The following is a 288,358-nucleotide window of genomic DNA, read 5'->3' as shown; positions in this document are numbered from 1 at the left end:
TCACACATTATGGTCAACGGTGGAGCTTCAGAAATTACTTAAATGTGTGTTTCACTTTCCAGCAGGAGATGCAGAATAAACAGAGGGTCTCACCAGTGATTTCAAGACTTTTCCTCACCTCAACAGCCTCCCATGAGGTGCATGCATGCAAGTTTAGATTTCCGCCTGAGGTGAGATGTGCCCTGCACTCTGTAGCTAAAATGTGAAAGTTCCTGCGAATTGCTCGCAAATCTCCTGTGGCGCTTTTTGCAGATGGTCTGGAGAATGTTTATGGAATCTGATCGCAATCGTGGCCTGTCCCTTTGAAGCCATTGCTCGAGTGCTGTTCAGTGTGCTAACCGTCTCCTTAAACCACTTCTGGTCTGCCTCCTCCAGTCCCTCCTTCAAACATCAGCGGTGGAATTCACCGACAAGAAACTAAGGACTGACGGCGGGGCTGAATCGGTGGTGTTCTATGACAGCAAAATTGGCGGCGTTCCCAGATCAATCCACTGACTGTTAAGGGGCTAGCGCTGGCGCCACGTGGAACACAGCCGATTCCAATAAAAACCGGTGTCTGAGTCACCAGATTCAGGATTGGCACTCGAGAGGTTGACAAGCTGCAGCCACATATACACACTCCACTCCTCACACACACCATCCCAGCCAACAAGATGCAAGCAAGATGAACGGCAACCCGATTCACCGATGCTGAACTGGAGATGCAGTGGAGGAGTGATGGGGCACCCTGTACCCCGGGGTGGGGAAGCGGTTGCCACCCGCCGCCTTGCACCAGGCCTGGGCACAGGTGGGGGAGGTTGTGAGTGCCATGGGCAACATCGCTAGGACCGGCCAGCCCCGCCTAACTCCGCCCCCTGAGGAGAAGGCGGTGCAGGACCACCGGGAGAGGGAGGAAACCATAGGGGGCCTCCCGTCCCTCACCGCAGCAGAGCAGCTGGCACTGGATCTGATCGGCGGGCCCAGGCTGCGGGCAGTTGCTGAGGCAGAGGTCGGCACCGGGCGAGCAAGTAAGGACCCCCTGATTTGCGGTTCCCCATGGCATGTGTGTCACCACCCCCACCACCACCCACCGCCCTCCACACTGCCCCCTCCACCACAACCCGCCACCCAGACCCACGGTACAATCATGCGTCATTTCTTGCCGGATGATGCCGCAGGCCCTTCTGGTATCCCCCGACCCGAGCCACAATCCCAAACCCAGGAGGAGAGCAGCGAGGAGGAGGACACAGACACGTGCCCTCGAGCAACACCCCGGAGCAACAATACGGGGACAACATTGACTTTCCGTCACAGCTGTCTCCAACACCCTCCATCATCCCAGAGACTCTCATCTCAGTTGGGAAAATTAATGAAGAGTCTCCTGGGGCACTATCTGGTGCACACCGCACACATGTCACGGTACAGCAGGCGGAGGTAGGAACCCCCGAGGGGGCAGACGATCGGAGGGTGCCCGACCCCAGGGACGAATTGCCGCCCGAGCAGATTTCGGGCTTCTGGAAAGGGCAGACCTATCTATTGTGGAGATGCAATTTCAGAGCCAAGGACTACATGAGGGGGTGTCAGCAACCATCCAGCGCCTACAGGTGCCATTGCAGGGGTCCAACCGCCTGCAGGAGATCGTGCCGACCATGCTTGCCACTCAGGCCAACACCGCACGGGTGGCATCCGTGATGGAGGCCCTGGGGCAAAGGTTTCGGCCGTGGGCCAAGGTGTCTAAGGCCTGGGGCATTCTGTGCAAGAAGTGGCCATGACCCAGGACAGGACTGCCCTCTCACAGGCAGCCATGTGCCAGAGCCACCTGGACATTGCAGCGGCGCTCTTGAGTGTGTCCCAGTCACAGTGGGCCAGCGGTGAGGGCATTGCCAGGAACTGGGCAACATGACACTGATCCTAAGGGAGGTGGCACAGTCACTGGCTGATGTGGCACAGACCCAGAAGGTGGTGGCACCGTCGCAGAGTAATGTGGAGCATTCCCAGAAGTAGATGATCCACTCGCTGTATTCCATCGAGCATCGAGACCCAAGTCGGGGCGGGCATGGGCCTCCAGGACTGGTAGCGCCAGGTGGCAGGGAAGCCTCAGGGAATAGCTCAGCTCGCATGGAGTAGCCCGGGGGGCACGGGCACTACGAAGGAGGAGGCGATGGCGCCTGTGCCAATGACTCCCTCAGCTGAGGTGCCAGAACACCGGAGCGCCTCAAACTCCTCCCCCCCCCCCTGTCACTGGCACATCTGGTGGGCAGCAGGCTTAACAGGGCAACACCATGCCATCTGGGACACCCGAGCAGCAGCCGGGCCCACCCAGGCCTGGTTGCCCCAGAAGACGTCCGCCAACGGGGACCCAGGTCACAGGCCGGAAATCGCAGCAGGCCGCCTCCACTCCTGATGTACTGCCCGGGGATCCACCTATATGTAGTGTTAGGGCCTGGAAGGCCAGGAAAGTTGACACCAGTTAAGCTGGCACGTGTGCAGGGCACAGTATAGCGTTGGGAGCTAGGGCACAGGCATGTATATATTTGTTCACATTAAACACTTGTGTGCAATGTTATAACCTGTCTCGGCACTCTGTCAGAAGGGTGTGAGGGGTGGGCTGGCTGCAGAGGGGGTGCAGGGGGGCAGGGGGCGAGGGATGCATGGGCGGATATTGTGGGTGGGCTTGGCCCAGGGACTGCAGTTCAGCCAGGGCTCACCGCTCCGTTGTCCCACCCCCATCCCACTCCTCCCCGCACTGTCCCCACCTCCGCCACCCCAGGGATTTGATGGGACCGTGTGATGGGATGGCCATCTCGCACGCAGGGATCACCCAGGTGGACGGAGGAAGGTGCGACCGTGGGCAGGGGTCAGACATTGTCGATGGATGTGGAGCGCCAAAGCTGATTGCAAAGTGGGTTGCAATCATTCTCCATCCCATGGGCTAGACCCGCTGTTGCGGTCAACCCAGGGTCCACAGCCTGTAGGGGTAACACGGAGGGGGTTGCAAGGGGAGGTTGAGGATGGTAGCTGTGCAGGGAGGGTGGTCACAGAGGGGGGTGGCTGGCCAGGGCGGCTGGAGGATGGGATGTCCGTGCTGCTGACCAGTCCCCCTGGTCGCTGAACCTGGAGGCGATTAGACCGTCCTGTGCGCATTGGTCGTGGCGCACACATTGTGCAACCTCCCGTTCCAGCTCTGGCCCCATATCCTGCCATCCCCCACATCCCCCTCATCGGACGAGGACTGGTGCTCATCTCCCTCCTCCAGCACGTTGCCCCTCTGCTGCGCGATGTTGTGGTGGATGCAGCAGGCCACCACGATGTGGGAGACTGTGCTAGAGTGATACTGGAGGGCCCCTCCAGAGTGGTCCAGGTGCTTACACCCGGCTGTTCCCCTTAGGCACACTGCCCACTACACCCTTGGCCTCTTTGGTGCCTGGCACTGTGGAGGCCTCTGGCCCTGGCACCCGTCCCTGCTGCAAGGAGTACCAATGGCTGGCACTACCAATGCCAGCGGTACGCTCCATGGCCCCTGTCTGGCACCCTCCTGCAGGGACTTCTGTGGCCACTGCCCTTGAGGAGGCCGTGTGCTGCCCCGCCGGTGGGTGACGGCCGGTTGGGGTTCCGGCGTTGGTCGAGATAAAGGGGTGTCTGGAGTCCCGGGGGTGGTCAGGTGGCGGCACCGATATGACTGGTGTCACTCTGCACAACCAGGGGCCGTGGTGGGCGGTCAGTGGGGTGTGCAGCAAGGTGGCTGCCTTGCAGGCCGCGGCAATGGCTGTCCGTGACTGGACACCCGGTCCAGTGGGGATCATCAACCTCCAATTCCCCCCCCCCCCCCAATCCCGCCAGCACTGCCAGCCTCTGCATGTCCTCCCTCCTCACCCTCGTTCGCCAACCGCTGCTCCTGAGTTTTAAAAGCAAAAGTGACATTCGCCATTGGGAACTGCGCCGGCGCTGGCGGAGCATTGCGGAGGCCCCGGAGAATATCGGGTCAGGCCCGCTAATGATATGCAAACGACGTTTTCTCTACATCTGGGGCGGGATTCTCCGACCCCCCGCCGGGTCGGAGAATCGGCGGGTGGGTGCGTGAATCCCGCCCCCGCCGCCTGCCGAATTCTCCGGTGCCGGGATTTGGCAGGGGCGGTAATCGCGCCCGGCGGCGGCGGCCCCCCTGGTGATTCTCCGGCCCGCGATGGGCCGAGTGGCCTCCCGTTTTCGGCCAGTTCCGCCGGCGTATATTACACCAGGCATTTGCCGGCGGGACCTGGCTGCGTGAGCGGCCTCCGGGGCTCTCGGGGGGGCGCGGGGGATCTGGACTTGGGGGGTGCCCCCACTGTGGCCTGGCCCGCGATCGGGGCCCGCCGATCCACGGGCGGGCCTCTGCCGTGGGGGGCAACTTATTGTTCCACGTCGGCCTCTGTGGTTCTCCGCGATGGCCGATGCAGAGATGAACTCCCCCTGCGCATGCGCTGGGATGACGCCAGCACACGCTGGCGCTCCCGCAGCTGTGCCAACTTGCGCCGGCCAGCGGAGGACCTTCGGCGCCGGTTGGCATGGCACCAAGCCCCTTCCCCGCCGGCCAGCGTGGCACAAACCACTCCAGGGCCGGCCTAGCCCCTGAAGGTGCGGAGGATTGCACACCTTTGGGGTGGTCTGACACTGGAGTGGTCCACGCCACTCCTTGGCACCGGGGCCCCCCCGCCCGCCAGGTAGGGGAGAATCCTGCCCGTGGAGTAGAACACATTGACACCGCTGTCAAGGCGCCGGAAAATTGGTGTGCAACCGGCCTCCGCCAAGGCCATTCTCCGCCCAATAGCCTTTCCCGATTTCGGCGTCGGCCTACAGAGAATCCCGACCCAGGGCTGAGGAACTCATCGGATACTTTGCCGCCAAGGTAAGGACAGATCACGCTACCTACATTCACATGCATTGATTTTAACTCAAGGTGGATTTGGATTTTGGGGAATGGCAATCCATGTCCTTTTCCTTGCGAAAAACGAGTCCGGAAGGTTTTTACTCCCAACCCTCATTACCAACTGCGTCTCCACATCTCTGTCCTCACTGAAGACAAAAGATTCAACCCCTTGACCAAACCTTTAGTCAGCCAGTTCTTAGACCTTCTTCTACTTGTGCTGACCTTTGTTCAATATTTTCTGGTCGGTACTTCAACATATTTGTTCGACAGGTGTTGAAGTAACTATCAGCGAATGTTTGCCTGAGAATAATATCAAAGTAAAAAGTAAAACATTTTTTGCCAGATTGGAATTTGGAAAATGAGACGAAAGGTGATTAAAACTCACTGAGAATCCTGGCTGCCAAGTAACAATACGGGAGTGAGCAATGGATTACCTGTATGCTTAGAGGTCTCAAATTAGTAGCGTGAAGGGCAGCACGGTAGCACAGTGATTAGCACTGTGGCTTCACAGCGCCAGGGTCCCAGGTTCAATTCCCCGCTAGGTCACTGTCTGTGCGGAGTCTGCACGTTCTCCCCGTGTCTGCGTGGGTTTCCGCCGGGTGCTCTGGTTTCCTCCCTCAAGTCCCAAAAGACGTGCTATTAGGTGAATTGGACATTCTGATTTCTCTCTCCATGTACCCGAACAGACGCCGGAATGTGGCGACTAGGGGCTTTTCACAGTAACTTCATTGCAATGTAAGCCTACTTGTGACAATCAAGATTATTATTATGGATGTTTGTAAATCTGAGGTATACTGTGAGCTGCAAATAATCAGAACAGGACAGCACAGTGGCACAGGTTACTGCTGCCTCACAAGCGCCAGGGACCAGGGTTCGATTCCGGCTTTGGGTGACAGTGCGGAATTCTCCCCGTGTCTGTGTGGATTTCCTCCGGGTGCTCCAGTTTCCTCCCACAGGCCAAAGATGTGCAGGTTAGGTGGACTGGCCATGAACAATGAACGGGGTTGGGGGATAGACTGGGGGTGGGTTAGGCTGGGCTGGGACTAGGTACAGTGCTCTTTCAGAGGGTCGGTGCAGGCTCGGTGGGCCGAATGGCCTCCTTCTGCACTGTAAGGGTTCTCTGGATTCTATGGAACCCCAGTAAAATTTACTTTTAGGAGACTGTGGGTGTTTCAGCATTAAATGTAAGCAGTACTGAAGTGAGCTGAAGAAATGCCCGATTAAGACTTTAACTTGATTTGTGCTGGATTGTAGCTGCAGCGCCCCAACTTCTCTAGGTTGCCTCATGTGGTACAATTACTGCTGAGTCAGGGATGTTGTGGATTCTAGTCCGACTCTCGGGGCTGAGCACAAAATCTAGGCCGGATGTCCTATCCTCTGGCAGGAAATGTTAAGCTGAGGCTCTCTTAATGTAAAAAATCCTTTGGCACATTTTGAAGGAAAGCAAGCAATTCTCCTCGTGTCCTGGCCAAAATGTATCCTTTAACCAACACCTGAAACAGATTATCTACTCATTTACTACATTGCAATTTGAAGAAACTTGGGGCGAAATTCTCAGTAGCCCGACGCCAAAATCGGGAACGGCAAATGGGCGGAGAATGGCTTCCGACGCCGGAATTGGCAGCAACGAGCCGTGCGCAGCCGCAACACCGTTATTGCGTCATCAGCCGGCCCACCCGGGATGCTGCGCTTCCGATGGGCACAATTCCCGACGACGCAGGCCACGTGCGGTCCCGGCGGTCGCGGCCCTGGCGTGCTGGCTGCAGACAGCGTCCAGCGCCGCCCCACTCGGCTGAGATCCGTTCAGCTGCCCAGGGGGCTTCTGCGAGGGTTGTGGGGTTGGGGTGGGCGGGTACGTGGCCCAGCATGGCCGTCGCCAAGTTTCCCGGCGCGATGGTGGGGGTATAGGCATGCACGGCTGCAGCTTGTCAGCCCCTGCGCATGTGCGGCCCGGGATCCGGCTGGGACTAGGTACGGTCCTGTCGTTCTCCGCATGTTCCACGGGTGTTTCACGCGGCGCTGGTGGTAGTCCCTCACCGGTACCATAATCGGTGAGGGGAACTCGCCCATTTCCCCATCGTGAAACACCACGGGTCCTCCGTTGGCGCGGCACTTAGCTGCCGGAAGGGAGAATCCAGCACCTGCTGTTCACAAGTGGGCTGCTGTCTTACCTACATTGTTATCGCAGTGACTATGTTTTAGAATTATTTCATTGACTGCAAAGTGCTTTCATGTAGAGATATTCATGTAGAGATACTGGGCTGGATCCTCCGGACCCCCAGCTGCCTGTTTCTCGGCAGCGCGCCGTTCGCTGGCGGCGGGATTCTCAACTCCCGCTACTTGTCAATGGAATTTCCCATTGAAACCACACCACACCGGGAAACCCGCGGGCTGGGGTGCACTGCCAGTAGGAAAAGTGAATCGCAATGGCTAGAGAATTCCGGCCATTGTGAAAGGCTCTATTGAAATTCAAGTTCTGCTGAAGAGCCAATTTAACCCAATGTAATTAATTTAACCGAGATGTACTGCAGTGGTGCCAATGTGAATGTAGCATTATAATTAAATGCAAAGACTTGGACTACTCATGGAGTAATGAAAGTAAACAACAACACTTATATGGTACCTGTAATGTGGTAAAATTGTCCCAAAGGCGCTTTACAGGAGCGTTATTGGGAAAAGCTTGACACTGCGCTCTGTAGGGAAGATATTAGGATATGTGAGAAATTATGGTTTTAGTGGCAATGTCCCTGAGGTAGTAATCCAAGCAGCTCAGGTTAATGCTCAGGGGACACCAGTTCACATCACACCAGGGCATGGCGGGTTTTGAATACAGTTAATAAATTCTGGAATTGACAAAGCCTATCAGTAATGGAGGCCATGACGACTATCATTTTTGTTGTTGTTTAAAATGCACCTTGTTCACTTGTCCTTTAGGGGACGAAATCAGCCATCCTTCCCTGGTCTGGCCTATATGTGACACTTAACTGCTCAATAAAGCCGCACAGTTCACGGACAATCAGCGATGGGCAACAAACTGCTGGTCTTGTCACATTCCATAAAAGAATTAAGAAAGGGTGACCAAAGGCTGGGTGAAAGAAGTAAGTCTTCAGGAGCGTCACAATGGAGGAGAGAGAGATGGTGTGACAGGGAGAGCTGATACCTGCAACTAACAGCTATTATTAGACAACCCATAATGCTCAAGTGATGCACTCCACCATACTCCTATCCGCCCACTCAAGCTGTAAGTTACCCTCAGTGAGCATTAACACCCACCTTACCCTATCTAATTTGTGTTTATAATAATAACTTTAGGACCCTTTTTTTAAAACAAGGTAGCTTCTCACCATGAAATACATTGGATTAAATGAATGCTGTGAATGGCAATCCAGTCTGCTTTTCATTTCATGGTTGAGGAAGTCAATTGACAGATGCTGGGCAAGCTTGCCAGTCCAGCACCAAGAACCCCTTATTTCTGTGAGAGCTGGGAGTCTATTTTAAGTAGCATTCATCTGCCTGAAGTTGGCTAATGTCACTGCACTTCATGGGGTAGACCAGCTCAATGCAAGGCAGCTGCGCTCTGGTTACAATCAAGATGCTGACTTCAAAGCTTCAAAGTTGGAAAGCTGTCAATGGTTCAAGACTCAAAACACTACGTAATAACGTCTGGGAATATCGAATGACGCCTATAGGAAACAGTTTACATAAAACTCATGCCTAGAACTTTATATATATCAGAATAGGGAAGGCTGAGTGGGTGACATGACAGAAATCTTTAAGATAATGAAAGGGTTTGATTGAGTAGATATAGAGAAGATGTTTCCACTTGCAGATGATACCAAATGAGGATATGAGATATCCACGTAAGAATCCAAATGCAGGAGAAAGTGACAAGGATAGGGAGAACATGGAAGGGTTTGAAGACAAAGTTAAGTGCTGGACTGGGTGCCAGTGTAGGTCAATGAGCAGAGAGGTGATGACATGACTTGGTGCCAGTTAGGATACAGGCAGCAGAGTTTTGCATGAGCTCAGGTTTATAGAGGTTGGACCACGGTGGCACAATGGTTAGCACTGCTTCCTCACAGTGCCAGAGACCCAGGTCCGATTCCAACCTCGAGTGACTGTCTGTGTGGACTTTGCACATTCTCCCCGTGTCAGCGTGGGTTTCTTCCGGGTGCTCCGGTTTCCTCCCATAGTCAAAATATGTACAGGTTAGGTGGATTGGCCATGTTAAATTGCCCCTAAGTGGGGTTGCAGGAATAGAGTGCAGGGTTGGACCTAGGTAGGGTGCTCTTTCAGAAGGTTGATGCAGACTCGATGGGCCAAATGGCCTCCTTCTGTACTGGAAGGATTTTATGAAGATGGGAAACAGGCCAATAGAGCACAGGAATAAATAACAACAGAGTGGTCGAGGATTTCAAGCGCGATCAAGCAATGTGAAAATATGAATCTGAATGGGGCAGAGGAGTGAAGGGATTTAAGGGGCAAATACTAAGAGTAACTAGTTGCTCAGGTAATAGCGAGAACATGGAATGCTTTGCCACAAGAAGTAAATGAAGTAAAGACCATTGCATCTTTTAAGGGAAAATTGGAGCTCTTTGGATTCCTCCAACACAGACACTAGGGCAGGATTTTTCACCCTCCCACTGTGGCGCATTTTGTGGTGATGGAAGGAGCCCGCCATTAGGATCTTCCAGTCCCGCTGCTGTCAAAGGGTTTCCCTGTGGTTCGCACCCTCTGCCGCCGAGTAACCCGCAGCAGGTGGTCACAACGGATGAACGGACATCGCGCGACAAATCGCCAGGGGTGAATGTTCCCTTCCAGTCAGGGAACACTTCAGCAATCAAGGGCATTCAGCCTCTGATCTTCGGGTAAGCGTTCTCCAAGGCGGCCTTCAGGACGCACAACAATGCAGAATCACCGAGCAGAAACTTATAGCCAAGTTCTGCACGCATGACTACGGCCTCAACCGGGACCTTGGATTCATGTCGCATTACATTCACCCCCCACCATCTGGCCTGGCCTTGCGAAATCCTACCAACTATCCTGGCTTGAGTCAATTCACACCTCTTTAACCTGTGATTATCCCTCTCTCCAGTTGCTCCGTTTGGACCTGTAAAGACTTAATTACATTCAAAGTATCGTCTTTCATCTTTGACTTTGTCTACATATATGTTTCTGGAACCTAGCTCTTCACTCACCTGAGGAAGGAGCAGTGCTCCAAAAGCTAGTGATTCGAAACAAACCTGTTGGACTTTAACCTGGTGTTGTAAGACTTCTACTTGTGAGAATATAAGAGGTTATTGTAAACATTCATGCATTCTTTCTTTCTTTCCATTTCTGGCCAATAATTAACAGCAATCATCCAACAGGCTGAGTTGTCAGCTAGGGCTCATCTCCCCAGCAGAAGGTTTTCGGCTCAAATCCCACTCTTGGTCTTAAGCACAAAACTTAGTGCGGACACACTGTTGCAGTGCTTCGGGAGTTTCTTTTTAATTCATTCATGTGATGTGGTCATCATTGGCTATGCCAGCATTTATTGACCATCTCTAATTGCTCCTAAAAACATAGTAGTGAGCTCCCTTCTTGAGCCACTGCTGTCCATGTGGTGTAGGTACACCCACAGTGCTGTTAGGGAGGTAGTTCCAGGATTTTGCTCCAGCAACAGTGAAGTAACGGCGATATATTTCCAAGTCAGGGCGGTGAGTGACTTGGAGGGGAACCTCCAGGTGGTGGGGTTCCCAGGTATCTGCTGCTCTTGTCCATCTAGATGGTAGCAGTCGTGGATTTGGAAGGTGCTGCTTCAGGAGTCTTGCAGTGCATCTTGTAGATGGTACACACGGCTGCCACAGGGCGCTGTGGCGGAGGCAGTGAATGTTAGTGGAAGGGGTGCCAGTCAAGTGGGCTGCTTTGTCCTGAATGGTGTCGAGCTTCTTGAGTGTTGTTGGAGCTGCACTCATCCAGGCAAGTGGAGAGTATTCCATCACACTCCTGACTTGGGCCATGTAGATGATGGGTAGGCTTTGGGGGAGTCAGGAGAGGAGTTAACAATGGTCATCTTCAACAAAAGAGAATCTAACCAGGGCTTTTACATTCAGTGGCATTATCATCACTGAATCCCCCACTATCAACACCCTGGGGGTTTCAACTGATCACAAACAGAACTCGACCAAGTATATAAATGCTGGTGAGAGGCTGGGAATTCTGCGGCGAGTAACTCACCTCCTGATTCCCCAAAGCCAGTCCGCCATCCACAAGGCACAAGTCAGGGGTGTGATGGAATGCTCTCCACTTGCCTGGGTGAGTGCATTTCCAACAACCCTCAGGCAGCTTGACACCATCCAGGACAAAGGAGCCCACTCAATTGGCACGTGTGGTACCGCAGTCCCATTAAGGGGGTGGGCCTGGCAGACCACGTGACCGGTTCGGGGCCAATCGCATGGGTGGCATGCGAACCCTGGCCAATTGCGAGTTTGCGCAAGTTCGGGGAGCAGGAGTCCTGGCAGTATGGACACCGAAGTGAAAGAAGCAAGGCCCAACCTTCTGTGCCTGCATTTGGATACCAGCCACATTGTTGCTATGTTACTTTTGGAAGCTTCCAGAGTGTTTCTCGAGCCCCCACAGCACCTCATCCACAAACATGCACTCCCTACACCACCAATACACAGTATGAGCATTGCATACCATCTACAAGATGCACTGCAGGAGCCCACCAGGACTCCATAGACAGCACCTTCCAAACCTAGAACCACGACCATCTAGAAGGACAAGGGCAGCAGATACCTGGGAACACCCCCACCTGGAAGTTGTCCTTCAATTCACTCACCATCCTGACTTGGAACTATATCGCCGTTCCTTCACTGTCAATGGCTCAAAATCCATGAACTTCCTCCCTAACAGCACTGTGGGTGTACCTACACTTCAGGGGTTGCAGTGGTTCAAGAAGGTAATCTTCTGAAGGAATGTGCCATAAGTGCCGGCCTAGCTAGCGACACTAATACCCTGCAAATGAATAAAAAAAGAAAAATAAGGGCCCAACAGCTCAGTAGCATCGTAGGAGCTGACTGCAGCTAAGGCTAAGCCATTGAGCATTGTTAAAAGATGTCCATCCCTCCCCAAGCCCCATTCCCCGAGAAGCCGCTGGGAAGCTACCTCAATATATGTGGAGATCTCAGCTCTCGGTGGGGGCTTGTTCAGATGCTGGTAAACTGCTAGCAGTGTCGAAAAATGGACGTCCGGTCTACAAACGGCTGGGCAGCTGCTGATTTCGCCGTTTGAAATATCCCACTATGGTGGAAAGACATCATGATTCCCAACCCCAAGCTGTTCACCACCATTTTACCACCCTTCCTGTGTCTGGAGAGCTGGTTAAAAACCCAACTAGGTTATCCAGGTCTTATTACATTACTATCTGTGGGAGTTTGCTGTGGAGATATTGGCTTTGTGATCGCGTTTGCTACTTCACTACAGTGACTATATTTTGTTACAACACCCTGGCCAGTGTGCAGTTCAATTCCAGCTCCACTTGACCCGGAGTTGTAACACGGTTGAAATTATCTTTCATTTTAAAATACCCGAGGTCTTCGAGTGCCCAATAACTACAGTCACCTGGGGCGGGATTCTCCGATATCGGCGCGATGTCCGCCGACCGGCGCCAAAAACGGCGTGAATCAGTCCGGCATCGCGCCGCCCTAAAGGTGCGGAAGTCTCCGCATCTTGGGCGGCCGAGCCCTCACCTTGAGGGGCTAGGCCCGCGCCGGACTGATTTCCGCCGTGCCAGCTGGTGGGAAAGGCCTTTGGTGCCCCGCCAGCTGGCGCAAAACTGACTTTGCTGGGCAGCACATGCGCGGGAGTGTCAGCGGCCGCTCACGGCATCCCCGCGCATGCGCAGTGGAGGGGGTCTCTTCCGCCTCCACCATGGTGGAGACCATGGCGAAGGCGGAAGGAAAAGAGTGCCCCCATGGCACAGGCCCGCCCGCGGATCGGTGGGCCCCGATCGCGGGCCAGGCCACCGTGGGGGCACCCCCCGGGGCCAGATCGCCCCGTGCCCCCCCCCCAGGACCTCGGAGCCCGCCCGCGCCGCCGTGCTCCGCCATCCCAAAGGTGGTTCAATCCACGCCGGCTGGCGTGGGTTGACAGCGGCGGGACTTCGGCCCATCGCGGGCCGGAGAATCGCCGGGGGGGGGGCCCGCCAAGCGGCGCGGCGCAATTCCCGCCCCCACCGAATATCCGGTGCCAGAGAATTTGGCAACCAGTGGGGGCGGGATCCACGCCAGCCCCCGGTGATTCTCCGACCCGGCGGGGGGTCGGAGAATCCCGCCCCAGGTTTTTAAATTTAAACACAATTACCTTTTTATTATTAACAGTAACTAAAATTAAATAGGAAACAAATGCAACTGGTTAACTACTACCTCATCTCTATCTTCCCCTTCCCTTGTAATTCGCCCATCCCCTTACACGCAAACACAGACAAACAAACACAGAGGGGAAAGAGGGGTGAAAAATAATGATGAACGTGAAAGGATGAAAGTCTTTGTTCAGATGGGCACCTCCCAATTAGTTTCTTCTTCACTCCAGGGTTTCAAATGGATGTTATGTTTTCTTTCAGCTTGTAATGGTTTTCACTGTATACTCGCAGAAATAGCAGGTAACCAGCATTCGAGAGAGAGCTTCGTCTTTCAGGGTCTAGAAGCTTCTGGCTTCAGACAGAGGGAGCACAACAGAGAGAGAGAGTTGCTTCCATCTTGAGCGTCCAGTGGCTTCTCCTGAGTTCTTTCTAAAATCCCCCACTCACTGGAACCAATCGCAATCGGTTGCCGTCTGGACACTGTCCCTGGCCAATTGATTGGCCACTAGCCGACCAATCAAAACAAATCCTTCCAATTTCTTGGGTGCCATAAAATCTGGGTTCTTCTGACCAAAATACAAAACTTATGACACAGCGTATTATTTTGACACTTCTAGTTCCTTACTTCCTCTGCTCACCTCAAAGGTATGTCTCCAGTAATGGTCCAAAGTAAAATAAATAGGAACTAAGGGAATCAACAGGGAAGGACTCTTACAATTTAAAAAGCACTTCTTTGTCTGTAGCATGCTTTGAGATGTCTGGTTGTTGTGAAAGGCGCTATATAAATGCACTAATCTAGGGTAAAATGCAAATATCTAAAACATCTGCGATTATGTTGCTATTTAGATTACTGTTCAATAATGCCAACTGTAACTCAGGCCTGGATTTAACTGAGGAATCCCCCCCACCACCTGCAGTTAAGAATTCACCTGAGCATTCCCCACCCAACCCACACCCCCTGCAGCCATTAACCAGTTGATTTTCCATTCATTGATTTCGGGTGGGACTTATGCCTCACAGAAACTGGACGTCTTCCCGCTGAGAAATGCCAGCATATCAGAGGGCATCGCTCTTCAGGAACGGCACTGTGAGCGGTGGCCACTTCCAGTACTGCAGCAGGCCGAGAGAGGCCTGCATTGGGAATGACAGGTAAGTGTGGGCTCTCAGGAGGGCCAAGCTGCCAGGCCCTGACGAGTGGAGCGAGAGGGTGGCGTAAAAGGCTAGGATGGGAGGGGAATGGAGGGGTGGCTGGAGTTATACTTTCCAATGGGCCTAGGAAGCCCATTAAGAAGTGATTTCTCCATGCCCACCACAAGCCCTGTTAAGAATTGGGGAAAATTAAGATTAAAAAATGCAATTGTGATAAAATAAAGAGAGGGATTGATAAGGGTAGCTGCCTGAAGGAGTGTTTTAAAATGCAAATTAGCATAACAGTGAGAAAAGCAACTATTTACATATGTGACTGTAGGGTATAGAAAAGGTAACTTCAAAGTGGAGAGATAAGGGAATTGGCACTTGTATGCTAAAAGCTGGGTCCACAGGATGGGTAACCTCAAAGGGAAGGAATGGTATATCCAAAGCACAATAACTGAGAAAGTAGAGGCAGCTACCACCATAGCCACACCGAGCTGCAGAAAACAGTCCCCCTGAAAACACGTTACTGCTGAAGGGGCAGCCAGTCAAAATCCCAAACTCAAACCGAGAAGATTATGCTTCGCTGAAACCGAATGCGGTTTTCCCGAATGTGGACAAATAACCTGTGCGTGGTAATTATTTGCTGGATTTAACTCGGTTGTATAATATTGGATGTTGTTTGGGAAAAGCGGGCGATTCAGATTCAGGAAACGTAGGTAGTTGGGAACAAAAGGGTAACTTCATGTAATATTGTGTGTGTACAGCCATCAGTGTAGTACTGTCCTCATACTGGCTGAGGTTATTCATGGCCTTCTCAACCTTGTTCCTCGCCTGAGGTGTGGTGACCCTCAGGTTAAGTCACCACCAGTCAGCTCTCCCCCTCAAAGGGGAAAGCAGCTTATGACCCTCGGGGACTTTCATTTAATTTAATTCACTCAGTGTAACTGTTGTACAGTCCTTCTTGTTGTGTCCCATTCTTTTAAGTTAATAAGTATTCTTCCTTAATCGATCAGAAAATGACTGGATTATTCCTCCCTGGTTGACATATCCTTCCCCGCTGTGTACCAAACTGAAAAAATGCACCACTCAGAGCCGATGTTCCAAATTACCCTCTTGCGATACTCTCGCATTTAACATCAGAGGGTTTCCTAACAGCCTGCTCTGGGAAACCAATTAAAACTTTATGGCGGCGAGATGAGATCCTCAAGTGGGAATTAATTGCACATGTGAGGGCTTCAATTGTTCTGCTTGCAGGTGGGTGGCTCGATGCGCCCCCCGCCCCACCCCCGACATAATTGCGGTGAGGCAGGGTCAGGCAGCTTGGCGACAGACAAGCCGCTTGGAGGACCTGTCAGGCCCTCTGCATTCAAACCCGCCAGTGGGGTAGCCCTCCGGTATCAGTGTATGCTTTGCCATGCATCTTGTGTGCCACCTCTAAACACGTTTAGATAGAGACCCAAGGACTAACGACAATAGTCAACCCATCCTCACAAACAATTTTGCCTCTGACTTTATTCAAACCACGTTTACAGCCAGCATTCTGTTCTTCCAATCAGCTGTTAAAGGCCCAGCCCACTTCCCACATCTGTGGAGAATGACTGAGGTATTCACTTTCACCTGGGGAAGTTTTTTTTGCATCTGTCTTGCACTTTGGGGCCTCTTCTTGGCTGCTATTTTCTACTTGTTTCTCTTGAATGAATCATGGAGAGAATTCTTAAAACAGTCATCCCAGGTGCACTTGACCTGGGAGACTTTGATAATCGTGCAAGCGATTTCCTCCACGTATCCTTTGCTCTTTTATTCTTTACTGCACTTTTTAATTTGAGATAACATCGGAACCTCATCGTTCCAATCCTCACTCTTGCCCTGTCTCTCAGTCTTCTCGCTGGCTCCCGCTGCCATGGTAATTGTTTCCATTCAGCAAAATATGTGGTGCAGATGTTTCTAGAAGGTGACCCAGCTATCAGCAACATTTGTATTCATTTGTAGTATGCGTGTAAGTTAATTTGCTTCATAAAAATTGTTTTACTAAAAGTTGCACCGCATCAAAGATAAGAAGGATTAACTCTTAGATAGCCAACTGGGACATGAATAGTATTTGAACCCAACACAGCTCCTTCTGCTGCTGCACCTTCACTGATAAAAGACGTCCAATTTTGTCCATTTTTGGCCCTAAAGTAGTTGGCAGGCGCACCTCAACGGGGAGGGCCAAAGCCAATTCAAAGCAGGGCCTCAGGTCTCAGAAATGGCAATGTCATTTGGGCAGCACGGCGGCACAGTGGTTAGCACTGCTGCCTCACAGCTCCAGGGACCCGGGTTCAATTCCGGCCTCGGGTCACTGTCTGTGCGGAGTCTGCACATTCTCTCCCTGTCTTTGTCGGTTTCCCTCCGGGTGCTCCGGTTTCCCCCCACAGTCCAAAGATGTGCAGGTTAGGTGGATTGGCCACCCTAAGTTGTCCCTTGGCGTCCAAAAGGCTAGCTGTGGTTACTGGGTTACAGGGATAGGGCGGAGGCATGGGCTTAAGTAGGGTGCTCTTTCCCAGGGCTAGTGCAGACAGGATGGGTTGAATGGCCTCATTCTGCACTGTAGGGATTCTATGAATCTAGGATCCAGGACAAAGCAGTCCGCTTGATCAGGACCTCAGCCACCAACTCCCTCCAGCACCAATGCACAGCGACAGCACCGTCTGCAACAACAGCCCCTTCCAAATCTGCGGCCTCTTCCTCCTCAGAGGATAAGGGAAGCAGGCACTGGACACCGTCATCTGCAAGTTGCCCTTCCAGCCACGCACAATCCTCCCTTTGAACTGTATCACCGTTCCTTCACTGGCACTGGGTCAAAATGCAGAAACACCTCCAACAATCTACACTACAGGGACTGCAGCAATTCATGAAGGCAGCTCATCACCACCTTCTCAAAGCCAATTGTACATTAAATGCTGACCTAGCCAGTATTGTCCACATCCTGTAAAAATGTAAATAAGCTTCTTATAACTCACAGTGAGTCATCATCATCCTCTGCCCTGTGGACAAGACCTGCTGATACTGTCAACCCAGGGCCAATACACTGCGATGATGCTGATAGGGCCGTCGGAGGTGGGAAGGGGAGCTAGGGTGGTGGGATGAAGTGAAGGCAAGTGGGACAGGGAAGGTGAAGTGAAGGGTTGAAAGAGCTGAACATTTAGGTTACATACGCTGTAAAGGGTTAACCGCTTGGTGAGCTATATCGCAATGGCATACATATGGATATATCACATCCGTAAACGAAATGGTACCGTGAGATATCAGGAATAAACATATTAACAACTGAGTGTGAAATTCTTATGTATACTATTTTAATGTGGGTGTAAATCCTTTTAAAATAAACGGATTAACACCTTTTGCATATTGTGGGCAAAGGAATTTAATGCACATTTGTTCTTAATACTGCAACCATTGAGGATTTACAATCACTTAAATAATGGTAGAGAGGGCAGCATGGTGGCGCAGTGTGTAGCACTGCTGTCTTATTGCGCCAAGGTCCCAGGTTCGATCCCGGCCCTGGGTCACTGTCCGTGTGGAGTTTGCACATTCCCCCCGTGTTTGCGTGGGTTTCGCCCCCACAATCCAAAGATGTGCAGGCTAGGTGGATTGGCCTTGCTAAATCGCCCCTTAATTGGAAAAAACGAATTGGGTACACTAAATTTATTTTAAAAATAATGGTAGAGGCAACTTTGGAGCCCTTATTCGATCATTGGGTTGGAACTTGTTCAGTCACTTCAATTCAAGGTAAACGGGACCTTCAATTACAGCTCCTTATTAAAACAAAGCACCATAATGTTTGGGCAATTAGTCGATAAGGCAGGATTTTTTTTCAGTCATGACCTTGTTTGGAACTAGAAAGGTTTGAATTTTTTTATCCCGTGTGTGGTCTGGTGTTCTCAGATTGGCCCTGCCCTTTTCCATCTTGTCCATTGTTTATACACCATTTGTTCATGTTCTACTCTGTTTACACAACAATAATGTGGCTTTGTGGAAGCTGAGAGGTTCATTGACTGTCAATGCGAACAACTTGAAAACTAGAGGCGGCCACTTCAAAAACGGAGAGTTTGATTGATTTACGGGGGAAAGGATAAACCTGAGGAATTATAAAGTGACCGCTGTCTTGGGAAATGATCAGACTGACAGCTGTTTTTTTTTAACCAGCGTTAAAACTTTGAGTTTTTCGGCTGGAATTCCGCATCCGTTCCCGCCAGCGGGATTCTCCAGACCCGCTGCAGTGAATGGAGGCCGGAATTCTCCGGCTGTTGGGATTCTCTTTTCCCAACCCCATTGACAAGCCGCGGGAGTAGAGAATCCCGTCGCCAGCGAGTGGCACGCCGCCGAGAAACACGCGGCTGGGGGAAGCGGAGATTCCCGCCCGGAGTTTTGGCAGAGCGCCAAATTCTAATAATAATAATAATCTTTTATTGTCACAAGTGTGAAGTTACTGTGAAAAGCCCCTAGTCGCCTGTTCGGGTAAGCTGGTACAGGAATTGAACCCGCGTTGCTGGCCTTGTTCTGCATTACAAACCTTCTGTCTAGCCCACTGAGCTAATCCAGCTCTTCTCTGTTCTCACTGGCAACGGAGGCGGGGCGAACCCAGATCAGAGAATCTGGTTCATCGTGGCCAGCTTCATAGATAATCATAGAATTTACAGTGCAGAAGGAGGCCATTCGGTCCATCGAGTCTGCACCGGCTCTTGGAAAGAGCACCCTGCCCAAGGTCAACACCTCCACCCTATCCCCATAACCCAGTAACCCCACCCAACATTAAGGGCAATTTTAGACACTAAGGGCAATTTATCATGGCCAATCCACCTAACCTGCACATCTTTGGATTGTGGGAGGAAACCGGAGAACCCGGAGGAAACCCACGCACACACAGGGAGGATGTGCAGACTCCGCACAGACAGTGACCCAAGCCGGAGTCGAACCTGGGACCCTGGAGCTGTGAAGCAATTGTGCTATCCACAATGCTACCGTGCTGCCCAAGAGGCTTATTTACAAGAGGAGATTTACTAGTTTAATCCCAGAGCTGAAGAGGATTACGACGAGAGGTTGAACAGACTGGGACTGTACTCGTTGGAATTTAGAAGGATGCTTATAGAAACATATAAAATTATGAAGGGAATAGATAGGGTAGATGCAGGCAGGTTGTTTACACTGGCGGATGAAAGCAGAACTAGGGGGCATAGTCTCAAAATAAGGGGAAGTAGATTTAGGACTGAGTTTAGGAGGAACTTCTTCACAGGGGCTGGTTTAGCACAGGGCTAAATCGCTGGCTTTGAAAGCAGACCAAGGCAGGCCAGCAGCACGGTTCAATTCCCGTACCAGCCTCCCCGAACAGGCACCAGAATGTGGCGACTAGGGGCTTTTCACAGTAACTTCATTTGAAGCCTACTTGTGACAATAAGCGATATTCATTTCATTTCACCCAAAGGGTTGTGAATCTATGGAATTCCTTGCTCAGTGAAGCAGTTGAGGCTCCTTCATTAAATGTTTTAAAGATAGATAGTTTTTTGAAGAATAAAGGGATTAAGGGTTATGGTGTTCGGGCCGGAAAGTGAAGCTGATTCCACAAAAGATCAGCCATGATCTCATTGAATGGCGGAGCAGGCTCGAGGGGCCAGATGGCCTATTCCTGCTCCTAGTTCTTATGTTCTTATGTTCTTATGAGGTTGAGGGTTATTTATCAATTGAAGATGTTACACTGGATCAGTAAAGAAATTCTCTTTCTTTTACTGGACAAGACCAGAAACTGACATCAGTCTTGACATTTCCAGGGAGGATTTGCCTAGCATCGCACATCGGCAATTAGGGAGGGCAGAAGGAACGTTTCACCCATCTCTAGTGCCAGATGTTATAATAATTGCACATGCATCGTCAAGTCTAAGGAGAAGGTGCCAATGGCATTGACTCATTATACCTGTAGCCCCTGCCCTACTCTGCGGGCAAGTCAGCACTTCTGTCACCATTGTGGAACTGTAATTAGCAAGGGAATTAGATGACTGGCTCTCATTTCACCTCCGGGACCTCAATCTGCACCAATGCTAGACAAATGGGTTCCAAAGAAAAATCATTGGCAAAGTAATACCAGCAATTATGTTGAAATGGAATGTTTTATGCACAATGCCTTTTCGCACCGGACTTGCCCTATATAAGTCAACTTGCATTTTTTGATCACGCTGGTATGCCTTCAGATCAAGTCACTTAATTTGATTTTTAATTGCAAATGATTCAGCTTCTCATGTGGAAGCAAATCAGTGGGAGTTTAGCTATTTTCACCGATACACACATTCAAGTTTTATTAAGTTTGCTTCCCTCCTTGCCAACCCCCTTTCGTCCTCTTAAGTCCCTTCTCAACAACATTCTGATATCAGTGAACCATGTTCAACCTAAAATGCCACAAGCGACAGTGAACCAGCGTGTGCATGATGGGCTACGTTGACTCTTACTGTGCGATAAAATGCTACGATGAGATAAACCGTACAACACTTCAGGTGAACGCAGTTACATAATACTTAAAGAACCCGATTCAGGCTAGACTGATCTCTACCCAGCATTTGGGTTTCGTGAGATTGAACAATTATACACTATAAATATATTGCTATAAGTTTAAAAGAGATAATACTGCTTTGAAATTTCAGCTGTTGTAACATAATGGAGGTTTTCATAGACAAAGGGTGAAAATAGTGAGTAAATGGGTGCTGTGAGAATCAAATTAGTTATTTTAGAAGTCTGAATCTTGCACAGAACTTTGGGGGTGGCCCGGTGGCACAGTGGTTAGCACTGCGGCCTTACAGCGCCAAGGACCCGGGTTCAATTCCGGCCTTGAGTCACTGTCTGGGCGAAGTTTGTATGTTCTCCCCGTGTCTGCGTGGGTTCCGTATGATTCCTCCGGGTGCTCCGGTTTCCTCTCACATTCCAAAAATGTGCAGGTTAGGTGGATTGGCGATGCTAAAATTGCCCCTTAGTGTCCAAGGATGTGCAGGTTAGGAGGGGTTACGGGGATAGGGCAGGGATAGGGTGCTCTTTCAGAGGGTTGGTGCATAGTCGATGGGCCGAATGGCCTCCTACTGCACTGTTGGAATTCTATGGTCCTATCTGTTGATTGCCATTCCTTGAACTTGCCTGGAGATGTTTGGAGTCACATCCTTGTATGTTTAACACTCGGAATCTGATTAGGCACAGTTTTTGTGGAGCAATGTATGTTTGCTCCTCGCGCATTCTTCCACCAAAAATGTGGAGTGTTTTAGCTGGCACACAGTGGCGGATTGCAGGATGGCGCAGGGATCAATGAAGTGGGCACACATATTCTCAGCTGCTGCAATAGAACTCCTGGTCAAGCAGATCGAGGGGAGGAGGGATATCTTGTACCTCTGCCTGTCCGTCCTGCAGCAGCTGTTGATGCTTTACCTGGCCTGGTGTCCTCATAATCTTTCCTCTTGACCAAGTGTGAGTTCCAGTAAGGTATCCATGACCAAGCACTCCCTTCCCCCTGGTGACTCCTATGTACCCATAAGGTGGATTTGCACCGTGCTCACTCTTTTTATGTGAAGTTCTCAGATATTTTCCAGAGGTAATTCAGGCGACGTCTTAACACAATAGTCCCAGGCAGTTTCCCCATATGTTTCAGAGGGTCTCTTCACAGCCACAGTAGCAATCAGCATCAAATGGTGAGTACCATTTTTAGTGATGAACATTTCTTTATGTATTGCTTGAAATGAATGTGTTTACTCATAGCAAATTGGTTGATGTTCGGTGGGAGCTTAAGAAACAGGCAACAGAGTAGACGATATGCCCCCTCGAGCCCATTCCCTACTCAGTACAATCCCGGTTGATCTTCTGCCTCAACTCCACTTTCCCACCCTCTCCTCATGTTCCTTGATAGCTTGAGAGACCGTCTTTCTCAGCCTTGAATACGCTCAGCAATGGAGCCTTCACAACCCTCTGGTGTGGGGAATTCCAAAGATCCACAGCCCACTGAGTGAAGAAATTTCTCCTCCCCTCTGTCCTAAGTGATCACCCCCTTTTCCAAAGACTGTCTCCTCATGTTAGGGGCAGCACGGTGGTTAGCACTGTTGCTTCACAGCTCCAGGGCCCCAGTTTTGATTCCCGGCTGGATCACTGTCTGTGCGGAGTCTGCACGTTCTCGCCATGTCTGCGTGGGTTTCCTCCGGGTGCTCTGGTTCCTCCCACAGTCCAAAGACGTGCAGGTTAGGTGGATTGGCCATGCTAAATTGCCCTTAGTGTCCAAAAAAAAAAGGTTAGCTGGGGTTACTGGTTATGGGGATAGGCTGGAGGTATGGGCTTAAGTAGGTCGCTCTTTACAAGAGCTGGGGCAGACTCGATGGGCCGAATGGCCTCCTTCTGCACTGTAAATTCTATGATTCTATATTCAATATTCCCCAGCTGGAGGGAACAATCTGTGTGTCTGCCACTCAAGCCCCTTCTGAATCTTGCACGTTCACTGACAGCGGAATTCTCTGTTCCCATCACTGCCAATGGGAATTCCCATTGAAGCCACTCCACATCGCCAGGAAACCCATGGTTACTGGCAGAACCACAGAGACCCACTACCAGAAAATGTCTGGAGAATTCTGGCCCAACGCTCATTCATCTAAACTCCACAGAGAATATAGGCCCAAATTACTCAGCCACCAAAATGTAGCGCTGCTACTTCAATGAGCATGGGCAAACATTTTAATCGACAAGCCTCCAAGTGACCACTGCTAGTGATGGCTTCAACTCCTTTACCAAGATGGCGGCCTGGGCTAAAAGCTGGTTAAATCGGTGCTTCAAATTAAGACACAACATCTTGATCAACATTTTAGCGCCCACGGGATTTGGTGAAAATTACTCCCATTTGTTTTGCATTTTACCCTTTCATTTTAAAATTGAAAATACTCGTTCAGTGGTCAGATTTGAGCACATTGCGATATTTGTTATTTCGCGAATATTGCCCATTACAAAGCACAAGCCAGTTGTTACATATCATAGATTTGGCAGCCACTATTTCTCGAATATAACTATTCCAGCTGAATCAACTTCATCCAATGATAAATGCAAATTGATATGATTTGTAAGATCACCTGGTGATATCAAAATACGTAATGCCAAACCCCGCTCCATTAATTTAGGTATTTGGAAAGCTGGTGGGACGCCAGAAAGTGTTTTAAGAAGTCTTTTGAAAAGATAAATTGATTGATAAAGAAAGCAAAGCATAACAGGTGGAAATGTGCATTGGGGTTTAGCTTCAATCCACGCAATAAGAAGACAGCTGAAAAAACAGTAAAAATCATGAAAGGTGACTCATGGCAAACGTACCCCCAGAGGTGGGACCAGCGCCATGCGAGAGAGACCAATTTGTTCTTGGAGCATTGAACATGATACTGGAGGGAATAGGTGGTATATTTGTGTAATAGCGCCACCCAAGTGATAGGGTTAACACTGAAAGATTAATCGAGAATGTGAAACGTACGCTTTCCAAATTCATACTTCAATATCGTACCCGGAACATTTGTGCTTTTATACTATTATTCAAGCAAACTTGGTGAATGTTGTAATATTGTTTAATTTAAATGCCAGGAACAAATCCCTTTTGCTCCATCACTGCAACCCGAACTCTAACATCATGTAAGCAGTTCATAGATTGAGACCGCTTGTATGGCGCCTGTGCTGTTATTGTGTTACTTTCTCTTTGCAACTGTTGAGATTCCCCAAAGCACCCATCTTACTTCTAATCCACCGTCAGTCCACAGTTTCTCTAACATCCCTTTTTTCTTTGGGCTTATTTCTTTCTTGCATGAGACCGACCCTCCGCTCCAAACTTCCATTCACTGTCAACTCAATGATCTCTTCTGGTTCCCACACCTACAGGCATTGCAAATGGTGGTCTTTGCTCAGATACTGTCCAATTCTCCCTCTTTATTTTCAAATTAGCAGTATTCTCCGTCCTCAAGAAGTTTAATCTCAACTCATTCATCCTCTCCAGCGATTGAAATTTGGCAGCACAGGGGCAGTACGGTGGCACAGTGGTTAGCACTGCTGCCTCACAGCGGCAGGGACCCAGGTTCAATTCCGGCCTATTGGGACTGTGTGGAGTTTGCACTTTCTCCCCGTGTCTGCGTGGGTTTCCTCCCACAGTCCAAAGATGTGCAGATTAGGTGGATTGGCCATGCTAAATTGCCCCTTAGTGTCCAAAGAGGTGCAGGTTAAGTGGGGTTATGGGGTTACGGGAATAGGGCGGGGGAGTGGGCCGAGATAGGGTGCTCTTTCAAAGGCTTGGTGCCGACTCGATGGGCCAAATAGCCACCTTCTGCACTGTAGGGATTCTATGATTCTATGTTTCTAATGTCTCCATTGACTGAATTCTTGATGCTCCAGCCTTTCCAATGACTGAATCTCAGTCCACCCATTAATGAAGCTCAGCCCATATATTCCCAACTAAACCTGGACTAATCCAGCCTCTCCACCAATTGCCTCATCTCTAACCTACCTGGTGTGTTATCCCTCTATCCTTCAACATACCCAGCAGAGCATTCCATCGCCATCCTCTTCCCTGTTTTCCTCTATCGGTTCGCTCCTTGAGACTACACCTCCGTCTAACTTTCCAAATTCACCAATAGTGCAGCTATGCCTTCTCTTCCGACTCCAGTACCATCACATTTGGAGACCGCTTGTCTATCACCCCCCCCCCGCCCCCCCCCCCACCCCCCCCCCCCCGCCCCCCCCCCCCCCACCCCCCCCCCCCCCCCCCCCCGCCATCACCTTCTATATGTGGCTTCTCTGTGGACATTGTTCACAAACGGCGGAATTCTCCCATCCTGTCCGTCCCTGGCGGGTTTGTCGGGGTGGGAATGGACAATCCAACGGGAGCCAAAAAGGCGGAAACCCGTAAAAATATCTTGCCGTTCTCCCAACGCCGTTTTAGTGATGGGTTGGTTCTCCCACTGGCTTCTGCCGTGAACACGATTTGCATTTATTTTCAGCTCACAAATGAGCATTAAAACAGCCGATCGCTAAATTCTCATTGGGCTTGCGCCAGCGAAAATCATGTCAACATTAAACCAGCTTGAAAAGGTGTGACGGGCACAGGGCAGACCGCAGTTCATTCATTTCTAGGTGAGTTCAATATAGCCCGCCTGCCAGAGCGTTGCATCACTCCTGTTGCGCTGAACACTACATTGCGGTTTGACCGGGGGTGGAATGCAAAGTTAGGAGGGTGAGGAGACGGGGTGGGGTGGGGGGGGGGGGGTGGGGGGGGGGTTGAGGAAGACATGTGGGGGGCAAAATAGAAAGAGAGCTCTGTGAGGGAGGGTGGGCGGAAGGGCGAGAGGACATGATGGCAGGCAGGGGTGCAAAGAGGTGGATCAGGATGTTGGTCAATGGAAGGCAGGGGGAAGACAGAGGGAAAGCAGAGGGAAGGCCAAGGGAAGACAGAAGGAAGGCAGGGGAAGGCCAAGGGAAGACAGAGGGAAGGCAGGGGAAGGCCGTGGGAAGGCAGAGGGAAGGCAGGGGAAGGCTAAGTGAAGGCAGAGGGAAGGTCAAGGGAAGGCAGAGGGAAGGCAGGGGAAGACAGAGGGAAGGCAGAGGGAAGGCCAAGGGAAGGCAGAGGGAAGGCAGGGGAAGGAAGGGGAAGGCCAAGTGAAGGCAGAGGGAAGGCAGGGGAAGACAGAGGGAGGGCAGAGGGAAGGTCAAGGGAAGGCAGAGGGAAGGCCAAGGGATGACAGAGGGAATGTCAAGGGAAGGCAGAGGGAAGGCAGAGGGAAGGCAGGGGAAGGCTAAGGGAAGGCAGAGGGAAGGCAGAGGGAAGGTCAAGGGAAGGAGGAGGGAAGGCAGAGGGAAGGTCAAGGGAATGACCCTATGTCATTTAGCACTAAATGACATAGGGTCAGATGATGTGGAGTCTGTGTGGGTAGAGTTGAGGAACCACAAAGGCAAAAAAACCATAATGGGTGTTATGTACAGGCCTCCTAACAGTGGTCAGGACCGGGGGCACAAAATGCACCATGAAATAGAAAGTGCATGTCAGAAAGGCAAGGTCACAGTGATCATGGGGGCCTTCAATATGCAGGTGGACTGGGTAAATAATGCTGCCAGTGGACCCAAGGAAAGGGAATTCATTGAATGTTTACAGGAGGGCTTTTTGGAACAGCTTGTGATGGAGCCCACGAGGGAAAAGGCCATTCTGGACTTAGTGTTATGTAATGAGCCAGACTTGATTAAAGATCTTAAAGTAAGGGAGCACTTAGGAGGCAGTGATCATAATATGGTAGAATTCAATCTCCAATTTGAAAGAAAGAAGGTAGAATCAGATGTAAAGGTGTTACAGTTAATAAAGGTAACTACAGGGGCATGAGGGAGGAACTGACGAAAATCGACTGGGAGCAGAGCCTAGTGGGAAAGACAGTAGAACAGCAATGGCAGGAGTTTCTGGGAGTAATTGAGGACACAGTACAGAGGTTCATCCCAAAGAAAAGAAAGGTTATCAGAGGGGGGATTAGGTAGCCATGGCTGACAAAGGGAGTTAGGGAATGCATCAAAGCAAAAGAGAAAGCCTATAATGTGGCAAAGAGTAGTGGGAAGTCAGAAGATTGGGAAGGCTACAAAAACAAACAGAGGATAACAAAGAGAGAAATAAGGAAAGAGAGGATCAAATATGAAGGTAGGCTAGCCAGTAACATTAGGAATGATAGGAAAAGTTTCTTTAAATACATTAAAAACAAACGGGAGGCAAAAGTTGACATTGGGCCGCTCCAAAATGACGCTGGTAATTTTGTGATGGGAGACAAGGAAATAGCTGAGGAACTAAATAAGTACTTTGCGTCAGTCTTCACAGTAGAAGACATGAGTAATATCCCAACAATTCCGGAGAGTCAGGGGGCAGAGTTGAATATGGTAGCCATCACAAAGGAGAAAGTGCTAGAGAAACTAAGAGGTCTAAAAATTGATAAATCTCCGGGCCCAGATGGACTACATCCTAGAGTTCTAAAGGAGATAGCTGAAGAAATAGTGGAGGCGTTAGTTATGATCTTTCAAAAGTCACTGGAGTCCGGGAAAGTCCCAGAGGATTGGAAAATCGCTGTTGTAACCCCCCTGTTCAAGAAGGGAACAAGGAAAAAGATGGAAAATTATAGGCCAATTAGCCTAACCTCGGTTGTTGGCAAGATTCTAGAATCCATCGTTAAGGATGAGATTTCTAAATTCTTGAAAGTGCAGTGTCGGATTAGGACAAGTCAGCATGGATTTAGTAAGGGGAGGTCGTGCCTGACAAACCTGTTAGAGTTCTTTGAAGAGATAACAAATAGGTTAGACCAAGGAGAGCCAATGGATGTTATCTATCTTGACTTCCAAAAGGCCTTTGATAAGGTGCCTCACGGGAGACTGCTGAGTAAAATAAGGGCCCATGGTATTCGAGGCAAGGTACTAACATGGATTGACGATTGGCTGTCAGGCAGAAGGCAGAGAGTTGGGATAAAAGGTTCTTTTTCGGAATGGCAACCGGTGACGAGTGGTGTCCCGCAGGGTTCAGTGTTGGGGCCACAGCTGTTCTCTTTATATATTAACGATCTAGATGACGGGACTGGGGGCATTCTGGCTAAGTTTGCCGATGATACAAAGATAGGTGGAGGGGCAGGTAGTATGGAGGAGGTGGGGAGGCTGCAGAAAGATTTAGACAGTTTAGGAGAGTGGTCCAAGAAATGGCTGATGAAATTCAACGTGGGCAAGTGTGAGGTCTTGCACTTTGGAAAAAAGAATAGAGGCATGGACTATTTTCTAAACGGTGACAAAATTCATAATGCTGAAGTGCAAAGGGACTTGGGAGTCTTAGTCCAGGATTCTCTAAAGGTAAACTTGCAGGTTGAGTCCGTAATTAAGAAAGCAAATGCAATGTTGTCATTCATCTCAAGAGGCTTGGAATATAAAAGCAGGGATGTACTTCTGAAGCTTTATAAAGCATTAGATAGGCCCCATTTAGAATACTGTGAGCAATTTTGGGCCCCACACCTCAGGAAGGACATACTGGCACTGGAGCGGGTCCAGTGGAGATTCACACGGATGATCCCAGGAATGGTAGGCCTAACATACGATGAACGTCTGAGGATCCTGGGATTATATTCATTGGAGTTTAGGAGGTTGAGGGGAGATCTAATAGAAACTTACAAGATAATGAATGGCTTAGATAGGGTGGATATAGGGAAGTTGTTTCCATTAGCAGGGGAGACTAGGACCCGGGGGCACAGCCTTAGAATAAAAGGGAGTCACTTTAGAACAGAGATGAGGAGAAATTTCTTCAGCCAGAGAGTGGTGGGTCTGTGGAATTCATTGCCACAGGGGGCGTTGAGTGTCTTTAAGACAGAAGTTGATAAATTCTTGATTTCTCGAGGAATTAAGGGCTATGGAGAGAGAGAGCGGGTAAATGGAGTTGAAATCAGCCATGATTGAATGGTGGAGTGGACTCGATGGGCCGAATGGCCTTACTTCCGCTCCTATGTCTTATGGTCTTATGGAAGTCAGAGGGAAGGAAGAGGTAAGGCCAAGGGAAGGAACGCTTGACCCCAGGAAAGTAGAATGAAAAGCTCACAAACGAGGAGGTCAAAGGGATACCACATTGTTTACTGCCAGAGGATGGGTGAAGACTCCAGGAGCAATGGGCAGAGGTCCAGGTGTGACATGGGCAGGTGATGGGTTCAGGAGGTCCAGGTGTGACATGGGCAGGTGATGGGTTCAGGAGAGGGTGGTTGAATCGAGGTGCAGGCTTCTTGTTGAGGCAGCTAGCTTTTTTTCTCTGGGTTCCAGGCATCTTGCGTCATCCCCTGAGGAGGACAGATGAGCTGGCGAGAGTGTTATGAGTGTGCTGGACTGACGTTTGCATTTGACGCCTGCACCCTCAAACCTGACAGCGGGTGGGTGAATCAGCTGCCGGCCTGTCAGGTGGTTTAGAGGGAGCTCACCTGTGTATATTTAGAATCTGGCGCAGGGTCTGGCCATTCTGGTTGGCGGGAAAGGCACCACCGGATCCGCCCACCACCGCGGATGTGGCAATACTGCCCATGACGTTAACTTCCATGCGTAAGCTGCTGACACTGACTCTAACTTTATATTAACTCTCTCAACCCCATGGTTCTGAGGGTAGGGAATTTCCTGGTCCTGGAATATTATGATGGAAGGCCAAGGGGTGTTTGGGTGGTGGAGAGAAACCAGTAGGGAGCTTCCCAAGGCATTTCTGGCGTCAGACTGAACAGTATGCCGGCCTGGTCAATAGAGGCAGGCAGATAAGTCTATCCCCAGTTAGGGGTGACTTTTTAAAAAAAATCAATGTGCAGTTAGGTGGATTGCCATGCTAAATTGCCCCTAGATAAGGTTATGGGGATAGAATGGAGGATTGGACTTAGGTGGGGTGCTCTTTCAGTACAGGCTCGAGGGTCCAAATGGCCTCCTTCTGCACTGTAGGGATTCTAGGATCATGGGATGTGAGTGTCGCTGGCTGGGCCTGCATTTATTGCCCAACCCCGAGGGTATTTAAGAGTCAACCACATTGCTGTGGATCTGGAGTCATATGTAGGCCAGACCAGGTAAAGATGGCAGATTTCTTTCCCTAAAGGGACATTAGTGAGCCAGGTGGATTTTTACGACAATCGACAATGCATTCATGGTCATCATCAGACTTTAAATTCCAGATTTTTATTGAACTCAAATTTCACCATCTACCATGGAGGGATTTGAACCCAGATCCCCAGAGCATTACAACACCACTACGCCCTGCCTCCCCTGTCCAGGCTTGATGACCTTCCAGAATTTCTGGCTGCAACCCCCTCCTCCAACTCAGGATGATGAGTGACTTGGAGGGGAACCTCCAGATGGTGGGGTTCCCAGGTATCTGCTGCTCTTGTCCTTCTAGATGGCAGCGGTGGTGGGTTTGGAAGGTGCTGCCTAAGAAAACGCGGTGAGTTACTGCGGTGAATTTTGTAGATGGTACACACGGCTGTCACTGTTCGCCGGTGGTGGAGGGAGTGAATGTTTGTGGAAGGCGGAGCAATCAAGTGGGCTGCTTTGTCCTGGATGGTGTCGAGCTTCTTGAGTGTTGTTGGAGCTGCACTCATCCGGGCAAGTGGAGAGTTTTCCATTACACTCCTGACTTGTGCCTTGTAGATGGAGGACAGGGTTTGAGGAGTCAGGAGGTGAATTACTCGCCGCAGAATTCCTAGCCTTTGACCAGCCCTGGTAGCCACAGTATTAATGCTGCCTTGATGTCAAGGGCAGTCACTCTCACCTCACCTCTGGAGTTTAGCTCTTTTGTCCATATTTAAACCAAGGCTGTAATGAGGTCAGGAGATAAGTGACCCTGGCGGAACCCAAACTGAGCGACTGTGAGCAGGTAATTGCCGAGTAAGTGCCGCTTGATAGCATTATTGCTGACCCTTTACATCACTTTATTGACTATTGAGGGTAGACTGATGGGCAGGTAAGTGGCTGGGTTGGATTTGTCCTGTTTCTTGCGTACAGGACACACCTGGACAATTTTGCACATTGCCGGGTTGATGCCAGCGTTGTAGCTGCACTGGAACACCTTGGCGAGGGGCATGGCAAATTCTGGAACAAAAGTCTTCAGGATTATAGCTGGAATATTGACAGGGCCCATAGCCTTTTGAAATATCAAGCATATTCAGCCATTTCTTTTTTTTTAAATTTAGAGTACCCGATTCATTTTGTCCAATTACGGGGCAATTTAGTGTGGCCAATCCACCTACCCTTCACGGGCAGCACGGTAGCATTGTGGATAGCACAATTGCTTCACAGCTCCAGGGTCCCAGGTTCGATTCCCGGCTTGGGTCACTGTCTGTGCGGAGTCTGCACATCCTCCCCGTGTGTGCGTGGGTTTCCTCCGGGTGCTCCGGTTTCCTCCCACAGTCCAAAGATGTGCAGGTTAGGTGGATTGGCCATAATAAATTGCCCTTAGTGTCCAAAATTGCCCTTAGTGTTGGGTGGGGTTACTGGGTTATGGGGATAGGGCGGAGGTGTTAACCGTGGGTAGGGTGCTCTTTCCAAGAGCCGGTGCAGACTCGATGGGCCGAATGGCCTCCTTCTGCACTGTAAATTCTATGATACTCAACTATGATCTTTAGGTTGTGGGGGCGAAACCCACGCAAACACGGGAAGCATGTATTCAGCCATTTCTTGATATCCTGTGGTGGTGTCAACTTGGCTGAAGACTGGCATCTGAGATCTTGGGGATCTCCAGAGGATCATCTACCCGCGACTTCGGGCTGAAGATTGTTGCGAATCCTTCAGCCTTGTCTTTTGTACAAGGGGCTGGGCTCCTCCATCATTGAGGATGGGGGTATTTGTGAAGCCTCCTCCTCCAGTGAGTTGTTTAATTGTCCACCACCGTTCATGGCTGGATGTGGCAGGACTGCAGAGCTTAGATCTGTTCAGTTGGTTGTGGAATCGCTTAGCTTTGTCTATTACTTGCTGCTTATGCTGTTTGGCCCACAAGTGGTCCTGTGTTGTCGCTTCACCAGGTTGACACCTCATTTTTCGGTATGCCTGATGTTGCTCCCGGCATGCTCTCCTGCACTCTTCATTGAACCAGGGTTGATCCTGAGCCTGTGCCGACCATGCTGCCTGTCGAACCTGAAACCTTCTACACTTCAGGCTCCATATCCCTCTATTTCCATCCTATTCATGAATTTGTCAAGGCGCCCCTTAAATGTCACTATCGTATCTGTTTCGACCACTTCCTCCGGCAGCAAGTTCCAGGCACCCACTGTGTAAAAAACTTATCTTGCACATCTCCTCTAAGCTTCGTACCTTAAACCTATGTCCCCTGGTAAGTGACTCTTGCGCTCTGGGAAAAAAACTTCTGACTATCCACTCTGTCCTTGCCTTTCATAAAGTTGAAGGGTTTTCTATTTGGGCTGAGATTGCTGTGGGGAGATCTCTACCATCTGAGGCAGGATTGCGAGTAATCAGACAGCAGTAATCCTGTAAAGATACTGCGAATGCAGGGCGAGTTGCATTGCACTTCAAGTGGGTTTAAAGAGAAAGCTTTAAATCCCCTCTCTTATTGAAGAACAATAAAGCTACAAACTTTAATCTGCACACTTGTCCACTCCTGCCTCCTTCCTGCTAAATGTCACTGGGCCTTTACATCAGACATCAGAAGGTTGCTCCGAAGTGCCTGTCCTTTGAGTTGCTGCCAAAAGGAATCCAAGAGTCCATTCTGAATTGATATCAGAGCTAATGGAGAACAATAGATCAAAGACCTGAGTACTTCTGAAATTTGGTATGAGTCCAAACTCTTGCATTCTGTTTTAAATATATCTATGGCAGATGGAGAATCCAGAGGGTTTTTTTCATCATAGCAAATCATCCTGAGTTATTTTATTATGGAAGTATAACCCCATAAACAAGCCAAAGCAATAGAAGCCATTGCTCATGGGTGCATGTTCATTGACTCACTTCCTGATGTTACATTTTAGGCACAAGACAAATATATTATGGATAGCCAAATTTCGATCATTTGCAGGGCACTCCAATAATGAAAGAACTTTGGCCGGGATTCTCCGACCCCACGCTGGGGATTGGAGAATCCCGGTGTTTGTGTTTACTATATTTATTAAATTATTTAGACGTTCCTTGATAGTAGAGAACTTGAACGTTGCTGGAAAGTGGGTCATGTTGCCGAAACGTTTCATCTTGCGCTCACCAGGACAAATGCAAGAATGCCAAATTTCAAATGATCACAACAATTTTTACTACAGGAGAAAAGGGCGCTGATTGGTTGGCAAGTCATAGGGTCATAGAATCATACAGCACAGAAAAAGACCCTTCAGCCCATTGCATCTGTACTGGTCAAAAACAACCACCTAACCATTCCAACTCCATTTTCCAGCCCATAGCTTTGTATGTCCTGGGATCGCAGGTGCACATTTAATACTTCTTAGATGTTATGAGGGTCTCTGCCTCCACCGCCAATTCAGGCAGTGAATTCCAAACTCCAACCGCCACCTAGCTAAAAATGTTTTTCCTCATACCCCTTCTAAACCTCCTGCTCCTTATCCTAAATCTATGCCCTCTGGTCATTGATCCCTCCACCAAGGGGAAAGGATTCTTCCTGTCCACTCTATCTATGCCCCTCATAATTTTATACATCTCAATCATGTCCCCCTCAGTTCCTGTGCTCCAAGGAAAACATTCCAAGTCTATCCATAGCTAAAACTCTCCAGCCCAGGCAATATCCTGGTAAATCTCCTCAGCACCCTTTCCAGTGTTATCACACCCCTCCTATAATGTGGATTCCTGAACTGCACACAATACTCCAGCTGTGGCCTTACTAACGTTTTATGCAGTTTCAGCATAACCTCCCTGCTGTTAAACTCTGTGTCTCGGCTGATAAAGGCACCCAATCAATCCGGGGGTGGGGGACTGCTGTGTGGTGCTGGTGGGGGGGGAGGTTCTGGGCCAATTTATGGTGATCGGGACCTCGCGATCATGCTGTCCGCTCAAGATGTAGGCCTGATGCCGGGATTCTCTGAGAATCCCTCGCATTCCACGCCATGCATCAATTTGCAGGGTGTGGAACACTGAACTTCTTGCAGGTTTGCGCTCCGGGGGGGATCGTAGACGATTTGGATTCTGGATTCTACATTTCGGCCGGCACTTATCGGCGGCGTTTCAGCCGGCACTTATCGGCGATGAACCCTCGCCGATTGCGGGAATGGAGAGGTGTTAACAGCGGCGCCCTTCGAAACTCCCAGCTCCCGCACCAAAAATGAGCAGAGAATGGACGGGTCCCTGGCATGGCGACGATTTGCAGCGGTCGCGCCGTATAACATGGTACCAGCAGTGCAGGACCGGCCCGTCAAATGCGACTCCACAGGCCAACCCCTGGCCATCTCTTGGCCACCCCTGACCAGACCCCAAAGCACTCGTGGTCAGAGCATTGGGGGAGGTTTTCAGATGGCGCACCAACGCCTTTTCAACGGTGTGCAGTGCGTGACGTGATGAAGCCATTTCAGAGGGGGCGGAGACTCGGACACAGGCGTCAAACCGACACCGCCCCTGATTTGGCCGTCGGAAGGGATTCTCCGCCCGATCGACGATTACAATATCAGCGTCGGCCGATCGTGAATCCCGCCCATAGTCTCCCAAACGGAGAATCCAGCCTTTAAATTCTAAGGGATGGTAACTGACCCAGTGTCAATCATCTGTCCAAACACTTTTGACCAATGAGTATAGGTACAGGACAGGTACCCAAGATGTCAGAGCAATCGCCTCACAAACCCCCCCCCCCCCCCCCACCCTTTGGTTGATGTCACTGGGTTACGTAGAGCACCAGCAGGATTTCTGCTATTGATTCAGGATTGATTTTACAACCTCGGGACCTCAGTCTGGGGGGGGGGGGGGGGGGGGGGGTGGAATCTTTGTGACCTTTATTTCTACCTTGCCTTGATCGCTCACTCCTTCAAAATCTTTATAGAACATAGAACATAGAACAATACAGCGCAGTACAGGCCCTTCGGCCCACGATGTTGCACCGAAACAAAAGCCATCTAACCTACACTATGCCATTATCATCCATATTTTTATCCAATAAACTTTTAAATGCCCTCAATGTTGGCGAGTTCACTACTGTAGCAGGTAGGGCATTCCACGGCCTCACTACTCTTTGCGTAAAGAACCTACCTCTGACCTCTGTCCTATATCTATTACCCCTCAGTTTAAAGTTATGTCCCCTCGTGCCAGCCATATCCATCCGCGGGAGAAGGCTCTCACTGTCCACCCTATCCAACCCCCTGATCATTTTGTATGCCTCTATTAAGTCTCCTCTTAACCTTCTTCTCTCCAATGAAAACAACCTCAAGTCCATCAGCCTTTCCTCATAAGATTTTCCCTCCATACCAGGCAACATCCTGGTAAATCTCCTCTGCACCCGCTCCAAAGCCTCCACGTCCTTCCTATAATGCGGTGACCAGAACTGTACGCAATACTCCAAATGCGGCCGTACCAGAGTTCTGTACAGCTCCAACATGACCTCCCGACTCCGGAACTCAATCCCTCTACCAATAAAGGCCAACACTCCATAGGCCTTCTTCACAACCCTATCAACCTGGATGGCAACTTTCAGGGATCTATGTACATGGACACCTAGATCCCTCTGCTCATCCACACTTTCAAGAACTTTACCATTAGCCAAATATTCCGCATTCCTGTTATTCCTTCCAAAGTGAATCACCTCACACTTCTCTACATTAAACTCCATTTGCCACCTCTCAGCCCAGCTCTGCAGCTTATCTATATCCCTCTGTAACCTGCTACATCCTTCCACACTATCGACAACACCACCGACTTTAGTATCAAATGACAAACAGCAACGGCCCCAGAACAGATCCTTGTGGTACTCCACTTGTGACTGTACTCCATTCTGAACATATCCCATCAACCACCACCCTCTGTCTTCTTTCAGCTAGCCAATTTCTGATCCACATCTCTAAATCACCCTCAATCCCCAGCCTCCGTATTTTTTGCAATAGCCTACCGTGGGGAACCTTGTCAAACGCTTTGCTGAAATCCATATACACCACATCAACTGCTCTACCCTCGTCTACCTGTTCAGTCACCTTCTCAAAGAAAAGGTGTTTTCTTTGTTCTCTTTCAGAGAGAGAAAAATAAATGCTGTGTCGTGGTGTTGGGACCCTTACTGTTTGTGTTAAATATTAACGATTTGGATGTGAGCGTGGGGAGCATGATTAGGACATTTGCAGATGACACAAAGATTGGTCGAGCGGTGGACAGTGTAGAGGATAGCTACAACCTTTAAAATGATATAGATAGAATGGTGGAGTGGGCGATAAAATGGCAAATAGGGCAGCACGGTAGCGCAGTGGTTAGCACTGTTGCTTCACAGCGCCAGGGACCCCGGTTCGATTCCCCGCTGGGTCACTGTCTGTGCGGAGTCTGCACGTTCTCCCCGCGTCTGCATGGGTTTCCTCCGGGTGCTCCGGTTTCCTCCCACAAGTCCCGAAAGACGGGCTTGTTAGGGGAATTGGATATTCTGTATTCTCCCTCTGTGTACCCGAACAGGCGCCGGAATGTGGCGACTAGGGGATTTTCACAGTAACTTCATTGCAGTGTTAATGTAAGCCTACTTGTGACACTGATAAAGGTTATTATTATAGTTTCATGAGAGTTCTATAAAATACTAAAAAAAAACAATGGCACGATTCCACAGAACCATAGACTTTCTACAGTGCAGAAAGAGGCAATTCGGCCCATTGGGTCTGCACTGACCGTCTGAAAAAGCACCCTACCTAGGCCCACTCCCCCACCCTAACCCCGTAACCCCATAACCACACCTAACTTGCACATCTATGGACCGTGGGAGGAAACCGGAGCACCCGGGGGAAACCCACGCCGACACGGGGAGAAAGTACAAACTCCACAAGGCCGGTCACCAATGGCGGAATTGAACCCAGGATCCCTGGTGCTGTGAGGCAGCAGTGCTAACCACTGTGCCAGCATGCGCCCCATTTCAGTGGTCCCAAGTTAAAATCTGCTGAACAGTGGGATGTTCCTAAGCGCCTCCAGCGCTGAGAAAGAACCCGGCTATTCAACGGCACTTTGCCGTATTATTCAGCCTTGGTGAGGAATACCCCCTTGAGGTCACTCTTTAAGTCTCTTCCTACACTTGGCCAGCTCAATGGATCGGGGTGCCACTTTTAAAAGCAACTGTGATCTTTCGACCCCCGCACCCCCACCTTGGCCTCCATACCCCCACATCACCCAGCTTATCTCTTCTGGGGTCCTCGAGCCCCCCTCACCCCACCTCTTATGGGCAAGGCCCCCCCCTCACCCCAGGCTCTACCCCTGGCATGGGCGGTCTGGCATTGGGAACCTTGGCATTGCCAGCCTGACACCCTGGCAGTTCCCCTGCCAACCTGCCGGTGCCACCCAGGCATCCAGCCAGGGTGACAGTGTCAAGGTTCCATGCAGCAAGTGCCAGTAATCATGACAGGCTTTATAGAGCCAAGGTGCCCAGGTGCCATGGGCAGTGCTAGGCGTGACCACCCGGGGGCCTCACCTCCCCAGCGGCACTCCCCGAAATGCCATCACGACTGGTTCATGATTTTGCGAACCAATAATAAATAGCACCCGGTTAAGGCCTCGCTGCCGAGGCCGGTGAATTCCGGGACCCAGATGAATTGGGTGAGGACATATTTAAATGATCCTAATCGATCATTTAAATATGTGCGCCTAGATCTCACCCAGTGAGATCCAGATTGTGACGCACAGCAAGATTCCATTGAATCTTGTGAGATGCTTCGAGTTTCACAAATCACAATGAAGGCCTGTCGCAAGGCCGCTGAATTGGGCCCTATTTCTTATTTCTCACAACAAGAGAAGAGAGCAGTAGAGCGGAGCTGCTGATTGGCTGTTGTGGGGAAAATGTGCATCAGTGCATTGCGGACACTGCATCCAGAAAGTGTACCTGAGCAAGACACCCTAGGTGTTCAAGTGAAGGCAAGAATCCAGCAGAGGGCAGTAGAGCAGAGCTGCTGATTGGCTGTTGTGGGGATAATTTGCATCAGTGCATTGCAGTCACAGTATCTTGAAGGTGGTTTGTGGAGGAGCTGTTGTCAAGTGAAAGTTAAACCAGAAACACTTCTTCAGTGTTTCCCTCCCTACCTCCTCCTCTAACCAAAAAAAAAGACAATCACTGTAAGGATCCCAGCCGAGTAAAGATCAAGAGGGAGACTCGAGGGCAGGTAGAAGTAGAAAGAAGTTGAACCGTGATGTCACAGCCTGCAGGTAAGTGATTGGCTGGTGACTGGTAAGTAATTTTACTTTACCCTGAGGTGTTATCGTACGGGGTGCAGTGGTTGCTGAGTGAGTGCTTGCTGAGAAGAGGAGTAAATTTTTTTTAAACTTACTGTTGGAAGTTTCCAGCTGAATCCGGTCGGAGTGAGGACAGAGTGACTGCTGGGTAAGTAGTAAAGATTTAAATTGTTTGCGCGGGCCCATAACAGCTGATTGCTGTTCTCCTGTGGGGCACAGTGTTTGCTGGTTAAGTGTTTTATTTTTACCTGTATTTAAGTTGGGCAGTTTCTAAACCCTAGGCACTACACTTGTAGTGTCCCCCACCCTTCTTTTTCTTTTTTTATCTAGAGGGGATGGCAGGGAAGGCAGTGCAATGTTCCTCCTGCAGAATGTTTGAGGTGAGGGAAGTCAGTGTCCCTGCTGATTTCACCTGTGGGAAGTGCACACATTTTCAGCTCCTCAGAAACCGCATTAGGGAACGGGAGCTGGAGCTGGATGAACTTCGGATCATTCGGGAGGCAGAGGTAGTCATAGATAGTAACTTCAGGGATCTAGTTACTCCGAAGAATCAAGCTAGATGGGTGATGGTGAGAGGGGCTGGGAGGAAGCAGTCAGTGCAGGGATCCTCTCTGGTCGTTCCCCTCAGAAAGAAGTATACTGTTTTGGATACTGTTGAGGGGGACGACCGACCAGGGGTAAGCCACGGTGAATGGATCACCAGCACTGAGTACGTCCCTGTGGCTCAGAAGGGAAGGAGGAAGAGCAGGAGAGCAATAGTTATTGGGGACTCGATAGTTAGAGGGACAGATAGACGGTTCTGTGGCAGCGAAAGAGACTCACAGATGGTATGTTGCCTCCCGGGTGCCAGGGTCCGTGATGTCTCGGACCGTGTTTTCAGAATCCTTAAAGGGGAGGGGGAGCATCACAAGTCATGGTACACAGTGGTACCAACGACATAGGTAAGAAAAGGGATGGGGATTTAAAACAGGAATTTAGGGAGCTAGGGTGGAAGCTGAGAAGCAGGACAAACATTATTGTCATCTCTGGTTTGTTGCCGTGCCAAGTGCTAGTGAGGTGAGGAACAGGGAGAGAGTGCAGATAAACACGTGGCTGCAGGGATGGTGTAGGAGGGAGGGTTTCAGGTACGTGGATAATTGGAGCACATTCTGGGGAAAGTGGGACCTGTACAGACAGGACGGTTTGCACCTGAACCAGAGGGGCACCAATATCCTGGGAGGGAAATTTGCTACGGCACTTCGGGGGAGTTTAAACTAATTTGTCAGGGGGCTGGGAAAACGAGCTGTCGTCAAGAAGCCAGTGTTGAGAGTAGTGAGGTACTGAGGAGGGTATCAAGGTCGCAGGAGTGAACCAGCAGACAGAAAGGTGGGTTGAAGTGTGTCGACTTCAATGCAAGGAGCATCCGGAATAAGATAGGTGAACTTGGAGCGTGTATTGGTACTTGGGGCTACGATGTTGTGGCCATTACGGAGACATGGTTAGAACAGGGACAGGAATGGTTGTTGGAAGTTTCGGGGTATAGATGTTTCAGTAAGAGTAGGGAAGGTGGTAAAAGAGGTGGAGGAGTAGCATTGTTAATCAAGGATAGTTTAACGGCTGCAGAAAGGCAGTTTGTAGGGGATCTGCCTACTGAGGTAATATGGGCCGAAGTTAGAAATAGGAAAGGAGCGGTCACATTGTTAGGAGTTTTCTATAGGCCCCCAAATAGTAATAGAGATGTGGAGGAAGAAATTGCAAAACAGATTATGGATAGGTGAGTGTCGTGGAAATCACAATAAAGACAAATTCCTCGAGGTTCGATTTAAGGAAATTTATTTACACAAATATACTTGTGGAGAGAAAGTGTTTCAGCTGCAAAGCCAAGGCACTGCACTCTGAGTTATGCAGTCAAAAACCATTATATTTATAGTGTGAAATAAACAATTTTGAAGAGATAAAGCTTGGGAACAAACACAAGAGGAAATATGAATGTTTTGCCCTTGGTTTAAAAACAATTCGAGTACACATTTTGTTGCGCTTCGGAAGAACAACCTATTATCATAATACGGCCGAGTACAACATACTAAGCAGTATTTAGATTACATTACTTGACATACTTATCTTCGCTCAAAAGTAGTGTTAAAATATAGTCAATATTCCCAGCATGCTTCTAAATTGGTAACTCATTAACTTCCCTTCCACAATTCCCTCCTTGTTGATCTTTTGATCAACACCTTTTAGTAAATTATCGTGTCCTCCGTAGAGAAGGGTGGTTTATAATGTAAGGGGAACGGACGTATGACAGTTCCCTGCGTGTTATGAGCTGGTAGCGAGGAGGCAAGGCGGCTAGGGCTGTTCTCCCGTGTTAGTACAATAAAAATATCTTGCGCAATATTAAAACAGTAACCATACGACAATCAAGATTACAATGGCGATTATAATCCAGAACACAATCCTCTGTCCTGACGATCCTACCACCCAAAGCCAAAGTCCCATCCCTCATTTTCGTGTAATCTTGTCACCTCTCTACGAATGTGATCCGCCAGATTATCAATTTTCTCTGAGTTATCAGGGATGTATGTGCAACAGTCACTTCCAATCAGGGCACAAGTGCCTCCCTTTTCAGCTAACAAGAAATCAAGAGTCATTCTATTCTGCAGGGCAACCGCTCTTATAGCAACTATCTCAGTTTCTATCTGGTTAACAGCTTCTGCAGTGACATTAGCTACCTGCTCAAGGATGTCTTGCAGTTCGCGTAGTTTGTATGCATTAGTGACTATTCCTAATGGTGGTATCATTATTCCCATCATTATTGCCCATGTCATAATACTTTGTGTATATTGATTGGAACCTCTATAGGTCGAACAGTTTGGGGCAGTTTTTGTACAGAGTGTGCAGGAGGGTTTCCTGACACAATATATGGATAGGCCGACAAGAGGTGGGGCCACATTGGATTTGGTACTGGGTAATGAACCAGGCCAAGTGTTAGATTTGTGGTGGGAGAGCACTTGGAGATAGTGACCACAATTCGGTGTCTTTCACTATTGCAATCGAGAGGGATAGGGCCATACGGCAGGGCAAGGTTTATAATTGGGGGAGGGGTAATTATGATGCGATTAGGCAAGAATTAGGGAGCATAAGATGGGAACAAAAACTGTCAGGGAAAGGCACAAATGAAAAGTGGAGCTTGTTCAAGGAACAAATACTACGTGTCCTTGATAGGCATGTCCCTGTCAGGCAGGGAGGAAATGGCCGTGTGAGGGAACCATGGTTCACAAAAGAGGTTGAATGTCTTGTCAAGAGAAAAAAGGAAGAGTATGTAAGGATGAGAAAACAAGGTTCAGTAGGGTCGCTTGAGGGTTACAAGGTAGCAAGGAATGAGCTGAAAAAAGGGCTTAGGAGAGCTCGGAGGGGGCATGAGAAGTCCTTGGCGGGTCGGATCAAGGACTGGAGAGTGGCGAATGTTGTTCCTCTGTTCAAGAAAGGGAATAGGAATGACCCTGATAATTATAGGCCAGTTAGTCTTACTTCGGTGGTCGGTAAGATAATGGAAAAGGTCCTGAAGGATAGGATTTATGACCATTTGGAAAGATGCAGCTTAATCCGGGATAGTCAACACGGATTTGTGAAGGGTAGGTCTTGCCTCACAAATTTGATTGAATTCTTTGAGGAGGTAACTAAGTGTGTAGATGAAGGTAGAGCAGTTGATGTCGTATACATGGATTTTAGTAAGGCGTTTGATAAGGTTCCCCATGGTCGGCTCATGAAGAAAGTAAGGAGGTGTGGGATAGAGAGAAACTTGGCCAATTGGATAAGTAACTGGTTGTCACATAGAAGACAGAGGGTGGTGGTGGATGGAAAATTTTCAGACTGGAGACCAGTTACCAGCGGTGTACCACAGGGATCAGTGCTGGGTCCTCTGCTATTTGTGATTTTTATCAATGACTTGGAGGAGGGGGCTGAAGGGTGGGTTAGTAAATTTGCTGATGACACCAAGATTGGTGGAGTAGTGGATGAGGTGGAGGGCTGTTGTAGGCTGCAAAGAGACATCGATAGGATGCAGAGCTGGGCTGAAAAATGGCAGATGGAGTTTAACCCTGATAAGTGCGAGGTGATTCATTTTGGTAGAAAAAATTTGAATGCGGATTACAGGGTCAACGGCAGGGTTCTGAGGAATGTGGAGGAATAGAGAGATCTTGGGGTTCATGTCCACAGATCTCTGAAGGTTGACACTCAAGTGGATAGAGCCGTGAAGAAGGCTTATAGTGTGTTAGCGTTTATTAACAGGGGGCTTGAGTTTAAGAGCCGTGGGGTTATGCTGCAACTGTACATGACCCCGGTGAGACCACATTTGGAGTATTGTGTGCAGTTCTGGTCACCTCACTACAGGAAGGATGTGGAAGCATTGGAAAGGGTGCAGAGGAGATTTACCAGGATGCTGCCTGGTTTGCAGGATAGGTCTTATGAGGAAAGGTTGAGGGAGCCAGGGCTTTCCTCTCTGGAGCGGAGGAGGATGAGAGGCGACTTAATAGAGGTTTATAAGATATTGAGGGGGATAGGTAGAGTGGACGTTCAGAGACTATTTCCTCGGGTGGATGTAGCTGTTACAAGGGGGCATAACTATAAGGTTCGGGGGGTGAGATATAGGAGGGATGTCCGAGGTAGGTTCTTTACTCAGAGAGTGGTTAGGGTGTGGAATGGACTGCCTGCTGTCATAGTGGAGTCGGACACTTTAGGAACTTTCAAGCGGTTATTGGATAGGCACATGGAGCACACCAGAATGACAGGGAGTGGGATAGCTTGACCTTGGTTTCGGACAATGTTCGGCACAACATCGACTGCTGAAGGGTCTGTTCTGTGCTGTACTGTTCTATGTTCTATGTTATACTATGTGTAGCACAGCAGCACGGTGGCATTGTGGATAGCACAATTGCTTCACAGCTCCAGGGTCCCAGGTTCGATTCCGGCTTGGGGCACTGTCTGTGCGCAGTCTGCACATCCTCCCCGTGTGTGCGTGGGTTTCCTCCGGGTGCTCCGGTTTCCTCCCACAGTCCAAAGATGTGCAGGTTAGGTGGATTGGCTATGATAAATTGCCCTTAGTGTCCAAAATTGCCCTTAGTGTTGGGTGGGGTTACTGGGTTATGGGGATAGGGTGGAGGTGTTGACCTTGGGTAGGATGCTCTTTCCAAGAGCCGGTGCAGACTCGATGGGCCGAATGGCCTCCTTCTGCACTGTAAATTCTATGATAATCTATGATAATTGTGTGGAACAGGCTGGATTAACCAGAGCTTTGACCAGAGTCACCCAGACTCGAGACGTTCGCCCCCTTCTCTCTCCACAGATGCTGTCAGACCTGCTGAAATAGTCCAGTATTTTCTATTTTTATGACCTTGGTTTTCATTGCTAACATGAAAGCCAAGAAACACCAGATAAAACAAGCTGTCAAGAAACTGTGTGATATCGACATGGCTAAAGTCAACACTCTGATCAAGCCCGACGGTGATAAGAAAGCCTAGGTTCGTCTGGTTCCAGATGATGCTAATAAGATTGGCATCATCCAAACTAGTTTCAAGGATTATAAATTCTGTTTGTTTAACACTGGAACCAAATGCATAATTAAAACATTTGAGATATATTTTCAGATTTGAGATGTGCATTTTTATCTCCCCGTTTTTATTTTCAGAGGAGGCAGAGCATCACGGAGGCCCTGGAGAATGCCGGGTCAGGCGCACTAATGCTGTGCGAACTGTACGTACGGACTGGAGTGCACTGACGCCGCTGTCGGAGCATGGCATTCTGTCGGGCACCTGGCGTCCGCCACGATTTTGGTGTCATGACCGATTCTCTGCCCAGTGGTGGTTCGCAATTCCATTGTCGGCCGATGGAGAATCGCGCCCATATTTCTTTGGTTGTAAAGCACTCTGGGAACTCCAGTAATCATGACAGGCGTAATACAAATGCAAGTCTTATCCTCTCACTGATGTTATGTTGAAACAACGCAGTTTTGATTCCCGCCCTTCTAAACACTGTTTCCTCATGGGAGCACTACCCACAGCCACGGTCACACGTGGCCATTATTCAGAAGTACTGCGGTATTCTCCGTCGCCAGGATAAGACCAGAAGACATAGGAGCAGAATTAGGCCATTCGGCCCATCACGTCTGCTCTGCCATTCAATCATGGCTGATATTTTCTCGTCCCCATTCTACTGCCTTCTCCCCATAACCCCTGATCCCCTTATTAATCATGAACCTATCTATCTCTGTCTTAAAGACACTCAGTGATTTGGCCTCCACAACCTTCTGCGGCAAAGAGTTCCACAGATTCACCACCCTCTGGCTGAAGAAATTCCTCCTCATCTCTGTTTTAAAGGATCGTCCCTTTAGTCTGAGATGGTGTCCTCTGCTTCTAGTCTTTCCTACAAGTGGAAACATCCTCTCCATGTCCACTCTATCCAGGCCTCGCAGTATCCTGTAAGTTTCAATAAGATCCCATCTCATCCTTCTAAACTCCAATGAGTACAGACCCAGAGTCCTCAACCATTCCTCATACGACAAGTTCTTCATTCCAGGGATCATTCTTGTGAACCTCCTCTGGACCCTTTCCAAGCCAGCACATCCTTCCTTAGATACGGGGCCCAAAACTGCTCACAATACTCCAAATGGGGTCTGACCAGAGCCTTATACAGCCTCAGAAGTACAACCCTGGTCTTGTATCCCTGGATCCTCCGCCCCGATCGGCAGCGCACCCATGCCCGGTTTCTCGTCGACGTGGGGTGGCCCACAATGGGAAACCCCATTGGCCGGCTGCGCGAACAGAGAATCACGCTGTCAGCAGGAGTGCGCCATGCTATAAACTGGGACTGACGGGATGGAAAATCCAGCCCATAAGCTTTGACAGGAGGTGTTACTAGTATGTAAGCTGGGTGGCACACAGGGTGGGGGGATGGGGGCAGACAGGTGAACATCACAGTTAAGGCTAATCAGGCCTTCACCCACTGTACTGCAGCAGCCAGGGAACTGGGATTAAGAAGATGGCTAATTGTCCCTTCATCTGGGCAGCTGAAATCAATTCTTGCATCTCTGTTGCCATCTTGCTGGAGATCCGCTAATTCAGCGCAGACTAGGGATCAACTCAAAGGCCGCCTGCCCTGGAGGAGTTAGTTACTCATCACAAGAATAATCAATTATTTAATTTTGATATCTATTGTCCTTGATTTGAGAGACTTAAACATACAAATTGTTTATAATTTAGGGCAAGCATTTATTTGGTTCTGATGGCAACTTTAAAAAAATTAATTTATGGGATGTGAGTGTCACTTGCTGGGTCAGAATTTAGTATTACCCTTGAGCTGAATGGCTTGCTAGGCCATTTCTGAGGACATTTAAGATTCATAGAATCCCTACGGTGCAGAAGGAGGCCATTTGGCCTATTGAGTCCGCACCGACCCCCTTGAGAGAGTACCCTACCTAGGCCCACTCCCCCACCCTATCCCCGTAACCCCACCTAACCTGCACACCTTTGGAACGCTGGAGGAAACCAGAGGAAACCCACAGTGACACGGGGAGAACTTGCAAATTCCACACAGTCACCCAAGGCCGGAATTGTACTGGGGCGCTATGAGGCAGCGGTGATCACCACTGTGCCACCCCTCCACATTGCTGAAGATCTGGTAACATGTAGACCAGGCCATGGGAGGATGGGCAGATTTTGTTCCCTAAAGGGTATTAGTGAACCAGATGGGTTTTTACAACAATCAGCTTTTAGTGGATTCCTATTTCACTATCTGCTGTGGTGGGATTTGAACTCGTGTTTCCAGAGTATTGCCCCATTATACCAAAGCCTCTCTTTCTTTTTATTCATGGGATGTGGGCTAGCATTCATTGCCCATCCCTGAGGGCGTTTAAGAGCCAATCCCCATCTCCCATGGGGGGATTTGAACCCACGCCCCCAGAGCATCACCTGCACTCTCTGGATTACTAGTCCAGCGACAGTACCACTGTGACACCACCTTCCCCAAGGGGGCTTCATTGTTCACATAGAATCACAGACTGATACAGCACAAAGGGCTGGTCTTTGAAAGAGTTACCCAATTTGTCACATTCCCATACTCTTTGCCCAGAGATCGAGTCAATATTTCTTTTTCAAGTATTTCTCCAATCATCCTTGGAGAGTTACCGCTAAGTTTGCTCCACTTTCCTCCAAGACAATGCATTTTAGATCATAACAAGTCATCTCACTCCTGGCTTATTTTAAAGAAAACTTTATCTTAAATCTGTGCATACTGATTACCGACCCTCCTGACAATGGAAAAGGGTTTCTCCTCATTTCCCCAACCAAAACCCCTATCTATCAAAAAGAAGCTGAATGAAACAGGACATCAAACCCAGGGAAAGAAAAGCACACAGTCTCTTATCAATCGCCCAGTGCCGGAGTTGAACAATAGAAAAATGCATGAAAAAGGGTAAACAGATTAATGCCAGATGTTTGTCTAGTAATCAGAGATACATCGCTAGTGAAGAGGGTCAATGCCACCATAGCCTGGAGGAAAAGGACACTGACCTTTCTTGTTCCGAATCTTTGGAATGTGACGTCGGGCCTGGTAATCATTACATTCCCAGATGATACAGCTTATCCATTCTGTTTCCATGTTTTGGTCTGAGGCGATCAGCTGTGCTTAGATTCAGCAACAACTGGAGAACCATCCGAGAGAGAACAGTGGGTGGTGGAAATGTGTCAATGCCTGACTGATGAAACTGCCAAACAGTGAGCAGAAACCAGACCCTCCGGACAGGCTGATACGAGCTGCCAACTGCACAAGGCTTCATCCACAACTTTCCGAAAGTCCAAACAACGGACAACATGTGTGTGACAATCAGTTCGACAGATCTGTTAAAGAGATATAACGCACATCGTAGGTTCATGTCAGATTTAAAAAACGGAAACATCGATAGTCCTTCCCAAAGCCATCATTTCCGGGACTGATTACTTTATCGATGAGTGTATTTTTAATATTTGATCTGTATGAGAGAAAGGAAGACTGACAGTCACACTTTGTCACAAATTCCTCTCACAGTTTTAGGATGAAATGAAATGAAATGAAATGAAAATCGCTTATTGTCACAAGTAGGCTTCAAATAAAGTTACTGTGAAAAGCCCCCAGTCGCCACATTCCAGCGCCTGTTCGGGAAGGCCGGTACGGGAATTGAACCGTGCTGCTGGCGTGCCTTGGTCTGCTTTAAACGCCAGCCCAGAAGCTAATGAAGGGGAAAGCCAATTATTCCCTGACAAATAATGGCAGGGGGCAGCACGGTGGCGCAGTGGTTTGCACTGCGGCCTCACGGCGCTGAGGACCCAGGTTCGATCCTGGTCCCGGGTCACTGTCAGTGTGGAGTTTGAACATTCTCCCCATGTCTGCATGCCTCTCACCCACACAACCCAAAGTTGAGCAGGGTAGGTGGGGTGGCCACGCTAAATTACCACTTAATTGGAAAAACAGAATTGGGTACTCTAAATTCTTAAAAGAAAAAAAAATAATGGCCAGAATTCTCCGCTGGTTTGGGATTTTCTTTTCCTGCTGACAGCGCACCCCACCTGTAGGTTTTCCGGCAGCATGGGGTGGCTTTGATGGGAAATCCCAGAATCCCGCCACCAGCGAATGGTGTGCCACCGAGCAACACGCGGCTGGAGGACTGCCAAATCCTGTCCAATATCTCTTAATTGGTGGTAAGATGCCCCTAAGGGGAACTAGCCTGTAACTGACATCATGGGCTGGCACAGTGTCACAGTGGTTAGCATTGCTGCCTCACAGTTCCAGGGTTCGATTCCGGCTTCGGATGACTGTCTGTGTGGTGTTTGCACGTTCTCCCCGTGTCTGCGCGGGTTTCCTCCGGGTGCTCCGGTTTCCTCCCATAGTCCAAAAATATGCAAGTTAGGCGGATTAACCGTGATAAATTGCCCCTCAGTGTCCAAAGATGTGTAGCTTAATTGGGGTTACGGGGATAGGGCAGGCTGGTGGGTCTAGATAGGGTGTTCTCTCTGAGGGTTGGTGCTGACTCGATGGGCCTCCTTCTTCACTGTCGGAATTCTATTCTGTTGGATTATATCCATTTATCCTGGCGATCTTAGAGATATTAGGTCAGTTACTTACTGTTGCCACTTTGTATCAGGATAATATATTGTGCATCACATGGTAGGTACAATGTTCAACTCCTTATAAACCCACATATTCGCTAACGTGAGCAACATCATTAAGGATTCATTCATTCATCAGCTTTTGTGGGTCACCCTTGTTAAAATAGTGTTACCATCTCAGTGTCATGCCACGCGGCATGGGTGACCAGACTTTCCGATCACAGCAACAGTGGATGACCTCATTGGAGTTCTGATTATATTAGTCTTGAATGTTGTCTAACTGCTTCCATTTGCCGTCGGCCCCTTGTTCTTCTTCTATCCATTTTTCCAGTGGCGATCAGGCACTTCAACGCTTCTGCACGGACATGCCTGAAAAGGTCCATCTTGTTTTCTTTTGTAATTGCCAATGCGTTCTCTTCTTCTTCCGGCCTCAGTCAGCACTCCTTCGTTAAGCTCTTTTCTCCATCCAGCTTACCCTTGAGATCCTTCCTGGGCACCACATTTCAAAGCTGTTGATTTTGTTTTCTTCCCCTGTCCCAATGCTTCAAACTTCACATCCATAATTCATTACTGACCAGACATAACATTTTTGCCCATGGATCCTTGGCTTCAAGACTCAAGCTGATATGTCTCAGAATGTTGCTTAATTTTGTAAAAACACTTTTGACTCATTGCTTTTTCGGATTTCAGTACTGTTTCTGACATTTAGTGTGTTTCTGTAAACATAGGAATATAAGATGTAAGAGCAGGAGTAGGCCCCTCGAGCCTGCTCCGTTATTCATTAAGATTGTCGCTGATCTGATTGTGGCTTTAATTTAATTTTCCTGCCTTCCCCCTGACGCTCTTGTCAATCAAAACCCTTTCTAACTCAGCCAAGAATATATTCAATGGCCCAGCCTCCAGACCTCATTGAGGGTGGGAATTCTAAACACTATTGTCCTTCTGAGAGTAGAAATCTGCTGAGCTTCCTAGATTAGTTGAATTGATTGCCGTGTTCTAATTTTCTTCCATTTAAATGTTGCATGCTGAAATGTTCTTTTTCTTTGTCATTACCACGGTTAATGTTGCGTATAAGTCTGTATCTATCAATTTCCTTTCGGACCGTATTAATTCATTTTTGAAAATTTTCTTCACTTGTTTCTTTAAGCATAGAGTTGTTGGCCTAGCGGCTGTTGTTTGTGAAGAAAATATCATTTTAAAATATTTCTGGAGTCTACTGTGATATTCTGTGAATCAGGATCGTGTGGACTGAGTGTCCGCAAAGTTGCGACCACCAACAGTGCTACGTGTAAAAGGTAGGCATTTGAAGTGAATAGGGCCAAGTCAGATGTTGTACAAGCAAGCAAAGGTAGCATGCAATTTGCATTAGGAGATAAGTGAGGATTTGGGCTTTTAGCTGTTGAATTTCAAAGACAGGGAGGAAGGAGTTTACAGCTGGAAAAGACCATAAACAAGTAAGGCAAAGCTATTACAGTTTATGTTATCTGAATGTGGTGGCCATAAGGAGAATCCTTATCCTTATCTTTCTCATAGCCTGAGAAAGGCAAATTTCAAAAAAGGAGAAGGACAACTGGGAAAAGATGATAGAGAGAAAACATATTTAAGGAGAGGTTGTGCTAGGTGTGGCTCTGTAAGATCCCCTGAAAAGAGTGCTCTGCACTGAGTCAGAACTATGAATAAGTGAGGTGAGCAGCCTTCAGCCACCCCAGAGAAATGTCTGCTTTTTCGAGAAATCAGGGTTCTTGTTAAGACTCTTATATTTCAACAGCTAATTGGGAGAGAGAAGCCTTGGGAAATACTTCCCCTACAGCAACAGTACGTTTTGCCTTGCGGTAATTTTATTAGAATTGCATAGATTAAATATCTACAAGAGCTGTTGCCTAAAGGGGTATTTATTTGTGAGTCTAGACATGTAAGAATCTTTTGCGGAAATGTTGTGTAGGACTAATTTTAACTCTGTAAATGTAATCTTGTGTGTTTAAGTTTTCTTTTCCATTCTGACTCAGTGTTTTGTTTAATATTTAAAATCTCGACAAGTGTTACTGGAATTTGGGGCTGCTGACTTCAGTGCTTATTTTCCATGTTCCTCACATTCAACTGTGCCATGTTTCTTTGGCCAAGTGATATATGGACAATAAGGGAATAGTATAGATGGGCTTTAGAGTGGTTTCACAGGTCGGCGCAACATCGAGGGCCGAAGGGCCTGTACTGCGCTGTAATGTTAATGTTCTATGTTCTATGATATAAACAGACTTAATAATAATAATAATTTTAATAATAATAATCTTTATTGTCACAAGTAGGCTTACATTAACACTGCAATGAAGTTACTGTTAAAATCCCCTCGTCGCCACACTCTGGCACCTGTTTGGGTACACAGAAGGAGAATTCAGAATGCCCAATTCACCTAATAGGCGGGACTTGTGGGAGGTAACCGGAGCACCTGGAGGAACCCCACGCAGACACAAGGAGAATGTACAGACAGTGACCCAAGCAGGATTCGAAGCGAGGACCCCGGTGCTGTGAAGCAACAGTGCTAACACTGTGCTACAGTGCCGGCTTAATTAGATCTTCAGGGGTGATGCCATTGTTACAGATATTGTCGGTGAAAGTAGTCTGTTTTTCAGCTCCTGGCTCTCCGGTTGCTTCAATGCTGTATTTTACTATTTAATTTTCTCCCCTTGCTTTCCCATTGAACGTCTTCTCCAGTGCAACTTCCTATTCTCCAGCAACTTCCAAGGCTTCCTGCTCATGAGGCACGGTCACCCTCAGCTTGGTCACTCTTCTGGCCTTGACTCTCTCCCTGCATGAGCAATTGGAGAATTATCAGCATGTCAAGAGATACCTAACTAATTTGCCCCCATGCCACATATTCACCACACAATCTAACTGGCTTTATTATGGACGACTGTCAGGTGGTCTGGTCTCTTTTGTCATGTGACACACATTGCCCAGCCTGGCCACTTCCGGCCCCTTAGTTGGACGTCCTCATGAGATTCCCTTTTGATGTGACATCACAATGCCACTTAACTTGGTCGACCAGAGGTGGTCATTCATCCAGTTGCAGCATTTGACCCAGGATCTTCGATGGAACCAATGGCTGCTCACCTTTGCTGCAATCTCTATCCAGGTGGGAGGGTGTCTTGTTCTCATCTCTGGGAAAGAGCAGCACCCCCACCCGCCCACCATTTTTCTGGACAGCCTGGAGGGGAACCTACAGGAAAGTGGGGGGCATGATGGGTGTCCAAGAACACAAATTGACAGGCGAAATGGGGTAGTAATGGGGGGTTGGGTCAACTAATGGAGGGTGTCCAGGAGGGGAGGCTCTGCAAGTGGGAGTTGAATCCTCCCAATCAGCACCAGAAACTGACCAGGACCAGCCATGTAAATACTGTGGTTATGCGAAGCGGTCACAAGCTGAAAATTCTGCGGAGAGTAGCTCACCTCCAAACTCCCCAAAGCCTGCCCACCATCTACAAGGCACAAGTCAGGAGTGTGATGGAACACTCCCCACTTGCTTGGATGAGCACACCTCTGACACTGTTCCAGGAGCTCAACACCATCCAGGACAAAGCAGCCCGCTTGATTGGCACCCCATCCACAACCTTAAACATTCATTCCCTCCATCACTGGCGCACAGTAGCAGCAGTGTGTACCATTTGCAAAATGCACTGCAACAACTCATGAAAACTCCATAACAGAACCTTCCAAACCTGTCACCTTGATCACCTCGAAGGACAAGGGCAGCAGACGCATGGGAACAGCACCAATGCACATTCTGTTCCAAGAATACTGTGGAACTCTTTGACGTAGAAGGCTGTGGAGGCCAAGTCACTGAGTGTCTTTAAGACAGAGATAGATAGGTTCTTGATTAATAAGAGGATCAGGGGTTATGGGAAGAAGGCAGGAGAATGGGGATGAGAAACATATCAGCCATGATTGAATGTGGAGCAGACTCGATGGGCCGAATGGCTTAAGTCTGCTCCAATGTTTTATGGTCTTATGGTAAGGCACTCACCATCCTGACTTGGAGATATATCGCCGTTCCTCCACTGTTGCTGGGACAAAATCCTGGAACCCCCTTCCTAACAGCACTGTGGGTTTACCTACACCACACGGACTGTAGTGATTCAAGAAGGCAGCAGCTCACCATCACCTTCTCAAAGGCAATTGCCGATGGGCAATAAATGCTGGCCTTGCCAGCGACACTGACATCCCATCAAATATTCTTTTAAAACATGTCAGGCGGGATTCTGCGGGAATCGGTGGGGCGGGCAACTCCGGCGGGACGGAGTGGCGTGAACCACTCCGGTGTCAGGCCGCCCCAAAGGTGCGGAATCCTCCGCACCTTCGGGGGCTAGGCCGGCGCCGGAGTGGTTTGCGCTGTGCCGGCCGGCGTGGAAGGGGCTTGGCGCCACGCCAATTGGCGCCGAAGGGCCTCCGCCGGCCGGCGCGAGTTGGCGGATGCGCGGGAGCGCCAGCGTGTGCTGGCGTCATCCCAGCGCATGCGCAGTGGGGGTTCATCTCCGCGCCGGCCATCGCGGACTGGTACACCGGCCGGCGCGGAGGAATAGGCTCGCCCGTGGATTGGTGGGCTCCGATCGCGGTCCACGCCACCATGGAGGCACCCCCGGGGCCAGATCACCCCCCCCCCCTCCCCCCGAGGACTCCGGAGGCCACTCAGGGGGCCAGGTTCCGCTGGTAAGTACCTGTCGTAACATACGCCGGCGGGACCCGCCGAAAACAGGCGGCCACTCAGCCCATCACGGGCCGGAGAATCGCCAGGGGGCCACTGCCAACGGTCCCCGGCCGGCGCGACGTGATTCCCGCCTCGTCCTGACCTGGAAGTGAGTCAGCTGATGGAGGGAGGGGACACTCTTGCTCAGCCTCGTCATGTGATCGCAAGTGAGATGCGTACCCACTGCACACACTTGCAATTTGCCTTGTAATTGTGTGCGCATATGTGTGCGCGTATGTGTGCACGTGTGTGTGCACGTGTGTGTGCGTGTGTGTGCGCGTGTGTGTGCGTATGTGTGTGTGTGTGTGCATGTGTGCGTGAGTGTGTGTATGTGTGTGCGTGAGTGTGTGTATGTGTGTGCGTGTGTGTTTGTGTGCTTTGTGTGTGTGTGTGTGGGGGGGGGGGATGTGGTCGGTTGCCAATAAGTGAGTGGAGGTGCTGCCCACTTCTCATGCAGATGTTGGGAGCCGCGCTCTTCTGGAATTCCGTCCCGAGGTTCAGTGAGACTTTGCCTCAAGTAGAAAGATTTAAATAAAATTGCAGTCATTCAATGCAAGAACCTGATGATTATCAAATGGCAAAATCTTCAGTGAGCTTGATACAAATTGTGGCCACCGGCAATCTAGCTGCAGTCATTAAAGTTGTGTTTACTTAATAATTCCCCTTGGGAGCTATGCATAGATTAGAATGCCCCCTGAGGATAACCCCAGCTCCAGAACTCTTCCAATGCCTACTGTTACAGCTGTGGAGGGGAAGCTCTTCGAAATAATATCCTGATTTCAGAAACAATGAACAGGAACCAAAGGTGGAAAAGGTTCAAGTAAGAGAAGCTGAATTTCAATTAGGAGCAGTCATTTGCATAGAACACACACAAACTGGGAAAAGAGTTTCAGGCAAAGCTGAAATGATGGCAACGATCGCAAGCATAAAAACAAAACTTATAGCAAGACTCATCGCAATCGCTTGGTCGTTTGAACGGCATTAATTGTCGAATCCCACAAGAAACACTGATAAAGGGGCAGCACGGTGGCGCAGTGGTTAGCACTGGGAGTACGGCGCTGACGACCCGGGTTCGAATCCTGGCCCTGGGTCACTGTCCGTGTGGAGTTTGCACATTCTCTCCGTGTCTGCGTGGGTTTCACCCCCACAACCCAAAGATGTGCTGGTTAGGTGGATTAGCCACACTAAATTGCCCCTTAATTGAAAAAAAAATAATTGGACTCTAAATTTATTTTAAAAAAGAAATGCTGATAAAGCTAACCAAAGCTTGCAGTTCGAATATGTAGTCGGGGGACTTAGAGTTTAGAACTTGCTACCACATGGCTTAACTGGGGCAAGTAGCATTGAGACATTTCAGGAGTAGTTAGTTAAACACACGAGAGAGAAAGGAGCCCCGGTTTCCTTCCGCAGTGCAAAGATGTGCAGGTTAGGTAGATTGGCCATGATAAATTGCCCTTTAGTGTCCAAAGGTTAGGTGGAGTTACGGGGATTGGCAGGGGGAGTGGGCCGAGGCGGGGTGCCCTTTCGGAGGATGGGTGCAGACACGATGGGCCGAATGGCCTCCTTCTGCGCTGTAGGGATTCTATGATTCCAAAATAAATCACAAGCAGCGTCTGTGGAGCGAGAAATAGGCCATTGAGCTGAAATATTGGGTGTAACTTTAATGCCTCACCACACCCTGCCCCCTCTCGGGAACAAACTAGGAGATTTGGGGGGAGGGGTGGCATTTAATGGGGCTGAAAAGTGTGGGCTGGTGAGCTCATCAGCTACCTGACTCTGCCCAAGTAATTCTGGGTGGAAAGGGTCGAGGACACCCTTCCCGCTTCGAGACCAATTAAGGCCCTTAAGTGGCAAAACGAGAGCCTCAGCCCATCCAAAAGGCTACAGGACTTAGGGGCAGAAGTAGGCCAATCGGCCCATCGAGCCTCCTCTGAAATTCAATTAGATCATGATTAATCTGATAATCCTCAACTCCACTTATCCACCCTATTCCTGTTGCTTCCCTCACTAATTAAATATCTGTCTATCTCAGCCTAGAGTAAAGTTGATGACCCACCCTCTGCAGCCCTCTACCAGTGATCGGAATGGAGCTGGGACACACCATGTGGTCAGGCCTCCAGGTATACCCTGCAGCCTTGGTGGGGGTTCCCTCCTGTTCGGGCACGCTGTGTTCACTGGAGGCCCCCGCTAGCGTGACCTCGCCCAGGCCTATAAATGGACCCCTTTTCTTCCCCCCACCCATCCCCCCCATTCACTGGGACTGGCTCCACTGAGGCCCCTTGGCCCAACATATATGGTTGCTTGTCCTCCCTGGTCTCCTGTAGTACCGGGAGTGGCCACTGCTCCTGGTGGCGCTGCCTGTGCTGAACAGCTACCTGCCTTTGGTTAGCTCTTGGAGGTGGAACATCCATTGTTTAGGCCTGGACACCCTGCACATTATGGTGTCCAGGAAAAACCCTGGCAGGGTTTCCACTGGCTGGAATGACCCCACCGCTATGGCCATTAAATTCAACCCATTAACTCTGTTTCTCTCTCTGAAATTCATTAATCTCAGTTTTATAATTCTCAATTGACATAGCCTGAACAGAATTTTTGCAGAGACTGTTCCAGATTGCCATTTTGTGTGAAGACCTGTTTCCTGTCTTCAGCTCTAGATATAGGGGGGGGTTCTCCATTGCCCCACACCAGTATCGGGATTTCTCATTGGCAGGAGAATGGCGAGTCGCCCGAAAAACGGGATCAGCGTTGAGTGCCAGAGCCGTTGCGATGCTCCACCGCCAGCCTCAGCGAATTACCTGGCCTGGTGACACCATACAAATGCGTAATCTGATTAAAGGGCTGGAAGCCCGAACCTGAAACCCGCCCGTAATGCCAGGCGTCATGCAGGCGAGATTTGGTGCAAGTTTACGCAAGCAGTGGTCAGACTCCACGGCCGTCGAGGAGGAGCGAGGAGGGAAGCAAACCGTTGAAACTTAACATGCTTGCTGGGGGGGGTGCATGTCTGGACCTCAGCGAGTAGCGGGGAACGACTGGTGGCAAGTGCGTGGACTCAGGGTCCCCCCCCCCTCGGGATCGGGGTACACTGGCTGAGACCCCCATTGCCACGTAGATTTATTGAAACCAACCCCTTAGCTGCAACTCACAGGCTCCTGGCTATTCCTGCATTGAGGGTGTCCAGCGAAGGTTCACCTGACTAATACCCGGGATGGCAGGACTGACATATGGAGAAAGCCTGAATCGACTGGGCTTGTACTCACTGGAGTTTAGAAGAATGAGAGGAGAATCCTGATGGGACTGGACAGGCTAGATGTGGGAAGAATGTTCCCGGTGTTGAGGACGTCCAGAACTAGGGGGTCACAGCCTAAGAATAAGGGGTAAGCCATTCAGGACTGAGAAGAGGAGGAACTTCTTCCCTCAGAGAGTTGTGAACTTGTGGAATTCTCTCCCACAGAAAGCTGTTGGGGTCAGTTCATTGGATATATTCAAGAGGGAGCTGGACATGGCCCTTGCGGCTAAAGGGATCAAGGGGCATGGACAGAAAGCGGGAGTGGGATACTGAATTTGCATGATCAGCCACGATCATATTGAATGGTGGTGCAGGCTCGAAGGGCCGAATGGCCTACGCCTGCACCTATTTTCTATGTTTTTATGTTTCAATAAGACTGCTGACAGTTTCCTGAAAATGCTCTGAGGGCTTCTGGTCATGTGGAAACTCACCCTGCCCGCCCCTCTGGAAACCCTCATATCCCAGCAGTATCACCAAGGGGATGGGCATGGCCATGCTCAGTCGCCGGCCCAACCAGGTGTTGGCACTCCTCAGTGCACTCCTCAGAAGTGCAGCTGCACTGCAGAGGAAGCAGGGGATTAGCAGAGCTCACCCCAAACAAAGGGCACGTGAACCGTTGCTGCTGGAACTCTCCCCGTCACACACAGCCCCTCTCAGAGAATACTTCTCACCAGAGACAGTATCAGCTAGCCCATCCCTGAGGATCAAGAGATGTCTCCAAGCCTGCCTGTGTACGGCGCCCCGATCCCATCCATCCCACCACCCCCGGCCAAGAAACGTGACCAGCTCGCAGTCATAATCTATGCGTAAAACCCAGACTCCGCATAACACAGCAGCTAAAGTCCCAGAAAATGCGCATATACCTCACTCGCCCGCATCTGCAGGACTTGCCAGCACACCAAGCTCTTTGCATAGAGGTGAATGGCTGCACAGTCACAACCAAACAACCAGTTGCCATGTTCCTGGTGGGAGATGTAGCCATCTGAGATGGCCACCTGCAAAGGACCATGGGAATTATGGCAAACCCAGGACTCAGACACACTCAGAGCTTGCAACTCAGATAGCTCGACGCGATCGAAACCCCCGCTCGTTTGCATTCTAATGGCCCATTTCCCCAGAACAAAAGGACTGTACTCAGGTAACCGACACAGATGCAGACTAACTGGCGCCACTCCCTTTGCTAAGAAAGCCCAAATAGCCAAGGTCAATGACCGCTCAGGAGACGCCCAGCCATCAAGGCACCCGCCCCTTTATTGGCCAAAATCGAAGGCAGTGATCGAAGCCTGTCGAATTATTGGGTCCAAAGCTAAGGACTGCCCCAAAGAGCGCGAAATCCCAGAGGGATAAAAAGAGACACAGCCATGTGTTCGGTCTCTCTTGGCCCCGGCCTATGCCTAAAACCAAGTGTAGCATCACAACCAGAAGACAAGTTCAAGACCAACGATCGCTACCAGGCGGTTGAGCCCAGCAGAAACGAAGTCACCTCTCCAGACCCAGCCACGTAAGATCCGAACAAAGGCCTTGTTCCTCTGCATAAAGCTGGGTGCCTGAAGTTAAGTACAGGTTGTTGTAGTGTTAGGTGTAATTTAGCTTGTAGTGTTTTATGTTGCATGTCAAAGTAATTCTTGTGTGTAAATAAACTATCATTGAACGTGAACTAACTAACTTGTTTGGTCTTTGATCGATATCCGGTAAAACCTTGTGGTGGTATCAAATGATACCTGGCGACTCTGAAAAGCAATATCATCATTCATCACTGTCATATCAGTATCCAGTTAAAAAGAGCAACAGAGAGCACAAGGCTCACCCAGTGAGGACACCCACAGTAGACCCCACTGGGAAAAACAGGACAGGGTCCACAGAGGCTATCGCTGCCAGGGGTTGCAGCTGCCACCGGTACCTCTGTTGGCAAGGACGACTGGTAAGAATAGAATCAGAGAATAGAATCCATACAATACAGAAGGAGGCCATTTTGGCTCATCAAGTCTGCACTGGCCCTTGGAAAGAGCACTCTACTCAAGCCCATACCTCCAGCCTATCCCCATGACCCCACCTACCCTTTTGGACAATTTAGGGGCAATTTAGCATGGCAAACCCACCTAACCTGCACATCTTTGGACTTTGGAGGAAACCGGAGCACCCGGAGGAAACCCATGACACGGGGAGAAAGTGCAAACTCCACACAGACAGTAAGCCGAGGCCGGAATTGAACCTGGGTCCCTGGAGCTGTGAGGTAGCAGTGCTAACCACTGTGCCACCATGCCGTCCCCCATATCATACCCTGGGTGTCACTGACGGGAACAAGGATTCAACACCGATTACATCATCTTGAAAGGACTGGCGGAGGGGGCACATGTCGAGGTTGGCACAACTCCGGATGGCCTTGGAACCTGGTGGAATTGGATGGTCAAGGAAATCTTCATCTTGCTGACCCTCTCTACTTCTCTCCCATCCACCCATAGAGACATGGATTTTGGACAACAGCCAGCTATGCTCGCTATCTACCTGGTCGCTGCTCCCGTTGCGGATCACGGTGGCAAGAGTGCCAGGGTCAGCCCAGAGAGCGCCTTGCACAGGCAGAGTCTGCCCTGGAAAAGCAGGGGCCAGCTGGTGAGGTTCAAGTGCTGGCTGTTCAGCAGGCCGAGGAGGAGATGCAAAGGAGGCACCGATGAGGCCACGTGTATACAGTCTGCGCCTGACCTTTATGGATCTGCTGGACCGCGTGTGCAGCCGACGACCTCGGCTCATCAGGGAGAACATTCACCACCAATGCCAGGAGGGGAGGACACCCAATCCTGGTGGCCGACAAGGTGACAGTTGCCCTGAACCTTTATACCTCTGCTTTACTCCAGGGTTCAAGCGGGGACTTGTGTGGGATTTCGCAAGTCCCTCGCGCAGGTGATGCGCGCTGTTACGGATTCCCTATGCACCCAAGCATCAGCCTACATCACCTTCTATCTGGACTAGGCCCAACAAGGTGGCATGGCAGCACAGTAGTTAGCAATGTTGCTCCGCAACGCCAGGGACCCGGGTTCGATTCCCGGCTTCGGTCACTGTCTGTGCGGAGTCTGCACGTTCTCCCCGTGTCTGCGCGGGTTTCCTCCGGGTGCCCTGGTTTCCTGCCACCAGTTTCCGAAAGATGAGCTTATTTGCTGAATTGGACATTCCGAATTCTACCTCAGTGTAACCGAACAGGCGCCGGAATGAGGCAACTAGGGGCTTTTCACAGTAACTTAGTTGCAGTGTTAATGTAAGCCTGCTTGTGACAATAATAAACATTATTATTATTATTGCAAGATGCCCGGGTCGCAGGATTGGCCAGCATTACAGGTATGACCCAGGTCCAGGGGGCGATCGATGGCATGCATGTCACCCTCAGAGCACCGATTGACGCTTCATCAATAGGAAGGACTTCCACACCCTGAATGTGTATTTGGTGTGTGACTATCAGCTGCACATCATGCGCCTGATATCTAGGCAGTGGGCATAATACATACAACCTGCTGCATTAGGCGGTCCCTGGGACCTTTAAGGGGCTCCCTTAGGGGAGGGGTTGGCTAGTGGGTGGCAAGGGTTACCCGCTGAGATCTTGGCTAATGATGCCTGCCTGTGCGGAGGGCCCAGGCCGAGGCAGAGAACCATTATAACGACGCACACAGCAATCAGGAGCACCATCAAGCGATTCACCGGCGTGCTCAAGATGTGCTTCCAATGCCTGCACCCCTCTGGTGGGACACTCCAAAAAGCCCCCACAGGGTCTTGAGCACCAAGGTTGCCTGCTGCATCCTTCATAACATTGCACAGCAGTGGAACGACATGCTGATGAGGAGGAGGAGGAGGATTTCCTGGAAGCTGGCAGGGCAGGTCACCCAACGTGTGATCCAGGGTCACTGCACTTAGGACAACCTCATTATCTCCTGGTTTACCAACTCGGAGACCTTGTCACCGGCAGCTCCGGTGCCCTGTCCCACCTCTTTCCCCCACCCTACATCAAATCACCGCTCCCCCCCCCCAATCCAAAATCCATCCTCCCCTGAGCCTCTGAACACTTCCCTCTCCCTTATCCATCCGTCCCATCCCCTTCCCTTTGGCCATCCACCCTTCCCCTCTCCCTGAGTCCTTCTCTCCTCTTTCCCTCTCGCTTTCCATTCCTTTCCATTATCACAGCTCCCCCTGCCACCTCCGAAGGTCACACCTGTATCAAGATAGGATCATGTCCCTGGCTTTGCAGTGCCAGTGGGTCTTGTCCGGGGAACGGAGGATGATGACGACAGCTCTGCTGCTCCTCATTGCCTGGCAAAGTATGACTCTTGTCTTTATGATAACATACCACTGTCCGCCCGGATGATCCCTGTGTGTGTGCTGGCGGTTCCTTCTCACTGGGCCCAAAACTGTTGGGGGCTGGGGAGAGTGGGTTTGGTGGTAGATGGTGAATGGTTAGCTCACACTGCTGCCCCATGCCCTCCCACTTCTCGGTGAGGATGTAACCATGAGGGACACTCACGTTCTGCCAGCACACAGCCTCTGCCACCTCATCCCAGGCCTCATTCAGTAAAGCGGGCTTCAGTCTCCACCCATCCTGGGGAAGAATGTGCCCCTATTCTCCCCGATGGTGCTCAGCATGCATTCAATGACAGCATCCAGGAACCTTGGTGCTGGTCTTCGTGCAGCCTTCTTCTTGTCTGGAATGACAGCCTGTGCTGAGTGGAGCGTGTGAAAGCTGCTGTAGCTTGTCAGGTTCTGAATGCGAATCCCGACCACAGCAAATGAGCCGCCTGTAGGACCGGGACTCGGACAGGCTGCACGTGGGACCCAATCTGGCCCATTTTGCATGACGGGAATCGCTCCTCGCAGGCGCTCTTCGTGGCAGCACGTAGTTACCATGATTCTCCACCGGCGGCAGCACTTAGTCACCAGAGTTTTAAACTTGTGCCCCTTTCTGAGAATTCCCCATCGCAATATTGATTGCTTTTATTGCCTTCACCACCTCAATTAGATCACTTCTTAATTTTGTTATGGGCGAGGCGTTTTCAGAACCCCAAAATGTATCATGGAGTTCAACCAACCTCTCCCTTTAATGGTTTTGTTGCTTTTCCGAGCACACGGCTTTTTCCCTACGTGTGGGATTACAATTATGGACACTTGGGTTTTTTAACACAAAACACTGTTTATTCCATGAACTCAACTTAACATCTTAAATAAAAATTGGATCTCTTAACACCCCTTACTTCAAAGATAACTCAGAAAATATTGCAACAGTAAATAACTCCTTAAAATGTTCCTTCAAACTTCCAAGAGACTTAACACCTTTAAACAGTATCACATCAGGTTAAAGGATATATATATTTCCTGTAGAATGGCAGAGATATATTAGCTTGGTTGATTTCAGTTCCAGCACCTTGCTTTCTTCTTGCAGCTCTCTGGACACAAACAGACACCCACCCACTGCTTTTTAAACTGAAACTAAACCTGCAGCACTCTGGAAACACACAGACACACACCAGCTCTTTTTCCTGCAAACTGCAAAACTAAACTGCAAAATGGCTGAACTGAGCTGAGCCCCACCCACTCACTGACATCACTGTTTTCTTAAAGGTACATTGCTTAAACATCCAGTTCTTAAAGGCACTCCCTCATGACACCTCCCCCCAAGAAAAAAAAATAAACCATCAACTTCAAGATGGTTTCATTTTTCACTTTTGCACCACCAATTAAGAAATGCACACAGTAAATATACACTTTCATTTAAAGAAAACAACACACTCAAACAGGTATAATAATATAGTCCATTTTTCTTTGTTCTTCTTCAACCATTTGATCAAAAATTGTTTCTGATAATTGCGTTTCAACTTCATCTTCACTCTTTGATTTCTCCTCTTGTCTTAACCTGTGACTTTGTGACCTTGTTACTACACAATCCGGAAAAATCCCAGGATATTCGTCCTTCAACACTTCAGTTGACTGATTTTCCAATGGCTTATCAACCACAGTAGTCATCACTCCCACCTGTGATCCAGCAATATCATTACCCAAGATAAACTGTATTCCTACACAAGATAGTTTATCTATTACTCCTACTACCACTTCACCACTCTTCACTGGACTTTCCAACCTTACCTTATATAATGGAACGCTACACCTCTCACCCTGAATTCCACATATCACCACCTTTTCTGGCAACATTCTTTCCAAACTACAGAATTCCTCATCTCTTACCATTAAAGATTGACTAGCCCCTGTATCTCTTAAGATTGAGACTTCTTTACCTGCTCCTCCTGATACACATGAATAAATTTTACCCAAACAAGTAAATTCTTTAAAGATATCTGGCACCTTCTTAACAATTACTTCTTGAACAGGCTGTACAATCGTTTGCACCTCCTTCGCTTCCCTTGGGCTTTCCTTTCCCACTTTCACAAACCCCACTGTCTTTTCCTGTTTTTCCATATCAGCCTTCCCAGTGCTTTTCTTCAACCACCAACACTGTAACTTTACATGGCCTAGTTTATTACAGTGAAAACATTTGAAACTTTTCATTTCTTTTCCACCCTTCTGGATTTCTTTTTTAATCTGAAGTACACTCTCCTTATTATCTCCCATCAGATCACCTTTACCTTTACCACTTGAGTATTTCTCATGTCCCCAGTTTCTATCCCTCACCGGCTGAAACTGATGTCGGAAACCAATCTTTGATTTATGAACTAATTCATAATCATCTGTCATTTCCGCTGCTAATCTCACAGTTTTAACCCTCTGTTCTTCCACATGAGTTCTCATTACATCCGGAATTGAATTTTTAAACTCCTCCAAAAGTATAATTTCTCTGAGAGCTTCATACGTTTGTTCTATTTTCAAAGCCCATATCCACCTCTCAAAATTACTCTGTTTGAGCCTTTCAAACTCCATGTATGTTTGACCAAATTCTTTCCTTACATTTTTCAACTTTTGTCTGTAAGCTTCAGGCACTAGCTCATCTGCACTTAAGGTGGATTTCTTCACCTCCTCATATGTTCCAGATACCTCCTCCGGTAGTGATGCAAACACTTCACGAGCTCTACGTACCAGCTTTGTTTGAATCAGTAACACCCACATGTCCTGTGGCCATTTCATTTGTTCAGCTACCTTCTCAAATGAAATGAAAAAGGCTTCCACTTCCTTCTCGTCAAACCTTGGCAGTCCTTGGACATATTTAAATAGATTCCCACTGTGGTAGTATCAGGTATTGCAGTACCCGAGAGGCTGTAGACCATTGGGTAAGCCTAGGAGTTTACCATTGGCTGTTTGGTATGTGGCTCCGCCCTGACAGGCGGGGTATAAGAACAGGTGCCGTCCCAGCAGCCCTCATTCTGTACCCAAGCTGCTGGGGAACAGATCTAGTCTATTAAAGCCTTCAGTTATGCTACAACCTCGTCTTTGAGTTTAATTGATCGTGCATCAATTTAATAGACTACTCTTAAGCTGAAAGAATGGATCTCTGAATCAAGCCGGAGTGTCTACAACTCAACCCCCACGCGGAGAACTCGGCGGCGATATTTAAGCACTGGCTGGCGTGTTATAAAGGCTACCTCGAGACGGCCCGGAGGCACCCCCTCAGGAGAACAGAAACTGCATCTCCTGCACTCGAGAGTAAGCCCTGGAATCTTCTCCCTCATCGAGGAGGCGGAGGACTATGATGATGCGATCGAACTGTTAAAGGGGCATTATATACACCCTGTAAACCAGGTCTACACACGTCACCTGCTTGCAACTAGATGTCAAAGCCCCGGGGAATCGCTGGAGGACTTCTACCGTGCGCTACTGGTGCTGGGCAGAAACTGTGGCTGCCACCAAGTTTCGGGCAGCGAGAACACGGAACTTCTAATCTGGGATGCCTTCGTAGCAGGTATGAGCTCCTCAGAGATCCGCCAAAGACTTAGAAAAGGACACCCTGGGACTGAGAGAAGAACGGGACCTGGCAGGGTCCATGGATGTGGCCTCCAGAAACGCGCAGTCCTATGCGCCCGACCGCGCAGTGGCCCCCTGGGCTGCGTGGCATCCCGCAGCGGCAGCCCTACTGACCTCCCCCGTGTCCCCACAGGTCTGCGCTGTAAGATGGCCCGCTAACTCCGTTGTGCCCCACTGTTTCTTCTGCGGGCAGGCGAAGCATCCCCGCACGTGCTGCCCGGCTACGCCTCCACCTGCAAAGGGTGCAGCAAGAAGGGCCATTTTGTGGGGATCTGCAAAGCACGAGCTGTGGCTGCAGTCTCCAACGACTCCGGACCGCCGCGGCAACCTTCCCTTCGGGCCCCAGGCGGCCAGCACTCACCGCCACCCACCTATCCTAGGGCCACGTCCGACCCACGGGTGCAGCCATCTTGCCCCTCGGACACCACGCTGGACGGATGGGCGCCGCCATTTTCTCCATCCCCACCGCCATTTTGTCCATCCCCGACCACCATGTGCGATCCATGGGAGACGCCATCTTGGATGGGGCCCCAGGCCCCCATCACGGCCGACTACAAGCTGCCCGATCACAACCCACAACTGCTCCATCTGGCCTCGGTGACGCTGGACCAAAATCGACCTCGGACACTCGCAACAGCAACGACGACGGTGTTCATCAACGGCCACGAGACGTTTTGCCTGATCGACTCTGGGAGCACGGAGAGCTTTATACACCCCAACACGGTAAAGCGCTGTTCACTTGTTACCCACCCTGTAAACCAACAAATCTCCCTGGCCTCCGAGTCACACCCGGTGGAGATAAAGGGGTTCTGCCTAGCAGACCTCACTGTCCAAGGCAGGAAATTCAACAATTTCCGCCTGTATGTCCTGCCGCACCTCTGCGCGGCTACACTCCTGGGATTGGACTTCCAATGTAATTTGAAAAGCCTGACCTGTAAATTCGGCGGCCCTATACCCCCCCTTACTGTCTGCGGCCTCGCGACCCTTAAGGTCGACCCGCCTTCCCTGTTTGCGAGCCACACCCCGGATTGCAAACCCGTCGCCACCAGGAGCAGGCGGTACAGTGCCCAGGACCGGACCTTCATCAGGTCAGAGGTCCAAAGGCTACTGAGGGAAGGGGTCATTGAAGCTAGCAACAGTCCCTAGAGAGCTCAAGTAGTGGCGGTAAAGACCGGGGAGAAGCATAGAATGGTCATCGACTACAGTCAGACCATCAACAGGTTTACACAGCTGGATGCGTACCCTCTCCCCTGCATATCCGACCTGGTGAACAGGATCGCGCAATACAAGGTCTTCTCCACGGTGGATCTCAAGTCCGCCTACCATCAGCTACCCCTCCGCACTAGTGACCGCAAGTACACTGCTTTCGAAGCAGATGGGCGGCTCTACCAATTTTTAAGGGTTCCCTTTGGTGTCACTAATGGGGTCTCGGTCTTCCAACGCGAGATGGACCGAGTGGTTGACCGGTACGGCTTACGCGCAACGTTCCCGTATCTTGATAACGTCACCATCTGCGGCCATGACCAGCAGGACCACGACACCAACCTCCGGAAATTTCTCCAGACCGCAGAAATCCTTAACTTAACGTACAATAAGAATAAATGTGTATTTAGCACCGACCGCCTAGCCATTCTCAGCTATGTAGTGCGAAATGGAGTTATAGGCCCCGGCCCTGAACGCAAGCGCCCCCTTATGGAGTACCCCCTCCTCACTGCCTCAAGGCCCTGAAGCGCTGCCTCGGGTTTTTCAGTTATTACGCACAGTGGGTCCCCAACTACGCAGACAAAGCCCGACCCCTAATCCAGTCCACAACCTTCCCTCTGTCAACGGAGGCCTGCCAGGCCTTCTGCCGCATCAAAGCAGACATTGCAAAGGCCACGATGTGCGCCATCGACGAGTCCCTCCCCTTCCAGGTCGAGAGCGATGTGTCCGACGTAGCTCTGGCCGCCACCCCCAACCAAGCAGGCAGACCCGTGGCCTTCTTCTCCTGTACTCTCCATGCTTCAGAAATTCGCCATTCCTCGGTCGAAATAGAGGTACAAGCCATAGTAGAAGCTGTGCGACACTGGAGGCATTACCTGGCCGGCAGGAGATTCACTCTCCTCACTGACCAATGGTCAGTGGCGTTCATGTTTGATAATGCACAGCGGGGCAAGATAAAGAACGACAAGATCTTACGGTGGAGGATAGAACTCTCCACCTACAACTATAAGATCTTGTACCGTCCTGGAAAGCTAAACGAGCCTTCCAATGCCCTGTCCCGCAGCACATGTGCCACCGCACAAGTGGACCGCCTCCGAGCCCTCCACTAGGACCTCTGCCACCCAGGGGTCACTCGTTTTTTCCACTTCATTAAGGCCCCCAACCTGCCCTACTCCATCGAGGAGGTCAGGACAGTCACCAGGGACTGCCAAATCTGCGCAGAGTACAAACCGCATTTCTACCGGCCAGAGAGGGTGCACCTGATAAATGCTTCCCGTCCCTTTGAACGCCTCAGCATGGACTTCAAACGCCCCCTCCCCTCCACCGACCCCAACACGTATTTCCTGAACATGATTGACAAGTACTCCCGGTTCCCATTCGCTATCCCCTGCCCCGACATGACCGCAACCACCGTCATCAAGGCCCTCCAGGGTATCTTTACACTGTTCGGGTTCCCTGCGTACATACACAGTGATAGGGGGTCCTCCTTTATGAGCGACGAACTGCGTCAATTCCTGCTCAGCAAGGGCATCGCCTCAAGCAGGACGACCAGTTACAACCCCCGGGGAAACGGGCAGGTGGAGAGGGAGAATGGAACAATGTGGAAGACTGTTCTACTGGCCCTACGGTCCTGGACTCACCCCGTCTCCCGCTGGCAGGAAGTCCTCCCGGAGGCCCTCCACGCCATCCGGTCGCTTCTCTGTACAACTACCAATCAGACACCTCATGAACGTCTCCTTGTCTTCCCCAGGAAGTCCTCCTCCGGGACCTCGCTCCCAACCTGGCTAGCGACACCCGGACCCATCCTGCTTCGGAAGCGTGTGCGGGCGCATAAGCCGAACCCGTTGGTCAAGAGGGTCCACCTGCTGCACGCTAACCCCCAGTACGCCTATGTGGCGTTCCCTGACAACTCTCGAATGACAATTTGCTATACTCAAAGCAAATATAAGCTGCGGGGATTCTCTGTCGGTGGGATCCTCCGCTTCGCCGGCAGCGTATCCACGCCCGTGGATGCCCTGACGATGTTGGGTGGGCACAATGGGATACCCCATTGACCAGCTGCGGGAAGGGAGAATCCCGCTGCCGATGGAGGGGCGCCGCCCCGGAAAACAGAGACAGAGAATCCCGCCCAAGGACTATATACTCCTTGAGACCTGTCCTCGTAATTCAACCCTTCTTAGCCCTGGCATCATTCTGATGGATCTGTGCTGCGCCATCTAAAAAGACTACACACTGTGTTGCTTAAATTACATGAGTACTGTTTCAAACTGAATACAAGGAGCGGGGGAGTTGTATGTGGTAAATACCCAGCTGGAACACACTGCACAAGTGTCAAGGTTGATCAAATAAACACGCTCGTGGTATATTGCCTCCTCATGCCGCTGGTAAAGTGAAGACAGAAAACGAAGAAGGCCAGTCATTTCGAAAATTGGAGCCCGATCTTAAGACGACTTTTCAGACATGAAATCTGAAGTTGATGCCCTTGGGATTTCCCTTCAAAGCGAAAATGTTCCTGTGCCTTCCAACCTGAGGAGGTTTGAGTTGCCAAGAATATACTTCTGGCACTGAGGAACAGAAAAATGTAAAAGATTAGCAAGAGGTAGCTTGTACGGCCCTGATGTGTTGGCATAAATTGCAGATGTGGTTAGCTGATGTTCAACAAGGAAAGGTATAGAAATAATGTATGCAAAAAGCCAGTAGAAGCACATAACATTCTGAACAGATTCAGACAGACATTTCTGGCTGATATTGATGACTTTCATTAGGCTCAGTACTTAATAATGATAAATAACTTTCTCCTTGCTAATCTCTGTGTATTTCAAAGCACAGCTCTCTTGATCCAGCATGTAATCAGACCGCCTGTGTTTTCCTGTGTCCATTCCCATGCACGCTTTAGTTGCTGTTTCAAACTCGTGTTCATCGCTTCTTTTATTTCCTCTCCTCTACTTATCCATGCCTCCTTTCTTTTCTCTTCCCTCTTTACTGCTCTTCTCCCACAGTCCCGAAGTCCTGACTTCCTCTTAAATAATCCCACAGTTTCCCTCTTGGTCTCACTTGACACTCTGTAAAAGGCGCACTGAGGCACTCACTGCTGCCCCCTAGTGAGAAGCAATCCCGGTTGTCCCAACCGACTCTCTCCCCACTCTTCCCACTGTGCACGTCTGCGAGGGGCTAATCTTGTGAACCTCTTTCCTGTTCCTCAGCTCTGTTATCAAATTGGCTGTCATTTCTCTTGTCCCCCATCTCTATCCAGAATTCTCTACCATGAGTAGAGGGAGAGTTTTTTCTTTCCTTGATGGACACGGAAGGTAACAGGGTTGGGAGGGAAAGGGGGAACATGGAGAGAGAGTGGCTTAAACAAATGAGTTTATTGTGGATGATCACATTAACACCATGGCCTTGATGGAGATATGGCTATTTCAAAATCATGTTTACTCCCGAAATCACTGGAAGATTCTCAGCATTTGACATCTGACTTTACTCCACCCTCCATAGTTCTTCTTCAAAATCCTTATTCCATGCTGCACACCCAAATATCACTTCACAAGTAACTCAGTGAGATATTGGGCTGGATTCTGCGATTGCCATTGGAAAAATCGCATTCGGCGATTGGCCAGAGAATCCGATTTTACGCCAAAATCAGGCGTGGCGTCTGTTTTCGGATGCTCTGCCCCCTCCAAAACATCATCATCAGTGAGTACGCCGCATGCCATCGGGACGGCCTCAGGACATCACCTGAAGGCCTTCCCCCAAGGCTCCGCACCCGATGGGCCAACTTCCCGATGGCGTGGATGACTTATGCTCTGAGGTTTCCTCAACCTCGCATGGCGGCTGCGGACTGTGTCCAGCGCCGCCACAGTCAGGGGGGGGGGGGCGTTCCGCTGGTTGTGGGGGGCTTCGGCAGGGGCTGGAGGGACTGGTGGGGTTGGGGAGTTACACGGGGGCACTATCTGGCCGGTTGGGTCCGCGCGCGGCCAGCGCCATGTTGTACAGCGGGACTGCCGCAGGTCACCGTCATGCGCATGCGCGTCCACGGACCCGGCAATTCCCCCTCCGAATCTGCAGGGAAAGCTGGGGGTTTAACGTGGTGCGGCTGCTAGTCCCCCACCAGGTGGAGCATTGGTGTGGGGGCGCCGCCTAATTTTTGGCCGTAATACTAGACACATGCTCCGGACATTGCCTCAAAATCGGAGAATCCAGCCCATCTTCCCTGATTTCCTCTCCTCTTCCTTTACCTTCCCATCCTCAGTGATTCAACCTCCGTTTCTACTCCCTCCTGAGTTTATTGCCCTCCTTTCTTCCCCAAATCTCTCGCTCGAACTAAACTCTCCTACGCACATACATGGCCATCCTCTCAATCTTACCATCTCACGTGAGCCTCGTTACTCCCATCATTATTATTGCTGGTTAGGCAATTTCTAATCATTTGTTTAAGCCACTCTCTACCCATGTTCCCCCTTTCCCTCCCAACCCTGTTACCTTCCGTGTCCATCGAGGAAAGAAAAAACTTTCCCTCAATGTCTTCAAACCCCTTTCTCTCTAGCCTCTGGTCTACAATTTGCCTTGACGTTTCTGTAGCTACCGAGTGGCTAAATCCTATCATCTCCACCATCTTTAGTGCCCTTGCCCCTGTTAGAACTACGACTCTCTCTCACCCTAATCATTCCCCCAGTGTACCATTATCTTCTCTCCCTTAAGTCCAGGGGGTACAGATTTGAACGTCTTTGGTGAACAATTTGTTCAACCATCCATTGCTAGGTCAGGCTTGATTACTTAAAGCAGTATCATTATCAGGTTTACCCTCTTCATCACTAAAACTGCTCATGTTTCAAAGATCACCCAGGAAAGCAAAGATAATCCCAGGCTTCTCTTCTCCATCACACTTTTTCTTCCTAATCCAACCATCCCTGCTTCCTCTACCCTCACAATGATAATAGGTGCAAAGGAGTTCATGGGCATTTTTTGTCATAAGGATCATGAACATCTGCGTCTGCTCCTTACCTCCTTTCCTCTAATCCTTTGCGACTACCTTGCCCACATTTCCCACTGCTCTGGGCCTGAACTCACACCTTCCATTCCATCTCCCACAAGGATCTCCCTGAGCTCATCTTGTTCATGGGGCTCGCCTCCTACTCCCTCGATCTGAGTGCAGCCAAAATGTTGCCACTCGCCTTTCTCTCCTTGGCCCCAAATTAACTGATATTGTTAATGATTTGCTCTCTTCAGGCACTGATCCCCTCTCCTTCCAATCTATTTTCGTTGTGCATTCCTCAAAACACAAACCATTGTCATAGTCATAGAGCTTTACAGCCCAGAAGGAGGCCATTTGGCCCATCATTGTCCTGGCACTCCATTTATAATCTCCCTTTGCTTTCCCAAGTCTTTGAATGTGTTGCCGCTTCACGAGTCCCTGTTTATCTTTCCTGCAATTATTTTAATCCTGCCAATCAGATTTGTGACCCAACGACCAAAATTGTCATTATAAATGTGAGAAGCGAGGAGAAAGTTCTCAATGGTTGGAGTGGAGAGTAATTTGCCACACGGAATAGCTAAGGCAGAGATCATTCCATCTTTTAAAAGAGGAGTAGAGTAACATTTGATGCACATGAAGAGGTGTGGGGTAGCGGAGGCGGGGCGTGGAGGGGGCAGATCTAACAACGAGAGAATGGACTTCTTCTGCGCTGCAACCGATGTTCTTTTGCTTATTTCCTGAAGAGTTGTCTTTCGCCATCCGGACCGATCAGCGGTGCAGAAAGAAGATGCATGACCTCCTCAGACCGGCCAGGGTGAGTTCCCCCCCATCCCCCCCACCAGGAGGGTGGCAGAACCCCCACACTGCACCACATGCCAGCATCCATACAGGCCACCTGGGCGCCGCTGAAATGTCCAGGTGGCTCTAGTATTTGGCTGCCTGTGAGAGGGCAGCCCTGTCCTGGGCCTTGGCCACCTTCTGCACAGGATGTGTGTGGGGATTGTAATGTGTATATGTGGCTGCAGCTTGTCAGCCTCGTGAGTGTCAATTGTGAATCCAGCACCGTTTCTAATTGGAATCGATTGTGTTCCACGTGGCGCCGGTGGCAGCCCCTCGGCGGTTCTTGAGTCAGTCCAGGTGCGGCGCCAGTTTTGCTGTCATAGAATTCTGCGAATCCTGCCCCGGCATTAACACTTAATCTCAGAAATGGAGAATTACACCGAATGATTCTCTTAATTGTGACAACTTTTGATTCAGAAGCAGTACAGTTAGTCCTTTCGGGAAGGACTTAAGATTGCATCAATTATAAAGGCATCGATTAGTTTGGATAATAAGAAATACTGATCCCTGTCACCTGGACGCTGTACCACAAGGAAGGACGCTAAGAAATGAGCCATATGGTTGGCAGACACAAAGGTAAGCTGCAGACACAAAGGAGAGCTGCAGACACAAAGAAGGCTGCAGAGACAAAGGAGAGCTACAGACATAAAAGAGAGCTGCAAACACAAAGGAGAGCTGCAGACACAAAGAAGGCTGCAAGGGACAAAGGAGAGCTGTAGACACAAAGGAGAGCTGCAGACACAAAGAAGGCTGCAAGGGACAAAGGAGAGCTGCAGACACAAAGGAGAGCTGCAAATACAAAGGAGAGCTGCAGACACAAAGGAGAGCTGTAGAGACGAAGGATAGCTGCAGAGACGAAGGAGAGCTGTGGACACAAAGGAGAGCTGTGGACACAAAGGGAGCTGCAGAGACAAAGGTGAGCTGCAGACACAAAGAGAGCTGCAGAGACGAAGGAGAGCTGTGGACACAAAGGAGAGCTGTGGACACAAAGAAGGCTGCAGAGACAAAGGAGAGCTACAGACATAAAAGAGAGCTGCAAACACAAAGGAGAGCTGCAGACACAAAGAAGGCTGCAAGGGACAAAGGAGAGCTGCAGACACAAAGGAGAGCTGCAAATACAAAGGAGAGCTGCAGACACAAAGGAGAGCTGTAGAGACGAAGGATAGCTGCAGAGACGAAGGAGAGCTGTGGACACAAAGGAGAGCTGTGGACACAAAGGGAGCTGCAGAGACAAAGGTGAGCTGCAGACACAAAGAGAGCTGCAGAGACGAAGGTGAGCTGTGGACACAAAGGAGAGCTGCGGACACAAAGAGAGCTGCAGAGACAAAGGTGAGCTGCAGACACAAAGGAGATCTGCGGACACAGAAAGCTGCAGAGACAAAGGAGAGCTGCAGAGACGAAGGAGAGCTGCAGAGATGAAGGAAAGCTATGGACACAAAGGAGAGCTGCGGGCACAAAGAGAGCTGCAGAGACAAAGGTGAGCTGCAGACACAAAGAAGAGCTGCGGACACAAAGAGAGCTGCAGAGACAAAGGAGAGCTGCAGAGACGAAGGAGAGCTGCAGAGACGAAGGAAAGCTATGGACACAAAGGAGAGCTGCGGGCACAAAGAGAGCTGCAGAGACAAAGGTGAGCTGCAGACACAAAGGAGAGCTGCGGACACAAAGAGAGCTGCAGAGACAAAGGAGAGCTGCAGAGACGAAGGAGAGCTGCAGAGATGAAGGAGAGTTGCAGCCACAAAGGAGAGCTGCAGAGACAAAGGAGAACTGCAGACACAAAGGAAAGCTGTGGACACAAAGGAGAGCTGCAGTACAACGGAGATCTGCAGACACAAAGGAAAGCTGCAGACACAACGGAGATCTGCAGACACAAAAGAGAGCTGCGGACACAACGGAGATCTGCTGATACAAAAGAGAGCTGCAGACACAACGGAGATCTGCAGACACAAAAGAGAGCTGCAGACACAACGTAGATCTGCTGACACAAAGGAAAGCTGCAGACTCAAAGGAGATCTGTGGAGATAAAGGAGATCTGCGGAGATAAAGGAGAGCTGCAGACACAAGAAGAGAGCTGCAGACACAAAAGAGAGCTGCAACCACAAAGGAGAGCTGTGGACATAAAGGAGAGCTGCAGCTACGAAGGAGAGATGCAATTATGAGTGTTGGATGGTGACAACAATCAGCACACAGGTACAGACATAAAGGGAAAGCAGAGACAGAGAGAGGAGTACAGAATTCAGGTGTGGGAAGTCAGCAAAGCTCTCTATGAAAAGGCCAGTTTTCTGTTTGGCATTAAGAGGAAAAATAGAATTCCAGAAGCTCTTGGGGAAGAGCTATCGGAGTGAGGTAAAGGGGATGGGACTGAATCCCAAAAAGTGTTTTGAGTCACTCAGGCACAAAGAGCGAAGAGTCTGTCTCAGAGGATTGCTGTTGATTGGTCAGTTGAACAAGAATTCTCTGGAAAGTTTAGTCATCAAAACCGAAGTGACCCGGGGGCAGCACGGTGGCGCAGTGGTTAGCATTGTTGCCTCACGGCGCCGAGGTCCCAGGTTCGATCCCGGCCCTGGGTCACTGTCCGTGTGGAGTTTGCACATTCTCCCCGTGTCTGCGTGGGTCTCACCCCCACAAACCAAAGACGTGCAGGGTAGGTGGATTGGCCACGCTAAATTGCCCCTTAATCGGAAAAAAAAATTGGGTATTCTACATTTATTTTAAAAATTGACGTGGCCCGAGGAAGAGAGGGTTGGTAGACGTGTGTTCTGTTGGTGCTAACCATCTCCGGGGACCTCAGGTGAAATATTTGCCGGTCAATGAAACTCAATGGCCAAAACAATGGAGTGTGAAGACTGTGAGTTTTCACTTGGTGTCTTCATTGGGGTCAGAAATGGTGTGGGTACTTGAGGTTGTGTAAGATGTATCTCTGTTGTCCCGACTATTCAAAGTGAAATTGATCTTTTTATTTGAAGTACCTCTTGCCTATTATTTCATGTTTTATTTGCTTTGTTTCTGATTTGTGTTGAACTGAAAGTTGCAAAAAGTGAATGCTTATCAGAAATTCTTTCATTTGCGGGTTGACTGGCAACTTTGGTTAGTTTGGTTGTCGGTTCCCCCTCGCGGGTTGTAACATCTTTGTTCTGGCCCAGCTGATTCCACCTTTGTCGTAAAATTATCCACCCTATCTGTTCACATTCTTGCCTCAGTGACTGATATCTGTGGCCCAACATCTTCTCTATCTCCTTTGACCCATTGTAATGCCACTACTGCCTTAACTCCCTGTCACTTCACAGGCTCACCAGCCCCGATTTCTGCATCGCTGGGTTACCAGGTTTTAAGACCACTTAGAAATGCACACATCTACTTCAGCAAAGAAAAAAAATCAAAAATGAATAATATATCAGCCATTGGAAATCTCAAACAAAATCAGGCGCAGGAATGTCAATGTAAATATTAAGTAGGATTAAATGAGTTTTCAGACACACACCAGGGAGACTTTAGTTTTGATATCCCCTGCCTGTGCCTGGGGTACAAGCCGAATAATGAGAAGTTCCCTCTGTGCCTGTCTCTCAACAATGGTTTTATTCAAACTTGTTTTGATTCCCCGACATTATTCAATTCATCATAGTCTTGCTCCATCTTGAGATTTAGTGGTTTAAATTAGACACCTTCAGGATGCCATATATTAAACATTAACCTCTGAGAAATAAAGTTCTAAACTGGCAGAGAGTTGGACACCCCCCCAACCCAAAGGTTCATGAGTTCAATCGCCAGACTCCAATAGCATTCAAGCCCATCGTCCTTCACTTAAAGTATAGAAACCTCAAGACAGATGACTGCCGTAAATTGAAATATTACATCCCAGAGGCAGAATTAAAATCTCTTTCTGTCAAACCTCTCTCCCCAAATATGTGCATACTCTTTTAGGCTACCCTTTATAACAGCCACAGAGACATTTATTATCCGTTTATTAACACTATCATCACCTCGTAAGGAGAATGAGAGATTTGACTGGAACACAGATAGGAGAGAAAGAGAGAGAGGAAATACATGAACTAAATCTAACTAGCAAAGGAAATTGATGGAAGTCATTTTAGCAAGGAAGGAAAAAAAGGTTTGAAAAGCCATAAGCAGGAAAATTAATTACAAGTGATAAATTTTGACACTGCAAAAAAATAACATATCAGAAAAGTACCATGCAAGTCGGAGACAGGTTCAGCAAATGATGAGACTGTGCAAACTCCACACAGTCACACAAAGTTGGAATTGAACCCGGGTCCCTGGCGCTGGGAGGCAGCAGGGCTAACGACTGTGCCACTGTGCTGCACCAAGAAAGAATTCAGTTTTGAGTCCAATATCCAAAGAAGAGTTATATTGGACTGGAAACATTAACTTTTTTTTCTCCCTCCACATATGATGCCAGACCTGCTGAATATTTCCAGCACTTTCTGTTTTTATATGTGTGGATCACCCTTTAGGCCACAGCCAGAGTCACTGCATTGAAGGGAGGATGAGGTCCCACTTGAGGTGATTTATGAGGATGTTGCCAAAAATGGTGAATTTTTGCTACAAGGAACATTATATAGGGTGTAGTTGTTTTCTCTGGGACAGAGGAAACTGAGGGGAGTCTTAAGTGAGGTGTCTGAAACGAAGAGAGGCCTAGGTAAAGTGGATAGGAAAAAATTACTTTCCAAAGCAGAGAAGTCAATAATCAGTGGGCATGGATTTAAAGTAATTGGTAGTATCAGAGGGACATTGAGGAGAAACTTCTTCACCCAGGGGGTTGTGGGATTCAGGGACTCCGTGTGAGTGGGATTTTCCACCCTCCCCACGGCATGTTTTACAACCGCGGAGCTGGCTCGACATTGGCTGCTGGCACGGTCTTCCAGTCCCACCGATGTCTACGCCATTTAGTGTAGACGTGTGTGCCCTACGTACAAAAGCAATCCCCCACAGTGGGTTCTCCGGCGGTGGGAGGGGCGAGCCCTTGTATCCTGATGGTTCTCTTTGTGGGTAATTTCTGGCATGCAACCCTCTGTTCGGTTGTACCCACATTCGCAGCGGCACGGTAGCACAGTGGTGAGCACTGTTGCTTCACAGCGCCAGGGTCCCAGTTTTGATTCCCGGCTTGGGTCACTGTCTGTGCAGAGTCTGCACGTTCTCCCTATATCTGCGTGGGTTTCCTCCGGGAGCTCCAGTTTCCTCCCACAAGTCCTGAAAGTTGTGCTGTTAGGTAATTTGGACATTCTGAACTCTCCCTCCGTGTACCCGAACAGGCGCCGGAATGTGGCGACTAGGGGCTTTTCACAGTAACTTCATTGCAGTGTTAATGTAAGCCTACTTTTGACACTAAAGATTATTATTGTTATGCAGAATACTCACATGTACAGATTCACAGAATACTCACATGTATAGACTCACACAGAGTGCTAACATGTACAGACTCACATAGAATGCTCACATGTATAGACTCACACAGAATACTCACATGTACAAACTCACACAGCATGCTCACATGTATACACACACATAGTACACGCATATACATACTCACACAGAATGATCACATGTATACACATATAGTACAGACATGTACAGAGTCACAGAGAATGCTCACATGTATAGACTCACACAGAATACTCACATGTACAGACACACAATAGTTTCAACTGTACAGACTCACACAGAATACTCACATGTACAGACCCACACAGAATGCTCACATGTACAAACTCACACAGCATGCTCACATGTATACACACACATAGTACACGCATGTACATACTCACACAGAATGATCACATGTATACACATATAGTCCAGACATGTACAGAGTCACAGAGAATGCTCACATGTATACACACACAGTACACACATCTGCAGACTCACACAGAATGCTCACATATATACACACACAGAGTACACATGTACAGACTCACAGATAATGCTCACATGTTCAGACCCACACAAAACGCTGACATGTATAGACTTACACAGAATGCTCACATGTGCAGACTCACACAGAATGTTCACATGTATACACACATACAGTATACACATGTACAGACTCACACAGAATGCTCACATATATACACACATAGTACACACATGTGCAGACTCACAGAATGCTCACATGTATACACACACGCAGTATACACATGTACAGACTCACACAGAATGCTCACATGTACAGACCCACACACAGTACACACATGTGCAGACTCACACAGAATGCTCACATGTACAGACCCACACACAGTACACACATGTGCAGACTCACACAGAATGCTCACATGTACAGACCCACACACAGTACACACATGTGCAGACTCACACAGAATGCTCACATGTATTCATACACAGTACACACATGTGCAGACTCTCACAGACTGCTCACGTGTAGTGATAGTGGAGTCGGACACTTTAGGAACTTTCAAGCAGTTATTGGTTAGGCACATGGAGCACACCAGAATGACAGGGAGTGGGATAGCTTGATCTTGGTTTCGGACAAAGCTCGGCACAACATCGAGGGCCAAAGGGCCTGTTCTGTGCTGTACTGTTCTATGTCTATGTTTACACCCCGAGCTGGAGGCAAACGAAGCTAAAATGCTGCAGATGCCGGAAATGTGTAATAAAAGCAGAACATTCGCAGCTGGAGAGGGGGTCACTCCCTCGCTCCTGCCCTCCACCCTGTCACAGGTTGCTCCTGTCTAACACCCTCCACCCAGCCTTCCCTCTGCCTTGCCTCGTTTAAATGCTGCTCCAGCCTCTTCCAGCTTCCCAAACTGCAACCCCCCACCCCCCGCCCATTCTGAGTGAGCTGATGTGATGGAGCGGTGTGCGGCTGGCCCCAGCGTATGAAACACCCACCCAGAGGGGTTGCTGCCTCCCCCCTCGGAGCAGACTGTCTGCAGCTACCTCGGTGCTTACTCCAACCCATCTCCAACTCAGCACCTTAAATCCAGCCATTCACCTCTCCTGCACAAACTCCCGCTTCACCTTCACCAAATCCTGGGAGTTACCAAAAAGAAAATCCAGCTGGAAAAACTAACTTCTGCTGTCCTGGGAGGCAGACGTACTCCCAGAGAGTCCCATTGCAACAAGGAAGCTGAACCAGTCTTCTTGGCATTTAAAAAAAACACTATTTGTGTTTGCAAACTGTTTCACTGAGCCTGCAGGTTAAGATTTCCAACTCCTGCACTTTCCACGCGGTCTGCTGAAGTTTCTGATGCACTTTGAGAGCAGTGTTACTCTATAGGTGGATTGTTCCTGCCTTTTTGCCTGTCGTTTGACTCTGTAACGGGACGGCGCTGTGCTGTGTGGACTGGGAATCTCTCACACACAAACACACTCCGATCCAATGGGGGGGATGCAACTATTAGCAGAGAGCTCAGACGAGATCCACTCTGAAGGCATGTAGACCACTGCCTCTCAGCACCCAGCTCTGTGAACCAGGAGGCTGTCCCATCCACAACGTGGACTGCGAGGAAGGAATAGGTAAATTATCACACTTATATACAATATATACACATTGTGATGCCTTTGTTCTGCAGTCTGCGGGATTCTGCCGTTTATATAAGCGATTGGTTCCTTACTATGAATGCTAAGTATTATTTTTTTAAATAACTCAGTCGTTGAGTTTATTGTGGCTGTAAATATAGAGCCTCTCCCACTCTCCCATTCTCTCTATTTTTCTTGCACTCTCTCTCCCACATTCTCCCACTCTCACTCTCTCCCACTCGCTCTCACATTCTCTCTCCCCTATTCTCTCTATTTCTCTTCCACTCTCCCTCAGTCTCCCACTCTCTCTCCCACTCTCCCATTCTCTCTATTTCTCTTGCACTCTCTCTCCCACATCCTCCCACTCTCACTCTCTCCCGCTCGCTCTCACATTTTCTCTCTCCCATTCTCTATTTCTCTCCCACTCTCGCTCCCACATTCTCTCACTCTCTCCCACTCGCTCTCACATTCTCTCTCTCCCATTCTCTCCCACTCTCTCTCACACATTCTCCCACTCTCTCTCCCACTCTCCCATTCTATTTCTCTTGCACTCTCTCTCCCACATTCTCCCACTCTCACTCTCTCCCACTCGCTCTCACGTTCTCTCTCTCTCACTCTCTCCCACTCGCTCTCACATTCTCTCTCTCTCATTCTCTCCCACTCTCTCTCCCATTCTCTCTATTTCTCTTGCACTCTCCCACTCTCACTCTCTCCCGCTCGCTCCCACATTCTCTCTCTCCCATTCTCTCTATTTCTCTCCCACAGTCTCCCACTCTCACCCACTCTCTCTGGACCTAAGCTGTAACCTCAAATGGTCCATATTAACCATATTTCAGCAGGGCTCCCTGTGAATGGGGATTAAACCTAACCAAGAATAATTTCGACAAGCGAGACACAAATATCTCCGGGTGAGAGGTAGAGCAGGGCAGCAGTCAATCTGGACCTGTTGACAAGGGAGTGATATTATTTTCAGAAAAGGAGTCTGAAAATACCATGCGTTACCCAACAGCTGGCGCTCCGGGCTGTCAGAGAATGCCTCATTTCTATATGTGTGTGTTCAGATATAATCGGAATCATCTGTAATTTAAAAGCGAGCGAGAGACGGCGTGTCTGTGCTGACAGATTGAAAGAAACATTGTTGGATTTCTTTTCGGTTTAGGGTCAGTTACTGTCCCCTCACTTCCTCTCTAATCGGAGAGGAACCACAGGCATTCTCCAACTCACTCTCCCCCCCCCCCCCCCCCCCCACACACACACTCTATTTCTCTCCCACTCTCTCTCTCCTACTCTCTTTCCCACTCTCTCTCTCTATATATTTCTCTCCCTCTCGCTGTCTCCCTCTCACTCGCTCCCACTCTCACTCACATTCTCTCTCTCCCATTCTGTCCACTTCTCTCCCACTCCCTCTCCCACTATCCCATTCTCTCTATTTCTCTTGCACTCTCCCTCCCACATTCTCCCACTCTCTCTCCCCTTCTCTCTATTCTCTCCCACTCTCTCTCACACTCACTCTCTCTCTATCTCTCTCTCCCTTCTAGCTTTTCCTCTGACACTTTTCAGGAACGACACTGCCTTGAGTTTCTCATCAGCTTGTACAGGGTTGAGAGGAAGTCCTTTCGATTCCGCCCCCAAAACGTTGTTTTTTTTACCAGAATTTGACGGGTTCAGGTGTAGAAAGTTCGTTTGAAAGTGTTCGGGAAAGCCAACGCATGGATTTAGTTTGGAAAAGTTCACAGGGAAAACAGGCGAATGGGCAAGAGGGTGGCTGGAGGGCGAGGCAGTGTCCATCTGGTTAAATAACTCTTGTATTCCCCTCCCTGAATGAAGCCACTTGGTACAAGAGCGGCTGAGGCAGTAGCTGCCTCGGGTTGTACAGCTCCTGGATCTGGGAGTCTGCATTCTGTGTTCAACCCGCCTCACGCACAGGGCAGCCTGGCCACTGGTCAGTGAATGAATGGGCCTGTGGTGGGCGGGGTCCTCCCAAAGACAACTGACCCCCCCGCCCCCCATGCGTGTACTATGTGTGTGTATACATGTGAGCACTCTGTGTGAGTCTGTACATGTGAGCATTCTGTGTGGGTCTGTACATGTGAGTATTCTGTGTGAGTCTGTACATGTTAGCACTCTGTGTGAGTCTATACATGTGAGTATTCTGTGTGAGTGTGCATGTGAGTATTCTGTGTGAGTCTGTACAGTTGAAACTTCTGTGTGCCTGTACATGTGAGTATTCTGTGTGAGTGTGCATGTGAGTATTCTGTGTGAGTCTGTACAGTTGAAACTTCTGTGTGCCTGTACATGTGAGTATTCTGTGTGAGTCTATACATGTGAGCATTCTATGTGAGTCTGTACATGTTAGCACTCTGTGTGAGTCTATACATGTGAGTATTCTGTGTGAGTGTGCATGTGAGTATTCTGTGTGAGTCTGTACAGTTGAAACTTCTGTGTGCCTGTACATGTGAGTATTCTGTGTGAGTCTATACATGTGAGCATTCTATGTGAGTCTGTACATGTTAGCACTCTGTGTGAGTCTATACATGTGAGTATTCTGTGAATCTGGACATGTGAGTATTCTGCATAACAATAATAATCTTTAGTGTCACAAGTAGGCTTACATTAACACTGCAATGAAGTTACTGTGAAAATCCCCTAGTCGCCACACTCCGGCGCCTGTTCGGGTACACAGAGGGAGAATTCAGAATGTCCAATTCACCTAACAAGCACGTCTTTCGGGACTTGGGGAGGAAACCGGAGCACCCGGAGGAAACCCACGCAGACATGGGGAGAACGTGCAGACTCCGCACAGACAGTGACCCAAGCCGGGAATCGAACCTGAGACCCTGGCGCTGTGAAGCAACAGTGCTAACCACTGTGCTACCATGCCGCCCTTTTCTATTTATTCCTTCACAGGATGTGCGTGTCACTGGCTAGGCCAGCATTTGTTGCCCATCCTTAATTGCCTCTGTAGCCACTTCAGAGGCCATTCAATTTGCGATGGGTCTTGAATCATCTGACATGAGGGAGATCAAATTTAATTCTCTAAAGGACATTAGTGAAACAGATGTTCTTATGATTCATGGGCACTATGACAGAGATGTGGGGCAGGATTCTCTGCCCAGCTGCACACGTTTTCTAGTCTGGCACGTCGCCGCCGGCAGCGGGCTCCTCCATCCTGGCAGCCAGCCAAGGGGGTATCCCATTGTGGGCACTACCGCATCCACACGCAGTCCCCCACATCCACACGCACTCCCCCACATCCACACACACTGCCCCACATCCACACGCACAGTCCCCCACATCCACACGCACTCCTCCACAACCACACACACTGCCCCACATCCACACGCACACTGCCCCACATCCACACGCACAGTCCCCCACATCCACACACACTGCCCCACATCCACACGCACAGTCCCCCACATCCACACACACTCCCCCACATCCACACGCACACCCCACATCCACACGCACACTGCCCCACATCCACATGCACAGTCCCCCACATCCACACGCACTCCCCCAGATCCACACACACACTGCCCCACATCCACACGCACAGTCCCCCACATCCACACACACTCCCCCACATCCACACGCACACCCAACATCCACACGCACACTCCCCCACATCCACACGCACACCCAACATCCACACGCACACTCCCACACATCCACACGCACACTCCCCCACATCCACACACACTCCCCCACATCCACACGCACACCCAACATCCACACGCACACTGCCCCACATCCACACGCACAGTCCCCCACATCCACACGCACACTCCCCCACATCCACACGCACACTGCCCCACATCCACACGCACAGTCCCCCACATCCACACGCACACTGCCCCACATCCACACGCACAGTCCCCCACATCCACACGCACACCCCACATCCACATGCACACTGCCCCACATCCACACGCACTCCCCCACATCCACACGCACACTGCCCCACATCCACACGCACTCCCCCACATCCCCACGCACACTGCCCCACATCCACACGCACACTGCCCCACATTAACAACCCCCCCCCCACATCCTCACGCACACTCCCCCACAAACACACGCCCACTCCCCCACATCCACACACACCCCCCCACATCCACACTCCCACTCCCCCGCACGGACACTCCCCCACATCCATACGCACACATTCCCACATCCACATACACTCTCCCACACCCACATACACACGCCCCCACATCCACACACACTCCCCCACATCCACACGCACACTGCCCCACATCCACACACACAGTCCCTCACATCCACACACACAGTCCCTCACATCCACACGCACACTCCCCCACATCCACACGCTCACTCCCCCACATCGACACGCACCCCCCCACATCCACACGCACACTGCCCCACATCCACACGCACACTGCCCCACATCCACACGCACACTCCCCCACATCCACACGCACACCCAACATCCACACGCACACTCCCCCACATCCACACGCACACCCAACATCCACACGCACACTGCCCAACATCCACACGCACAGTCCCCCACATCCACACGCACACTCCCCCACATCCACACGCACACTGCCCCACATCCACACGCACACTGCCCCACATCCACACGCACACTCCCCCACATCCACACGCACACCCAACATCCACACGCACACTCCCCCACATCCACACGTACACCCAACATCCACACGCACACTGCCCAACATCCACACGCACAGTCCCCCACATCCACACGCACACTCCCCCACATCCACACGCACACTGCCCCACATCCACACGCACAGTCCCCCACATCCACACACACACTCCCCCACATCCACATGCACACTCCCCCACATCCACACGCACAGTCCCCCACATCCACACGCACAGTCCCCCACATCCACACGCACACTGCCCCACATCCACACGCACTCCCCCACATCCACACGCACACTGCCCCACATCCACACGCACTCCCCCACATCCCCACGCACACTGCCCCACATCCACACGCACACTGCCCCACATTAACAACCCCCCCCCCCACATCCTCACGCACACTCCCCCACAAACACACGCCCACTCCCCCACATCCACACACACCCCCCCACATCCACACTCCCACTCCCCCGCACGGACACTCCCCCACATCCACACGCACACATTCCCACATCCACATACACTCTCCCACACCCACATACACACGCCCCCACATCCACACACACTCCCCCACATCCACACGCACACTGCCCCACATCCACACACACAGTCCCTCACATCCACACACACAGTCCCTCACATCCACACGCACACTCCCCACATCCACACGCTCACTCCCCCACATCGACACGCACCCCCCCACATCCACACGCACACTGCCCCACATCCACACGCACACTGCCCCACATCCACACGCACACTGCCCCACATCAACACACATAGTCCCTCACATCCACACGCACACTGCCTCACATCCACACGCACACTGCCCCACATCCACACGCACACTGCCCAACATCCACACGCACACTGCCCCGCATCCACACGCACACTGCCCCGCATCCACACGCACACTCCCCCACATCCTCACGCACACTCCCCCACATCCACACACACTGCCCCACATCCACATGCACACTGCCCCACATCCAGACGCACACTGCCCCACATCCACACTCACACTGCCCCACATCCACACGCACACTCCCCCACATCCACACGCACACTCCCCCACATCCACACACACTGCCCCACATCCACATGCACACTGCCCCACATCCAGACGCACACTGCCCCACATCCACACTCACACTGCCCCACATCCACACGCACACTCCCCCACATCCTCACGCACACTCCCCCACATCCACACACACTGCCCCACATCCACACGCACACTCCCCCACATCCTCACGCACACTGCCCCACATCCACATGCACACTGCCCCACATCCAGACGCACACTGCCCCACATCCACACTCACACTGCCCCACATCCTCACGCACACTCCCCCACATCCACACGCACTCCCCCACATCCTCACGCACACTCCCCCACATCCACACACACTGCCCCACATCCACATGCACACTCCCCCACATCCACACGCACTCCCCCACATCCTCACGCACACTCCCCCACATCCACACACACTGCCCCACATCCACACGCACACTGCCCCACATCCAGACGCACACTGCCCCACATCCACACGCACACTCCCCCACATCCACACGCACTCCCCCACATCCACACGCGCACTGCCCCACATCCACAAGCACACTCCCCCACATCCACACGCACACTCCCCCACATCCACACGCACTCCCCCACATACACACACACTGCCCCACATCCACACGCACACTGCCCCACATCCACACTCACACTGCCCCACATCCACACGCACACTCCCCCACATCCACACGCACTCCCCCACATCCACACGCACACCCCCACATCCACACGCGCACTGCCCCACATCCACAAGCACACTCCCCCACATCCACACACACTCCCCCACATCCACACGCACTCCCCCACATACACACGCACACTCCCCCACATCCACACACACACTGCCCCACATTCACACACACAGTCCCTCACATCCACACGCACACTGCCCCACATCCACACGCACACTCCCCCACATTCACACACACAGTCCCCCACATCCACACACACACTGCCCCACATCCACACGCACACTGCCCCACATCCACACGCTTACTCCCCCACATTCACCCCCACACTGCCCCACATCCACACGCACTCCCCCACATCCACACGCACACTGCCCGACATTCACCCCCACACTGCCCCACATCCACACGCACTCCCCCACATCCACACGCACACTGCCCCACATCCACACGCACTCCCCCACATCCACACGCACACTGCCCCACATTCACACATACACAGTCCCTCACATCCACAGGCACAGTCCCTCACATCTACACGCACACTGCCCCACGTCCACATGCACACTGCCCCACATCCAGACGCACACTGCCCCACATCCAGACGCACACTGCCCCACATCGACACGCACACACTCCCACATCCACACACACTCTCCCATACCCACACACACACTCCCCCACATCCACACGCATACTCCCCCACATCCAGACGCACACTGCCCCACGTCCACACACACAGTCCCCCACATCCACACGCACACTCCCCCGCATGGACACTCCCCCACATCCACACACACACTGCCCCACATCCACACGCACAATCCCCCGCATTCACACACACAGTCCCTCACATGCACACGCACACTGCCCCACATCCACACACACACTGCCCCACATCCACACGCACACTGCCCCACACCCACACGCACTCCCCCACATCCACACGCACACTGCCCGACATTCACCCCCACACTGCCCCACATCCACACGCACTCCCCACATCCACACGTACACTGCCCCACATCCACACGCACTCCCCCACATCCACACGCACACTGCCCCACATTCACACACACAGTCCCTCACATCCACACGCAGTCCCTCACATCCACATGCACACTGCCCCACATCCACATGCACACTGCCCCACATCCAGACGCAGACTGCCCCACATCCACACACACTCTCCCATACCCACACACACACTCACCCACATCCACACGCATACTCCCCCACATCCACACGCACACTGCCCCACATCCTCACGCACACTCCCCCACATCCACACGCACTCCCCCACATCCTCACGCACACTCCCCCACATCCACACACACTGCCCCACATCCACACGCACACTGCCCCACATCCAGGCGCACACTGCCCCACATCAACACTCACACTGCCCCACATCCACACGCACACTCCCCCACATCCACACGCACTCCCCCACATCCACACGCACACCCCCACATCCACACGCACACTGCCCCACATCCACTAGCACACTCCCCCACATCCACACGCACTCCCCCAGATCCACACTCATACCCCCACATCCAGACGCACACTGCCCCACATCCACTAGCACACTCCCCCACATCCACACACACTACCCACATCCACACGCACCCCCCCAAATCCACACGCACACTGCCCCACATCCACACGCACTCCCCCTCATCCAGAAACACACTGCCCCACATCCACACACACTCCCCCACATCCACACGCACTCCCCCACATCAACACGCACACTCCCCCACATCCACACACACTCCCCCACATCCACACGCACTCCCCCACATCCACACGCACCCGCCCCACATCCACACACACTGCCCCACATTCACACACACAGTCCCTCACATCCACACGCACACTGCCCCACATACACACGCACATTCCCCCACATTCACAGATACAGTCCCCCACATCCTCACACACACTGACCCCCCTCCACACACACAGTCCCTCACATCCACACACACACTGCCCCACATCCACACGCACACACCCCCGCATGGGCACTCCCCCACATCCACCCACACACTGCCCCACATCCACACGCACACTCCCCCACATTCACACACACAGTCCCTCACATCCACACGCACACTGCCCCTCATCCACACACACACTGCCCCACATCCACACGCACACTGCCCCACATCCACACGCTTACTTCCCCACATTCACCCCCACACTGCCCCACATCCACACGCACTCCCCCACATCCACACGCACACTGCCTGACATTCACCCCCACACTGCCCCACATCCACACGCACATTCCCCCACATCCACACGCACACTCCCCCACATCCACACGCACGCCCCCACATCCACACGCACAATGCCCGACATCCACACACACACTGCCCCACATCCACACGCACACTGCCCCATATCCACACACCCACTCCCCCACATCCACACGCACACTCCCCCCATCCAGAGGCACACTGCCCCACATCCACATGCACACTCCCCCACATCCACACACACACCCCCACATCCACACTCCCACTTCCCCGCACGCACACTCCCCCACATCCACACGCACACACTCTCCCACATCCACACACACATTCCCCCACATCCACACGCACACTCCCCCACATCTACACACACACTCTCCCACATCCACATGCACACTGCACCACATTCACCCCCACACTGCCCCACATCCACACGCCCTCTCCCGCACATCCACACGCACACTGCCCCACATCCACACGCACACTGCCCCAGATCCACACTGCCCCACATTCACCCCCACACTCCCCCACACCCACACGCGCACTCCCCCACATCCACACGCACACTGCCCCACATCCACACGCACACTCCCCCACATTCACACGCCCACTGCCCCACATCCACACGCACACTGCCCCACATCCACACACCCACTCCCCCACATCCACACGCGCGCTCCCCCACATCCACACGCGCACTCCCTCACATCCACACACACTCCCCCACATCCACACGCATACTCCCCCACATCCACACGCACACTGCCCCACATCCACACACACAGTCCATCACATCCACACGCACACTGCCCCACATCCACACGCATACTCCCCCACATCCAGACGCACACTGCCCCACATCCACACACACAGTGCCTCACATCCACACGCACACTGCCCCACATCCACAGCACACTCCCCCACATTCACCCCCACACTGCCCCACATCCACATGCACACTGCCCCACAACCACACGCACACTGCCCCACATCACACACACATCCCCACATCCACAATTCCACTCCCCCGCACGCACACTCCCCCACACCCATACGCACACACTCCCACATCCACACACACTCTCCCACACCCACACACACACTCCCCCACATCCACACACACATCCACACACACTCCCCCACATCCACACACACTCTTCCACACCCACACACACACTCCCTCACATCCATTCGCACACTGCCCCACATCCACACACACAGTCCCTCACATCCACACACACAGTCCCTCACATCCACACGCACATTCCCCCACATCCACACACACACTGCCCCACATCCACACGCACACTGCCCCACATCCACACGCTCACTCCTCCACATCCACACACACTCTCCGACATCCACACACACATTCCCCCACATCCACACGCACACTCCCCCACATCTACACACACACTCCCACATCCACATGCACACTGCACCACATTCACCCCCACACTGCCCCACATCCACATGCCCACTCCCCCACATTCACCCCCACACTACCCCACACCCACACGCCCTCTCCCGCATCCACACGCACACTGCTCCACATCCACACGCACACTGCCCCACATCCACACTGCCCCACATTCACCCCCGCACTCCCCCACACCCACACGTGCACTCCCCCACATCCACACACACTCCCCCACATACACACACACTCTTTCACACCCACACATACCCTCCCCCACATCCATACGCACTCCCCCACATCCACACGCACACTCCCCCACATCCACACACACTCCCCCACATCCACACACAGTCTTCCACACCCACACACACACTCCCCCACATCCATACGCACTCCCCCACATCCACACGCACACTGCCCCACATCCACACACACAGTCCCTCACATCAACACACACTGTCTCTCACATCCACACGCACATTCCCCCACATCCACACGCACACTCCCCCACATCCACACGCACGCCCCCACATCCACACGCACAATGCCCCACATCCACACACACACTGCCCCACATCCACACGCACACTGCCCCACATCCACATGCACACTCCCCCACATCCACACACACCCCCCCACATCCACACTCCCACTCCCCCGCACGCACACTCCCCCACATCCACATGCACACACTCTCCCACATCCACACACACATTCCCACACATCCACACGCACACTCCCCCACATCTACACACAAACTCTCCCACATCCACATGCACACTGCACCACATTCACCCCCACACTGCCCCACATCCACATGACCACTCCCCCACATTCACCCCCACACTACCCCACATCCACACGCCCTCTCCCGCACATCCACACGCACACTGCCCCACATCCACACGCACACTGCCCCACATCCACACTGCCCCACATTCACCCCCACAATCTCCCACCCCCACACGCGCACTCCCCCACATCCACACGCACACTGCCCCACATCCACACACCCACTCCCCCACATCCACACGCGCACTCCCCCACATCCTCACGCACACTCCCCCACATTCACACGCCCACGCCCCCACATCCACACGCGCACTCCCCCACATCCACACGTGCACTCCCCGACATCCTCACGCACACTACCCCACATCCACACGCCCACTCCCCCACATCCACACGCGCACTCCCCCACATCCACACGCCCACTCCCCCACATCCACACGCGCACTCCCCCACATCCACACGCGCACTCCCCCACATCCTCACGCACACTCCCCCACATCCTCACGCTCACTCCCCCACATCCTCACGCACACTCCCTCACATCCACACGCACACACCCCACATCCACATGCACACTCCCCCACATCCACACGCACAGTCCCCCAGACCCACACGCACACACCTCCACATCCACACGCCAACTTCACCACACCCACAAGCAACCTCCCCCACATCCACACGCACACTGCCCCACATCCACACGCCCACTGACCCACATCTACACGCGCACTCCCCCCACATCCTCACGCACACTCCCCCACATCCACGCGCACACTCCCCCACTTCCACACGCGCACTCCCCCACATCCTCACGCACACTCCCCCACATCCACACGCACACTCCCCCATATCCTCACGCACACTCCCCCACATCCTCACGCACACTCACCCACATTTACACGCACATTCCCCCACATCCTCACGCACAGTGCCTCACATCCACACGCACACTGCCCCACATCCACACACACACTGCCTCACATCCACACGCACACTGCCCCACATCCACACGCTTACTTCCCCACATTCACCCCCACACTGCCCCACATCCACACGCACTCCCCCACATCCACACGCACACTCCCCCACATCCACACGCACGCCCCCACATCCACACGCACAATGCCCGACATCCACACACACACTGCCCCACATCCACACGCACACTGCCCCATATCCACACACCCACTCCCCCACATCCACACGCACACTCCCCCCATCCAGAGGCACACTGCCCCACATCCACATGCACACTCCCCCACATCCACACACACACCCCCACATCCACACTCCCACTTCCCCGCACGCACACTCCCCCACATCCACACGCACACACTCTCCCACATCCACACACACATTCCCCCACATCCACACGCACACTCCCCCACATCTACACACACACTCTCCCACATCCACATGCACACTGCACCACATTCACCTCCACACTACCCCACATCCACACGCCCTCTCACGCACATCCACACGCACACTGCCCCACATCCACACACCCACTCCCCCACATCCACACGCGCACTCCCCCACATCCTCACGCACACTCCCCCACATTCACACGCCCACTGCCCCACATCCACACGCACACTGCCCCACATCCACACACCCACTCCCCCACATCCACACGCGCGCTCCCCCACATCCACACGCGCACTCCCCCACATCCACACGTGCACTCCCCGACATCCTCACGCACACTACCCCACATCCACACGCCCACTCCCCCACATCCTCACACACACTCCCCCACATCCTCACGCTCACTCCCCCCACATCCTCACGCACACTCCCTCACATCCACACACACTCCCCCACATCCACACGCATACTCCCCCACATCCACACGCACACTGCCCCACATCCACACACACAGTCCATCACATCCACACGCACACTGCCCCACATCCACACGCATACTCCCCCACATCCAGACGCACACTGCCCCACATCCACACACACAGTGCCTCACATCCACACGCACACTGCCCCACATCCACACGCACACTCCCCCACATTCACCCCCACACTGCCCCACATCCACATGCACACTGCCCCACAACCACACGCACACTGCCCCACATCACACACACATCCCCACATCCACAATTCCACTCCCCCGCACGCACACTCCCCCACACCCATACGCACACACTCCCACATCCACACACACTCTCCCACACCCACACACACACTCACCCACATCCACACACACTCACCCACATCCACACACACTCCCCCACATCCACACACACTCTTCCACACCCACACACACACTCCCTCACATCCATACGCACACTGCCCCACATCCACACACACAGTCCCTCACATCCACACGCACATTCCCCCACATCCACACACACACTGCCCCACATCCACACGCACACTGCCCCACATCCACACGCTCACTCCTCCACATCCACACACACTCTCCGACATCCACACACACATTCCCCCACATCCACACGCACACTCCCCCACATCTACACACACACTCCCACATCCACATGCACACTGCACCACATTCACCCCCACACTGCCCCACATCCACATGCCCACTCCCCCACATTCACCCCCACACTACCCCACACCCACACGCCCTCTCCCGCATCCACACGCACACTGCCCCACATCCACACGCACACTGCCCCACATCCACACTGCCCCACATTCACCCCCGCACTCCCCCACACCCACACGCGCACTCCCCCACATCCACACACACTCCCCCACATACACACACACTCTTTCACACCCACACATACCCTCCCCCACATCCATACGCACTCCCCCACATCCACACGCACACTCCCCCACATCCACACACACTCCCCCACATCCACACTCAGTCTTCCACACCCACACACACACTCCCCCACATCCATACGCACTCCCCCACATCCACACACACAGTCCCTCACATCAACACACACTGTCTCTCACATCCACACGCACATTCCCCCACATCCACACGCACACTCCCCCACATCCACTCGCACGCCCCCACATCCACACGCACAATGCCCCACATCCACACACACACTGCCCCACATCCACACGCACACTGCCCCATATCCACACACCCACTCCCCCACATCCACACGCACACTCTCCCCCATGCACACGCACACTGCCCCACAACCACATGCACACTCCCCCACATCCACACACACAACCCCACATCCACACTCCCACTCCCCCGCACGCACACTCCCCCACATCCACACGCACACACTCTCCCACATCTACACACAAACTCTCCCATATCCACATGCACACTGCACCACATTCACCCCCACACTGCCCCACATCCACATGACCACTCCCCCACATTCACCCCCACACTACCCCACATCCACACGCCCTCTCCCGCACATCCACACGCACACTGCCCCACATCCACACGCACACTGCCCCACATCCACACTGCCCCACATTCACCCCCACACTCTCCCACTCCCACACGCGCACTCCCCCACATCCACACGCACACTGCCCCACATCCACACACCCACTCCCCCACATCCACACGTGCACTCCCCCACATTCACACGCCCACGCCCCCACATCCACACGCACACTACCCCACATCCACACGCCCACTCCCCCACATCCACACGCGCACTCCCCCACATCCACACGCGCACTCCCCCACATCCTCACGCACACTCCCCCACATCCTCACGCTCACTCCCCCACATCCTCACGCACACTCCCTCACATCCACACGCACACACCCCACATCCACATGCACACTCCCCCACATCCACACGCACAGTCCCCCAGACCCACACGCACACACCTCCACATCCACACGCCAACTTCACCACACCCACAAGCATCCTCCCCCACATCCACACGCACACTGCCCCACATCCACACGCCCACTGACCCACATCCACACGCGCACTCCCCCCACATCCTCACGCACACTCCCCCACATCCACGCGCACACTCCCCCACTTCCACACGCGCACTCCCCCACATCCTCACGCACACTCCCCCACATCCACACGCACACTCCCCCATATCCTCACGCACACTCCCCCACATCCTCACGCACACTCACCCACATTTACACGCACATTCCCCCACATCCTCACGCACAGTGCCTCACATCCACACGCACACTGCCCCACATCCACACACACACTGCCTCACATCCACACGCACACTGCCCCACATCCACACGCTTACTTCCCCACATTCACCCCCACACTGCCCCACATCCACACGCACTCCCCCACATCCACACGCACACTGCCTGACATTCACCCCCACACTGCCCCACATCCACACGCACATTCCCCCACATCCACACGCACACTCCCCCACATCCACACGCACGCCCCCACATCCACACGCACAATGCCCGACATCCACACACACACTGCCCCACATCCACACGCACACTGCCCCATATCCACACACCCACTCCCCCACATCCACACGCACACTCCCCCCATCCAGAGGCACACTGCCCCACATCCACATGCACACTCCCCCACATCCACACACACACCCCCACATCCACACTCCCACTTCCCCGCACGCACACTCCCCCACATCCACACGCACACACTCTCCCACATCCACACACACATTCCCCCACATCCACACGCACACTCCCCCACATCTACACACACACTCTCCCACATCCACATGCACACTGCACCACATTCACCCCCACACTGCCCCACATCCACACGCCCTCTCCCGCACATCCACACGCACACTGCCTCACATCCACACGCACACTGCCCCAGATCCACACTGCCCCACATTCACCCCCACACTCCCCCACACCCACACGCGCACTCCCCCACATCCACACGCACACTGCCCCACATCCACACACCCACTCCCCCACATCCACACGCGCACTCCCCCACATCCTCACGCACACTCCCCCACATTCACACGCCCACTGCCCCACATCCACACGCACACTGCCCCACATCCACACACCCACTCCCCCACATCCACATGCGCGCTCCCCCACATCCACACGCGCACTCCCCCACATCCACACGTGCACTCCCCGACATCCTCACGCACACTACCCCACATCCACACGTCCACTCCCCCACATCCACACGCGCACTCCCCCACATCCACACGCCCACTCCCCCACATCCACACGCGCACTCCCCCACATCCACACGCGCACTCCCCCACATCCTCACACACACTCCCCCACATCCTCACGCTCACTCCCCCCACATCCTCACGCACACTCCCTCACATCCACACACACTCCCCCACATCCACACGCATACTCCCCCACATCCACACGCACACTGCCCCACATCCACACACACAGTCCATCACATCCACACGCACACTGCCCCACATCCACACGCACACACTCTCCCACATCCACACACACATTCCCACACATCCACACGCACACTCCCCCACATCTACACACAAACTCTCCCATATCCACATGCACACTGCACCACATTCACCCCCACACTACCCCACATCCACACGCCCTCTCCCGCACATCCACACGCACACTGCCCCACATCCACACGCACACTGCCCCACATCCACACTGCCCCACATTCACCCCCACACTCTCCCACTCCCACACGCGCACTCCCCCACATCCACACGCACACTGCCCCACATCCAAACACCCACTCCCCCACATCCACACGCGCACTCCCCCACATCCACACGTGCACTCCCCGACATCCTCACGCACACTACCCCACATCCACACGCCCACTCCCCCACATCCACACGCCCACTCCCCCACATCCACACGCGCACTCCCCCACATCCACACGCGCACTCCCCCACATCCTCACGCACACTCCCCCACATCCTCACGCTCACTCCCCCACATCCTCACGCACACTCCCTCACATCCACACGCACACACCCCACATCCACATGCACACTCCCCCACATCCACACGCACAGTCCCCCAGACCCACACGCACACACCTCCACATCCACACGCCAACTTCACCACACCCACAAGCAACCTCCCCCACATCCACACGCACACTGCCCCACATCCACACGCCCACTGACCCACATCCACACGCGCACTCCCCCCACATCCTCACGCACACTCCCCCACATCCACGCGCACACTCCCCCACTTCCACACGCGCACTCCCCCACATCCTCACGCACACTCCCCCACATCCACACGCACACTCCCCCATATCCTCACGCACACTCCCCCACATCCTCACGCACACTCACCCACATTTACACGCACATTCCCCCACATCCTCACGCACAGTGCCTCACATCCACACGCACACTGCCCCACATCCACACACACACTGCCTCACATCCACACGCACACTGCCCCACATCCACACGCTTACTTCCCCACATTCACCCCCACACTGCCCCACATCCACACGCACTCCCCCACATCCACACGCACACTGCCTGACATTCACCCCCACACTGCCCCACATCCACACGCACATTCCCCCACATCCACACGCACACTCCCCCACATCCACACGCACGCCCCCACATCCACACGCACAATGCCCGACATCCACACACACACTGCCCCACATCCACACGCACACTGCCCCATATCCACACACCCACTCCCCCACATCCACACGCACACTCCCCCCATCCAGAGGCACACTGCCCCACATCCACATGCACACTCCCCCACATCCACACACACACCCCCACATCCACACTCCCACTTCCCCGCACGCACACTCCCCCACATCCACACGCACACACTCTCCCACATCCACACACACATTCCCCCACATCCACACGCACACTCCCCCACATCTACACACACACTCTCCCACATCCACATGCACACTGCACCACATTCACCCCCACACTGCCCCACATCCACACGCCCTCTCCCGCACATCCACACGCACACTGCCCCACATCCACACGCACACTGCCCCAGATCCACACTGCCCCACATTCACCCCCACACTCCCCCACACCCACACGCGCACTCCCCCACATCCACACGCACACTGCCCCACATCCACACACCCACTCCCCCACATCCACACGCGCACTCCCCCACATCCTCACGCACACTCCCCCACATTCACACGCCCACTGCCCCACATCCACACGCACACTGCCCCACATCCACACACCCACTCCCCCACATCCACACGCGCGCTCCCCCACATCCACACGCGCACTCCCCCACATCCACACGTGCACTCCCCGACATCCTCACGCACACTACCCCACATCCACACGTCCACTCCCCCACATCCACACGCGCACTCCCCCACATCCACACGCCCACTCCCCCACATCCACACGCGCACTCCCCCACATCCACACGCGCACTCCCCCACATCCTCACACACACTCCCCCACATCCTCACGCTCACTCCCCCCACATCCTCACGCACACTCCCTCACATCCACACACACTCCCCCACATCCACACGCATACTCCCCCACATCTACACGCACACTGCCCCACATCCACACACACAGTCCATCACATCCACACGCACACTGCCCCACATCCACACGCATACTCCCCCACATCCAGACGCACACTGCCCCACATCACACACACAGTGCCTCACATCCACACGCACACTGCCCCACATCCACACGCACACTCCCCCACATTCACCCCCACACTGCCCCACATCCACATGCACACTGCCCCACAACCACACGCACACTGCCCCACATCACACACACATCCCCACATCCACAATTCCACTCCCCCGCACGCACACTCCCCCACACCCATACGCACACACTCCCACATCCACACACACTCTCCCACACCCACACACACACTCCCCCACATCCACACACACTCACCCACATCCACACACACTCCCCCACATCCACACACACTCTTCCACACCCACACACACACTCCCTCACATCCATACGCACACTGCCCCACATCCACACACACAGTCCCTCACATCCACACACACTCCCCCACATCCACACGCATACTCCCCCACATCCACACGCACACTGCCCCACATCCACACACACAGTCCATCACATCCACACGCACACTGCCCCACATCCACACGCACACACTCTCCCACATCCACACACACATTCCCACACATCCACACGCACACTCCCCCACATCTACACACAAACTCTCCCATATCCACATGCACACTGCACCACATTCACCCCACACTCCCCCACATCCACATGACCACTCCCCCACATTCACCCCCACACTACCCCACATCCACACGCACACTCCCCCACATCCACACGTACACCCAACATCCACACGCACACTGCCCAACATCCACACGCACAGTCCCCCACATCCACACGCACACTCCCCCACATCCACACGCACACTGCCCCACATCCACACGCACAGTCCCCCACATCCACACACACACTCCCCCACATCCACATGCACACTCCCCCACATCCACACGCACAGTCCCCCACATCCACACGCACAGTCCCCCACATCCACACGCACACTGCCCCACATCCACACGCACTCCCCCACATCCACACGCACACTGCCCCACATCCACACGCACTCCCCCACATCCCCACGCACACTGCCCCACATCCACACGCACACTGCCCCACATTAACAACCCCCCCCCCCACATCCTCACGCACACTCCCCCACAAACACACGCCCACTCCCCCACATCCACACACACCCCCCCACATCCACACTCCCACTCCCCCGCACGGACACTCCCCCACATCCACACGCACACATTCCCACATCCACATACACTCTCCCACACCCACATACACACGCCCCCACATCCACACACACTCCCCCACATCCACACGCACACTGCCCCACATCCACACACACAGTCCCTCACATCCACACACACAGTCCCTCACATCCACACGCACACTCCCCACATCCACACGCTCACTCCCCCACATCGACACGCACCCCCCCACATCCACACGCACACTGCCCCACATCCACACGCACACTGCCCCACATCCACACGCACACTGCCCCACATCAACACACATAGTCCCTCACATCCACACGCACACTGCCTCACATCCACACGCACACTGCCCCACATCCACACGCACACTGCCCAACATCCACACGCACACTGCCCCGCATCCACACGCACACTGCCCCGCATCCACACGCACACTCCCCCACATCCTCACGCACACTCCCCCACATCCACACACACTGCCCCACATCCACATGCACACTGCCCCACATCCAGACGCACACTGCCCCACATCCACACTCACACTGCCCCACATCCACACGCACACTCCCCCACATCCACACGCACACTCCCCCACATCCACACACACTGCCCCACATCCACATGCACACTGCCCCACATCCAGACGCACACTGCCCCACATCCACACTCACACTGCCCCACATCCACACGCACACTCCCCCACATCCTCACGCACACTCCCCCACATCCACACACACTGCCCCACATCCACACGCACACTCCCCCACATCCTCACGCACACTGCCCCACATCCACATGCACACTGCCCCACATCCAGACGCACACTGCCCCACATCCACACTCACACTGCCCCACATCCTCACGCACACTCCCCCACATCCACACGCACTCCCCCACATCCTCACGCACACTCCCCCACATCCACACACACTGCCCCACATCCACATGCACACTCCCCCACATCCACACGCACTCCCCCACATCCTCACGCACACTCCCCCACATCCACACACACTGCCCCACATCCACACGCACACTGCCCCACATCCAGACGCACACTGCCCCACAGCCACACGCACACTCCCCCACATCCACACGCACTCCCCCACATCCACACGCGCACTGCCCCACATCCACAAGCACACTCCCCCACATCCACACGCACACTCCCCCACATCCACACGCACTCCCCCACATACACACACACTGCCCCACATCCACACGCACACTGCCCCACATCCACACTCACACTGCCCCACATCCACACGCACACTCCCCCACATCCACACGCACTCCCCCACATCCACACGCACACCCCCACATCCACACGCGCACTGCCCCACATCCACAAGCACACTCCCCCACATCCACACACACTCCCCCACATCCACACGCACTCCCCCACATACACACGCACACTCCCCCACATCCACACACACACTGCCCCACATTCACACACACAGTCCCTCACATCCACACGCACACTGCCCCACATCCACACGCACACTCCCCCACATTCACACACACAGTCCCCCACATCCACACACACACTGCCCCACATCCACACGCACACTGCCCCACATCCACACGCTTACTCCCCCACATTCACCCCCACACTGCCCCACATCCACACGCACTCCCCCACATCCACACGCACACTGCCCGACATTCACCCCCACACTGCCCCACATCCACACGCACTCCCCCACATCCACACGCACACTGCCCCACATCCACACGCACTCCCCCACATCCACACGCACACTGCCCCACATTCACACATACACAGTCCCTCACATCCACAGGCACAGTCCCTCACATCTACACGCACACTGCCCCACGTCCACATGCACACTGCCCCACATCCAGACGCACACTGCCCCACATCCAGACGCACACTGCCCCACATCGACACGCACACACTCCCACATCCACACACACTCTCCCATACCCACACACACACTCCCCCACATCCACACGCATACTCCCCCACATCCAGACGCACACTGCCCCACGTCCACACACACAGTCCCCCACATCCACACGCACACTCCCCCGCATGGACACTCCCCCACATCCACACACACACTGCCCCACATCCACACGCACAATCCCCCGCATTCACACACACAGTCCCTCACATGCACACGCACACTGCCCCACATCCACACACACACTGCCCCACATCCACACGCACACTGCCCCACACCCACACGCACTCCCCCACATCCACACGCACACTGCCCGACATTCACCCCCACACTGCCCCACATCCACACGCACTCCCCACATCCACACGTACACTGCCCCACATCCACACGCACTCCCCCACATCCACACGCACACTGCCCCACATTCACACACACAGTCCCTCACATCCACACGCAGTCCCTCACATCCACATGCACACTGCCCCACATCCACATGCACACTGCCCCACATCCAGACGCAGACTGCCCCACATCCACACACACTCTCCCATACCCACACACACACTCACCCACATCCACACGCATACTCCCCCACATCCACACGCACACTGCCCCACATCCTCACGCACACTCCCCCACATCCACACGCACTCCCCCACATCCTCACGCACACTCCCCCACATCCACACACACTGCCCCACATCCACACGCACACTGCCCCACATCCAGGCGCACACTGCCCCACATCAACACTCACACTGCCCCACATCCACACGCACACTGCCCCACATCCACACGCACTCCCCCACATCCACACGCACACCCCCACATCCACACGCACACTGCCCCACATCCACTAGCACACTCCCCCACATCCACACGCACTCCCCCAGATCCACACTCATACCCCCACATCCAGACGCACACTGCCCCACATCCACTAGCACACTCCCCCACATCCACACACACTACCCACATCCACACGCACCCCCCCAAATCCACACGCACACTGCCCCACATCCACACGCACTCCCCCTCATCCAGAAACACACTGCCCCACATCCACACACACTCCCCCACATCCACACGCACTCCCCCACATCAACACGCACACTCCCCCACATCCACACACACACTCCCCCACATCCACACGCACTCCCCCACATCCACACGCACCCGCCCCACATCCACACACACTGCCCCACATTCACACACACAGTCCCTCACATCCACACGCACACTGCCCCACATACACACGCACATTCCCCCACATTCACAGATACAGTCCCCCACATCCTCACACACACTGACCCCCCTCCACACACACAGTCCCTCACATCCACACGCACACTGCCCCACATCCACACGCACACACCCCCGCATGGACACTCCCCCACATCCACCCACACACTGCCCCACATCCACACGCACACTCCCCCACATTCACACACACAGTCCCTCACATCCACACGCACACTGCCCCTCATCCACACACACACTGCCCCACATCCACACGCACACTGCCCCACATCCACACGCTTACTTCCCCACATTCACCCCCACACTGCCCCACATCCACACGCACTCCCCCACATCCACACGCACACTGCCTGACATTCACCCCCACACTGCCCCACATCCACACGCACATTCCCCCACATCCACACGCACACTCCCCCACATCCACACGCACGCCCCCACATCCACACGCACAATGCCCGACATCCACACACACACTGCCCCACATCCACACGCACACTGCCCCATATCCACACACCCACTCCCCCACATCCACACGCACACTCCCCCCATCCAGAGGCACACTGCCCCACATCCACATGCACACTCCCCCACATCCACACACACACCCCCACATCCACACTCCCACTTCCCCGCACGCACACTCCCCCACATCCACACGCACACACTCTCCCACATCCACACACACATTCCCCCACATCCACACGCACACTCCCCCACATCTACACACACACTCTCCCACATCCACATGCACACTGCACCACATTCACCCCCACACTGCCCCACATCCACACGCCCTCTCCCGCACATCCACACGCACACTGCCCCACATCCACACGCACACTGCCCCAGATCCACACTGCCCCACATTCACCCCCACACTCCCCCACACCCACACGCGCACTCCCCCACATCCACACGCACACTGCCCCACATCCACACGCACACTCCCCCACATTCACACGCCCACTGCCCCACATCCACACGCACACTGCCCCACATCCACACACCCACTCCCCCACATCCACACGCGCGCTCCCCCACATCCACACGCGCACTCCCTCACATCCACACACACTCCCCCACATCCACACGCATACTCCCCCACATCCACACGCACACTGCCCCACATCCACACACACAGTCCATCACATCCACACGCACACTGCCCCACATCCACACGCATACTCCCCCACATCCAGACGCACACTGCCCCACATCCACACACACAGTGCCTCACATCCACACGCACACTGCCCCACATCCACAGCACACTCCCCCACATTCACCCCCACACTGCCCCACATCCACATGCACACTGCCCCACAACCACACGCACACTGCCCCACATCACACACACATCCCCACATCCACAATTCCACTCCCCCGCACGCACACTCCCCCACACCCATACGCACACACTCCCACATCCACACACACTCTCCCACACCCACACACACACTCCCCCACATCCACACACACATCCACACACACTCCCCCACATCCACACACACTCTTCCACACCCACACACACACTCCCTCACATCCATTCGCACACTGCCCCACATCCACACACACAGTCCCTCACATCCACACACACAGTCCCTCACATCCACACGCACATTCCCCCACATCCACACACACACTGCCCCACATCCACACGCACACTGCCCCACATCCACACGCTCACTCCTCCACATCCACACACACTCTCCGACATCCACACACACATTCCCCCACATCCACACGCACACTCCCCCACATCTACACACACACTCCCACATCCACATGCACACTGCACCACATTCACCCCCACACTGCCCCACATCCACATGCCCACTCCCCCACATTCACCCCCACACTACCCCACACCCACACGCCCTCTCCCGCATCCACACGCACACTGCTCCACATCCACACGCACACTGCCCCACATCCACACTGCCCCACATTCACCCCCGCACTCCCCCACACCCACACGTGCACTCCCCCACATCCACACACACTCCCCCACATACACACACACTCTTTCACACCCACACATACCCTCCCCCACATCCATACGCACTCCCCCACATCCACACGCACACTCCCCCACATCCACACACACTCCCCCACATCCACACACAGTCTTCCACACCCACACACACACTCCCCCACATCCATACGCACTCCCCCACATCCACACGCACACTGCCCCACATCCACACACACAGTCCCTCACATCAACACACACTGTCTCTCACATCCACACGCACATTCCCCCACATCCACACGCACACTCCCCCACATCCACACGCACGCCCCCACATCCACACGCACAATGCCCCACATCCACACACACACTGCCCCACATCCACACGCACACTGCCCCACATCCACATGCACACTCCCCCACATCCACACACACCCCCCCACATCCACACTCCCACTCCCCCGCACGCACACTCCCCCACATCCACATGCACACACTCTCCCACATCCACACACACATTCCCACACATCCACACGCACACTCCCCCACATCTACACACAAACTCTCCCACATCCACATGCACACTGCACCACATTCACCCCCACACTGCCCCACATCCACATGACCACTCCCCCACATTCACCCCCACACTACCCCACATCCACACGCCCTCTCCCGCACATCCACACGCACACTGCCCCACATCCACACGCACACTGCCCCACATCCACACTGCCCCACATTCACCCCCACAATCTCCCACTCCCACACGCGCACTCCCCCACATCCACACGCACACTGCCCCACATCCACACACCCACTCCCCCACATCCACACGCGCACTCCCCCACATCCTCACGCACACTCCCCCACATTCACACGCCCACGCCCCCACATCCACACGCGCACTCCCCCACATCCACACGTGCACTCCCCGACATCCTCACGCACACTACCCCACATCCACACGCCCACTCCCCCACATCCACACGCGCACTCCCCCACATCCACACGCCCACTCCCCCACATCCACACGCGCACTCCCCCACATCCACACGCGCACTCCCCCACATCCTCACGCACACTCCCCCACATCCTCACGCTCACTCCCCCACATCCTCACGCACACTCCCTCACATCCACACGCACACACCCCACATCCACATGCACACTCCCCCACATCCACACGCACAGTCCCCCAGACCCACACGCACACACCTCCACATCCACACGCCAACTTCACCACACCCACAAGCAACCTCCCCCACATCCACACGCACACTGCCCCACCTCCACACGCCCACTGACCCACATCTACACGCGCACTCCCCCCACATCCTCACGCACACTCCCCCACATCCACGCGCACACTCCCCCACTTCCACACGCGCACTCCCCCACATCCTCACGCACACTCCCGAACATCCACACGCACACTCCCCCATATCCTCACGCACACTCCCCCACATCCTCACGCACACTCACCCACATTTACACGCACATTCCCCCACATCCTCACGCACAGTGCCTCACATCCACACGCACACTGCCCCACATCCACACACACACTGCCTCACATCCACACGCACACTGCCCCACATCCACACGCTTACTTCCCCACATTCACCCCCACACTGCCCCACATCCACACGCACTCCCCCACATCCACACGCACACTCCCCCACATCCACACGCACGCCCCCACATCCACACGCACAATGCCCGACATCCACACACACACTGCCCCACATCCACACGCACACTGCCCCATATCCACACACCCACTCCCCCACATCCACACGCACACTCCCCCCATCCAGAGGCACACTGCCCCACATCCACATGCACACTCCCCCACATCCACACACACACCCCCACATCCACACTCCCACTTCCCCGCACGCACACTCCCCCACATCCACACGCACACACTCTCCCACATCCACACACACATTCCCCCACATCCACACGCACACTCCCCCACATCTACACACACACTCTCCCACATCCACATGCACACTGCACCACATTCACCTCCACACTACCCCACATCCACACGCCCTCTCACGCACATCCACACGCACACTGCCCCACATCCACACACCCACTCCCCCACATCCACACGCGCACTCCCCCACATCCTCACGCACACTCCCCCACATTCACACGCCCACTGCCCCACATCCACACGCACACTGCCCCACATCCACACACCCACTCCCCCACATCCACACGCGCGCTCCCCCACATCCACACGCGCACTCCCCCACATCCACACGTGCACTCCCCGACATCCTCACGCACACTACCCCACATCCACACGCCCACTCCCCCACATCCTCACACACACTCCCCCACATCCTCACGCTCACTCCCCCCACATCCTCACGCACACTCCCTCACATCCACACACACTCCCCCACATCCACACGCATACTCCCCCACATCCACACGCACACTGCCCCACATCCACACACACAGTCCATCACATCCACACGCACACTGCCCCACATCCACACGCATACTCCCCCACATCCAGACGCACACTGCCCCACATCCACACACACAGTGCCTCACATCCACACGCACACTGCCCCACATCCACACGCACACTCCCCCACATTCACCCCCACACTGCCCCACATCCACATGCACACTGCCCCACAACCACACGCACACTGCCCCACATCACACACACATCCCCACATCCACAATTCCACTCCCCCGCACGCACACTCCCCCACACCCATACGCACACACTCCCACATCCACACACACTCTCCCACACCCACACACACACTCACCCACATCCACACACACTCACCCACATCCACACACACTCCCCCACATCCACACACACTCTTCCACACCCACACACACACTCCCTCACATCCATACGCACACTGCCCCACATCCACACACACAGTCCCTCACATCCACACGCACATTCCCCCACATCCACACACACACTGCCCCACATCCACACGCACACTGCCCCACATCCACACGCTCACTCCTCCACATCCACACACACTCTCCGACATCCACACACACATTCCCCCACATCCACACGCACACTCCCCCACATCTACACACACACTCCCACATCCACATGCACACTGCACCACATTCACCCCCACACTGCCCCACATCCACATGCCCACTCCCCCACATTCACCCCCACACTACCCCACACCCACACGCCCTCTCCCGCATCCACACGCACACTGCCCCACATCCACACGCACACTGCCCCACATCCACACTGCCCCACATTCACCCCCGCACTCCCCCACACCCACACGCGCACTCCCCCACATCCACACACACTCCCCCACATACACACACACTCTTTCACACCCACACATACCCTCCCCCACATCCATACGCACTCCCCCACATCCACACGCACACTCCCCCACATCCACACACACTCCCCCACATCCACACTCAGTCTTCCACACCCACACACACACTCCCCCACATCCATACGCACTCCCCCACATCCACACACACAGTCCCTCACATCAACACACACTGTCTCTCACATCCACACGCACATTCCCCCACATCCACACGCACACTCCCCCACATCCACTCGCACGCCCCCACATCCACACGCACAATGCCCCACATCCACACACACACTGCCCCACATCCACACGCACACTGCCCCATATCCACACACCCACTCCCCCACATCCACACGCACACTCTCCCCCATGCACACGCACACTGCCCCACAACCACATGCACACTCCCCCACATCCACACACACAACCCCACATCCACACTCCCACTCCCCCGCACGCACACTCCCCCACATCCACACGCACACACTCTCCCACATCTACACACAAACTCTCCCATATCCACATGCACACTGCACCACATTCACCCCCACACTGCCCCACATCCACATGACCACTCCCCCACATTCACCCCCACACTACCCCACATCCACACGCCCTCTCCCGCACATCCACACGCACACTGCCCCACATCCACACGCACACTGCCCCACATCCACACTGCCCCACATTCACCCCCACACTCTCCCACTCCCACACGCGCACTCCCCCACATCCACACGCACACTGCCCCACATCCACACACCCACTCCCCCACATCCACACGTGCACTCCCCCACATTCACACGCCCACGCCCCCACATCCACACGCACACTACCCCACATCCACACGCCCACTCCCCCACATCCACACGCGCACTCCCCCACATCCACACGCGCACTCCCCCACATCCTCACGCACACTCCCCCACATCCTCACGCTCACTCCCCCACATCCTCACGCACACTCCCTCACATCCACACGCACACACCCCACATCCACATGCACACTCCCCCACATCCACACGCACAGTCCCCCAGACCCACACGCACACACCTCCACATCCACACGCCAACTTCACCACACCCACAAGCATCCTCCCCCACATCCACACGCACACTGCCCCACATCCACACGCCCACTGACCCACATCCACACGCGCACTCCCCCCACATCCTCACGCACACTCCCCCACATCCACGCGCACACTCCCCCACTTCCACACGCGCACTCCCCCACATCCTCACGCACACTCCCCCACATCCACACGCACACTCCCCCATATCCTCACGCACACTCCCCCACATCCTCACGCACACTCACCCACATTTACACGCACATTCCCCCACATCCTCACGCACAGTGCCTCACATCCACACGCACACTGCCCCACATCCACACACACACTGCCTCACATCCACACGCACACTGCCCCACATCCACACGCTTACTTCCCCACATTCACCCCCACACTGCCCCACATCCACACGCACTCCCCCACATCCACACGCACACTGCCTGACATTCACCCCCACACTGCCCCACATCCACACGCACATTCCCCCACATCCACACGCACACTCCCCCACATCCACACGCACGCCCCCACATCCACACGCACAATGCCCGACATCCACACACACACTGCCCCACATCCACACGCACACTGCCCCATATCCACACACCCACTCCCCCACATCCACACGCACACTCCCCCCATCCAGAGGCACACTGCCCCACATCCACATGCACACTCCCCCACATCCACACACACACCCCCACATCCACACTCCCACTTCCCCGCACGCACACTCCCCCACATCCACACGCACACACTCTCCCACATCCACACACACATTCCCCCACATCCACACGCACACTCCCCCACATCTACACACACACTCTCCCACATCCACATGCACACTGCACCACATTCACCCCCACACTGCCCCACATCCACACGCCCTCTCCCGCACATCCACACGCACACTGCCTCACATCCACACGCACACTGCCCCAGATCCACACTGCCCCACATTCACCCCCACACTCCCCCACACCCACACGCGCACTCCCCCACATCCACACGCACACTGCCCCACATCCACACACCCACTCCCCCACATCCACACGCGCACTCCCCCACATCCTCACGCACACTCCCCCACATTCACACGCCCACTGCCCCACATCCACACGCACACTGCCCCACATCCACACACCCACTCCCCCACATCCACATGCGCGCTCCCCCACATCCACACGCGCACTCCCCCACATCCACACGTGCACTCCCCGACATCCTCACGCACACTACCCCACATCCACACGTCCACTCCCCCACATCCACACGCGCACTCCCCCACATCCACACGCCCACTCCCCCACATCCACACGCGCACTCCCCCACATCCACACGCGCACTCCCCCACATCCTCACACACACTCCCCCACATCCTCACGCTCACTCCCCCCACATCCTCACGCACACTCCCTCACATCCACACACACTCCCCCACATCCACACGCATACTCCCCCACATCCACACGCACACTGCCCCACATCCACACACACAGTCCATCACATCCACACGCACACTGCCCCACATCCACACGCACACACTCTCCCACATCCACACACACATTCCCACACATCCACACGCACACTCCCCCACATCTACACACAAACTCTCCCATATCCACATGCACACTGCACCACATTCACCCCCACACTACCCCACATCCACACGCCCTCTCCCGCACATCCACACGCACACTGCCCCACATCCACACGCACACTGCCCCACATCCACACTGCCCCACATTCACCCCCACACTCTCCCACTCCCACACGCGCACTCCCCCACATCCACACGCACACTGCCCCACATCCAAACACCCACTCCCCCACATCCACACGCGCACTCCCCCACATCCACACGTGCACTCCCCGACATCCTCACGCACACTACCCCACATCCACACGCCCACTCCCCCACATCCACACGCCCACTCCCCCACATCCACACGCGCACTCCCCCACATCCACACGCGCACTCCCCCACATCCTCACGCACACTCCCCCACATCCTCACGCTCACTCCCCCACATCCTCACGCACACTCCCTCACATCCACACGCACACACCCCACATCCACATGCACACTCCCCCACATCCACACGCACAGTCCCCCAGACCCACACGCACACACCTCCACATCCACACGCCAACTTCACCACACCCACAAGCAACCTCCCCCACATCCACACGCACACTGCCCCACATCCACACGCCCACTGACCCACATCCACACGCGCACTCCCCCCACATCCTCACGCACACTCCCCCACATCCACGCGCACACTCCCCCACTTCCACACGCGCACTCCCCCACATCCTCACGCACACTCCCCCACATCCACACGCACACTCCCCCATATCCTCACGCACACTCCCCCACATCCTCACGCACACTCACCCACATTTACACGCACATTCCCCCACATCCTCACGCACAGTGCCTCACATCCACACGCACACTGCCCCACATCCACACACACACTGCCTCACATCCACACGCACACTGTCCCACATCCACACGCTTACTTCCCCACATTCACCCCCACACTGCCCCACATCCACACGCACTCCCCCACATCCACACGCACACTGCCTGACATTCACCCCCACACTGCCCCACATCCACACGCACATTCCCCCACATCCACACGCACACTCCCCCACATCCACACGCACGCCCCCACATCCACACGCACAATGCCCGACATCCACACACACACTGCCCCACATCCACACGCACACTGCCCCATATCCACACACCCACTCCCCCACATCCACACGCACACTCCCCCCATCCAGAGGCACACTGCCCCACATCCACATGCACACTCCCCCACATCCACACACACACCCCCACATCCACACTCCCACTTCCCCGCACGCACACTCCCCCACATCCACACGCACACACTCTCCCACATCCACACACACATTCCCCCACATCCACACGCACACTCCCCCACATCTACACACACACTCTCCCACATCCACATGCACACTGCACCACATTCACCCCCACACTGCCCCACATCCACACGCCCTCTCCCGCACATCCACACGCACACTGCCCCACATCCACACGCACACTGCCCCAGATCCACACTGCCCCACATTCACCCCCACACTCCCCCACACCCACACGCGCACTCCCCCACATCCACACGCACACTGCCCCACATCCACACACCCACTCCCCCACATCCACACGCGCACTCCCCCACATCCTCACGCACACTCCCCCACATTCACACGCCCACTGCCCCACATCCACACGCACACTGCCCCACATCCACACACCCACTCCCCCACATCCACACGCGCGCTCCCCCACATCCACACGCGCACTCCCCCACATCCACACGTGCACTCCCCCCATCCAGAGGCACACTGCCCCACATCCACATGCACACTCCCCCACATCCACACACACACCCCCACATCCACACTCCCACTTCCCCGCACGCACACTCCCCCACATCCACACGCACACACTCTCCCACATCCACACACACATTCCCCCACATCCACACGCACACTCCCCCACATCTACACACACACTCTCCCACATCCACATGCACACTGCACCACATTCACCCCCACACTGCCCCACATCCACACGCCCTCTCCCGCACATCCACACGCACACTGCCCCACATCCACACGCACACTGCCCCAGATCCACACTGCCCCACATTCACCCCCACACTCCCCCACACCCACACGCGCACTCCCCCACATCCACACGCACACTGCCCCACATCCACACACCCACTCCCCCACATCCACACGCGCACTCCCCCACATCCTCACGCACACTCCCCCACATTCACACGCCCACTGCCCCACATCCACACGCACACTGCCCCACATCCACACACCCACTCCCCCACATCCACACGCGCGCTCCCCCACATCCACACGCGCACTCCCCCACATCCACACGTGCACTCCCCGACATCCTCACGCACACTACCCCACATCCACACGTCCACTCCCCCACATCCACACGCGCACTCCCCCACATCCACACGCCCACTCCCCCACATCCACACGCGCACTCCCCCACATCCACACGCGCACTCCCCCACATCCTCACACACACTCCCCCACATCCTCACGCTCACTCCCCCCACATCCTCACGCACACTCCCTCACATCCACACACACTCCCCCACATCCACACGCATACTCCCCCACATCTACACGCACACTGCCCCACATCCACACACACAGTCCATCACATCCACACGCACACTGCCCCACATCCACACGCATACTCCCCCACATCCAGACGCACACTGCCCCACATCACACACACAGTGCCTCACATCCACACGCACACTGCCCCACATCCACACGCACACTCCCCCACATTCACCCCCACACTGCCCCACATCCACATGCACACTGCCCCACAACCACACGCACACTGCCCCACATCACACACACATCCCCACATCCACAATTCCACTCCCCCGCACGCACACTCCCCCACACCCATACGCACACACTCCCACATCCACACACACTCTCCCACACCCACACACACACTCCCCCACATCCACACACACTCACCCACATCCACACACACTCCCCCACATCCACACACACTCTTCCACACCCACACACACACTCCCTCACATACATACGCACACTGCCCCACATCCACACACACAGTCCCTCACATCCACACACACTCCCCCACATCCACACGCATACTCCCCCACATCCACACGCACACTGCCCCACATCCACACACACAGTCCATCACATCCACACGCACACTGCCCCACATCCACACGCACACACTCTCCCACATCCACACACACATTCCCACACATCCACACGCACACTCCCCCACATCTACACACAAACTCTCCCATATCCACATGCACACTGCACCACATTCACCCCACACTGCCCCACATCCACATGACCACTCCCCCACATTCACCCCCACACTACCCCACATCCACACGCCCTCTCCCGCACATCCACACGCACACTGCCCCACATCCACACGCACACTGCCCCACATCCACACTGCCCCACATTCACCCCCACACTCTCCCACTCCCACACGCGCACTCCCCCACATCCACACGCACACTGCCCCACATCCACACACCCACTCCCCCACATCCACACGTGCACTCCCCCACATCCTCACGCACACTCCCCCACATTCACACGCCCACACCCCCACATCCACACGCGCACTCCCCCACATCCACACGTGCACTCCCCGACATCCTCACGCACACTACCCCACATCCACACGCCCACTCCACCACATCCACACGCGCACTCCCCCACATGCACACGCCCACTCCCCCACATCCACACGCGCACTCCCCCACATCCACACGCCCACTCCCCCACATCCACACGCGCACTCCCCCACATCCACACGCGCACTCCCCCACATCCTCACGCACACTCCCCCACATCCTCACGCACACTCCCTCACATCCACACGCACACTCCCTCACATCCACACGCGCACTCCCCCACATCCACACGCGCACTCCCCCACATCCTCACGCTCACTCCCCCACATCCTCACGCACACTCCCTCACATCCACACGCACACACCCCACAACCACATGCACACTCCCCCACATCCACACGCACAGTCTCCCAGACCCACACGCACACACCTCCACATCCACACGCCAACTTCACCACACCCACAAGCAACCTCCCCCACATCCACACGCACACTGCCCCACATCCACACGCCCACTGACCCACATCCACACGCGCACTCCCCCCACATCCTCACGCACACTCCCCCACATCCACGCGCACACTCCCCCACTTCCACACGCGCACTCCCCCACATCCTCACGCACACTCCCCCACATCCACACGCACACTCCCCCATATCCTCACGCACACTCCCCCACATCCTCACGCACACTCACCCACATTTACACGCACATTCCCCCACATCCTCACGCACAGTGCCTCACATCCACACGCACACTGCCCCACATCCACACACACACTGCCTCACATCCACACGCACACTGCCCCACATCCACACGCTTACTTCCCCACATTCACCCCCACACTGCCCCACATCCACACGCACTCCCCCACATCCACACGCACACTGCCTGACATTCACCCCCACACTGCCCCACATCCACACGCACATTCCCCCACATCCACACGCACACTCCCCCACATCCACACGCACGCCCCCACATCCACACGCACAATGCCCGACATCCACACACTCACTGCCCCACATCCACACGCACACTGCCCCATATCCACACACCCACTCCCCCACATCCACACGCACACTCCCCCCATCCAGAGGCACACTGCCCCACATCCACATGCACACTCCCCCACATCCACACACACACCCCCACATCCACACTCCCACTTCCCCGCACGCACACTCCCCCACATCCACACGCACACACTCTCCCACATCCACACACACATTCCCCCACATCCACACGCACACTCCCCCACATCTACACACACACTCTCCCACATCCACATGCACACTGCACCACATTCACCCCCACACTGCCCCACATCCCCACGCCCTCTCCCGCACATCCACACGCACACTCCCCCACATCCACACGCGCACTCCCCCACATCCACACGCCCACTCCCCCACATCCACACGCGCACTCCCCCACATCCACACGCGCACTCCCCCACATCCTCACACACACTCCCCCACATCCTCACGCTCACTCCCCCCACATCCTCACGCACACTCCCTCACATCCACACACACTCCCCTTATCCACACGCATACTCCCCCACATCCACACGCACACTGCCCCACATCCACACACACAGTCCATCACATCCACACGCACACTGCCCCACATCCACACGCATACTCCCCCACATCCAGACGCACACTGCCCCACATCACACACACAGTGCCTCACATCCACACGCACACTGCCCCACATCCACACGCACACTCCCCCACATTCACCCCCACACTGCCCCACATCCACATGCACACTGCCCCACAACCACACGCACACTGCCCCACATCACACACACATCCCCACATCCACAATTCCACTCCCCCGCACGCACACTCCCCCACACCCATACGCACACACTCCCACATCCACACACACTCTCCCACACCCACACACACACTCCCCCACATCCACACACACTCACCCACATCCACACACACTCCCCCACATCCACACACACTCTTCCACACCCACACACACACTCCCTCACATCCATACGCACACTGCCCCACATCCACACACACAGTCCCTCACATCCACACACACTGTCTCTCACATCCACACGCACATTCCCCCACATCCACACGCACACTCCCCCACATCCACACGCACACTGCCCCACATCCACTCGCACACTGCCCCACCTCCACACGCACACTGCCCCACATCCACACGCACACTGCCCCACATCCACACTGCCCCACATTCACCCCCGCACTCCCCCACACCCACACGCGCACTCCCCCACATCCACACACACTCCCCCACATACACACACACTCTTTCACACCCACACATACCCTCCCCCACATCCACACACACTCCCCCACATCCACACACACTGTCTCTCACATCCACACGCACATTCCCCCACATCCACACGCACACTCCCCCACATCCACACGCACGCCCCCACATCCACACGCACAATGCCCCACATCCACACACACACTGCCCCACATCCACACGCACACTGCCCCATATCCACACACCCACTCCCCCACATCCACACGCACACTCTCCCCCATCCACACGCACACTGCCCCACATCCACATGCACACTCCCCCACATCCACACACACACCCCCACATCCACACTCCCACTCCCCCGCACGCACACTCCCCCACATCCACACGCACACACTCTCCCACATCCACACACACATTCCCCCACATCCACACGCACACTCCCCCACATCTACACACAAACTCTCCCACATCCACATGCACACTGCACCACATTCACCCCCACACTGCCCCACATCCACATGACCACTCCCCCACATTCACCCCCACACTACCCCACATCCACACGCCCTCTCCCGCACATCCCCACGCATACTGCCCCACAACCACACGCACACTGCCCCACATCCACACTGCCCCACATTCACCCCCACACTCTCCCACTCCCACACGCGCACTCCCCCACATCCACACGCGCACTCCCCCACATCCACACGCCCACTCCCCCACATCCACACGCGCACTCCCCCACATCCACACGCGCACTCCCCCACATCCACACGCCCACTCCCCCACATCCTCACGCACACTCCCCCACATCCTCACGCTCACTCCCCCACATCCTCACGCACACTCCCTCACATCCACACGCACACACCCCACATCCACATGCACACTCCCCCACATCCACACGCACAGTCCCCCAGACCCACACGCACACACCTCCACATCCACACGCCAACTTCACCACACCCACAAGCACCCTCCCCCACATCCACACGCACACTGCCCCACATCCACACGCCCACTGACCCACATCCACACGCGCACTCCCCCCACATCCTCACGCACACTCCCCCACATCCACGCGCACACTCCCCCACTTCCACACGCGCACTCCCCCACATCCTCACGCACACTCCCCCACATCCACACGCACACTCCCCCATATCCTCACGCACACTCCCCCACATCCTCACGCACACTCACCCACATTTACACGCACATTCCCCCACATCCTCACGCACAGTGCCTCACATCCACACGCACACTGCCCCACATCCACACGCACACTCCCCCACATCCTCATGCGCACTCCCCCACATCCTCACGCACACACCCCACATCCACATGCATAGTCTCGCACATCCACACGCACCGTCTCCCACACCCACACGCACACACCCCACATCCTCACGCACACTCGCCCACATCCTCATGCACACTCCCCCACATCCTCACGCACACTCGCCCACATCCTCACGCACACTCCCCCACATCCATACGCACTCCCCCACATCCACACGCACACTGCCCCACATCCACACACACAGTCCACCACATCAACACACACTGTCCCTCACATCCACACGCACACTCCCCCACATCCATACGCACTCCCCCACATCCACACGCACACTGCCCCACATCCACACACACAGTCCACCACATCAACAAACACTGTCCCTCACATCCACACGCACACTCCCCCACATCCACACGCACCCCCACACATCCACACGCACAATGCCCCACATCCACACGCACACTGCCCCATATCCACACACACACTCCCCCACATCCACATGCACACTCCCCCACATCCACACACACACCCCCACATCCACACTCCCACTCCCCCGCACGCACACTCCCCCACATCCACACGCACACACTCCCTCATCCACACACACTCTCCCAAATCCACACACACATTCCCCCACATCCACATGCACACTCCCCCACATCTACACACACACTCTCCCACATCCACATGCACACTGCACCACATTCACCTCCACACTACCCCACATCCACACGCCCTCTCCCGCACATCCACACGCACACTGCCCCACATCCACACACCCACTCCCCCACATCCACATGCGCACTCCCCCACACCCACACACCCACTCCCCCACATCCACACGCACACTGCCCCACATCCACACGCACACTGCCCCACATCCACACTGCCCCACATTCACCCCCACACTCCACCACACCTACACGCGCACTCCCCCACAACCTCACGCACACTCCCCCACATTCACATGCCCACTCCCCCACATCCACACGCGCACTCCCCCACATCCACACGTGCACTCCCCCACATCCTCACGCACACTACCCCACATCCACACGCCCACTCCCCCACATCCACACGCGCACTCCCCCACATCCACACGCCCACTCCCCCACATCCACACGCGCACTCACCCACATCCACACGCGAACTCCCCCACATCCTCACGCACACTCCCCCACATCCTCACGCTCACTCCCCCACATCCACATGCGCACTGCCCCACATCCTCACGCACACTCCCCCACATCCACACGCACACTCCCCCACATCCACACGCACTCTCCCCGACATCCAGATGCACACTCCTCCACATCCTCACGCACATTCCCCCATATCCTCACGCACACTGCCCCACATCCACACGCACACTGCCCCACATCCACACGCACACTCCCCCACATCCTCACGCGCACTCCTCCACATCCTAACGCACATACCCCACATCCACATGCATAGTCTCCCACATCCACACGCACCGTCTCCCACACCCACACGCACACACCCCACATCTTCACGCACACTCCCCCACATCCTCACGCACACTCCCCCACATCCTCACGCACACTCCCTCACATCCACACGCACACACTCCACACCCACACGCACAGTCCCCCACACCCACACCCACACTCCCCCACATCCTCACGCCCACTCCCCCACATCCACACGCACACTCCCCCACATCCACACGCCCACTCCCCCACATCCACATGCGCACTCCCCCACATCCAGATGCACACTCCTCCACATCCTCATGCATACTCCCCCATATCCTCACGCACACTCCCCCACATCCTCACGCACTCTTCTCCACATCCACACGTGCACTCCCCCACATCCTCACGCCCACTCCCCCACATCCACACGCGCACTTCCCCACATCCTCACGCACACTCCCCCACATCCACACGCGCACTCCCCCACATCCTCATGCCCACTCCCCCACATCCACACGCGCACTCCCCAACATCCTCACGCACACTCCCCCACATCCACACGTACACTCCCCCACATCCAAACGCCCACTCCCCCACATCCACACGCGCACTCCCCCACATCCAGATGCACACTCCTCCACATCCTCATGCACACCCCCCCACATCCTCACGCACACACACTCACATCCACACGCACACTGCCCCACATCCACACGCGCACTCCCCCACATCCTCACGCACATTCCCCCACATCCACACGCGCACTCCCCCACATCCTCATGCCCACTCTCCCACATCCACAGGCGCACTCCCCCACATCCTCAGGCACACTCCCCCACATCCACACGTACACTCCCCCACATCCAAACGCCCACTCCCCCACATCCACACGCGCACTCCCCCACATCCAGATGCACACTCCTCCACATCCTCATGCACACCCCCCCACATCCTCACGCACACACACTCACATCCACACGCACACTGCCCCACATCCACATGCCCAGTCCCCCACATCCACCCGCACACTCCCCCACATCCTCACGCACACACCACACATCCTCACGCACACTCCCCCACATCCTCACGCACACACCCCACATCCACACGCACAGTCACCCACATCCACACGCATAGTCTCCCACACCCACACGCACACACCCCACATCCACACGCACACTCCCCCACATCCACACACACACACTCCACATCCTCACGCACACTCCCTCGCATCCACACGCACACTGCCCCACATCCACACGCACACTCCCCCACATCCTCATGCCCACTCCCCCACATCCACACGCGCACTCCCCCACACCCACACGCACACTCCTCCACATCCACACGCCAACTTCACCACACCCACACGCACCCTCCTCCACATCCACACGCACACTGCCCCACATCCACACGCCCACTGACCCACATCCACACGCGCACTCCCCCCACATCCTCACGCACACTCCCCCACATCCACGCGCGCACTCCCCCACATCCTCATGCACACTCCCCCACATCCACACGCGCACTCACCCACATCCACACGCGCACTCCCCCACATCCTCATGCACACTCCCCCACATCCACACGCGCGCTCCCCCACATCCTCATGCCCGCTCCCCCACATCCACATGCGCACTCCCCCACATCCACACGCGCGCTCCCCCACATCCTCACGCACACTACCCCACATCCACACGCACACTCCCTCACATCCACACGCACACACCCCACATCCACATGCACACTCCCCCACATCCACACGCACACTGCCCCACATCCACACGCGCACTCCCCCACATCCTCACGCGCACTCCCCCACATCCTCACGCACACACCCCACATCCACACGCATAGTCTCCTACATCCACACGCACACACCCCACATCCTCACGCACACTCCCCCACTTCCTCACGCACACTCCCCCACATCCTCACGCACACACCCTACATCCACACGCATAGTCTCCCACATCCACACGCACAGTCTCCCACACCCACACGCACACACCCCACATCCTCACGCACACTCCCCCACATCCTCACGCACACTCCCCCACATCCTCACGCATACTCCCTCACATCCACACGCACACACTCCACATCCACACGCACAGTCCCCCACACCCACATGCACACTCCCCCACATCCTCACGCACACTCCCCCACATCCACACGCGCACTCCCCCACATCCTCACGCACACTCCCTCACATCCACACGCACACTCCCCCACATCCTCACGCCCACTCCCCCACATCCACACGCGCACTCCCCCACATCCTCACGCACACCCCCACATCTACACAAACTCTCTCCCACATCTACTCGCAGATACAGAGCATATCACTTCCCCACACACATACAAACATATAATTTAATGTTGAATTCTTTTTGGAGCGCAGGGGTATTTTGATTAAGCCCATGGCCCGTTTTGCATCCGTAACGGATGGCACTTGTGTGTGGCCACAGAAACCTCGAGGGAATTTCGCCTTTAGCCACACACAAACACAGCAGGTACATAGGCAAATACAGGACATAAACCCACAAGGCAGACACAGGACACACAGATGGAGGGTACAGACCCACACCAAATCATGTACATACACCAACACACACAGGCCACACAGATGGAGGATATACACCCACACCAAATCATGTACACACACCAAGGCAGAGAGGACACACAAGCGCACACATGGGATTGTGATCATTTGGAAATCTGATTTCCTCACACACACTTCTTGGACAGATACACCCACGGACAGCTGCTGCTTTCCCCACCCCCTGCTGTTCACTTCAGACCAAGTAACCTAACAGAAACTATGAGTCGAATGTGTCACCTTCATGCTTTGTATTGTCCAGTCCTCCACTGCACAGACCATTTCATTCTCAGTGTCCTTTATATTTAACATGCGTTGCACTAAACAACATTTTTTAACATTTGAATGTAAGACTCCAGTAGTTTTATGGCCGTAGTCAGGAAATCCCTCAAAGTTGAACTTACTCCACTGGCCAGTGAACTATCAGGTGGCAATTAATGAAATGAAACATTGATTTGAATCATAGAATCATAAAATTTACAGCACAGAAGGAGGCCATTCAGCCCATCAAGTCTACACAGGCCTCTGAAAGAGCACCTTACCTAAGCCCTCACCGCCTCCCTATCCCCGTAATCCAGCAACCCCAACTAACTAGTGTAGATGGGCTTTAGAGTGGTTTCAAAGGTCAGCGCAACATCGAGAGCCGAAGGGCCTGTACTGCGCTGTAATGTTCTATGTTCTAACTTTTTTTTTTGGACACTAAGGGCAATTTAGAGTGACCAATCCATCTAACCTGCACATCTTTGGACTGTGGGTGGAAACCGGAGCAGCCGGAGAAAACCCACGCAGACACGGGGAAAGCGTGCAGACTCCGCACAGGCAGTGACCCAGCGGGCAATCGAACCTGGGACCCTGGCACTGTGAAGCAACTGTGCTAACCACTATGCTACCGTGCCGAATGAGAAATTTATCCCCATTCTAATAACATGGCTTCAACACATTTTGACAAGCTGTCAACTTCTCTGTATACAGAATCATAGAATCATGAAGCATAGAACAAGGCCATTCTGTCCCCCATGCCCCTGCAAGCTCTTTGAAAGAACCATTCAATTAGTCCTCCTCCATCTGCCTTTCATCCATTGCACAGCAAACCATTCCCTTTTTTCACCATTTTGTTTGGATAGAACATAGAACATACAGTGCAGAAGGAGGCCATTCAGCCCATCGAGTTTGCACCGACCCACTTAAGCCCTCACTTCCACCCTATCCCCGTAACCCAATAACCCCTCCTAATCCTTTTTGGACACTGAGGGCAATTCATCATGGCCAATCCACCTAACCTGCACGTCTTTGGACTGTGGGAGGAAACCGGAGCACCCGGAGGAAACCCATGCAGACACGGGGAGAACGTGCAGACTCCGCACAGACAGTGACGCAGCGGGGAATCGAACCTGGGACCCTGGCGCTGTGAAGCCACAGTGCTATCCACTTGTGCTACCGCGCTGCCCTAGGTATGACTTCACCTGTTTCCACCACCGTTTCCGGGAGTGCAGTCCAGGCCGTGTCAGCTTGCTGTGTTAAAAACCTTTCCTTATCTGCCTCTGGGTTTTGTGCGGGGGTTCCTCGAAGAAACAGGACATATTTAGTGCCTCAGCATCTGACAGGTTGTTCACTGGTTAGGTGTAAATCTTCATCAGAATTGTTACGCAAACTGCTTACACTTGTCCACCTGTCCCATTCCAGATGTTAATAGTCGCACAATGCATTTCCAGCACGCCTTGCTTAGAATTACAGTAATTCAACTGGAGCATTGGTCGAGTCGCCTCTGCTGCACGCTTTATAATGCTGGGTTATAAACCACACTGTAAACTGTATTGAATTCTGGTGAAACATTGCTCAAGCAGTGTGTTCCTTTTCTCATCTCACTCTCATGAGAAGCTGCCCCTCTCACTGGAAATCTATCTATCTCCATGGACTGCATTCCTGCCCCGAGCAACCGTCAATAGACACTGTCTACTGTCAAGTGCCCGACAAAGTCAAAGTGAATAATAAGGGTGCTGTAGCTTGATTGAGAAATTGTATAGAGTCTGTCATTGAAACATCTGGAGTAAAACGTAGCCTTTATCAAACATGTGGGAGGCGTGGTTCAACACATCAATCATTAAAGAGCCATTCAATGTCTGATTGCAGTCAGTACTGCAGAGACTATAGTGTGCGGAATCATAGGAGAGGATTTTAACATGGGTGCAGGTGGGAAATTAAACCAAGGCCAGTGACTCTAACGTCAGTGGTAGGGAAACTACCGGACAAAATTCTGAGGGACAGAATTAATCTCCACTTGAGGAGGCAAGGATTGATCAAGGACAGTCAGCCTGGCTTTGTCAAAGGGAGATCATGGGCAGGATTCTCCGTTGGCCGACGCAGAAATTGGGAAACGCGATTGGGCGGAGAATCGGTTCCAACTTGAAATCGCGGCGGGCGGCGATTTGATGCCAAATCGCAGTTCTCCGTCGTCATAATAGCGGCTTCAATGCCATCCAGGACGCGCGTACAGTAAACGGCGTTGGCATAGCATTAGCGGGCCCGACACGGTATTCCCCGGGGCCTCCCCGATTCTGCGCCTCTGATGGACTGAATTCCCAACGGCGAGCTTCAATTGTGCTATTAAAAAATCGTGAAGCCGACGCCATGGCTGGTGAAGGGAGAGAGAGGAGGTAGGACAGGGAGAGGCTTGAACTTGGGCTGCCGGTCCTGACAGTGGCCGGGCTGGCTGGGGTGGGGGGGCCCTGCCAATGCCTGGGGTGGGGGTGACTGCGGGGTGAATGAACCGTCATCCCCCACGGGACTGGAGTGTCCAGGCATAGACTGCCATTACAAGGTTGCCTACAAGGCAACCATCTTGCTACGCACCCCACTGACCACACTCTATGGCACCTGGTTCTGCAAAGTGACATTGGCCATATGGGTGCCTCCACTCCCCAACCCCGCACCCCACCTCCGCTACGCCCCCCCCCCCCCCCCACCACTCTACCTGTCGCCACCCACCAGCGGGGCATCAGGTGGCCCAACCAGGGCAACACCCACTGCAGTCCCTACGGGGGTGCCAGACGGGGGCCGGGGAACATTCCGCTGACAAGGGCAATGCCAGCCAATGGTACCGTTAGCAGCAGGGATGGGTGCCAGGGCCAGAGGCCTCCCCCATGAGGGATGGGGGGGGCAAGATGGGGCAGGGTCCGCAGTGCCAACCGGGGCCATTGTGTAGCCCAGTGGACCTGGTTGGGCACGAGGCTACTTACCATGCTAACATGTTGGCCTTTCACCCCCGAAGACAATAGATATTGGAATTCAACCAGGAATGATGGCTTTTCTATTAGTCACTGCAGCCCTGGGCGATGCCTGGCAGCTGTATGAGCTGGGGCTGCTTGAGGAGGAGGATGCAGCAGCAGAGCGGGCAGCAGTGGAGCGTGTCCCAGAGGAACAGGAGGCAGCTGCCCAGCATGGAGAGCCGGACTTCCAACAGACCGAGGAGGAGGAGGTGCCAAGGAGGTGCTGCATGAGGCCTCGCATGTACTGGCAGCACCTGTCATTTGAGGACCTGCCGATCAGGGCATGCAGTTGAAGACTCCAGTTGAGAATGGAGACGGTGCGACATATCTGCCAGACAATGGTTCACCTGGTGCCACAGGGGGAATTGGGGAGGACATCCGCTCCCAGTGGCTAAATGCCCAGGCGGCTCAATACATCCACTTCAATGTGGAGGATGAAGTAGGCCACCACAATGCACCAGGATACGGCAGCACGATTCGCCGGCACGGTCTAGGGGATGATCAACAGGATGCATGCCACCCTATGAGAACCTGCAGATGGCAAGCTGGACTACACATATCAAAAGGGGTTCGACGAACGTGCTGTTGATATGTGACCGTCAGGTGTGCATCATGCATGTCTGTGCCCAATACCCGGGCAGTGTGGAGGACGTCTTCATTCTGGTACACTCAACGATTCCTGACAAGTTGGAGATGCAACCCCCTGGCTGGGCGACAGGGGTTAGGCAATGCGATTGCGGCTGATGGCCACCAATCCGGAGGCCACATACCAATGCAGAGACCCGCTGCAAAGATGCCCATGCAGCGACCAGGGGCCTGATCGAGCGGTGCTTTGGCATCCTGAAGATACGGTTCAGGAACGTTCTGGAGGGACCCTCCAATATGTCGCTGAGAGGGTCCCTCGCATTGTGGTGGCCTGCCTCATCCTCCACAACATCGCCCAGCAGAGGGGCGACCTGCTGGAGGAGGAGGATTAAGGCCAGCCCTCCTCTGGCGAGGGGGATGCAGGGGAGGCTGAGGATGGGCAGGTCATGAGGAGGTTGTGCAGTTTCTCCCTGCACTGCAGGCTAGTCCGGATAGTGTTGCCCATGGCTCTGACTGCCTCTGCCACCTGAGCCCAGGCATAGCGATTAGCATCGGCTGGTAGCCTCCTTCCAGGGCCAGGGTGCAGGGTAAACTGCCTCCCCTCCGCGGCATCCAGGAGGATCACCAGCTTGGTATCCGTAAATCATGGAGCTGCTCTCCTCGCTGCCATCTTATTGGCTGGGATGGTGTGTGTGGAGAGTGCAGTGTGTTTATGCCTCCTGAGTGTCAGTCACGAATCTGGCGAATCCCGCACTGTTCCTCATTGGAATCGATTGTGTTCCACGTGGCGCGGTGCGAGCCCCTCAACAGTAGCTGAATCGGTCCTGGTGCAGCACCGGTTTTGCTGTCATGGAACTCCACGAATCCTGCGCCAGTGTCAACACTTAGTCTCAGGAACGGAGAATCAAGCCCCATATCTTACAAATTTGATTACATTTTTCGAGGAGGTGACAAAGTGTGTAGATGAAGGTAGCGCAGTTGATGTAGTCGACATGGGCTTCAGTAAGGCTTTTGACAAGGTTTCGCATGGGAGACTGGTCAGAGTAAGAGGCCATGGGAGCCAGGGCAATTTGGCAAATTGAATTCAAAATTGGCGAAGTGGCAGGAGACAGAGGGTGATGGTCGAAGGTTACTTTGGTGACTGGAAGCCTGTGTCTAGTGGTGTTCCGCAGGGATCGGTGCTGATCCCCTTGCTGTTTGTCGTGCACATTAATGAACTGGGTGTGAATGTAGGGGGTATGATCAGCAAGTTTGCAGATGACACAAAAATTGGTGGTGTGGTAAATAGTGAGGCGGAAAGCCTTAAATTACAGGATGATATTGATGGGCTAGCCGGATGGACAGAACAGTGGCAAATGGAATTTAACCCTGAAAAGTGTGAGGTAATGTATTTTGGGAGGACTAAAAGGCAAGGGAATATACAATGAACGGTAGGACGCTAGATAATACAGAGGATCAGAGGGGTGTTGGTGTGCATGTCCATAGATTCCTGATGACAGCAGGGCAGGTAGATAAGAATGGTTAAGAAGTCATATGGGATACCTGTCTTTATTAACCAAGGCATAGAATATAAGAGCAAGGAGGTTATGATGGAGCTGTATAAAATGCTGGTTAGCCCACAGCTGGAGTACTGTGCAGCTCTCGTCGGAAAACTCTAGGAAAGTAGTGATTGCACTGGAGGGGGTGCAGAGGGGGGGAATCCATTCATGGTTTTTCAGTGATAATAATGGAGAACGTTCCGCGGGATGTGCAGGCTTTCATCCTGCGACCCTGCCTGACCCCGGGGGTCTGCCTAAGGTAGAGCAATGTGAGCAAATTTCTGTCCTCCACTTGCTCTAGGCTACAGAATGGCAAAGGATAAAAGCAACTGAGAACCATAAAAGGAGTCAAGTTGGAAAAGAAATGAGACATCAATGAAATAGACGAGAGAATAGTGGAAATCTGCTTATGATTACTCAGCAGTAATTTAATACTGGCAATTCAACAGTAAAATGGCTCATTTATTATAAAACTTTGGATAGCCTGGAGTGGTCACAGTATAATAATTTAATCAAGGCATTTAGATATGCAGATCTGGATTAAAGAATTATTCAATTGTACATGCAACATGCAATTGTGATCCTCATGTTTTCAATGTCCTAATCTTCGAATCAACTTTCCAGCCTCTGCCAAATCCTCACTGGAATTATTACTCCTTGAAATATTTTGCTACCTTATTGCTGAACTGGCTATAATGTAAGGAATAAAAAATGGAAACTTCCAGGCAATTCAGTCTGGTTTGCACGATTTCCCAGAATAACCTCCTCAGACTTACTTCCAATCCAGGATTGCTTTTTTTTTCTAGTTATTTGTAATAGTTTGTAATTGAACTGGTAGGGCAGGGGAGCTTTTAAAGAAAAAAAACATTTTGACCACCTCCCCCCCTCCCCTCCAACCCCAGGAGTTGGGATGCCTGGTAGCACCCCCCACAAAAAAACAATTCAGACGTCAAGGTACTCCTGCCAACTGTGGACTTTTAACTCCAAGTAGTATTGCTGAGAAGTTCCCACTCGGAACTAGGGCAGCACGGTAGCACAAATGGATAGCACTGTGGCTTCACAGCGCCAGGGTCCCAGGTTCGATTAACTCCTGGGTCACTGTCTGTGCGGAGTCTGCACGTGCTCCCTGAGTCTGCGTGGGTTTCCTCCGGGTGCTCCTGTTTCCTCCCACAGTCCAAAGACGTGCAGGTTAGGTGGATTGGCCACGATAAATTGCCCTTAGTGACCAAAAAGGTTAGATGGGATTATTGGGTTACGGGGATAGGGTGGAAGTAAGGGCTTTAAGTGGGTCGGTGCAGACTCGATGGGCCGAATGGCCTCCTTCTGCACTGTATGTCCTATGTTCTATATGCAACTCAGCCTGATTGACAGGTTTGACAAATCCCCAGGGCCTGATAATCTAGATCCCAGAGTACTTAAGGGAGTAGTTCTAGAAATAGTGGCTGCATTGGTGATCATCTTCCAGGATTCTCTAGACTCTGAAACAGTTCCTGCAGATTGGAGGGTAGCTCAGGTAACCCGCCCTATTTAAAAAGGGGGGGGGGGAGTGGGTAGAGAGGAAACAGGGAATTATAGACCAGTAGTCTGATGTCAGAAATGGGGAAACGGATAGAATCAATTATCAAAAATCTTATAGCTCCTCGGCGCTGGTATGGCCCGCCCCGCTGGATAGCGGGGAATCCCAGCCAATATATCAGCTTAGATAAGGGATTAGCTAACCAATAGAAAGCAGAGAGTGGGAATAAATGGGTCTTTTTTCTGGATGGCAAGAGTAACTAGTGGGGTGCCACAGGGTTTGGTCCTTGGGCCCCAGCTATATACAATCTATATTAATGACTTGGAGAGAGTGGCTATATTAATAGAAGGTACTATAGCCAAATTTGCAGATGACACTAAAATAGATGGGAAGGAAAATTGCAATGAGGAAATAAGACATTTAAAATTGGATAGGAATAGATTTGGTGGATGGGCCAATATTTGGCAGATGGTATTTAACGTTGATAAGTATGAAGTTATCCATTATGGTTGCAGTATTATAAAGGCAACATATTGTGTAAATGAAGACTCAATTGACTACTCCTGCTCCTTGTTCTTTTGTTACTTTATGACTTATGTTATCTTTGTCTCCTTGATGTGACGCACTAAATTCCTCTTTGCTCTAGCCATTTCCAGCAGTTCCTCATCCTGCTTGCTCTATTGGTACATGGTGGTTCAATTGCTTGGTGTGTGACCTAACTAAGCATTGAAGCGCTGTCAGGTTATAGTGTTAATGGATAAGGTGGTACCTTTTTCTGGAAACTCTGATGTGTCTCTGTTTGTCAAACAGCATCTGGTGTTTCACAGAAAGACATTATTAATGCCTGTTCACCGAAGTTTTACAGAAATAGTTACCTGGAACCGACCAAATCAGAAGGAGATGTATTGGAAAAGCTAAAACCAACATGTACTGAGGCTAGAACGATGGATCTTTCAAAGCTGAGATTGGTAAATTGTTGCTAGGAAAGGGTATCACGGGATGTGGAGATAAGGTATGTCACTGGAGTTAATGTGTGGCTCAGCCAGGATCCAACCAAATGGTGGAACAGGCTTAAGGGGCCGAATGGCCTCCTCCTTTTCCTACGGGAGTGCAGAAAATCCTAAGCTGCCCCAAAAGGGAAACACAAGGTGTTGGAAGGATTGGACAGCCAGAATGTGTTATCACTGGTGCCAAGGTCATCAGATATGTTCCTGGGATACTGTTGCTAACTTTCCGTTGGTTCAATTGCTCTGTTTTATTACCTTTGCTCTCAAGTCACCAGATATCTTTATGATACCGCCACAAGGTTCAAGTCCGAGTAATGATCAATAACCCAATACACCGATTAGTAAGATTCAAATCAAAGCACACTTATTATACACAGTAATCGCTACTCATGCACAAATTCTACGTCTAAGCTACTTCTACAACTAACAGGCCAGTACTTAACTTCGGACTGGCCCACCAGGTCAGGGAAACAAATGGCCTTTTGTTCGGGTTCTGAGTCTGTGGGATTCGAAGTTGTTACGGATTGGTAGCTAGGAGCGCCTATCTCTTAGCGAGCGTTGAATTAAGACTTAATTCGTTCGGTGGTCACTGCGCCGGTCACGGTCAATGTTGGTTTGTGTTGCTGGGTGACCCGGGCAGGACGAAGAGGTGAAGAGAGCGATTTAAACTTGAGGCTTAACTCTTATAGTCCCCGGGGGCTTCCCGCCTTTCGGGGCGGACCCTGTACCTGGTCCCAAGTGATTGGACTTTGTCCCAATCGCTTGGTTCGATTTCTCCAATACTGGAGCGGTTCCCTGATCGATGGGCGGTCTTGAGGTGCTCGTTCACCTCCTTTGTGTTGGCTCCTGCTGGCGCCGGGGAGTCTGGCTTTGCTTTGTGTGTCCCAAATGTTATTTATTGTTCCCGGGGATTGCTCATCAGTATGCAGATGGCTGCTACATTGTTATGGTGATGGTCGCTGGTATCGATGTTGTCTGGCGTTTTGCAGAGTTTTAATACACAGCAAACCTTCACCTGCCGGTTTCTGTCTTGTTGGCTGACTTTCCCATCAGCCTTTGCCGTTCGCCATTTTAAATCGAGAGTTGGCCAATTTAGGTGGCTACACTACCGCATACTGAGTGTCTTTAAGACAGAGATTGATAGGTTCTTGATTAATAAGGGGATCAGGGGTTATGGGGAGAAGGCAGGAGAATGGGGATGAAAACATATCAGCCTTGATTGAATGGTGGAGCAAACTCGATGGGCCGAGTGGCCTAATTTTGCTCCTATGTCTTATGGTCTTATGGTCTTATGGTCTTATACCTGGACCTGAGAAGGGAAATCTCCTTAGATATTGCTCGTGGGAAGTCAGGTTATATGTTAGAACCCAGCCACTGGTGCAGATAAGTCAGTGTGTATCACTGCCAGTCCTCAGCCCGGGTTAGGGAGCATTAGTAGCCGGAAGGGCATCCAGCTGTAAAACCACCTACCTAACCTAAGAATGATGGTTGATATGAATGGAGCTGGAGGAAGGTTATTAACCAGCGCTGTGGCAATCCCATTTAACATGGAAAGTAGAGAGAAGAAGAGAAGCGGTCAGGTAATAAGTTGGCTGAAGAGGCTATGACCACTGTACCATGTAAATACAATGTATTATTCTGCTGCTATGGTCACACTGTATCCCAGAGGGTTCACAAGGTGTAATTGCTGTAAATGGGCAGATGCCAACATCAAGTAGAGACTGTTCCTAGGGCGGCATATGGCACAGTGGTTAGCACCGGGTCTGCAGCGCTGAGGACCTGGGTTCGAATCCCAGCCCTGGGTCACTGTCTGTGTGGAGTTTGCACATTCTCCCCATGTCTGCGTGGGCTTCACCCCCACAACCCAAAGGTGTGCAGGTTAGGTGGATTGGCCACGCTAAATTACACCTTAATTGGAGAAAAAATAATTGGGTACTCGCAATTTTAAACAAGATTTTAGAGACTATTCGGGTTCCTCCATAAGTTGAGAAAAACAATCAAGAAATGACTGTCTTTCTCTTTTTATGTGATAGTGACTGATGGTCAATAGACAATAAGTTTGGCCGGCAACTCCTGAAGGTGAGTCCTCCTCCCAGTGAGGGGCGGAAGTCCCACTATCAACTAATCTAGCCTTCCCCCAGTATGTTCTGGCTACAGGGTGGACTAGTTCTGGTCATGTTGGCTTCCAGTTGACCGGTGGAGCTGGGATGGTGGTGAGCGGTCCAGCCTTCAAACGTTGCAGCCTGTTAACCCCGCTTCTGTCTCCACAGACAAACTGGTAGAGCGACAGACAGATAGAGAAGAGACAGAGAAAGCGGAAGGGAGGGAGGGATGAAGGGAGGGAAGGTTGGAGGGATGGACAGAGGGACAGACAGGCAGACATACGTAAAATAGTGCGGGTGCTGGAGACCTGGAATGGAAACAGAGAATGCTGGATCAACTTAGCAGGTATGGCAGCAGCGGTGGAGGCAGAAACAGAGTAAATGTTTCGAGTCCAATAAGACTGTTCTTCAGAAATTAGATAGTTAGAAAAACAGACAGAGGGACAGATGACAAGGTAGATGGACAGGTAGATAAACGGACTAACAGATTGACAGACAGACATACAGATGGAAGATGGATTTGGTCTGGAACAGGGCTGATTAGCCCTATAATGTGTGACATGTGGAACTGCGATTTTCAGGGTATGTCCCCGTGCCAGCGTGGGAACAGTGGTGTTTTACGACCGAACATTCAGCGCAAAACGGCCACCGATCCTCCGTTTGGCTGGGGGCTAGCATGCCGGCAGTGTAGAGCATCTAGCTGCCGATGCGGTCGGAGAATTGCTGGGCCCGTGGCCGTGCATGCGCACGGCGGCGGCCTGTGGCGGCTGCACCATGCAACATGGCGCCAGCTGCGCGTGGACCCGACCTGCCAATTATTTGGCCGGCTTGTGACCCCTGGACCACCCCACAACAGTGCCCTGAGCCCCTGCCAAAGGCCGCCTGCCCGCGGATCGGCTCTTGCCTGACTGTGCCGGCGCTGGACTGAGCCCACAGCCTCCACGGGCGGCAAGTAATACCAAGAGAGACCCACGCCGTCGGGAACATGGCCAGTCGGGGACGGAGCATCGGGGGGGAGGGCCTCAGGCAATGTCCTGAGGCCGTCAATACGGCGTGGGGCGTGCTCCAAGAGTATGCCGCTTTGGAGGGGGCGGAGCATCGCGAAAGCGGTGATCGATTGATTCTGCGGCCAATCGCCAAACACGATTTTGGCGATGGCGGCCGGAGAATCCGGCCCATGGATTCTGCTGACACAGGAAGAATATGGGGCGAAATTGTCCGTTATCGGCGCAAAGTCCGCCGATCGGCGCAAAAAATGGCGCAAATCCAACTTGCGTCACGTCGGAAAAATGGGTCGAAAGTCTCCGGCCCGAAATGGGCTAGCAGCGACGTAGCGGGATCCGCGCTTGCGCACGTGGTTTACGCCGTGCAGCGTCATACGCGCCGCATGGCGTGATGGCTCATAAGGCCGCGCTGCTCCCCCCAACCCGACCGGAACAACCGACGGGAACACCCGACTGGATGGCTGCCCGCCGCTCAGCACCGAGGCTCGAGTCATGGGATGTGGAGGCGCTCCTGGGCGCAGTGGAGCAGAGGAGGGACACCCTGTATCCCGGGCATGGCCGCAGAGTTGCTCCACGCCACAGCCGGCGTCTGTGGAGGGAAGTGGCAGAGGCAATCACCGCTGCGGCCCTGACACCACGGACAGGCACCCAGTGCCACAAGAAGGTGAACAACCTCGTCAGAGCAGGCAGGGTGAGCCTCCCCCATATCCCCCCTCCCCCATATCCCCCTCCCCATATCTCCCCTCCCCCATATCCCCCTCCCCATATCCCCCCTCCCCCATATCCCCCTCCCCATATCCCCCCTCCCCCATATCCTCCATACCCCCCTCCCCCATATCCCCCCTCCCCCATATCCCCCATATCCCCCCTCCCCCATATCCCCCCTCCGCCATATCCCCCATATCCCCCCTCCCCAATATCCCTCCTCCCGATATCCCCCCTCCCCATATCCACCATATCCCCCCTCCCCATTTACCCCCCCCATAGCCGCCCTCCCCCATATCCCCCTGCCCCCATATCCGCCTCCCCATATCCCCCTCGCCCATATCCCCCCTCCCCCATATCCCCCTCCCCATATCACCCCTCCCCCATATCCCCCCTCCCCCATATACCCCCTCCCCCATATCCCCCCTCCCCCATATCCTCCTCCCCATATCCCCCCTCCCCCATATCCCCCATATCCCCCCTCCCCCATATGCCTCCTCCCGATATCCCCCCTCCCCATATCCCCCATATCCCCCCTCCCCATTTACCCCCTCCACATAGCCGCCCTCCCCCATATCCCCCATATCCCCCTCCCCCACATCCCCCTCCCCATATCCCCCTCCCCATATCCCACCTCCCCCATATCCCCCATATGCCCCCTCCCCCATATCCCCCCTCCCCAATATCCGCCCTCCCCCATATCCACCATATGCCCCCTCCCCATATCCCCCTCCCCATTTCCACATAACCCCCTCCCCCATATCCCCCCTCCGCAATATCCCTCCTCCCTATATCACCCCTCCCCATATCCCCCATATCCCCCCTCCCCATTTACCCCCTCCCCATAGCCGCCCTCCCCCATATCCCCCATATCCCCCCTCCCCCATATCCCCCTGCCCCATATCCACCTCCCCATATCCCCCTCCCCCATATCCCCCCTCCCCCATACCCCCCTCCCCATAACCCCCCTCCCCATATCCCCCATATCCCCCCTCCCCCATATTCCCCCTCCCCCATATCCTCCTCCCCATATCCCCCCTCCCCCATATCCTCCATATCCCCCCTCCCCATATCCCCCCTCCCCCATATCCCCCATATCCCCCCTCCCCCATATCCCCCCTCCCCCATATCCCCCATATCCCCCCTCCCCCATATCCCTCCTCCCGATATCCCCCCTCCCCATATCCCCCATATCCCCCTCCCCATTTACCCCCTCCCCATAGCCGCCCTCCCCCATATCCCCCCCCCCACATCCCCCTCCCCATATCCCCCCTCCCCATATCCCCCCTCCCCCATATCTCCCATATGCCCCCTCCCCCATATCCCCCCTCCCCCATATCCCCCCTATCCCCCTCTCCCATATCCCCCCTCCCCATATCCCCCATAACCCCCCTCCCCCATATCCCTCCTCCCGATATCCCCCCTCCCCATATCCCCCATATCCCCCCTCCCCATTTACCCCCTCCCCATAGCCGCCCTCCCCCATATCCCCGATATCCCCCTCCCCCATATCCCCCCTCCCCATATCCCCCTCCCCCATATCCCCCTCCCCCATATCCCCCCTCCCCATATCCCCCCTCCCCATATCCCCCATATGCCCCCTCCCCCATATCCCCCTCCCATATCCCCCCTCCTCATATCTCCCCTCCCCATATCCCCCCATATCCCCCATCCCCCATATCCCCTATATCCCCCTCCCCATATCCCCCCTCCCCCATAACCCCCCCTCCCCATATCCCCCCTCCCCCATATCCCCCATATCCCCCCTCCCCCATATACCCCCTCCCCATTATCCCCCTCCCCCATATCCTCCTCCCCATATCCCCCCTCCCCCATATCCCCCATATTCCCCTCCCCCATATCCCTCCTCCCGATATCCCCCCTCCCCATATCCCCCATATCCCCCCTCCCCATTTACCCCCTCCCCATAGCCGCCCTCCCCCATATCCCCCATATCCCCCTCCCCCACATCCCCCTCCCCATATCCCCCCTCCCCATATCCCCCCTCCCCCATATCCCCCATATGCCCCCTCCCCCACATCCCCCCTCCCCAATATCCCCCCTCCCCCATATCCCCCATATGCCCCCTCCCCCATATCCCCCTCCCCATTTCCCCATAACCCCCTCCCCCATATCCCCCCTCCGCAATATCCCTCCTCCCGATATCCCCCCTCCCCCATATCCCCCCTCCCCATTTACCCCCTCCCCATAGCCGCCCTCCCCCATATCCCCCATATCCCCCCTCCCCATATCCCCATATCCGCCTCCCCATATCCCCCTCCCCCATATCCCCCCTCCCCCATACCCCCCTCCCCATATCCCCCCTCCCCATATCCCCCATATCCCCCCTCCCCATATCCCCCCTCCCCCATATCCCCCTCCCCCATATCCTCCTCCCCATATCCCCCCTCCCCCGTATCCTCCATATCCCCCCTCCCCCGTATCCCCCCTCCCCCATATCCCCCATATCCCCCCTCCCCCATATCCCCCCTCCCCCATATCCCCCATATCCCCCTCCCCCATATCCCTCCTCCCGATATCCCCCCTCCCATATCCCCCATATCCCCCCTCCCCATTTACCCCCTCCCCATAGCCGCCCTCCCCCATATCCCCCTCCCACACATCCCCCTCCCCATATCCCCCTCCCCATATCCCCCCTTCCCCATATCCCCCATATGCCCCCTCCCCCATATCCCCCCTCCCCCATATCCCCCCTATCCCCCCTCTCCCATATCCCCCCTCCCCCATATCCCCCATAACCCCCCTCCCCATATCCCTCCTCCCGATATCCCCCCTCCCCATATCCCCCATATCCACCCTCCCCATTTACCCCCTCCCCATAGCCGCCCTCCCCCATATCCCCCATATCCCCCTCCCCCATATCCCCCTCCCCATATCCCCCCTCCCCCATATCCCCCATATCCCCTCCCCCATATCCCCCTCCCCATATCCCCCCTCCCCCATATCCCCCTCCCCCATATCCCCCCTCCCCATATCCCCCCTCCCCCATATCCCCCATATGCCCCCTCCCCCATATCCCCCTCCCCATATCCCCCCTCCTCATATCTACCCTCCCCATATCCCCCCATATCCCCCATCCCCCATATCCCCTATATCCCCCTCCCCATATCCCCCCTCCCCCATAACCCCCCTCCCCCATATCCCCCCCCCTCCCCATATCCTCCATATCCCCCCTCCCATATCCCCCTCCTCCATAGCCCCCTCTCCATGTCCCCCTTCCCATCCCCCATACCCCCCCTCCCCCATTTCCCCCATTTCCCCCATATCCCCCTCCCTCATATCCCCCCTCCCCATATCCCCCCTCCCCCATATCCCCCCTCCCCCATATCCCCCTCCCCCATATCCCCCATATCCCCCTCCCCCATACCCCCATATCCCCATATCCCCCCTCCCCATATCCCCCTCCCCCATATCCCCTCCCCATATCTCCCTTCCCCCATATCCCCCATATCCCCCCTCCCCCATATCCACCCTCCCCCATATCCCCCCTCCCCATATCCCCCTCCCCATATCCCCATATCCCCCCTCCCCCATATCCCCCTCTCTCATATCCCCCTCCCCCATATCCCCACTCCCCCATATCCCCATATCCCCCCTCCCCCATATCCCCCATATCCCCCCTCCCCCATATCCCCCCTCCCCCATATCCCCCCTCCCCTATATCCCCATATCCCCCCTCCCCATATCCCCCCTCCCCCATATCCCCCCTCCCCCATATCCCCAAGTGAATCCAGCCCTAACCTTAACCTCTGCAATGCACGCGCAACCGATGGCGTGCATTCATATACCTGCCTAACAGTGTTGCCTTTTACCCCTGCCACCACCCCCAACCCCCCCCCCCCCCCCACAGGAGAAGCGCGCACACAACAATAGGGAGCATGTGAGGACTGGAGGAGGCCCCGCTGATGAGAGGCCACTGACCGAACACGAGGAAAGGGCCCTGGAACTGGCTGGCGGACCTGAGGGCCGGGTGGTTGCTGATGCAGAGGTCGGGGGCGTACTAGCAAGTGAGCCACCGACAGCCCATCCCCATATCCCCCCTCCCCTATATCCCCCTCCCCCATATCACCTGATCACTGCCTGATGTCTAACCATGCATGCTTCATTGTGTATCGCAGGACCAAACGTCCAGGCACCCATCCCCGCAGATGCAGACCGCCCGCAGGATGCCCCTCGGAGGCCACGGGAGACAGAGAGACCCGGACCCTCCAGCATGCGACGCCCGCAGGATGCCCCTCGCACACCACGGGAGACGGAGAGACCTGGAGCAACAGGGAGACGACACCCCCGTCACGTGCGGGAGCGACCACCCAGCGACGAGGGGGGCAGCCACAGGCCCCCGTCACATCCGAGCCAGGACACCACTACCCAGGACACCACTACCCAGGACACCACTACCCGGGACAGCACTGCCCAGGACACCCCTACCCGGGACAGCACTGCCCAGGACACCCCTACCCGGGACAGCACTACCCAGGACACCACTACCCAGGACACCACTACCCGGGACAGCACTGCCCAGGACACCCCTACCCGGGACAGCACTACCCAGGAAGACGAAATACCGGACAGTGACAGAGTGGATGGGTGGAGACGAACCCCCACCCCAAAGTGCCATGGACTCAGAGTGGGACAAAGAGCACGACACAACGACACTGCTGTCACCAACACCCTCCACCATCGCAGAAACACTCACCTCGGTTGGGCACTTTAGTGATGAGGTGTCTGGTACACTCACTGGTGCGCACAATACAGCCGTCCCGGTACAGCAGGCGGAGGTAGGAGCAGCAGAGGGGACGGGCGGTCGGAGGGCAGCCCAGCCAAAGCGAACATCTGCCGCCCAGATGGATCCCTAGTTCCTGGAGTTACCACACCCACACATAGATCCGATGCAACCACCGACCCGGAGACGAGCGAAGAGGGTGACGGCCGGCTTGCGGTGGCTGCAGTCGCAGGTGGAGGAGGTGGTGCCGGTCATACGTGCCACCCAGGCCGACACCGCATGGGTGGCGTCCGCGGTGGAGGCAATGGGTGCGACGGTGTCAGACATGGGGAACGGTTTGCGAGGCCTGGGGCTTTCCGTGCAGGCGGCGTATGTGGCCCAGGACATGGCTGCCCTCTCACAGGAGGCCATGAGCCAGTGCCAGCGCCAGATGGCAGAGGCGCTCAACACCATAGCCCAGTCTCAGCAGGCCATAGCCCAGTCTCAGCAGGCCATGGCCCAGTCTCTGCAGGCCATGGCCCAGTCTCTGCAGGCCATCGCTGAGGGCATCAGCGCCAGTGGCCATGTGCGAGCCGGTGTCGCACTGCCACAGACAGGCTTTGCCAACCCCCTGGGCTCCATGGCTGCAAACCTGTCGATACCAGCACGGGCCTCCAGGACTGGCAGCGCCAGATGCCGGGGGGCGTCGGATGGCCAGTCCGTTCGCATCCCCCACCCATGTAGAGTCCTGGGGGCCATCGGGCACCCCGAGAGAGGAGGAGGTGGTGTGGTCCGTCCCGGCTCCCCCTGTAGGGCAGGTCCGGGAACACCGCGACACCTCGGACTCCCCCCCTTCTGTCCCAGGTGCATCGGGTGGGCAACGGGCAGGACAGGCTGGCAGCTCGCCATCCCAGTCGCCCGGGCTGCAGCCTGGCCCATCTAGGCCAGGACGCCCCAGGAAACGGCCGCCAAGGGGATCCAGTGTCAGAGGGCAGGAATCACAGGAGTCCACCTCCAGTTCTGCTGTACCGTCTGGGGAACCACGTAGACGTAGTCAAAGGGCCCGTAAGGCCAAACAATTAGACACTGAGTAAGTTGGCACGGGTGCAGGGCACAGATGAGTTTTAGGGGCTAGGGCACGTGCATGAACTCCTTTGGTTATTAAAGTCAATGTCACACCTACAGAAGCTGCCTTTGTGCTCTGTCCAAAGCGTGCGGGGGTGTCATGTACGTTGAGCGCAAGTGTGTGTGTGAGGGGTGGTCTTACCTCAGCCCCAGGTGAGTCTGCCCCGTTCCCCCTGGGCCGCCATTAACATCCCCCCGGGCAGAGGACGGGACCGTGCGCTGCAGTGTCACAGCCGCATGCAGGGATGGTCCGGGTGGATGGTGGTACTGTGGCCATGGGTCAGACATAGTCCAACGATGTGGAGCCAGGAGCTCACCGCAGGGCGGGTTGTCATCATCCTCCATGGCCTGCAATAGACACGTGTCCACCCGCAACTGTGTGAGCCCGGCCCGTTGTGCCGCAGGTGGATCGGCAATGGGGGGGGTGGTGTGCATGCGGGTGGGGTGGGTGGGGTTGGGGAGGGGGGTGAGGGTGCTGGGTGGGTGGATGGGTGTGGGGTGTGGGTGATCGGCTGTTGTCATGGTGTGCGGTCTGTGGCCATACTACCCGATTCCCACGCCCATCTAGTCAGTGAAGCGGGCGGCTATCAGTCTGTCCCGTGCCCGCTGGGCCAGCTGGTAACGGTGGACAGCCACCCGCCTGTGTCTACCCCGTCTGCCCTGACCATTGCCCCCATCCCCCTCATCTGGGGAGGACTGCGCCTCTTCCTGCTGCTCCTCCACTCGGCCCTCCTCTGCCTGCGGCACATCGCCCCTCTGCTGGGCTATGTTGTGCAGGACGCAGCACACCACAATGATGCGGCCAAGCCTATCTGACCGATACTGGAGGGCGCCCCCAGAGAGGTCCAGGCACCTGAAACGCATCTTCAGCACGCCAAAGCACCTCTCTATCACTCCCCTTGTCGCTACATGGGCATCATTGTAGCGGTTCTCCACCTCATTGCGTGGCCTCCGTATAGGCGTCATCAGCCACGATCGCAATGGGTAGCCCCTGTCACCCAGCAACCAGCCCCTCAGCCGGGGATGGCGTCCCTCGTACATGCCGGGGATGGATGACCACGACAACACGTATGAGTCGTGTACACTGCCTGGGTAACGGGCGCAGACGTGCAGGATCATCATGCGGTGGTCACAGACCACCTGTATGTTCATCGAATAGGTCCCCTTCCTATTGGTGAACACGGCCCTGTTATCTGCAGGTGGCCGCACGGCGACGTGCATCCCATCAATCGCGCCCTGGACCATGGGGAACCCAGCCACGGCAGAGAAGCCCACAGCCCGGGCATCTTGGCTGGCCCGGTCCACAGGGAAGCGGATGTAGCGGTGCGCCATGGCATATAGGGCATCTGTCACTGCCCGGATGCACTGATGCACCGATGTCTGCGATATGCCGGACAGGTCCCCACTCGGTGCCTGGAATGACCCCGTTGCATAAAAGTTCAGGGCCACCGTTACCTTGACGGACACGGGGAGAGGGTGTCCCCCGCCAGTGCCACGCGGTGACAGGTGTGCCAGCAGGTGGCAGATGTGTGCCACGGTTTCCCGCCTCATCCGGAGTCTCCTCCTGCATTCCCGATCCGTGAGGTCCTGGTATGACTGCCGGGGCCGGTACACACGGGGCGCCCTCGGGTGCCTCCATTGCCGTGGGGCCACGACGTCCTCCTCCCCCTCCTCGTCCTGTCGGTCAGGTGTCCCTCCAGCCTGGGCGGCTGCCGCCTGTGCCGCCTCTCTGGCACGCTCCTCCTCCTCCTCATCCAGGGCAACATAGACATTAGTGGCTGCCGCCACGGCGGCCAACATCGCTGGATGATCGGAAAACATGACGGCCTGGTGGGGGGGGAGGGGAACGACGACATGTCATCATTGCCCATATCCCCTCCTCCCCCCAGCCAGGTGGCATGGACCGCATGGGTCCAACTGTTGGAGGCTGGCACCAGGCCAGGTGGACCAACTCACTTGCCCTCGCATCCCCCTCCCCGGCATGGACCCCCCAACCTCCTCCCCGGCACGGACCCCCCCAACCTCCTCCCCCCCGGCACGGACCCCCCCATCCCCCTCCCCGGCACGGACCCCCCCAACCTCCTCCCTGGCACGGACACCCCCCATCCCCCTCCCCGGCACGGACCTCCCCAACCTCCTCCCCGGCACGGACCCCCCTCCCGGCACTCCCCCGGAGCCCAGCCCACTCTAACCACCCCCCCCCCCCCCTGCCGCACACACACACACACACATCCCGAGACACACCTCTCCCCACACATTCAGACTGCGGCCACGCCATCGCCTGCCCAGAGCCAACCCCCCAGGCCGTCACTCACCTCCACACGCTGGTCGGCGTGAACCTGGAGCACAGGGTCACGCCGATGAAAAGGAGGTTTGATTTACGTCGACGTGAACGGTCATCACGTCGACGGGACTTCGGCCCATCCGGAAGGGAGAATATCGGCAGGCCGAAAATCGGCTGCCTTGCGCAGACCCGTGCCATTCTCCGACGGCAGCGACGCCATTAACGCCCCGCCGACTTTTCTCCCTTCGGAGACTTCGGCAACCGGCGGGGGCGGGATTCACGGCAGCCAACGGCCATTCTCCGACCCGCTGGGGGGTCGGAGAATGACGCCCCAGATTTCTGGAGTTTGTTGGGTTTGCATTTGGAACAGGGAAAAGCTGTGCAGAACCTACTTTCAAAGGACTGTGATGGGTAGAATCAATAACAGAGTGGATTGTGCATGGTCCATAAAGGGCTTTATGAGACAGGTGCCCTATCATTCCACCAATGCCACATTTAAGGCGTTTGATACCTATTGACCAATACCTGACTGTTGCTTTCTTTTTCTGACAGAACGAGTTGGAACTTTATGCGTCTCCCAGGACATCGCTTACACTTTGAAGCAGTCGCCTTTTTTTTTGATGGATCACTCAAGATTGGAAAGATGGCACCATTTTGGCATTTCCTGAGAGCGCGAGGGTAGGATTTGTGCCACCTGTGTGCTCAAAATCAAACAGCATCGCCCTACATTCCGCTACAGACTGTGCAGAACTTCCCGCATCTCTTCCAGCAGGGTGGTGAAGATGCTCGAGGTGTTGCGCAATATGGTTCATGTGCGGGCCCTCTCCATGGTGCTGATTCTATCGCTGGGATTGCCCCGCCTGACATTCTCATGTCCCCATACCTGTGCCTGTTATTTCTCAACCGAAGTTCACTGCACCTTCCGATCACTAACGGCAGTGCCGACCAGAATACCGAAGGAGGTGGAAAGAATCAACTTCGGGTTTGTAGACCTCTGGATATGGTGTCAAAAACCTGCCTGATCTCTTATATCTGTGAAATATAATTGTGTAGTTGCAGCGCCAACAAAGGGTATACGTGTTTTCATTTGCACTGAACATACAAGCTGACAATGATTAATTCCAAGGGTGAATAGATAGATCTTTGTTTAAACTTAGTGGCCCAATCTTTACTGGGCTAGCTCTCCAGAGGAGAAGCGTTTCAACCATATAGGTTTGTGAGATATTTCCATATGCTGGGAGGGGAAGAGGGGCTTGATTTTCAGCCCACGTTCGCCTTCAGAGAGAATGGGGACGTGGGCACAAAACGCGGAGAGCATAGGGAAACGCAATTCTCTCCGGAATGATTGCATTCCCCGATTTTCCCTGCCCCTCGCTGGTGATGCAACGCGGTTCCCGCCCCAATAGGCAAGAAACTCAGTGCAATAAATTGGAGTAAATTTTAATATTATTAACGCGCCTCCCCGCCACATGAATCCCCTCTCACTAAATATTCATACTTTGCCGATGTGACGGTTTACAACAGGTTTGGGAAAATGACATTAAGTCGAGGGGATCCCCCAAGGGTGCAAAGGTAAGCACAGCCCCCGGGGGGAAGAGTGACATGCCGCCCTGGCACTGCTTGTAGGCATGGGGGAAGGTGGCCACCGAAGGAGGGGGAATACCAGTGATACGTTTGTCGTGGGGGTGGGGGGGAAGGGGGGTCCCTGATAAGTGTCTGGGGGCGAGGGGAGATCCCAATTATTTTGTCCAGGGTGGGGACAGAGCCCCCAATGATTGTCCGTGGTGGAGGGAGTTGGCAATGACTGTTCAGGGGAGTGGGAGTCCCTGTGCCTCTATGGTGAGGGCTGGGGGCTGTTCAGTTTCAACTCTGATCGGGGAGCCCTTTACAGATGTGTCTCTGATCTCTGTGGATCCGGGTGCAGGTTCTATCAGGCCCCGCCCCGCCAAACTGATGGCGTAATCCTCGCCCACTCATTTGTTTTCTTAAAAGAGGCTCAAATTCTGGAGTGAAATCTGTGTAGCTGGGGAGGCACATGGCGGTTTTCAGCCTGAGCAAATGCTTTGACAAAATATGGTACGATCCCACCCACAGTCATCATTACTGATACCCAATATGATTGAGATGTATTTAATTTACTGCATTGAATCCCCCAGCTGCTATGGTGGGATTTGAACTCATGTCTCTGGATGCTAGATTGCTAATGCTGCAAATATAACCATGGTGATGTTGTTCCCAAGAATATTTCATATGAACATAAGAAGTAGGAGCAGAAGACCATAGACAAATCCGTCTATTCCAGCCTTGAATGTATTTAATGATGGGACATCCCAAATCCTCTGGGGTAGAGAATTCCAAAGATTCTCCACCCTTTGAGTGAAGAACTTTCTGCTACTCTCAGTCCAACATGATCAGCCACTTTACCCAAGACTGTGCCCCTTGTTCTAGACTCACCAGCCAGGGGTATCAACCTCCTGATGTCTACCCTGTCAAGCCTCTTCAGGAACCTGAATGATTCAATGAGATCACTTCTCATTCTTCTAAACTCGAGTGAATGTAAACCCAATTTACTCAGTCTCTCATCAAAGGGCAACCCTCCCACCCCATGGACCAATCTAATGAACCTTCCCTGTACTGGCTCCAAATATCTTTCTTTCAATATGAAAACCAACTTGGTATTTCTCCCCAAGCCCCGTGCAACTGTAGCAAGAACTCCCCTTGCAATAAAGGCTAACATGCCACTTGGCTTCTTAAGTGCTTGCTGCACCTGCATGCTAAAGTTTTGTGTTCCTTGCGTTAGCACACCCAAGTCTCTTTGAACATCGACATTTACAAGTTCCATGTATTTAAAAAATATCCTGCAATTCTATTCTTCCGGCCAATATGAATAACCTTACATGCTCCGCATCCCTCCATCTGCCACCATTGTTGCTCATTCACTTAACCTGTCTATATCTCTTTGTAGCCTTTTTGTGTCCTCCTCACAGCTTACATTGCCACCTAGCTTTGTATCATCAGCAAATTTAAATACATTACTCTCTGCATCTTTGTCTAAGCCATTAATATAGATTTCAAATAGTTAAGGCATTAACACTGATCCTTGGGGCACTCTGCTAGTCACAGCCAGCCAACTTGAAAATGTCCCAGCCCTTAACTTGTGTATTCAAATTTTGTGTTGCACCTTATCAAATGCTATTTGGAAATCCAAGTACACAGCTTTTCCATTATTGTCTCAAATAGTTATTTCCTCAAAAAAACTCAAAAAGATTTGTCAAACAGGATTTTCCTTTTGTAAAGCAACATTTACATTTTCTATTCATACAATGCTTCTAGAAGAGCATTTTTAATCCTGACTTAATCATGCATTCCAACTTTCCCAATGACTGATGTCAGGCCAATCTGCTGGAATTGTACCAGAATCTAGGGAGTGTTCAAAAATCAGAACCAGCATATCCACTATCTCTGCAGCGATCTCTGATATTACCCTGGGATGTCGGCATATCAGTTCCTGGGGATCTGATTGATTTTAATTCCTTGAGTTTCATTCAGTTTATTTTTCCGCTGATAATATAAACCTTAATTTCCTCACTCTTCTTAGCCCCTAGGTTTGTGTCATTTCCTGTGAAGACAGACACATATTAAATGTCTCTGTCATTTCCTCATTCCCCACGATGATTTCTCCTGTCTCTGTTTCTAAGGGACCAAAGTTTACTTTAGCTACTCTCCTCCTTTTTACATAATTCTTTCTTTATTCTTTCATGGGAGTTGGGCATTGCTTGCCTATCCTTAATTTCCCTTTTTGTATTCTTGCAAAGTTTTTTTAACATTCTGTTTTTATATTCTTGGCTTCTCATTCAATTTTGCCCTTCTTAATCAACTTTTTGTGACTCTTTGCTGGCTTCTAAAATATTGCCAAATCTCATATGTGCTATTTTATGATGTCACAGGATGTGGGTGTCATTGGCTTGGCTCGCATTTATTGCCCATTACTTGAAAAGGGCCATTAGGGATGGGCAACATTATAAGCCTCTTTGCATCTTTAACCTCTTTAATCTTTGCAACATTATGAACCTCTTCTGTAAATTTAATGCTATCTTCAACCTCCTTAGTAAGCCATGGATGAATCTTTTTCACCCAGTTTTTCGTTTATCAATGGTATGCATTTTATTGAACATTTCTTTAAATGTTTCCAACTGTACATTCATTGCCACACCTTTAAGTCTATTTCCCAAAGTAACCATAGCAAGCTCGCCTCATACCTAAGTAACTGACCTTGTTTAACTTTAATATTCTTATTTGTAATTGGAATATGCCACTTTCAAACGTCACATGGGATTCAATGGTATTATGATCACTATTTCCTGGTAATCTATTACCAAGACATTGTGAATTAACTCTGCCTCATTTCACAATCCTAGCTCCAAAGTAGCTTCATACCTCATTTGTTACACAACATATTTCCCCAGAAAACCCTACAACCTCATCTTCCAGATCACCTTTTCTAATTTGATTATGGGTTTATGGCTCTCTATCCTCCATTAAAACCAGAAGTAGGTGAGGTACACACCTGCTTTCAGGGGTTAATATTCTCCTCGGTGAGTCTGCTGTGAGGTTGGCATCAGACATAGCTTCATTGGTATCTCTCTCACCCCTGAGGTAGAAAGTTGAATGTTTCAAGCCCTATTCTGGAGCCTTGAGTACAAAGTCTGGGCTGACAATCGTGGCACAATAGTAAAGGAGTGCTGCACTGTCATCAGTACTGTCCTTCACTTGGGAAATCAGCCCTCTGACATGAATGTCAAAGGTCCCATGATATTACTTGAAGAAGGGCAGGAGAGCTTGGCCAATATTTATCCCTCAGCCAACATATCTAAGACACGTTATCTGACCATTTATGTCAATGCTGTTTGTGGGACCTTGCTGCGTGCAAATTGGCTGTTGGATTTCTTTCATTAAAAAACTTTGGAAGTACTTCATTTTCTGTAAAGTTGTTTCAGACTGTTTCATAGAATCCCTACAGTGCATAAGGGGGCCATTCAGCCCATCGGGTTTTCACCAACCCTCCAAAAGAGTACCCTACTAGGCCCACTCCCCCACTCGATCCCTGTAACACCACCACCTAACTTTGGACATGAAGGGGCAATAAGTGGCCAATCCATCTAACCTGCACCTCTTTGGACTGTGGGAGGAAACCGGAGCACCGGGCGGAAACCCACTCAGACACAGAGAGAACATGCAAATTCCACACAGTCAGTCCCCCAAGGTTGGAATTGAACCGGGCCCCTGGCGTTGTGAGGCAGGAGTGCTAACCTGAACCTGAAGCCAAAATAGGCGCTATGTAAATGGAGTTTTGCTTTACCTGTGCTGATAGGACGGCACATAACTCTGCCTTATAGAATAAAAAGCGGTGGGAAAATTGGAAAAACGAAATCACCCAAACAATTCAGCTAGTGAGTGCAGTGCCTAATATGGAAAGTTGGCAAGTTTTCTCTCGAGACTCTGCCACGTTAGGTTTTATAAAGATTTTGACCAAGGTGCAGGAGAATGATCTTCTTCTTCCATTTTCTCGCAGCTTTAACAATATACAAACTGTGAGCAAAATTTCATTCCATGGACTTCAAAGGCTGGAGCTCCTGATGCTACACGGAAATGAAATCCAAAGGCTTCCGGATGGAGCTTTTGAAGATTTACAATCATTGCAGGTAGTACTGGTTACTGGATGTAAATATTTCAATTACAGCATACGTTTAAAATTGTAATTTTTCTTTTGTACAAGGATAAGTGCTACTAAGAAATTTTAAAATATCTACAAGGTTTAGGCGCAAAGACGAGCCATCGAATCACATTTCCTTCTCTCATGGAAAGCAGGGTGAAAGACTAAAATATTGGTTGCTTACAATGTAGCGCCTGAGATTTTTAACCACCATACTTCTCTACCTGTGGAAATTCACCTGACCATTCCTTCCCTTAAAAACTGCCGTCATTCATAACTCTCAAAGGGCCTTCCAAAGTTGGGTCCAAGGTGGAGGCTCGAAGTAACCATTGCTACATGGTGCATTGAGACTTTCTTGCCCAAGAGCATTGCTTTCGCTGCCTCTCACAATGAAATTTCCTTTGGTTCCTGCTGAGTATTTCCAGCACTTTCTTCAGATGTCCTGAATCTATAGAAAACAAAAAGGAAGACTATTATTTAAATGGTGACATATTGGGAAGTGTGGATTTATAAAGGGATCTGGGTGTCCTTGTACACCAGTCAATGAAAGTAGAGAGGCAGGTGCAGCAAGCAATTAGGAAGGCAGATGATATGTTGGCCTTCATTGCAAGAGGATTTGAGTTCAGAAGTAGAGATGTCTTACTGCAGTTATACAGGGCCTTGGTGAGACCACACCTGGAGTATTGAGTGCAGTTTTGGTCTCCCTACCTGAGAAAGTGCAGCACGGTAGCATGGTGGTTAGCACAATTGCTTCACAGCTCCAGGGTCCCAAGTTTGATTCCCGCTTGGGTCACTATCTGTGCGGAGTCTGCACGTTCTCCCCGTGTGTGCGTGGGTTTCCTCCGGCTGCTCCGGTTTCCTCCCACAGTCCAAAGATGTGCAGGTTAGGTGGGTTGGCCATGCTAAATTGCCCTTAGTGTCCAAAATTGCCCTTAGTGTGGGTGAGGTTACTGGGTTATGGGGATAGGGTGGAGGTGTGCGGTTGGGTAGGGTACTCTTTCCAAGAGCCGGTGCAGACTCGATGGGCCGAATGGCCTCCTTCTGCACTGTAAATTCTATGATGATAATGATACACTTGCCACAGAGAGAGTACAGCAGAGGTCCATTAGACTAATCCCAAGGTTGGCAGGACTGTCCTATGAGGAGTGATTGATTCAACTGGGCCTGTATTCATGACAGTCTAGAAGGATGAGGGGAGATCTGATTGAAATGTTTAAAATTCTAACAGATCTGGACAGACTCGTTGCAGGGAGGATGTTACCCTCGTTGGGGAATCTAGAACTAGAAGACACGGTTTCAACCATTTAGGACTGAGATGAGGAAATATTCTCTTCATTCAAAGGGTGGAGTACCTATTGAATTCCCGACCACAGAAGGCTGTGGAGGCCAAGTCACTGAATGTATTCAAGAAAGAGCAGATAAAATTTTCGATTTTAATGGCATCAAGGGGTATGGGGAGAATGCAGGAATATGGCAGTGAAATAGAGGATCAGTCAGGATCATATTGAATTGCAGAGCATGCTCGGAGGGCCGAATGGCCTACTCCTGCTCTTAGTTTCTATCTGTCACATTTTGCTTTTGTATTAGAAAACTACACCTTGTCCCCTCATCTAAGTCACTCGGCCATTTTACGCTCTCCCGTAGGCGGTTCTTGATGCAGAGGCTATAGATTTCCTTGGGTGACCTTCCCACTGGGCTATGTGGGACAGCTGAGGCCTTGGCCAGCCAGCTCATCCTTTCCCCAATTTGAGGCCCTTAAATGGCAAATTAATGATTGCTTAAGGGTCGTTTCCCACCCAGAATCAATTTTCTGGCGAGCGGAGGAGTTCTGGGGCCAGGATGGGGGGAAGCCTGGAAAGTGACGCTGCTCAGGCCCTCGGTGGAAAGGGTAAGGTTTGGGGGTTCACCTCCATCAACGTGTTACCCACCGCCAAAAGGTTTGGCCCCTGCAGATGCTCCTTCCAAATCAGCCTCTCCACCGACACCCTTACCCTCCTCTGACCTACCAACCCCACCCTGGGCATCACCTCCCCTCCTCACCCTGAGAACCCCACATTTAACCGGTCCTAGACTCCCTGGGGCTGTTTGCAGTCCCAATCATGTCCACTGCAATTTCTGGCACTGCTGGGACTGGACAGCTCTCTGAGGCACGGCTTCGTACTTCCTGATGCGTGGAAGTCCCATCTCCAGTCACTTAATGTTCATTGGAGCGTTAAATGGCTGTGGAGCAGCTAGTATAGCAGTGATGCATTAATTTCCGATTCCTTGGCAATTCCTCTTCCCTTGGAGGGGGAACCCCGCCATCTGGAAAATCCTGGCCATTGATAAAGACTGTAGATAGTTGAGGCCCAAGCACTGATGCTTATGGTGCGCCCAACAATAGCAACAACTTACATTTATAGCACTCCTAATGTAATGACATGTCTCAAGGCCCTTCACTGGTGCATTATAAAACAAAAAATGACACCAAGCCACATATGGAGATATTAGTTCAGGTAGAAGGCTTGGTCAAAGAGATATGCTTCAAGAAGCTTCTTAATCAAGTAAAGCCATGTAGAGAGGCAGAGAGGCCAGTTAAGGGCCTCAAATGTGGCAAGGGTGAGCCAGCTGGTCTCTGCCTCAGCTGCTCCACAAAACGTGTGGCCCAGGCAACTTAAAGCACGACCACCAATGATGGAGCAATTATAATTGGGAATGCACAAGAGGCCAGAATTAGAGGAGCACAGGTACCTCAGCAGGCTGTGGGACTGGAAGAAATCAGAGAAGTAAGGAGGGGCAAGGTCATGGAGGGATTTGAAATACAAAATGAGAATTTTAAAATGAAGGCATTGCAACTGTAAGTCAGCGAGCACATCCCACAAATCGCTCAATTATTCCCACTCTTTGCTTTCTGTTCATTAACCAACCGCAATCCATGCTAAAATACCACCCCCATCCCATGGACCCTAACTTTGTGTAAGGCCCGTCACTCTTGTGGCGAACCTTATCAAATTCCTTTTGGAAACCCGAATGTACAGCATTTACTGGTTCTCCCTTATCTACACTGCTAGTTTCACCTCAAAAAACTCAAAAAAATCGATCTGTCAAACACAATCTCCTTTTCATAAATCTGTACCCACTCTGCCCAGTGTTGATTTTGGCTAATCACATCAAGAGCTTCCGAGTGCCCCGTTACCACATCACTAATGACGGATTCAAATAATTTTCCCGCTATTAATATCAGTGTAACTGACCTATAGTTCTGGGTTTTCTCTTTTCCTCTTTTCTTGATTGGCGAGCTTACATGTGTCACTGTTCTACAATCTAGGGGATAGAATGCAAAGAAGAAAAATATATTTTAAAAATAAATTTAGAGTACCCAATTAACGTTTTCCAATTAAGGGGAAATTTAGCGTGGCCAATGCACCTATCCTGCCCATCTTTTAGGTTGTGGGGGCGAAACCCACGCAGACACGGGGAGAATGTGCAAACTCCACACGGACAGTGTCCCAGAGGCAGGATCGTGCCTGGGACCTTGGCGCCGTGAGGCAGCAGTGCTAACCACGGCGCCACCTTGCTTCCTGAAGAAAAATATTTTAACAGTCAGGCGTAGATAGATCTTAAACGAAAAAATAGCATAGATTTGTTTCTGTTCCTGCAGTCTGAGGAATTAGCTTCTTGCTGTTAACTTGTCCCAGGTCCCTATTAGTGCCATAGATATTTCTCTCTAGTATTTCCTTCCTTCGTCTCCTTCAACCACCACCCCCCCCCCAAACCTCCCAAGATGATCTAATAAAGTTCAGTAAATGTGGACACCACAAGACTAACCGCCTCAATGATCTGTGAAAGTGATACACGTGCTTCTTGTTAATATAATGCCACGGTGCCTTAGTAATAAGTCATACTGCATGCTGAACTGATTAAGCTATGTTTTCGATTGCCCATTATCGTTTAACTTAATTATCCTCCTCTTGCAGGTCCTTAAAATGAGCTACAACAAATTGAGTGTCGTAACAATGCAGAATTTTCAGGGATTGGTGAATTTATTACGCCTGCACATTGACCACAATAAGATTGAGTTCATTCAACCGGGCGCATTCCATGGACTGACGTCCCTGAAACTGGTCCACCTCGAAGGAAACCTGCTCCAGCAAATCCATCCGAGCACCTTCGTAACCTTTTCATTTCTGCAGCATTTTAAAGTTTCATCGGTAAAGCACCTCTACCTCTCCGATAATTTGATCAGGACACTACCCAGGGAAATGCTCCACTCAATGTCACAGCTGGAAAGCATCTACCTCCATGGGAATCCGTGGTCATGTGACTGCAGGTTAAAATGGCTCCTGGGCTGGGAAAGAGAGGCTGCAGGTAATTAGTGACTTTGCACCAAGTATGAATGTATGTGTCATTTGATATCTTTCTTTTATTTGCGTTCGCCAAGGTGAGGAATGTCAGTCGGAAATGGAGCATTTTCCATTTCCAATCTCAGCAGCGATTTCTCCGGGATGAGGTATATTCAGATGTGCGGTGAATCTCCCTTCCCCTCTGAACAGGCTGGCTGGGGTTCTCTTTTCTGGTCAGATTTAACCTGGCCGAATTCTTTAAAATTATGAAGTGGTTTGAGAGGGTAGGCGTAGAAAAGGTGTTGACGTTTGTGAGAGTCCAACACAAAGGTGTCAGAAATATGAGGTAATCTCGAAAATAAATCCCACATGGCATTTTGGAGAAACCTTTTACGAATAGTGTAGAATCCTCACAGAATCCCTACAGTGCAGAAGGAGGCCCATCAAGTCTGCACCAACCCACTGAAAGAGTACCCCACCCACTCCCACATTCTATCCCCATTACCGCACTTAACCTGCATACCTTTGTTTACCAAGGGGCAATTTAGTATGGCCAATCCAACTAACCTGCACATATTTGGACTGAGAGGAGACCAGAGCACCCGGAGTAAACCCATGCAGACACGGGGAGAACGTGTAAACTCCTCACAGGCAGTCACGCAAGGCCGGAATTGAACCCGGGTCCCTGGTGCTGTGAGGCAGGAGTGCTAACCACTGTGCCGCCCTCATAGAGTGTACGTAGAGTGTGAGATGTGCCATCAATGAGATCCACTCAGACACGGGGAGAATGTGCAAACTCCGCACGGACAGTGACTGGGATCCAACCAGGGTCCTCGGCGCCGTGAAGCACCATTGTGCCACCCTGCTGCCCGAGAAAGGATTCTTACAGCCTGCGTCCAGAAGCAGGATTTATCCCATCTTCCCAGCTCACGTTGAACCCAGATCACACATGAGCAAAACCCAAAGCACCACCAATTCCATCTATTTCTTCTAATGGGAAAAACAAGAACAAGGGAACATAATCTTAAAATTAGTACCAGGCCGTTAAGAATGGAAATCAGCTACATTTTATTCATGCAAAGTAGGGTAGATAGGGTATCAAAGGATTGAGAGCAAGTGTGGGCAAACGCAACTGAGATACAAATCAATCAGGATGGAAGAGGACTGGAGGGCTAAATGGCCTACTCCTGTTCCAATGTTATCGTTTGGCTCTTTTGGCTAAAGTTCATTTTTACAAAGCTCAAATTAATCAATGTACAATGTGCAACCACTTGAAATGTAAATTTCCTCATTGCTTTTATGGCTACCTTACAAATGAAGGGATGAAAGTGTATTAGCTACTACATTATTCAATTCAATGATTGTAATGGGCTCAAATTGAAAAGCTACATTGTTGCAAAACCAAATCAAGGTTGAGGTCAGGAAGCACATCTTCAGGTAAAGTGTAATGGAAATCTGAAAACTCTCTCAAAACTGTTAAGGCTGTGGGCCAATTGAAAATTCCAAGATTGAGATTAGATTTTTTGTTGGGTAAGTGTATTAAGGGATATGGAGTAAAAGTGTGCAGATATAGTTAAGGTACATATTGGCGTAATCAAATTGAATGGACAGGTTTGAGGGGGTGAATGACCCACTCGTGTTCCTATCTCTCAATCGATGCACAAGGGTTGGATTAGCAGACGCAATGGTATCGATTTTACAAGTCCTCCAGAGGCAAACTGGGAGTTGGGCGGGCTCATGAAAAAGGTGGCGGAAGGCGTTAAGAGGGAAGTCCAAAGTCTTCCCACCATCATGGTATATTCCCAGAAATGGGAATGACAGTGGCGCGACCACCCTACGACAGGAGTTGGGGCGGTTAATTAATTCAATGAAGTGGTGAGCCTCTTTCCACCCCCACTGGGATTTTTTGGGTCTTGGGGCAGTCCCCGTGGGTTCGGATCCCACTCCTGGTTCTGGTGGCGGGACTTCACCCTCACTGGCAAAATTCCAGCAACTGTCCTGGAATTACGGAATCATCTTTTGGGAGAAGTATGATATGGCATCATCTGCCAATGGGAATGCACCCTAGCAATTCTCAGCATATTCAGAAGAGACATGCAGGAAAAAAAGAGAAGAATTTAGCAAAAGAACAAGATCTCTGTCAAATCCTTTGATGGTTTCTTTTCTTCCCATTCGCAGGTGTCGTAAAATGTAAGAAGGATAGAACGTATCCAGGCGGGCGACAGTGTTCTCTGTGCTCTGAGCCCAAACAGTTCTCCAAAAAGGAGCTTTTTAAGCTGGATTCCAATGATCTCAACTGTACTAAGCCCACAATCGTGTCCCCATTGAAGAAGAGTAACATTAGTGAATGGGAAGACATCGAAGATGAAGATGCATTGCATCAAAACTATCAAAAGCCATTTGGAAGCATGACTTTGAACATCACTGACCAGGAAGGAAATCACAACCATTTCGTCTGCCACCTGAACAGACTAAGGAACGATACAAAGATTCAGTGGCATCGTCTAAATGAACACGAAATTACAGTCAATCTGACCCTTTCCGTCACTCTCACATGCCATGTGGATCAAGAAAGGATGCAGAGGATATGGAAACTCATTGCCTACTACAGTGAGACACCTGTACGATTAGAAAGAGACTTAATGTTGTCCAAAGAACCCAACTTGAGCTATCGCTATAAACAAGCCATTGACAATGATGCGTACTATTACACTGGTGTAAGAGCTGAAGTTATGGCTGAGCCCTCATGGTTAATGCAACAGCACATCGATATCCAGCTTAATAGAAGACACACTACTGCAAGCCATGTCGTTCTTCTGTTCTCAATGTACCTGTCACAGCACTTTCCAATTCAAAATGCAGCAAAAGCCAAGAACAACTGGGTATTAATAAAAGATGAGGGGACAAGGATGGATCGTGTGTTAGTTACAGGGACTATGCTACAGCTGAACTGTCCGGTCATTGCCTCAGCGAGTCCATCAATAGAATGGATGTTTCCCAATGGCACACATTTGGAAGCTCCGTACACTAGCAAAAATAACCGTGTTTCTGTCTCTAACACTGGGAAGTTAATAGTGAAGGCTGTAGGTTATTATGATTCAGGTTTATACCAGTGCATTGCAGCTGTTAAGGATGACACAGATACAATGACCTATCGGGTCGTTGTACAACCCACAACAGTCCATGCAAGTCAAGTGGAAGAAAGTGGCGTCACTGTGCATTCTGGAGATACCTACTCACTGCCCTGCTCTGCCAACGCAGTACCAAATGCCCAGTTGAATTGGATCCTTCCCAATAACAATGTGCTCAGAGCCCCATCAAACACTACCAGTGGATTTGTTACGGAGAATGGAACTTTGGTCATCAAATCTAGTCACGTTCGCAATAGTGGGCATTACAGATGTCTAGCCATCAACAAGTATGGCATGGATTCACTGACTATTAATGTGGCAGTCATTAAAAAGTTGCATGGCCAACCAGTCAAAAAGAGGAAAGGTAGTAGAGCACCAATTCCCAAACTCTTCATAAGAACGGAGGATCCAGTGGCTCAGGAACAGGAAGGCTCAGGTAGAGAGTCGGCATATGAAAGTCAGAAACAGGTAACTTACAATAAATACACTGGCAGCGCACCTGCTGGGCACAAACGCCTTCATGCTGATGACACGCATGACCGTCCCCAAGCAGGATCGAGCAGGAACATCAAACTAAGGCCAGGGCCACAGCGGGGAAGGGGGAAGACTGCCACGGAAGGCCGGAGAAGATGGGATTCCCGCAGAAGGGTCAACATGTCCAATAAAAAGATTGACCCACAGAAGTGGGCGGACATCCTGGCAAAAGTGCGGGCAAAAACCATCCCTAAAGTAACGGCTCCCCCCTTGTTCCAAATCTATAAGTCAACCACCATATCTCCAGCTAGAAATGAAAACCAAAACCAAACGTATCTCCTTGCAGCAAGTTACCCAAAAGGAACCGCCTCTGAAGAAGAGTCTGGGGTGGAGGAATCCTCAGGCACTGGTGATCTAAATTTTTCAGAGGATGAATTAATACATGTAAGCTCACCACGTATTGTAATAGCAAAAGAATACAATATGCTGGAGAACACTACACTTAACAGAACTCTGAAACACCAGGAAAATCATTTGCAGCAAAGAATAAGAGGTGATACTAATTCTGCCAAAAAACAAATCTCTGGTGCATCTCATACTGACCCCCCTCTCCAAAGTGCTACTGAGCCCAGCACTGCAGCCAAGTTCCTTTCAAAATTGACGCATGAGTCAGAGATTTGGGAATGGCCAACAGCCTTGGAACAGGCCAGTATTGAGCCAAGAGGGGAAATAATTAAGATACAGCCAATTCCGCAGGAACCAGGAGATGATGATGTATCTGTCATTGAGAGTAAAACTAATGCTCCAGAAACTGATGTCTATGAGGAGTTCACAGAAGCTAGGATGACTAAAGCTGTTACACATCTAGCAAGGAAGATTCCTAGAAAGGACTCCATAACTGATATTGCAGACATAAATTCTAACAGTGAAACAGACAGCACGTTTGTAAGAGGAGATCCAATTTTAGTAAGCACATCAGTCACCACTTTGACCACAACTGAAGCAACTTCAATGAACTTCAGAGCCCCTACCTTGTCAACCAAAACTAGAACTACCACTACATTGCCCCTCCCTATTAAAGCAGCGACCATTTCAACCTTGGCCCCCAATACCATAACCAAACCAGCTATTTTCACAACTGACGCTACCATTCCTCCCACCACTGCAGCCAAAGCTACTACAATAAAAGCCATGGTGCCTAGGACCATGGCAAAGACAACCACTGCAGTGAATGTTAATGCAAAGGCTGGCCATAGCAAAAACACGTCTATTATTCCTTCTCGAAACTATTCAAGGAGAAGGCTGCCTGGCAGAAGGAAGTATCGGCCAAATAGGTACAGACAAAGGCAAAATTTATACCCAATAGCCAGGGCCAAAGGAATAAAGCCAACCCAGGTAAGTGTGACTTCAATCACCCAGTCATCAATGAAGTCCGTTCCAGCAGAAATGAGCAATCCTGAAAATGGTCAAGCTGAAGTCAAGATTAGATTGGAAAAGGAGCCAGATTCAAAGTTAGTGACCGCAGCTTCTAGCAAATTAATTTTGCCTGCTTTAGAACACCTCACAACAAAGGAACCAAAACTAAAATCGGTGAATGTCTTAACCGTTATAAAGTCTCCATATACAACCAAATCTTCAGGAACACCTACCTCCCAAGTGCCACAGCCGTCAAAGTCACACCACCCAAAACCATTAGCTTCAACATCGCAGGCAACACTTGAAACTACAGGAGGACTAGACGTTCAAAGGGATTACAAATTGCACAATGTTACAAACCTTGACACTACTACTGCATCACCTCTGATGGCCAATACCTTTGGTAAACCTCCAGATCTCACTACTACCTCAGATTTTCTGGAGTCAAGCGGTAGACACATACCAACCACAGCCTCAGTAGTTCCGGTGGGATCTGGAAAATTAGCGGGAGTACAGGACAATGCAAAAACATCGGATATTATCTTAAATCCACTTGTCCCAGTGACTGTACTTCCTATTTCTACAACAGTTACTTTGACATCAGAATCTGCAATGAATTACTTTGAAGTATTAACCACAAACGCTGCTTCTCATATACAGGGCACTAGTGAAACTCCAACATCAAACACTGAGCCAAAAGTGCCACCTGTGACAGATTTGGAAACAGAGACTAAATCACCAGAGGCCGAAACGTCTCACGGAATGTCCACACTTCGACAAAATAGAAGTGATATTCCATCAAAACTAGCTGCTTCCCCTGACACAACTATAGCTCCTTCACGCTTTCCCAACCAGGATATTGCTCCGCCCAGTGAAGCAACAGAACAAAATGTGCCAGGAGCCCAACTGACCAACGTAGCCTTCAGACATGTCCCTCTTTTGCCTTCTCAAACCACAGCCTCAATGGACAAAGAAATCTTGTCTCCGCGCCTTTCTCCACAAGGTGCCTTGCCCACTCTGAAAGCTGCTGGAGTGGGAGTAAAGAAACAAGGCCGACTGGAAGCCAACAGGACATCTGAAAGTAATAATAAACCAGATAGAGTCCGCTCAAGACAGCATTCAGTAACCACACAAGGCAGACAACAAGTTAAAGAAACATACACTGAACAGGCAAACAGCTTAACTTGGATTTCAAAGCATAAATGGAAGTCAGATGCAAATCTCAACATAATGTCCATTCCAGAGCAAGGCTCTGAGCTGAAATCTCCCAAATATATTCCTGTAGGAGTAACAGATGAACCACTGATACCTGCAATTAGGGTTTGGCCCCATAATTTTACAACTGTAGCATGGTCAGGATTTACTGACAAGCCTGGATTGAGAGCATTTCCAACTAGGACTGTGCAAAACATAGCAAAACCTGATGGGCATTTTATCAAGTCGCCCACTGCAACCTCGACAACTCTATCCAGAACAAGCCCGGTAATAATTAAGAAAGTAGTCAATGCTGATTTAGATTCTAATTCAAAAACAGGTAAGACAAATGACATACCGTCATCGAGGCATGCTATTTTCCAAATGCCGACCACAGATCAAGATGATCAACGGCGACATCACGCACGGATCCCAATTCTATTTTCTAAAGAGAGAACCTCAGCAACTATCCCCAAGGCAACCATGCCGACAGTGATATTGCCCACAACTGCCCCGACAACTCTGCCCACCACGACTAGACCTGCTCAATTGTTTAGAAACACCTCATTGAACAAAAGGTTGCACTATGCCCCAATCCTTCCGAAGCTAGGAGGGAATTCATCCAACGCTGCTCAACTATGGCCCAATTTCAGAGCGACGAAGGAAAAGCCAAAAATAGTTACTCGGAACCCTCTGACAATGTCAGTAAAAGCAGAAATGGACGCCTATCTCCCTTGTGACACAGCTGGGGAGCCCAAGCCGTTTGTGTTTTGGACGAAAGTGTCAACAGGTAAGTGACCCATTAAGAATGCCTACTTTACAGCCTTATTGTCAATAAATTAAAAAAGAATAAGTGTTTTATCAATAGGAAGGAAAATCATGCTGGTTCCCATAATGGGCAATTGTTCAACAACACAAAATGTCAACTTGAAAATCTACTACATATGAGTTAGTCAAGGTATCCACTCAATAAAATATCACATTTCTTTGTTACAAGTTAGGGCAGCACGGTAGCACACGTGGCTAGCACTGTGGCTTCACAGCGCCAGGGTCCCAGGTTCGATTCCCCACTGGGTCACTGTCTGTGCAGAGTCTGCATGTTCTCCCCGTGTCTGCGCGGGTTTAGTCTGGGTGCTCCGGTTTCCTCCCACAGTCCAAAGACGTGCTGACTCGATGGGCCGAATGGCCTCCTTCTGCACTGTATGTTCTAAAGTGCCACATTAGCTCGGTGTTATGTTGCCAACTCTGATTGGACATGTTCTTGGAGGTGTCCTCACATATAACCCTCCAGTCTCCAACTGCCCCACTCTCACTCTCCTGCAACTAGCCAAAAACACAAAGATGTCCATACTTGTGGTGAACCAAGCAAATTGGAAAATGGATGGCTCCTTCATTACGCACTCAGATGGTTCATAACCATCGGTCAGTCTATTATAGCTTATCCAATAATTTTACAACTTGGAAAGAAAAATGTTGAAAGAGGTTGTTTTTCAATTATCCCGGCCACCCACAGCCGTGTCCTGCAGGTTAGTCCTTGCTTCCTGGGCAACTTCAGGACAATCCTTCAATGTGTGCAATGCTAGCTATGTGGATCTGAAGGATCTGAATTCAAGCCCCACTATAGGTCAAGACTGACACTTCTGTGTGGACTTGAGGGAATGCTGTGCTATCAGAACATTTGGATGAGAAACTTGAGCAGGTTTAAAAGGTCCTATGGCAGCAGGGTAGCATAGTGGTTAGCACAGTTGCTTCACAGCTCCAGGGTACAAGGTTCGATTCCCGGCTTGGGTCACTGTCTGTGCAGAGTTTGCACGTTCTCCCCGTGTCTGCGTGGATTTCCTCCGGGTCCTCCGGTTTCCACCCACAGTCCAAAGATGTGCGGGTTAGGTGGATTGGCCATGCTAAATTGCTCTTAGTGTCCACAAAATGTTAAGTGGGGGTTACTGGTTTACGTGGATAGGGTAGATACGTGGGCTTCAGTAGGGAGCCCTTTGTAAGGGCCGATGCAGACTCTAGGGGCCAAATGGCCTCCTTCTGCACTGTAAATTCTATGATTCTATGGCATCATTTGGAGTAACCCTGACTAACCTTCCACTAACCCTGACTGTGTTTGCAGTTATAACCTTTAAATTGTAATTTAATATTCATGAAGTATATTGGGCCGTCAAAACTGTTCTTTTTTAATATCGCACAATGTCTATGAATGTTATTTACGTGGATTCCCTTGAGTGGCTGTTTGCTGACATTGAAGCTCATAGACTTGTTAGCAAACTATTGATATGTGGCTTAGTGACAGGTGACAGAGAGAAGGGAGAGTGGGCAGATATTCTAATTGGCCGGCAGCACGGTGGCGTAGTGGTAGCACTGCAGTCTCACGGCGCCGAGGTCCCAGGTTCGATCCCAGCTCTGGGCCACTGTCCGTGTGGAGTTTGCACATTCCCCCCATGTTTGCGCAGGTTTCCCCCCGCAACCCAAAGATGTGCAAGGATTGGACACGCTAAATTGCCTCGTAATTGGAAAAAATGAATTGGGTATTCTAAATTTATATTAAAAGAAAGATATTCTAATTGGCAGGATGTAACTAAGACCCATGTTGGAGCCTTGGTTATTCACCATATTCTGGCATGATGTAGATGAAGGAATAGAAATCCAAATATCCACACTTTACAATGACACAAAGATAGGCAGCGATGTAAATAGAATAAATGGAGACATAAAATTACAACGAGAAATTGTGAATGGGCAAAACTGTGTCCAATGTAATTTGGTGCAGGCAAACATGAGGTCATCCGCTTTAGACCTAAAAGAGATACAACAGAGTACTTTCTCGATGGTAATAAGCGAGAAAGTGTTTTTTTAAAACATAATTGTGTTCATAGGTCATTAAAATAGCACAAACAGAAAGAGAAACTAATCAGGAAGGGTAATGGAATTATGGCCTCTTTACCTAAGGAACTAAAATACAAGGGAATAGAAGTTATGCTTCAGCAACACTAAGCCCTAGATAGACCACAGCTGGAGTAATATGAGCAGTTTCAGCTCACAGGTATATTAGCATTTCACAGCATAAAAAAGGTGTATTGGCATTGGAGGGAGTGCAGCTTAGATTTATCAGAATGATACCCAGATAATCAAATAGTGAATAGGGTTCAGTCTTGCAGGATGGGTGGAGAGAGTAAGGCCCACAAAGGAGTCTTGCCACTTTGGTGCTTTTTCTGCTTCTGTCTCTGGTCTGGAGGAAACAGCTCCTTAAACACAAAAAGAGTTCGCTGGTTTATCACATGATCCACTCTCTCCAACTGACAAGTGACCCAAATATGGTCACACCTAGTGGATTCCAGTTGTAACTTAATAAGATTATGTCTGCGAACTCCTCTTTCAGATAGAGTCCTCTGAAGTGATTACGCATAATGCTTGTTCTCCACCCAACTGAATTTGGTAGCCCTGTGAATGGAGACAGTAGCCGTGTTTCATTCATTAATGACCTCGGGTGTAATGGCACCCTAGGTAGAAGCAACCACAATATGATTGAATTCCACATCCAGTTTTAAAAGAAGAATAGTGGGGCTAAGGCCAGTATTTCAAACTTAAATAAGGGCAACTATGTGGGTATGAAAGCTGAGCTAACTGAAGCGAACTGGAATACCTGGCTGGGGATAGATCAATGCAGAAGCAATGACAGACATTTTAAAAGATGTTTCAAAATATTCTGGATAAGTGTATTCCTACTGGAAAGAAAAAGTCATAAAAGGAGGACCTACCATCTGTGGTTAATTAAAGAACTTATGGGAAATATCAAACTTGAGGAAAAAGTATATAATTGAGCAAAAATGAGTGGCAGGTCAGATGATTGGTCAGAATATAAAGAACGGCAGAGAATGACTAAAATCAGGAGAAAAAGAGCATGAGAGGAAGCTGGCTAGAAATGTAAGAACGGATAGCAAGAGTTTCTACAGGTATTTAAAAAGGAAAAGAGTAAGTGAGTGATTGTTCCCGAGGGAGTGACAGTGGGAGTTAATAGTCGATAATAAGGAAATGGTAGATAAAGTGAACAAATGCTTTGCTTCACTTTAGAAGAGCCAAAAAGCATCCCAGTAATAGCTGCAAATCAGAAGGTGTAAGAGAGAGGAAATTGATGAAATGCCAATCAATAGGGAAGTAGTAGCAAGAAAACTGATGGAGCTGCGGCTGATAAGTCTCTGGGTCCTGATGGTTTTATCATAGGGTCTCGAAAGAGGAGGCGAATGAGGTGGTAGATGCATTGGTGTTAATTTTCCAAAATTTCAGTAGTCCTGGAGATAGTCCATCAGACTGGGAAGTAGCAAATATAATCCTTCTATTAAAAAAGGGAGGGAGGTAGAAAACAGGGAACTATAGGCTTGAAGTCTGTCGGGAAGATGTTCTAATTGATCATTAAAGATGTTATAGCTGGTCACTTTGTAAAACTGAAGGTAATCAGGGAGAGTCTGCATGGGTTTGTGAAATGGAAACCATGGGCCGTATTCTTTGACCCTGGGGCCGGGTCGGAGAATCGCCGGCGGGGGAGGGGGGCGCGGTTCACGCGACGCCGGTCCACTGATTCTCCGGTGACTGGAAAATCGCCGCCATTGGCGCCGGTGCGGCACCAGTTGGCGATTCTCCGCACGGGATGGGTCGAGTGGCTGGTGAGATAGGGCGAGTTCCTCTGGCGCAGTTCACATGTGGTCCTACCCAGCGGGACCTCGGCGTTCATCCTGCACGGGGCGGCCTTGTGGGGAGGGGGAATCTGATCCCGGGGGGGGGACCTCCACCATGGCCTGGCCCACGATCGGGGCCTACCAATCGGCAGGCCGGCTTCTCCTGGTGGGGGCCTCTTTTACTCCGCGCCGTGTCCCTGTAGCTCTACGCCATGTTGCGTCAGAGCAGGCGCGGAGAAGGCAACTAGCGCACATGCGCGAGTACACGCTGGCCGCAGCGTGCATGCGCAGACTCGTGGCGCCCATTTGACACCGGTATCAGCAGCTGGAGCTGCGTGAGTCGCTCCAGTGTCGTTCTGGCCCCCTGTAGGGCGCAGGATCGCTGATCCTGGGGCCTGTTGACGCCATCGTAAAACGCAACGGCGTTTTTGATGGTGTCAACTCTTAGCCTCAGGATCAGAGAATCCCGCCCCATGTTTCATCAATTTATTAGAGTTCGTTGAAGGAGTAACAAGCACTGTGGATAAAGGGGAGCCTGTAGATGTACTGTACTTGGATTTCCAGAAGCATTTGATAAGGTGCCACATCAAAGGTTATTGTGGAAAACAGAAGCACATGAAGTAGGGATTACCATTTGAGCATGGACAGAAGACTGGCTGACTGGCAGAAAACTGAGAGTATGCATAAATGGGCGTTTGGCTGATTGGAAGGATGTGATGACTGGAGTCCCACAGCGGCCTCAATTTTTTACAATCTTGGATGATGGGAGCTACATTTGAAGATGACACAAAGATAGGTAGGTAAGTATGTTGTGAAGAAGACACAAGAAGTTGGCAGACAGATATAGATAAGTTGAGTGAGTGGGCAAAACACTGGCAGGTAGAGTGTAAAGTGGGACAATGTGAAGTTATTTACTTTGACAGGGATAATAAAAAAGCAGAGTATTACTTAAACGGAGAATGATTTCAGAATTCTGAGGTGTAGAGGGATCTAGGTATTCTAGTGCATCAGTCACAAATAGATAGCATGAAGGTAAAACACACAATCAAAAAGGCTAATGGAATGCTCACCTTTATTTCAAGAGGAATTGGACATTAAAATAACAATAGAAAATGCTGGATAAACTCAGCAGGTCTGGCAGCATCTGTGGAGAGAGAAACAGAGGTAACGTTTTGAGCCCATATGACCTGCAGAACTGAAGAGGGATAGAAATGCAATGAATTATATCGTTGGAAAAGGGGGTGAAGGAGGTGGGACAGATAGAAGGGCAAGGATAGGTCAGAGCAAAGGTGTGATTGACAAAGCTGTCATGGACATAAGACAATGGTGCCTTTAAGGATGGAAGAGTGCTAATAGTGGCAAAAGGCAAGATAGCAGCATGCGTTAATCTGAGAATAAAGGTCAGTGAGAGAAAAATGGAACAACAAGGAACAGGTGGCCATGTGGGGGAGGGGTGCAGTTTTTTTTGAGCAAGCCAGGGGAACTGGAAAAACAGAAAACGTGGGGTTGGGGGGGAGGGTTCTGGGTCAGGGTCATGATTGAGGAGAAAGTTCACAGTCTAAAATTCTTGAACTCGTTGTTGAGTCCATAAGGCTGTAACATGCCTCGTCGGAAGATGAGATGTTCTTCCAGTTTGCGTTGGGCGTCACTGGAACATTGTAGCAGGCCTGGGACAGACATATTGGCATGAGAGCATGATGCTGAGTTGAAATGCAAAGAGACCAGAAGGTTGGTGATTAATGGAACCATTAACACCCCCCTTTGTCCATGACACCTTTGTCAATCTCTTCTTGGCTCCAGTCCATCTCTGCCCTCCTATTCTGCCCCACCTCTTCCACCCCTCACTCCAAGTAGATAGTTTATTACATTTCCAACCCTCTTCAGTCTGTCGGCTCTTCAGTCTCATATTGCCTCGAAACGTTAACTCTGATTCTCTCTCCACAGATGGTGCCAGACCTGCTGAGCTTATCCAGCATTTTATGATTTTATAGCGTTTTATAAAATTAAGGATGACATGCTTCAGTTATACAGGGAATTGTTGGGACCACACCTTGGGCGGGATTTTCCGGCCTCCCAGTCGCATGTTTCTCGGCGGCAGGGGTCGGCGCGCTGTTCGCTGGTGGGTGGATTCTCTATTTCCGCTGCTGTCAATGGGAATTCCATTGATGCCCCCCCCCCGCCATACGCCGCTGAGGAACCATGGCCAGGGGTGCACTGCCACAGGGACCAGTTAATCAATGCGCCAATGTCAGGACGGAGAACTCTGGCCCTTGGACACCTTGTGCAGTTTTGGTTTCATTATTGAAGGAAGGAAGTAAATGTGTTGAAGGTGATTCAGAAGAGGTTTACTAGATTGATGCCTGGAATGAGCAGGTTGTCTTATGAGCATAGGTTGGACAGGTTGGCTGTGCTTCCAGCGAAGATTTGAAGAATCAAAGGATGACATGAGTGAAGTGCATAAGATCCTGAATGGTCTTGACCAGGAGGATGTGGAAAGGATGATTCCTCTACTGGGTGAGTCCCGAACTAGGGGGCACTGTTTTAAAATTAGGAGCCGCCCTTTTACGGCACAGACGAGAAGAATGTTTCTCTGAAGGTTGTGCAACTGGAACTCTGCCTCAGCAGGCATTGGAAGTGGGTAATTGAGTATTTATAAGGAGGAGGTAGATAGATTCTTGTTGGGCAAGAGAATCAAAGGTTCTCAGGGGTAGATGGGAATGAGGACCTCGAAACGCCAACACATCAGCCAGGATGGTATTGAATGAGAGCGGCGCAAGCTCAAGGACCCAAATAGCTGACATTTGCTCCCGTTTCGTATTTTCATATATTGAAGTTTTACACCAGTGTTGCCAATCAATGAAAATTACAAGTGTTTGTGCTTGATCATCTGCCTTCCAGCACAAAACCACCTTCGCGGAGAGGCCGGGTGTGCTGTTGGAGAACTTGATAGTAAGATAGCAACATTCTAAGGTTATTGATCAATCTTTATTTTTCTCTTTCCTGTTTGCAACTACTTGGTGAGGGGGCTTTGTGCCACTGTAATCTGGCACTGCCATTTGTTTGGTGCACCCATCATACTGGGAGAATGGGTTTCCCAGTGGGAATTCCCCAGGACAATTTGTTTTTATATCAGGAGAAAAAGTGAGATGTCAAGAGGGTCAGGCTGCACCTGAGGTAATATATAATCGCCGACTCACATTTATGGACAGAGATATAGCCACCGAGAAATAGGTTCACAGCTGGCATACCCCAGTGGGCCAGTGATTGTACATAATTACATAAGTAGGGAAGCCATACTGATCCTTTATAAAGCCTGGGTTGGGACACAACTAAAATATTGTATCCAGTTCTGGTCACTGCACTTTAGGAAGGATCTGAAGGTCCTCATGAGGTGCAGAGGAGATTGCTCAGCATGGTCCAGGGATGAGGGATTTAAGCTGTAAGGTTAGGCTGGGGTTTTTCTCTTTGGAGCAAAGGAGTTTGAGGGGACATTTGATAGAGTGTATAAGACTATGACGGCTTTAGTTGGGTCACACAAAGAAAAACTTCCCTTTAGCTGACAGTACAAGGGCGAGGGGGCTCAGGTTTAAGGTTTTGGGCAAGAGAGGGGAATGCAAGAACTTTACGTAGTGAGTGATGATGACCTGGACCTCGCTGTCAAAGAGGGCAGTTGAAGCAGAGATGATGATGAATGACTTCAAAAGGAAATTGGATGGGCACTTTAGGAAATAAACAGGCAGGGTTATAGACACAGAGTGGGGGTTTGGCCTGATTGGATTGCTCTGCATAGAACTAACTGGACATGATGGGCTAAGTGGCCTCTTTCTCTGCCATAAAGACTCTACCAAGCCTGACTGGTCCTCAACACATTGAAACTGATTGTAGCATCCTTGCTAATTCCTTGTTTCAAATGTTATTTCATTCATTCATGGGATGTGGGCATCGCTGGCTAGGTCAGCATTTATTGCCCACCCCTCATTGTCCTTGAGAAGGTGGTGGTGAGCTGTCTTCTGGACCTGTTGCAGTCCATGTGGTGTAGGAACACCCACAATGCTGTTAGGGAAGGGGTTCCAGGATATTGACCTGGCGACAGTGAAGGCGATATATTTCCCAGTTAGGATGGTGAGTGGTTTGGAGGGGAACTTTCAGAAGGTGGTATCCCTACGTGCCTGCTGCTCTTGTCCATCTAGATGATGGTGGTCGTGGGTTTGGAAGGTGTTGCCCAAGGAGGTGTAGTGAGTTTGTGCAGTGCATCTTGTAAATGGTACTGTGCGTCTGTGGTGGAGGGAGTGAATGTTTGCGGATGGGATGGGGTGCCTATGAAGTGGGCTGCTTTCCCCTGGATGATGTCAAGCTTCTTGAGTGTTGTTGGAGCTGCACTCATAGAACATACAGTGCAGAAGGAGGCCCACTTAACCCCTCATTTCCATCCTATCCGCGTAACCCAATAACCCCCTCCTATTCTTTTCGGCCACTAAGGGCAATTGAGCATGGTCAATCCACCTAACCTGCACGTCTTTGGACTGTGGGAGGAAACCCATGCAGACACGGGGAGAACGTGCAGACTTCAAACAGACAGTGACCCAGCGGGGAATCGAACCTGGGACCTTGGCGCTGTGAATCCACAGTGCTAGCCACTTGTGCTACCGTGCTGCCCAAGGCAAGTGGAGAGTATTCCATTCAATCAGACTCCTGACTTATTATGCCTTGTAGATGGTGGACAGGCTTTGGGGTGTCCGAATGGAAGTTATTCCCTGGAAGATTCCCAGCCTCTGATATGCTCTTGTAGCCACAGCATTTATATGGCTAGTGCAGTTCAGTTTGTGGTCAATGGTAACCCCCAGGAAATATTGAAATTGTTTAATATTAAAGTTCTTCTGATTCTTTCAGGGGCTGTTATGATGGCAAGCAGCAAAACACAACGATTTGAAGTCTTCGACAATGGGACCTTTGGCATTCACAATGTTCAAGTCCAGGATCGTGGGCAGTACCTGTGCACAGCTCGGAACCAGCATGGCACAGCCAAGGTGGTGATCACGCTGATTGTGCTGGCCCAGCCTCCGCGAATAGTTGGAGCCCGCTACAAAGATGCCACCGTGTACCTGGGAGAACCATTCCTCGCGGAGTGCAGGGCCAACGGGATTCCCAGCCCCCATGTTTCATGGCTGCTACCAGGCAGGAAATTCCTGCAGAATCCAAACAGCACCGGGAGCAGCGTCCTGCTGCAGAATGGGACCCTGTCCATCAGGGAGACGGCGTTCTCGGACAGAGGCGTTTACAAGTGTATCGCCAGCAATGCTGTGGGAGCGGACACCGTGACGGTGAGATTGCACATCGCGGCGCTGCCTCCGATGATCCAGCAGGGAAGGACCGAGAGCATCTCAATCGCCCCAGGGCAGGGCGCTCACATTCACTGCACTGCCAAAGCTGCACCCCCAGCAAACATCCGCTGGATCCTTTTCGATGGGACACAGATCCGGCCCTCCCAATTTATCAATGGCAACCTGTTTGTTTTTCCAAATGGGACCCTCTACATACGTAAACTGTCGGAGCGGGATGTCGGTAACTATGAATGTTTGGCAACTAATATGGTTGGTGTTGCAAGGAGAACAGTAAGCGTAAGCATTCAAAAGCATTCCGTTACTGCCAAGATTACTGCCTCATCTCCCCAAAGAGTGGACATTAGCTATGGAAGTGCTCTACATCTGGACTGTGCTGCTGCCGGAGACCCAGGGCCCAGAATACTCTGGAGGTTACCATCCAAATTGCTGGTGGACTCACGCTACAGGTAATTAATATTTACAGAAAAGAGTATTGAAGCCTTTGCTGGGTAAATGCACAACCAGTGTGTTACTGAGACACATCTGCCAGCTGTGGTCAGTTGGTCACATACTTGTGCTTTCAGACGGAATGTTGAGTGTGTTTGACTCTCTTTCCAGCAATGTCAATATTAAACTCCGGGTTGACATGCCAGCATGGGGGGTCCTGCATCGCTGGAGGTGGCATCTTGCGATGAAACCCAGGCATCATCAGCCCTCTCACAATTCACCAAACATGCACGTCCTTCGGGACTTGTGGGAGGAAACCGGAGCACCCGGCGGAAAACCACGCAGACACGGAGAGAGCCTGCAGACTCTGCACAGACAGTGACCCAAGCCGGGAATCAAACCAGGGATTCTAGCGCTGTGAAGCAACAATGTGAGAAATGTTAACTGAGGGATAAATATTGGCTAGGGCACCTGGGGTGAACTTCGCTGCTTGGCATCGAAATGATGCCATGGATCTTTTACTTTAACCCGACCAGGCAGATGGGACCTTATTTAAATACCTCCAGCCGACCAACCTAGAGAAGGTCTTCCTAGTCTCCTGGTTAATAGTTATGTCTCAGCCAACGTCACTAAATAAAAAATGCAGACTTTCTGGTTGTTTGCTGCATACTTCTTCCATTACAACAATAAAAGTACTTTTGTGGCTGTAAATGCTTCATAGAGACATTCTGACATTTTAAAAGATGCTGGATGAAAAGGTAGCACAGTGGTTAGCACTGCTGTCTCACAGCGCCAGGGACCCAGGTTCAATTCCAGCCTTGGGTGACTGTCTGTGTGGTTTGCACTTTCTCCCTGTGTCTGCGTGGGTTTCCTCTGGGTGCTCCAGTTTCCTCCCAGTCCAAAGATATGCAGCTTCGGTGGATTGGTCGTGCTAAATGGCCCCTTAGGTGGAGGTACAGGATAGGGCGTGGGAGTGGGCCTAGGTAGGGTACTATTTCAGAGGGTCTCCTTCTGCTCTATAGGGATTCTATGTAAATGCAATTCTTTCTGTTCTACATTTGAATGTCTGTTGGAAGCTGAACTGTGCAGTTGCGATTTGACAATGAAGCTCTTTGTTTTCGATAATGATTAAGTGAATTTAGTTGGAGGTTAACTCCTGACAATGTGAGAAATTCATTTGAATAGATTAGTGAGGGAATTTGGAATCTGTCATAGGTGGCTTTACTCTAAAGTGTGGCATGCTCTTTGCTGGCATTGCCCAGAGTGAAATCCATCCTTGTCTGAAAGGGCAACGAGCCAAGATGTAGCAAGCAGCTTAGAATTCATTCAACCCAGCCAACTTCTCAACCCCTCTCCTCGTAGCCCCAGCAATGCCCTCCAATCCTAAGATTGGCTTTAAAGTAATAAAACATCCCAAGACATTGGATCACACAGGGAAATATTTGTTTAGTTGACCAAAAGCTTGGTCAAAGAGGTAGGTTTTCAAGAACTTCCGAATGGAGGATAAAACACAACCCTGTCCTCATTCCACTAAGTGCTGTTGTCCATGTTGGGAAGAACATAGGTGAATGAATTAGTGATCAATGAATGGAACTCTAACTGATCTACATGCTATTGGTTGCAATGATTCCAGCCCCACTTGACACTGAGTCACAATACAGGTGCAGTTAGATTTTATATTAATAACCTTGGCTTTGGTTGAGTTAAATTGATTACAGTCACCAGGTTTGTAAATTTAAACACAAGTAACCTTTTATTATTAACCGTAATTACAATTAAATCGGCAAAAAAATGCAACTGCCTATCCACTATTTGATTCCCAATGCAGCCCCCCCCCCCCCCACTCCCCACCTTTCTAACTCAGCCCATCTTCTATGTACACACACACAGACAAACAACACAGATGGAAAGGGTGGTGGAAAAGAAGATAAATAATAACAAAACAACGAAGACCTTTGATTCAGATGGATACCTTCCAGTTAATTTCTTTCTCAAGGTTGGATCTTCAGTCAGGTACTGTCTTCAGCTTGTAGTGATCTTCACTGCAGACTCAAAAAGACAGCAGGTAACTGGAAGCAGAGAGAGAGAGAAAAACACAGCTCCTCTTCCTTCGAGGGTCTAGAGGCTGCTGGCAGGTTCTCTGAGAACATCATGCAGGAACCAATCACTGACTGTTGTCAGACAGAACGCTGTCCCTGGCTAACCCACCGGTTGCCTGTTAGCCAATCGAACTGACTTCCTCCAAAGCCAGTTCCTAAGATTCACTCTGTGCTGACGAGTCCGGTTACTCCTCTCCAAAATACAAAACCTAGGAACACAGTGTCCTGGCAAGCACCTTTCTGCTTAAAGGCACATTCTGATTGGGGATCCATGGACCAAAAACAATAAAATAAAATAGTAACAAAGGAAATGAATAAAAAGGACTCTTACATTACAAATACTCAAACCTGCATGACATCAGGCAAACAAGTCCCAGGAGAATATGATTGTGTTCCTTCATAACTAGATATGATATGGAGATGCTGGCGTTGAACTGAGGCGATGACAGTAAGAAGTCTTACAACACCAGGTTAAAGTCCAACAGGTTTGTTTTGCATCACTAGCTTTCGGAGCACTGCTCCTTCCACAGGTGAATTAAGAGGTAGGTTCCAGAAACATGTATACAGACAAAGTCAAAAATGCAAGATGATACTTTGATGCGAGTCTTTGCAAGTAATTAAGTCTTTACAGGTCCAGATGGAGCAGGTTAAAGAGGTATGAATTGCCTTAAGCCCGGACAGTGGGTAGGATTTCGCTAAACCCAGGCCAGATACATAACTGTATCCAGGCCAGGCTACCTACATAACTAGATAGACCGTGGTACATGTGAATGTTCCAGATGAACCTTTACTTCCTCCGCCACTTTGAGAATTGGTAGGAAGCATTTGGATTCTTTGTGTCATTGCCAATATAATTTTGGGAAAACACTATATGACTATGCCCCTAGTTGTCTCGTTTAAGCATTGTATAATCCTTGTACTTCTGATACAATAATATCACAACAACATCCTTTTTGCTTTGTCTGAATTAACCAATAAGGATACCAGTGGATCACCTGACTGCCGTTAACTAAAGACAACTGAGCGAAATCCTACCAACTGTCCTGGCTTGACACAATTCACACCTCTTTACCCTGAGGTTACCCCATCTCTGGATCTGTAAAGATTTAATCACCTGCTAATGCTCACATTCCAAGTATTGTCTGGCATCTTTGAATCTGTCTATATATATGTTTCTGGAACATACCTCTTCATTCACCTGAGGAAGGAGCAGCGCTCCAAAAGCTAGTGACATCGAAACAAACCTGTTGGACTTTAACCTGGTGTTGTAAGACATCTTACTGTGCTCACCCCAGTCCAACGCCGGCATCTCCACATCATGTTTTAAAGAAGAACACCTAGAAAACACAACTTAGTCAAAGAAACCGAAGAAATATAAACTTAAGTAATAATAGTCACCAGTGCCTCACCATGCACTCTGGGGCTGGGGTGGGTGGGGGGGGGGGGGGGGGGGGGGGTGATTCCCCATGTCTGCTAGCTGGAGGCGGGAGTAGTGTCAGCCATTGAATCGGGCGTTGTCAAAAAGCATGTTTCACGCTGGGCGTCAAATCCGTTGCAAGTCTCCTGTCCTGCCCCACGAGACTCAACGGTTTTCCCACTTGTCAGAGCAGGAAGGTGGAAAGTCCTCAACTGTATTCATTTGAATGCAATTACCGGGTTGGAAGTCCGATTCAATTACCTCCTGTGATGTCCATCCCCCCCGCCCAGCCAGGAGGCCCGTTGGCAGGAATTGGTGCAAGTCCTGAAAAATGGGGACCTGGCACTCTGAGGGGACAAGGTTGCCTCCCTGCACTTGCCTCCAGGGTACCGAAGGATGTTCTTTATGGGAGGGGGGGGGGGGGGGTTAGGGCAGGGCTTGAGATGGGCTGGGGGTCTTTCCTGGGATGAGGGGCTTTTGGCTGGTCGACCCATTTGCAGCCTTTAAACCCTTGAAACTGTCAGCACGGTGAGAAGCCAGTTAGCACTGTTGCTTCACAGCGCCAGGGCTTCGGTTCACTGTCTGTGCGGAGTTTGCATGCTCTCCATGGGGCGCTCCGGTTTCCTCCTACAAATTCCAGAAAATGTGCTTGTTAGGTGAATTGGACATTCTGAATTCTCCCTCATTGTACCTGAACAGGCGCTGGAGTGTGGCGATGTGGGGATATTCACAGTAACTTCATCGCAGTGTTAAAGTAAGCCTATTTGTGACACCAATAAAGATTATTATATTATTATTGTGAAAGATCACTGAGCAGAAAATGAAAGTCTTCTCATCTGTAACCTAAACTCCTTTAAACTATCTCCCAGCATTTCAATATTAATGATGTGTGAGAATAAAGTGAAAGTCGTCCCATCTGCAGCCCTAAAATCTTTAAACTGACTGTTTGGCATGATAAAATGAAAGATCTGTGAGAATAAGGTAAATGTCTTCCCTTTAATGTGGTGTAAACCTTTGAAGTGTTTTTTCAGTCAATTTCGTTACCATTTATCTTTTTCAAGCCTGTGTGCATGCTTAGAGCCTAAAAGCTTTGGACTGCATTGTTTTCATTCAATTTCACAAACCATTGCTTTTTAAAAGCCTCTTGATTGATAGGTCCAGGCAATTTATTTGTATAGCTCTACAGGGGTCCATTAACTCTGGAGTACTTCCTCTTCAGGGCAGATGTTCTTTCCAACTGTAGGTTTTTTCAAGAGGCTGCCTCTTTGTTCTGAAGAGCTTCCTAGAAAGAGCAGGGGCAGCATTCAGTCAGACAGTTTAAAGGTTTAGGGCTGAAGATTGGAAGATTTTCACTTAATTTTCACAAATCATTAATATTGACATACTGTGAGATAGTCTAAAGGGGTTTTGCTACAGATGAGAAGACTTCCCCTTGCTTCTCAGATCTTTCATCTTGACATGCTGGCAGACAGATTAAAGAGCTTAAAAGCTGCAGATGAGAAGACTAGCCAAATGACCCCATCCCAGGAAAGACCCCCGAACGGAGCTCATCCCAAACCCCCCCCCCCCTTAGCATGCCAGAGGCAAGAATAGGGAGGCCACACACTCCCTTGTCCCTCTTTGGATGCAAGGTGCCAGACTGTGTCTGCCAAGTGGTAGAAACTGAAGGGGGAGACTGAAGGGGGGCAGTGCTGAAAAGGAGGAATGGGGTGGAGTGCTGAAAGGGGAGAATGGGGCGGAGTGCTGAGAGGGGGCTGAGGGGGGGCCCTTGCCAGTGATTTGGTGGGGGGGGGAACTGCAAAAGTATTCTGAGATCAGGGCGGCCTTTAAAACGGGCACCCAGATCTCGGAGCAGTGGGACCTCTCTGTGCGTTTAGACCCCACCCACTCAGAGCCGGCATAAATCCCCATCCTGTGAAAAAAACACTCTAAGAGCCATTGATTGGCACCTGAGCAGTGCTCCAAGTGCCAGCGGGAAACTCCGGTTTTCCTGCTAGCGAGAGCATTTAGTCTTCAAACAGGAGAATTGCACCCTCCATATCTTGCATTTCCCACTGGAAAGGCCTTAAAAATACTGCTGCATACAATGTGCTCCTTTTCAAGGGTCACCGTGGTGCAGATAAGATTGTGGATTAGGGCGAGATAGCTACCAGTCCACGGGCAGCATCTAACTTTGGCCACTCAGGCGCAGATTAATGTGGAGATCTCGAACTACACTGCTCCTCTTTCCCCCACCACCACCCCCGCCCCCAACTAGGTGCTCACAAATCATGAGTGTGGGATGGAAATAATGGAGGAATCAGACATAATTTCATTTCGAATAAAACGCAGGATATAGAAGATGCAATTCTCCTGTTTGAAGACTAAGTGGTCATTAGAGTGATCTACTAGCTGCAATTTGTACCAATTATGCTCCTGCAGTCTTGAGTTCCTTTCCAAATTATTCCACCTTGTTCCAGCTCTCCTCATTTTCAAACCTCCTCAAAGGGTTCTTCCATTGCATCTCCGCTTGCTTTTCCTAACTCTCTCATTATTTGCTGGGTGTACTTCCCCTTTTGTAAACCACGTTGCTCAATATAGGAGGTGAACTATCAGTGCATGTTGCCGTCACGACATCGCAAGTTTTAAAAATTAAAACATAACCGTTTGGCTGAAGCAGGTTTTATTGAATTCAAATTTCACCATCTGTCATGGAGGGCTTCGAACCTGGGTCTCCAGGGCATGAGTTTGGGTCTCTGGATTACTCGTCCAGTGACAATCCCAGTACACCACAACACTGTAGAAATGCTGTGGACTCTATAGATTCTAATGTTGGGTCAGCTACACAGCTAAACTCAGTCTGTAATTAAGGAGAATTTTATTCATTTCTCGTGCTGTTCTGCTTTTCTGCCCCCCTCGCTTGGAAGCAGTGACTCATCCTGGAGTCCAATTCCACAGGTACATATTGTGATAGCCTCGCCCAAGTAACAAAACTTACTGGCGAGACTGGACACTCACTTATGTCAGCTGTAACATCTCCAGTTCCAAGCCCCTCAGAAAATGGCCCAGCTGAGATCAGCCACCTGGAAATGGAGGCCCAACAACAAACTAAGAATCAAGCCTTTAATGTTTTCCATGATGTGGAGATTCCTGCGTTGGACTGGGGTGGGCACAGTAAGAAGTCTTACAACACCAGGTTAAAGTCCAACAGGTTTGTTTCGAATCACTAGCTTTCAGATTACAGTTCCTTCACCTGATGAGGGACAAAGCTAGTCATTCGAAACAAACCTGTTGGACTTTAACCTGGTGTTAAAAGAGTTTTTAATGTTTTCAGGTATGGTTGCCCATCTAGCTTTCAGAGAAGCCTTCAAAGGTGGACAAAGCACGGGGGTTGAAAGAAGCTTTTACGCTGAATGTCACTTCCCCATGGAGATCAAAGTTCTGGCTACTCTTCAACTATTGGTCACTAAACTCTGTTTTATTTTTCAGTTACAGCAAGAGAATCAAAGTGTACAGCAATGGCACTCTCGTCGTCCAGTCGGTTACAGACAAAGATGCCGGAGATTATCTGTGCGTGGCCAGAAACAAGATGGGGGATGACTTCATGGTGCTCAAGGTCAATGTGATGATGAAGCCGGCCAAGATCGAGCACAAGCAAGATGCCAAGCAGAAGGTCATGTATGGAAAAGACTTGAAAGTGGACTGCATTGCGTCTGGATTGCCAGACCCGGAGATCTCCTGGAGCCTGCCAGATGGCACCATGGTCAATAGCATCCTGCAGGGGGGTGGCGGCGGGGGGACACGGAGGCGAAGGTACGTTGTTTTCGACAACGGCACCTTGTACTTCAACGAGGTTGGCCTGAAGGACGAGGGTGACTACACTTGCTACGCGGTCAATCAGATTGGCAAGGATGAGATGAAAGTCAGCGTGAAAGTGGTGGCAGAGGCCCCAACCTTCCCGAGCGGCATCCCCTCCCTGGTGCAGGTGCAATACGGGGAGTCCTGCCTGGTACCATGTGAAGCCAAGGGAGAACCGGCCCCCTGGGTCAGCTGGTACTCCCCTGCCAACAGATTCATCAGGCCCTCCGCCAAGTACCAGGTCAGCACTGAGGGCACTCTGCTGATACACAAGGCACAGAGGGCAGATGGGGGGAATTACACTTGCATTGCGAGGAATGCAGCAGGTGAGAGCAAGAGGGTCATCACGGTGAGGGTACACATCGAAGCCCCGAGTATCAATGGGCAAAAGGGCGCGAATACAGTGGTCAAGGTGACAGCAGTGAGGGACGGTCGGAAGCAAATAGACTGCAGGGCAGAGGGGGTCCCCGCCCCTCGGGTTATGTGGGTGCTGGGGGAGAATGTGGTGGTCACCGCCCCCTATTATGGGGGTCGAATTCAAGTGCACCGCAATGGGACGCTGGACATCGGGAGTTTGAAGAGGTCAGACGGCGAGCAGCTGATGTGCATTGCTCACAGTGAGGGGGGAGAGGCCAGGCTGACAGTGCAGCTGGAGGTGCTGGACGAGCTGGAGAAACCCTCCTTCCGCCACCCCGCGAGCGGCGGGGTGGCCACCGTGGTGGGCGCCAGCGTGGAGCTGAATTGCTCCAGCCGCGGGAAGCCCGCGCCGCGGACCACCTGGGTGCTGCCGGACGGCAGCCGGCTGCTGGCTGGCCAGCGACGGGCCGGGGTGCAGCACCGGGCGGACGGCGCCCTGCACATCGCCAGCCCCTCGGCCGCCCAGGCCGGCGCCTACCGCTGCGTGGCCAGCAACGCGGCGGGCTCGGCCGAGCGGCGGCTCACCCTGGAGGTGGGCCGGCCCCCGCACATCCGCGGGCCCCCGGGCGGCGGCCTGCTGCGGGTGCTGCCGGGCGAGGGCCTGAGGCTGGACTGCGTGGCGGGCGGGCAGCCGCGGCCTCGGCTGTCCTGGCTGCTGCCCAGCGGCCTGGAGCTGGACGCGCCGCAGAGCCGGGGCCGCTTCTCGCTGCTGCCCAACGGCACGCTGCTGCTCCGGCAGGCCTCCGTCTACGACCGGGGCACCTACTCGTGCCGGGCGGCCAGCCGGCTGGGGCTCAGCTCCATCAGCGTCTCCGTCATTGTCATCGCCTACCCGCCGCGCATCACCCACGGGCCCCAGCCCGTCACCTACAGCCGGCAGGGCGGCGCCTCGGTGCGGCTCAGCTGTCTGGCCATGGCCATCCCCAAAGCGGAGATCAGCTGGGAGCTCCCGGACCAGAGCCGGCTCCCTGCCGTCAGCCAGGCCCGCCTGATCGGCAACAAGTACCTGGACCCCCAGGGCTTCCTCATCCTGCAGCGGCCCTCCACCACAGACGCTGGCTTTTACAAATGCACCGCGAGGAACCTGCTGGGCAGCGACTCCAAGATCACCTACCTTCACGTTTTTTAAAGGGAGAATGTATTTCCATCCCCCCTCTTGAGAGACCGCCCTCCTTACTGCCAGCGACTTGCCAAGCCCCCAGGTGCACAAACCGTTGCTCCAATGTTCTCTCCAATGATGTCCCTCCAAAGTTTCTCTTCCACGTTGGCGGTGTGCATTTGTTGGTCAATTTCAAATTCACGCTGGCTGGGAGATTGAATCATAGAATTTACAGTGCAGAAGGAGGCCATTCGGCCCGTTGAGTCTGCACCAGCCCTTCGAAAGAGCACCCCACCTAAGCCCACACATCCACCCCATCCCCCACACCCCCCATCCCCACGCCCCCGCCCCCATCCCCACACCTCCGGCCCCCATCCCCACACCTCCGGCCCCCATCCCCACACCTCCGGCCCCCATCCCCACACCTCCGGCCCCCATCCCCACACCTCCGGCCCCCATCCCCACACCTCCGGCCCCCATCCCCACACCTCCGGCCCCCATCCCCACACCTCCGGCCCCCATCCCCACACCTCCGGCCCCCATCCCCACACCTCCGGCCCCCATCCCCACACCTCCGGCCCCCATCCCCACACCTCCGGCCCCCATCCCCACACCTCCGGCCCCCATCCCCACACCTCCGGCCCCCATCCCCACACCTCCGGCCCCCATCCCCACTCCTCCACCCCCATCCCCGTAACCCCATCTAACCTTTTGGACACTTAAGTGGCAATTAAACACGGCCAATCCACCTAACCTGCGCATCTTTGAACGGTGTAGAGGAAACCGGAGCACCCGGAGGAAACCCATGCAGGCACAGGGAGAACGTGCAGACAGTGACCCAAGCCGGGAATCAAACCCGGGACCCTGGAGCTGAGACGCTAACCACTGTGCTACCGCTGGCCATTTCATGCAACTGGTCTTCCCTCGCCCCCGGCTTCGAAAGGAGGTTTTAAAAATAAAAGGCCAGTACCTGGGACCCTGTGAAGACAATTTGTCTCTCTCTCTCTCTCTCTAATTGTCATTGCCTGAAGTAAAAGAGGAATCTTGACTCTTACGCTCAATGAAAAATCTGCCTTGGCAATTAATCCTACTGAAGTTGAGCTTGTTCACAATGGACCCTCTTCATGAACCGTGGATCAGTGATCGGTGGAGTGACAGTGCTGTCAAAGAACAATGGTGCTCTTTCAGTTAGCAAGCTGTAGCTGCAGAAAATGGGACTTGAAGCCTTGTCTATATTAACATGACATGAAGTCAGTCAAAGTTTGGAGTCAAATAATGTGGAGTGATGTGTACAGTTATTAATCCTAATTATGTTACTAACCAAGATTGATTTTACAAAGCAGGCGGTTTGCATTACAATCAGGGACTTAAAACAAAAATGAAAGCTTCCTCTCTCAAATAGCTTCAGAAAACCATACAGGACAGAAGGAGATCATGCGGCCCATCCTGCCTGTGGTAGCTCTTTCAATCAGTCATACTCACCTGCTCCGTTGTCACCATCCTAATATTTTTTTCAAGTATTTATTCAATTCCCTTTGGAAAGTGACGATTGAATTGGTTTCCACAACACTTTCTCGCAATGCATTTCAGATCATAACAACTCACAATGTCAAAATATCTCCACCTCCCCTTATTAATAATAATAATAGCTTATTGTCACAAGTAGGCTTCAATGAAGTTACTGTGAAAAGCCCCTAATTCGCTACATTCCAGCTGTTGTTCGGGGAGGCCGGTACGGGAATTGAACCGGCGCAGCTGCATTACAAGCCAGCTGTTTAGCCCACTGTGCTAAACCAGCCCCAATGATCTTAAATTTCTGTCCTCTGGTTACCAAACCTCCTATTCCTGTAAATAGCTTCTCCTTATTACCAGAGCCCTTCATTTTGTTGGCCTCTAACCAATCTCCCCTTAGTCTTCCCAGCTCAAACGCAAACAATCCCAGATTCCCTAGGTTCTCCACATAGCGGAAGCCCATCTTACTTCGTGCAGTTCTCTTCACACTTTCCAAGGGTTTGCCATCCGTCCTAACATACAATGCCCTGGATTTGGACACAATCCCCCAGCTGAGGCATAACCCCTGATTTTTTTTAAAGGTTTTGCATAGTTTCAGTTTTTACGTGGATATAAATAATTAATGATAAAAAAAACTTACCATGAGAACCATTGCCATTATACAACCATGTAAATATAAAAAATATTTTGAGCATGAATAGTTGGCAGCACGGTGGCACAGTGGTTAGCACTGCTGCCTCACAGCGGCAGGGACCCGGGTTCGATTCCGGCCTCGGGTGACTGTGTGGAGTTTGCTCTGTGTCTGCGTGAGGTTTCCTCCCACAGTCCAGAAATGTGTAGGTTAGGTGGATTGGCCACGCTAAGTTGTCCCTTTGTGTCCAAAGGTTAGGTGCGGTTACGGGGATAGGGTGGGGGAGTGGTCCTAGATAGGGTGGTCTTTCAGAGGGTTGGTGCAGACTCGATGGGCCGAATGGCCCCCTTCTGTTCCATGAGGATTGTAAATAAATCTGAGGTTTTTATTAATGGCCGGGACACCTAATAATAATAATAATAATCTTCATTAGTGTCACAAGTAGGCTTCAATTAACATTGCCATGAAGTTACTGTGAAAATCCACTAGTTGCCACATTCCGGCGCCTATTTGGGTACACTGAGGGAGAATTCAGAATGTCCAATTCACCTAACAAGCATGGCTTTCAGGACCCATGGGAAGAAACCGGAGCACCCGGAGGAAACCCAGGCAGTACACGGGGAGAACAGTGTCCCAAGCCGGGAATCGATCCTGGGTCCCTGGCGCTGTGTGGCCACCATGTCCCCATGACTGTCATCCATTGCTTCGTGACCTACTTTGACCTATTTGCTACAATGGTGCTGTGCTATGTTGACATTCAAGATCCAGGGCTGTGCTGAAATAACTGACCAATGTGGCAGAGGGTGTGCCACAATTGGCCACAGCATTCCTGTATCAAGTATTAGGGTGCCGTAATCTAGCAGTTATGCTACTGGACTAGTAATCCAGATGTTTTAACATAAGAACCATTATTTTGAACCAATAATGCAGAGCATGTGAGTTCAGATGGTGACGGGTTTGAGAATTCAAATTCAATTTGAAACACACAGCCTGGAAATCCAAAGCAGCTGTCAGTAAATGCGACCCGTGAAGCTGTCAGTGTGTTGCCTAGAAAGAAACCCGACTGGCTCACCAATGTCCTCCAGGGGGAAAAAAATAAACTGCTGTCTTCACATGCTGTGATCGACAGGTGCCTGTAATCCCACACCAAGATGACTGCCCTCCAAAGTGGTCTAGCAAGCCATTCAAACGTTACCAAACAATGCCTGGCACCATGCCCTCAGTGCAACATGGGGGTGGGCAATGACTGCCAGCGTTGCCCACATCCCAAGAACAAGTTTTCTTTTAAAAACAAAGTATTGGAAAAGCAGCCAGGATGGCTATCTCTGTGATCGCTGCTGTTTAGTGGCATGGGTGGTCATTGCCATCAGAGTAGCCAGGTTTATTCCAGCAGACAGTAAATGGGTAAATGTTAGGAGTTGACTGGCACCTCAAACACATCAGTCACCTTTCGGGAAAAAAAATGTCACCACCACAAATTATTTTGGTTTCCCGTCAACAGGCGCAAAGCTGTCAAACCGGCTAAGTTTATGAGAGGCAGTCACCCCAATCATGCATCGCTTGACCCAGTAAACAGACATACAGACACACACATCATGTATACACATGCATTTTACATTCACACAATACACAGAGGAATATTGGAAGAGAAGTAGGTCATGTGGCTCATTGGGTCCATTCTACCGTATCCCTTAATACCAATAAATTAACAAAAATCTATTAATCGCAGATTTTGATCTATCAATTGATCAGGGAGGTGGTGGTGCAGTGGTATTGTCACTGCACTAGTATACCCGAGACCCAGCGTAATACCCAGGTTCAAATCCCGCCAGTGCAGGCGGTGAAATTTGAATTGAATAAAGAAAATCTGGAATTAAAAGTCTAATATGACCATTGTCAATTGTCGTAAAACCCATCTGGTTCATTAATGTTCTTTAGGGAAGGAAATCTGCTGTCCTTACCTAGTCTGGCCTACATGTGACTCCAGACCCACAGCACTATCGTTGACTCTTAACTACCCCCTCAAGGGCAATTAGGGATGGGCAATAAATGCGGGCACCTTCTACGTCACATGAACCAATTAAAAAAAAGTTGCCATTTGCATGTAGACTTTTTTTCTCAATTTCGTTCCTGAATGGCCCCTAATTTTTAGATTGTGTTCCCTAGACTCACCAATCAACAGAAATAGTTTCTCTCGATCCACCCCATCTGTAATACCTTGAAAACGTCAATCAAGTCACATGCACCCAAAAAAATGCACTACGCACTTCCTGGACAAACGCCTGTCTTTTGTTCCCCTGGAAAGGTTGCCCCAATTGTAGTCAACAAACTAGTAGCTGCCAAACATGGACAGTGGAGTGAACTGAGGATGTTTCTGATCTGTCAGGATCATTTGCGCACTATACGGTGAATTTGTAGCGAGCCCTATGTTGCAATTTGTTTTTTGTTTAATTAATTTGAATTATTGATGACAAAGATCTCACTGTCATGTTCAAAGGAAAATATCCTTCTTATTAGCTGGCTAAAATGAATCCACTGAATGTCAGCTGCGGGGAAGTCACTTTTCCTCTTGGATATTTAAAATGGTAAATCATGATGCAAAAGAACAAAGGTATAAATGTTGCACTCAAACTCACAGAGGCACTGTTAGCACTAAGCTAGCACTGGAGTTAATAGCACAAATAAAGCAGAGCTCTCTAATGTATAGTTGTGTTTATAATGTTAATTTGATATACTGTACATCTTGTAATAAAGAATATTTTACCACAAAATGGACAAGTGACCTGAGGCACATTTTTCAATGACTTAATTGGCTCACATTTACATTTTAATGAAGGTTTAGAGGAATAATTAATGTAACTCCTTTCACTAACTGTCGGCTTGAAGGGATATGTTTTAAGGAACAGGGGACAAATAGCCATGAAGGGAATTCCAGAGAATCGGGCAAGGTGGCTGATGGCCCTGTAACTCATGGTGATGCAGTTGGGTAAGACCAGACAAGCAGAAGGCAGGGGTTGACCACCATGATTAGGAGGAGATTGCAGAGATGGAGCCGAGAAGGTCATACAGTTGAGTATTTTGAAATAATAGGCTGAATTTTAGTGAGGCCAGTGTCACAATGTTCCAGGAGGCAACTTCCTAATGGGCTGCTTCCAAACTCGTCATCCTATTAAGGAAGGCAGGTGGATTCTTGATGCTGCTGGACTAATCGGAACTCAGGCAGCTCTCGCCGCCTCTGTAGCCCCAGCAGAAGAGGTAGGCACTGCTCAGCTAGGTCGAAGACAATGAGGGAACATCAACATGGAGGCGCCCTTACTGGCCAGCCCATCAATCGTTGGATAAATGGGATTGAGACCGAAAGGTGGATCAGGGAAGAAGAGAACCACACCCCCACCCCCACCCCCACTCCCATACACCTGAAGATTGGTCTCAGCTGTGTTTGCAGCATTTCATGAATGCTGCACTCTGTGTTCTGGAGGCCCAGGGCTCCGATGAACCCCTACCTCATAACCTGCCACCATAGTGCTGAGAAATAGTGCTGTGAGGTGTTAGGGGAGGCCAGTGAAGATCAGGAATAATTGAGGAAGTAAGGAGAAAGGGACTGAGCACGAGATATGATCTCAAATGAGTTGGGTTTTTAAAAAGGAAGCAACGGTTCGAAGCAGAAAGATCCACCTGATGGGTGCAGCCACTTTCTGTCGAGTGCAGCCTCCTAAACAACTCCTGGTCTCCTAACACCCAGTTCACCAGTTGTGCTTAGCTGACTACCCGTCCAGTCAATGACTCATTTATACCAGTAGCTATCTGGATCTCCTAACATACTGATGGCCCTTACCCCAAATGTCAACGTAAGTTTGAAATGTTGCATGTGATCTTCCTCTGCCCCTCAAAACAAACTCCTCCTGAGGCACTTGCAAGTTATATCTGCAAGGGAAGGATTGGAACTTTAGGTGAGGAAAATGGCTTCTCAATGGCACACGCTTTCGATTAATAACACAATCTGAGATTTCTTGCTCCTGAAGAGAAAGAAACATAAATGGCACAGAGATCGAGGCATAAACTACTGTTTAGCATAAGAGGGTATCTCCGATCAATGACACTGCGAATTAAGCATCTGAAAACAGGCCACAAATGGTTTCCACCCCCAAGTCTATCCTCCAAGCCAAGGGAGGGGAATATAGGTGCAAAAATGTGCATTGTCCAGACAAGATGGTAATCAAACCTATCACTTGATTCAGATGCCTCAACCAGTGAATAAAACCTGGCATTTAAACATTGCCTTTTACCACCGTTCTAAAACTTGCGAAGCTCCTGGATTGTTCTGAACAGTTACAAATAAATATTGGGAATTAGATATATAGGGCTTGGAGGAAAGAGCTGGAAAATTGAGACAAAGTGGATAACTCCTTTACAACATAGGCAAAATGAATCAAAAGGCCCATATTGGTGGTGTTTTAATGATAAAAAGTTTTGGTGGCCCTGTAATACTCTAAGAAAACCATACATCATGTTCCTTGACAGCTCAATGGTCAGTGAAGCACATGAAGGCCCCCTAAGGGCTGCATAAATCTCATGCCCCATCCACTCACCACCCCGTCCCCCAATTCCTCATAGCCATTTCAGATGCCCCATGATACTTCCATGTCCACCATCTCCTCCATTTCCACTCACCTAGCATTCACTATAAACAGTCCTCTATTGGCTATCATTGACACTCGAAAAAATTAAAGTCCAAAACAAATCCTTTAAAAGCCTATTAGGTTGGTAAACAAAAAAATTAACATTAAAGGCATCTTCTGTGATTGCAAATGTTTAGATGTTTCCATCCTTCTTGGATTAATAGACCATCTGCTCAGCTGAAGCCATTAACAGGTTTTGAAATCCAGCCAAGCATTCATAATGCTTACAGCTGTCAGAAGTAAAAGCTCCAGCTCCATTGCCTGTGTCTGACAGGACAAAATGGTGTCCTATTTCCATTTCAAAGCAGAATGTCAATTAATCAATCAATGGAGAGCAGGAGCTGCAGAGACATTCATCAACTTGCAAAAGCAGGGGTATATTTTTAACAGCCAGAGCAGTCAGCCAAATTAAATCACAGTACAAAACATGACAGCACAGGTTGTTAGGGCAATTATTTTTACATTTATTTTAATGCAGGAAGGCACGACTGATAGTTGGGAATATATTGTAATGGATTACAGCAATTACACAACACTGGTTGATGCACAGGTCAACGTACCTTTGCCAGACAGATCCCGATGATGAACACCTGCCTTAAAAACACATCTAAATTACTACACAGCATCAAATAATGACATTTGAAGGCTTACCTACATTGTTCTCAACTCTTCAGCAGGTTTTCCCAAGGGGGTCACAAACTCTCCAAGGAGGTTTTTTTTTATGGCTTACGCAACCCACACCAGCACAGAAAAATAGTGTGCAGGAGGAAATACAAATTTCCTCGCAAGATCCTTAGAAGAGGTACCTGTGCATTCTGCACTCAAACACAAGCAGGTAACAAGAAGGTGGGGTGGGGTGGGGAAGGCAGAGGAAAATTGTTACCACCAGCAAAAAAAGCTCAGCATTTTGATAACTGAATTGCAGCTCCATTAGGAGAAGAGAATCTGGCCCATGAGGAGTAAACAAATATCAAAGAGGTAAATCCAAAATAACACTTCAAATCAAAACACAAGCGTAGAGCAAAGGGGACACAGACTCAAACAAGCAAAAAGGAAAGTATTAATGATTGAGGCACTAAACACATTTATGAGTAGGATATTACAGGTAAACATGATGTGAAGATGCCGGCGTTGGACTGGGATGAGCACAGTAAGAAGTCTTACAACACCAGGTTAAAGTCCAACAGGTTTGTTTCGATGTCACAGGTGTGTACAGGTAAACATCTTGGAATCATATAAGAAACAATTTGATGCTGTGATTAGGCAAAGGCAAGGAATTGTTGAATGGTTTGAAATGGCCTTTCTCTGTGCTGTATGGTCTTATGATATTTAAGACTATCAAGTACAAACACAAACCATAGGCTCATCTTACCAGCTCCATTCCTTTGGTAGCAATCATTTTTTTAAAATATAAATTTAGAGTACCCCAATTATTTTTTTCCAATTAAGGGGCAATTTAGCCTGGCCAATCCACCTAGCCTGCACATCTTTTGGGTTGTGGGGGCGAAACTCACGCAAACACGGGGAGAATATGCAAACTCCACACGGACAGTGACCCAGAGCCGGGATCGAACCTGGGACCTCGGCGCCTTGAGACAGCAGGGCTAACCCACTGCACCACCGTGCTGCCCTCTTTGGTGTCAATAACGATTGTAATAAAAATAATGTGTGATCCATAAATATAGTGAAATCCTTTTATTCTTCATATTGCTTGTCTTACAGTCACTCTTCGTCTATGTTCTTTCATTTTCTCCATGTGCCAGACCGACTGCACATCGTGACTGTGCCCGAGGGCAGAGGTGGCTCTGCAGGGAAGGATTTAAAGGGACCATCTGGCCTCTGTCACAGTCCTAACATTTGCTTGTCTGTCAGCTTCTATCCAGAAGAAGGGTCTGCTCTGGAACCACAAACCCAGCCAGTCTTTGGGCTTCTCCGATTCTGCGGCTATGTCCGCAGGATCCGTCTGGTCTTACAACCAGAAGGTCGGCACCGCTCAGGCACAGATCCTCCACCCGGTGGGCGGCTAGCAGCCTCGCAACGTAAAGCCCCCAGCTTTATCTGTGGATACGGCCGTAGAATGGTCGGGTCCGTGGCCGCGCATGTGCACGGACCCAGCCTGCCAAAATCTGCCCCCCGTAACCCACCTCGCTACCCCCGGACCAACCCCCACTAATCCCCCCAGCCCCTGCCGAAGCCCCCCCCCCCCCCCCCCTGCCAGTGGAATGGCCCTCCCCCCACCGACTGTTACAGCGCTGGACACAGTTCACAGCCGCCACGCAAGGTCCCCGAACGTTGTGAGGATACGCGCCCCACGCTGTCAGGGACTCGGGCCATCGGGGGCTGAGCATCGGAGCAGGGCCTCAGGTGCCGTCCATACGGCGTGCGGTGTACTCCCAGAGTACGCTGTTTTTGAGGGGGTGGAGCATCGCAAAAACGGCGCCACCCCCGATTCCAGCGTAAAAGTGGATTCTCCGGACGATCGCCGAACGCAATTTCGGAGTCGGCGATCGGAGAATCCCGCCCTTTGTTTTTTATTGGACCCACTGACCAGTTCTGGAATTTTCTGCTCTCCTTCAAAAAGTAACGGTCCCCCTTTCCTCAAAATAAAAGCCAAATGCAATTAAAAACGTCATCAAAAACATCTCACTAAAATTAACCTGGGTATTCCTGATAGAGGATAAGGGCGTGTTCATTTACATTGTACCATCAAGTCTTTGGAGTGGGAATTGAACATAGGAACATAGAAACATAGCAATTAGGAGCCTGAGCAGGTTAAAAACCTCCTCAGAAAAGCTCTAAGTGAATTTCAGTTAAAATTATATTATTATGTTGGGTTGGAATAGCTTCAATGATTTCCAAAGACTGCTAGCTATAAAGCATGGATAGAAGATTGGCTCGCTGGCCGAAAACAGAGAGTAGGCATAAATGGGACTTTGTCTGGTTGGCAGAATGTGAAGGGTGGAACCCCGCTAGGGTCTGTGCTGGGGCCTCAACATCTTACAATTTACATCAATGACTTTGATGAGGGGAGTGGAGGAATGGTAGCTAAATTTGCAGATGACACAAAGATAGGTAGGAAAGTATGCTGTGAAGAAGATATAAGGGACAGGACTAACCCTGCAACCCGCTGTTTGTTTTGCAGCGGCGGGAGGTGGCCCGCCATTGCCCAGCAGAAGGATCTTTTGGTCCCGCTGTTGTCAATGGGGTTTCCTGGGGTTTAGCTCACTCGGCTAGACAACTGGCTTGTGATGCAGAGCAAGGCCAGCAGCGCGGGTTCAATTCCTGTACTGGATGAGGTTATTTATGAAGGCTCAACCTTGCCCCTCGCTTGAGGTGAGGTGACCCTCAGGTTAAATCACCACCAGTCAGCTCTCCACCTCAAAGACGAAAGCAGCCTATGGTCATCTGGGACTTTATCTTTAGATAAGTTGAGTGAGTGGGAAAATGTGAAGTTATTCATTTTGGCAGGAAGTATAAAAAAGAATGAAACATCAGAGTATTACTTATAGAATCATAGAACTTACAGTGCAGAAGGAGGCCATTCAGCCCATACAGTCTACACCGGCTCTTGGAAAGAGCACCCCACTTAAACCCACGCCTCCACCCTATCACCGTAACCCAGTAACTCCAACTAAGTTACTTAGGGCAATTTATCATGGCCAATCCACCTAACCAGCACAGCTTTGGACTGTGGGAATAAACCGGAGCACCCGGCGGAAACCCACGCAGACACGGGGAGAACGTGCAGACTCCACACAGACAGTGATCCAAGCCAGGAATCAAACCTGGAGCTGTCTAGCAAATGTGCTAACCACTGTGCTACCATGCTGCCCGCCAAATGACTGCAGAATTCCGAGGTGCAGGGAGATGAATGTGTTCTGGTACACATGTTGCAAAACATTAGTATGCAAGTGCAGCATATCCCCAGTGCACTTACGTGTGTTGACTAGGTTACTAAACTAGTGTCATTATCACTGCCTCACCATCTCCCTCTTTCAATGCTTGAGGTCAGCAGATTCAACCCACAAATCAAATACAGGCAATAACATGGAATCTTTCTGTCTTCTTTCAGGGTAGTTGGGTGTCACTGGCAAGACCAACATTTGTTGCCCATCACTAATTGTCCTCGAACTGAGTGTCTTGCTGGGCCATTTCAGAGGGCAGTTAAGAGTCAATAACATTGCTGTGGGCTTGGAGTGACATGTAGGCCAGACCAGTAAGGACAGCTGATTTACTTCCCTGAAGGATTTAAGTAAATGAGATGGTTTTTTAAAATAACAATTGATGGCAGTCTTATGGTCACCATCACTGAGACTTTCTTTCAATTCCAGATTTTATTAATTGTAGTTAAATTCCACCAGCTGCCACCGTGAGATTTGAACCCTTGTCACCAGAACATTAGCCTGGGCCTGTGGATTACTCGTCCAGTGACTTTGTGAAGAAATGTGGCAATAAATACAAAGTTATAAGAGGGGCCAGCTATAAATAAGGTTAAAAAGAGTGATTCTCCTATGAAGTAGGGATTAAAACTTTAAAGCAGAGTTAATCGGCCGGACAAACCTTTCAAAGTTTATAAACAGTCCTGGGCTTAATTGTATGTTTAGGGACAACAATATCCTCCGGAACGGAATATACTATATGCCCTAACACAAGGCAGTTCCTGAGAAAGCAGAAGCTGGCCTTTACATCACCACAGCAAGGCATGGATATTGGGCTGGATTCTTTGCCGCCCGTCACCGAGAGCGGAGTTCCTGATGCATCGGAGAAGCCAGTGTCAGGGAAAAAATGGGAGTGGTGGACACTGATCCGTTTCCATTGTTCCCGTCCCCCCCTGGCATTGGGATTGAGTTCCACGTCCCACATTGACAGGAGGATGCAAATGAGTCCTTAAGACTCATTAACAATTAACCTATCCTATTAACAAACCGGGCACCATATTCTCCAGGCCCGCGTGATTCTTCGATGCTTTGGCTGAACTAGTGGGTGAGAATTGGTGCCGGTCCTGACAAGTGTCTACCTGACATGATGGATCTTGCAGTGGGTCAAGGGTGTATCTTTTTAAGGGAGGTGCCCCCAGAATCCATCGGAGGGCTGCCCTTCCTACACATCCAAGACCTGCTACTCCACCCTCACCAGGATCCGACACCCACCACCGCCCCCAACAGAAACACCCCCTTCCAGAGATTCCCCCCCCCCCCCCCCCCCCCCAAAGAAGCCACCAGAAGAAGGACCTCTATCTGGAAGCTAGAGAGCTGTTCAGACAGGCAGCGAAAAAAAGACACTGCTTTAAAACTCACCTGGGCAATACACCTGCTGGCTCAGACACAGGAAGCAGCAGCTGTCAATTCCCTGGGAAGAGAAAAACAGTCAGCTGGGTTTAAACCCCCTCAGATCTTTGATCTGCAAGCCTTTGAATGGCATGGTACCACAACGGTTAGAACTGTTGCTTCACAGCTCCAGGGTTCCAGGTTCAATTCCCAGATTGGTCACTGTCTGTGCAGAGTCTGCACGTTCTCCCCGTGTCTGGGTAGGTTTCCTCCGAGTGCTCCGGTTTCCTCCCACAAGTCCCGAAAGACGTTAGGTGTTATGTAATTTGGACACTCTGAATTCTCCCTCTGTGTACCCAAACAGGCGCCGGAGTGTGGCAACTAGGGGATTTCCACAGTAACTTCATTTCAGTGTTGATGTAAGCCTACTTGTGACAATAATAAAGATTATTATTAATTCATTTCCTTTTGGCATTGATTTTGCTAAGCTCTGATTGACAACTTGCACAAACCCCAGCTGTCAGCATTGTTCCATTCATCTTCCTTCACTCTTGAATAACTTTGAAGTGGTCAGCTGCAAAAATAACCACAATGTTTCTAAATATCAAGCTTTGATTGTCAGCTCCCAGACCATATCAAACAGAGCTGTGCTTTTTGTTAGTTTCATTGCTGACGACTTCAAAGTCACGCTGGGAGGGTCTTTTTATTTAGGGGGTATCTGGGGTATCTCTGGAGAGGGTTCTCTCTAATAAGGGGGGGGGGTCTCTGATGGGAGTGCCAGGGTGACCCAGAAAATCCCGGGGGGTGAGTTGCTGAATTGCGCTGCATGGAGGGGGGAGGTGGGGAGGGGGGGGGGGGGGGAGGGGGGCTGAATTGCATTGTGTGGGAGTGGGGGCCCTCGCTATCGCACCGCCCGCCAAAACGGCAACCCAATATTGGGATTCCCAAGGGCCTAGTGAATCCCTCTCCATCTTGGCAATGCACAAATGTGCACGGCAGAGGATTGGGAATCGCTTGTTGATTTGTGCTCTGAGAATGATCACAAATCAGATGCAATTCAGCTCCTGCTGGAGAACAAAACGGAGAATCCTGCCTGAAGACTAATCCAAAATAACTTGTTAACTGAATCCTGGGACCTGGGGCGTCATTCTCCGACCCCCGTCGGGTCGGAGATTCGGCGGGGGCGGGAATCGCGCCGTGCCGGTTGGCGGCCCCCCTGCTCGATTCTCCGGCCCGGATGGGCCGAAGTCCCGCCGATAAATTGCCTGTACCAACAGCGTGGATTAAACCACCTTTTGAACGGCGGGACAAGGCATGGGTGGGCTCCGGGGTCCTGGGGGGGGCGCGGGGCGATCTGGCCCCGGGGGGTGCCCCCACGATGGCCTGGCCCGCGATCGGGGCCCACCGATCTGCGGGCGGGCCTGTGCCGTGGGGACACTCTTTCCCTTCCGCTTCCGCCACGGTCTCCACCATGGCGGAGGCGGAAGAGACTCCCTCCACTGCGCATGCGTGAGAAACTGTCAGCGGCCGCTGACGCTCCCGCGCATGCGCCGCCCCGAGATGTCATTTCCGCGCCAGCTGGCGGGGCAACAAAGGCCGTTTCCGCCAGCTGGCGGGGCGGAAATTCCTCCGGTGTCGGCCTAGCCCCTCAATGTTGGGGCTCGGCCCCCAAAGATGCGGAGCATTCCAGACCTTTGGGGCGGCGTGATGCCCGACTGATTGGCGCCGTTTTTGGCGCCGATCGGCGGACATCGCGCCGATAACGGGGAATTTCGCCCCAGATTCCAATGACCACTCTCTGTACCTCACAGTATCCTGTTGGCTTAGAGAATGCTGACAAAAGCAAAGGGCGGGATTCTCCGCCGGCAGGATTGCCCGTGGGGTGGCCACAATGGGAATCCGATTGGCAGGTAGCGAGAACGGAGAATCCAGCTGCTGGCGAGGGCGCGCCACCCAGGAAAACACGGCTGGCGGACCGGAGAATCATACCCAAAGGATGTTCCTACTGGCGCAGTTATTTAGGGTATAAATATTGTAATCACCAAATAAGAGTTTTGGATTCACTAGAATTGCTTCAGAGCTTCTTAAGGCAAAGGAACAACTGCAGTGGGGTAGTGATGATAGTCCTCTCCTTAATTGGGACAGAGGTAACTTGTTAGGCTTGGTAGCTTTTCAGCTTTAAGGTGAGTACTACTTTAAATATTGGGGGATATCTTAAATACCTCTCTGTAACATTACTAAGACTTGGATTCTTTAATAGAAACAAGGTTTTACTTACATTTCCTGGAACTATCAATGGCTGAAATTTTCCAACCATTCCTTCCAGTGGGATCTTCTTCTCCCGATAACAGCGACCGCCTCTCAACAGCTTTCCCTGCAGTGGTGGGTGCAAACAAGGGGAATATCCATTGACTATGGCAGGGCTGGAAGATCAAGCTGGCCAATGGCAGGCTGCCTCCACCACTGCAAAACACGCCACGCAAAGGTGGGGTTGGAGAGGGTGGGGGTGTGTGGAAAATCCTGCGCATTGTTGCAGTAAATTATCAACAAAAATGAATGATGCATTCTGTTCTTTAATAAACTGTGATAATCAACATCCTGGGGGGTTACCATTGATCAGAAACTGAACTGGCTAGCCATATTAATACTGTGGCTACCAGGGCAGGTCAAAAGCTAGGAATCCTGCGGTGAGTAATGATGTGACCATCAATTCACTCGAGACAGAGAATTGAAGTGAACAGAGGCGTTAATCAACTAGAACAGTGCCTGCCTGCGACTGCTCTGCTATGAGAGCCACCTGCTGCGCAGCTGCTCTTTATAACTCCTCTCAAGGGGGCGGGGCCAGGGGCGGAGCCCACAAGGACACCAACATGATACAATCAGTGTAGTACAGTACAATGGTCCATAGGTGGAGCCCACATGGGCAACAGCGTGATACAATGTAATACGGTGGTGAATGACAATGTAATACAGTGGTCATACATTCACCACAAGTAACTCACCTCATGACCCCCTCAAAGCCTGGTAACCATCTACAAGGTACAAGTCAGGAGTGTGATGGAATACTCTCCACTTGCCTGGATGAGTGCAGCTCCAACAACACTCAAGAAGCTCGACATCATCCAGGACAAAGCAGCCCACTTAATTGCTCCTCCTTCCACAAACATTCAACCCTCCACCACCGACGACAGTGGCAGCCGTGTGTACCATCTGCAAGATGCACTGCAGTAACTCGCCAGGGTTCCTCAGACAGCACCTTCCAACCCCACGACCACCACCATCATGAAGGACAAGTGCAGCAGATACCTGGGAACCACCCCACTTGAAGATTCCTCTCCAAGTCACTCACCATTCTGACTTAGAAATATATCGCCGTTCCTTCGCTATCGCTGCGGCAAAATCATGGAACTACCTCCCTAACAGCACAGTGGGTGTACCTACAAATCAAGGACTGCAGCATTTCAAAAAGGCAACTCACCACCACCTTCTGAACCCCAACTAGGGATGGGCAATAAATGCTGGCCAACCAGTGACACCCACATCCCGTAAATGAAGAATTTAGAAAATGAATCGCCTCTTATATATTGCCTCAGTCCAAAGATGTGCAGGTTGGGTGGATGTGGAGAAGTGAGCCCAGATAGAGGGCGCTTTCAGAGGATCGGTGCAGACCCATTGGGCCAAATGGCCTCCTTCTACAGTTTAGAAATTCTATGGATTCTATATAGTCTTCTATACCCAAACTTGAAAACCCATATCCATACGCTCTTCAATGGAGAGATACATTGATGAGATGCTCAGACCCGTACAATATCCAGGTTGTTAAAATCTGACTAAAACATGTTAGAAAGGCTATCTGAAGGATGGTAATATTCTCTGGTGGCTCTTTTCCTTCGGTGAGAGCGAGTCCGGTTCTTCAGACCCATTTATAAACCTGCGAGGCCTGTCTTTCACCTGACGAATAGCCTAATCCAGAATAGTCCCAAAAAGGGGGGAGGATTATAATCCACTTCATCATGACCACCTCCTCTAAACGTGTCGCGATGCCTGCACCGAGCTAACTCGGCAATCAGAATATTTCCAGTTTGTGTCTGCGGCAAGCCCAAGATTTATGGTTACATTGCCATAAGTATGCTGGGGAGCTGTTTTCAACTTGTAGATGTTTGGCAAATGTTTTGTTCATTGCGAAGGGAAACATCAAAAGGCGCGCGTGTGGCTTTCATTATGGTGCAGTCAAACGTTGGCAAGCATGGCCAGAATCTGCTCCCACGGTGCTGCTACTGTAACCCTGCCATGAATGTGGCAGCATAATCCTCTACAACACTCACAAACACGTCTGCCGATGTTACGATGGCCGAGTGCGGGGTTGTGAGGTTGCGGGAGGAGGCGCGACGATGGTGGTGGGCTGTGTCTAAAGGAAGTTTCCACCCCTCACCCCCCCCCCCCCCCCCCCCACCCCTATCCCAAGAGTGGCTGTAACTCTTCTGCATGAGTGCATGACTTTTTAACATTTCCTTAAAGTGCATGCAGCCAGGTACGATTTCGATAATGATTCCAATCATTAATCACGCTTGACGCTGTGCGTGGATTTTGCAAGCAAATGGAAAGTGCATCCATAAACCCGTCAAAGGTTAAAAAAAGTCAGACCTCCTTCAAAACCTTTGAAGGGTTTGGAAAGAAATAGGAATTCTTTTTTTAATGTTTCTCGTTTATTGGCTCCCCACCTCAGCTCTGGATGCTCAGAAGAATCATGCTGTTTTAACATTTTTGCGCTGAATTAATTAATTAATGCGTCCAATTTGTTTCAATAAAACATATCCAGCTGTGTCTGCCGAGTGGAAAATATAAGGAATCACTTGTGGTATCGCTGGTGTATTCAAGCCTGCTGAGAACCTCCTTTTCTCAATTACAAATGACACCCTGGATAATATCAATTAGAATTTCTCAAGGCTTTCTTGCCAAGGCCCTGCACGAAGAAAAATAGACCATTTAGCCCCTCTAACTTGTTCAGTCATTTAATTAGATAATTGCTGATTGGCGTGTCTCATCTCCATTTAGCTACAGTTGTTCCATTTCCCTTGACATTCTCACCAAATTAAAATCTTGTGATTTCAATCGATCCAGAACCCTCAAGGTTTCGGAGAGAAAGGTTCACGTTTCCACTTATCTTTGTGCGAAAATGTGTTTTCTGATTTCCTTCCAAAATGGTCTAGTTCCAATCTGAAGATTGTGGCTCCTTCCTCCCCCCAGAGAAAGTGATTTCCCTGGATCTACCCTCTCAAATCCTTTTAATTTAACGTAACTTGAGTAAGTCATAGAATTTACAGTGCAGAAGGAGGCCATTCGGCCCATCGAGTCTGCACCGGCTCTTGGAAAGAGCACCCTACCCAAGGTCCACACCTCCACCCTATCCCCATAACCCAGTAACCCCACCCAACACTAAGGGAAATTTTGGACACTAAGGGCAATTTATCATGGCCAATCCACATAACCTGCACATCTTTGGACTGTGGGAGGAAACCGGAGCACCCGGAGGAAACCCATGCACACACGGGAAGGATGTGCAGACTCCGCACAGACAGTGACCCAAGCCGGAATCGAACCTGTGACCCCGGAGCTGTGAAGCAATTGTGCTATCCACAATGCTACCGTGCTGCCCTTCATCCTTAAAATTCCAAATTCCAAAAGTCATCCTTAAAATTCGAAATAGAACCTCTCTTGGATCCATCCGCTCTCGTTCCTTCAACGTTGCTGGGTCAAAATCCTGGAACACCCCATCTAAAAGCACTGGGAGGGGAACATTAACCGTACAGACTGAAATGGTTCAAGGTGGCAGCTCAGCTCCACATTCTCAAGGGCAACTAGGGCTGGGCAATAAGCCCGGTCTTAGCAGCGACGCACACACCCCAGAAATGAAAAGGAGGTTCTTTTGAAAATTCACTCTTCCGCCCCTGACCGTGCCTGTGGTCAGCTTTGAAGGTGTTACCGGGTGGGGTGACCCCAGGCTATCGGATGATAACTGGAAGTCATGTCATGTGACAGCAGGCATTGTTTCTTTGGTGTTCCTTCAAATAAACCTCAGACGTCTTAAGGAATTGATCCAAGGAGGAATTAATTAATTCATAATTATTAACTTATTATCCCTGCAAGGAAGAATGGTTATTTTTATACTCTATAGTCAGGGGCACAGATAGGAGATTTTGTGGGAGCGTGAGAGACTCACGTTTGGTATGTTGCCTCCCAGGTGCAAGGGTACGTGATGTCTCGGATCGTGTTTTCCGGGTCCTTAGGGGGGAGGGGGAGCAGCCCCAAGTCGTGGTCCACATTGGCACTAACGACATAGGTAGGAAAGGGGACAAGGATGTCAGGCAGGCTTTCAGGGAGCTAGGATGGAAGCTCAGAACTAGAACAAACAGAGTTGTTATCTCTGGGTTGTTGCCCGTGCCACGTGATAGTGAGTTGAGGAATAGGGAGAGAGAGCATTTAAACACGTGGCTACAAGGATGGTGCAGGCGGGAGGGATTCAGATTTTTGGATAACTGGGGCTCTTTCTGGGGAAGGTGGGACCTCTACAGACAGGATGGTCTACATCTGAACCTGAGGGGCACAAATATCCTGGGGGGGAGATTTGTTAGTGCTCTTTGGGGGGGTTTAAACTAATGCAGCAGGGGCATGGGAACCTGGATTGTAGTTTTAGGGTAAGGGAGAATGAGAGTATAGAGGTCAGGAGCACAGATTTGACGTCGCAGGAGGGGGCCAGTGGGGGCATGGGAACCTGGATTGTAGTTTTAGGGTAAGGGAGAATGAGAGTATAGAGGTCAGGAGCACAGATTTGACGTCGCAGGAGGGGACCAGTGTTCAGGTAGGTGGTTTGAAGTGTGTCTACTTCAATGCCAGGAGTATACGAAACAAGGTAGGGGAACTGGCAGCATGGGTTGGTACCTGGGACTTCGATGTTGTGGCCATTTCGGAGACATGGATAGAGCAGGGACAGGAATGGATGTTGCAGGTTCCGGGGTTTAGGTGTTTTAGTAAGCTCAGAGAAGGAGGCAAAAGAGGGGGAGGTGTGGCGCTGCTAGTCAAGAGCAGTATTACGGTGGCGGAGAGGATGCTAGATGGGGACTCTTCTTCCGAGGTAGTATGGGCTGAAGTTAGAAACAGGAAAGGAGAGGTCACCCTGTTGGGAGTTTTTTATAGGCCTCCTAATAGTTCTAGGGATGTAGAGGAAAGGATGGCGAAGATGATTCTGGATATGAGCGAAAGTAACAGGGTAGTTATTATGGGAGACTTTAACTTTCCAAATATTGACTGGAAAAGATATAGTTCGAGTACAATAGATGGGTCGTTTTTTGTACAGTGTGTGCAGGAGGGTTTCCTGAAACAATATGTTGACAGGCCAACAAGAGGCGAGGCCACGTTGGATTTGGTTTTGGGTAATGAACCAGGCCAGGTGTTGGATTTGGAGGTAGGAGAGCACTTTGGGGACAGTGACCACAATTCGGTGACGTTTACGTTAATGATGGAAAGGGATAAGTATACACCGCAGGGCAAGAGTTATAGCTGGGGGAAGGGCAATTATGATGCCATGAGACGTGACTTGGGGGGGATAAGGTGGAGAAGTAGGCTGCAAGTGTTGGGCACACTGGATAAGTGGGGCTTGTTCAAGGATCAGCTACTGCGTGTTCTTGATAAGTATGTACCGGTCAGACAGGGAGGAAGGCGTCGAGCGAGGGAACCGTGGTTTACCAAGGAAGTGGAATCTCTTGTTAAGAGGAAGAAGGAGGCCTATGTGAAGATGAAGTGTGAAGTTTCGGTTGGGGCGATGGATAGTTACAAGGTAGCGAGGAAGGATCTAAAGAGAGAGCTAAGACGAGCAAGGAGGGGACATGAGAAGTATTTGGCAGGAAGGATCAAGGAAAACCCAAAAGCTTTCTATAGGTATGTCAGGAATAAGCGAATGACTAGGGAAAGAGTAGGACCAGTCAAGGACAGGGATGGGAAATTGTGTGTGGAGTCTGAAGAGATAGGCGAGATACTAAATGAATATTTTTCGTCAGTATTCACTCAGAAAAAAGATAATGTTGTGGAGGAGAATGCTGAGCCGCAGGCTAATAGAATAGATGGCATTGAGGTACGTAGGGAAGAGGTGTTGGCAATTCTGGACAGGCTGAAAATAGATAAGTCCCCGGGACCTGATGGGATTTATCCTAGGATTCTCTGGGAGGCCAGGGAAGAGATTGCTGGACCTTTGGCTTTGATTTTTATGTCATCATTGGCTACAGGAATAGTGCCAGAGGACTGGAGGACAGCAAATGTGGTCCCTTTGTTCAAAAAGGGGAGCAGAGACAACCCCGGCAACTATAGACCGGTGAGCCTCACGTCTGTAGTGGGTAAAGTCTTGGAGGGGATTATAAGAGACAAGATTTATAATCATCTAGATAGGAATAATATGATCAGGGATAGTCAGCATGGCTTTGTGAAGGGTAGGTCATGCCTCACAAACCTTATTGAGTTCTTTGAGAAGGTGACTGAACAGGTAGACGAGGGTAGAGCAGTTGATGTAGTGTATATGGATTTCAGTAAAGCATTTGATAAGGTTCCCCACGGTAGGCTATTGCAGAAAATACGGAGGCTGGGGATTGAGGGTGATTTAGAGATGTGGATCAGAAATTGGCTAGCTGAAAGAAGACAGAGGGTGGTGGTTGATGGGAAATGTTCAGAATGGGGTTCAGTTACAAGTGGCGTACCACAAGGATCTGTTCTGGGGCCGTTGCTGTTTGTCATTTTTATCAATGTCCTAGAGGAGGGCGCAGAAGGGTGGGTGAGCAAATTTGCAGTCGACACTAAAGTCGGTGGTGTTGTCGATAGTGTGGAAGGATGTAGCAGGTTACAGAGGGATATAGATAAGCTGCAGAGCTGGGCTGAGAGGTGGCAAATGGAGTTTAATGTAGAGAAGTGTGAGGTGATTCACTTTGGAAGGAATAACAGGAATGCGGAATAATTGGCTAATGGTAAAGTTCTTGAAAGTGTGGATGAGCAGAGGGATCTTGGTGTCCATGTACATAGATCCCTGAAAGTTGCCACCCAGGTTGATAGGGTTGTGAAGAAGGCCTATGGAGTGTTGGCCTTTATTGGTAGAGGGATTGAGTTCCGGAGTTGGGAGGTCATGTTGCAGCTGTACAGAACTCTGGTACGGCCGCATTTGGAGTATTGCGTACAGTTCTGGTCACCGCATTATAGGAAGGACGTGGAGGCTTTGGAGCGGGTGCAGAGGAGATTTACCAGGATGTTGCCTGGTATGGAGGGAAAATCTTATGAGGAAAGGCTGATGGACTTGAGGTTGTTTTCGTTGGAGAGAAGAAGGTTAAGAGGAGACTTAATAGAGGCATACAAAATGATCAGGGGGTTGGATAGGGTGGACAGTGAGAGCCTTCTCCCGCGGATGGATATGGCTGGCACGAGGGGACATAACTTTAAACTGAGGGGTAATAGATATAGGGCAGAGGTCAGAGGTAGGTTCTTTACGCAAAGAGTAGTGAGGCCGTGGAATGCCCTACCTGCTACAGTAGTGAACTCGCCAACATTGAGGGCATTTAAAAGTTTATTGGATAAACATATGGATGATAATGGCATAGTGTAGGTTAGATGGCTTTTGTTTCGGTGCAACATCGTGGGCCGAAGGGCCTGTACTGCGCTGTATTGTTCTATGTTCTATGTTCTATGAACTTCAGTCAATTGGGAGTTGCTATCTCCCTCCATTGGCATGGACGGTGCTCAATCCCTGCTGCAGTAGCATGTGTGTTTAAAGGTACAGTACTAGACAGAAAGCTGCACAACATGGAGAGACAATCAGCTGGATTATCCACTGGCGGGGTCCTCCGTTTCACCGGCAGCACACTCACGCCCCGAAAACGGGTGCGGCGGGACGGAGAATCTCACCCAGTATATCTACTTAACTAATTTCACTCAGTGGGAAGATTTCCTCGGGTTGCTAGTGTGGTAGTCACCACTGTTGTATTATATTGTATATATGGGTATTACGGTAAGGCCCCTGTACTACAGGTACGGGGGTAGATCCCTGCCTGCTGGCTCCGCCCAGGAGGCGGAGTATAAATGTGTGTGCTCTCTGAACAGCAACCATTTCGGCAGCAGCTGTAGGAGGCCACACATCTCTGTGTAATAAAGCCTTGATTACTCTCTCCTCGTGTCTTGTCGTAATTGATCGTGCATCAATTTATTACACAGAGATTTTTCAGAGATGGATCTCCGCATCAAGCCAGATCACCTGCAGCTGCATCCTGAAGCAGACAACACCAAAAAGGACTTGCAACTTGGCTAGTTTGCTTTGAAGAATACATCGGGTCTGCGCCAGACCCAATCTCAGAAGCACAGAAGCTTCAGATTCTGTACACGTGGCTGAGCTCCAACGTTTTTCCCCTCGTCCAGGACGCGCCTACCTACACAGAGGCCATGGCGCTACTGAAGGAGAATTACGCTCAGCAGACCAACAAGATCTACAGCAGGCACCTCCAAACCACGCGGCACCAAGTTCCCGGTGAGTCTGTGGAAGATTTCTGGCGTGCCCTGCTCGCCCTGGTGAGAGACTGTGACTGCCAGGCCGTTTCGGCCACTGAACATTCGAACCTGCTACTGAGAGACGCGTTCGTTACGGGCATAGGGTATGACTACATCCGCCAGCGCCTCTTAGAAGGGGCCACGCTTGACCTCACGGTGATCAAGAAACTAGCGCTCTCGCTCACGGTCGCCTCACGCAACATACAGGCTTATGACCCCGATCGCACGGCCCACCCCCCTGTGCATCGTGGACCCCGCCAGCGGCCACCCCATTGTGGACCCCATCAGCGACCGCCCTCAGCCAACCCCACGCCTGCGCCGCGCGACAGCCAACCAACCCCGGGGGACCCAAGTGCTACTTCTGCGGACAGACAAAACACCCCCGGCAGTGCTGCCCGGCGCGGAGCGTGCTCTGCAAGGCCTGTGGCAAGAAGGGACATTTCGCTGCAGTGTGCCAGGCCCGCTCAATCGGCGCTATTGTCCCGGCAACCCCCCGCGGGCGGCCCGTGGGTGCCGCCATCTTCCTCTCCTCAGACCACGTGCGGCCTGTGGGCGCCACCATCTTGCTCCACTCACAACACGTGCGGCCCATGGGAGCTGCCATCTTGCCCACCCCAGGAAATGTGCGGCCCGAGGGCGCCGCCATCTTGCCTGCCCCAGGACAGGTGCGGCCCGTGGGTGCCGCGATCTTACCCACCTCAGGACACCTGCCCGTCGGGCACCTCATCGGGCTGCTCATCGCCTGCAACCGCCAACGACCAGCCGCGTCTCGCCTCGGTCACGATCGACCAGTCTCGACCGCACAGCCTCGCGACCGCTTCGACAAAGGTGACGGTTGACGGGCATGAGATATCCTGCCTTCTGGACTCTGGGGGCACTGAGAGCTTATCCACCCCAATACGGTAAGGCGTTGCTCCCTCGCGGTACACCCCGCTAACCAAAGAATCGCCCTGGCCTCCGTATCTCACTCCGTGGTGATCCGGGGCAACTGCATCGCTACCCTCACCGTCCAGGGCGTAGAGTTCAGCTGCTTCCGGCTCTACGTCCTCCCCAACCTCTGCGCTGCCTTGCTACTCGGCCTGGATTTCCAGTGCAACCTCCAGAGCCTAACCCTGAAATTTGGCGGGCCCCTACCACCCCTTACTGTTTGCGGCCTCGCAACCCTTTAGGTCGACCCGCCTTCCCTGTTTGCAAACCTCATCCCGGATTGCAAACCCGTCGCCATCAGGAGCGGACGGTACAGCACCCAGGACAGGACCTTCATCAGGTCTGAGGTCCAGCGGCTGCTGCGGGAAGGTATCATCGAGGCCAGCAACGGCCCCTGGAGAGCCCAAGTGGTAGTGGTGAAAACCGGGGAGAAAAACAGGATGGTCGTAGACTAGTCAGACCATCAATCGGTACACGCAGCTCGACGCGTACCCCCTCCCACGCACGTCTGATGTGGTCAATCACATTGCACAGTACCGGGTCTTCTCGACTGTGGAACTGAAATCTGCCTACCACCAGCTCTCCATCCGTAAGGCGGACCGCCCATACACGGCGTTTGAAGCAGACGGCCGTCTTTACCATTTCCTTAGGGTTCCGTTCGGCGTCACCAACGGGGTCTCGGTCTTCCAACGGGAGATGGACCGAATGGTTGACCGGTACGGGCTGCAGGCCACTTTCCCGTACCTGGACAACGTCACCATCTGCGGCCAAGACCAGCAGGACCACAACGCCAAGCTTTCCAAATTTCTCCACAGCGCCATACTCCTCAACCTATCTTACAACAATGAGAAGTGTGTGTTCAGCACGAACCGATTAGCCATCCTCGGCTATGTGGTTCAGAACGGAGATCTGGGGCCCGAACACGATCGCATGCGCCCCCTCATGGATCTCCCCCTTCCCCACAGCCCCAAGGCCCTCAAACAATGCCTGGAGTTCTTTTTGTATTACGCCCAGTGGGTCCCAAACTATGCGGACAAGGCCCGCCCACTCATTCAATTCACCGCTTTCCCACTGACAGCCGAGGCTCACCAGACCTTCAACCGTATCAAGGCCGACATCGCCAAGGCCGCGATGCACGCGGTCGATGAGACGCTCCCCTTCCAAGTCGAGAGCGATTATCATAGAATTTACAGTGCAGAAGGAGGCCATTCGGCCCATCGAGTCTGCACCGGCTCTTGGAAAGAGCACCCTACCCAAGGTCAACACCGCCACCCTATCCCCATAACCCAGTAACCCTACCCAACACTAAGGGCAATTTATCATGGCCAATCCACCTAACCCGCACATCTTTGGACTGTGGGAGGAAACCGGAGCACCCGGAGGAAACCCACGCACACACGGGGAGGATGTGCAGGCTCCGCACAGACAGTGACCCAAGCCAGAATCGAACCTGGGACCCTGGAGCTGTGAAGCAATTGTGCTATCCACAAGGCTACCGTGCTGCCCTAACATCAGACGTCGCTCTGGCAACCACCCTCAACCAGGCAGGCAGGCCCGTGGCATTCTTTTCCCGCACCCTCCATGCCTCCGACATTCGGCACTCCTCCGTCAAAAAGGAGGCCCAAGCGATCGTTGAAGCTGTGCGACATTGGAGGCATTACCTGGCCGGCAGGAGATTCATTCTCCTCACTGACCAATGGTCGGTTGCCTTCATGTTTAACAACACACAGCGGGGTAAGATCAAAAATGATAAGATCTTGAGGTGGAGGATCGAGCTCTCCACCTACAATTACGAGATTTTGTATCGCTCCGGTAAGCTCAACGAGCCCCCCGATGCCCTGTCCCGAGGTACATGTGCCAGCGCACAAGTGTACCGACTCCGGACCCTGCACGATGATCTCTGTCACTCAGGAGTCACCCGCTTTTACCACTTCATTCAGGCCCGCAATCTGCCCTACTCCATCGAGGAAGTCAGGGCTATCACCAGAGACTGCCAGGTCTGTGCGGAGTGTAAACCGCACTTCTACCGGCCAGACCGTGCGCGCCTGGTGAAGGCCTCCCATCCCTTTGAAAGCCTCAGCGTGGACTTCAAAGGGCGCCTCCCCTCCACCGACCGCAACACGTATTTTCTCAATGTGGTCGACGAGTATTCCCAAATCCCCTTCGCCGTCCCATGCCCCGATATGTCTGCCACCATCATCGAAGCCCTCAACACCATCTTCACTCTGTTCAGTTTCCCCGCCTATGTCCACAGCGACCGGAGATCCTCATTTATAAAGAACAAACAAAGAAAGAACAAACAAAATTACAGCACAGGAACAGGCCCTTCGGCCCTTCCAGCCTGCGCCGATCCAAATCCTTTATCTAAACCTGTCGCCTATTTTCTAAGGATCTACTTCCCTCTGTTCCCCGCCCATTCATATATCTGTCTAGATGCATCTTAAATTATGCTATCATGCCCGCCTCTACCACCTCCGCTGGCAAAACGTTCCAGGCACCCACCACCCTCTGCGTTAAAAACTTTCCACGTACATCTCCCTTAAATTTTCTCCCTCTCAGCTTGAAATCGTGACCCCTTGTAATTGACACCCCCACTCTTGGAAAAAGCTTGTTGCTATCCACCCTGTCCATACCTCTCATAATTTTGTAGACCTCAATCAGGTCCCCCCTCAACCTCCGTCTTTCCAACGAAAACAATCCTAATCTCAACCTTTCTTCATAGCTAGCACCCTCCATACCAGGCAACATCCTGGTGAACCTCCTCTGCACCTTCTCTAAAGCATCCACATCCTTCTGGTAATGTGGCGACCAGAACTGCACGCAGTATTCCAAATGTGGCCTAACCAAAGTCCTATACAACTGTAACATGACCTGCCGACTCTTGTACTCAATACCCCGTCTGATGAAGGCAAGCATGCTATATGCCTTCTTGACCACTCTATCGACCTACGTTGCCACCTTCAGGGTACAATGGACCTGAACTCCCAGATCTCTCTGTACATCAATTTTCCCCAGGACTCTTCCATTAACCGTCTAGTCCGCTCTTGAATTAGATCTTCCAAAATGCATCACCTCGCATTTGCCTGGATTGAACTCCATCTGCCATTTCTCTGCCCAACTTTCCAATCTATCTATATTTTGTTGTATTCTCTGACAGTCCTCCTCGCTATTTGCTACTCCACCAATCTTAGTGTCATCTGCAAACTTGCTAATCAGACCACCTATACCTTCGTCCAGATCATTTATGTATATCACAAACAACAGTGGTCCGAGCACGGATCCCTGTGGAACACCACTAATTACCTTTCTCCATTTTGAGACACTCCCTTCCACCACTACTCTCTGTCTCCTGTTGCCCAGCCAGTTCTTTATCCATCTAGCTAGTACACCCTGAACCCCATACAACTTCACTTTTTCCATCAACCTGCCATGGGAAACTTTCTCAAACGCCTTACTGAAGTCCATGTATATGACATCTACAGCCCTTCCCTCATCAATTAACTTTGTCACTTCCTCAAAGAATTCTATTAGGTTTGTAAGACATGACCTTCCCTGCACAAAACCATGCGTCCTATCACTGAAAAGTCTATTTTCTTCCAAATTTGAATAGATCCGATCCCTCAGTATCTTCTCCAACAGTTTGCCTACCACTGACGTCAAGCTCACAGGTCTATAATTTCCTGGATTATCCCTGCTACCCTTCTTAAACAAAGGGACAGCATTAGCAATTCTCCAGTCCTCCGGAACTCCGTGCTCAAGGATGCTGTAAAGGTATCTGTTAAGGCCCCAGCAATTTTGTCCCTCGCTTCCCTCAGTAACCTGGGATAGATCTCATCCGGACCTGGGGACTTGTCCACCTAAATGCCTTTTAGAATACCCAAAACTTCCCCCTTCCTTATGCCGACTTGACCGAGAGTATTTAAACATCCATCCCTAGCCTCAACATCCGTCATGTCCCTCTCCTTGGTGAATACCGATGCAAAGTACTCATTAAGAATCTCACCCATTTCCTCTGACTCCACGCATAAATTCCCTCTTTTGTCTTTGAGTGGGCCAATCCTTTCTCTAGTTATCCTCTTGCTCCTTACATACAAATAAAACAAATGAACTTGCGACGTGGGTTGGTACCTGGGACTTCGATGTTGTGGCCATTTCGGAGACATGGATAGAGCAGGGACAGGAATGGTTGTTGCAAGTGCCGGGGTTTAGATATTTCAGTCAGCTCAGGGAAGGTGGTAAAAGAGGGGGAGGGGTGGCTTTGTTCGTCAAGGACAGTATTACGGTGGCAGAAAGGACGTTTGATGAGGACTCGTCTATCATAGAATTTACATTGCAGAAGGAGGCCATTCGGCCCATCGAGTCTGCACCGGCTCTTGGAAAGAGCACCCTACCCAAGGTCAACACCGCCACCCTATCCCCATAACCCAGTAACCCCACCCAACACTAAGGGCAATTTTGGACATTAAGGGCAATTTATCATGGCCAATCCACCTAACCTGCACATCTTTGGACTGTGGGAGGAAACCGGAGCACCCGGAGGAAACCCACGCACACACGGGGAGGATGTGCAGACTCCGCACAGACAGTGACCCAAGCCGGAATCGAACCTGGGACCCTGGAGCTGTGAAGCAATTGTGCTATCCACAAGGCTGCCGTGCTACCTCTACTGAGGTAGTATGGGCTGAGGTAGAAACAGGAAAGGAGAGTTCACCCTGTTAGGGCTTTTCAATAGGCCTCCGAAAAGTTCCAGAGAAGTAGAGGAAAGGATTGCAAAGATGATTCTGGATAGGAGCGAAATCAACTGGGTAGTTGTTATAGAGGACTTAAACTTTCCAAATATTGACTGGAAATATCTGACTCCACGCATAAATTCCCTCTTTTGTCTTTGAGTGGGCCAATCCTTTCTCTAGTTACCCTCTTGCTCCTTATATACGAATAAAAGGCTTTGGGATTTTCCTTAACCCTGTTAGCCAAAGATATTTCATGTTGGCCTTTTAGCCCTCTTTATTGCACGTTTGAGATTTGTCCTACTTTCCCGATATTCCTCCAAAGCTTCATCAGTTTTAAGTCGCCTAGATCTTATGTATGCTTCCTTTTTCATCTTAATTCAACCCGCCATCCATGGTTCCCTAATCATGCCATTTCTATCCCTCATTTTCACAGGGATATGTCTGTCCTGCACTCTAATCAACCTTTCCTTAAAAGACTCCCACATTTCAAACGTGGATTTACCCTTAAACAGCTGCTCCCAATCCACATTCCCTAGCTCCTGCCGAATTTTGTTATACTTGGCCTTTCCCCAATTTAGCACTCTTCCTTTAGGACCACTCTCGTCTTTGTCCATGAGTATTCTAAAACTTACGGAATTGTGATCACTATTCCCAAAGTAATCACCGACTGAAACTTCAACCACCTGGCCGGGATCATTCCCCAATACCAGGTCCAGTATGGTCCCTTCCCGAGTTGGACTATTTACATACTGCTCTAAAAAACTCTCCTGGATGCTCCTTACAAATTCTGCTCCATCTACGCCTCCAACATTACATGAGTCCCATTCAATGTTGGGGATATTAAAATCTCCAATCACGACCACCCTATTGCTCCTACACATTTCTATAATCTGTTTACATATTTGTACCTCTACGTCACGCTCACTTCTGGGAGGCCTGTAGTAAAGTCCCAACAATGTTACTGCACCCTTCCTATTTCTTAGCTCTACCCATATTGCCTCAGTGCTCGAATCCTCCATCGTGCCCTCCTTTATCACAGCTGTGATATCATCTCTGACCAGTAATGCAACTCCTCCACCCCTTTTACCTCCCTCTCTATCCCTCCTGAAGCATCTATACCCTGGGATATTTAGTTGCCAGTCTTGCCCTTCCCTCAACCAAGTCTCAGTAATACCAATAATATCATATTCCCAGGTCCTAATCCAAGTCCTAAATTTGTCTTCCTTACCTGCTACACTCTCGCATTAAAACAAATGCACCTCAAACCACCTGTCCCTTTACATTCACCATTTCTTCCCTGTCTACTCTTCCCCTTAATCACATTGAGTTTATTATCTAGTACCTTACTGACTTTAGTTGCTGCCTCTTTACTGACCTCTAACTTCCTAATATGGTTCCCATCCCTCTGCCACATTAGTTTAAAACCTCCCCAACAGTGTTAGCAAAAGCACCCCCAAGGACATTGGTTTCAGTCCTGCCCAGGTGTAGACCATCCGAATTGTAATGGTCCCACCGCCCCCAGAACCGGTTCCAATGTCCCAAAAATCTGAACCCCTCCCTCCTGCACCATCTCTCAAGCCACGTGTTCATTCTGACTATTCTTGAATTTCGACTCTGACTGTCTCGTGGCACTGGTAGCAATCCTGAGATTACTACCTTTGAGGTCCTACTTTTTAAATTATCTCCTAACTCCCTAAATTCTGATTGTAGGACCTCATCCCGTTTTTTACCTATATCGTTGTTGCCTATATGCACCACGACAACTGGCTGTTCACCCTTCCCCTTCAGTATGTCCTGCAGCCGATCTGAGACATCCCTGACCCGTGCACCCAGGAGGCAACATACCATTCGGGAGTCTTGTTTTCGACCACAGAAACGCCTGTCTACTCCCCTTACGATTGAATCCCCAATGACCATAGCCCTGCCAGTCTTTTTCCCGCCCTTCTGTGCAGCAGAGCCAGCCACAGTGCCATGCGCCTGGCTACTACTGCCTTCCCCTGGTGAGTCATCTCCCCCAACAGTATCCAAAACGGTATACCTGTTTTGGAGGGAGATGACCACAGGGGACACCTTCACTGCCTTCCTGCTCTTTCTCTGCCTTTTGGTCACCCATTCCCTGTCTCCCTCACCAATCCTAATCTGCGGTGTGACCAACTCACTGAACATGCTATCCACAACCTCCTCAGCATCGCGGATGCTCCAAAGTGAGTCCATCCGCAGCTCCAGAGCCGTCATGCGGTCTAACAGGAGCTGCAGCTGGACACACTTCCCGCACATGAAGGAGTCTCCTGAACTCCCACATTGAGCACGAGGAGCATAACATGGGTCTGGGATCTTCTGCCATTTTTACACTTTACCTTAACTGATTACAAATATAATATCAAATAATGAATAAGTGAAAGGAATTAGTATTTTACTTACCAATCACAAAAATCTACCAACTCACGAAGAATTAAATTTCTCCCAGCTACTGCTAATTGGAGCACTTTCCTTACCAGCCAATCAGGTCACTGCTTTGCTGTGATGTCACTCTTCAAGGTAAGTTTTTTAAAGTTTTTAAAGAGATAAACTTACCTTCCCGACAGACCCCGGGCCACTGCTCCCACCGAAAATCTGAAGGCCGCTTCCCCTGCAAGGTAAGTTTTTAAAGAGGCAAACTTAACTTCCCGACAGACCCCTGGCCACTGCTCCCGCCGAAAATATGAAGGCCGCTTTTCCTGCAAGATAAGTTTTTAAAGAGGCAAACTTAACTTCCCGACAGACCCCTGGCCACTGCTCCCGCCGAAAATATGAAGGCCGCTTTTCCTGCAAGGTAAGTTTTTAAAGAGCCAGTACCTGCTCAACAGGGGCATTGCCTTGAGCTGGACAACCAGCTACAACCCAGGGGAAACGGGCAGGTGGAGCGGGAGAATGGGATGGCCTGGAGGGCCGCCCAGCTGGCCCTACGGTCCAGAAATCTCCCGGCCTCCCGCTGGCAGGAGGTCCTCCCCGACGCATCTCACTCCATTCAGTCACTCCTGTGCACCCCGACCAACGAAACCCCCATGAACGTCTCTATGCCTTCCCCAGGAAGTCCACCTCCGGGGTTTCGCACCCAATGTGGCTGGCAGCTCCAGGACCCGTTCTCCTCCGCAAGCACGTGCAGCTCCAGAAGGCAGACCCGTTGGTTGAGAGAGTACAGCCAATGTAGGCGGACCCTTTGGTTGAGAGAGTACTCCATGCGAACCCGCAGTACGCCTACGTAGCGTACCCCGGTGGCCGCCAAGACACAGTCTCCCTCAGAGATCTGGCACCAGCTGGGTCCCCACGCACCCACTCTCCCTGCCCCAGCGCCACCCTCCCCTCCCCCGGCGCACCCCACCACAGCCACCGCTCCAGGACAATCCGTCCTCCCCTTGCTCCCACCTGGGGATGAAGAGGATTTTGACACGCTCCCAGAGTCACCGAAGACCAAGCCGACGCCTGAGTCGCCATCAGCACTGCGGCACTCTCAACGACAGATCAAGGCGCCCAATCGTCTAAATTTATAACCTTCCTTGTAATTTAAAAACTGATCTGTATGTATATTGTTTTCCACCCCCCAACCCGCTGGACTCATTTTCAACAGGGGGTGAATGTGGTAGTCACCACTGTTGTATTATATTGTATATATGGTTATTACGGTAAGGCCCCTGTACTACAGGTACGGGGGTAGATCCTGCCTGCTGGCTCCGCCCAGGAGGCAGAGTATAAATGTCTGTGCTCTCCGAACAACTGCCATTTCGTAAGCTGCTGTAGGAGGCCGCACATCTCTGTGTAATAAAGCCTCGATTACATTCTACTCTCGTCTCGTCGTAATTGATAGTGCATCAGCTAGGTGTTAGCAAAGTTGTAAGTATATAGCCAGGGGCTCTTTGCCGGCTTCCCAACTTATAGCATGCATTTCTTAAAATCTCCTCATTGCTGAAAAAAATTGCCGAAGCTTTTCGCTTTGTACTCAGCAGGATTATCACAAGAATACCAACGTCAGGAAAAACAATTTTATGCTGTACGAGAAGAGGGTGCTTAGTGGTTGGCAAGTGGACTCTGATTGTTAGAGGCATTGCCATGGAGAATGCACCCGATAATGGTGGCCAGAGTCCTGATGAGTGCTAGTTGAAAAACCTCGACAAGATGTCTTTTTCAGCAATGCTCAAGCTCTGTACTACCAAATGGTTATTTATTATCTCTGTTGAAACAACTGTCCCATGAAGCCTGCTTGATGTGCTTACAATGTTGTTGACATGGTGACCAGATGCAATTTTCCTTCATGCTTGTCAAAAAAAAACATTGCATCCATCGAGCTGAAGGATGATGACCCCTTGAGGAATAATGTGCTTTTTCTCTTTTCAGCACATTGCCATCGACCAGTATTCCTTGGTGAGACACAGCAGATATTGATGCAGTTCTGCATTCCAAAAGTCTGCCTCAGAAATATCTCCATCAATAGACAAAGAGAGCACCAACCCCCACATGGCATTCCCATCCCCCATACCACCTGGCTATCACAGACTCGGAATGATCTTGTGCTGCAATCATTTCAGGGAGTTCTAGGTACAACAACAGCTACAACCTGCATTTATGTGTCGTAAGATTTCCCAAGGTGCTTAAGATGTAGGAAATCAAAGCTGCAGAGGGAAAGATTAGGATGGTTGATGCAGGTTTAATGTCGAGAGGGCTAGAATGCAAGAGCAGGGATGTACTTCTGAGGTTGTATAAGGCTCGGTCAGACCCCATTTGGAGTATTGTGAGCAGTTTTGGGCCCCGTATCTAAGGAAGGATGTGCTGGCCTTGGAAAGAGTCCAGAGGAGGTTCACAAGAATGATCCCTGGAATGAAGAACTTGTCATATGAGGAACGGTTGAGGACTCTGGGTCTGTACTAGTTGGAGTTTAGAAGGATGAGGGGGGATCTTATTGAAACTTACAGGATACTGCGAGGCCTGCATAGAGTGGACGTGGAGAGGATGTTTCCACTTGTAGGAAAAACTAGAACCAGAGGACACCATATCAGATTAAAGGGGCGATCCTTTAAAACAGAGATGAGGAGGAATTTCTTCAGCCAGAGGGTGGTGAGTCTGTGGAACTCTTTGTCGCAGAAGGCTGTGGAGGCCAAATCACTGAGTGTCTTTAAGACAGAGATAGATAGGTTCTTGAGTAATAAGGGGATCAGGGATTATGGTGAGAAGGCAGGATAATGGGGATGAGAAAAATATCAGCCATGATTGAATGGCGGAGCAGACTCGATGGGCCCTAAGATATCGGAGAAGAATTAGACCACTCGGCACATCGAATCTGCTCCGCCATTCAATCATGGCAAAGAGGATAGACATGTAGAGTGGTGGAGAGGTTAGGAATTAAACTCCAGAGCTTAGGACCAAAGTGGCAGAAGGCGAGGCCGGCACTAGCAGACTGATGAAAATCAGAGATGCCCGAGAGAGAGTGAGCAGCACTGGAGGATCGCAGAGATCTCAGAAGGTTGTAGTTTTGGAGGAGGGTAATGATAATAATAATCCTTATTATTGTCACGAGTAGGCTTACATTAACACTGCAATGAAGTTACTGTGAAAATCATCTCGTCGCCACATTCCGGCGCCTGTTCGGGTACACAGAGGGAGAATTTAGAAAGTCCAATTTACCTAACAGATGGGGAAAGGTGAGGCCAAGTTCAATTAAGGATGGCCACCAAAATGCTGCGAAGACAGCAATGTCCACGTCCCTTTAAATAATAAAAGTAATGAAACAAAAGAAACGAACATCCTCCCACCCTACTTTCAACATTGGAATTTTGATTTTAAGGGATGGAAGGATGCAGCCAAATAAATGTTAACATAGGCGGTATTTTCTCAGCCCACGCCGGGTCGGAGAATCACTGGGCCGAGCCTGATTCGCGTGACGCCGCCCTGACACCAGTCCACCAATTCTCCGGTCACCGGAGAATCGCCGCCATTTGCACCAACGCGGTCAGCACGGCGCTGGTCGGGAGCCGCTCTACGCGGCCCCCCCCCCCCGGCGATTCTCCGCCCGGGATGGGCTGAATGGCCACCCAAAAAAGCCCAAGTCCCGCTGGCGGCGTTCACATCTGGTCTTACCTGGCGGGACCTTGGCATCCATCCTGTCTGGGGTGACCTGGTTGGGGGGGGGGGGGTTCGTCCGACCCTGGGGGGGCCTCCACCGTGGCCTGGCCCGCCATCGGGGCCTACCGATCGGCGGGCCAGCCTCTCGTGGCGGGGGCCTCTTTTGCTCCGTGCTGGCCCCTGTAGCCCTCCGCCATGTTGCGTCGGGGCCGCCACGGAGAAGGAGGCTTCCGCGCATGTGCGCATTCGTGCGGTCGCAGTGCACATGCGCGCATTCGCGCTGGTCGCAGCTCGCATGCGCAGACCCACGGCGCCCATTTGACGCTGGTATCGACAGCTGGAGTGACGTAGGTCGCTCCAGTGCCGTGCTGGCCTCCTGTAGGGCTACACATAGCGGGCCGATGACGGCATCGTTAAACTCTCCAGATTTTACGACGGGGTCAACACTCTGCCTTTCAGTTGGGAGAACCCTGCCCCGTATTTTTTCTTCAGGTCTTCACCAACACACAAATCCACATGAGGAAATCTCCTGCAGCCATGACAGACAGAGAAAACTTGTGCCATTTGTGTCATCACAGAGGAAGAAGTTACTTATCGAAGAGAAAGGTGCTGGGCCGTGGCGAGTGAACGGGGCAGTGGAATTAGTTTTGGATTGCTCAAGCAAACGGCTAGCAGGTCGAGTGGCCTCCTTGTGTCTTTAAGCTTCCATGGTTCAAGTGCTTCTGCCCCATTGGAAGCAGCTCTGCAGCCTGATTGAACTGTTACAGACTCAACGGGCAGGTGCAAACAATTCATGGTAACTGCGCCATTTAGTATGTTAAGAAAAACGAAATTAGGAGAACAAAAAGGGGACATGAAAGGAGAGAGGCAGGTAAAATAAAGGAAAATCCTAAGCCGTGTTGCAAGTTCCTTAAAGGTGAAAAGATAACTAGGGAAAGAGTAGGCCCATTAAGACCATAGTGGTAACTTGTGTGTGGAGCCGGAGGACGTAGATAGGGGTCGAAATGAATACTTTGTGTTGTTGTTCACTAGTGAGAGGGACGGTGTACATATAGAAATCAGGGAGAAGGACTGTTATAAAAGTAAAGAAATTAACATCAACGGAGAGGAGGCTCTGAATTGTCTGGCAGGCTTAAAAGTAGACAAATCTCCAGGGTCAGATGAAATGTATCCCAGGCTGTTGAGTGAGGCAAGGAAATAAATAGCACGATTGCTGGCAATAATTTTCAATTGCTATCTGGCCACAGGTGAGGTGCCGGAGGACAGGAGGATAGTCAATGTGGTACCATTATTCTCAAAGGGAGGAAGGGATAAATCAGGAAACTACAGGCCAGTCAGTCTAACCTCAGTGGTGGGGAAACTATTGGAAGCAATTCTGAGAGACAGAATGAATCTGCATTTGGAGAAGCAGGGATTAATCAAGATCAGTCAGCATGGTTTGTTAAGGGGAGGTCATGTCTGTCCAACTTGGTTGAATTTTCCGAAGAGGTGACCAGGTGTGTAGATGTGGAAAATGCTTTGACGTGATCTACTTGGATTTCAGTAAGGATTTTGATAAGGTCCCACATGGAAGACTGATAGCGAAGGTAGGAGCCCATGGGATCCATGAAAATTTGGCAAATTAGATCCAGAATTGGCTGAATGGTAGGAAGCAGAAGGTGATAAGAACAAAAAACAAAGAAAATTACAGCACAGGAACAGGCCCTTCGGCCCTCCCAGCCTACGCCGATCCAGATCCTTGACCTAAACCTGTCGCCTATTTTCCAAGGATCTACTTCCCTCTGTTCCCCGTCCGTTCATATATCTGTCTAGATGCATCTTAAATCTTGCTATCATGCCCACCTCTACCACCTCTGCTGGCAAAGCGTTCCAGGCACCCACCACCCTCTGCATAAAAAACTTTCCACGCACATCTCCCTTAAACTTTCCCCCTCTCACCTTGAAATCGTGACCCCTTGTAATTGACACCCCCGCTCTTGGAAAAAGCTTGTTGCTATCCACCCTGTCCATACCTCTCATAATTTTGTAGACCTCAATCAGGTCCCCCCTCAACCTCCGATTTTCCAACAAAAACAATCCTAATCTACTCAACCTTTCTTCATAGCCCTCCTGGCGATTCTCCGCGCTTGACGGGCCAAGTGTCCGCCGAGTCCCACTTGTGACATCGGTAAAGAAAACCCATTATCTGGTTATTATCATGTTGCTGTTTGTGGGAGCCTGCACTTGGGCTTCATCATTGCTCGCAATACCACGGGAACTTAAAAATCGCTCGATTGGCTGTAAAGCCATTCGGGAGGTTGTGAAAGGTGCTATATAAATGCAAACCTTTATTTCTTATTGTCGGAGAGATTTTATGACTCCTTATTGTGAAGGTGCATCGTAACTTTTTGTTTGAGCTAAGGCCAACAATTCCCTTGTGGTCTGTCAGGTATGTTGGCACACGCAAGGCTTCGGAAAGTTAGCCTCAGATGTGGCTTTCTTCTCCTGCTGGTTGTCAAAGGAAAATTTCGACCAAAAAAAAACTTATACGAACAGAGATATACCTTACAGTCCTTTTCATTACCCCTTAAATTGCTATTTCTCCGAACTGCTCTTTAAGGTATATGGACATTTAATCAGCATGTTTGCTATTTTAAGGATACCACTGGAGCTGCCACTGTAATTAGACATCTCTCTTCCATCCTTAATTACTAGCAGAGAGGCACATCAGAATACATCATGTATGCAGTTACGGCCCATTAGGTGAGGGTAATAGTGCAGTGGCTCTCAAAGCCTGTTCTTTCACAAAGCTTTGTCCCAATAGTTTTCTGGAATCCCTCTCCACAAGCTCCTGCTAATATGTACGCTGAATAGCGACTGATAATTTCTGATGGGGTTTTCTACTTCTGTGCTAACTGAAAGGACTTCCTGATGTGTCTCACTTTTGAAGCTTCAATGACAAAAGCCCAAATTCCCACTGGGGCTTTTGATGTAGAAATCGAAGGGTACTGAGAGAGACTTTGTTTTAATTCCAAAAACCTGGTGCAAAGCATCGCATGCCAACCAAACCTGGGTCGCTCTGTTTCCAAACATATATGGGGATGGCAATAAAATGGGCTCCAGCCTAAAAGATACCTCTTTGTGCGAACGTGAGCCTTTTCCTCCACTGCCACTATCACTGCTTTGTCCATCACCATGAGGTCCCTTAATTGTCCAAAATGGTGGTTTATATACTCTGTATTCCGATTGATGCAGGGGTTAGCATACATGCACCTAATGTCCGCTGGAAGCAAACAGAGCAGGTAGATCCTGGTGTTAAGATGAACTATTCTGCAGTTCCATATTCTCTTTTCAGCTCACACATGCTAGACCTGATGAAGGAATTGCTCTCAGCTGGAGGAGACATCCACCCAGGGTGGGGCTCAGGGGGCAATGTTTGAGACATTGGTACTTCACTAAGGAGGTTGCCATTGAAATCTGCTACAGCCACAACTGCAATCTGAGGCCAGAATTTTCCCAGTCCCCCCCATGGCAGGTTGTCCTGTGATGCAGGTGGTCCGCCATTGGCGTCTGGTGGGATCATTGGGTCCCGACGCAATCGATAGCATTTTACATGGCTCACCAGTCCCACCTCCGGGGAACACCGGGGTACGACTTCGGCGGGATTGAAAGAATCTGCTTGCAGGAAGGGCTGGCTAATCCCACTTCTTGAGTATTTGCCTGTGGCTATGAATGTGATCAGATGAGCTTTTAGACAGCTGCAGGCTGCTGCTGGAGATATTAGCAACAAAGCGTGCATGTTGCAATGCACTGCTGCACGAGGGAGGTCGCTGAGGGTTCTCAAAGAGAGGTATTTCTACCTTATTCCTCCTGGCCATACAGAGAAAAGCTAGAGCGAACCCAAGGGTTTACAGAGGTTGCTGCCATTGAACATACAAACATTGCGTTGTGAGCATCTCGATCAACTCTGCAATGTCCCTGAAGGAGAGGTTCAACTTCAACGCCCCCCAACATCCAGCTAGCGCATGAACACAGGCAGTGTCTCACATAGGCCGATGCCTGCTAAACAGGCAGTAGTCATGTTGCCTCCATTCTGCAGCAGTCCACTGTACCAGCTACATTTCAACCACAATAGCAACCTGAAAGGGGGGTTACGGGGTAAAGGCCATCTTCTTTTGAACTTTATTCATTCATGGGCATCACCGACAAGGTCAGTATTTGGTCCCCATCACTAATTTCCCTTGAACTGAGTGGCTTGTTAGACCATTGCAGAGGTCTAAAGTCAGCCACATAGGGCGGCACGGCAGCACAGTGGTTAGCACTCTTGCTTCACAGCGCCAGAGGCCCGGGTTCGATTCCGGCTTGGGTCACTGTCTGTGCGGAGTCTGCACGTTCTCCCCGTGTGTGCGTGGGTTTCCTCCGGGTGCTCCGGTTTCCTCCCACAAGTCCCGAAAGACGTGCTTGTTAGGGGAATTGGACATTCTGAATTCTCCCTCTGTGTACCCGAACAGGTGCCAGAATGTGGCGACTAGGGGCTTTTCACAGTAACTTCATGGCAATGTTAATGTAAGCCTTCTTGTGACACTAATAATGATTATTATTATCATTATTGTTATTATTGTTCTGAGTCTGGAATCACACGTAGGCCAGACCAGGTAAGGACGGCAGATTTCCTTCCCTAAAGGACATTAGTGAAGCAGATTGGTTTTTACAATAATCAACGATAGCTTCATGGGCATTATTACTGAGACCAACCCAGGGTTTATTAATTGAATTCATAGTTCACCAAATGCCATGGTAGGTTTGGACGTCAGAACATTCGCCTGGTCCTCTGGATTATTGATCCAGCGACATCATCACTACACTGTCAACTTCACAAAGTCAATGGCTCCCCAAATTTACTTGTCCCGCCTGCAACAATGGCAGGGCTGGAAAATTCCCACCCAAGTGTGGTTTCTGAACCCACGCTTGTCGACAACAAGGGTGGCGAAGGAACTTTACCAGTTGCGGCCTACTAATTGGCTTCAACCAGGCCCATCGCCCAATTGAGGATGGTGGGAAGACTACTGATGCTGCCCACCCAATCAGCATGCACGCAGCTCCGAAGCCTCATCTGCCCCACTAGGAGAGACTGTCAGGAGATCTCAGGGAGGTAAATGATTAAACTTCTGGATGGCCGAGGCGGGGGGGGGGGGGGGGGGGGGGGCATAGCCGCTGGTAGAGGAAACACCTCACCCCAGTTGGAGCATCTCGGGGGCTGCCAGGGCTACCTGCCCTCTGCTGCCTTTGCAGGGTATGAAACCCCTGGTTCCAATGTCTTCCCTGGTCCACCACAGGGAGGACAGCCCCATGAAGCCTGCGGCCTCCCCACAGGGCATTGGGCTGCTCCATCATGCCGGCAACCTGGGAAGATTGACCTGATAGGCTCTTTAATATTTTAAATTGGCTTGCTACCTCTGTTCCACTGCTGGGAAATCTCTTCAATGCTGGAGTGTGGGATTGCGGGAGCGGGGGGGGGGGGGGGGGGGGGGGGGGTACAGGGGGAGGGGGGGGGAGTGCACACAGAGATCCATCCAGGTGAGGCCCCAGATATTTTTCTGGTCATTTTCCCCACCTCCAAACCCAGAGTCTTGAAAATCTTGCCAATGATTCCACTGCCTGGATTGCTCTGATGGAGACCTGGAGTAATAAGCTGAGTAGCTCTCAAGATTTGCTGTGGTATGCTGCACAAGCTGGGCATGAGGAGGGAACAGCTCTTTCCAACACTTACCTGGCAAGATGCTGAGGTGCTGGTCTCCTTCACTGTGGCTGGGTCAAAATCCTGGCACCCCCTTCCTAACCCCACTGCGGATGTGCCTACACGACATGGACTGCAGCAGTTCAAGAAGCTGGTTCACTCCCACCTTCTCAAGGGCAAGTAGGGATGGGCAATAAATATTGGCCCAGTCAGCAACACCCTCATCCCATGAACAAACATTTTTTAATAAGGTAAATGAGGAATGGAGCAGCGGTCTGGGAGGAGGCCTGTCCTGGAGCAGGTCTCCAGCCTGTCAACAGAGACTTCTAGCTTAAGGGGTGCCAATCCGCTACAAGCTTGGTTGAGCAGCAGTCTCTCACGGCTGCCATTTACACATTGGAATAATTGCGCAGGGTGATACTCAACCTGTTTGGCCATCGAGTCCTGGGGCATGAGTCAAGCCTAGAACCTCTGGCTCAGAGGCAGGTGCCCTATTCACTGCACCATCAGACATAAGAACATAAGAACATTCGAGCCTGCTCCGCCATTCAATGAGATCATGGCTGATCGTTTGTGGACTCAGCTCCACTTTCCGGCCCGAACACCATAACCCTTAATCCCTTTATTCTTCAAAAAACTATCTATCTTTATCTTAAAAACATTTAATGAAGGAGCCTCTATTACTTCACTGAGCAAGGAATTCCATAGATTCACAACCCTTTGGGTGAAGAAGTTCCTCCTAAACTCAGTCCTAAATCTACTTCCCCTTATTTTGAGGCTATGCCCCCTAGTTCTGCTTTCACCCGCCAGTGGAAACAACCTGCCCGCATCTATCCTATTTTTCCCTTCATAATTTTATATGTTTCTATAAGATCCCCCCTCATCCTTCTAAATTCCAACGAGTACAGTCCCAGTATACTCAACCTCTCCTCATAATCCAACCCCTTCAGCTCTGGGATTAACCTAGTGAATCTCCTCTGCACACCCTCCAGTGCCAGTACGTCCTTTCTCAAGTAAGGAGACCAAAACTGAACACAATACTCCAGGTGTGGCCTCACTAACACCTTATACAATTGCAGCATAACCTCCCTAGTCTTAAACTCCATCCCTCTAGCAATGAAGAACAAAATTCCATTTGCCTTCTTAATCACCTGTTGCACCTGTAAACCATCTTTTTGCGACTCATGCACTAGCACACCCAGGTCTCTCTGCACAGCAGCATGTTTTAATATTTTATCATTTAAATAATAATCCCTTTTGCTGTTATTCCTACCAAAATGGATAACCTTACATTTGTCAACATTGTATTCCATCTGCCAGACCCTAGCCCATTCACTTAGCCTATCCAAATCCCTCTGCAGACTTCCAGTATCCTCTGCACTTTTTGCTTTACCACTCATCTTAGTGTCGTCTGCAAACCTGGACACATTGCCCTTGAGCTCCAACTCCAAATCATCTATGTAAATTGTGAACAATTGTGGGCCCAACACTGATCCCTGAGGGACACCACTAGCTACTGATTGCCAACCAGAGAAACACCCATTAATCCCCACTCTTTGCTTTCTATTAATTAACCAATCCTCTATCCATGCTACTACTTTCCCCTTAATGCCATGCATCATTATCTCATGCAGCAACCTTTTGTGTGGCACCTTGTCAAAGGCCTTCTGGAAATCCAGATATACCACATCCATTGGCTCCTCGTTATCTACCGTACTGGTAATGTCCTGAAAAAATTCCACTAAATTAGTTAGGCACGACCTGCCCTTTATGAACTCATGCTGCGTCTGCCCAATGGGACAATTTCCATCCAGATGCCTCGCTATTTCTTCCTTGATGATAGATTCCAGCATCTTCCCTACTACCGAAGTTAAGCTCACTGGCCTATAATTACCCACTTTCTGCCTTCCTCCTTTTTTAAACAGTGGTGTCACGTTTGTTAATTTCCAATCCGCCGGGACCACCACAGATTCTAGTGAATTTTGGTAAATTATCACTAGTGCATTTGCAATTTCCCTAGCCATCTCTTTTAGCACTCTGGAATGCATTCTATCAGGGCCAGGAGATTTGTCTACCTTTAGCCCCAATAGCTTGCCCATCACTACCTCTTTGGTGATAACAATCCTCTCAAGGTCCTCACCTGCCATAGCCTCATTTCCATCAGTCACTGGCATGTTATTTGTGTCTTCCACTGTGAAGACCGACCAAAAAAAACCTGTTCAGTTCCTCAGCCATTTCCTCATCTCCCATTATTAAATCTCCCTTCTCATCCTCTAAAGGACCAATATTTACCTTAGCCACTCTTTTTTTGTTTTATATATTTGTAGAAACTTTTACTATCTGTTTTTATATTCTGAACAAGTTTACTCTCACAATCTATCTTACTCTTCTTTATAGCTTTTTTAGTAGCTTTCTGTTGCCCCCTAAAGATTTCCCAGTCCTCTAGTCTCCCACTAATCTTTGCCACTTTGTATGCTTTTTCCTTCAATTTGATACTCTCCCTTATTTCCTTAGATATCCATGGTCAATTTTCCCTCCTTCTACCGTCCTTCCTTTTTGTTGGTATAAACCTTTGCTCAGCACTGTGAAAAATCGCTTGGAAGGTTCTCAACTGTTCCTCAACTGTTTCACCATAAAGTCTTTGCTCCCAGTCTACCTTAGCTAGTTCTTCTCTCATCCCATTGTAATCTCCTTTGTTTAAGCACAAAACACTAGTGTTTGATTTTACCTTCTCACCCTCCATCTGTATTTTAAATTCCACCATATTGTGATCGCTCCTTCCGAGAGGATCCCTAACTATGAGATCATTAATCAATCCTGTCTCATTACACAGGACCAGATCTAGGACCCCTTGTTCCATTACATACTGTTCTAGGAAACTATCACGGATACATTCTATAAACTCCTCCTCAAGGCTGCCTTGACCGACTTGGTTAAACCAATCGACATGCAGATTAAAATCCCCCATGATAACTGCTGTACCATTTCTACATGCATCCGTTATTTCTTTGTTTATTGCCTTCCCCACCATAATGTCTCATTACACAGGACCAGATCTAGGACCGCTTGTTCCCTCGTAGGTTCCATTACATACTGTTCTAGGAAACTATCACGGATACATTCTATAAAATTCTAAGTCATTCCATAATTGCACACAAGAATAAACTAATCCCTCTGGTGCATTCATGTTGGGGCTGTCTCACATGCATTTTTGCCTGTCCTCGTGCTCCTGTGAGTTAGCAGCCAAGTGGTTGCAGCATAGCTTGGGTGAAAGGCTGTTGACTTTCAATGGGGTGGCCTTAAGCAGCATTGGTCCAAAAAGGCCCAGTTTGAGACTCGATTGTCTGAGCCTGAGTGACTGTATTCTGGGCTGGCTGGCACTGCTGGGGTGGTGGGAGCACAGTTACCGAGATCCTGAGAGAGAACAGCAGGTTTCTGCCCCATGGAGGGCAAAGACCAATACAGCCCAGGAACAGGCCCTTTGGCCCTCCAAGCCTGTACCGGTCATGATATCAACCTTGACCAATACCCTCAGCACTTCCTTGTGCCATATCCCTCTACACCCATCCTATCCATGTATTTGTCAAGATGCCTTTTGAACGCCATTGATGCGACCATCAATTCACTCGAGACGGGAGTAGAAGTAAACTGTGGCTTTAATCAACTGAGAACAGTGCCTGCCTGCGACTGATCCAATACTGAGAACTGCCTACAGGTCGACTGCTCTTTATACCTCCCTCCAAGGGGAGGAGCCATGGGCGGAGCCCATACAGGCCCCAACATGTTCCCCTATGGATAATGCCATACAGTGGCCCATAGGAGGAGCCCACAAGGGCAACAGCATAGCACAGATACAAATACAAGGGCAACAGCACAGATATAAATACAATGGTGGATTATTGGCATAATACATTCACCACAGCCGTTAATGTATCTCGCATTGATATCACTCCCCGCAGTAGGTGCTTCAGCAATTCTAGTATTCTGTCGGGAGGACAGATTTCTGGACTTCTGTGACCAGGATAATAGGCGCATGTTGGCGTGATCACCTGCAAGTTCCCCTTCCAAGTCAAACACCATCCTGACTTGGGACTATTTCCTTCACCATCACTGGATCAAAATCCTGGAATTACCTTCCTCACAGCACAGTGGGAGTACATGCACCACATGGATTGCTACGGTTAAAGAAGGAAGCTCACCACCACCTTCTCAAGGGCAATTAGGGAAGGGCAAATAATGTTGAACTCATCAGTGACACCCACATCCCATGAACAAATAAACAAAAAATAAGCCAGAACCATTCCAAGCTGCTGGTGTGAGAGATGTTATAGAGTAAAGTGCATCTTTCTGAAACACAGGGCGATTGTGAGGTATTGCCTTGAGGGGGCAATACAGAGAGTTTAATAGCATTCTTGTTCAAAATATTTTGCATCAATGCGATGCACAGCTTCTCATCTAGGTTCCCAGTTCACGGACAGACTGCTATTCCCCGAGTGCCCTGCTCTGCTGTCACCACATTGCCCTGTTACCCATGAGATGTGAGAAGTAACAAACAGAAAGACCACTGTCCAGAAAAGGTTGCATGTTCACACCTACACCAGGTACAGGTTGATCAGGGTACTTTAAAGAAAATCAGCCCTTTACTTGTCTTTGGTACATGAATGTCACTGACAAAGCTCCATTTACTACTCATCCCTCATAGAATCCCTATAGAGCAGAAGGAGACCATTCTTCCCATCACGCCCACACCGCCCCTCTGAAAGAGCACCTAGGCCCACTCCCCCACCCACCCAGCCTGCACATCAAGGGTCAATTTAGCACGGCCAATTCCCCTAACTTGCACATCTTTGGACTGTGGGAGGAAACCGGAGCACCCGGAGGAAACCCACGCAGACACGGAGAGAGCGTGCAAACTCCACACGGACAGTCACTCAAGGCAGGAATCGAACCCGGGTCCTTGGGTCTGTGTGGCAGCAGTGCTAACCACTGTGCCATTGTGGGAAGATGGTAGTCATGCTTCTCTTTGAACTGCTGAGGTGATGGTACCCTGACAGCGATGTTGTGTTATTATAATGATATAAAATCTTGAGTTTTTTTTACCGTAAAAGACCCAAGGCACCTATCGCTCACAAAGGATTGTGTTAATATAGGACGGGATTCTCGGACACCCCGCCGGGTTGGAGAATCCCTGGGGGGGGCGGCGCGAATCCCACCCCGACGCCGGCTGCCGTATTCTCCGGCGCCGGTTTTGGGGCGGGGGCAGGATTCACGCCACGCCGGTCAGGGGCTGTTGGCAGCGCCGCCCCCCCCCCCCCCCCCCGGCAATTCTCCGGGCCCCGATGGGCCGAGAGGCCACCCATTGTTGGCCAGTCCCGCCGGCGTAGATTAGACATGGTCCCACACGTGGGTCGCGGGGGGATCCGACCCCGGGGGGTGTCCCCCATGGTGGCCTGGTCCGCGATCAAAGCCCACCGATCTGCGGGCGGGCCTGTGCCATGGGGGCACTTCTTCCTTCCAGGCCGGCCCCTGTAGGGCTCCACCATGACCGGCGCAGAGAAGACAACCCCCTGCGTATGCGCCAGAATACGCCGGCCGGTCTACGCATGCGCGGAACCACGTCAGCGGTGCATGCGTGAACTCGCGCAGTCCCTTCGCTGCCAGTTGGAGCACCGCCAACCCCTCCGGCGCCGACCTAATCCCCGAAGGTGCGGAGAATTCCGTACTTTCGGGGGCTGTTGACGGCGGGGTGGTTGACGCTGCTTCTCCCGCCAGCGTGGGGACGGAAGGGAGAATCCCGGTGGTATTGTGGGTTCATTTATTAAGATTTTATTATGCACACGAGAACATTTTATAGAGGCATAAAGCTTGAAAACATCAGAGCTGTGAGTGTGTGCTCTGCTCAAAGCAAAAGTGAAACTAAGATATTTCCCTGCTAGCGATGCGATGCTGATATCCTTTAAAGGCATATTAGATATTCAGTAGGGGATTCCAGGATAATAACCCAGTGGGGGTTAAGAAATGGGTATTAGATCCACTGTAGATTTACAGCACAAAAACTGAACTAGTATTCAAGCTAATATTCAAGGGCTAATATAGTGCTCATCTGCAAATCGATTTGAATGCAATCTGCCAATGATTTAGGACTTATTTATACATAATCTATGCTGGCATAAACTATGCTGACAGCATGGCACTGTCATTGGTGCCACCTTCGTGATGAAATGTTAAAATATGAGGTCCTGTCTTTCCACTCAGGTGAAAGTAAAAGATTCCGTGGCACTACATCAACGAGTGATCGGGAAGGTCGCTCTTGGTTCTTGGCTAATATTCAACCTCCAACCAATATCGTTAAATGAAATGAAACCAGATGATCCCACTCAAACGTGCAAGATTTTGAAGGTGTTTGACAGAGTGGACACTGAACGGTTGTTTTCCCAGGCCTGGGAATCTAAATCGTGGGACACAGTCTCAGGGGAAATTTCTTGACTTCAAGAATTGTAAATCTTTGGTATTCTCGATGCCAGAGGGCTGCTCCAAGATTGAATATACTGAAGGACGGGATGGCCTGGTTTTTGGTCTCTCAGAGAATCATAGGTTATGAGGAATGGGTGGGAAAGTGGAGCTGAAACTCAAGATTAGCCATGATTGAACTGAATGGTGGAGCAAGGAATCACGTGATCTACTCCTGACTCTACCTCTTGCTTGTTCTTGTCCTATTCTTCTCTTGCAAGTTGGCTGCCATGTTTTCGGTATTTGAAGAGTGTTTTTTTAAAAAAACATCTCCTCATGCACAGCTGTTTTTCCCTTTGGGGAATAGTGGGCCTGTGGTGGAAAGAATCCTCTGCTAATTAAAGTCGACATAGTCCCAGTTAACCATAGGCTGATTTCCCCTTTGAGGGGAATAGCTGACTGTATATTATTCTCTAAGTCTGAATAAAGTTGTAGACTTCCAGTTAATACAAATACTTTATTCAGTAGGTTTGTTCTGTTTCCAGAGCTTAACTAGATGTAATATAGTCAAGAGGTATGACCAGTGAAGCTAAGGTAAGCTGCCTATGCTGAGCTGTCTCTGTCTGCTGCTGCTCCCTAGCCCTGTGCTTCTGAAAGAGGCGGATCCTACCTTGGGTTGGACCCTTTATACCCGTCTCTGATGCCCTCTAGTGACTGTTACATCTGTCTGCAGTCCCTGGTGTATGTGCAGATGTATGTACAGATGTACAGGTCACTACAGACTGGTGTTGATTTAACCGGAGGATCGCCACACCTCAGATGAGGGACAAGGTTGAGAAGGCGAGGCCATCATGAATGAGCTCAGCCGATACGGGAATTGAATCCACACTGCTGACCTTGATCCGCATCACAAACCAGCCAACTGAGGTAAACCAGCTCCTGAACTGAGCTAAACCGGCCCCATTAAATCACATTATAACCGCTCCTTCCATGCCCAAGGCGCCCTGCCGCTTCTCGCCCAGAGGTAGAGATGCTGCCCACTGTGGCAGAAGAGCGGCGGCACTGCAAACGTACTTCACTAGCTGCAAAGCAGTTTGGGACATCCAGAGGTAATGAAAGGCGAGGTAGAAATGAAAGTCTTTCTTTCGTCTTCTGAAGTTCAAATTAAAGCACGGTTTCCCTGCCAAGTCACGAATATAATATGAAAGGAAATTTCGACCAAGGCAGATTGCAGTAACGCCCATCTCCACTTGAGACTCCACTGGGGACAGACAGGCATCCAACCCCTAAGGTTAAATCAACAACGTTGTACCTTCTGAGGAATTTAGCAGGGTCATGGAGTAAAAATGCTTATTGACTTTGGAAGGACAGTTTTATAGGTAGGTCAATCGCTCTGAAATGTTATTGACCTTCCTCAGCCTCACAGGTTAGTGCTTCTTGGTTCTAAGATAGTGATACCATAGCGATGGGTTTACTATCAAATATGAAACACAAATAGGAGTGATTATTAACATTTAATGAAAGAAAAGGAATAAAGGGAAAGTAAAAAGAATGAAGTCAATCTAAAGGTCCTACTGAATGATTGGTACCATATGAGAGATTTATAAACTTAATGCGGCTACATCTGCTATATGTTAGAAATAATGTTATTCCTCGGATCAGTGGTGCAGCGATGTCAAGAGAAACACACCAATTAGATAAAAATGACTGCCGTAATCCTTTGCCGTAACAGCACCGCCCCAAACTTGCCAACTCAGGCTGAGATGTACATTTGTTGTTCAATGGCATTCAGTTACACTCTTAGTCTTTGGGTTGCTGATCTTGGGTGTTACAGTTTCTGCTGCACATGTAATGTGGGGTTAGCTGGTGTTGACTTGTGCGAGGGGGATTTGCAGCAGGCAGCTGTGTTTCCTCTTGCTGAGCTGACATTCGACTGCAAAGTTGGAAATGCCAAGCCAACTGTGACTCATTGAAGTCAAGTCTTGATCTTCAGACTTGATCTTCAGATCTGTGGAAAACGAGAGCGATATTACTGATCACTCCCGGGCTTTTGATATGTCACCTCCACAGGTAGGAGATTTCAGTGTTTGAAGAAATTCCTACTGAGTAAAAATAAAATCACAAAGTTACATTTGCAAGCCAGACACCACTGTCCAGTAATTTTAAAAGTCATGATTTTACTGTGAATTTTATTTTTTCATTTGTCAACAGCCATCCTGTTTATTAATATGAAATTTGCCATCACATGGACAGAAAATAGAACTGTTTCGGGAGCTGTGAGGCTTCAAAGATTAAGTAGGGCCTGATATCCACATTTATCTATTAACATTACCAAAGGATACATTAATACAAATGGTGCATTAAATGTGAATCCATGGGCAGAGAATCGCCGGGGGGCGGCGTGAATCCCGCCCCGCCGCCGGCTGCAGAATTCCCCGGCGCCGGGGTTTGGTGGGGGCGGGAATCGCGTCGCGCCGGTCCGTCCCCCTCCCCCGCCCCGCGCCGATTCTCCGGCCCTTGATGGCCCGAGCGGCCGCCCGTTTTCGGCCGGTCCCGCTGGCGTAAATCAAACTAGGTCCGTACCGGCGGGACTAGGCTCTACGAGCGGCCTGCAGAGTCCTCGGGGGGGGGATATGTGGTCTGGTCAGTGGTCTGGCCCGCAATCGGGGCCCACCAATCCGTGGGCGGGCCTGTGCCGTGGGAGCACTCTTTCCCTCCGCGCTGGCTGCTGTCAACCTCCGCCATGGCCGATGCGGAGAAGAACCCCTCTGCGCATGCGCTGGGATGATGCCTGCACACGGTGGTGCTCCCGCGCATGCGCCAACTCACGCCAGCTGGCGGAGGCCCTTCCGCGCCAGCTGGCGCGGTGCCAACCCCGCTGGCGCCAGCCTAGCACCTGAAGGTGCGGAGGATTCTGCACCTTCCAGGCGGCCCAATGCCGGAGTGGTTCACACCACTTCTCGGCGCCGGTACAGCCCGCCCCGCCAGTTAGCGGAGAATCCCGCCCCATATTTTATTTCAAAAGGTTTTTGAATTTACTGGCTGATGCACGATCAATAACCTCAGAAACGAGATTGGAGACAATTGATGGCTTTAATACGCTAGATGTTTCCCCAGCAGAGCAGGTACAGACCAAAGCTGCTGGGGCGGCACGGGCTCATATATCCCTCCTTGCAGGGCGGAGCTAACATACAATCTTAACCAATGGGAACAAGTACATTCTCCACCAATGGTATTCTGGCATTACCAGGTACCGTAATCCTCCTAACACAGACTATCACATACACCACCTGTTAAAAAAGTCCGGCGGGGGTGGTGGCTTCGTATTACAAAGTGGTAAAAGTGGTTGAAGTTACAGTTATGAAGGTACCGTAATACCTCCGTACAGCGTTTTACCCGATTACATCTTAACTATTTACAACAGTAATGTACATTTCAAAATGAAGCAATTAGTCGATCGGGGGCCCTGGTCGTCCTCTGCGATCGTCGTAGCTTTGGTGGTGATGCCGGTGGAGGTTCGGGCGTCTGTGACTCCGGGAGCGAGGTTTCGGCTTCTGTGGCAGCTTCATCACCCCTAGACGGGGCCGGTTGAAGGGCCGACTGACTTGGGAAGGGGGCGGCTGTAGGGTGCGCCGGTGGGCAGGGCCTAGACGGGGCCGGTGGAAGAACCGATCCACCTGGGATGGGGGCGGCTGTGGGGTGCACTGGTGGGAGGGAGGGTGGGACTGGTGGCAGGGGTGTGTGTGGGGATCCAGCGGGTGCCAAGTCCCGTATCCTGTTGGCCGTCGGCGTACGCCACGTAGGCGTACTGAGGGTTAGCGTGGAGGAGATGGACCCTCTCGACCAATGGGTCCGATTTGTGCGCCCGCACATGCTTTCGGAGCAGGACGGATTTGGGAGCTGCCAGCCAGGTCGGGAGCGAGGTCCCAGAGGAGGACTTCCTGGGGAAGACAAGGAGACGTTCGTGAGGTGTTTGGTTGGTCATGGTACATAGCAGTGACCGGATGGAGTGGAGGGCATCCAGGAGGACTTCCTGCCAGCGGGAGACTGGGAGATTCCTGGACCGCTGGGCCAGTAGGACGGTCTTCCAGACCGTTCCGTTCTCCCTCTCTGCCTGGCTGTTTCCCCGGGGGTTGTAACTGGTCATCCTGCTTGAGGCAATGCCTTTGCTGAGCAGGAATTGATGCAGTTCATCGCTCATAAATAGGACCCCCTATCATTGTGTATGTAGGCGGGTAAACCGAACAGCGTAAAGATACTATGGAGGGCTTTGATGACAGTGGTTGCGGTCATCTCGGGGCAAGGGAGGCGAATGGGAACCGGGAGTACTCACCAATCACGTTCAGGAAGTACGTGTTGCGGTCGGTGGATGGGAGGGGACTTTGAAATCCATACTGAGGCGTTCATAGGGACAGGAAGCCTTTATCAGGTGCGCTTTCTCTGACCTGTAGAAGTGCGGCTTGCACTCCGCGCAGATTTGGCAATTCCTGTTGGCTGTCCTGACCTCCTCGATGGAGTAGGGCAGGTTGCGGGTCTTGATGAAGTGGACAAATAGAGTGACCCCCCCGGGTGGCAGAGGTCCTCGTGGAGGGCTCGGAGGCGGTCCACTCGTGCATTGGCACATGTGCCGCGGGATAGGGCATCAGGAGGCTCGTTTAGCTTCCCGGGATGATACAAGATCTCATAGTTGTAGGTGGAGAGTTCGATCCTCCACCTTAAGATCTTGTCGTTTTTTATCTTGCCCCGCTGTGCATTATCGAATATGAAAGCAACCGACCGTTGGTCAGTGAGGAGAGTGAATCTCCTGCCGGCCAGGTAATGCCTCCAATGTCGCACAGCTTCTACGATGGCCTGGGCCTCCTTCTCGACTGAGGAATGGCAGATTTTGGAGGCGTGGAGAGTGCATGAGAAGAAGGCCACGGGTCTGCCCGCTTGGTTGAGGGTGGCCGCCAGAGCTACGTCGGACAAGTCGCTCTCGACCTGGAAGGGGAGTGACTCGTCGATGATGTGCATCGTGGCCTTTGCAATATCTGCTTTGATGCAGCTGAAGGCCTGGCGGGCCTCTGTCGACAGGGGAAAAACTGTGGATTGGATCAGTGGACGGGCCTTGTCCGCATAGTTGGGGACCCACTGGGCACAGTAGGACAGTCTTCCAGACCGTTTCGTTCTCCCTCTCTACCTCCCGCAGCGACCGCCCGGGCCTGGCATACCGCCACAAAGTGGCCCTTTTTACCGCATCCCTTGCAGGTGGATGAATGGGCCGGGCAGCGCTGTCGGGGGTGCTTGGCTTGCCCGCAAAATGGGGCCCCCCGTGGTTGCCAGGCTGTCTTGCAGCACAAGCTTGTGGGGGGATGGGAGGTGCCTCGGGGTCGGCTGCGGGGGGGGATCCACGCTGCCCAGGGGGCTGCTGCACGGTCGGGGACATAAGCGCGGGCATTTCGGGAGGCCACATCCATGGAGCCGGCAAGGGCCCATGCCTCCCTGAGGCCTAGTGTCTCTTTCTCCAGCAACTGCTGGCGGATTTGGGAGGACAGCATACCTGCAATGAAAGTTGCCCGGATCAAAAGTTCTGTGTGGTCACTCGCCGAAACTTGCGGGCAGCTACAGTTTCTCCCCAATACCAGGTAGAATTCTTCCAGCGATTCCCCAGGGATTTGTCGCCTCGTCGCTAGTAGATGTCGGGCGTAGACCTGGTTTACAGGGTGAATATAATGTCCTTTCAGCAGCTCCATTGCTGTATCAAAATCGCCCGCGTCCTCGATGAAGGTGTAGATTTCTGGGCTCACCCTCGATGTCAGGACTTGTAGTTTCTGATCTCCCGTGGGTGTGTTTTCGCCCGTTCCGAGATATCCGTTGAAACACGCCAGCCGGTGCTTGAAGGTTGCCGCTGAGTTTGCTGCGTGGGGGCTGAGTTGCAGACACTCTGGCTTGATTCGGAGCTCCATTCTTTTAAATCTAGTGTATTAAATTGATGCACGATCAATAACCTCAGAAACGAGATTGGAGACAATTGAAGGCTTTAATATGCTGGATGTTTCCCCCAGCAGCGCAGGTACAGAAGCAAGCTGCTGGGGTGGCACGGGCTCTTATACCCCGCCTTGTAGGGCGGAGCTAACATACAAGCTTAACCAATGGGAACAAGTACAAAATCCACCAATGGTATTCCGGCATTACCAGGTACCGTAATCCTCCTAACACAAACTACCACACTGGCTGGATAAGCCCACTCCATTTTTTAAAAAGACTAAAACCACATTCCAGTGATTTGGGATCACTGCCAAAAATGGCTGCACATTTGCATCACTGCACCCTTCTGCATTCCTAAACTGTTAAAATGGAGACATCCTGACTTCAAGGTGAATTGCCTTGAATGAGGGCCAACTCTTATTCAATTAGCAAAGCCAGACAATCACCTAGGAACTTAACAAGGTGAAGCCAAGTCATTGGACATAATAAGTGAAATTTTCCAAACAAAAATGCCATAAACGCAATCAGGTTGTCTGACCAGTCCTTTGGACACTCTGTCAAAAATAAATTGACTTTGTGCCGTCACTCTGGCGGGATCTGATAAAGCCAGCTAGCCGGGGTACACAGAGTTCGAGGTGCCACCTTTAAAGGGAGCCCCGATCGGCGAGAGAAATTAAATCCCTCCCACCCCCTCCACAACTATGGAGGTACCCCAAAAAAACTTCTGGGCAACACCCCTCACCACGAAAGTATCAGGGGGCAACCTCCCCCTATTTCCCCTGCTCCCCCCCCCCCCCCACCCCACCCCCGTGTGTTCACCGGCAGACACCCCTCTCCCCCTATCACACATAAAGGGAGCCTTCTCTCCATTACCCCCCCCCCCTCCCACGCCACCCTCAGCAATGCCCACCACAGTGCTCCCTTGCACTGCCAGAGTGCTTGGGGGCAATGCCCAGCCTCGGTCCTCAATCTTGGGGTCTCCAGGCACCTCCGCCCCTTGTGTGTTTTAAGCACCTGTTTGTTCTGCCAAACAGCATTAGCAACTCAGGCACGAAAGACACTGAGTGGGTTCCCTCTCTCCATCTTATGTGAACCCTGTCTCCTGACTCTGACTGTCCAGGTTCCACAGGTGGAGATTTTAAAAAGAACTCAACCCAGTATGTTGTTCTCTGAAAGAGCCGTTTTAAACCACCATGATGGCAAAAGCAGCAGATCCATTGAGTCGAGCCTGAAGCCAGCCAAGTCACCTCTTCAAGAACAACATATCCTTTAAATGTTGTTGTTGTCTCTCTTCCTGCACCGAATGGTGCGCAAGGCAGGCTCGCATCAGTTCCCAGAGCAGGTTTTGTTTTCCTGGAACGGGTCGCTAGCCTTTCGCCGGAAGCTTATAGCTTGAGGGGCGCCACTCCACATCAAACCTTTCTGACCAGGAGTCTCTCTCGCACCCATCACCTGCCATCGGCAGGTTCAAAGGATTTTGAAGGTTGATTCTCAACCTGTTTTGCCGTGTTGTGAACACAGCTTCCTTTGGCCATGAAGTCCTGGGGTGGGACTGAAAGCCGGAGCATCTGGCTCAGAGGCAAGGACGCTACCCACTGCACCACGAGACATCCACCTTTTCGTTTTACTGGACTCTGAATTACTTATGGGGCTGGTTTCGCACTGTGGGCTAAACAGCTGGCTTGTAATGCAGAAGAAGGCCAGCAGCGCGGGTTCAATTCCCGTACCGGCCTCCCCGAACAGGCGCCGGAATGTGGTGACTAAGGGTTTTCACAGTAACTTCATTGAAGCCTACTTGTGACAATAAGTGATTATTATAATATTATTATTATTACTGCATCTATCCTGCCCACTGTCTATGTGTATGTGTGTAAGTCAGAGGGCTTTTAAAATTAATTTACTTAGACTATGCAAAGTATAATAAAAGCTATGCTCCTTATTTTAAAACACTCAAAAGAGCCTCCCTGTTGGTGTTTTTCATGATCACAGCACATTCCTATGATCCTTGGCCAGACGCCAAGGCATGGGTGGAGATCCAGTCAGACCCCAATAACATTTTGCTTGAAGTAGATAAAGTTTTCAAGACACTTACTAAGTGAATAACTTCACAAGGTTCCATGGTTTGAACAAACAAAAATAAACTTTACTCTGAATTGTAAGATCGATATTGGGTTTAGCATTGTTGCCACTAAATTGTCATAGGGGCTAAAAGGGGCCATGGAGGGCAGGTAGAGGGCAAATGTTGACATGAGAGTATGAGGGGCCAATAGGGGTGGGCGGGGCACGGGTTGCACAGGTGGGACATGGGGAGTTGGTGGAGGGGTGAAGGGTATGAGGGGTGAGGGCTTCAGGGCCTAAATATTATTTTTACTTCACCTGGGATGAAGACCCAGAGCAACGAAGAGGGCTTTATAACCAGCCCACCTCGACACTCAGCAGCCCTGTGGCTGTCTGCACACTGTTCCTGTGGGCATAGAGTAGCACAGTGACATAAGGGGGGAGGGGGTGGAATATGAGGAGACATGGAGGAGGCAAGGGAAGTAGGAGAGGGTGAAGTTTAGGGACATAGGTACGATGCTGGGGGGGGGGGTGGTGGGGTGGGGTGGGGGGGGGGGGGGGGCCTAGCGAATTGAGGCGGGTCCCCTAATCAGCCTGCCTCAACATCCGCACTCCTCCAACCAGACCAGGGATTCAGAAAGCCCGCATCTCCATGAGGTGAAAACACGGCGGGTGTGGACAGGAGTGATGGGCTCAGGGATTCCAATCTCGGAAAGCTATCCGATTCGCTTTTCCTGAGTCCAACACAAACATTCAATCCCACGCTCCAAGAAGACGCCAGGTCAGCAACATAAAAGTTTCGCTCGGGTTTCCTCTCCACAGTTGCTGCCAGACCTGCTGAGCACTTACTGTTTTTACTTCAGATTTCTGGAATCTACAGTTTTTTGCTTTTGGACAAATGTTTTCAATACTCACACCTAAATCACTGATACACAATAAAAGTAGGTATTCTATGATTGGACCGCGGTGGTATGCTGCAGGTAGCTTCAAAATGTTCTATTTAAAAGCTATACTATTTCATACATTAAACCAATTTTCTACAATGCCGTTTACTGTACTGTTCCACAAATCCTGACTTGAACCTTCACCTATGATGAGAGATTTAACAATGTAACCTCAATCTTCCAGCTAATTTATTTGATCCCTTCCCTTAATGAAGGCGCAATGGATAATAGAAATTGGCCTCAGCTTATATGACTGAATTATTTGAACCCAACTGGTATTTGACCACACAATCAGAATCAGGGCAGTGTCCTAGGCCCAAACATCTTCGGCTGCTTCATCAATAACCTTCCTCCCTTCATAAGGTCAGAAATGGGGATGTTGCTGATGATTAAACAGTACTCCACACCATTCGCGGCTCCTCAGAGACAGAAGCAGCCCATGTCCAAATGCAGCAAGGTCTCGACAATATCACGGCTTGGGTTGACAAGTGGAAGCTAACATTCACACCATACAAGTGTTCGGCAACAACCATCTCCAATAAGAGAGTATTTAACCATTGCCCCTTGACATTCAATGGCATTACTATGACTGAATTCCCCATTATCAACATCCTGGGAGTTACTATTGACCACAAACTGAACTGGACTAGCCATATACATGCTGTGACGTCCAAGTCCTGCTCCGGAGACTTGAGCACCTAATCTAAGTTGATGTACTTTGCGATGTTCCAGAGTCATGAAAGCTGCTATATAAACCATCACTGAATCTCCCACTATCAACATCCTGCGGGTTACCATTGACCAGAAACTGAACTGGACTAGCCATGTAAACTACAAGAGCCGGTCAGAGGCTGGAAATCCTGCAGCAAATAACTCACCTCCTGACTCCCCACAGCCTGTCCACCATCTAATAATATTAATAATAATAATTGCTTATTGTCACAAGTAGGCTCCAATGAAGTTACTGTGAAAAGCCCCGAGAAAGAACAAGTCAGGACTGTGATGAAATACTCTCCACTTGCCTGGATGAGTGCAGCTCCAACAACACCTAAGAAGCTCAACACCATCCAGGACAAAGCAACCCACTTGATTGGCACCACATCCACAACATTCACTCCCTCCACTACCAATGCATAGCAGCAGCAATGTGTACCACCGACAAGATGCACTGCAGAAATTCACCAAGGCTCCTTTAACAGCACCTTCCAAACCCACGGCCACTACCAGCTGGAGGGTCAAGAACAGCAGACACATGGGAACCCCACGGCCTGGAAGTTCCCCTCCAAATCACTCACCGCCACTCACTCACTGTCGCTGGGTCAAAATTCTGCAATTGCCTCCCTAACAGCACTGTGGGTGTACCTACACCTCAGAGGCAGCTCACCATCACCTTCACAAGGGCAATTAGGAATGGGCAATAAATGTTTGCTTAGGCAGCTAAGCCGACATCCCGTAAATGAACTTTAAAAAAGCATCTCTCGAAAGAGATCGGTCATTGCATGTTATGAAGAAATATCATGATTTGATCTGCTGATATCCCATGCTTTTTCTGATAGGGATATTGAACCAATAAATAAGTTAGAACAATGGCTACACTTCAAAATTATGTAGTTGGCTGTAAGGTATTTTGGAATAGCCTGGAGGTCACTATATAAACGCAAGTAGGTCAGTTTTATCGTTACACATATTTCCACATTCCGTTCTTTCTCGCTCTCCACTGTGAAGTAAATCTCGATGAGAATGGCTCGCACGGCACCACAGCACTCTGTTAACGATTGTGTGGTACAATAACACAGCTATTACTCTATTCAATCACAGCAGGTTGCTCCCCATTTGAAAACTACTTCCGTTACAGATTCATATTCCAAGTGTAAAAATGTGCTAGGTTTGGAACGTAGTATAAAGAATAACAAAGATCAAAAGCGGGTGCCGTAACACAGAAGTGCCTCTGAGTTTAAATGGCATTAATAGCAGGAGGTTACGTGGGGTTTAATGTCGCCCTCTTAACCCCACACAATCTAGTTACTGGTTTGAAATCGCTCCAGAGCATCTGCCTACTCTCTAATTTGACTTGGTTTCAAACCGTTGTTTTGCTGACAGCAGCAATACTTATATAACTTTCCATTCCCCTCCGTCACATGAATGTTTGAAGAAACAAGAGCCTTATCCACTAACTGTTTCACGAGGCAACAAGATGTCATATAATATGTAATAAAATCAAGAAATGCAGGATAAACTCAGCTGGTCTGGCAGGATCTGTGGAGAGAGACACAGGGTTAACGTTTCGAGTCCATCTGGCCCTTCTCCAGAAGTAAGGAGGGGTAGAAATGTGATCAATTATATACTTGGAGAGGGGCGTGGGGCAGAATGGGACGTCAGTGATAGGTTGTAGCTAAGGAGATTGATAAAGGTGTCATGAACATAAGGCTGAGGGGCTGTTAATGGTTCCATGAGGGACTGAAGAGTTAATAGTGTTCACACTTTACCTCACAGAAGCTGAGCAACAACTCAAACACTTCTTCCGACCTCTCCTCAGCCCACGACCTCACCACCAAACATCAAGCCACTGTTTCCAGGACTGTCACTGACCTCACTGCCTCGGGAGGTCTTCCCTCCACAGTTTCCAACCACACAGTCCCCCAGGCCAGCACAGCCCACTTCTACCTGCTTCCGAAAATCCACAAACAAGGCTACCCGGATAGACCCATTGGATCAGCCTGTTCCTGCCCCACTGAACTCATTTCTTCCTATCTCGACTCCATTCTCATTGCCATTGTCCAGTCTCTTCCCACCTACGTTCATGATTCCTCTGACCTCCTACGCCACATCAACAATTTCCAGTTCCCCAGCCCTAACCGCCTCCTCTTCATTCTGGACGTCCAATCCCTCTACACCCCCACCCTCCACCGGGAGGGTCTGCGGGCTTTCTGCTTGCTCTTACAGCAGTGGCCCAAATAATCCCCATCTCCAACCTCTCTCCTCCACCTAGCTCAACTCGTTCTCTCACTCAACAATTTCTGCTTCAACTTGTCTCAATTCCTGGAAATAAAAGCTGTGGCCATGGGTATCCGCATGGGCCCCAGTTACGCCGATCTTTTTGTGCAGCATGTGGGACATTCCTTGTTCCAGTCTTACTCATGTCTTTTCCCTCAACTCTTTTCTGTTACATTGATGACTGTATTCGTGCCAATTTATGCTCTCATCTGGACCTGAAAAGATTTATCGATTTTGCTTTCAATTTCCACCCCTCTTTCACCTCCACATGGTCCACCCCCGACACTTCCCTTTCCTTCCTTGACCTCTCTGTCTCCATCTCTGGGGATAGAATGACTACCAATATTCATTACGAGCCCACTGACTCCCTCAGCTGCCTCAATTACATCTCCTCACACCCTCTTCCTGTAAGGACTCCATCCCATTCTCCTGGTATCTCCAACTCCTCCGCATCAGCTCCGAACATGGCGCTTCTGACATGTCTGCCTTTTTCATTCACCATGGTTTCCCCCCACTATAGTTCACAGGGTATTTAACTGTGTCTGACCATCTCCTGCACCTCTGCCCTCACCCCTTCCCTTCCCTCCCAGAACCATGATAGGTTCCCCCTTGTCCTCAGTTTTCACCTCATTCAAAGGATTGTGATGCCACCATGAAACATACCTTCCCTCACTCCGCCAGTCAGCATTCTGCAGGGACTACTCCCTCTGTGACATCCTGGTCCACCCCTCCATCACCCGCAACCCTTCATCCCCTTCCCCATGGCACCTTCCCATGCAATTGCCGAAGGTGCCACATCTGCCCCTTTACCTCCTCCCTCCTCACTGTCCGAGTCCCCAAACACTCATTTCGGGTTAAGCAGCATTTCACTTACACTTCCTTCAATTTGGTTTGTTGTATTTGCTGCTCCCACTGCTGTATCCTCTACTTTGGGGAGACTGAGTACAGACTGGGAGACCACTTTGCGCAACAACTTCGCTCCGTCCACAAGCAGGACCCCAACCTTCCGGTCACTTGCCATTTCAATTCAGCAACTTGCTCTCATCTCCACATGTCCATCCTCAGCCTGCTGCAATGCTGCCCAACTCAAACTGGAAGAACAACACTTCATCTTCCAATTAGGCATGTTATAGCCTTCTGAAGTCAACATTGAGCTCAACAATTGAGCACTGAGCACTGATCTTTGTTCCCCTATTGACACATTCAGCTATCCTACCTTTGCTGATATTAACACTCTTCAGTCTCTAATGACACCATTAACCAAGCCTTTGTCTCGTGACATCTTTGTCAATCTCTCCTTAGCTCCGACCTATCCCTGACCTTCCATTTTGCCCCACCCTCCCCTCTCCAAGAATACAAATCATCACATTTCCGCCCCTCTTCAGTTCTGTAGAAGGGTCATACGGACTCGAAACGTGAACTCTGTTTCTCACTCTGCAGATGCTGCCTAACCTGCTGAGTTTATCCTGCATTTTCTGTTTTTATTCCAGATTTCCAGCATCCGCGATATTTTGCTTTTGTTACGTAAATATACATAAACGTTGGCCAAACCCTGTCTGAAATGTTAAGTGTAATATTGTTCATTTTATCACAAAAATAACGATACAAGTATGGATTGGGGCTGTTTACGGGAATGTTAGCAACAGGCTTTGAATAGACTTGTATGATCTCAAATCCCTTCACGGCCTTGCCCCTCCCCATCTTTTCAGCCTTGCTGCCTAATCAGAGCTTTATAATGGTTCTGGGTAACCTACCATTACACCACCATCATCCCATTTAAATTAAAAGCCCAGGTGGAAGAATTTCACACACCAAGAGGAGAATGGAATAAATACAGAATAAACAACCGGACAAGGCTAATGAAGTAAATGGAAGGAATGTGTACAATGGGATCAACTCTTTCCTTTGAAAGAAGTAAATATAGGTGAGGAGGGAGATCAATGTAATGGGACAGGTTTTGTAGCCAAAAGGCCCACATTTATTTGTCACCACATACCATCAGCAAGATAAGGTGAAAACTGCAAGAATTATCTAATTGCGATGGTGGCACCATGGTTAGCACTGGTGTCTCACGGCGCCAGGGACCCGGGTTCGATTCCGACTCTCTGAGCGGGGTCTGCACGTTCTCCCCATGGCTGCGCGGGTTTCTTCCGGGTGCTCAGGTTTCCGCCCACAGTCCAAGGATGTGCAACTTAGGTGGATTGGCCATGCTTAATTGCCCCTTAGGTTTGGGTTGCAGGAATAGGGGGCGAGATTCACCACTCCCACGCCGGTTGGGAGAATCACCTGGGCCGCCAAAATTTCCGGGGCCGCCGGTCCGACGCCCTCCCGCGATTCTCCCAAGCGGCGGGAATGGGCCGGCCGAGTTTCGCGGGCCGCAGGCCGGAGAATCGCCGGAGATACCCAAAATGGCGATTCTCCGGCACCCCAGCTATTCTGAGGCCCGGATGGGCCGAGCGGCCAGGCCAAAACGGCGGGTTCCCCCCGGCGCCGTCCACACCTGGTCGCTACAGTCGTGGGCGGTGCGTGAACGCTGGGGGGGGGCGGCCTGTGGGGGGGCGAGGGGGGATCCTGCACCGGGCTTCACCTTAAATGTGGGGTGGCCCACGATCGGTGCCCACCGATCGTCGGGCCGACCTCTCTGAAGGAGGACCTCCTTCCTTCCGCGGCCCCGCAAGATCCGTCCCCCATCTTCTTGCGGGGCAGATTTGGACAGGGCGGCAACCACGCATGCGCGGATGACGTCCGTTATACGGCGCGTCATCTATGCGGCGCCACCTTTACATGGGCGACAAGGCCTGGCGCGGGTAGATGACGCGGCCCCGATACTGGCCCATTGTCAGGGCCTGAATCGGTAGGGACCGGGGCCGTTCTGCGCCGTTGTGAACCTCGACGGCGTTCACGACGGTGCGGCCACTTCGGCGTGGGGGTGGAGAATCCCGCCCAGGATGCGGGGATTGGGCCTAAGTAATGTGGTCGTTCAAAGGGTGGCTGCAGACTCGATGGACCTAATGGCCTCCTTCTGCCCTGAAGTGATTCTATGATTCTATGCCCTACTTCACGAGTTCAAGTTGTTTAATCTCCTGAGGTAAAATCATGGACGGGATTCTCCCATCGGGCGGCTATGTGTCGACGCCGGCGTAAAAACGGGAATGTTTTACTCCGGCATCGGCACCTGTCCTGGGACCCCATTCTCCAGCCCACAGTGGGCTAGCATGGTGCTGGAGCGGCCCACGCCGATCCCGGCATGAGCCCGGCGCCGTGGGGTCCGCGTATGCGTAGTTGGGCCAGCCCCAACGCCAAATGGCGCAGGGACTAAAAAGATCCCTCCCCCCTCCCCATGGTACAAAGACTGATCAAGGGATTGATTTTCATTACACTGATTCCTGTGCAACATACATTCTGGCATAGTTCTTGGACCAAATGGCCGATTTCTGTACCATAGGCACGATATGATTTCACCTGTCACAGAAGCCGGCGGGTAATGGAGATTTATACAGCTGCTTCCATGGCTACAGGACATCCCAAAGCACAGCAGCCTAGATTAACTGCTCATGTCTCCAGAGTAGGACTTGGAGCCATTAGCATGACATGGTTCAAAATATGAGCCTGTTCTCCTGACCAGGCAACAAGGACACATGTACAAACAACAACTTACTATTATATTGGCTCCTGGTCTGACAACACCTTGATTTGTAAATGGCCGTCTTCTGTTCAATTCCCTCCATGAATTTTGCCCCTCCCCGTCAGTGGTGTGACATTATGATGAATGTACAGAACGGTAACGGTTAGTGTTATATCCAAATCGACCATTAGAGGGAGCTATCTGCAGAACTATATGAGGCATCGATGCTAAGCCTTCTGAGTGAGAGGTTGAGGAGAAGGCTAGAAGACAGGCTGTAGGCAAGATAGTGTGAGTGAGAGCAGATCATAGTTATTGTATTAGTGTAGAGGTCTGTAGTAGATGAGTGTAGATTGTATGTTTATTATCAACTGTTTATTATATCGGAGTAATTGTTGAATCCATTTAAGTAGTGTAAATAAATCTTTAGCTTTGTTCAATATAAGGGCAGCATGGAGGAGCAGGGGGTTAGCACTGCGGCCTCACACGCTGAGGTCCCAGGTTCGATACCGGCTCTGGGTCACTGTCCATGTGGAGTTTGCACGTTCTCCCCATGTTTGCGTGGGTTTCGTCCCCACTTTGTGAACATTGCGCCCAACCATCCTCGAATTAGAACCACAAAGAGCACCACATGTGTGACCCTCCTTTGGTCTTACAACCCTCTGAGATCTCTGATTTCCTCCAAATTCTGGTCTTTTGAGCACCTTGACTATCATCACTCCCCCATTGATGGTCACACAATGGTTGGCTAATTTTCTCCATTTTGCATCCTAACCTTTGGACACTCAGGAGCAATTTTTTAGCATAGCTCACCTCTTTTAAGATGCTCACCTATTTCAATTCTTCCTCATGTGGCACAATGTCATATTTTGCTTATTAATACCCCTGTGAAATGTCTTGGCATTAACATGACCTTGTGTCGCAGTGTGCCATGCGCTGGACGAGAAGCTCTGGGTTCAAGTCCAAAGCCAGGATTTGTTGGCCATAGAAGGAGCGTTCAATGGACTGAATATCAGCTCGAAATCCATCACGCACTCTTCAGGTGTGATGATAAACCAAGAACAACTACACTAACAATACTATGTTCTTTAAAGTTTTGGAGGGAATGTTCCCGTTTTGGCTCAGAGTGTTACAGCGGTTCGGAAAAGTGGTGTTGAAGCTGCCAGCTCCAATGTAGATTCTAGATTTGCAGATTTAGATTTATTGTCACCGAGGTACAGTGAGAAGTATTGCTCTGCGTACAGCCCAGGCAGATCGTTCCATGTATAAAAAAAACATAGGACATACGATAAATGCATAGACATTGGGTGAAGCATACGGAGTATAGTGCTAACAACAGTAGAAATCAGTTCAGTCGAGGATCATTCAGGAGTCTGATAACAGCGGGGAAGAAGCTGTTTTTGAACCTGTTAGTGCGTGTTCTCAGACTTTTGTATCTCCTGCCCGTTGGAAGAGGTTGGAAGAGTGAATAACCCGGGTGGGAGGGGTCTTTGATTATGCTGCGTGCTTTTCCAAGGCAGCGGAAAATGTAGACAGACAATGGCAATTTCCTCTGCCATATTGCTAGCACTTTAAGAGAAAAAAGTCGAAGTCGAGATCCCGCAATGTCACGCTGATTAAGCCCACCCCGCTAGTAACTTTGTTTTTTTTTAGAGATCGGGGTGTGTTTTTTTTAAAGGCTGGCCCAGTACACAAAGTTAAAAACAGAAGTGTTGCATTGTAGGAAATGTGATGCTGCATGTGGTGGGATAGCCACACAGTAAATAGCCATTCGAGGCGACATCCTGAAAGAGACGCACGTTCATGCAGGCAGAAAACTTCAGAGTCGACACATTTGACCCACAGCGAGATCAGCAGGAGCCTAATTGTTGAAGATTGTTTGAAAGGCAGTGTATTCCACACCGAATTCCTCGAGCTAAGGCTTTTGCTGACATTTTCCTTTCAAATTCTCAGGTTTCAGCAAAGTTTTAATTGATGCCAAATTAAACAAAGGCTACAATTAATTTATCCTTTCAGTTTACGCTGCACATTAGCAGAAAATTTGACTTCGCCTCCGATGTTCTGTCCAGTGCCTGATTGTCACCACAAACAGTAATAATAATCGCTTATTGACACAAGTAGGCTTCAATGAAGTTACTGTGAAAAGCCCCTAGTCACCACACTCTGGTGCCTGTTCAGGGAGGCTTGTACGGGAATTGAACCCGCGCTGCTGGCATTGTTCTGAATTGCAAGCCAGCAATTTAGCCCGCTGTGCTAAACCAGCCCCAGTACTGAGCTGGAGAGACCATTTCACTCAAGTGTTTTGTCGACGTTGTCGTGCATGTTAAAATGAGAAATGTGAGCATTGTGGAATCAAACTCTTTCCTAGAACTGTCACCAAACAGCAGCCTGTGGTCAGCACCAACCAAAACAGAAAATGCTGGACAGTCTCAGTGGGTCTGACAGCATCTGTGGAGAGAGAACGGAGCTAACATTTCGAGACTGGATGACTCTTTGTCAAAGTCCGTTAGCACCGTACGTTAGGGAGTGAAGTACACTGCTTTCTACCCCAATAATCTGCCATATCTCAGCCCTCTACTGCAACAGTGTAACATTCCTATTGCCGATTCTGCCTTTAGACCTAATTATTCCAATGCTCTCAAGGCTACATTCCCACCTTGCACTCTCCTTAAACTCATATTCCCCTGCCCATGTCCTAACTCACACCTATAGTCCCATTCACATGAAAAGGGGAGTCACAACGTTGGATGCTGTGGGGTGCACAGGCGGGTTCGATGAAAGGCCAGCCCGGTACAGCGACACTTTGTCGGGGCTATGAAAATAAACAATAAAACAAAAAACAGCCCTCCGGTCCTCAACCCTCACAGCCCCTCTCTCCCCCACACACTCCCCATGCCCTGTCCATGTCAACCCTTGCCACTTGATTCCCCCATGCACCCTCATACATCCCATGCTAACCTATGACCCTCTACCCACCCCTATGGCCCTATTCCAACTTGATGCCAACTCATGCCAACAAATACCCCTAACCTCCACCATTTTCACTTGCAGTTACCACGTCATCTCACCCAGTATCTACCACGGACAGACCTCAGGACCTATGCAGAGAATCCCGCTCAAATTTTACCGAAGTGACTGGGAGAGTGAACAACGGAGTGTAGAATTAGGAGTTAGAACGTAGAAGACGTGAATTCAAAGTGGAGAGATAAAAATGCAATTTGTGCCTATATACTAAAAACCTGATCTAAAGAGTTATTTAGATAGAATAACAACAACAGGGAAAAAAACTCAATATTTTCATAGCAGGGTTGACTGGGTACAGCAGGAGAGGAGAATGAGGAGAAAAACAGATGGCAAATTGAACTCTCCCAAAAAGCACAGAATTCCAGTCTAAAAGCTGTTGGTTCTGAATACCCCAGAGGACAACTAGAGGTGCCCCAAGTTATCCTTCTGGATTTTGGAACATTCATGCATTTAACCTCAGCAGAGTTCTTAACACTCACAGTGATAATGACGAGTTGTGAAATCAGTCAATCAGCACCAATCCTATAATGACAGCCCTCAGACTTAAGTCAACAGACTGAGTGAAATAGAAGCATTGATTATTTTTTAACACTGCAAATGGATTTTTTTGAATTTAAAAGGCAGAAGATTTGTATCCCTTGGCAGTTTGCCAGCAATCTTGACAGTTCTCTTGACAACTATCTTGACATATCTAATGACAGTTCCAATGAATTTATGCACCTTTTTACGTACATTCATGACTCATTTTAGTATCAGCGAAGGCACAATACTGTGTCTTTTAGAGGAGAATATCTGCAATCTGCCTGAATCTAAATGCTAAACGGAATAGGCCTCTGTGGCTCCAATCATAGATCGAGCTGGCCTGTTTGACGTTTCGATGGAGAACTAGTCTGCTTCCCCAATGAGGTTGCTCGTAGATATATTGTTCAGTCGCTTTGATATCCCACCCTGTAGATTCAGCTGTCTACATCTCTCAACTCCCTTGCCTTTAGAAGTTATTAACTGTATAGCCCCACGAATCTCTGATAAACAATGGCGGGATTCTCCGGTCTCCGACGCCGAAATCGCGTTCGGCGATCGGCCGGAGAATCTCCATTGGCGCTGAAATCGGGGGCGTCGCTGCTTTTGCAATGCTCCAGCCCCTACAAAATGGCGTACTCGCGGTGCACGCCGTTGGGATGGCCTCAGAACCTTACCTGAGGCCCTTCCTCGATGCTCCGCCTTCGATGGGTCGAATTCCCAACGGCGTGGGGCGCGGGTGCTTTTTTGGGGGGGAACCCGGCTTGGCGGCTGCGGACTGAGTCTAGCACCGCCACAGTCGGGGGGGGGGAGCTGATCCACGGGCAGGGGGAGCTTTGGCGGGGGCTGGGAGCACTGGTGAGGGGTGGTGCAAGGGTGGCGAGCCTGGTCAAAGGGGGTCACTATTTGGCAGGCTTTGAAGTATAGTCTTGCATCTTTGACTTTGTCTTTTATATGTTTCTGGAATCCACCTCTTCATTCACCTGAGGAAGGAGCAGAGCTCCGAAAACAAGTGATTCAAAACAAACCTGTTGGACTTTAACCTGGTGTTGTAAGACTTCTTACTGTGCCCACCCCAGTCCAATGCCGACATCTCCACATCATGTTTTCAATAGATCTTGGTCTTATTAATGTTACAGAGAGACATTTAAGATATCCATCAGTATTTAAAGTAGCAATTACCTTAAATCTCTGAGTAGAAAGCTACCAAGTCGAACAATGATACCTCTGTCCTATTTAAGGGGAGAACTATCATCACCACACTACAGCAGCTACCTTTACCTGGCAGATGCTGGACTGAATCTAACAAATCTAAAAATCCCATTATGTGGTTCCAATGTTTGTACCGTAAAAGAGCTGAACCGGCAGGAAGCATGTTGAGCACACAGGCTGGACCACATCCTTTGTTTTTAGTCAACATCCTTCAAACATGATACTAAGAGGTGGCCACTTCCTTGCAACATCCAGTATCCAGGATTCTGTTTACAAGCTGTTTAGAGTCATCCTTCAGGTTACCCATAGTTAGATTATAGAATCTAAAATTTATCAATACCTTGCTAAGTGATGGAAAGGTCAGTACCTGATTTGTTGTCAGAACAGCCTTGTGCTAGAGGATATATGCCACAGTATATTGTTGTACAATTACACCCACAAAGTTTGCAAACATTTAAACACTTGTCCTTTTTGTTCAATAGATGTACTCTGCTTTCATTTTTTAATCCCTACGACCACCCTTTAATCTTATAATTGCTTATTTATAGCTTGATTCTCTTAATAGTGCCAAAGAACAAAGAACAAAGAACAAAGAAATGTACAGCCCAGGAACAGGCCCTTTGGCCCTCCAAGCCCGTGCCGACCATGCTGCCCGACTAAACTACAATCTTCTACACTTCCTGGGTCCGTATCCCTCTATTCCCATCCTATTCATGTATTTGTCAAGATGCCCCTTAAATGTCACTATCGTCCCTGCTTCCACCACCTCCTCCGGTAGCGAGTTCCAGGCACCCACTACCCTCTGCGTAAAAAGCTTGCCTCGTACATCTACTCTAAACCTTGCCCCTCTCACCTTAAACCTATGCCCCCTAGTAATTGACCTCTCTACCCTGGGGAAAAGCCTCTGACTATCCACTCTGTCTATGCCCCTCATAATTTTGTATACCTCTATCAGGTCTCCCCTCAACCTCCTTCGTTCCAGTGAGAACAAACCGAGTTTATTCAACCGCTCCTCATAGCTAATGCCCTCCATACCAGGCAACATTCTGGTAAATCTCTTCTGCACCCTCTCTAAAGCCTCCACACCCTTCTGGTAGTGTGGCGACCAGAATTGAACACTATACTCCAAGTGTGGCCTAACTAAGGTTCTATACAGCTGCAACATGACTTGCCAATTCTTATACTCAATGCCCCAGCCAATGAAGGCAAGCATGCCGTATGCCTTCTTGACTACCTTCTCCACCTGTGTTGCCCCTTTCAGTGACCTGTGGAACTGTATTCCTAGATCTCTTTGACTTTCAATACTCTTGAGGGTTCTACCATTCACCGTATATTCCCTACCTGCATTTGCCCTTCCAAAATGCATTACCTCACATTTGTCCGGATTAAACTCCATCTGCCATCTCTCCGCCCAAGTCTCCAAACAATCTAAATCCTGCTGTATCCTCCGACAGTCCTCATCGCTATCCGCAATTCCACCAACCTTTGTGTCGTCTGCAAACTTACTAATCAGACCAGTTACATTTTCCTCCAAATCATTTATATATACTACAAAGAGCAAAGGCCCCGGCACTGATCCCTGTGGAACACCACTGGTCACAGCCCTCCAATTAGAAAAGCATCCCTCCATTGCTACTCTCTGCCTTCTATGGCCTAGCCAGTTCTGTATCCACCTTGCCAGCTCACCCGTGATCCCGTGTGACTTCACCTTTTGTACTAGTCTACCATGAGGGACCTTGTCAAAGGCCTTACTGAAGTCCATATAGACAACATCCACTGCCCTACCTGCATCAATCATCTTAGTGACCTCCTCGAAAAACTCTATCAAGTTAGTGAGTCACGACCTCCCCTTCACAAAACCGTGCTGCCTCTCACTAATACGTCCATTTGCTTCCAAATGGGAGTAGATCCTGTCTCGAAGAATTCTCTCCAGTAATTTCCCTACCACTGAAGTAAGGCTCACCGGCCTGTAGTTCCCGGGATTATCCTTGCTACCCTTCTTAAACAGAGGAACAACATTGGCTATTCTCCAGTCCTCCGGGACATCCCCCGAAGACAGCGAGGATCCAAAGATTTCCGTCAAGGCCCCAGCAATTTCCTCTCCAGCCTCCTTCAGTATTCTGGGGTAGATCCCATCAGGCCCTGGGGACTTATCTACCTTAATATTTTTTAAGACACCCAACACCTCTTCTTTTTGGATCTCAATGTGACCCAGGCTATCTACACACCCTTCTCCAGACTCAACATCTACCAATTCCTTCTCTTTGGTGAATACTGATGCAAAGTATTCATTTAGTACCTCGCCCATTTCCTCTGGCTCCACACAGAGATTCCCTTGCCTATCCTTCAGTGGGCCAACCCTTTCCCTGGCTACCCTTTTGCTTTTTATGTACGTGTAAAAAGCCTTGGGATTTTCCTTAACCCTATTTGCCAATGACTTTTCGTGACCCCTTCTAGCCCTCCTGACTCCTTGCTTAAGTTCCTTCCTACTTTCCTTATATTCCACGCAGGCTTCGTCTGTTCCCAGCCTTTTAGCCCTGATAAATGCCTCCTTTTTCTTTTTGACGAGGCCTACAATATCTCTCGTCATCCAAGGTTCCCGAAAATTGCCGTATTTATCCTTCTTCCTCACAGGAACATGCCGGTCCTGAATTCCTTTCAACTGCCACTTGAAAGTGATGGCAAAGCGTTCATCTTTTCTTGTAATAGGACAAGGATCAACAACAACTGACATTTACATAATGCCTTTGCCATCACAAAATGTTTTGAGGGGCGCCGAAACAAATTTGACCGTGAGTCATTACGTGATATTCGAACTTGTGATGAACACTTGGTCAAAGAGCTGGGTTTCATGGACCATGTAAAAGGAAGCGAGAGTTAAAGATGCTGTGAGATTTGGGGGCGGGGGGGGGGGGGGGGGTGGAGTTTCAGAGCTTAATGCAGCGAAATGCACAGCCACCAATGACAATGAGTGACTAAAATCGGGGATGTGCTTAAGGCTAGAGTTGGAATTCTGCAGTGATCTCAAAAGCTTGTACGGCCAGGGGCTACAGAGAAAAGGGTGTGTGTGTGTGTGTGGGGGGGGGGGGGGGGGGGTGAGAAGCAAGACCATGGGGGATTTGAAAGTACTAACATTGTGCTGAAAAGAGTCACCACATTATGTGTTAGATAATGACTGGATGGTTTGGAGATTAAGGAGGAAGTTTTTATTATTATGGTGCAAACCATTTCAGGATGGAACACACAAAGAAAATTCAGCGAAAGAATAAAAGACCTGTACTTCTATCCCTTCTTCCATACTGTTTCCGATGCACTTTACAACCAGTTAAGTACTGTTGAAGTGCAAACAATCTTGTGTGGGAGGAAACACAGCAGCCAGTGGGTGCACAGCAAGCCCCTACATCAGCAATGTTATAATCGCCAGATACTTGGTTTCAATGAAGCTGGTTGAGGGAAGATATTAGCCCAGACACGAGGGAGAGCTAGATTACCAGGCAATTTTCAGAAAAGCAGGCAGTGCAGTCTTGGAGATGGAAGTCAAACTATGAGGGCAGTTTCAGAAGACTTTAGTTAGAGATCCTGCATTGTTCTGACAGTGTCAGGTCTCTTTCTTTAAAGCAGTATCAAAAGATATGTCTGAAGACTATAAGACCATCAGACAAAGGAGCAGAATTCGGCCACTTGGCCCATCGAGTCTGCTTCGCCATTCAATCATGGCTCATCCTCATTCTCCGCCTTCTCCCCATAACCCCTGATCCCCTTATTAATCAAGAACCTATCTATCTCTGTCTCTGTGGGCAGCACGGTAGCACTGTGAATAGCACAATTGCTTCACAGCTCCAGGGTCCCTGGTTCGATTCCGGCTTGGGTCACTGTCTGTGCGGAGGCTGCACGTTCTCCCCGTGTCTGCGTGGGTTTCCTCCGGGTGCTCCGGTTTCCTCCCACAGCCCAAAGATGTGCAGGTTAGGTGGATTGGCCGTGATAAATTGCCCTTAGCGTCCAAAATTGCCCTCAGTGTTGGGTGGGGTTGCTGGGTTGTGGGGATAGGGTGGAGGTGTTGACCTTGGGTAGGGTGCTCTTTCCAAGAGCCGGTGCAGACTCGATGGGCCGAGTGGCCTCCTTCTGCACTGTAAATTCTATGATAATCTATGATAAAGACACTCAGTGAATTGGCCTCCACAGCCTTCTGCGGCAAAGCGTTCCACAGATTCACCACCCTCTGGCTGAAGAAATTCCTCCTCATCTCTGTTGAAAAGAATCGTCCCTTTAGTCTGAGATGGTGTCCTCTGGTTCTAGTTTTTCCTACAAGTGGAAACATCCTCTCCACGTCCATTCTATTCAGGCCTCGCAGTATCCTGTAAGTTTCAATAAGATCCCCCCTGATCCTTCTAAACTCCAACAAGTACAGACCCAGAGTCCTCAATCGTTCCTGATATGACAAGCTGTTCATTCCAGGGATCATTCTTGTGAACCTCCTCTGGACCCTTTCCAAGGCCAGCACATCCTTCCTTGGATACGGGGCCCAAAGCTGCTCACAATACTCCAAGTGGAAGTACATCCCTAGTCTTGTATTCTAGCCCTCTTAACATGAATGCTAACATTGCATTTGCCTTCCTAACTGTCGACTGCACGTTAACTTTAAGAGAATCGTGAACAAGGACTCCCAAGTCCCTTTGTGCTTCTGCTTTCCGAAGCATTTCCCCATTTAGAAAAGAGTCTATGCCTAAATTCTCCTTCCAAAGTGCATAACCTCACACTTTTCCACATTGTATTTCATTTGCCACTTCTTTGCCCACTCTCCTAGCTTGTCCAAGTCCTTCTGCAGCCCCCTTGCTTCCTCAATACTACCTGTCCCTCTACAGATCTTTGTATCATCTGCAAACTTAGCAACAGTACCTTCAGTCCCTTCTTCCAGATCATTAATGTATATTGTAAAAAGTTGTGGACCCAGCACAGACCCCTGAGGCACACTACTAGTCACCGGCTACCATCCTGAAAAAGACCCCATTATCCCCACTCTCTGCCTTCTGCTAGTCAGCCAATTCTCTATCCATGCCAGGATCTTACCCTTACCACCATGGGCTCTTAACTTATTTAACAATCTCCTCTGTGGCACCTTGTCAAAGGCCTTCTGGAAATCTAAATAAATCATGTCCACTGGTTCTCCTTTGTGTAACTTCCTTGTTACCTCCTCAAAGAACTGCAACAGATTTGTCAGACATGACCTCCCTTTGACAAAGCCATGCTGACTCAGTCCTATTTTGCCATGCACTTCCGTCTTGGTCAAAGTGGAGTTTCAGACATCTCTGTACAGCAACTACTCCTAAGCATTAACTGCGTTTGAAAGCGCCAGGTTCGATTCCCAGCTTGGGTCACTGTCTGTGCAGAGTCTGCATGTTCTCCCCGTTTCTGCGTGGGTTTCCTCCGGCTGCCCCAGTTTCCTCCCACAAGTTCCGAAAGACGTGCTGTTAGGTAATTTGGACATTCTGAATTCTCCTCTGTGTACCTGAACAAGTGCCGGAATGTGGCGACTAGGGGCTTTTCACAGTAACTTCATTGCAGTGTTAATGTGAGCCTATTATCCCCTCTCACAGTATCCATTCCTTACATCTCCCAAGTGTTGTTAACGTTTGGAGTCACATCATTTTCTGTCCTATCTTTTTCCAACTTTCTGTCCATTCTATAGATCCTTTTCATGCTGTCACAGAATTACTGAATTGTTAGGGCAGCGTGGTGGCAAAGTGGTTAGCAATGCTGCCTCACAGAGCCAGGGACCCAGGTTCAGTTCCAGCCTTGGGTGACTGTGTGGAGTTTACATGTTCTCCCTGTGTCTGCGTGGGTTTTCTCCGGGTGCTCCAGTTCCCTCAACAATCCAAAGATGTGCAGGTTAGATGGATTGGCCACGATAAATTGCCCTTTCGTATCCAAAAAGGGTGGGTTACGGGGATAGATAGGGTGGAGACGTGGGTTTAAGTTGGGTGCTCTTTCTAAGGACCGGTGCAGACTCGATGGACCAAATGGCCTCCTACTGCACTGTAGAGATTCTATCCTATGAGAAGGAGGCCATTCAGCCCATCGTGCCTGCACAAGCTCTCCAATCATCATGGCTTATTGCCATTCCCTTGCCTTTACCCTGTACCCTTATACATTGTTTCTATTCAAATAATCATCTAACCCCTCCTGAATACTTTGATTGAACCCGTGTGATGAATGATAACTGTACCTTTAATGTCATGATCCCTTTAAGACCGGGTTTGGAACCCTGGGGGACTCCGCCTCTGGCTCCGCCCCCCCAGGGAGCCATATATAAGGCAATGTTCAGTGGGCAGCGTGCAGTGAGCACACTTCTCGGCAGCTGTCTGGTTCTCTGCTAATTAAAGTCTTTGTATTACCAATCATCTCTCTCGAGTTGTAATTGAGGGTATCTCAACCCGCCTCCACCACACTTCCAGGCAGTGCGTTCCACACCCCAACCACTCGCGGCGTGAAAAAGTTTCTTCCCACATCACATCTGCTTCTTTTTTGATCTCACTTTAAATCTGTGCCCTCTCGTTCTCGATTCCTGTCTACCCTGTCCAGCTCCCTCATGATTTTGAACATCTCTATCAAATCCCCTCTGAGTCTTTTTCTCTCCAAGGAGAGCAGTCCTAGCTTTTGCCACTGCAATTCAAGCCATCCATGCTTTCCGACCACCTTAAACATCATGAAACCATGGAAAATGCACACGTGTGGCTCTGGAACGAGGTTCCAACCCAGAGAATAAAACCTGAAGGACTACCTTTACTGAATGTTATATTCAGCTCTGCCTGCTGGGAACATTACTCCTATTACTCATAGCTCCCTAGTGTCTCAACATCTATGTAACTTGGGCATTTTGTTACAAATAATCCCATCTCACATGCATTAACACTTAAATAAAAAATCCTATGCTCTCTGACTGTTGCCGGTGTGAAGGGTTCAGTACTTCCCTGTGGATGAAGCAGATTTCTGCTATTTTGTTGGCTATTATCCATCCCTTTATCAATCTCATCTGGTATCCAATAACATTCCTGCCCTCCCCCCCCCCCCCACCCCCCCACCACCCTCCAATCTGAGGTTAAATAGTTAACTGCAGCTGGCTGTATGTTTTCCCAGTTTTTTGGTTTTGAACTTTAAAGGTGCCGTCCACTTTGCATCAACCATTCACTTTCATTCCGACAACAGTCCAGCTGATTGACAGAAATCTCACCGTTCCACTTGTTACACACAATGGTTAACTTTTTGTTTGAATAAACTCGATTCCTTTACCAGAAACAGAAAGCGTGCCTGAAAACAGGATATTTTGCTGTCATGTCCTTGGGCGCTCCTATGATCTCCCCCGCGACACTGTTAACCCCTCGTGTGAACCATCAGTATTAGTTGATACTGCCTGCCCTCGATGTGCACAGCTCTAACTTCAGGCAGACAATTCACTCTGCAGGCTTTGTCTTACTGCCACAGTTCACTTTCAACTTTACTGCGCGATGAGACCCTATTTTTATTTCCCTCATATCTTTACCTTGCTTCCTGTCAACTCCTTGCTTTGAGTGCTGGTTTGTGAGAGGTGTGCTTCACATCGGTTGTCAAAATATTTTTTTTAGTGACTGTTCAAACTTTGTTCTTCTTTAAAAATTACTTACGGATGTGGGCTTCGCTGCCTATGCCCACACTTATTGCCCATCCCTAACTGCCCTTGAGAAGGGGGTAGAATCATAGAATCTTTGAATTTACAGTGCAGAAGGAGGCCATTTGGCACATCGAGTCTGCACTGACCCTTGGGAAGAGCACCCTGCTTAAGCCCACGCCGCAGCCCTATCTCCGTAACCCAGTAACCCCACCTAACCATTTTGGACATTAAGGGCAATTTAGAATGGCCAATCCACCTAACCTGCAAATCTTTGGCCTTCTGGGAGGAAACCGGAGCACCCGGAGGAAACCCACGCAGACACGGGGAGAACGTGCAGACTCCACACAGCCAGTGACCCAAGCCGGGAATCGAACCCGGTACCTTGGCGCTGTGAAGCAACTGTGCTAACCACTGTGCTGCCAACCCTCCGAGAATTGCTTTTACTCTTTCTCTATTTAAGCTTCCCACAATATTGACCCATCCGTTATTCTTTGTCGCTTTCGACTTTCGACTTTTCTTCACCAGTGAATTTTAGTGACTCGCCCATTGGCTCCAGTGTTCTCATTCTACTTGATCTTCCTCAGCACTAACCTGTGCTCTGTCACCTGGTACTAGCCACTCCACTATCCTGTTTGCTTCTTCCACCTAAAGTGCCTCAAATTTTAAGTGCAGCACTAACAATGCACTCTGGTCTTTCAGCCTTGGCAGCAAAGCGATAACGCATTATATTATTCAAAAGGGCTTCTGTGCCCTCTCAAGTCTCCTTTAGGAATACAGGACGTGATTCTACCACCAGGTGGCATCCAGGTGAATCATGGGAGAGGCCCAAGTCAGTCTTTGCACCGGGCCTAAAACCTCGTGTGAGTCACCCGACTCGCGGCTGTCGTGTTGGGTGTTCCGATACACAAACGAACCAACACGGTTGTTGATGGTACAACTCTGTTTTATTATTCTGTACAATAATAACTATTAACTTCTGGCTGTGGTTCGTACTTCACCAGCTAACCTGTGGACCCAGCCCGAGCACTATCTTAGTGAGGCACTCAGCACATGGTGTATGTCTGAGTGGCACGCTGTGAGCTCTGTGCTCTGAGTTATCTCCTGTTAGAATGAGTGGGAACTGTGGTGTTCCCTGTTTTATAGTGTGTGTGCTCTCACTGGTGATTGGCTGTGATGTTGTGTGTGTGTTGGTTGGTCCATCTACCTGTCCATCAGTGTGTGTGTGTGATTGCACCATGATATGTTAATATGGATATCATGACATCCCCCCTTTTCACAAGGATATGTGCCTACATGGTAATAAATATTGGTGTGTACTGAGTGCATCTGAGCATGTGTGTGCAATATTTACAACATGTACATGAGGCTATACTATAGACATAGGAAGGTGTCAGGTGCAACAGAGCAACAAGGTTGTACCACAAACAAAACAAGTGCAATCATCAAATATCGAAAGAGAACTCCTGGAACGACAAGAAAGAAACACGTTAACATTATTGCACAACAATTCAGTGAGTCCAATGTGCAAACAGGCTCATAAGTCCAGTCTATTAGGTGGGTGACGAATTTGGGTTGACTGCCTCAAGGGTGGGTCAGGATCCACCGGCTGAGGAATGGGCCTGGCCACAGGCGATAGAGGAATAGGCAGAGTGGCAGGAAGCGCGACGAAGTCGACATCAGGGACAACAGGAGGGCGCGGCACCGGCGCATGATCACGTAGCGAGCGCGGAAGCAGCCGAAGGGCCCGTTGATTATGCCGGCGAATGGAGCCATCAGGCATGCGAATGAGGAACGAGCGGGGAGCCACGCGGTGGAGAACCTCGGTGGTTGCCGACCAGCCACCCTCCGGTAGGTGTATGCGGACGTTGTCTCCAGGCAGGAAGGTCAGTTGCCCGAGCGTCATGTGCCACCTTCTGCTGAGCACGCTGCTGTCGCATCCTTTGCAGTACTGGAGCATGGTGGGTTTAGGAACATGAATGGACGGCACAGTGGTTCTGACGGTGCGACCCATCAACAGCTGGGCTAGCGAGAGGCCTGTGGACAGTGGGGCCAAGTGATAGGCCAGCAGGGCTAAACAGAAGTCAGATCCGGCATCAGCAGCCTTGCAGAGGAGCCGCTTCACGATGTGGATGCCCTTTTCCGCCTTGCCATTCGACTGGGGATGCAGAGGGCTGGATGTCACGTGTGTGAAGCCGTATGAAGCGGCAAAAGAAGGCCGCAGGGGCTGGTTTAGCACACTGGGCTAAATTGCTGGCTTTTAAAGCAGACCAAGGCAGGCCAGCAGCATGGTTCGATTCCCGTACCAGCCTCTCCGAACAGGCGCCGGAATGTGGCGACTAGGGGCTTTTCACAGTAACTTCATTTGAAGCCTACTTGTGACAATAAGCGTACTTTACTTTACTTTACTTACCATTCTTGGCTCGCAAAACAGGGCCCGTTGTCAGACATGACGGTGAGCGGAATTCCATGGAGAGTGAAGGTTTCTTTGCATGCTCTGATGACAGCTGATGATGTCAAATGTGCAGGCGTATGACCTCCTGATAATTGGAAAAATAGTCAATTATAATGACGTCATCCCTGCTGAGCGCATGAAAGAGGTCCACACCCACCTTCGCCCAGGGGGACGTTACTAACTCATGGGGCTGAAGTGTCTCAGGGGGTTGCGCCGGCTGAAAACTTTGGCAGGTGGGGCAGTTGACCACCATGTTGGCGATGTCGCCGCTGATGCCCGGCCAGTACACAGCTTCTCAGGCCCTCCGCCTGCACTTTTCAACCCCGAGATGGCCTTCGTGCAGTTGTTCGAGGACAAGCCGGTGCATGCTGTGTGGGATCACAATCCGGTCCAAATTCAGGAGAACACCATCAATGACGGCCAAGTCGTCCCGGACATTGTAGAATTGTGGGCACTGCCCCTTGAGCCACCCTTCCGTCATGTGGCGCATCACACGTTGTGGAAGGGGGTCAACCGCAGTCTCACGGCGAATGTGGGCCAGACGTGCATCAGTGGCTGGCAGATTGGCCGATGTGAAGGCTACTTGTGCGTCGACCTGACAAACGAACCCCTCCGATTCGGGCGGTGTGCTCACTGCTCTGGACAGGGCATCCGCGATGATGAGGTCCTTTCGCGGGGTGTAGACAAGTTGGAAGTCGTACCTCCGGAGCTTGAGCAGAATGCGCTGGAGGCGAGGGGTCATCTCGATGAGGTCCTTCTGAATGATGCCGACCAGGGGGTGATGGTCGGTCTCCACCGTGAACTGCGGAAGACCATACACATAATCGTGGAATTTGTCGATTCCGGTTAACAAACCCAGACACTACTTTTCAATCTGCGCATAGCGCTGTTCTGTGGGGGTCATGGCCCGCGAGGCATAGGCGACCGGGGCCCATGATGCAGTGTCGTCCCGTTGCAGAAGTACCGCCCCAATGCCGGACTGGCTGGCATCAGTCGAGATCTTTGTGTCCCGAGTAGTGTCGAAGAACAGCAATACCGGGGCGGTGGTGAGCTTGATCTTGAGCTCCTCCCATTCCTTCTGGTGTGCAGGCAGCCACTGGAATTCCGTTGACTTCTTGACCAGGTGGCGAAGAACCGTTGTGTGCGAGGCCAGGTTGGGAATAAACTTCCCCAGGAAGTTGACCATCCCTAGAAAGCGTAGCACTGCCTTCTTGTCTGACGGCTGCGGCATGGCTGCAATAGCTGCCACTTTGTCGGACGCACACCTGACCGGGATATGTGGTCCCCCAGAAACTTTAGCTCAGTTTGGCCAAAAGAACACTTGGCTCAGTTGAGGCACAGGCCGTGATCTCGTATCCGTGCAAAGACACGCTGGAGACGACTGATGTGCTCCTGTGGTGTGGTGGACCAGATGATGACGTTGTCAACATAGACGCGCACCCCTTCGATGCCCTCCATTATCTGTTCCATGATGCGATGAAACACCTTGGATGCCGAGATGATGCCAAACGGAATCCTATTGTAGCAGTATCTGCCAAAGGGAGTGTTGAAGATGCACAGCTTCCTGCTGGACAGATCCAGTTGAATCTGCCAAAAACCCTTTGAGGCATCAAGCTTAGTGAAAATTTTAGCCCGGGCCATTTCCCTCGTGATTTCTTCCTGTTTGGGTATGGGGTAGTGTTCCCTCATGATGTTATTGTTCAGGTCTTTCGGGTCGATGCAGATCCGGAGCTCACCAGAGGGCTTTTTTACGCACACCATGGAGCTGACCCATGGCGTTGGCTCTGTGACCCGAGATAGCACTCCTTGGTCCTGCAGGTCCTGCAGCTGCTGCTTGAGGCGGTCCTTGAGTGGTGCTGGGACTCTACGAGGTGCGTGAATGACCGGGGTGGCGTCCGGTTTGAGCCGTATTCTGTACTTGTAGGGCAGTGTGCCCATGCCCTCGAAAACCTCCTGGTTGTGGGCGAGGAGCGAGTGGAGCTGCGCCCTAAAGTCTGCATCCGGGAAATCAGATGTGCCTTCTGGAGACAGAGTGTGTACCCGCTGAACAAGGTGGAGGGTCTTGCACGCCTGTGCACCTAACAGAGAGTCCTTCGAGGATCCAACTATCTCAAAAGACAGTGTGCTGTGTATGAATTGTGTGCAACTTCAAGCTGGCAGGACCCCATGGCCGGGATGACATTCCCATTATAATCAACCAGCTGACAGTGGGATGGCCGAATCGGTGGTTTAACCTTCAAGGTGTGGAAGGCTGACCATGCAATGAGATTGGCGGAGGCACCAGTGTCTAAGCGGAATGTGATTGGTGATCGGTTGACCGTTAGGGTGGCACACCATTCATCACCCGGATTGATGCTGTGCACTGGTATCGGCTGGTGGGTCCTACTTGGGGACATCCGGTTCCTGTCTATTCCCGCAACGCGGAAGGGTTCCCGGTCGTCGGTGTCACCGGTCTGCACGTCGTCAGGGTATGACTCTGTGTATGGAGGCTGAATGGCCCGCACGTCCCTGCGAGGCTGGCGGAATTGCGGAGGGTTGGTAGGTTGAGCTGCTCGACAGCAGGCAGCGTAGTGGCCCATCCTGCCACAGCGAAGGCATTGTCGCATTTTAGCTGGACATTGCCGTTTTAAGTGTGCGGATCCACAGTTGCCGCGAGTCATGACGTCATGGCATTTGTTGCGCCACCGCGCATGCGTGGTGCGGTCCTGCGTAGAGTGCGCCTGTGCATCACGTCCCTCTGCGTCGACGTCCCCTCTTTTGGCGCGTACAAGCGCGGGAAGCCTCAGAAAGCGCGGGAAATGGCCGCCCTCGTCCGGGCCGCGGGCCGGGAGGAATTCGATCGATTGGACCCGCTCGGCCTCGGAGGACCCCTGCTGTGCCGACTTGGCCGCCTGGAATTGGGAGTACCGGCTGGTCGCGTTTTCGTGGAGGACGCAGGTTTCGATGGCGGTGGCTAGGGTGAGGCGCTTTATTTTGAGGAGCTGCTGGCGTAGGGTGTCCGAGGTGACCCCAAAAACTATCTGATCCCGAATCATGGAGTCGGAGGTGGCCTCATAGCCGCAGGACTGCGCGAGGATACGAGGTGTGTCAGATAAGATTGAAAAGGCTCATCCTTACCCTGCAGGCGCTGCTGGAAGAGGTACCTCTCGAAGCTCTCATTGACTTCCACGCTGAAGTGTTCCTCAAATTTTAGAAGGACCGTCATGTACTTCGACTTGTCCTCACCTTTCGCGAATGCCAGGCAGTTATAGATGTGGATTGCGTGTTGCCCCACCGTGGAGAGGAGGAGGGCGATCTTCCTGGTGTCCGATGCATTCTCCCTGTCTGTGGCTTCTAGGAAGAACTGGAAGCGCTGTTTAAACAGCTTCCAGTTTACGCCAAGATTTCCAGCGATTTGGAGCGGCTGCGGCGGGCTGATGGTGTCCATGGCGCAGGATGGCGGATCTCTGAAGAGGTGCAGGTAGGTCTCACAGTCGCTGGCGAGTTTCCAGGCCTGGTATCATGTCGTGTTGGGTGTTCCGATACACAAACGAACCAACACGGTTGTAGATGGTACAACTCTGTTTTATTATTCTGTACAATAATAACTATTAACTTCTGGCTGTGGTTCGTACTTCACCAGCTAACCTGTGGACCCAGCCCTAGCACTATCTTAGTGAGGCACTCAGCACATGGTGTATGGCTGAGTGGCGCGCTGTGAGCTCTGTGCTCTGAGCTACCTCCTGTTAGAATGAGCGGGAACTGTGGTGTTCCCTGTTTTATAGTGCGTGTGCTCTCACTGGTGATTGGCTGTGATGTTGTGTGTGTGTTGGTTGGCCCATCTACCTGTCCATCAGTGTGTGTGTGATTGCACATGATATGTTAATATGGATATCATGACAGTGGCGCCTGGCACCATCTGGATTACGCCCTCGCTGGGTGTGCTCCAGATAATCATATTTAAATGATCCATTAGGCTCATTTAAACATGCACAGCTGATTTGAGGCCACATTCACCCAGCGCCTGGAAGTCACTGGCCGCATGGATGAGGGCTCACCTGGGCATCGATTAATACTGGTCTCCACAAGCAAAGACCAGGTGGGATGGGCATTCCGTGGGTCGTGAAGAACTTTGGAGCTTCCCTCCAAAGTACCCTGGCAATTCCCCTGGCACCTGGGCACCCTGCCAATGCCAACCTAGCAGTATGGCAATGCCAAACTGGCAATGCAAGGGTGCCCAGTTGGCATTGCCAGGGGAACAGCCCAGGTGCAAGACTGGCTGTACCAGGGTGCCAGGGTGATAGGTCAGCACTGCCTAAGGTTGGAGCCAGAGGGGGCCGTGCCCATGAAAGGTACGTGGAGGTTATGACGGGTGGGGGGCGGGGGGGGGGGGTGAAGGGGTGCTCCTGAAGGGTGGATTGGGGAAAGGTGTGCTGGGAGGACCTGGAAAGGGGGCCCCCCAGCGTCCCCATAGTGAGAGGGTAATCCCTTTGAGGGGGATGATGCCCATGTCTGCGGGTTGACATTGTCCATGGGTGGGGAACATTTCTAAAAGGCAGTCCCACCGTCGGAAATGTTTGCCAGTGGTGGGCTTGTGAGAGGAGGGGGGTGGGGGGGTGGGGGGGGGGGGGTGGGGAAGCGCCCAATTCACAGAGGCAGGCAGCTGATTTGAATGATCGAGGACCCTGCTGAGATGTTCGGCGGGGCCGCCAGCAATTTTGCCGTCGGCGGGACGGGATTCAGTTTTTCATGGGGGAAGCCAGGTGACATGCCAGGTTGCCGTCAGAACATGAGGGATCATGCCCCGCGCTGATCAGGCTGCAGGCTAAGTGAGTGGGCAGAAAACTGGGCACATGGAGAGTAATGTGGAAAAATGTGAACTTGTCCACTTTGCCAGGGAGAATAGAAAATCAGAAACTTATTTAAGTGGAGAGAACATAGAACATAGAAAATACAGCACAGAACAGACCCTTCGGCCCACGATGTTGTGCCGAACCTTTGTCCTAGATTAATCATAGATTATCATTGAATTTACAGTGCAGAAGGAGGCCATTCGGCCCTTTGAGTCTGCACCGGCTCTTGGAAAGAGCACCCTACCCAAACTCAACACCTCCACCCAACACCAAGGGCAATTTGGACATTAAGGGCAATTTATCATTGGCCAATTCACCTAACCCGCACATCTTTGGACTGTGGGAGGAAACCGGAGCACCCGGAGGAAACCCACGCAGACACGGGGAGGACGTGCAGACTCCGCACAGACAGTGACCCAAGCCAGAATCGAACCTGGGACCCTGGAGCTGTGAAGCAATTGTGCTATCCACAATGCTACCGTGCTGCCCTTAAGAACAAATAAATCTACACTATATCATTTTACCGTAATCCATGTACCTATCCAATAGCTGCTTGAAGGTCCCTAATGTTTCCGACTCAACTACTTCCACAGGCAGTGCATTCCATGCCCCCACTACTCTCTGGGTAAAGAACCTACCTCTGATATCCCTCCTATATCTTCCACCTTTCACCTTAAATTTATGTCCCCTTGTAATGGTTTGTTCCACCCGGGGAAAAAGTCTCTGACTGTCTACTCTATCTATTCCCCTGATCATCTTATAAACCTCTATCAAGTCGCCCCTCATCCTTCTCCGTTCTAATGAGAAAAGGCCTAGCACCCTCAACCTTTCCTCATAAGACCTACTCTCCATTCCAGGCAACATCCTGGTAAATCTTCTTTGCACCTTTTCCAAAGCTTCCACATCCTTCCTAAAATGACGCGACCAGAACTGTACACAGTACTCCAAATGTGGCCTTACCAAAGTTTTGTACAGCTGCATCATCACCTCACGGCTCTTAAATTCAATCCCTCTGTTAATGAACGCGAGCACACCATAGGCCTTCTTCACAACTCTATCCACTTGAGTGGCAACTTTCAAAGATGTATGAACATAGACCCCAAGATCTCTCTGCTCCTCCACATTGCCAAGAACTCTACCGTTAACCCTGTATTCCGCATTCATATTTGTCCTTCCAAAATGGACAACCTCACACTTTTCAGGGTTAAACTCCATCTGCCACTTCTCAGCCCAGCTCTGCATCCTATCTATGTTTCTTTGCAGCCGACAACAGCCCTCCTTACTATCCATAACTCCACCAATCTTCGTATCGTGTGCAAATTTACTGACCCATCCTTCAACTCCCTCATCCAAGTCATTAATGAAAATCACAAACAGCAGAGGACCCAGAACTGATCCCTGTGGTACGCCACTGGTAACTGGGATCCAGGCTGAATATTTGCCATCCACCACCACTCTCTGACTTCTATCGGTTAGCCAGTTCATTATCCAACTGGCCAAATTTCCCACTATCCCATGCCTCCTTACTTTCTGCATAAGCCGACCATGGGGAACTTTATCAAATGCCTTGCTAAAATGCCTCACTGCCTAGAAGCTATACAATGCTGCGGTACAGAGGTACCCAAGTGTCCTTGTGTGTGAATCACATAACATTCGCATTGAGGAACAGCGTGTAATTAGAAGTCAAATGGTATGTAAGCCGCTATTGAGGGATGGAGCATAAATGTTGAGAAACCTGGTTACAGCTGTACAAGGTATTGGTGAGACCACACCCAAAGTACTGCGTACAGTCTGATCCTTACTTAATAATAATCTTTATTAGTGTCACAAGTAGGCTTACATTAACACAGCAATGAAGTTACTGTGAAAATCCCCTAGTCGCCACATTCCGGCACCTGTTCGGGTACACTGAGGGAGAATTGAGAATGTCCAATTCACCTAACAAGCACGTCTTTCGGGACTTGTGGGAGGAAACTGGAGCACCCGGAGGAAACCCACGCAGACACGGGGAGAACGTGCAGACTCCGCACAGACAGTGACCCAAGCCGGGAATCGAACCTGGGTCCCTGGCCCTGTGAGGCAACAGTGCTAGCGACTGTGCCGCCACATTCCAGATGCATTGGAAGCAGTACAGAAAAGGATCAGTCGGCCGATCCTGGGATAAGGAAAGATGCGGTTAGGCCCTATACTCATTGAAGACTGGAAAACTAACAGGTAATCTTTTTGAAACATATAGGGCTGAGTTCTCCGCCGTCGGGATTCTCTATTTTGCCGGCAGCCCGGGGATTTCCCGACGGCGTGGGGTTGCCCCACCATGGGAGCATCCCGCCGGCGGGGTGAAACAGAAATGTGGCACGGCGGGACAGAGAATACCACCCACGAGAGGGGAGCTTGACAAGGTGAATGTTGTGAGGATGTTTCCCCCTCATGGCCTAATCTAGATCTCGGAGGGAACCACGGTTTCAAAATAAGGGGCCTCCCTTTTATGACTGAGATGAGGAGGAATTTCTTCTGCCTGAGAGCCGTTAATCTGCGGAATTCTCTTCCAGAGAGAGCTGCGGAGGCTGGGTCATTGAATATATACAAGGCTGAGTGAGACAGATTGTTGACTGACAAAGGAGTCAAGGGTTATGAGGGAGGAAAGCACAAAATTGCATTAACCTCACAATCAGATCAGGCATGATCGCATTTGAATGGCAGAGCAGGCTTGCTGGTCTGAATCACCTACCCCTGCTTCTATTTCCTATGATCTTATCTCTCACAGTACGTGGTAAAACCCAACCCTCTCACTCTATTGCTCTCCCCACAGATGCTGCCTAACCCGCCAAGTAACTCCAGAATGTTCTGCTTTTGTTCCAACAATCATTGGCATATTAGCAGCGGGTAGCATTCTGAACGACTCTTCAATAGGTGCACACTGCCGCTGTGGCGTTACTGTCCCAACATTCTTCTCTAACCCCCCAATTGCTCATCACCATTGAGCCTCGGGTACGAGTCAGATTTAGCAAGAAAATCCATCGGTTTTGAAAGGGTTCAAATTGCTGCGAAAGCAACTGAGAATTTCCACCCATGTCTTGTGCTTCATTCCCCCTCACTTTGTACCGGTAGCGTTCGGCTTAACAGACGTGCATTCATGAAGCAGACTTCTCGCACCAAACTGGCATTTCACTCTGCAGCAATAAAGTTCACAAACGCTTTCAGGGCAGATCATGAAAACTTTATCAATTGTGTTCCAGTAAAAGCCATACGGAGCATAACATTGCAATGGGATATGGAACATGTCGGAATGTCACCCGGCCATAAACCCACTCATCCCGTTTCTTCTGGCAAATGACTTGCCCTGTTGTGTCCATCACCTTAACACAGATGAGAAAACGCAGACAAAATATTGAACAAGGCAGTGCCCTGGGATTTCTCCACCGTATTCAAGGGTAATCCGGCCAAGATTCCAGGATATTAAACCAACAGGACGGTCTACATTCCTCAGTTCTTCCATTTCATGGTCCCAGCAAGATCGGAGTCATCATTATCCATGAGCTAATTGATCAGCCATGTCTGTAACAATTCACTTATTCTTCAGTCTAATTCTTAACCGGAGATAATACTCATAGAACGATGTTTCACACATTTGGGGGACCCACGCCCTCCAGTTCCACAGAAATAACCGCCAGATACTTTGCGAGCTGCAAAATACGAGGCTGGCAAATGTTGACACTGACAACTGGGAGACAGTTGCTGGATTGCACGGAGGGCCATTGATTCAGGCGAGCAGAGACTAAAAAGCCCAGCTGGCCGAGAAGTGCCCGTGGAGAAAACGAAGGTCAGCGAGCCGTGCACCTTGTCAGCCCGCTGGCAGAGGCGGCCAGGTCAGAGAGTGGTCCCTGGCCACACAGAGCCAACACGCTGCAACTTCTCATCCGGCCAGGCGGAGGCAGCCACTTAAAGCCTACCAGTGGGAAGCTCAGGATTTGTCAATTTTTGACATTGCCCCTGTATCTTCCGATTGTTACAAATGAATATTGTACATGAAGGTCATTTAGAAGAAAAGGAGCCCAGGTGACCCCGCTCCACACCCACCCATCCTTGTGGGCATCGGGGCATCCACCCTTCCCCCCTCAACCCAAGTGAGCATACCCCGCTATGGGGTCACTCTCGCCCTACCACCTTTAGGGTCTCACCACTTTCAGTCGCCCGCTTTCAGGCTCCCGCCATTCGGAATCCCCCCTTCAACCCCCAAGCTTCATGATACTCCTCCATGCCCCTTCTTCACTCCTCCCGCCCTTCATATCCCCTTCATGGGCGTGGCGCCCTCAGGCCTGACCCCTTGGCAGTAACAATCTGGCATCCAGGCACTGCCAACCTGGTACATGGGCACTGGCCCAGGCACATTGGCAGTGCCTGCCTGGCATCCTGGCATGGCACTGCCAGGGTGTCCGGGTGCCGGGGAAGTGCTCGGGCATGGTCCTGCCCTGTCCCTGACCACCTGGTGGGGCTCCAATGTCCTCCGAGCCACCCCCCCCCCCCCCCGGCCTGGCATGGCCATCAGGGTATCCGCTTGTGGAGACGAGTGCTAATCCATGTCTAAGTCAGATATCGCTGGTGCAGTGAATCCCGGCAGCCAGGAGAATATGGCCTCAAATGGCCTGCGCATATTTGGATAAGCCTAATGGCTCATTAAAATATAATTATCTGGACCGCACCCAGCGAGGGTGTGATGCAGATTGCACTGGAGGGATAGCGGGTCAGGTGTCTTGTGGTCGGCTCAGCACCCGGCACAAAGCCGATTTTTGGACTCTCCCATGATGCCTCTGGCACAACGGGATCGGTGCCAGGCGCCACGTGGCGGGATTAATTGCGCCCTTTACTTTATATTGTCTCTCTGCAATGTTCCTACCAAAATGAAGAATTTCACACATCTCTGCAATAAATTTCAGTTGCCATCTGTCGACCCATTTCATCAATCTGTCCATGTCCCTCTGAAGGTCAACACTATTCTCTCCAATGTTTGCAATACTTCCAGGCTTCGCACCATTCGTAAGTTTTCACATTGCATCCTGCACACCAGAGCCTAGTTCATTTATATATATCGGAAAGAGAAGAGGTCCTAACAGGGATCCCTCCATGTACATTCCTCCGGCCCAATAAACAACAATTCAATGCTCCTCTTTATTTCCTGTCACTCAAAAGTCTGCTCCTATTGTCTCTGCTCTTCCTTGTATTCCGTGAGATCTAAATTTGCTCATACGTCTGCTGTGTGGCATTTTATCAAATACCTTTTGGAATTCTATGTACATCACATCAACACTATTGCCCTCATCAGCCCTCCCTGTGACCTCATCAATGAACTCAAGCAGTTTAGTTAAACATGATTAACAAATCCATGTAGCTTTTGTTCCTATGAGCAGGATTTTCCAGCTCTTCCCGGAGGTTAAATTTCTCCATCATGCCCCCACATAGCGGGTTCTCCGGGGGGGGGGGGGGGGGAGAGAAATCTGAGCCAAGCAAAACGCCACAGATCTCAGCGCGATGTTCCGCTCCCGCCAGCAGCTGATGGTGAGCTGCCTCTGCTGCCAGAAAACATGCCCTGTTTTACACCCCGAACTCTGTGTAACCATCTGGGAGAGGCAGAAACACAGGAAAGAGCCAACAAGATCAGGCAACTGCAGCAGACAAACTGCCTGGATCATCGCTGAAACTTCTTTCCCCTTTATATTTGAATTTGCCCTCCCCTCTCTCCCCACTCCACTGAAAGGAACAGTAATGACTTCTACTCTTGGACAGAGAATACCTCAACAGTATTTACTTTGGAATCATGGGCGGGATTCTCCGAACCCCGCCGGGTCGGAGATTCGCCTGGGAGCGGCGTGAATCCTGCCCCTTCCGGCTGCCGAATTCTCCGGTGCCGGGGTTTTGGCGGGGTTGGGAATCGCGCCACGTCGGTCGGCAGCTGCTGGCAGCGCCCCCCCCCCCCCCCGGCGATTCTCCGGCCCGTGATGGGCCGAGTGGCCGCCCGTTTTCGACGTCCTGCCGACATACATCGCAACAGGTCCTTACCGGCGTGACCTGGCTACATGGGCGGCCTGCAGAGTCCTCGGGGGGGGGGGGGGGGCATGGGGGGATCTGGCCCTGGGGGGTGCCTACACGGTGGCCTGGCTCACGATCGGGGCCTGTGCCATGGGGGCAATGTTTCCCTCCGCAACGGCCGCTGTCAACCTCCGCACTGGCCGGTGTGGAGAAGAGCCCCCCTGTGCATGGGCTGGGATGGCGCCAGAACACACTGGCGCTCTCGCCCTTGCGCCAACTCGCGCCGGCCGGCAGAGGCCCTTCGGCGCCGTTTGGCGTGGCGCCAAGCCCTTCCGCGCCAGCTGGCACGCCGCCAAACAATCCGGCGCCGGCCTAGCCCCTGAAGGTGCGGAGGATTCCTCACCTTCGGGGCGGCCCGACGCCGGAGTGGCCCACCCCGCCGGTTCGCGGGGAATCCCGCCCCAGCTTTTTCGAATCGCAAATATCACAAAGAGAATTTCCTCGGAGCTGATCTGCCAAATCAAAAAAAAAGAAAAACAGAAAAGAAGTAGGCTTCAAATGAAATTACTGTGAAAAGCCCCTAGTCGCCACATTCCGGCGCCTTTTCAGGGAGGCTGGTAGGGGAATTGAACCGTGCTGCTGGCCTGCCTTGGTCTGCTTTCAAAGCCAGCGATTTAGCCCTGTGCTAAACCAGCCCTGTGCTAACCCAGCCCTGTGCTAAACCAGCGCTGAGCTAAACCAGCCCTGTGCTAAACCAGCCCTGTGCTAAACCAGCCCTGTGCTAAACCAGTCCTGTGCTAAACCAGCCCTGTGCTAAATCAGCCTTGTGCTAAACCAGCCCTGTGCTAAATCAGCCTTGTGCTAAACCAGCCCTGTGTTAAACCAGCCCTGTGCTAAACCAGCCCTGTATTAAACCAGCCCTGTGCTAAACCAGCCCTGTGCTAAACCAGCCCTGTGCTAAATCAGCCTTGTGCTAAACCAGCCCTGTGTTAAACCAGCCCTGTGCTAAACCAGCCCTGTATTAAACCAGCCCTGTGCTAAACCAGCCCTGTGTTAAACCAGCCCTGTGTTAAACCAGCCCTGTGCTAAACCAGCCTGTGTTAAACCAGCCCTGTGCTAAACCAGCCCTGTATTAAACCAGCCCTGTGCTAAACCAGCCCTGTGTTAAACCAGCCCTGTGCTAACCCAGCCCTGTGCTAAACCAGCCCTGTGCTAAACCAGCCCTGTGCTAAACCAGCCCTGTGTTAAACCAGCCCTGTGCTAAACCAGCCCTGTGTTAAACCAGCCCTGTGCTAAACCAGCCCTGTGTTAAACCAGCCCTGTGTTAAACCAGCCCTGTGCTAAACCAGCCCTGTGCTAAATCAGCCCTGTGTTAAACCAGCCCTGTGCTAAATCAGCCCTGTGCTAAACCAGCCCTGTGTTAAACCAGCCCTGTGTTAAACCAGCCCTGTGCTAAACCAGCCCTGTGTTAAACCAGCCCTTTGTTAAACCAGCCCTGTGCTAAACCAGCCCTGTGTTAAACCAGCCCTGTGCTAAACCAGCCCTGTGTTAAACCAGCCCTGTGTTAAACCAGCCCTGTGCTAAACCAGCCCTGTGCTAAACAAGCCCTGTGCTAAACCAGCCCTGTGTTAAACCTGCCTTGTGTTAAACCAGCCCTGTGCTAAACCAGCCTTGTGTTAAACCAGCCCTGTGTTAAACCAGCCCTGTGCTAAACCAGCCTTGTGTTAAACCAGCCCTGTGTTAAACCAGCCCTGTGCTAAACCAGCCCTGTGTTAAACCAGCCCTGTGTTAAACCAGCCCTGTGCTAACCCAGCCCTGTGCTAAACCAGCCTGTGTTAAACCAGCCTTGTGTTAAACCAGCCCTGTGCTAAACCAGCCCTGTGCTAAACCAGCCCTGTGTTAAACCAGCCCTGTGCTAAACCAGCCCTGTGCTAAACCAGCCTTGTGCTAAACCAGCCCTGTGTTAAACCAGCCTTGTGTTAAACCAGCCCTGTGTTAAACCAGCCCTGTGCTAAACCAGCCCTGTGCTAAACCAGCCCTGTGCTAAACCAGCCCTGTGTTAAACCAGCCCTGTGCTAAACCAGCCCTGTGTTAAACCAGCCCTGTGCTAAACCAGCCCTGTGCTAAACCAGCCCTGTGCTAAACCAGCCTTGTGTTAAACCAGCCCTGTGCTAAACCAGCCCTGTGCTAAACCAGCCCTGTGTTAAACCAGCCCTGTGTTAAACCAGCCCTGTGTTAAACCAGCCCTGTGCTAAACCAGCCTGTGTTAAACCAGCCCTGTGCTAAACCAGCCCTGTGTTAAACCAGCCCTGTGTTAAACCAGCCCTGTGTTAAACCAGCCTTGTGCTAAACCAGCCCTGTGCTAAACCAGCCCTGTGCTAAACCAGCCCTGTGTTAAACCAGCCCTGTGTTAAACCAGCCCTGTGCTAAACCAGCCCTGTGTTAAACCAGCCCTGTGCTAACCCAATGGAACTTCAGTTCAATTATGGCGGGAACCCCGTGCATTAGGTGCGTTAGGTGCACAAGTGTCAGCTTTTGGCAATGGCCGGGATTCTTCGGACGCTGCAATTCAATTTTCCTGCTGGTAGAGCAGCCCCACCAGCCGGTTTCACGGTGGCATGGGGTGGTTACAATGGGAAATCCCATTGACAATCGGCGGGAAGTTAGAATCCCGCCGCCAGCGAACAGCGCGCGGCTGAGAAACACGCGACTGGCGGACCGCAGAATCCCACCCAATGTTACAGAGCAGCAGCATTGAAGTGAGTTCTCAGAAACTATTCGATTGCAGCTAAGTGTGCACCTCTTGGGGATGGTCTTGTGGCGCGGTGGGTACCATCCCTGCCGCTGAGCCCAAAGCTCTGGGTTTGTGTCCCGCCCCAGGACCTGACGGCCAAGGAAGGCATGCCCACAACATGGCCAAACAGTTTGAATAGCAACCTGCGAATCCTTCCTCTGCACTCCGATGGCAGGCAATAAGAGTGGGAGCGATTCCTGGTCAGCCATGTGATGGAACGAAAGTTGGAGACGCCACCATCACTATCCATAGCTCCAGACTGCAACCTGCATGTAAAAGTGTGTGTCGCCACAGCAAGGCAGTCTCCCCATGCCGTCCGTGACACCGCAACTGTTCTCTTTTCAAGTGAACTTGCAGAGGTGCACGAGCCTTTCCAGAATTGGCCTGTCGAAGGAAGCTGGGAGGCACACTGAGTTAAACACTGGGACTTTAGGAGTTGAATCCATGCCCTGTCTCCAGTGCAAATTAGAGAGAGGGACCATTCAGCACCTCGGGTGCAGCAGAATTACAGCAGAGACTGAAGCAGGACTTGAAGAAACTCGGAATGATCAGTTATGGCACACATTTGCCTCTCCCACTTCACATCTTCTCCTGTATTAATACATATTTGCATTTGTGCCAAACATTTGTCCTGCCAGTATTTCCTATTGTACGGTGTGAGTGAACTCTTGACAGAATACATTCTGTTCTCAGCAAGCTGTTTGACTTGAATCATTGATGTCTTATTCAAGAGTCAATCACAGTCAGTCCCATCAGTTAAGAAGCAGCCAATCCTCCTCAAAACATGATCACACCACTACCCTTTCATTTCATACTGCTACCCGTATCCTGTTTTCAGTTTTCATCCAACATGACCCCATTTCAGACAAACAGAATGCCACTTCACAGAGCGGCTCTCTTATCTGCACCCTTGAAGGTCTCCACATATGTTGTGCGTTGCTGAACCCTCTGAATTCCATCCTTTTTCCTGTGCTCACCTCAGGACACTTACGCCCTGGAACAGCCCTTCTGAACTGGAAGAATTGGACAGTGCACACCATCTGCAAGGCACAAGTCAGGAGTGCGATGGAATACTCCTGGTACAAGTGCAGCTCCAACAACACTTGAGGAGCTCGACGCCATCCAAAGGACAAAGGAATGATCAGTTTTCGTAGAATCCCTGCAGTGCCCATTTGGTCCATCAGATCTTCACCGACCCTCTGAGAGAGCACCCTACCTAGGTCCCCCCGGTACCTCCACCACCCCCCCCCCCCCACCCTATACCCAGAACCCCACCTAACCTGCACATATTTGGCCATCTGTTCCTGTTGGAGCGCACCCCTGCCTGCGGGCTTCCCATTGACAAGCGACGGGATTATAGAATCTCGTCGCCAGCGAACAGTGCACCGCCGAGAAACACATGTCTGGGGGACCGGAGAATCCAGCCCTTAGTGTCCAACTTCAGATGCGATTCCGCAATTAGACAGCACTTGTTAAATAATCCTGATTGTGCTAAGAATTAGATTGAAACAAATAAAGATTATCAAGCGGGCTCACAGTGTGGTTCACTTACGCATGCTGGAAGCCACATATATTCACAGACAAGGCCCTGTCCATTGCAGACAGAAGGAGTGTGTCCACACATTATGGGCGGGATTCTCCGATTGTCGATGCCAAAATCGCGTTCAGCAATTGGACGGAGAATCTGTTTTTACGCCAAAAACGGGAGCGGCGCTATTTTTCAGATGCTTTGCCCCCTCAGAAACGGCCTACTCATAAGCCGCATGCCGTAGGGACGGCCTGAGGATGTCATCTGAGGACCTCCCCCAATGCTATGAACCTGATGGGCCGACTTCCCGACGGCGTCGGTCGCGTGTCCTCTCAATTTTCTGAGACATCGTGTGGCGGCTGCAACCTGTGCCCAGCGCCTCCACAGTCGGGGGGGTCATTCCACTGGCAGGGGGCCTTCGGCGGGAGTTGGGGGGACTGGTGGGGTGGCGAGGGGGGTTACAGGGGGCACTATCTACAGGCCTGGTCCGCAAGCGGCCAGCGCCATGTTGTACTACGTGGCCGCCGCAGGTCACCGCCGTGCGCCTGTGCGGCCACAGACCCGGCCATTCTCCGTCCGTATCGGCAGGTAAAGCTGGGGGCTCTGCGTGGCGCGGCTGCTAGTCCCCCACCGGGCGGAGCATCGGAGTGGGGGTGTCGCTGACTTTTTGGTATAAGACCAGACGCTTCCTCCGGACATAGCCGCAAAATCAGAGAATCCAGCCCGTGCCTTTTCCAACTAAAGAGAAACAGGGGTCGGGATTCTCCATTCTGGGGACAAAGTCCCCATGCCGGCGGGAAAACCGGAGGCAGCCACTCCGGCGTCAACAGCCCCCGAAAGTGTGGAATTCTCCGAACCTTCGGGAGCTAGGTGGACGGCGGAGGTTGTTGCCGCTGCTCCAGCCAGTGCCGAAGGGCCGCGCATGCGCTGACCGGCCGGCATACTTCCGCACATGCGGAAATTCTCAGGGTTCTCTTCTCCGCCCCGGCCCCCGAGTAATATGGCGGAGCCCTACAGGAGCCCGGCACGGAGGAAAGAAGTACCCCCACGGAAGAAGCCCGCCCGCAGATCGGTAGGGGTGCAGTGGGAGAGTGGGCCTGAGGGGAGCAGTGGGAGAGTGGGCCTGAGGGGGAGCAGTGAGAGAGTGGGCCTGAGGGGGAGCAGTGGGAGAGTGGGCCTGAGGGGGTGCAGTGGGAGAGTGGGAATGATGGGGTGCAGTAGGAGAGTGGGCCTGAGGGGAGCAGTGAGAGAGTGGGCCTGAGGGGAGCAGTGGGAGAGTGGGCCTGAGGGGGTGCAGTGGGAGAGTGGGAAGGAGGGGGAGAAGTGGGAGAGTGGGCCTGAGGGGGTGCAGTGGGAGAGTGGGCCTGAGGGGGAGCAGTGGGAGAGTGGGCCTGAGGGAGTGCAGTGGGAGAGTGGGTCTGAGGGGAGCAGTGGGAGAGTGGGCCTGAGGGGGTGCAGTGGGAGAGTGGGAATGAGGAGGAGCAGTGGGAGAGTGGGCCTGAGGGGGAGCAGTGGGAGAGTGGGCCTGAGGGGGTGCAGTGGGAGAGTGGGAATGAGGGGGAGCAGTGGGAGAGTGGGCCTGAGGGGGTGCAGTGGGAGAGTGGGCCTGAGGGGGAGCAGTGGGAGAGTGGGCCTGAGGGAGTGCAGTGGGAGAGTGGGTCTGAGGGGAGCAGTGGGAGAGTGGGCCTGAGGGGGTGCAGTGGGAGAGTGGGAATGAGGAGGAGCAGTGGGAGAGTGGGCCTGAGGGGGAGCAGTGGGAGAGTGGGCCTGAGGGGGTGCAATGGGAGAGTGGGCCTGAGGAGGAGCAGTGGGAGAGTGGGCCTGAGGGGGAGCAGTGGGAGAGTGGGCCTGAGGGGAGCAGTGGGAGAGTGGGCCTGAGGGGGAGCAGTGGGAGAGTGGGCCTGAGGGAGTGCAGTGGGAGAGTAGGTCTGAGGGGAGCAGTGGGAGAGTGGGCCTGAGGATGAGCAGTGGGAGAGTGGGCCTCAGGGGAGCAGTGAGAGAGTTGGTCTGAGGGGGAGCAGTGGGACAGTGGGCCTGAGGGGGAGCAGTGGGAGAGTGGGCCTGAGGGGGTGCAGTGGGAGAGTGGGCCTGAGGGGGAGCAGTGGGAGAGTAGGCCTGAGGGGGAGCAGTGGGACAGTGGGCCTCAGGGGAGCAGTGAGAGAGTTGGTCTGAGGGGAGCAGTGGGACAGTGGGCCTGAGGGGAGCAGTGGGAGAGTGGGCCTGAGGGGGAGCAGTGGGAGAGTGGGCCTGAGGGGGTGCAGTTGGAGAGTGGGTCTGAGGGGGTGCAGTGGGAGAGTGGGTCTGAGGGGGTGCAGTGGGAGAGTGGGCCTGAGGGGGAGCAGTGGGAGAGCGGGAATGACGGGGAGCAGTGGGAGAGTGGGCCTGAGGGGGAGCAGTGGGAGAGTGGGCCTGAGGGGGTGCAGTGGGAGAGTGTGTCTGAGGGGGTGCAGTGCGAGAGTGGGTCTGAGGGGGTGCAGTGGGAGAGTGGGTCTGAGGGGGTGTAGTGCGAGAGTGGGTCTGAGGGGGTGCAGTGGGAGAGTGGGAATGACGGGTGTTGTGTTGGGGGTTCTGGATCCGTGGAACACATACAGGTCACCAACACTTGAAATAGTGCAACACTATTTTATTGAATCATTAACTGTTTAACATACTCTGACTGTGGGTTAACACGATACTAGCTTTAACTAAAGACCTTTGCCTTGTCCTAACCAGTCGATGCACTCAGCACATGGTGAATGTCTGTGCTGCAGGCTGTTAGCTCTGTCCTCCTAGCTAGCTGCAGCTCGAATGAGCAGGAACTCTGATGCCCCCTGTCTTTATAGTGCATGTGCTCTAACTGGTGATTGGCTGCGGTGTTGTGTGTGTTGATTGATCCCACTGTGTGTCCATCAGTTTGTGGCTGCACCATGATATACTGGTGTATATTATGACATCCCCCCTTTCATAAAAAAAATGTACCTGTGTGGCAATAAATAGTGTATGGTGAGAATGTCCCTGACTATGTGTGTGCGAAATATTTACAGGACTATGTACCTGAGAACTAAGCTATTTACATGGGAAGGTGCCTGATGCAGAAAAACATAATGTCACAAGAATAACGAGATGAACACTATATACAAATCATGTAAACGATTAAACGGAAGAACAGAACAAATCAGAAAGCCCATAAGTCCACAATGTTCACAAATTAAGTCTCTGAGGTGGGCGACGAATTCTGGTTGACCGCCTCAAGGGTGGGTCGGGAGCCGCCGGCTGAGGAGCGTGTTGGACTGCGTCAGAGTGAGGAGGATGCAGAGTGACTGGAATCTCTGCGTAGTCCATGGCAGTGTCAGCAGGAGGGCGAGGCGACAGTGGAGGATCACGAAGCGAGCGCGGAACGAGACGAAGGGCACGTCGATTGCGGCGCAGAATGGAGCCATCCGGTAGACGAACCAGGAACGAGCGGGGCCCACCTGCCGAAGGATCACAGCAGTTGCAGACCAGCCACCATCCGGAAGATGGATACGAACGTTGTCATCTGGAGCCAGAGCAGGGAGATCAGCTGCACGGGAGTCATGAGCCGCCTTGTGCTGTGCACGAGACAGCTGCATCCGGCGAAGGACCGGAACGTGGTCAAGGTCTGGGACATGAAGGGCGGCACTGTCGTCCTCAGGGTGCGACCCATGAGCTGCTGGGCTGGCAACAGGCCAGTGGACAGTGGGGCGGAGCGATAAGCCAGCAAGGCGAGGTTGAAATCGGATCCAGCATCGGCAGCCTTGCAGAGGAGCCGTTTGGCTATGTGGACGCCCTTCTCCGCTTTGCCATTGGATTGTGGGTACAGTGGACTGGATGTCATATGTGCAAAATTGTACCACCTGGCAAAGTTGGACCATTCCTGGCTTGCGAAGCAGGGGCCATTGTCCGACATCACCGTGAGTGGGATGCCGTGTCGAGCAAAGGTGTCCTTCCAGGCACGGATGACTTCAGACGATGTGGTGCCGTGCAACCGTATCACCTCCGGGTAATTTGAAAAGTAGTCCACAATCAGGACATAGTCTCTACCCAGCGCGTGGAACAGGTCGATGCCCACCTTGGTCCAAGGTGACGTGACCAACTCATGGGGCTGCAGGGTCTCACGTGGTTGGGCCGGCTGGAAGCGCTGACAAGTGGGGCAGTTGAGCACTATGTTGGCTATGTCATCATTAATGCCGGGCCAGTCACTGCCTCTCGGGCCCGTCGGCGGCACTTTTCCACGTCAAGGTGGCCCTCGTGTAGTTGTTCCAGGACAAGCTGGCACATGCTATGCAGGATGACAATGCGGTCCAGTTTCAGAAGAACCCCGTCTACTACCAGCAGATCATCCCTGACATTATAGAACTGAGGGCATTGGCCCTTGAGCCACCCGTCTGTTAGGTGGCGCATGACACGCTGTAGCAAAGGGTCAGCTGCCATCTCGTGGCCAATTTGGATGAGACATTCATCCGTGGCAGGAAGATTGGACGTCAACCTGGCAGACGAATCCCGCTGGGTCACATGGAGTGTTGAATGCCCTGGAGGGAGCGTCGGCAATGATGAGGACTTTGCCTGGGGTGTATACCAGCTGGAAGTCGTATCGCTGGAGCTTGAGCAGAATACGCTGGAGGCGAGGTGTCACGTCGTTCAAGTCTTTCTATATTATATTGACCAGCGGGCAATGGTTGGCCTCGACGGTTAATTGAGGAAGTCCGTACACATAATCGTGAAACTTAACCACACCGGTCAGAAGGCCCAGGCACTCCTTTTCTATCTGCGCGTAGCTCTGCTCCGTGGGGGTCATGGCACGTGACGCATATGCAACGGGGGCCCATGATGAGGCCTCATCGCGTTGTTGGAGCACTGCCCCAATGCCGGATTGGCTGGCATCGGTCAAAATTTTGCTCTCTTTTTCTGGATCAAAGAAAGCTAAGACCGGGGCCGTGGTGAGTTTGGCTTTGAGTTCCCTCCATTCGCGCTCGTGGGCAGGAAGCCATTGGAAGTCTATCGTCTTCCTGACCAGGTTCCTGAGAGCCGTGGTATGAAAGGCGAGGTTAGGAATGAACTTCCCTAAAAAGTTGACCATGCCCAGAAATCGGAGGACCGCCTTCTTGTCCTCTGGCGTTTTCATGGCTGTGATAGCAGCCACCTTGTCCGCATCCGGCCGCACACCCAACTGGGAGATGTGGTCCCCGAGGAACTTGAGTTCCGTCTGACCAAAAGAGCATTTGGCCCTGTTGAGGCGTAGGCCCTGCTCACGTATCCATTTGAACACGTGCTGGAGACGACTGACATGCTCCTGCGGGGTGGTGGACCAAATGATTATGTCATCGACATAGACGCGAACACCTTCAATGCCTTCCATCATTTGTTCCATGATCCTATGGAACACTTCTGAAGCAGATAAGATCCCAAAAGGCATCCTGTTGCAACAATATCTGCCAAAGGGGGTATTGAATGTACACAGTTTCCTGCTGGAATTGTCGAGCTGGATTTGCCAGAATCCTTTTGAGGCGTCGAGTTTGGTGAAGAGCTTGGCGCGAGCCATCTCGCATGTGGGGCGAAATTCTCCGTTATCGGCGCAAAGTCCTCCGACCGGCGGCAAAAACAGCGCAAATCCCAGCTGCATAACGCCGCCAAAAATGTCGCAAAGTCTCCGGCCCGGAATGGGCTAGCAGCGACGTGACACTATCCGCGCTGGTTCACGTGGGTCACGCCGTGCGGCGTCATACACGCCGCACGGCGTGACGGCTCATTAAGGACGCGCTGCTCCCCCCACCCGACCAGAACACCCGACCGGATGGCCGCCGGCCGCTCAGCCCCGAGGTTCGAGTCACGCGATGTGGAGGCGCTCCTGGACGCAGTGGAGGAGAGGAGGGAGGCCCTGTATCCCGGGCACGGCCGCAGAGTTGCCCCACGCCACAGCCGGCGTCTGTGGAGGGAGGTGGCACAGGCCGTCACCGCTGTGGCCCTGACACCACGGACAGGCACCCAGTGCCACAAGAAGGTGAACGACCTCGTCAGAGCAGCCAGGGTGAGCCTCCCCATATCCCCCATATCCCCCCTCCCCCATATCCCCCATATCCCCCCTCCCCCATATCCCCCATATCCCCCCTCCCCCATATCCCCCCTCCACCATATACCCCATATCCCCCCTCCCCCATATCCCCCAAATCGCCCCTCCCGATATCCCCCATATCCCCCATATCCCCCCTCCCCCATATCCCCATCCCCATATCCCCCCTCCCCATATCCACCATATTCCTCCTCCCATATCCACATATCCCCCCTCCCCATATCCCCATATTCCCCCTCCCACATATCCCCCATCCCCATACCCCCCATATCCCCCCTCCTCATATCCCCCATATCCCCCCTCCCACATATCCCCCATCCCCATATCCCCCATATCCCCACTCCCCATATCCCCATATTCCCCCTCCCCATTTCCCCCTCCCCCATATCCCCATATCCCCCATCCCCCATATCTCCCTCCCCCATATCTCCCATATCCCCCCTCCCCATACCCCCTCCCCCATATCCCCCACCCCCCATATCCCCCATATTCCCCCTCCCCCATATCCCCCATATCCCCACTCCCCCATATCCCCCATATCCCCACTCCCCCATATCCCCCATATCCCCACTCCCCCATATCCCCCCTCCCCCATATCCCCCATATCCCCCTCCCCCATATCCCCCCTCCCCCATATCCCCCATATCCCCCCTCCCCCATATCCCCCCTCCCCATATCCCCCATATCCCCCATACCCCCTCCCCATATCCCCCATATCCCCACTCCCCCATATCCCCATATCCCCCTCCCCCATATCCCCCTCCCCCATATCCCCCATATCCCCCTCCCCCATATCCCCCTCCCCCATATCCCCCATATCCCCCCTCCCCCATATCGCCCATATCCTCCCTCCCCATATCCCCCTCCCCCCATATCCCCCCTCCCCGTATCCCCCATATCCCCCTCGCCCATATCCCCATATCCCCCCTCCCCATATCCCCATCCCCCATATCCCCACTCCCCCATATCCCCATATCCCCCTCCCCCATATCCCCCTCCCCATATCCCCCATATCCCCCCTCCCCTATATCGCCCATATCCTCCCTCCTCCATATCCCCCCTCCCCATATCCCCCCACCCCCATATCCCCCATATCCCCCCTCCCCCATATCCCCCATATCCCCCCTCCCCATATCCCCCATTTCCTCCCTCCCCCATATCCCCCATATCCCCCTCCCCATATCCCCCATATCCCCACTCCCCCATATCCCCCTCCCCCATATCCCCCATATCCCCCCTCCCCCATATCCCCCATATACTCCCTCCCCTATATCCCCCCTCCCCCATATCCCCCCTCCCTCATATCCCCCATATCCCCCTTGCCCATAACCCCATATCCCCCCTCCCCATATCCCCCTCCCCCATATCCCCCCTCCCCATATCCCCCATATCCCCCCACCCCCATATCCCCCATATCCCCCCTCCCCCATATCCCCCCTCCCCCATATCCACCATATCCCCCTCCCCCATATCCCCCATATCCCCCTCCCCATATCGCCCATATCCCCCTCCCCCATATCCCCCATATCCCCCCTCCCCCATATCCCCCCTCCCCCATAACCCCCATATCCCCCTCCCCATATCTCCCATATCCCCCCTCCCCCATATCCCCCTCCCCCATATCTGCCTTCCCCCATTTCCCCAAGTGAATCCAGCCGTAACCTTAACCTCTGCAATACGCGCGCAACCGATGACGTGCATTCTTATACCTGTCTAACACTGTTGCCTATTACCCCTGCCAGCTCCCGCCACCCCCCCAGGGGAAATGCGCACACAACACCAGGGAGCATGTGAGGACTGGAGGAGGCCCCGCTGATGAGAGGCCACTGACCGAACATGAGGGAAGGGTTCTGGAACTGGCTGGCGGACCTGAGGATCGGGAGGTTGCTGATGCAGAGGTCGGGGGCCCACCAGCAAGTGAGCCACCGACAGCCCGTCCCCATATCCCCCCTCCCCTATATCCCCCTCCCCCATATCACCTGATCACTGCCTGCGTGTCTAACCATGCATGCTTCATTGTGTATCGCAGGAGCAAACGTCGAGGCACCCATCCCCGCAGATGCAGACCGCCCGCATGATGCCCCTCGGAGACCACGGGGGATGGAGAGACCCGGACCCTCTGGCATGCGACGCCCGCAGGATGCCCCTCGGAGACCACGGGGGACGGAGAGATCCGGACCCTCTGGCATGCGACCCCCGCACAATGTCCCTCGGAGACCACTGGAGATGGAGAGACCTGGAGCAACAGGGAGACGACGCCCCCGTCTCGTGCGGGTGCGACGACGCAGGCGTGTGCCACCCAGCGACGAGAGGGGCAGCCACAGGCCCCCGTCACAGCCGAGGCAGGAAACCACTACCCAGGACACCACTACCCAGGACACCACTACCCAGGATACCCCTACCCAGGACACCACTACCCAGGAAACTGAAATACAGGACAGTGACACAGATTGGATGGGCGGAGACGAACTGCCACCCCAAAGTGCCATGGACTCAGAGTGGGACGATACGCACGACACAACGCCACTGCTGTCACCAACACCCTCCACCATTGCAGAGACGCTCACCTCGGTTGGGCACTTTAGTGAAGAGGCGTCTGGTACACTCACTGGTGCGCACAACACAGCCGTCCCGGTACAGCAGGTGGAGGTAGGAGCAGCAGAGGGGCCAGGCGGTCGGAGGGCAGCCCAGCCCAAGCGAACATCTGCCGCCCAGATGGATCCCGGGTTCCTGGAGTTACCACACCCACCCATAGATCCGATGCAACCACCGAACCAGAGACGAGCGAAGAGGGTGACGGCCGGCTTGCGGCGGCTGCAGTCGCAGGTGGAGGAGTCCACCCGCGTCCAGGAGCTGGGAGTGGTGCCGGTCATGCGTGCCACCCAGGCCGACACCGCACGGGTGGCGTCCGCGGTGGAAGCAATGGGTGCAACGGTGTCAGACATGGGGAACGGTTTGCGAGGCCTGGGGCTTTCCGTGCAGGCGGCGTCTGTGGCCCAGGACATGGCTGCCCTCTCACAGGAGGCCATGAGCCAGCGCCAGCGGCAGATGGCAGAGGCGCTCAACGCCATGGCCCAGTCTCAGCAGGCCATGGCCCAGTCTCTGCAGGCCATGGCCCAGTCTCAACAGTCCATGGCCCAGTCTCTGCAGGCCATCGCTGAGGGCATCGGCGCCATTGCCCATGTGCGAGCCGGCGTCGCACAGTCACAGACAGGGATTGCCAACTCCCTGAGCTCCATGGCTGCAAACCTGCAGACCCCTGTCGATACTAGCACGGGCCTCCAGGACTGGCAGCGCCAGATGTCGGGGGGGGTGTCGGATGGCCAGTCCGTTCGCATCCCCCACCCATTTAGAGGCCTGGGGGCCATCGGGCACCCCGAGGGAGCAGGAGGTGCTGTGGTCCGTCCCGGGTCCCCCTGTAGGGGAGGTCCCGGAACACCGTGACACCTCGGACTCCCCCCTTCCGTCCCAGGTGCATCGGGTGGGCAACGGGCAGGACAGGCTGGCAGCTCGCCATCCCAGTCGCCCGGGCCTCAGCCTGGCCCATCTAGGCCAGGACGCCCCAGGAAACGGCCGCCAAAGGGATCCCGTGTCAGAGGGCAGGAATCACAGGAGTCCACCTCCAGTTCTGCTGTACCATCTGGGGAACTACGTAGACGTAGTCATAGGGTCCGTAAGGCCAAACAATTAGACACTGAGTAAGTTGGCACGGGTGCAGGGCACAGATGAGTTTTAGGGGCTAGGGCACGTGCATGCATTCCTTTGGTTATTAAAGTCAATGTTACACCTACAGAAGCTGCCTTTGTGCTCTGTCCAAAGCGTGCGGGGGTGTCATGTACGTTGCGCGCAAGTGTGTGTGTGAGGGGTGGTCTTACCTCAGCCCCAGGTGAGTCTGCCCCCTTCCCCCTCGGCCGCCATCAACATCCCCCCGGACAGAGGACGGGACCGTGCGCTGCAGTGTCACAGCCGCATGCAGGGATGGTCCGGGTGGATGGTGGTACTGTGGCCATGGGTCAGACATAGTCCAACGATGTGGAACCAGGAGCTCATCGCAGGGCGGGTTGTCATCATCCTCCAAGGCCTGCAATAGACACGCGTCCACCGGCAACTGTGTGAGCCCGGCCCGTTGTGCTGCAGGTGGATCGGCAATGGGGGGGTGGTGTGCATGTGGGTGGGGTGGGTGGGGTTGGGGAGGGGGGTGAGGGTGCTGGGTGGGTGGATGGATGGGGGGTGTGGGTGGTCGGCTGTTGCCATGGTGTGCGGTCTGTGGCCATACTACCCGATTCCCACGCCCATCTAGTCAGTGAAGCGGGCGGCTATCAGCCTGTCCCGTGCCCACTGGCCCAGCCGGTAACGGTGGACAGCCACCCGCCCACGTCCAGCCCATCTGCCCTGACCATTACCCCCATCCCCCTCATCTGGGGAGGACTGCGCCTCTTCCTGCTGCTCCTCCACTCCGCCCTCCTCTGCCTGCGGCACATCGCCCCTCTGCTGGGCTATATTGTGCAGGACGCAGCACACCACAATGATGCGGCCGACCCTATCTGACCGATACTGGAGGGCACCCCCAGAGAGGTCCAGGCACCTGAAACGCATCTTCAGCACGCCAAAGCACCTCTCTATCACTCCCCTTGTCGCTACATGGGCATCATTGTAGCGGTTCTCCGCCTCATTGCGTGGCCTCCGTATAGGCGTCATCAGCCACGATCGCAATGGGTAGCCCCTGTCGCCCAGCAACCAGCCCCTCAGCCGGGGATGGCGTCCCTCGTACATGCCAGTGATGTCTGACCGCGACATCACGTATGAGTCGTGTACACTGCCCGGGTAACGGGCGCAGACGTGAAGGATCATCATGCGGTGGTCACAGACCACCTGTATGTTCATCGAATAGGTCCCCTTCCTATTGGTGAACACGGCCCTGTTATCTGCAGGTGGCCGCACGGCGACGTGCATCCCATCAATCGCGCCCTGTGCCATGGGGAACCCGGCCACAGCAGAGAAGCCCACGGCCCGGGCATCTTGGCTGGCCCGGTCCACAGGGAAGCGGATGTAGCGGTGCGCCATGGCATATAGGGCGTCTGTCACTGCCCAGATGCACCGGTGCACCGATGTCTGCGATATGCCGGACAGGTCCCCACTCGGTGCCTGCAATGACCCCGTTGCATAAAAGTTCAGGGCCACCGTAACCTTGACGGACACGGGGAGAGGGTGTCCCCCGCCAGTGCCACCCGGTGACAGGTGTGCCAGCAGGTGGCAGATGTGTGCCACAGTTTCCCGGCTCATCCGGAGTCTCCTCCTGCATTCTCAGTCCGTGAGGTCCTGGTATGACTGCTGGGGCCGGTACACACGGGGCGCCCTCGGGTGCCTCCATTGCCGTGGGGCCGCGACATCCTCCTCCCCCTCCTCGTCCTGTCGGTCAGGTGTCCCTCTAGCCTGGTCGGCTGCCGCCTGCCCCTCTGCGGCAGCCTGCGCCGCCTCTCCGACACGCTCGTCCTCCTCCTCATCCAGGGCAACATGGACATTAGCGGCTGCCGCCACGGCGGCCAACATCGCTGGCTGATCGGAAAACATGACGGCCTGGGGGGGAGGGGGAACGACGGCATGTCATCATTGCCCATACCCCCTCCTCCCCCCAGCCAGGTGGCATGGACCGCATGGGTTCGACTGTTGGAGGCTGGCACCTGGCCAGGTGGACCAACTCACTTGCCCCCCCCACGTCCCTCCCCGGCACGGACCCCGTCCCCCCATCCCCCTCCCCGGCACGGACACCCCCCCCCCCCATCCCCCTCCCCGGCACGGACCCCATCCTCCTCCCCGGCACGGACCCCCCCCCCATCCCCCTCCCCGGCACGGACCCCATCCTCCTCCCCGGCACGGACCCCATCCTCCTCCCGGCACGGACCCCAAACAGAGTTAACGTTTCAAGTCTAAATAACTCTTCTTCAGAGTTAAAGAGAAGGGGAAATGTGACACTATTTAAGAGCGGTGAAGCAGATGTAGCACAATAGAAGGTCAGGGGTAGGTTGGGGCAAAGAGGATTTGACAAAGTTCTCCATAGAATCCCTACAGTGCAAAAGGAGACAATTTGGTCATTTGAGTCTGCATCGACCCTCTGAAAGTGCACCCTACCCAGGCCCGCTCCAACACCCTATCCCCGTACCCCACCTAACCTGCACACCAAGGAGCATTTGATCACTGCTAATCCATCTAACCTGCGCATCTTTGGACTGTGGGAGGAAACTGGAGCACCCGGAGGAAACCCACGCAGAGACAACAGTGCTAATCACCGTGTTGCCCTACTTGGACACAAGACAAAGTGTGAATAGTGAAGATAAAGTCCAAACAATTTTAAGGGCAGTCAGCAGTGTAAACCTTTGCCACTGATAGATGAACAGGGTCATTGTCAGCACCTGTTGAGATCATTGGAACTTATTTTTAACCTCACTATCGCAGCATGACAAGTGGACCCGACCCCCCAGAGGAGGTCAGGGTGAGCTTTTAAGCTTGTTGTGGACGAAGAGAAGTAGAAGTGCTTCCGTCAAGGCCAGACAAAGTTGTCTTCAGCCTCTCCCAGACAAATCACAACCTTAGCTGGGTTGACCAACAACTTATACTGGCATGGCACCTTGAACACAATCAAACATCCCAAAGTGCATTATGAACAAAGTATGATTCCAAAATACATGAGAGATATTGCATCAAATGACTGAAATCTTGTTCAAAGAGGTAGTCTTTCTTAAAGGAGAAAAGAGAGATAGGGACGAAGAGGGAATTCCAAATGTTGGGGCCGAGGCAACTGAAGGAATGGTCAACAATATTGGAGCATTATGATAGGGGATGGACAAGAGGTCAGTATCAGGTGAGCACGGGTAACCGGAGAGTTGTGGGCATAGAGGAGTTACAGAGATAGGGAGGGGTGAGGTCATGGAGGGAGTTGAGAACGAGGATGAGAATTTTAAAATCAGGGAGCTACTTAACTGGAAGCCGCTGTAGGTTTAGTCAGCACAGGGCCGTTAGGGGAACGGGCCTTACTGCGCGTTAAGGCAGAAGCAGCACAGTTTTGGGTGACGCTCTACATTTGACACTGCACGGCAGTGATTTAAGAGCGGATGGATGGCAGAAAGCTTTGTCAAACGGGTCAGTTATAAGCTGCGTCTTGAAGAAAGGCAGTGAGGTAGAGAGGCAGAGAGGTTTGGGGAGGGAATCCCAGAGCTGCCTTGGCTGCTGAAGGTATGATTACCAATTTTGCTGAAGGGGCCAGAAGTAGAAGAGTGTAGATATCTCAGAGGGCTGTGGGGGGCCGGAGGAGATTACGGAGACAGGGAGGAGTGGGGGGAACAAGGTCATGGAGGATTTGGAAAAAACATTATAAAATCCCCCCATACGCATGATGTACTATCAATTACGATGAGATAAGAGTAGAATGTAATCGAGGCTTTATTACACAGAGATTGTGGCCTCCTACAGCAGCTGATGAAATGGCTGCTGTATGGAGAGCACACATATTTATACTCCACCTACTGGGCGGAGCCAGCAGGCAGGGATCTACCCCCGTACCTGTAGTACAGGGGCCTTACCGTAAAACCCATATATATACAGAATAATACATCAGTGGTGACTACCACTGGATTGAATGAGTGGGCGGGCCTTGTCCGCATAGTTTGGGACCCACTGGGCATAATACGAAAAGGACCCCAGGCATCGTTTGAGGGCCTTGGGGCAGTGGGGGAGGGGGAGTTCCATGAGGGGGCGCATGCGATCGGGGTCGGGTCCCGGAACTCCGTTCTGGACCACATAGCCGAGGATGGCTAATTGGTTCGTGCTGAACACGCACTTCTCCTTGTTATACGTGAGGTTGAGGAGAGTGGCGGTGTGGAGAAATTTGGAAAGGTTCGCGTCGTGGCCCTGCTGGTCGTGGCCGCAGATGGTGACGTTGTCCAGGTACGGGAAGGTGGTCCGCAGTCTGTATCGGTAAACCATTCGGTCCATCTCCCATTGGAAGACCGAGACCCCATTGGTGACGCCGAAGGGTACCCTAAGGAAATGGTAAAGGCGGCCGTCTGCTTCAAACGCAGTGTATGGGCGGTCCACCTTGCGGATGGGGAGCTGGAGGTAGGCAGATTTCAGGTCCACTGTTGGGAAGACCCGGTATTGTGCAATCTGATTGACCATATCAGATATGCGCGGGAGGGGGTACGCGTCGAGCTGCGTGAACCGGTTGATGGTCTGACTGTAGTCAACGACCATCCTGTTTTTCTCCCCGGTTTTCACCACTACCACTTGGGCTCTCCAGGGGCTGTTGCTGGGCTCGATGCCACCTTCCCATAGCAGCCGCTGGAACTCAGACCTGATGAAGGTCCTGTCTTGGGCGCTGTACCGTCTGCTCCTGGTGGCGATGGGTTTGCAATCCGTTAAGGGTTGCGAGGCCGCAAACATTAAGGGTGGCAAGGGCCCGCCAAATTACAGGGTTAGGCTCTGGAGGTTGCACTGGAAGTCCACGCCAAGTAGCAAGGCAGCGCAGAGGTTGGGGAGGACGTAGAGGCGGAAGCCGCTGAACTCCACGCCGTGGACGGTGAGGGTGGCAATGCAGTACCCCCGGATCGCCACGGAGTTGGATCCGGAGACCAGAGAGATTCTCTGGTTAGCGGGGTGTACCGCGAGGGAGCAGCACCTTACCGTATCGGGGTGGATGAAGCTCTCAGTACTCCCGGAGTCCAGAAGGCAGGAGATCTCGTGCCCGTCGACCTTCACCTTTGTCAAAGCGGTCGCGAGGTTGTGCGGTCGAGACTGGTCAATCGTGACCGAGGCGAGACGTGGCTGGTCGTTGCCGGTTGCGGCCTGATGAGGTGCCTGACGGGCAGGGGTCCTGAGGCGGGTAAGATGGAGGCGCCCACGGGCCGCACATGTCCTGGGGGAGGCAAGATGGCGACGCCCATTGGTTCTGAGGCAGGCAAGATGGCAGCGCCCACTGGCCACACGTCTTGTGAGTAGAGCAAGAAAGATGGCGGCGCCCACGGGCCGTACGTGGTCCGAGGAGGGGAAGATGGCAGTGCCCACTGGCCACACGTTGCGGGTGCCAGGACAATAGCGGCGATTGAGCGGTCCTGGCACACTGCAGCAAAATGTCCCTTCTTACCACAGGCCTTACAGAGGGCGCTCCGCGCCGGGCAGCGCTGCCGGGGGTGTTTTGACTGTCCACAGAAGTAGCATGTGGGTCCCCCGGGGTTGGTTGGCTGCCGCGCGGCGCAGGCATAGGGTTGGCTGGGAGCTGTCGCTGATGGGGTCCATGATGAGGTGGACGTCGGCAGGGTCCACGATGCACAGGGGGGGTGGGCCGTGCGGTCGGGGGCATAGGCCTGAACGTTGCGTGATGCGACTGTAAGCGAGAGCGCTTGTTTGTTGGTCGCCGCAAAGTCAAGCGTGGCCCCTTCTAAGAGGCGCTGGCGAATGTAGTCAGACCCTATGCCCGTAACGAACGTATCTCTCATCAGTAGGTTCGAGTGTTCAGTTGCCGAAACGGCCTGGCAGTCACAGTCTCTCACTAGGGCGAGCAGGGCACGCCAGAAATCTTCCACAGACTCACCGGGAAGTTGGCGCCTCGTGGATAGGAGATGCCTGGCGTAGATTTTGTTGGTCCGCTGAGCGTAATTTTCCTTCAGTAGCGCCATGGCCTCTGCGTAGGTCGACACATCCTGGACGAGGGGAAAAATGTTGGCGCTCAGCCGCGTATACAGATTCTGGAGCTCCTGTGCTTCTGGGATTGGGTCTGGCGCAGATCCGATGTAGGCTTTAAAACAGGCTGGCCAATGGTCAAAGTCTTTTTTGGCGTTGTCTGCTTGAGGATGCAGCTGCAGGCGATCCGGCTTGATGCGGAGGTCCATCTCTGAAAAATCTCTGTGTAATAAATTGATGCACTATCAATTATGACGAGACGAGAGTAGAATGTAATCGAGGTTTTATTACACAGAGATGTGTGGCCTCCTACAGCAGCTGATGAAATGGCTGCTGTTCGGAGAGCACACATATTTATACTCCGCCTACTGGGCGGAACCAGCAGGCAGGGATCTACCCCCGTACCTGTAATACAGGGGCCTTACCGTAAAACCCATATATATATAATACATCAGTGGTGACTACCACAACGCACCTCCCAATCATGGCCCAGATCCTTCTTCCCCTCGCCTATACCACCGCGAGACCGTGCCAAAGTGGCCTATGCTGTGGCACTTTGCTGATAATACCTCCTCCTGTCAGCCAGGAGGGTCTGCCAGGGCTCAGTAAATAAGGCCTGTGGTGCTTAGATTTTTCGTATCTCCTCGCGCTCTTCAGCCACCACCAGGAGTCAAAATCTTGCCACCTCCCAGGTTACACTGAGTTCTGGAATTAGACATATTTTAGCCTCCACGTGTGAGGATATAAAGTGACTGCTTCCCAGTAATCAGCCTGGGAGCAACGCATTTTTTCATCCAACTATATAATCCCTAAATTCCAACTCTAAGACTTACAAATGAAGTGTGTAAAGGGATACAAGGAACGGGGAAAGCTGAACTGTTTTTAGTTAAAAAAACACACATTTTGGGGGAATAACCAGCATAAATAGCTGAAGGAGAATGTTCATGCGTCTTCAACTGAAGACAAGGATCACCTCCGAACAGCTAGTCGGAGTCTGGAACATCTGCTTCTAATTGGGTTCTCGTGGTGTCTTCAGCAATCGGATCCAGTTTGTGAGGAGAAGGTTAAAAAGGTTAGATAAGAACAGAATGTGCTGGAAATGCTCGGCAGGTGTGCCAGCATCTGTGGAGATGGGGACAGAGTTTGAGTCAAGATAAAAATGTTAAAATAGTCCCGGTGATCTCTTTGAGAGACTGGGGGATTGCTATAATTAAAAATGATGCTCCCACAGAGTTTATGAGCTTTCCATGAATAGAAAAATGCTTTAATGTCGTACAGCAGATCTAGTTTGCTCCACAGGCTTGCTGATAACAGCAATGACAATATCAACCGCCTGAAGGGGCAGGAGGACGTGTCGACCATGTGTGCCACTCAGGCCAACACCACACAGGCAGCGTCCATGATAGAGGCCTTGGGTGCAAAGGTATCGGCTATGGGTCAGGATGTCCAAGGCCTGGGGCACTCTGTGAGGGTGGTGGCCGAGGCCCAGGACCAGGCGACCATGTCACCGGCCACCATGTACCAGGGCCACCTGGACTTTGCAGCCGCGCACCAGAGCTTGGCCCAGTCATAACGGGTCGTGGCTGCGGGCGTCGAGGACATTGGCCTGGTGCTGGCTGATCTGAAGCAGCCCCAGAGTGACCTGGCACAATCCCAGAGGGACATGGCCATGTCCCTGTGCGCCATGGCCATGGGCATGGAGACCCTGGTCGAGCAGGCCTCCAGGACTGGCAGCACCAGGTGGTGGCGGAGCACTTGGAGCTCACTATGGCCATGACCCATCCCAAGGAGTAGCCCAGGGACCTTCAGGGACCCCGAGAGAGAAAGAGGTGACGGGGCTCATGTCGGTGACTCCGGGAGGGGAGGTGATGGAACACTTCAGCTCTTCTGAACCCCCAGCCAACATGTCCCTAGCGCATTCAATTGACAGCGGGCAGAACAGGGTGGCACCATGCCACCCATGACACCCGGAAGACTTGTACAAAGGACGGCCGCCAAAGGGGACCCAGGCCGCAGAATGAGAAACGCAGCAGGCCGATTCCACTTCTGATGTACGGCCAGAAGGTCCCACGAGAAGGAGCATTCGGCCATGTAGGTCAGAACGTTAGACACCAGTTAAGTTGGCATGGGGTGAAGCACAAAGATTAGCGATAGGGGCTGGGGCACAATACTTGTATCTATCACAATAAACCTGTTCACCGCGTTCCGAACAACCTCGGTCCTCTGTCTGAAGGGTGTGGGGGATGGGCTGGTCTGGGCTGGGTGCACAGGGAGCGCTGGGTGGGTGATGGTGAGGGGGGGCTGGGGGGAAGCGCTGGGAGGCTGGTGGTGTGGGACGTGGGTGCTAGAGGTGAACACGGGCCAGGGCCTCCAGGGCAGTCGGAGGCCACCCACGAGGTTGCCTTGAAGGCGGCAGGGGACGGGCCCAGATATGTGGGGGCACCATGTGGTTGGGACTACCCAGTGAGGGAGCCATCGCTGCACACCACTCCGATACCCAACCCCACCTCCTGGACCCCGGCCCCACCCCCGCCACCTCAAGGGTTCGATGGGACCGTGAGATGGAATGGTCAGTGCACATGCAGGGATCACCCAGGTGGACAGTGGAATGCGCTACCGAGGGCAGGAGTCAGACCTCATCAAACGATGCGGAGCACCAGAGTTTGTCGTGGAGCGGGATGCTATCGTCCTCCGACCCTTGGACCAGACCCGCTGATACTGCTAACCCAGGGCCAGCACCCTGTAGTGAAGCAGGTGGGAAGAATGGAGGGGGGTGCATGTGTGGGTGGGGAGGGTGTGTGGAGCGCAGGGCGAGGGGACAGGAGACGGATGGTTGGCTGGGGGAGTGTGTGTCGGCGGAATGGGATGTTCGAGCTGCCAGTGACCAGGCCCCCTAGTCAGTGAACCAGGGTGATATTAGATTGTCCTGTGCCTGGCGGCCCTGGTGCACATGTTATGCGGCCTCTTGGCTGCCTGCGCCCCATGCCCTGCCCATTGAGTGTGCCAGGATGAAGGCGTTGTGCAGGTTGCCTCAGTATCTGGCACGGGAGTGCAAGATGAGCAGCTGATGGTCACACACAAACTGTACATTGAGGGAGTGGAATCCCTTCCAGTTTTTGCCTCGTAGTGGGACATGCTTCTCATCGGTCATCATCAGGACCTGGACCATCCAGCGATGGCGGAGAATTCCGCTGCCGGGGCATCCTGGTGGGCTCGGTCCATAGTCAGGTGGATAGGGACTGGTTTAGCACACTGGGCTAAATCGCTGGCTTTGAAAGCAGACCAAGCAGGCCAGCAGCACGGTTCAATTCCCATGCCAGCCTCCCCGAACAGGCGCCGGAATGTGGCGACTAGGGGCTTTTCACAGTAACTTCATTGAAGCCTACTTGTGACAATAAGCGATTTCATTTTTTCATTTCATATGCTGGGCTGGCCGAGCATACAGGATCTCTGTTAGGGCACGGATGCACCTGTGTACAAAGGTCTGGGAGATCAGACAGGTCCCCACTCGGTGCCTGGAAGGACCCCATGGCAAAAATGTTCAGGGCGACCGTCGCCTTGGCGGCCAGCGGGAGCGGGTGTCCTCCCCCAAACCCATGCAGTTCCAGATGCGCCATGATGTGGCAGATATGCCGTACAGTCTCCCTGGTCAGCCAGAGTCTTCGGTGAGATGCTCAGTCCGACAGGTCCTCGAATGGCAGTTGCTGCTGGTCTGCACGAGGCCCGACGCGATGCCTCCTTCCCACCTCCTCCTCAGCCTGTTGGGGGGCTGGCTCTCCATCCTCACCGGCTGGCCCCTGCTCCTATGGGACAGACTCCGGTTCTGCAGGGTCCTCCCCGAGCGTATCCTGTTACTGCTAGGACTACGGCAGTTAGGCAGCTGCCAACCATTCCTGGTTCGATACCGAAATCCATTTTCTGCAGGGGGGGGTAAAGGGCAGACGTGATAGCATGGTGCCCATTCCAATGCCCAACCAGGTCCAACTGACTGCATGCTGACCCTGTCCTGCGTGGCAGCGCTGCCCCAATATGTCCCCTCCCCTGGTCCCATTCTCACCCCCACCCCCAGCCATTCCCCTGACATTTTGCCCTCCGCAACACACCCCTGGCACCGGGGGCCACCTAACCCCATCACCAGTTCCTGCTGAAAGGGTTACCGGT

The 288,358-nt window shown here is 51.8% G+C and overlaps 1 protein-coding gene and 1 long non-coding RNA gene across 2 annotated transcripts; one reads left to right on the top strand and one right to left on the bottom strand.

Moving 5' to 3' along the window:
• Window positions 1-78,125: 78,125 nt before the first annotated feature.
• On the top strand, window positions 78,126-176,296 carry mxra5a (matrix-remodelling associated 5a). Its single transcript, XM_072477355.1, has 7 exons — window positions 78,126-78,808; window positions 141,256-141,685; window positions 146,276-146,405; window positions 150,373-150,763; window positions 152,917-157,743; window positions 166,520-167,417; window positions 174,382-176,296. Exons 2-7 carry the CDS (start codon window positions 141,486-141,488, stop codon window positions 176,294-176,296), a joined length of 8,361 nt encoding a protein of 2,786 aa, XP_072333456.1. The 5' UTR covers window positions 78,126-78,808; window positions 141,256-141,485.
• Window positions 172,058-176,396, bottom strand: LOC140392089 (uncharacterized). The gene is made up of 2 exons (XR_011935245.1): window positions 176,282-176,396; window positions 172,058-172,195 (listed from the first exon to the last, which is right to left on the bottom strand). It is a non-coding gene; the product is annotated as an uncharacterized lncRNA (long non-coding RNA).
• Window positions 176,397-288,358: the final 111,962 nt, after the last annotated feature.

Source organism: Scyliorhinus torazame, chromosome 15 (genome assembly GCF_047496885.1).
Source record: "Scyliorhinus torazame isolate Kashiwa2021f chromosome 15, sScyTor2.1, whole genome shotgun sequence".
Classification (NCBI taxonomy): Eukaryota; Metazoa; Chordata; class Chondrichthyes; order Carcharhiniformes; family Scyliorhinidae; genus Scyliorhinus; species Scyliorhinus torazame.
Note: the sequence above shows the minus strand (reverse complement) of the source record. Positions and strands in the feature narration are given on the sequence as shown.

What these genes read in the sequence shown, in the direction of transcription:
- mxra5a (XM_072477355.1), top strand. Translation starts at nt 141,486, where the DNA reads ATGCTCGAGGTGTTGCGCAATATGGTTCATGTGCGGGCCCTCTCCATG. An exon ending in AAGATTTACAATCATTGCAG is followed by an intron (nt 146,406 to 150,372) that starts GTAGTACTGGTT and finishes CTCCTCTTGCAG; the next exon opens with GTCCTTAAAATGAGCTACAA. An exon ending in CTGGGAAAGAGAGGCTGCAG is followed by an intron (nt 150,764 to 152,916) that starts GTAATTAGTGAC and finishes TCCCATTCGCAG; the next exon opens with GTGTCGTAAAATGTAAGAAG.